At 42.2% G+C, this 245,850-nt stretch overlaps 1 protein-coding gene and 1 pseudogene across 2 annotated transcripts; both read right to left on the reverse strand.

The window, feature by feature from the left end:
* Nucleotides 1-52,057: 52,057 nt before the first annotated feature.
* On the reverse strand, nt 52,058-53,416 carry LOC133772307 (elongation factor 1-alpha 1-like; annotated as a pseudogene).
* Nucleotides 53,417-99,363: 45,947 nt separating this feature from the next.
* Nucleotides 99,364-235,087, reverse strand: MEMO1 (mediator of cell motility 1). Of its 2 annotated transcripts, XM_062209214.1 has the most exons (10): nt 234,994-235,087; nt 234,205-234,282; nt 186,811-186,892; nt 163,084-163,152; nt 147,959-148,071; nt 144,205-144,316; nt 126,868-127,010; nt 116,887-116,963; nt 101,306-101,410; nt 99,364-99,925 (listed from the first exon to the last, which is right to left on the reverse strand). In XM_062209214.1, exons 2-10 carry the CDS (start codon nt 234,263-234,265, stop codon nt 99,794-99,796), a joined length of 894 nt encoding a protein of 297 aa, XP_062065198.1. In that variant the 5' UTR covers nt 234,266-234,282; nt 234,994-235,087; the 3' UTR covers nt 99,364-99,793. The 2 variants fall into 2 exon arrangements, with proteins under 2 accessions (XP_062065198.1, XP_062065197.1); XM_062209213.1 differs by lacking the exon at nt 234,994-235,087 and having other exon boundaries at nt 234,205-234,532.
* Nucleotides 235,088-245,850: the final 10,763 nt, after the last annotated feature.

A 245,850-nucleotide genomic window follows, 5' to 3' on the forward strand; every position in this document is an offset into this window, starting at 1 on the left:
TCTCTTGGTGTGTGTGGTTTTTCTTATAGTTCAATTACCATGTTCTTGGTATAGATCTCCTTAGGTTCAAAGTAGTTAGGTCATTTGGGCTTCATAAAGTTGAATGTCCATTTCCCTCCCCAGATTTTTAAGTTTGCCATCATTATTTCTTTACATAAGGTTTCTTCCCCTTTCTCTTCTGGGAATTCCACCATGTATAATTAATTTATTGTGTCCCAAATGTCCTATCAGTTCTTGCATTGTTTTTTCCTTCTTTTTTCTTTTGCTCTTCTGATTGGATAATTTCAAATGACCTCTCTGAGTTCACTGATCGTTTTTGCTGCTTGACTGAACCTGCTGTTGAAGTTCTCTGTAGAATTTTTTAGTTCAGCCATTGTACTCTTCAGTTCCATAAATTTTTTCATCCTGTTTTAAGGTTTCTATATCTTTGTTGAACTTATAATTTTATTCATGTGCTATTTTCCTGATTTTTAAAAATTGTTTATATGCACTCTTTTGTAGGTCACTGAGATTCTTTAGGATAATTATTTTAAATTCTTTGCCAAATAATTCATAAACCTATACTTCTTTGGGATCAATAACTAGAGCTTTATTTTGGTTCTTTGGTGTTGACATGTTGCCCTGATTCTTTACAATCCTTGTATCAATGTATGAACCTCAGGGTGCACAAAATCCTGGCTTTAGGGGTTAATCAGAAAAGCGGTTCCAGGGACACACAAAGTACCGATTCTGGGGACATATAAGGTAGCTGCTTAGAGGGAACACAGCGCTGGCTATGAGGGCACATGAAGCACCATTTGTGGGAACTGTGAGCATCTACAATTTTCTTTTTCTTAGACACCCCGAGATGATCCAGCCATGCTGATTTTTTCAACATTCTTGATGCAGGGAAACAGAACCAGGCTTCTTCAGTGTCCCTCACTTTCTCTCCTCCCTCTCTGCTCTCTCCCTCTCCCTCTCTCTTCTTCTGAGGGAGAAACCAGGGAGATCTCTCTTGAGTCGTGATAAGCAGGGAGAGCAACAATATGGACAAAGTGAAATTGCCCCCCCTCCCCTTTCAGTGCGGCTGATCTCCAAATTTGTGGACTACTGGAGTTCTGCACCTTTCACTCTGATCTTGGGAGCTCATGCTAAGGTATTTTTACCTGCAAATGTTATCAAATTGGTGACAACTAATTTGGGGGGAGGGAGAGGGAGGTGAGGACTTCCTATTCTACCATTCTGTTGATATCATTCCAACTTCATTTTCTGAAGTTCCTTAAATTGTTGCAGCATAATTAGATTTCTTAACTTGGTTAGCAGCATATCCAAACATTTGACTTTCACTCAACCATATTAGCTGCTAATTTCCAATCCCATTACTAGGCTAGTTTTTTCACTGTTCTCAGTTGACTCATTGCAATCTCAGAAGAAATCCTTTGTGTTCAAAAGCCTCTAATTCTGGTTTTTTCTAAATACCTAGGATTCATCAGTATACAAGCAGAAATTGAAGTGGAGGACAGCAAGGTGTTTGAAGCAGGAAAAGAAGATGCCAGTGGTAGAATACTTTGGAAGTGTGCGGAAAAACCAGACCAGGAAAACTGATTAAAAATCACTTATGAGCTATAACAAAGGCATACACAATACAAAAGAGGAGACTTTTCCAGCTCTTGTCAATTGAAGTATTATACACCATACAGACGCATATGCACCAAGAGAACATGGTTTGGATATTAGTTCAGGTAGCCTCCAAAGGTCCATGTTCTTAAAGGCTTGGTCCCAATAGTTTTATGTTAACAGTTAATGAATTAATAGTCAATGAAGTAAGGGTAACAATTTAACTCAATTATGTTATCAGAAGGTGAGGCCTTTAGGACATGATTAGATTGGATTAGATTACTAGGGTGAAGCCTCCATGATCCAATCCTATCTTTATAAGGAGAGATCAAACAAAGACAATGAGTATGCGCCTTGTCTTTGCTTCCTAGTTTGTCATGTGATATTTCCTCTGCAGGTACTCTGCCACTGCCATCCTGTGGCCTCACCAGAGGGTTGAACCAATGGAGCTCACCTGGATTCCATTTGGACTGTAAACTATCCAAACCACAGGCCACAATAAACCTCTTTCCTCCATAAGTAGCTTTTTGCAGAAAATATTTTAATGACAAAAAGATCACTAACACACACACACACAGAGACCTAAAAAAAGTCACCTTCAAATCTCACCTCCCTCCTATTAGTTCTGGAAGTGTTGGATTCCTGAGAGCCTGGGATTCCTGGAGAAGTTAGGAAGGACAGGAAATTCAGAAATACCTCTGTACTGTTGGAAGAAGGGTTAAGCTAGGAACCTGCACACCCATCTTTCCCAGTTTACAGAAAGCAACAACACTCCATAGAATTCTCTGTAACACGCTTCTCAACCCAAGACAATTCCACTCCCACTCATAGCATCAGAATGGCAACCCCAGGAATGGTGAATAAAACATTAAATAGACAGAGAGTATTATTTATGCTGGATCCTCGCTAAAGAGGGATTTGTTGGATACTGAACACAAAGTAACTTAAAAACAATTTCCCTATTATCTCTCAAATCTTCTGCTTTGTCTTCTTCTCCACTGTCATCAATAACTAAGTATTAATCATTGATGAGGAGACACTTCTATGCTAAAAGAAAATAGCATCCTGGTCCTGCCCTCCTTCTGAACTTCTGTTCTTTTTCCTTTACTTTACCAACAGATAGTAGTAATCATGTCATAGTGCATGAAGCTTAATAAATCCTCTATCATGTTACAAAAATCAAAATGTCTTGGCCGGCGCTGCGGCTCACTAGGCTAATCCTCCGCCTTGCGGCGCCGGCACACCGGGTTCTAGTCCCGGTCGGGGCACCGATCCTGTCCCGGTTGCCCCTCTTCCAGGCCAGCCCTCTGCTGTGGCCAGGGAGTGCAGTGGAGGATGGCCCAAGTACTTGGGTCCTGCACCCCATGGGAGACCAGGAGAAGTACCTGGCTCCTGCCAACGGATCAGCGTGGTGCGCCGGCCGCAGCGCGCTACCGCGGCGGCCATTGGAGGGTGAACCAACGGCAAAAGGAAGACCTTTCTCTCTGTCTCTCTCTCACTGTCCACTCTGCCTGTCAAAAATAAAAAAAAAAAAAATCAAAATGTCTTGGCCTATGATTCAGGGCCTTCAATAACCATGTCTCAGACAAAGGTGCTCTACGTCCCCACATTTGGCACATTTCTGGGACTCTTCCTGTTTTTTCCCATCTCCATACTCATGCCCTTATATTTTTGGTATTCATTTTCCCTCCTCAAAGCTCCATGTCAACTCTAAAGTCTTATTTGTCAGCCAAAGTCTAGCTCCATGACATCTCTCCAGATACTCCCTGTCAAACACCATCTCTCCCTCTCCCTTCTCCCATCAAACTTTGTAACTGCTCAAAAGATTTATCTTAAATGCCCTTATATCATAGTTTCTTGTGAATAGATCTGTCTCTGCTCTGCCTCTTCACCAACCTCTTTTATCCTCACCCTCACACTCATATATGATTATGAGCCTCTGAAGTCCAGGGCAATGTCTTATCCCCCTTTTCATTCCCCAAGGAGCCTAACATAGAATTGGATACATAGCAGAATCACAGTAGATACTGCAATCTTAAACAACAAAAACAAAACCAGAGACATAAAAATACTAGATTCCAAGACACATGGCACTTAGAATCAAAAGAGCCTGTTATTGGAGCAAATATAGACATGCAGACCAATGGAACAGAATAGAAACCCCAGAAATTAATCTACACATCTACAACCAACTAAATTTTGATAAACAAGCTAAAAGTCATTTCTGGGAGAAAGGACAGTCTCTTTAAGAAATGGTGTTGGCTCTGGCCTCAGAATCAGCCCTTAAGGCATTCGGATCTGGCTCAAGAGCCCATGAGAGTATTTTAGGCATGGAAAGCCAAGATACCATGGAAAATAAAAAAAAGAAGAAGACCTAAATGAAAGATCTCTGTGAGTGAGATCCCAGTGGAAAGAACGGGGCCATCAAAGAAGGAGGTACCTTTCTCTGAAGGGAGGAGAGAACTTCCACTTTGACTATGACCCTATCGGAATAAGGTCGAAGTCGGTGAACTCTAAAGGCTTCCATAGCCCTGGCAACTCATGACTAGAGCCTAGGGAGATTACTGACGCCATGAACAGGAGTGTCAAATTGTTAAGTCAGCAACAGGAGTCACTGTGTACTTACATCCCATGTGGGATCTGTCCTTAATGTGTTGTCTAATGTGCAGTGATGCTATAACCAGTACTGAAACAGTATTTTTACACTTTGTGTTTCTGTGTGGGTACAAACTGATGAGATCTTTACTAATTATATACTGAATCGATCTTCTGTATATAAAGATAATTGGAAATGAAAAAAAAAAAAACCTGGTGTTAAATTGGAAATGGCATAGAAAATTAATTAATTTTTTTAAAAAATATTATGTAGGATCTCTGTCTTTAATGTGCTGTACACTCTTATTTAATGCTATAACTAGTACTCCAACAGTATTTTTTTTATTTTGTGTTGCTATATGGGGGCAAACTGTTGAAATCTTTACCTAATATATACTAAACTGATCTTCTGTATATAAAGAGAATTGAAAATGAATCTTGATGTGAATGGAAGGAGAGAGGGAGCGGGAAAGGGGAGGGTTGTGGGTGGGAGGGAAGTTATGGGAGGGGGAAGCCATTGTAACCCATAAGCTGTACTTTGGAAATTTGTATTCATTAAATAAAAGTTTAATAAATGAAAAAAAAAAGAAATGGTGTTGGGAAAATTGAGTCTCCACATGTAGATGTATGAAACAAGACCCTGCCTTACACGTTACACAAAAATCAACTCACAATAGATCAAGGACCTAAATCTACCACCAGATGCCATCAAAGTACTAGAGGGAAACATTGAGGAAACTCTCCAATACATCAACATAGGCCAGGACTTCTTGGAAAAGACCCCAGAAGCACAGGCAATAAAAGCAAATATAGATAAATGGGATTACGTCAAGCTGAGAAGCTTCTGCCCTGCAAAGGAAACACTGAACAAAGTAAAGAGGCAACTGACAGAATGGGAGAAAACATTTGCAAACTACAGATCTGGTAACGGATTAGTATCTAAGACCTATAAAGAGTTCAAGAAATTCAACAACCAAACAAATAATCAAGTTAAGAGATAGGCAAAGGATATGAACTGGCATTTTTCCAAAAAATGAAATACAAATGGCCAATAGACACATTAAAAAAAATGCTCAGTGTCATTAACCATTAAGGAAATGTAAATAAAAACTACAACAAGATTTAGAATGGCTATCATCCAAAAATAAAAAAATAACAAAAGCTGGCAAGGATGTAGAGGAAAAGTTACCCCAATACACTGTTGGTGGGAATGTAAACTAGTACAACCATTATGGAAGACAGTATGGAGATTCCTCAGAAATCTGAAAACAAATCTATCATTGACCCAGCCATGCCACTCCTGGAAATATATCCAAAGGAAATGAAATCAGCATATGAAAGAGCTACCTACACGCCCATGTTTATAGCAGCTCAATTCACAATAGCTAAGATAATCAATCAACCCAGATGTCCATCAACTGATGATTGGATAAAGAAATGTAATATTTATATATTTATATTTATATGTATATGATAGAATGCTACTTAGTCATAAAAAGAATGATATCCTATCGTTTGCAACAAAGCAAATGCAAATGGAGACCATTATTCTTACTGAAATAAGCCAGTCCCAAAAAGACAAATATCTTATGTTGTCTCTGATATGTGGTAACTAATATAGAATACAAAAAAGTATAAGAATGAAACTGACATCTTATGATTTAATTATTGTGTATAGCCCTTGTCTATATTCCTGTGGAACAGTAGTCAACTTTTTACTTGTTGAACATTATGGTTAATGGTGCATTCAGCCTGTAATTATAAAGTAAACCAAAAGTATGTTACTGCAAAAATTAAAGGGGAAAAAAAAGGAAAGAAGGAAGGGAGTTTAAGGGAGGGAGAGAAGGGAGTATGGTTATCTTCTTAGAATTTTATCTGTGAAATACATGAAGTCTGTTCTCTTTATGTTAATAAAAATTTTGTATATTGAAAGGCATTGCAAATAGAGAGGAGGAAAACACATATGCACTAGAAATCAGCAAATTATTGACTATTAAAGTTGAGAAGAAACTTCAAGATTATCTTCTCTACTTGAAGAATAACTTGAAGCCAGCGAAATGTAAATGAAGAAGACAACTTATGTCAAGGCCACATAAGAATTGGAGCCATGTCTGCATGGATGAAGCCATGTGTGATTTGAAAAATAAGACTTTACCAGATCCCTAATGGGAGAGTGTGAATGGGGCTACACAAGGAGGTGGGGGGAATCACCAAAAGTGTAGCAGCCAAAAGGAATGTGATATGCAATAACCATAACACCAAACCAGCAGGGAGGGGGGAGAAGTTTCTTTGCAGAAAGCAGTGGAAGAGTAGGTTGTGGCCAAAATCTTTGGGCCCTTGAAGACCAAGCAGAGTATCGACTCTATTAAGACATTGGTATGCTCTTTTTTTTTTTTTTTTTTTTTTGACAGGCAGAGTGGACAGTGAGAGACAGAGAGAGAGACAGAGAGAAAGGTCTTCCTTTGCCATTGGTTCACCCTCCAATGGCCGCCGCGGCTGGCGTGCTACGGCCAGCACACCGCACTGATCCAAAGGCAGGAGCCAGGTGTTTCTCCTGGTCTCCCATGGGGTGCAGGGCCCAAGCACTTGGGCCATCCTCCACTGCACTCCTGGGCCACAGCAGAGAGCTGGCCTGGAAGAGTGGCAACCGGGACAGAATCCGGTGCCCTGACTGGGACTAGAACCCGGTGTGCCAGCGCCGCAAGGCGGAGGATTAGCCTGTTGAGCCACGGTGCCAGCCATTGGTATGCTCTTAAAGTCTTTTAATACTGAAATGACTTGAACAAGATGTTGATTTTGAAAGATGAACCAGATGCCAAGAAGATGAAGAAACCATACTAGAAAGACCACTTAGAAAGTAGGAAGTTATGCACTGTTAGAGAGTCACCTGGATTTACCTGGCCAGCCCCCCTCCTAGGCCAGCTAGGTAATGGAAGTCAACAGGGTGCCTTCCCAAGGAGGTTCACACCTCCCTTATGATGTACCCCATGTGAAAAGATGGGTATGGGCCTTATAACTGGCAAGGCCTTAAAGTCCACCTAATTATCATCAAGCCCCTTCTGTCAATTTCTATTTGCCACTCAATCAGAAAACCTGTTCATGGTTTAGACAGCACCTTTCTTAGGTCCTCCAATAATGACTCTGTCCTTTGTTCTAGACTTTGTCTAGCCCACTTGGGGCCTCATTCCTTTTTTTAAAAAAAGATTTATTTATTTATTTATTTATTTATTTATTTGAAAGTCAGAGTTACAGAGAGAGAAAAGGAGAGGCAAAGAGAGAGAGAAGTTTTCCATCCACTGGTTCACTCCCCAATTGTCCACAACGGCCAGAGCTGTGCCAATCTGAAACCAGGAGCTTCTTCTGGGTCTCCCACGCAAGTGCAGTGGCCAAGAAACCTCTACTGCTTTCCCAGGTCATAGCAGAAAGCTGGATTGGAAGTGGAGCAGCTGGGACTTGAATTAGCACCCATATGGCATGCCGGCACTTCAGGCAGCGGCTTTACCTGCCACACCATAACATCAGACCCCTCATCCCTTTGTAATCACAGCCTCTACTCCTACATCAATGGCTCTACTCCTGACCTGTGTATATTGATGGTCCTCTCCCCCACTTAACACTGTATGGTTGTTCTACAGACAAACCCTGCAAGAGATGAGTGGTCTTTCTCGAAGTCTTGGTTGGAATCAGCTTCACAGCCTCTCTCTCCTCAGTAGTGATCTCAGGAACAGCTTTGGGCCACAACGTTATCTCGACCAACCAATTCCAACAGTTACGTAAGGAGGTAACTAGGTCCATCAAGCCCTCAGCTGATGTCATCTCAGGTCTCCAAAACCATATCACCTCACTATCAGGCATGGTACTACGGAACAGATGAGACTTAACAGTGTTGTTATTATTATGTTAACCAATCGGGCCATATAAAACCACATCCATCTAACAGTCTTCACTAGGGTCCAAAGATCCACTCATTTCCTCTCCTCTATAAAGTCCTCTCATAACTTGGTTAATGCCACTCCTAAGACCATTGGCTGCTATTCTCGCCCTGGTCTTTATACTATCTTGTCTGTTTAAGTGTTTACAGGAGGTGATAACAGAATGAACCAAAGCCTTCACCAACCAGGCAGTCAGCCAAATGCTGCTACAGGGATATACTCAACTCCCCACCCAGGAGATTGTAGCTTGAGACATCGCCCCCTGTCAGTGGAGAGTAACTCATCGCCCCTCGTCAGCAGGAAGTAGCTCTAAAGACAGATCATTGTCCCTCCACTCCTCCTGGACTTTTGGGGCTGATGTAATCCCATACAATGTCTGCTTTATAAAAAAAAAAAAAAAAAAGGTGGGGGGGAATGTTAGTAAAATGGTGTTGTCTTTTCTGTGGTGCCATTTATGCCCCGGACACCATCCTGGACTCTGGTCCCCATCGCTGTTGCTAGTAGGCAGGTGACCAGATGGCCCAACCACAGGTGCCAGTTCCAGCCCTACCCCAATGGGGTTTGCTGCTCCTGCAAAGGAATAATAGGACCTGCTTCCCACACACGTCTCCTCCTGATCCCTCTCTCTTACTCTCTCGCCCTCTCCCACCAGCCCGTCAGGCTTCCCCCACCCAACAATAATCTTTTCCCTTAAAAAAAGAAAGAAAGAAAGTAGGAGGTTATGAAGTCTAGAGTCAGGAGATAGAAACAGAAATCAAAAAGAGGGAATAGATGGCTCCATCGTTAAATTGTAGGGAGGATGAGGGGAGAGAAGAAAACACCAAAAATGACTCAAAGATTTATATAGTTTACATGTCCTGGATAGTAAAAGTCTCAGAAAAAAACAAAAGCAGAAAGAATAAAATGTTAGATTTGGAAAATTCCTTCATCTTGTCCAAGTGGTGTGTTTTATAAGGGATAACTTCAGGCAAAAACTGTGCTTAAGAAAATAGAAGGGCTTTGCTTCTAGTCAGAGTTCTCAGAGCATGGTTCTAGGACTTTAGAGACTGGAGATGGAAATATCTACTGACAGCAAAGAGCTGTCTGGTCCCCAACTGAGACTCACCCACTTCTCTTGCTCCCTCTGTGCTGTCCAGGATCTGCCCTGGGCATGGGGCCATCTTGTTCTGGTAGATCTCCAAGACTCTCATTCTGGGCTTTTTAACCTGGCCCTAGGCTCATCTCCTCTTCATAGCTGCCTTGGCAGGTGCACCCAAGCTCCATTGCCTCACTTCTTCCATTCTCCTTCATTCACTCCTGCGCATTCATCCATTTAACACTTTGGCAAGAACCAGAAGCACAATACTAAGCAAGACACAGCTACTACTCTCACAAGGCTTACACTATAAAACAGAAGGCAGGTTACAAAATAATTTAAAATCCTAGTGAGTGCTAGCAAGAGCAAAAGGGGCTGAAGCAGCATCATAAGGGCTTGAAATCTAAGTGGGGACACATCGGGTAGTCAAGGAAGGTGCTCTGAGAAAACATCACATATGCTGAGATCTAAAAGGCAGAGAATTGGCCAGTGTGCCAGCTCTGTGGAAAGCCGTGACGCTTCCCACAATCAAGTGATTAAAGGGAGGCCAGAGAGGCAGAGAGAGAAAGGAAAGATCTCATACAACCATGGAACTAAGCAATGAAGGGAACTCTTAAAAAAAAATACAGAATTTCAAATGCAAAACTAAGAGAAATCACATAAGTACAAATTTGCAAGAGCTTTCTGGAACTTCTACTTTAGAATCATTAAATCTTTCTGGTGGGGTAAAAAGCCATTGTAATCCATAAGCTGTACTTTGGAAATTTATATTTATTAAATAAAAGTTAAAAAAAAAGTTAAAAAATTTTTCTGGTGATTTGAACTTTCTATCATTATGAAATGATTGACTTTGTCACTATACCTTCTGTCTTAAAGTCTGCTTATCTGATAAGAATAATAGAACTATATCAGGTTGGTTTTTTTTGTTATGATAAAGTTAACTAAAAGATAATCATGGGGAGCCAGCACTCTGGCATAGCAGGTGAAGCCACCGCCTGCAGTGCCAGCATCCCATATGGGCACCGGTTCAAGACCCTGCTGCTCCACTTCCCATCTAGCTCTCTGCTGTGGCCTGGGAAAGCAGTGGAAGATGGCCCAAGTCCTTGGGCCCCTGCACCCGTGTGGGAGAACTGGAAGAAGCTCCTGGCTCCTGGCTTCAGATCAGTGCAGCTCCAGCCATTGCAGCCATCTGGGAGGGAACCAGCAGATGGAAGACCTCTCTCTCTCTCTCTCTCTCCCTCTCCCTCTTCCTCTCCCTCTCCCTTTCCTTCTACCTCTCCCTCTTTCTCTCTGCCTCTGCCTCTGCCTCTCTGTAACTCTGCCTGTCAAATAAATAAATCTATCTTTTTAAAAAAAGATAATCCTGGCATATATTTTTCAAATTTTTTTTTATTTTTTGACAGGCAGAGTTAGACAGTGAGAGAGAGAGAGACAGAGAGAGATTTATAGACAGTGAGAGAGAGACAGAGAGAAAGGTCTTCCTTCTGTTGGTTCACTCCCCTAATGGCCACTACGGCCGGCGCTGCGCCGATCTGAAGCCAGGAGCCGGGTGCTTCCTCCCAATCTCCCATGCAGGTGCAGGGACCCAAGCACTTGGGCCATCCTCCACTGCCCTCCTGGGCCACAGCAGAGAGCTGGACTGGAAGAGGAGCAACCGGGACAGAATCCGGGGTGCCAGTGCCACAGGCAGAGGATTAGCCAACTGAGCCATGGCGCCAACCCCCAATATTTTATTTTCAACCTTTTTGAAGCTTTTTATTTTTAATCTTTCTCTTATTATCAGTTTACAGTGGGTTTTTCTTACATCTAAAATCTAGGGGCCAGCGTGTGGCACAGCGGATGAGGTTGCAATGCAGGAATCCCAAAGGAATGCTGGTTCTCAGCTGCTGCATATCCCACCCTCCCTGCCATGTGCCTATTGAGGCCGTGGAAGATGGCCCAAGTACTTGGGTCCTGTCACCCCTGTGAGAGCTAGGATGTAGTTCCTAGCTCCTGCTTTGGCCTGGCCCAGATCTGGCTGTTACGGTCATTTAGGGAGTGAACCAGAAGATGGAAAAGATTTTAACCTCCCTCTCTCCCTCCCTTGCTATTTCCCTCTCTTTCTGTCACTCTGTCTTTCGAATAATCAAATCTTTCTTTAAAATCTAAATCTTTGTCTCTTAACCAGAATATTTGGGTCCATTTACATTTTATGAAATTACTGATCAGTCCATTTAGTGAGCATCTTACCTCGTGCTTTGTTTAAGCTACTGTTTTTCCCCTCTTTTCATGCCTTCTTTTACATTGATTACTTTACTATCATGTATGTTTCCCATGTATTAGTTTGGAACTTACACTTTTCCCACTTTCTTAATGATTATCTTAGGCATCCTTGACATATCAAAATCTTACGTTTACCTTTACTTTTACCTTCTCCCTGGAAAACACAGGGACCTTGAAACCCGATACCTATTACCCAAAAATTAATGGTTTTTTTTTATGTACGTTGATTGCATGCAGCTTTAAAGGTCCACAAGACATTATTGTTAACATGGCTTTGTGTAGTTAATGGTCACCTACGTACTTACTACCTTTCCTGCCCTCTTTCCTTGATATGTCACAGTTTCTAACTGGTATCATTTTCCTTCTTCATGAACATCTTCCACATTTTTATTTAGTATGGGTCTGCTGGAGGTAATTTTACATTTCTATTGGCTGGGTTTGAGGATGCCATTTGTTCCACAATCTTAACATTTGCTGTCCATATTTTTCATTATAATGATCCTACTGAGTGTCAAGTGGAATCTCATTTTCCTTTTCATTTGCATCCTCCAAATGACCAATGAGGGTGAGTATCTTTCCATGTATTTATCAGTCTTGTGTATATCTTCTTTGGGTAAATGTCTACTCAAATCCATTTCTCCTTTTAAACAAATGGATCTTTTTAAATTTATTTTATTTGTTTGAAAGGCAGAAAGAGAGGTAAAAGAGACCCTCCATCCACTGGTTAATTCCCCCAAATGCCCACAACAGTTGGGTCTGGACCAGGCCAAACCCAGGAGTTGAGAACTCAGTCCTGGTCTTCCACGTGGGTGGTAGGGACACAGCCACTTAAGCAATCCCCTGATGCCTCCCAGAGTACACAATAGTAAGAAGCTGGGATCAGACATCCACTATGGGATATGGATCTCCCAAGCAGCATCCTAATTGCTATGTAAAATGGTTGTCTCTTTTGCTCCTTTTTTAGACAGGATTATTTGTTCTTTTTATTATTGAATTTTAAGAATTTTTTACTAATTCTGCATGCTAATTACCTATCAAGTATATGATTTGCAAATACTGTCTCCCATTTTGTAGACTTTTAAATTTGGGGGATGAGATTATTTTAAGCACAATTTGTCTTAATTTTTATCAAGTTTAATTCATCTATTTTTTCTTCCACTGCCAGTGATTTTCATGTCAAACTTAAGAAACCATTTCTTTATCCAAAATCATGAAGATTTACTCCTTCTCTTTTTTCAAGTGTTTCGTGGTTTTACCTTTAGTTTGATGACCTATCTTGAGTTAACTTTGTGTATGGTGTGAAGTTGGGTTCAAATTATTTTTTACATAAGGATATCCAATCATCCAAATAATACTTTTTAAAAAAAGATTTATGTATTTATTTGAAAGGCAGAGTTTAAGAGAGAGAAGGGCAGGAGAAACAGATCTTCCATCTACTGGTTCACCCCACAAATAGCCACACAGCCAGGAGCCAGGGCTTCGTCCATGTCTCCCACACTAATGCAGGGCCGCAAATACTTAGGCCATCTTCCATGCTTTCTCAAGCACATTTGCAGGGAGCTGGAACAGAAGTGGAGCAGCTGGGACATAAACCAGCATACACATGGGATGCAACATTACAGGCAGATTAACCCACTGTGCCATAACACCATCCCAAATAATATTTTTAAATTGATTTTTTTTATTTGAAAGAAAGAGCATGAGAAATAGACTTCCTGATCCTCTCCCCTCAAATGCTCACAAGAGCCAGAGATGAGTCAAGCCAAAGCCAGGAGCCAAGAACTGCACCCAGTTCTCCCACATGGGTACAGGGACCTGAGTACCTGAACCATCATCTGCTGTCTCAAATGGTGCACATGACAAGATGCTGGATTGGAAGTGAGGGTGGCACTAGATCCCAGGCACTCCAACACGGGATGTGGGCATCCCATGCAGCAACTTCGCCTGCTGCAGCACAAACTCCTGCCCCTCCAGGAACACTTTCTGAAAGGATTATTCTTCCACCATTGACCTGTCTTGAAATCCTTGTCAGAAATCAGTTTACCACAATGTAAAGTAGTATTTCTGTATTTCCAAGGCAGAATGACAGAACTTGAATATTATTGTTTTAATATTTAATATTAAATATTTAATAATATTATTATATAATAAATATAATTATATTATAATAATATGTAATAAAATAAATATTTAATAATAATACTGCATCTAGACATTGACTAGCTGCTAATATCACAGAAAGGATGACAATTAATTTCACAGGCCTCCTAACCAAAAAATACACAACCACCAATGAGGTAGTCAGACCCCAAAAATCAAATCTGAATCCAGTCAGCCTTCTAAATGCATCAACTAAAGAATAAAAAATAAGAGGGGAAAGAGACATGTTAAAATATACCACAGAGGGGCCGGTGCAGTGGCGCAACAGGTTAACGCCCTGGCCTGAAGCACTGGCATCCCATATGGGCCCTAGTTCTAGTCCCGGCTGCTCCTCTTCCAATCCAGCTCTCTGCTATGGCCTGGAAAAGCAGTGGAAGATGGCCCAAGTGCTTGGGCCCCTGTGCCCACATGGGAGACCCGGAAGAAGCTCCTGGCTCCTTGCTTCAGATGGGTACACTCCAGCCGTTGTGGCCAACTGGGGAGTGAATCAGCGGTTAGAAGACCTCTCTGTCTCTCTGCCTCTCCTCTCTCTGTGTAACTCTGATTTTCAAATAAATAAATAAATCTTATAAAAAAAATATACCACAGAGCTACAATAGGAAGAATCCAGACTACAAGACATTTGTGAGAGACAACTCAATTTAACAAATAAATCTTGAGAGTGAGAAAGAAGGTTGGGAGAGCCTAGAGAATGAAATAGATGTATGAGACATATCAGCCAGTCACAATGTATAGGTCATACTTGGATCTTGATATTTTAAAAACTAATAAAACTATGACGATTACAATATAATTGTAAACTGGAACACTACTCAAAACTATTTGATGATACTTTAAAATATTAAATTTTGGCCAGGGCCACAGCTCACTTGGCTAATCCTCCACCTGCGGTGCTGGCACCCCAGGGTTCTAGTCCCGGTTGGGGCGCCAGATTCTGTCCCGGTTGCTCCTCTTCCAGGCCAGCTCTCTGCTGTGGCCCAGGAAGGCAGTGGAGGATGGCCCAGGCCCTTGGGCCCTGCACCCACATGGGAGACCAGGGGAAGCACCTGGCTCCTGGCTTCGGATCGGCACAGCGCACCAGCCTTAGTGGCCACTTGGAGGATGAACCAATGGAAGGAAGACCTTTCTCTCTGTCTCTCTCTCTCTCACTGTCTAACTCTGCCTGTCAAAAAAATTTTAACATCACCATCCTCACCATACTGGCCAACATCCTACTCCATTGCCTGCCAGGTTTTACTTTTTGCAATGTGGTTGAAATGTACCTGGCTCAGAGCTAGGAAATATCCAACCAGGCTACGGAGCTTGAAGATATTATAAAGGACGTGGATGCCAGGAAGACACCTGCCCCACTTAGGAGGCTGAGACCATCACTGCCTTCTGGGTCTGCTGCTTCCACCGCACTGAGGGCCTCCTTCCCCATCTCATCGCAAAGCATCTGCTTTCCTCCCCGGCTCCGCTGATTTTCCTCCATGCCCCAGAGCAAACGGGGTCCCAACAACTACCCGTGCATTTCCAGCAGCCTGCCCTCTTCTCACAGCCTCCTTCCCGATGTCTGCACGGTTCTAAGGAAACCGTGGAGCTCCATTAGCAAACATGACCTCTCATCAGTAGTGTCTCTCCTACTCCTTGGGATTTCTACGACAGTTTGTCAAAGGAAAATGGAGGAGCCTGTTCTTGTTGGTAAGATATAAATAATACTCATTTCACACTTTAGCCTGTTAAGCATTCTTAACTGTTTTGTTTCAAAATAATTAAAAGTCATATCCAGAAGCAAAAAAGAAATAAATTTTAAATGTGCTAATACTATTGTGGTTACATTGGCCAAAAAGGGGTGCGTATTAGTATGTGAAGAATCTGGGATTTGTCCTCAGTTACTATGAGAATGGAGGAATTGGATGAAAGTGTGAGTGCAGGGGGAACAAAGATGACTGTGTAGGGGAACATTGGGCTGGCGAGTAAGGAGAAGGCAGACAAAGAGGCCACTTGGGAACCAGTGTCCAGGTGGTAGATGACAGTGGCCCAGACTAAGATAAGTGAAGGAAAGTGGAAGAATGTGAAACATATTTGGAGATGGCCTTGGTGGTGAGTTGACTGTTGGGGTCAGGCAAAAGGGAAAACAAAAGGTGACTTCTGAGTTTCCCCTTTAATTAACGGAGTAGAGTGGTGTCCCTGAGTTGGATGGTGGGTGGCAGGAAAGGCAGGTGAGTGAGGACTGGATATCTGTTGATATCTGTGGCATTTTGACTTTGAGATGTCTATGAAAAAAATCCATGAGGCCGGCGCCGTGGCTCAACAGGCTAATCCTCCGCCTTGCGGCGCCGGCACACCGGGTTCTAGTCCCGGTCGGGGCACCGATCCTGTCCCGGTTGCCCCTCTTCCAGGCCAGCTCTCTGCTGTGGCCAGGGAGTGCAGTGGAGGATGGCCCAAGTGTTTGGGCCCTGCACCCCATGGGAGACCAGGATAAGCACCTGGCTCCTGCCATCGGAACAGCGCGGTGCGCCGGCCGCAGCGCGCTACCGCGGCGGCCATTGGAGGGTGAACCAACGGCAAAAGGAAGACCTTTCTCTCTGTCTCTCTCTCTCTCTCACTGTCCACTCTGCCTGTCAAAAATAAATAAAAAAAAAAAAAAAAAAAAAAAAAAATCCATGAATATGTGAAGTAGATACTTGCCAAGGAGAGATTATATAACTTGGGGTGAAATTACATCAACAAAAGGAGGATTTTTAAATCCAGGGGAATTAGTGAGCCTAGTTAGGTAGAACATAAAACACTCATTGAATCCTAATACATCAGGCATTTAGTGCATCTACAGTCTATGTGGGTGAGACAAATCAGAGGGGAATATTAAGCTAACAAGGGGCAAGGCAGTGTTGAGTAGGGGTAGAAGGAGAATCCCTCTCTACCCTGTCACTCCTCCGATCACAGGAAGTGGACTGTGAAAAAGTCAACAAAATTAAACTAAAAGACTTCGGAAAGATTGTCAGAAACTGAACTTTTCAACTTCCTCCCAAGAACATCACCACTTTTACTGATAATACTTTTTCCAGCCTCATCTTCTCAAAGACCGAATTTAAAGGGGCCTCAGGAACGAGGTAAAATGTTATGCCCAGCATGCTGGATGCCAAGACCAGTCACAGATGGAGCCTGAAGTCTCCCAAGCAAACTAGAACTCCATTTGTCCTGGTAGGAGGGCGCTGGAACAGCCAAGCAATCTGAGAGCGGACGCCAGGCCCAGAGGACGTTCTCACTCATTCTCCAGGCCTGTTTATGCAACCCCTTATGCTGTTCAAGTTTTCTCCTTCCCTGAACGCACAGACTGCGAGTGATTGCTAGTTTATAGGCATGGCTGATTCCGATCTCTCACTTGTCATGTCCCAGTGTTTATGATGTGTTGAGGAGACTGCTGGCAAGAAGACACTGCATAAATGCCTTTTATTATTTTCTTGTTTGTGAAGTATCGGGACAGAGGATGTGTGTAACCTGATCAACCTAGTAAAAATTTTAATCGCTTCTATTTTTACGGCCTTCCAGGAAAAGATTCCATTTAGGGGAAAAATAATGACTTTCAGGACTAATTCTCAAATGTCCTACCAATACGTTACCAAAAATGGGGCCCAGCCCCATCAAGGGTCTCAACTCCTAAATGTTTTCCCAAGAGTTGCCATTTGGAGAGTGGTGTGATAGAGCACCTCGGGGCAGAGGTGCGGGCAGTAATGGGAGGTGGGCGGGGGGAATCCCTGCAAGTGGCTACGTCCGTGTAAGAGAGGGGCTGGGGAGAAGACTCGGTAGCTAAGGGCATCAGCTAAGGGCATTAAGGACACCTTTTGCCTACAGGAACTACAAGTCTTGCTTGCTGCCAGGTCTCTCAAAATAGCAATCACAGCTAAACTTCATTTGGTTCTCACAATAAGTCTGTGAGGTAGCGATAGCGCATACTACTACACCCTTTTCTTAGATTGGGGAACTAAGCATACAGCTTAGTGGAGAGCACCTGTGACCCCTGCCTTCTGACCTCGGTATCTACTTTGTTCAAAGATCCTGGGAACCAAAGCAGAGATTCGACGGCAACAGAGGTAAGAGTTGCAGCAGCCTTTGCGGACCACGTCCTCAGTCTGATGATCCTTACCTTGCTTCCCCCTCACTCCCGTACAGCTGATGTGCACCTGGTATCACCTCCCTCTCGCTGAAAGGAACAGAATGCAGGCAAGAGTTACGTTAAATTTGTTTCAATTAATTTTTATGTAATTCAGTTATAAATATTCCATCATCAGTAACAGCAAATTATTAGCAGCACAAATGACTTGCAACAGAGTTCACGCTGCCCCCAGGAGTGATGCCTGTTGCTCCATCCCTGTAACGACCACTTACTTTTTCTCCAACCTATTACTGTTCCCTACCCACAACCACCGCTCTCACCTCCATCCCAGCACTGCATGAAATTTGGAGTTACACACACTGGAATTGCATCGTGGCTCTGACACTCAGCAACTGCATGACCTTGACAAGTTACTAAGCTTCTCTAAGACTCACTTTTTTCTTTTTTTTTTTTTTAATTTATTTATTTACTTGAAAGTCAGTTATACAGAGAGAGAAGGAGAGGCAGAGAGAGGTCTTCCATCTGCTGGTTCCCTCCCCAATTGGCTGCAACAGCTGGAGCTGCACTGATCCAAAACCTGGAGCCAGGAGCTTCTTCTAGGTCTCCCACACAGGTGCAGGGGCCCAAGGATGTGGGTCGTCTTCTACTGCTTTCCCAGGCCACAGCAGACAGCTGGATCGGAAGTGGAGGAGCCGGGACTCGAACTGGCATCCATAAGGGATGCTGGCACTAAAGGCGGCGGCTTTACCCACTATGCCACAGCGCCAGCCCCAAGACTCACTTTATTCATATGGAAAACAGAGAAACTAATAATAGTGTCACCTGCAGGTGCTATTGTGAAAATTAAATGGTGATAGATATAAATTGTAAATGCCAGCTTCCACAATATCTGGCACGCTTTCACTACTTTTTCTCACTTATCACTTCACAGCTTCCACTGCCCTTTTCTTCATGACCCTGCATTTACCATGGAGAATGTTCTGGACTCATTGGTAAAGAAAACAGTAAGGGACTTCATAGAAAGAATTTGGGAGGATTCCCTCTTTTTCGATTGCTCTGAACAGTTTGAGAAGAATTGGAGTTAGTTCTTTAAATGTCTGGTAGAATTCAGCAGTGAATCCATCTGGTTCTGGGCTTTTCTTTGTGGGAGGGCCTTTATTACTGTTTCAATTTCTGTCTCAGTTATGGGTTTGTTTAGGTTTTCTATGTCTTCATGGTTCAATTTAGGTAGTTTGCATGTGTCCAGGAATCTATCCACTTTTTGCTGGCATACAAGTCCTTGTAGTAATTTCTGACGATTCTTTTTATTTCTGTGGTGTCTGTTGTTACGTTTCCCTTTTCATCTCTGATTTTATTGATTTGGGTCTTTTCTTTTTTTAGCTAGTTGGGCCAATGGGGTGTCAATTTTGTTTATTTTTTCTAAAAACCAGCTCTTCATTTGGCTGATTTTTTGTAATTTTTTTTATTCAATCCTGTTGATTTCTTCTCTGATTTTAATTATTTCTCTTCTCCTTCTAGATTTGGGTCTGGTTTGCTGCAGTTTTTCTAGATCCTTGAGATGCATTGAAAGCTCATGTATTTGGTGTCTTTCCAATTTCTTGATGTAGGCACCTATCTCTGTCCTTAATGTGTTGTTCAGTGTGAATTAATGCTATAACTAGTACTCAAACAGTATTTTATACTTTATGTTTCTGTGTGGGTGCAAACTGTTGAAAGCTTTACTTAATATATACTAAATTGATCTTCTGTATATAAAGATAGTTGAAAATGAATCTTGATGCGAATGGAATGGGAGAGGGAGTGGGAGATGGGAGGGTTGCGGGTGGGAGGGAAGTTATGGGGGGAAAAAGCCACTGTAATCCATAAGCTGTACTCTGGAAATTTATATTTATTAAACAAAAGTTTAAAAAAATAAAAATTAAAAAAAAGAAAACAGTAAGGGTATGGGCGCTGTGGTGTTGCAGGAAAAGTCACCGCCTGTGATGCTGGCATCCAGTATGGGCACCAGTTCATGTTCCAGCTGCTCTACTTCTGATCCAGCTCCCTGCTGATGGCCTTGGAAAGCAGCAGAAGATGGCCCAAGTTCTTAGGCCCCTGAACCCACACGGGAGACCCAGAAGAAACGCCAGGTTCCTGGTTTTGGCCATGCCCAGCCCTGTTCATTGTGGCCATCTGGGGAGTAAACCAGGAGATGGAAGATATTCTCTCTCTCTCTCTCTCTCTCTCTCTCTCATTTTTCCCTTGAAATAAATAAGCAAATCTTTAATTAAAAAAAAAAAACTGCTTTAAGGACACTAACTAAGGTCTGACCTCACATCTGTCTTCAGGAGGGAAGAGAAACCTGTTCCCATGGAGGAGGCATGCACAGATGTGTCCACCAGAGGTGCCACAATGGTAAATGGTTCACACATTGTGAATCCCTACACTGCAAAGGCAGGTGTGTTGATAACAGATAAATCACTGATGGACAAGGCAAACAAGAGTCCAGTGAAAAGTCACATAATCTCAGGGTCACTTGTTAGTGAGTCATCAAAGGATTTATGGTATCTTGCCAGGGAAGCTGGCTATGGTGATCCCATTTCTTGTCAGATCCAGTTTTAAAATCTTAACTATGACATGATCTTAACTGCTCATTCATACACCATGTGGTACTATGTTACTTTACAAGAAATTCCATGCCCATTATTTTTTCAACTTGTAATTTCTTATTTGAAAAGCAAAGAGACAAAGAGAGATCCTCCATCCGCTGATTCACTCTCAAAGCTAGCAACAGCCAGGGCTAGGCCACACCAAAGCCAGGAGCTTGGAACTCCCTCTGGGCCTCCAATGTGAGTGACAAGGAAGGATCCCAGTACTTGTGGCATCGTTTGCTGCTTCCTGGGATGTGCATCCACAGGACGATGGATCAGAAGAGGAGTAGTCAAGACTTGATTCAGGCAATCAGGAATGGTTGTTGTTAACTCTGGAGCCAGACATCTCCCTTCCAGTATTCTTCATGTAAGAATGAAGGTATGCCACCCAGCCTCAGCTGGAGCCCAAGATGGCTCTTCTGCCCCTTCCCTCTTTAACACGATTGACTCGTCCAGTTTTGTAATCATCACACCCGACTCTTTCCACTCTTTAAACTCAAACAGAAATAGGCACCCTATTCCCTTGTATCCCCAGCTCAAAATCCACAGATAACCCTGTCTCCCATTTAGAGATTTTGTGCAATGCAATGCTTATACAATATGGGGAGAGAGGTTTTTTTCAGGAAAATAATATAGAATTATCAACACAAAATTTTACATTTGTAAGAAATTTAAAAAGCAAAGAAAAAGAACAAATACCACATCATTGAACAATGTTTTTAGAAATCACCTTCCTGACATACCTCTGTTATTTCTTATGATTTTTCCCTATATACTCTTTAATCATGTATTCATATGACAATGGCCTTGCAATACCATTTTCCGTAGAGAAACAGAAAGATAATTCAGTCTTCTCCTTTATGTGATTTTTAATTATTTTTAAAGATCTATTGTTTTATTTATTTGAAGAACAAAATTACAGGGAGAGGAGTAGAGACAGGGAGAGAAACAGAGAGAGAGAGATCTTCCATCCACTGGTTCATTCCCCAAATGGGCCCAACGGCTGGGGCTGGGCCAAGCCAAAGCTAGGAACCTGGAGATTTTCTGGGTCTCCCACATGGATGAAGGGGCCCAAGCCCTTGGCCCTTGGCCCACCTTTCACTGCTTTCCCAGGCACATTAGCAGGGAGCTGGATTGGAAGTGGAGCAGCCGGGACTTGTACTGGCACCCACGTGGGATGCCAGTGTCGCAAGCAGAGGTCTAATCTGCTGTGCCACAACGCTGGCCCCATGATGTTTAATTTTATGTTTTGGCTTGATTGGGTCCTGGGGTGCCCAAATATTTGACTAAAGTTCCTTTCTGTGTGTGTCCATGGGGTTATTTCTGGGGGAGAGTCTTATGGAAACAATGGACTCAGTAAGCAAATGGTCCTCCCAGAGGGCATGGGCATCATTCTATCTGTTGAGGATGAGGACATGAATGGAACAAAAGGCATAGGAAGTGTGCATTTACTGCTTTGTATCCCTCCCTCCCTTCTTGAGCTGGGACATCTCATCTCCTCTTGTCTGGCGCTCAGACTGGAGTTGTGAACCTTGTTTCTCAGGTCTTCACATTTACACTGCAGACAGCATCTTGTGGGACATCGCAGCCTCCAAAACCATGCAAGCCAAATCTTCTGTATCCATTGGGTCTGGTTCTTCTGAGAACCTTAACACAATGGTTGGCAAAAAAAAAATGTTTAAGATTTATTTTTTTGAAAGGCACAGAGACAAAGAGAGGGAGAAAAGAGAGAGAAAAGGATCTTCCATCTGCTGGTTCACTACCCAAAAGGCCACAGCAGCAAGAGTTGGGCCAGGCAGAAGCCAGGAGCCTGGAACTCCATCCTGGTCTCCCACATGAGTGACAGGAACCCAAGCACTCAGGTCATCATGTGCTATTTTCCCAGGCACATTAGCTGGGACCTGGATCAGCAGCAAAGCAACGGGGATAGGAAACAGCACTCCAAAAATGGGGATGCCAGCATTGCAAGCAGCAAATTAACCAATGCACCATAATACCAGCTAAAAATAAGGCTTTGGGGCTGGTATTGTGGCATAGTGGGTAGGACCACTGCCTGCAGTGCCAGCTTCCCATGTAGGCACTGGTTCAAGTCCCAGCTGCTCCACTTCCGATCCAGCTCTCTGCTATGGCCTGGGAAAGCAGTAGCGCAGCTCCAGCCATTGCAGTCATCTGGAGAGTGAACCAGCAGATGGAAGACCTCTCTCTCTCTCTCTGCCTCTGCCTCTCTGTAACTCTGCCTTCCAAATAAATAAATAAATCTCTTTTTTAAAAAATGAGGCTTTAGGCTCCTTGTGTGTGTGTACATCTATGTGTCGTAAGTCACAATGAGTTGTACTTTGTGAATGGATGTTATTTTTGTATCTCCCAGGGATATCAACAAATTTGATTATGAAGACTCTTAAAGAGGCTCTAAGGGCAGGATTTTAGCCTCATAGTGAAGATGCCAGTTAGGACCCACACGTCCCACACTGGAGTTGAATTCCCAGCTCCAATTCTTGACCCCACATTCCTGCCAAGGCAGACCCTGGGAGGCAGGGTCAATGGCTCAAGCAATTGAGTTTCCATCACCAACATGCAAAAGACCCAGATTACATTCCTGGCTCCTAACTTCAATGCCTTCCCATTCCCAGGCACCGCAAGCATTTGGGGACTAAACCAGCAGATGGGAGCACTCCCTGTAACTGTCTCTGCATCTCTGCCTCTGTCTCTCTCCTTCCCGCCCTATCTCCTTCTGTCTCTCTGCCCCAAAATTAAATAAGTAAAATAAAGGAATTCTGTTCTGATTGATTTAGGAGCTAAGTCAGTGCTAAGAGCCCCAGAAAATGAGGAAACTGAACTTCAAATACCTCCATGTGCCATATTTAAATAAATTATTCTTATAAAATCCAACTCAGAAGTACATTAAGAATTCAAGTCCATATAATTAAGTTAAATCTTTTTGCAAGCAAGACTAGTTTAGTCTGGGTTCAATAAAAACTTGTTTTTTTCTGACTTATCTGTGTTAAATGTAATACAAGCATACTTTTCATTCGATTCGGGTATGTTTTTTCTTATACATGTCTGCTGATGAGTAAGTTAACATTACTTCTATATTATTTAAGAAAATGAAAAATGTAAATCTGTCTTCAGTGAAATTGAAACATTTCTATTTTTATTCTAACACTTAAGTTTTATCGTAAAATGCCTTGCAGTTGATTTCCAAGATCTTTAGTTAAGTTAAAATGTTGGACTGATAGTAACCAGAGGTAATTCATAGATAAGCATTAGATACTTAGCAAGTTTCTGAGTAAGAATAGTAAGATACTAGTAAGCATAATTTTAGCTTTATGAACTTTTACTTATTTTCACATGCTACAAATGGGCATATATCTTGGCCATCTTAAGAACATTCTGGGCTGGTGCTGTAGCATAGTGGTAAAACCACTGCCTGTGAAGCCAGATTCCCATATGGGTGCAGGTTCAAGTCCCTATTACTGCACTTCCCTGCTAATGTGCCTGAAAAAGCTGCAGAGGATGGCCGAAGTGCTTGGGCCCCTGCACCAATGTGAGAGACCGGATGAATCTCCTGGCTCCTGGCTTCAGCCTAACCCAGTGGTGTTCGTTGTAGCCATTTGGGTAGTGAACCAGTGAATAGAAGATTCTGTCTCTCCTTCTCTCTCTTTAACTGACTTTCAAGTAAATAAAATAAACCTAAAAATAATAATAAAATAAGGTTCCCCTAGGACCAGCACTGTGGCATAGCAGGTAGAGCTGCAGCCTACGAGGCTGGCATCCTGTATTGGCACTGATTCAGCTCCCTGCTAATGGCCTGAGAAAAACAGAAGATGGCACAAGTGTTTAGGCCCCTGCCACACACTTGGGAGACAGAGATGAAGCTCCTGGCTTCAGCGTGACCCAGCCCTGGCCATTGCAGCCATCCGGGGAGTGAACCAGTGGATGGAAGACCTCCCTCTCTCTCTGTAACTCTTTCAAATAAAAATAAATAAGTTTTTTAAAAAGACGAAGGAGGAGGAGGTCCATGAGTTTGGCCAGGGAAGGTTGTGTTCTGACTTTCCCAGTCTGCTAAAATGCTGTGTTGTACAAACGGGTCTCCACTGCCTACTCCACATCTCCATTTTCTCTGTGAAATGAAAGTGAGTTGCTTTGGCTAAAAGGTAGGATTCATATGAGTTTTGAAACCACAGCAGGAGAAATCCTGACAGGACAGTTCAGTCGTTCGTGCGCCTTTGCTTCCTCAATGAGGAAAGGAGTCGTTTTGTCCCGGTGCTCAGTCCTTTTGGTCTCACACTTGCAGGACCCCAGACAGCTTTCCTCTGTGTGAGCTCGAGTGACAAACACTTGTAGTATTAGAAATTGAACCTGAGGCCGGCGCCGTGGCTTAACAGGCTAATCCTCCGTCTTGCGGCACTGGCACACCAGGTTCTAGTCCCGGTTGGGGCGCCGGATTCTATCCCGGTTGCCCCTCTTCCAGGCCAGCTCTCTGCTATGACCCGGGAAGGCAGTGGAGGATGGCCCAAGTCCTTGGGCCCTGCACCCGCATGGGAGACCAGGAGAAGCACCTGGCTCCTGGCTTCGGATCAGCGAGATGCGCCGGCCGCAGCGGCCATTGGAGGGTGAACCAATGGCAAAAAAGGAAGACCTTTCTCTCTGTCTCTCTCTCTCACTATCCACTCTGCCTGTCCAAAAAAAAAAAAAAAAAAAAAATTGAACCTGAGAAAATGTAAATACGTATTAACTCACGGGAAGATAAAATGACGCACACGTTCTATATTGACAAAAACAGTGCCCTAATGTTCCTATAGGACGAGGTTTGGCCTCAGAGAGCCGGGAGATCCGCCCTAAAGTGTTGCTTTGTTCCAGAACATAAAGGAATGCCATAAAACACAAACCTTTGTGTGGGATTGTTCCCCCTTGAAACCGAAAAGGAGAAAGGAAATACATTAAAATTTCTGTAAAATTTTAGTGGGTCTGCTTCCATGGTTACAGATTAACACCTTTACCAACAGGTTATTCTTTACCATCTGTGCAACCGGCCTAGAATGCAGAGAGTCTTTGCTTACCAAGACAGTGTTGCGTGCTTTACGTTGACCTTGCGTATCCTTAATAATTTAAGAAATGGGAGAGAAACAAAGGTGTCCAGGCGCCATTGCCCACAGTTTCCTGTATTTCTGTGCACCTCGCCAGCAGAGGCACTAATCGCCCTTTCTTCTTCAGGACGAAGTTTTCAAGGGTATTTGTGCAGCACGCGGCCTTGGGAGATACTCAGTCTTCCTCGGGAGCTTCCTCCAGGCAAAGTCAGGCTGGTGCACTCACAGCTCATTATAAACTACTCGGTTTTCCTGCGCCCAGGGTTCCTTAGCTCTGACACAAACCACCTGTGTGGGCAGCTGTCCCTGGCGCTCTCTGCATCAGTCCCGCGGGCTAGGAAAGGGCAGGAGGAGCCAGTGGGAACCTGCAGCTCGGGCTGTGATCAAGTTTCTGGACCTGAGAGTCTCCTGTCTTCTGCCAGCTTCCAGACACCGCGGCAGGTTAGTGGTCAAGGGGGGTAAAATCGCAGGCTTCTCTGTTTTTGACAGAAGTGTTCTCATTTATGAAACAGAGAGCTAAGGTTCTTTCAAGTCAAATGGTACCTTTCATGCTTATTTTTAAATATCGGGAGGTCACTTAATTAAACAGGTAACCAAGTGTTGTGTCTTGGGCACCCATGAGCCTGTCTCCACCAAATATTCAAATCTCATCTTCCAAATGTTAGCCTTCCCAATCAGATCCTGAATAGAGGAAGAAAGTAAGTGAATACTTTTTTAAAAAATATTATGTTGGGATTTTTTTTTTTTTACCTAACACTTCATTTGATATTTCTTAGAGAGACCTTGGAAAAATCACAAAGATTTGTCTTTTCACCTTAAAAGAAACCAGGAGAAATAATTAAATACGCTATTAGTATAAATATGTCAGAAATCACACTTCGTGGCAATACTCTGGATATTTCTCAGTGCCCTCACTTGCCATCATTTGTTTTAAAAGCTGGGTAAACATTGGCCAAAACATTTGACATGATTCTGTCTTGTTCCCCTACATTTCTCAGCTTTCTGGCACAGCTTTTGCCTCTTATTAGGCTACAACAGTACAGCATCATCAGTGATGACTTCACTATTTAAAATTTGATTGGTGGGGTGGGCGCTGTGGCACAGTGAGTTAACACCCTGGCCTGAAGCGCCGACATCCCATATGGGTACTGGTTCTAGTCCCAGCTGCTCCTCTTCCAATCCAGCTCTCTGCTATGGCCTGGGATAGCAGTGGAAGATGGCCCAAGTCCTTGGGCTCCTGCACCCATGTGGTGAGACCTGGAAGAAGCTCCTGGCTTCGGATCGGCACAGCTCTGGCCGTTGCAGCCATCTGTGGGGGGTGAACCAGTGGATGGAAGACCTCTCTCTCTGTCTCTACCTCTCTCTATAACTGTCTTTCAAATAAATAAAATATCTCTTTTAAAAAATTTTTTGATTGGCCACAGCCTTACTTCTTTAGTTTGTATCTAACATGAGCTAATAGCTCCCAAGCAGGGATACACAGCAGTCTTATCCATAGAATTTTCTAGAAGAAAAATTTAAAAAGATGTCTAAGTCCTATTCCAGACTAATGGAATCTCTTTACATACTGTCTCATGATTATCACATCATATACCAAGACTTCTTCCTCCATAAAAAAAATTATAGCCATCATTTTTATGGGATAAACATAACATTTAGTGAAATATTTGAAGAGAGACTTGTTATAGTTACAGACGTTTTTCTAAAAGTTTTAAAATCCAGTTTGTTTGCTTGCCATTAAAAACCAGAAAGCCTAGTTGTAAGATTCTTATTACAGACTTGAATCAATTCTTTCGTAAATGTGAAAACGGTCAACAATCACTGACTTGTAGTCAGTCTCCAGCATCTACAGGTGGTTTTGTTTGTCTACCTGAGGTCAGTGCTAGAAGCTATGGACAGAAGGTCTTGTGTCTTCAACAAAAAACTGTCGCACGGCACCATGGCAAAGACAGCACCAACTGCCTGAAACCCCTGACGCTGTAGAGTGAGCTGACATCACTTAGACACCTTTCAAACCACACAAAAAGACTGATCCTGATTCCCAAAACACTTTTCTGCCCAGGAACAAATGGCTGCATGATATGCTAATCCAAGATCCAGCAGAAAAAGAAGGAATCCTATACAAACCTATGAATAGACCAGAATTCTACTGTGGCCGTCTGTTTGGAATACCCCTGGTGTTGTGCTTCTGGATATAGAAGGGAGACAATTTCTCCACCTGCAATCCACAACAACTTTCCATCTCTGCTTTTATAAACTGGAATAAGCGTTTGTTTTAGATGACTGAGATCCTGATGCTTTGTTTATTTGAGAAGCAGAGAGCCAGATAAACAGGAAGAGAGCTCTCTCCCCGGTTCACTTCCTAAATGTCTGCAATTGTCAGGGCTGGGCTGGCCCAGGCTGGAGACAGCAGCCAAGAACTCTGTCCAAGTCTCCCATGGGGGCAGCAGGAACCCAGTTACTTGAGTCCTCAGTGTTGCTGCCCAGGGTCTGCATTAGCAGGGAGCTGGAGCAGAGGTGGCTATCAAAGCCAGGGACTCTGATGTGGGACCTCAGTAGGTGTCCTAACCACCAGGACAAGTGCCTCCCCTTGTAACAAATATTCTTGAACAATTCTGTGCAGTGGTAATGGCTCAAGTAGCTGGGTTCCTGCCACCCACGTATGAGACCTAGGCTGAGATCCTGGCTCCAGGCTTTGGCCTTGGCCCAGCCCGGCTGTTATGGACATTTGGGGGAGTGAACAGCCGATGGGAACAGTTTCTAAATATGTCTCTCTCTCTCTCTCTCTCTCTCTCTCTGTCTCTCTCTCTTATATATATATATATATATATATATATATATATATATATAACTTGAAACTGATTCCTCTCTCCCCCGGAATTTATAAACTCTTACTGAATCTCTTTACTTTTTATGGAAATATAGTTATTTGTATAGGTATAATACTTACCAAAGATATAATTGGACAAATCAATTATGTAACCAAGTCCTTACTTGGAGTATCATATTTGAAAATGATGCTTATTTAACCAGGTAATACAAGTCATTTTTAAGTAACTAAGGTTAACTTTATTTACAGAGACTTCTCAGGAAAACTGGTTCCTGGTTTACAGGGTTCTAGCCTCACAGGTGGAAAGAAAATCTCTTCCTAACAGACAAGGAGCTGTAGGCTATTTGGGCGATCTCAAATAAGATGAATCCCAAAAATATATAGATATTGCAGGTGATAGCTAATGTAATTTTATTGGCTTTGGTTTCCTAGCTTCAAAATCGCAACCAAAAGAGGCTTTTATAAGTACAATTTAGGACTCCTTTCAAAAACATCCAAAGAGAAATTAATTTTCTAATTCTTCAGTTTGGCCAAATTTAAGAAGAACTGTATCATACATTAACACTCTTGCTTCACCTATATTAAATAGCCATGCCAAATCTAATGAGTCAGGCCTATTTTGTGATCAAACCAATCTTTTCTCTCTTTTTGAGATAATTATGACTACAAGGGAGGGGTGGAGGGAGACTTCCAGAAAGGACTCTGAAACCTTGGAAATGGATAAAAGAAAGTGGGTCTTTTGCCCAGCTGACCCAGCCACCTTACCTCAGCCTTCCGTGAAGCTGAGATACTTAACTCTGTGAGTTAGAGGTAATGCAGAATGATGCTAACAACGTTTTCCCACGGTCTTGCAGATCCTGTGTTGCAGAGGGACCACTGGTTCCCAGCAGCACCCACTGCCCTCCCGGAGAATAGTCAGTTTTCGGATTTTGGAATTTTCTCTGGCCATTCTTCCATGTCTCCTTTCTGATCTGAATTCCAGAATTAGTTGGTCTGGCTTTAAAAATTTATTTTGCCATCTCCATTACAGTTACATCAGATTGTATAGATTAATGTACAATGTTTATATCTTTGTGGAATTGAATCTTTATGTCCAAGAACAGAGTGTGCTTTTCCATTGTCTCGAGTCTTCTACGTCCCTCAGTAGTGTTTAAAGGTTTTCTTTCTGAGTCTCCTGCATTTCCTCTCTTCCTGAGCACTTTATTGCATTTGCTGCACTGTACATCAGACCTTTTCTTCCAGCCTGAGAGGCATCACTCCTAATTGGTTTAAGCCACACAAGGTGGTCCCCTTTCTCTTCCCAGTCCATACCCTTCTGGCCAACTGAGACATGAAAAGAAGATATAAGGAAAATGAAATGTTTTCCTCATTGATCTAAATAACTCCTGGCAAGAAGTTCTTGGGGTTTTTTGTTTGTTTTGTTTTTAGAGATTTTCCCAAAACTTTCTAAAATATATGTAATTTTATTAATTACATATAATAGGCCTTATCCTTCATCTCTTTATCGAAACTTAACCCTTCTCTCTGTAGACAGAATTGACAAACTTCCCCTAATGAACAATGACATTAATATACTTCCATTGAGGTGTGTCGTTCAGACACATACACACTGCTATGGAAATACACGTGTACATCAACTAAATGAAAACAGGCAAAGCCTATATACCCAGAGCTTGAAACAGCAGCTGAGTCTGTTACCATTGGCACATATCATCAGAGACTCTGCACCTTCCCTAATTAGAGGCCGCTGGCATGAGGAAGCTGAGGGTGGGGGTGGCTGGCTAACAAGAAGCAGGGAATCCCAGGCAGTTGGTGAGGGATACATGTTAGATTTTCTTTCTGGTTGGTCATAAATATTAAGTGAGGATAAAAATAAGGGAAGCTCACAGTAATTAACCAAGTCCTGATCATTTTAGGACTGATGGTTTTGGGGTTATTTCTTGGCTCTTGGGCTCACTGGCATATGCGATGGGTTGGTTTCCTGGGTTGAAGGTTGTAGGTCAGAGTTCTATTTTTTTAATTAATTTATTTATTTGAAAGGCAGTGTTATAGAAAGAGAGAAGGAGAGACAGGGAAAGAGAAAGATCTTCCATCTGCAGGTCCACTCCTAAAATGGGTACAACACTGGTCTGGGCCAGACCAAAGCCAGGAGTCAGAACTTCGTCCAGGTCTTCCACATGAGTACAGGGGTCCAAGGACTTGGGCCATCCTCTGCTGCCTTTCCAGGCACATAGGCAGGGAGCTGGATGGGAAGCAGGGCAGCTGGGACTTGAACTGGCATATGGGATATGGCACTGCAGGACTTGGCTTAACCCACTGCACCACAGCACTGGCCCCCAGAGATCCATTTTTATATATGTTGTGGCCATTTTCCATTTGCATATTAGATCACACTACTACAGCTGTAACCGTGCTCAAATACTGATATTCTTCCATAGGATCAGTAGGTTCCCAAGTGCCCTCCGTATTATGACCATCAGTCCTATTATCCTGACTCCCAGAGCTCATCATACAACAATCAATGTCTGGCACAGCTGATGACCTGCAGGATGCTACTCCAAGCAATGGCCAATCACCGCATTGACTACAGGTGCCCACGCACAACCAGCAGTGTTAGTGTCACTCCTAACTCCACTCATTTTCACTTCCTGTCTCCTTCCTTTTTCCTCCCATCAGATTTCAGCAGATCATATTATTTTCTTAGTTCTGCTAGTGTTCACTTTTTTAAGATCTATTATTTATTTGAAAGGTCATGTTACAGAGAGAGAGAGAGAGAGATCTTCCATCCACTGGTTGACTCCCCAGATGGTCGCAACGGCTGATGCTGGGCCAGGTGGAAGCCAGGATCCAGGAGCATCTTCCTGGTCTCCAAGGTGGGTGCAGGGCCCAGACATTTGAGCCATCTTCCACTGCTTTCCCAGGTGCATTAATACGGAGCTGGGTCGGAAGTGGAGCAGCCAGGACTCAAACCAGTGCCCATATGGGATGCTGGCACCACAGACAGTGGCTCTTACCCACTACACCACAAAGCCAGCCCAGTATTTACTCCTATACTATGGTGGAGTGACAGAATTCACGGCATCAATTCTTCACTTCTCTCGACAGTCATTCTCTTCCCCTTGGGACTCTGCAATTGCTTCTAGGTAACAGATGGACTCTGTTTCTCCTCCCTCTTGAATCTGCACTGGGCAATGCCACTTGCTTTAGCCAACAGAATAGACAGCTTGATGTAAGCAGCAGCCTGAAAAGCCCTTGTGTGTTCTATCCTCTTTTGCTTCTATTTCTTTCCTACAAGAACAAGACCCAGCGAGCTGCTGGAGGAGTGTGTCCGGCCCATGAAGATAAATTAAGTAATCCCAGCCGAGACTATCATAGACCAGCCATCCTCCAGCCAATAAGTTGGCTGACCAGAGAGACAAATGAGAAAGCCCACGCAGTTCAAAAGAACAACTCGTTCAATACATACAAGAGTATTTTCTAAAGGTCATGGAAAATGAAATTTAAAACAGGTTTATTTTGGTGCCCAAAAAGTTTTAAAACTACGCGTGCTCAGGGACCGCCGCTGTGACGCAGCGGGTTAAAGCCCCAGCTTGCGGCACTAGCATCCCAGATGGGTGCTAGTTCAAGTTCTGGCTCCTCCACTTCCAATCCAGCTCCCTGCAAATGTGCCTGGGAAAGCAGCTGAGGATGACCCAAGTACGTGTGCCCCTGCACCCACACGGGAGACCTGGAAGAAGCTCCTGGCTCCTAGCTTCAGAGTGGTTCAACTCCAGCAGCTGCAGCCATTTGGAGAGTGAACCAGAAGATAGAACACCTTTCTCTCTCTCTCTCTCTCTCTCTCTCTCCTCTCTCTCTCTCTCTCTTTCTCTCTCTCTCCCTCCCTGTCTCTACCTTTCTCTGTAACTCTTTCAAATAAATAAAATAAATATTTTTAAGAAAGACATGCATACTTGTAGATTCATGAGAAATAATAAATGGTTGTTTTAAGTTTCTAAGTTGAATAGTGATATGTTACAAAGCAATAGTACCTAATACATATACTTTTTCTTGGATTACTTTCACTAGATGTAAATATATCATTGATCTCTTACATAGCTGTAAGAGATAAAGACATCATTATATTTATAAAACTTCCTACCTCCTCTTCCGTGACTCCTGTTAGCTCTATCTGTTCCATCATTCTACAAGTTCTACATAATCATCCTTAAATTCTTTGAGCACTGTGAGTACTTGAATGTGAGCTCTTTGAAGTCTTGGTGATACATCAGTCATAATTTTTATCTGGTTAACATTTAAATGTCAACATTTTTGGAGGAGGGTTCTTCGTCTTTCATCTGTTTTTTCTTGTTCTTTCTTTATTTTTTCCTTATAGTGAGTCTTGTGTGCTTGGTTCTTTCTTAGCATTACTGCTTTTGAATAGCGTGAGTTCTTCCTGGACCAGCAGGAAGTTTCAGTTAAGGAGGCACCAGCGCAGTTCTGAGTTAACATGTTTTTGCCCTGATCCTGGTATAACTTCTTGTAACCGTGTGTGTGTGTGTGTGTGTGTGGCTTTTATTTCTTCCTAGACAGCAGATCTAAGTTGCTACAGCGCCATTCACATCCCAATCTCACTTCTCCCTCTTGCCCTCCTGACCGGATGTTTCCTCTTCATTGCCATCTTGCCTCACCTTCCTCCCCCTGCCCCAGGGCTTGCACACTCATACTGCGTAACTCAACAGGAACCTGGCAGATACCTTTTCCCAGCTCCCAAACCCCATTTCCAAATCAGTTCCAGTTGGCTTTGCCCCTCCCATATCCCAGCTGCTTGGAAGAAGTGCCTTGGTTGGAGATGGGCTGTCCTTTCTGGGAACCCTTGGGACACCTAGTGATGTTCTAAATGATATCTCTATTTGAAGGTGATGTGAATCCTAATGTTTGAGATGAATTCCACTGTATTGTTTCGTGCACGTGTGTGTTCTTCTTTTTCTGTGCTTTATTTCTTTGAGGGACTATTTTCTGCTCATTTGCTTTTTTCCCTCCACTAGCATTAGCAGTTACACATAAAAATTTTATATGCATACTTGGAAAGTTCTATCCACATCTCTACCTTCTTCCTGAACAATAACAGGATATTAGTCTGCTCCAATTCCAATCACTCCTTCAAGCCCACTTGCTGTTGCAGCCTGCCACTTTCTTTTTGTATTTTCTTAACCAAGTCAACATTTTTATTTTATAGTGTTATATAGTGGCTATCCATTTAGAGCTACATGCTTTTTGTGATTCTTCTTTCTTACAGTTCAGACCTTCTCCTTCAAATTGCTTCTCTTATGCCTGGGTGTATGCTTGGAATTTTCTTTAATGAAAAGCTATTGAGGCATAAGAGGTATTTGGCATAATGGTTAAGAAGTTGCTTGGGGGGGGGGGGGATGTTGTGGGTTAGCATGTAAAGCCACCACCCACAATGCTGAAATTCCATATGGGCACCTATTCCAGTCCCAGCTGCTGCACTTCTGATCCAGCTCCATGCTAGTGGCCTGGGAAAAGCAGCAGCAGATGACCCAAGTGTTCGGGTGCCTGTCACACATGTGGGGGACCCAGATGAAGCTCCTTGCTTCAGCCTAGCCCAGGCCTTGCCAGTGTAGCCATCTGAGGAGTGAACCAGACAACAGAAGATCTCTCCCACTCCCTCTAATTCTGACTTTCAAATAAATAAATCTTAAAAAAAAAAAAATGCTTGGGATGCCTGCATCCCATGTTGGAGGGTATGAGTTAGTTCTGGCTTCGCTCCCAATGCCAGCTTCCTGCTAGTGTACACTTTAGGAGGCAGCAGGTGATGGATCAAGTTCTGGGGTCCCTGCCACCCACAGGGGAGATTCTAGGTTAACGTTCAGGCTCCTAGCTTTGGCCTGGCCCAGCCCCACTGTTGCAGGCATTTGGGAGGGCGAACCAATGGATGAGAGAGTTCTCTTTGTTTCTCTCTATTCCCTACCTCCACTTTGTGTGTGTGTCTCTGTGTGTATGTATGTCTCTCTGACTCTCAAACTAAATAACTTATTTATTATGTTTCAAAAACTAAATGAAAAGCTATTGATACATTTTCAGTTTAGCATGTCTGAAAATTTGTTTAATTTCACCATTAATTTTGAAAGAGTACTTCTGGATATACAATTCAAAGTGAATAGCTATTTTGTTCAATACTTTGAGAGCCATATTCAATCATTTCTGGTTTCCACTACTGCCAGGTTACAAGCTAGCTATCATTCCTTTGTGGATGATTTCTCTTTACTTCTGGCTGTTCTACAGATCTTCACCTGTGCTGGTGTTCGCCATTTTATAGAATGCACTTCTGTTTAGGATCAGTTATAATTCCTGAATCCGGGGGCAGGCATTTGGCCTAAGGGTTAGGGTACTACTTGGGATATTTGCATCTCATATCAGAAGTGCCTGGGTCTGTGTCCTGGGTCTGCTCCCAAGCCCAGCATCCCTCTAATGCACACCCTGAGAGGCAGCGGGTGACAGTTCAGGGGCTGGATCCCTGCAATCACATCAGAGACCTGGGTCACGTTTTTGACTCCCAACTTCAGCTTGGCCGAGCCCGGGCCACTGTGGACATTTGGGGAATCAACCAACACTGACCATCTGTCTGTATGCCTCTCAAAAAAATACATAAATATTTAAAAATAATAATTTCTGAATCTGTGAGTTTATATCTTTAATTAATTTTTCTTTAAAATTTATTTTTTATTGGAAAGGCAGAGTTGCAGAAGAGAGGAAGAGGCTGGTAATCCTTAGACTGTGCACCAGATTGGCTGCCGGGGCACCACAGTGACGTGTTAGACGTGGAGCCAGTGAAAAAGCACTAGTTTGGAAAGGAATGGGTTTCTACCCCCCCCAAAAAAAAAATGCGAAATTAGCTCATACAGATGCTTAGCATACTATGATTTGACAAGTGTTGAAACGGCACAGAGACACAGTCCCGTTATGTATAGCATTACTGTATAATGACACAGATTTCACCACTGGCAGCAGGAGGTTCTGTGACGGCTCCTGAGACAAGCTACCCTGTGCCCCAGCTCCAGCCCACACCACGGATGACTCGTGAAAATGGTAACACACAGAAGTAAAGAGTGATCTGCTGTGCGTGAGTCAGCAAGCGATTGAAAAGTGACAAAATCATGTTACTAAATGACAAAACATATTTCCAGGCTTTATTTAAAAACCTCCCACTGTGCATTATCAAAGTGCAAGATTGGTTGCGTGCCAATAGACAGACTGTAAAAGCAGGAAATTTTCATTAAAGAAAGATGGGTTTACTGTAATTTGTTCTTTTACAAAAAATTACTGCAAGTTATTATAATAGAATTTCTCTTCTGTTTTCTTAAGTCTAATTCTCTTGAAAATTATAGCAGTGTTTCCACTCTCTGGAGCTACAGTTCAACCATGGTCGCCTAAGGAAATACCCCTGCTTGTTTGTTAATCTGAAATACACGTCGAGAGGCACGCATTTCCATTTTCTCATTATGCGTTACAAGAAGACAGACGGCCTGCAGTGGTGCTGTGAAGCTGAGGTTTAACTACGGCAGGGGCGATGCCGAGTCAGGCCGGCCCAATCGGCTTCTCTCTCGGGGAATCTATTTCCTGTTTGGACAGTGTTTCTGGTCATGGCGCCGCTACCAAAGCTGATAGAAGTAGAGGGGTGACATGCTCCGGTCAGCTTGGGCTAACAGCTGACCTTCGATCTGTTCACTGCGGGATGAACCAATGATACCAACATGAAGAAAGTTATCCGGGCGGCTCAGACGCTCACTCAGCCAGTGCAGAGGAGTTTCCATCATTGGCTCAGTTCCAGGAATCGCCACTTTTTCTTTTCCTGCCATCTTCAGGAGCAGTTGCAGAAGGACATACTTCTTTGAGGAGCTCGCCTAGTGTATACAACTGTCCACCTGCAGCCACGGGCAAAACAGCTTCTGGAGGAAGGTCACTTGGTCGTTGGCTGATGTAATCGAAGTGGGATATAATGAGATCCATGTTCTTCTGCAGGACATTCCATGAGTTTGCGACTGATGACCCAAAACTGGTCACCTCTGTACAGTGCGGTTCTGCCCCCCTCTCAGTTATTCCATCCTGACAGAATCCAGCGAGTTGGAATTCATCCCGACCACACGGCTCGAAGAGCATCCTTGTCATCTGTCATTCGCCCAGTGGTTAAAGCAGCACCTGCAGGCTGAATTGTTTTTTCAGCCAGAGCCAGCCAGAAGCACCGGCTCCTCCCCCTGCTTCCCGCAGCTAATGCGGAGGCCCGGGGGGGGGGGGGGGGGGGGGGAGGCAGGGCAGGCTGCCTGGCAGACACTGACACACACGCTTCTGAACAGGCAGGATACAGGGACCACTGCTGTGGCACGGTAGGTTACGCCTCTGCCTACGGCAACAGCATCTATGTGGACACCAGTTCAAGTCCTGGCTGCTCCACTTCGGATCCAGTTCCCTGCTGATGGCCTGGGAAAGCAGTGGAAGATGCCCCCAAGTCCTTGGGCCCCTGCACCTGTGTGGGAGACCCAGAAGAGGCTCCTGGCTCCTGGCACCTGATTTCTGATCACCCAGACTCCAGCCATTGTGGCTATTTGGGGAGTGAACCACAGGATGAAAGACCTCTCTCTGTCTCTCCCTCTCTCTGTAACTCTGCCTCTCAAATAAAGAAGTTGATCTTTAAAAAAAAAAAAATAGACAGGATGTGTCCAACTAGTCAGAAAATCAACAAGAACCTAGAAGACACAAACCAGGCTATAAACCAACTAAATGTAACAGACATTTACAGATGTATGAGGAATACACACTCTCCCAAGTGCACATGAAATGTTTTATGATATAAGCTATAGCATATATATGCTACTTCAAACATATGCTATATTAGCAAGTCAAATTAAATAACACACTCTAGGGGCCAGCATTGGTGTACAATGGGTTAAGTCACCACCTGCAGTGCCGGCAACCCAAACTGGAGCACCAGTTCGAGTCTCAGCTGCTCCACTTCTGATCCAGCTCCCTGCTAATGCACCTGGGAAGGCAGCAAAAAATGGCCCAAGTCCTTGGGCCACTGCACCAGTGTGGGAGATCCAGAGGAAGCTCCTGGCTTCAGATTGGCCCTGCTACAGCCGTTGTGGCCATTTGGGGAGTGAACCAATTGAGAAAGACCTCTCTCTCTATCTCTATCTCTTTCTCTCTCTCTCTGTAACTCTGCCTTTCAAATAAATAAATGAACTTGAAATCTTTAAATTTCAATCTCTAAAAAATAAATACATATTTAAACTAACCAATTATTCAAAGAAGGTGAAATGAAAGAAAATAGTCTTGAAATGAAAGAAAATAAACAAAAAACACACCAAAACTTATAAGATACATCTAAGACAGTGTTTAGAGGAATTCTTTTTAAGTTTTATTTACTTTAAAGAGGAAGAGAGAGAGAGAGAGAGAGAATAACAGAGAGAAAAAGAGATCACCCATCAGCCGGTTCACTTCCCAAATGCCGTAATAGCCAGGACTGGGCCACACCAAAACTAGGAGCCAGGAACTCCATCCGGGTCACCCACATGGGCAGCAGAGACTCAAGGACTCAAGCCATCACCAGCTGCTTGCCAGGATGCACATTAGCAGGGAGCTGAATCAAATGTGGAGCAGGGGCTCAGACCCAGGCACTCTGATATGAGATGTGGGCATCCCAAACAGCATCTCAACCGCTGTCCCACCATGGACACCCCCACACAGAGGCTGCAAATATCTATACGGAAACAGAAGGAAAACCTCAAGTTAATAATAGACGCACTTGGCCTATGGCTTTTGCTTTCTTGGTCTCTGGTCCCACAGCCCTCCATGACCCTACAGGTCTCCAAGTCATTTTTTTTTTCTTTCTGGGCCACATATCTACAGTCAAATAGTTCTGCCAGTCTGTATCTCGCTTCTAGAAACTTGGAAGACTGACAGCCTTCTCTCATTTTATCCTCTGTCCCCTTCCATCCAAGCTTCCGGAGTTGTTCCTGTTGGAGCAACATTCTCAAAAGCTGAGTGGCCTCCTGTGTATGCTATGGGGATGTACGTCACAGGACAGAGGATCTCCACAGATCCTGCTGCAAACCTCACTTCCATTCCTGGATGCCACTGGCATGAATGGCTGGATAAATGCGCCATAAACATTCCTTTAACAAAAGTTGCCAAGCTACCCCCTTGGCCTTCTCTCCAGAGCATGCTTTTTTTTTTTTTTTTTTTTTTTGGACAGGTAGAGTGGACAGTCAGAGAGAGAGAGAGAGAGAAAGGTCTTCCTTTGACATTGGTTCACCCTCCAATGGCCGCTGCGGACAGCACACCGCGCTGATCCGAAGCCAGGAGCCAGGTGCTTCTCCTGGTCTCCCATGGGGTGCAGGGCCCAAACACTTGGGCCCTTCTCCACTGCACTCCCTGGCCACAGCAGAGAGCTGGCCTGGAAGAGGGGCAACCGGGATAGAATCCGGCGCCCCGACCGGGACTAGAACCTGGTGTGCCGGTGCCACTAGGCGGAGGATTAGCCTATTGAGCCGCGGCGCTGGCCCCAGAGCCTACTTTTCTAACAACACAGTTCCCAATCTGAGTATCATTCGAATCTGGGTAGGACAAAAGCATCTCAAATCCTGAAAGCTGCTTCCATTTTGGTCATCACTGCCGTCTTTAGCTCACGTCTTTCCTGCTGTGTTTTATTAAGAGCAGCAGGGAGCACCAAGGAGGCACCGTAAATACTTTGCTAGAAATCTCAAATAAATACCCAGGTTCACCCCTTACAACTTCTGCTTTCCACGCAGTAACAGACTGTCCTTCTGCCACTGTGTAGCAAGGACTGCTTTTCTTAAAGCGCTTCCAGCGACATGCTCCACTTTCCTGCTGAGATCTCTCCAGAAGCACCTGCAATGCTCATATCCCTACGAACACTCTTCTCGCGCTGAGAAGCGTACTCTCGAAGATGAAAGGAATTTTTTCATTTGCTCTTCCCTTCCTTCTGAATCCTCAACAGAACTGCCTTGAATATTCATATTTCTTGGCCAGTGCCGTGCCTTAACAGGCTAATCCTCTGCCTTGTGGCGCAGGCACACCAGGTTCTAGTCCCGGTTGGGGCGCCAGATTCTATCCCGGTTGCCCCTCTTCCAGGCCAGCTCTCTGCTATGGCCTGGGAAGGCAGTGGAGGATGGCCCAAGTCCTTGGGCCCTAAACCCCATGGGAGACTAGGAGAAGCACCTGGCTCCTGGCTTCGGATCAGCAAGTTGCACTGGCCGCAGCGGCCATTGGAGGGTGAACCAACGGCAAAAAGGAAGACCTTTCTCTCTGTCTCTCTCTCTCACTATCCACTCCACCTGTCAAAAAAAAAAAAAAAAAAAGAATATTCAATTTCTATCAAGCATCTTTTCAAGGTAATCTAGTCTTTTTCTGTCATGCACCTCAAAATTCTTCCGTCCTCTATCCCATCACTCAATTCCAAAGCCAAGTCTGAAGTTTGACCTGTTGGGTCCAGGAGCACCCCATTTCCCACCACCAAAATCTGCATTAGTTTCCCAGGGGTGACATACAACCAGTTACCACAAGCTTGGTGACCTAAACCCATAGAAATGCGCCTCGCAGCGTGGAGGCCGCAAGTGTGAAATCAGCACTGGTTCCTTCCGAAGGCTTCCCGGGGAGAATCGTGCCATGTTTTCCTCTGATCCTGGGCGGCTCTGCCTTTAGGATCCTTAGCTTTCACATGCATCGCCAGGACCTCTACCTTTGTCTTCACGTGATTTTCCGCCTGCGTCTCCCTGTGTGTTCCCTTTTTGTCATCATGGGATTGAACTGTTTTCATTTATCTGTGAAGCAGAGATAGAGAAACAGTCCTTATCCACTGGCTTACTCCTCAAATGCCGGCAGTGACCATGGATGGGCTAAGGTCAGAATCAGGAGCCAGGAAATCAATCCAGACCTCCCATGTAGGTAACCGGAACCCAATCGTATGAATCAATACTGCTACTTCCCAGGGTCAGGAATTGGCAGGAAGTTGGAGGTAGGAGCCAGAGCTGCGAATTGAACCCCGGCATTCCAAAATGGGGTGCAGACCAGAGTGTGTGTGTGTTCATCTGCCGGATCAATGCCTCAATAGACTTAGCTAAGCAAGACTGAAGACAGGAGCCTGAAACTCCATCTAAGCCTCTCACGCTGGTGGCGGGGACCTAGGTCCTTGGGCCATTATCCACTGTCTACCCAGGTGAATTTGCAGGAAGCTGGATTGGAAGCAGAGTAGCTGGGACTCAAACCGGCACTCTGATATGGCATGCCGGCTTCCCAGGTGGCAGTATTTAGCCCACTGTGCCACAAAGGCCACTCCGGGATGGAGGCATCTTAACCACGGGAGTAAATGCCCCTTCCTTATGAGGTTTAGAATCTACCCCAGCTCATGACAATTGCCTCTTGAGATCCTCCCCCAAATTACATCTGCTAAGGCCCTTACTTCAGACAAGGTCACATTCCGGCATCCAGGGGGGGCTGCCTTTGGGGGAGCGATATTCAACACATGACAACGTGCAACTCTGAATATTTTAAAGCCATCAAATTGTATCCCTTAGCTGGATGCATTTTATGGTATGTTAATATCTCACTAAATATGTTCTTAAAAAGACATAAAGTAATATTTTAAAATTTGTGTGAAAACTTGATAGAATGATAACCTTATAAAAATATATACAAGTAGTAAAAATAGTTACTAATGAGACAAAAACCATTGATGCCACAAAGACCTACAGAGCACATAAGAGGAGAAAGGGTCTACTGCTTGCTCATAAGGTCAGGTAACCTATATACCAATATTCAGTGAAGAGAACAGAGACACCAAGGAGAAGGCCATGTGACCATTTCAGCTGAGTTTTCAAAAGATAACAAAATTCTGCATTTATAAAAGGTCCTTGCGGCTGGCGCCGTGGCTTAACAGGCTAATCCTCCGCCTTGCGGCGCCAGTACACCGGGTTCTAGTCCCGGTTGGGGCGCCAGATTCTATCCCGGTTGCCCCTCTTCCAGGCCTGCTCTCTGCTATGGCCCAGGAAGGCAGTAGAGGATGGCCCAAGTCCTTGGGCTCTGCACCCGCATGGGAGACCAGGAGAAGCACCTGGCTCCTGGCTTCGGATCAGCAAGATGAGCCGTCTGCAGTGGCCATTGGAGGGTGAACCAACGACAAAAAGGAAGACCTTTCTCTCTGTCTCTCTCTCTCTCACTATCCACTCTGCCTGTCAAAAAATAAATACATACATACATACATACATACATAAAAGGTCCTTGCTTGAGACTAAGTGGTACAGTAAAAACATTCCTTTCAAAGTCAAGATCAAGACAAAGATTATCACTATTACCACCACTTTCCAACTGTACTGGAGATCTTGGTCAAAGACACAAGGCTGGGCGGGGTCCCCAGGCACACCTGCGTTTTCAGGTGATTGTACACCTACAGGAAATGCCCGCTCAGTTGCTTCTAAGTGTCCTCTGAGTCAGGGATCCCAATACCTAGATACATTGTATTCCAGTTACCGAAAGAGAAAATGTTGCCTCATAAAAGGCTGGAGGTTGAATCTTGATCCCATCAGGTGTGATCTTGGGAACAAATCACATGGCCTCACCAGGAACATTATGGTCAGAATTTCAGGAATCCAAGTATGTGGGTCATCTTCCACTGCTTTCCCAGGTGCATTAGCAGGGAGCTGGATTGGAAGTGGAGCAGCTGGGACTTGAACCAGTACTCATATGGGATCCCGGTGCTGCAAATGGCCACAGCACCAGCCTCAGATCTTCCATCCACTGCTTCAACTCCGCAAGTGGCCAGAAAAGCTGGGGCTGGGTTCAGGCCAAAGCCAGGAGCCAGGAACTCCATCCAGGTCTCCCAAGTGGGTTGCAGGGGCCCAAGTAGCTGGGCCCTACTCGGCTGCTTTCCCAGATGCATTATTAGGGAGCTGGATTGGAAGTGAAGCAGCCAGGACTCAAACCAGCGCCCTGATTTGGGATGCCAGGCATTGTAGGCTGCAGCTCAGCTCACTGTGCCAAAACACCTGACACCACAAGACCTTCGTGCAGAATCTAAAAAGTCAAACTCATAGAAGCACAGGGGCTGAGACAACAGAAATTCAGGAGATGTCAATCAAAGAACACAAAATTTTAGTTAGAAAAGAGAAGTTCAAGGGATCCACTGCACAACTTGGTGATTATGGTTAATAACAATTATTACCCTTGAAAATTGCTACAAGTTTTCAATGTCCTTGAACCAGAGAAAATAAGTCTGTGAGGTAGTATATATGTTAATTAGCTTAATTTTTAACACAACCTATATGTATTTTAAAATATGCCATACACCATAAGTATGTAAAATTTTTGCCAATTTTTAAAAAATCCACTTGGGAAAGAAAAGAGAGAAAGACACCACAATCACTAGTTCATGATGGTTCTGGAATCTTCTAAGCAGACACTGAGGAACAACTTCCCTGTGAAGTCCCCTAGGAAGAATTCCTGATTCATCATTGTCTGTGGCCCATGGATCTGCCTTGTGAGAGATTACCCCTTTTCTCTCCTGCTTTTCTTGGGGATGGAACACATCTTACAGCCTGCTTCTGCATGTGGACATTTAGGAGCCAAAATAAGGGCTGTTTTCAATCTCCCAGGTTGCATTCTGTGGCAATATAATTTTCTCAGAAACTGATACCTTTGCAATAAAGCCCTGCCTTGCATCAGTAAGAAGCTAAAGTTGTTTCATGATGGTAATGCTCAAATATGCCTATCTTTTTCCTCTTTAATCTCCATGCCTTTCTCTCTCTTTTAAATAAAAAATTGCTACCTTGAGGCTAGAACCTCGAATGCAATGACCATGTCCTTAACCTAATCTACGTCTGTCTTCCGAGGACTTTCTCGATCTTATTTCCTACTCTTTGGGAGTATGCAAGCAGTCGGATTTTTTTCCAACATTTCAAGGTCTCAAATTGCTAGAATCTCTATGTTCCTTTTATTTGTGTACACCAGCCAATCATCCACCGATCTTATCTCGTTCTTGTAATTCCTTCCCAAATGCGGTAAACATTTTGACTCTTTCTAACCGCTTCCCCTGGAGCCGCTGGCTAAGTAGATCCGGTATGTTGTTACAGGAAGCAGTTTTACCAAGTATTTTACCACTCTCTTACACAGTTCTGCCCTCTTCCCAGACGCTAATAACAGGATCGCTACCGCTCAGAATTCAACAAAACCAACAACACATATTTCAGGGTCCTGTGACAGCAGCACCTCCCCCTTAACTTCTGTATAATAGGTTAGGCTACGCTGTGGTAAGACCTCAGCTTCCCATATCTCAGTGTCTTCATATCATTTTTTCCCGTTTATGTCAAAGTGCAAAGAGGGTCACGTGGCTCCCCACTGATGACTGCAGCTTCTTCCATACTACAGATCTAGCAGTCTCGACGTGTGGAATCCAGTCGCCAACGAGGGGTGAGGGGATGTGTGAGGAGGCACGGATATTCCTGTCTCCGTCTAGAGATGGCGCATCACTTCTGGGCGCGCTCCACTGGCAAGAATGTGTCACATTGCCCTACACTGATTCGAGGGCCTGGAAAAGATGGCTTCTCTGTGGATCTGGGAGGAGGAATTAATTGTGAGTATTCATCCTGTCTCTGCCATACATGAAACACCATGGTTAACACAATAAGTTGGGTACAACATATTCAGCAACATACGTGTTAGGATTGCCTTCCTCTGAGGTTAAGGAAACGAGCAAAGGAAACCTGGGCCCGGGCTGGAGCAACATAACCCAAGCCTTCCCAGGTCCCAGGTGCGGAGGCATCACCAGATGGCTTCTGTCTTCTCCAGTTTAAATATGATGGGGATTTTGCGAACAAGGTGGGCAGAAGCCAGAAGCCAGTGTGTCACATCCAAATTCATGTTGTTACAGAATATACTGTCAAGGGGAGTTTTGCTGTACTTTGGAAATATGATCCAGAATATTCCTTTCCTCGTAGACAGGTGTGACTGAACAGGTTACTTTTTCAAAGGTATGGAGCTACATTGATACATATATCACTGTATAACAAACCACCACAAAGCTCCACGGCTTTAAAAAATTGTAATATTGGGGATGGAATTTGGCCCAGTTGTTAGGAGCACACTTTGGATGCGTGCATCCCATATCAGAGCGCCTGGGTTGGATTCCCAGCTCTGCTTGCAATTTGAGCTTCCTGCTAATGCGCACTCCGGGAGGCAGCAGGCGACATCTCAGATCCTTGCAGGTTCCCTGCCACCCCCATGGGAGACTGGGATTGAGTTCCAGGCTCCTGGTTTCAGCTTGGCCCAGCTTTGGCTATTGCAGAAATCTGGGGAGTTGCACCTGCGGATGGAAGTTCTCTGACTCTTTCTCTCTGCCTTTCAAGTAAATAAACAAACAAATAAATAAATATTTTCCTCATATATCTGAAATTTGGGGAGGGCAATGCCTCATGAGCAAAGCATTCCAGGGGACCCACAATGTGTAAGAGTTCAGGGAGACCCATAAGTTCAAGGTGTGCTAAACCACGACCAAGTAAAGGCAGCACTGACAACCTCAAGGAAACACTTTTCAAATGAAACTTGCTTTAAATGCAGAAAAAACGGCAAGGACCTTGTGAGAAACATGATCAGTGTTTCTCCCCTGTATTAGCATGGAAAGCCAAGATACTGTGGCAAAAAAGGTTCTACCTGAAAATGAATGACACAGAAGGAAAGGACAAGGTGGGACCAGCCATAATTCTTCCTCTTCTGTAACCTTCCTCAGTTATCAATCAGTTCTGGTAGAAAGGACTGGCAGAATATGCCCACGTTAAGAAGTAAACAAAAGACAATGTGGGGACCAGTGCTGTGGCGCAGCGGGTTAAAGCCCTGGCCTAACAATGTTGGCTCCGGTTCCAGTCTCAGCTGCTTCTCTTCCAATCCAACATTCTGCTGGTGGCCTGGGAAAGCAGCAGAGGATGGCCCAAGTGCTTGGGCCCCTGCACCCTTGTGGGAGACCCAGAGGAAGTTCCTGGCTCCTGGCTTCAGATCGGCTCAGCTCCAGCTGTTGCAGCCATTTGGGAAGTGAACCAGCGGACAAAAGATCGACCTCTCTCTGTCTCTACCTCTCTCTGTAACTCTTTTTTTTTTTTTTTTTTTTTTTTAGTGGGAGGTAAAATAGCAAGGTTTATTAGGGTAGGGACGTCCGTAAAAACGGATGGGCACCTCTCCAGACAGGACCTGAGAGAGAGTGCCCAGTCGCTCAGACTGGGGGAGAGCGGGGCTGCATGGGTGAGTGGAGAGTACACCTGGCCAGGCCAGGCCAGGCCAGGCGGGCGGCTCAGCAAAGATGCAGAGAGCTGAGCGCGCAGTCCAGTTGAGGCTGGGGGTTTTTAAGGAGATGGGTCTTGCTTCCCCACCTCTGCTCCTCTTGGAACAAAGAGCTTTTTGGATGTAAATAGAAAAACTTCTCTTGAAGGTCTGAAACAAAGGACTTTATGGATGCAAATGTTATCAGACCTGAGGAAGGGAGCAGGGTGTTTGAGATGCAGATACTGGGCTGCACCTGGGAGATTATGTAACTCTTTCAAATAAATAAATAAAAATTTTAAAAAAGATAATTGTGTTAGCTTTGTGCACCATTTCCAACTAGTAAGAATGAAATGCATGGGGGGTGGACACTATATCCCTAAAATCTGTACGTATGAAATTGGTATTCATTAAATAAAAACCTTCAAAAAAAAAAAGAAATGCATACAGGAACTGTGCAATTTCAGTGATTCTACCCACAAATTAAATACCCTTACATTTGCATTCAAAACAGACATTGTACAATATAAAAAATGATAAAATTTATACTAATAATTTAAATGCTCTGTTTTTCTTTACTCATAAAGACATTAAATAGCAAAATTAAAACACTATGATAGGTCAAGAGAGAAACTGTGGAAGAAAAGGAAAACTAGGGGACTGGCATCATGGTTCACTTGGTTAATCCTCCGCCTACCGCACCGGCATCCCATATGGGCGCCAGGTTCTAGTCCCGGTTGCTCCTCTTCCAGTCCAGCTCTCCGCTGTGGCCCGGGAGTGCAGTGGAGGATGGTCCAAGTGCTTGGGCCCTGTACCCGCATGGGAGACCAGGAGGAAGCACCTGGCTCCTGGCTTCGGGCCGGCGCAGCACTGGCCGTAGCAGCTATTTGGGGAGTGAACCAACAGAAGGAAGACCTTTCTCTCTGTCTCTCTCTCTCTCTCTCTCTCATTGTCTGTAACTCTATCTGTCAAATAAAAAAGAAAAAGAAAAGGAAAACTAGTCTGGGTGTTGTGGTGCAAGGAATTAAACCACTGCTTGGCACGCACGTACACCACACTGGGATGCCTGTGTGTGTCCTGGCTCCTCCTCCACTTCTGACTCTGCTTCCTGCTACTGTGCCTGGAAGACAACAGGTGACAGTCCAAGTGCTTAGGTTCCTGCCACCCATGTGGGGGACCACGACTGAGTTCTTGGCTCCTGTTGTGGACTTGGGCCAACTCCAGCTGTTTTGGGCATTTGAGTTGGAATCAGTGGATGGAAGCGCTCTCTCTCTCTCTCTCACACACACACACAGCCTCTCAAGTATTTTTTAAAAAGGGAAAATCTTTGTGGCTTTGGTGCTACATTCTTGTCCTCCTTTTTGAGCAAGAACTCTGCATTTTCGTGTTACACTGTCACAACTTCCATAGCTCGCTCAGATTAGTAACTGCCTGCCAACAGCTGTTTATCCCATCCTTCGTCCCAACCGGACCTCACTGCTACTCATTGTCTTTTTCCTGTGCTTCAGGGGTGGTGATCTCCAGCTCAATTCCAGCCCCAAAAGCTGGTTCATCTCTGGCCAAAACCAATTACCTGGCCCCTTCCCTCCTGTTCCCTGCCGGGCACAAGGCGTCCCCTCTCTTGTGACACCTCTATGCCAGTAGCACATATCACCATCTAAATGTTTCCCCCATCTGTCTTCTTCCCAACACTTCCCACTGAAACAGAAGCTCCACGACTCTCCTCTGTTTGGCCATCTCAGGTTCTCTAGCCCCAGTAACACATAGTTGACATGCAATATATGTGTGAAGAGTGGACAGATAAATTCATTCCTCTTGCAAAGCTTGGCTTAGGACAAAGAGACATCAGGGGCCGTGTGCTACATGGATTCCAAGAAAGGTTTTATTTGTTGATAAGAGAAATGAAAGAGTAGTGATAGGCACTCCGTGTTCACTGGATGTTGCCATATCTGCAGAGGGTGGACTTGCGCCAGCCCCGGACAACTGCAAAAGGAGACGACAGCACAGAAGAGATTGAGTCAGCGTGCTGGCAACAGCGGAACAGAAGACGGGAGAAAACTGAGTCCTTGACAACACCTCTAAGACCCTGAATTAACTCACCCAGGAAGCACTCAGTTTTAGACTTCCTGTTGGATGAATTTTTTTTTAAATCCCTTCACTGTTTCAGGCTACTTTGACTACTTAATGACTGAAAGCATTGCACCACCCTTCTTCCTGCTGCTCCTGTGTAGTTCTCATGAGAGTTCAAGTGTGGTTAAAAGCACAAATTCTGAAACTCGATCCCGAGTTCAGATTCCGTGTCCATTACTTAGTGGTTTCGAAACCTCAAGCAAATTACTTCCATTGCCATGCCTTGGTTCATTACATAGTAAACCCAATAACTACATCTGCCACATGCTGTTAGAATGAGGTTCAAACAAGGTGAATCATGCAAAGCCATTTAGCACAGTTCCTGGAACAACCATCCAGGCAAGGATTGTACAAACCCTGTAGCTAAGTTATGGAATCAACCCCATCAAGTGATGACTGCATACAGAAACTGCAGCATACATACACTATGGAATACTACTCAGTCATTTTAAAAAATGAAATCCTGTCTTTTGCAACAAAACGGATGCAAGTAGAAACCATTATGCTTAACGAAATAAGCCAGTCCCAAAAAAGACAAATATCATATGCTTTCTCAACATGTGGTAGTTAATATAGACTACAAAAAAAATGTATAGGGATGAAATGGACATCTTGTGATTTGATTGTTGGTCTTAGCTCTTTTTATACTCCTGTGGAACAGTGGTCTTTCTACTTTTTACTGTTGAATATTATGGTTAGTGGTGAATTAAGCCTATGATTATAGAGTGGAATGAATTTTTTTTGCAAAAAGTAAAGAGAAAAGGGAAGAAGAATGAAGAGGGGTTGAGGGAGGGAGAGAGTGAGAGAGGGAGGTATAGTTATCGTCTTAGAATTGTACCTATGAAATACATGAAACCTGTTCTCTTTATATTAGTGAAAAATTTTTAAATCATAAAATAAGAACTTTACAGAATGCATAATCATAAAAAACATAAAATCACAAGTCATACAAATATATCTAAGATCCAAAAGTCATAAAAATTATAAAATGAGTTTATTCTTGTATACCTGGATTCCAGATAGCACAGGTGCAGGACGACCAAGGACTCCATAAGCATAGGCATACCTCCTGCAAACACCTACCCTGAGAGGAGGGGAGAGGGCCTGAAACAGAGGAGGACAGGAAGGGGCAGGAGGGACCCATTAGAAAGCAACAGCATGGCTGCAGAGAAGCCACCCGCCACAGTTCCCTGAAGCCACCCGCCGTATTCTGGAAGACACCTTTCTGGTCAGTTAGAATATTTTTCCTTATGACAGACATGTAACAGAAACCTGAAAGTGCTGCTTGAAGCAAATAAGGATTTGAGGTTTTGGGGTCCCCCACCATATTACAGAAGCCTGTGGTGGACAGACTAGGCTGTTGTCATGGCAGCACCTTTAACCCACCAAGGAGCCAAGCTCCTTCCAGCTCCCCCCCCCCAACAACCCCTGACTTACAGTTTTCTGTTTCTTTCCCACAAAATAACTGCCATATCACCAAATATCACATCCACAGTCCAAACAAGGAGGAGTGGGGAAAGTGAAGAGCAAACATAAGCCAGTTCAGTCCACTTTACTAGGAAAATAGCAGATTTCCTGGATTTTGCACTCTTTAACCTTCTGCATATAGACATATATATATATATTTATATAATATATATAATTATTTATTTTTATTTATTTGAAAGAGACAGAAATCTTCCATCCATCGGTTCACTCCTCGAATGCCTACAACAGCCAGGGCTGGGCCAGACCTCGGCCAGGAGCCTGGGACTCAGTCAGGGTCTCCATGTGGGTGGCAGGGAACCAATGATTTAAACCATCAGGAGCTGCCTTCCAGTGTGCAGTAGCGGGAAGTGACACGGGAAGCAGAGACGGGCCTCGAATCCAGGGGCTCCAATGGAGGATGCAGGTACCCCAAGCAGCGTCCTAACTGCTGATATTTCTCCCTGCCAGGACCGGGGCAGATGGCCACCCCTAGCCACACCGCTCTGTGCAGAGGGGAGCTTTCTCACCCGCTCAGGCTTGTGACGCTTTCTCCCTCAGAGCCTGCAGCCGACCCAACCCTGCTGACACCGCAGAGGGAGGAGACCAGGACCACCAGAGGGGCTCTTCGAGGGAGTGGAAATGCAAAGGCAGCCCCGAGGCACTGCACCCTGACTCAACCTCCATTTGTTCCCAAGTAAGAAAATCCTGGTTTTAAAGTCCAGAAAATTTCAGAGTATGTACAGAGTAGTTTATGGCCCTTTTCTTAAAAAAAAAAATCAGTGTAATTTAAAATATACATTTTGAGGAGGCACAATAAATAAATAAGATTCCCCACCTTCCTCCCATTTCCCATCTGCCCACTTGTACAGTCCAGCGCTCGCCATTGTTGAATCTTTGTGTGTGGAAGAGCAAACGCGAATACACTAGAACCTTCTCCTGTTCATGCAGGCAGACACACACCGCTCGTGCAGTGTCCCTCAGGCCACGGCGTATGGACAGGGTTCTGGCATTCCTTTTGCACCTCCAAAAAGCATTCTACTGGACAACTGTCTTCCAATCCTTTATTCATGTGTGATTTCACCGGAGTCGGAGCAAACCCGAGTGAGTGGGGCTTCCCGGCGTTCTTCCTATCTTGGGGAAACTGGCCCTGTGTGATACGAGCTGCAACACTTTTTCCCAGTTCAGCATCTGTCCCTGGGCCTTACTTTTGGTGGGGTTTGTTTGCATTTTTTTTTTTTTTTTGACAGGCAGAGTTAGACAGAGTTAGACAGAGAGAGAGAGACAGAGAGAAAGGTCTTCCTTTTCCGTTGGTTCACCCCCACCGCCCCAAGTGGCTGCTACGGCCGGCGCGCTGCGGCCGGCACACCACACTGATCCGAAGCCAGCAGCCAGGTGCTTCTCCTGGTCTCCCATGTGGGTGCAGGGCCCAAGGACCTGGGCCATCCTCCACTGCACCCCTGGGCCACAGCAGAGAGCTGGACTGGTAGAGGAGCACCCGGGACAGAATCCGGCACCCTAACCAGGACTAGAACCAGGGGTGCCGGCTCCACAGGAGGATTAGCCTAGTGAGCCACGGTGCCGCCGTTGTTTGCATTTTTTAAGTAATGAAGTTCATCACCATTGTACCACTTCTAGTCACAACGACAAAGGCGCTCTCCACTCCAGAGTTACAAAGGAACTCCTGAAGATCTATTTTACTTTCTTAGCATACTTAACAACAACAACAACAACAAAGGCTTTGTTTCTCACATCTAAATCCTGACCCATTTAGAATTTATCCTGCAGTAGAATGAAGGATGGATCCGACTGGAGCGTTTCCCACATGGCTCTGCGGCTGCCCCAGCTTTGCCCTCAGGGATCTGACACCACCTCATCATCTACTAAACTCCTGTGCGTATTTGGGTTGATTTCAACTGTCTCCTCTGCTCCATTGGACCCATCTACTGCTGTTCCACACCTCGATCCTGCTTGTAAAGTCGTGAATGCGTCATGTGGATGCGTCATGCGTGTGCTTTAATGTCTGGTAGGAGGAGCGCTTCCCCACTGCTCCTCTCTGTCAGGATTTCCTGTTCAGTTTGCCATGGAACAGCCTTTGGAAATCAACTGCAGAATAAGCACTGCCATTAAGGGGTGGGGGTTGGGGTAGGGAGAAGGACGGGGATTTTTACTGGGATTGTGTAAAATGCATAAATTAACCAGGGAAGAAATATCAACTTTATGAGATTTATTTTTTTCTTGTTAAACTTTGTTTTAATGGGTCTCAAAATTCTATGAGAGATTGTTGGTCAAGTTGTTTGCTTTAAAAAGTACTGATTTTTAAAACTAATAACCTGGGGCCAATGCCGCGGCATAGCGGGTAAAGCCACCGCCTGCAGTGCCAGCATCCCATGTGGGCGCCAGTTCAAGACCCGGCTGCTCCACTTCTGATCCAGCTCTCTGCTGTGGCCTGGGAAAGCAGTAGAAGATGGCCCAAGTCCTTGGGCCCCTGCACCCACGTGGGATACCTGGAAGAAGCTCCTGGCTCCTGACTTCAGATCAGCACAGCTCTGGCTGTTGCGGCCATCTGGGGAGTGAACCAGCGGATGGAAGACCTCTCTCTCTCTCTCTTTCTCTCTCTATCTCTCTCTCTCTCTCTCTCTGTAACTCTTTCAAATAAATAAATAATCTTTAAAAACTAATAACCTATAACCTAGTAACTGCCATGCACACACACCAAAAACATTCTCCTCCAAACAACACACACACAGCATTCTCCTCTCCTTCTGGAGGTTTATGACGCATTGTTGTCATTGACGCATTGTTGTCATGGAGCGGTCTTTCACTATTAAGCCTAAATGGCCAACTGAGACAAAGAGTTCTGAGATCGTTCTCCCAGCACTGATTAAGACGGGGAGGGATGCATTAGGGATAACATTCCTTTAGCCTTCTGAGCTTTCTGGGCAGAGTTGGTGACCTTGCCAGCTCCAGCAGCCTTCTTGCTTTGATCACATCCACAGCGACTGTCTGTCTCCTAACACGGACAGCGAAACGACCCAGGAGCAAGTCAGAGAAGCTCTCAACGCATGTGCGCTTGCCAAGAACCAACAATGGCAGCATCACCCGATTTCAAGAATTTAGGGCCATCTTCCAGCTTCTTTCCAGAATGCCAATCAATCCTTTCCTTCAGCTCAGCAAACTTGCAAGCAATGTGAGCTGTGTGACAATCCAGGACAGGGGTGTACCCAGCACTGATTTGGCCTGAGTGGTTCAGGATGATCGCCTGAGTAGTGAAGCCACTGCTTTCGCTGGTGGGTCATTTTTGCAACCTTGCCACGATGAACATGTTTGACAGAAACAATCTTGACATTGAAGCCCGTGTTGTCCCCAGGGAGAGCTTCACTCAAAGCCTTGTGGTGCATTTCAGGGGACTTGACTTCAGCTGTGCCGTTGACAGGCGGAAAGGTTACCACCTTGCCAGGTGTGAGAACACCAGTCTACACTCAGCCCACAGGGACAGTGCCGATGCCACCAGCTTTTAGACATCCTGCAGGCTCAGACGCAAAGGCTTGTCAGTGGCACCCAGGGCTTCCAGCAGTGGGTTCCACGGCACTGCCATCTTTGCGGGGGACTTGCCATCCCTTGCAAGGCACATTAGCACTTGGCTCCAGCATGTTGTCACCGTTCCAACCAGAAATTGGCACAAATGCTACTGTCTCAGGGTTGCAGCCAGATTTCTTAATGTAAGTGCTGACTTCCTTAACGATCTCCTCGTATCTCTCCTGGCTGGAGGGTGGCTCAGTGGAATCTACTTTGTTAACACCACCAGTGAATTGTTTCACACCCAGTGTGTAAGCCAGAAGGGTCTGCCCATTCTTGGAGCTGCCAGCTTCAGCTTCCCCGAGAGCAGCAGCAGCTGCAATCAGCACAGCACGATCAGCCTGGGACGTGCCTGGAATCACATTTCTGATGACGTCTCTGCACCCTGGGGTGTCAGCGCTAGTGACGTAACGGTTGCTGGTCTCAAACTTCCATGGGGAGAGATGGATGGCGATACGACGCTCACACTCGGCTTCCAGTCTATCCAAAACCCAAGCGGCCTCGACAGAGTCCTTCCCTGTCTCACAGACTCCGTCTCAAATTTGTCAGGGGTTCTTTTGTCGATGCCACCACATTTGTAGACCAGATGGCCCATAGTGGTGCACTTGCCCAGATCTACATATCCCATGACGACGATGTTGGTGTGAGACTGTTCCTTTCCCATCTTGGCTCTGAGGTAGCAGTGGTTTTCACAACACCTGTGTTCTGGCAGCAGCCCCATTGCGAAAAAATGAGATTGCTTTCTAAGACCAAGGAAAAGGTTTGCATTTGTTCAAATTCATTCAGAAGAATCGTTAACTTTTTTCCATATTCATCTTGCTGTCTTCTTAGGTATTTTCTCTTTGGACTGTTATTTTATTTTTCAAAATCTATTTTCTTCTATTAACATTTTTACATCATTTTTAAGATAAATTTATTTATTGTCATTTATTTGAAAGGCAAAGAGAAAGACATAGAGATCTTCCATCTACTGATTTGCTCCTCGAATGCCTATACTAGTCAGAGCTGGGCCAGACCAAAGCCAGGAGCCTGGAACTCCAACTGGGTCTCCCACGTGGGTGGCAGGAACTCGGGTACTTATAGCATCACCTGCTGCCTCCCATTGTGTACATTTGCAAAAAGCTGGATTGGAAGCAGAGTGTGGACTTGAACCCAGGCACTCCTATATGGGATATGAGCATGCTAAGCAGCAGATTAACTGCTATACCAAATGCCTGGCCCTCATTGTTTAATCTTTTAATCATTTTATCATGATATAATTACATACTACAATATTCACTTGTTTATAGTTCATTGATTTTTAGCATAATTACAAAACGGTGCAACCATCATTATAATCTATTTTTAAAACATTTTATTCCCCCTACACAAAGCCTTGCACCCACTGATAGCCACACCTCAACCCCTGGCCATTGACCCTACTTCCCCACTGCTCAGCCTTAGGCAATGAATTTTTTTTAACAAAACTTTTTTTTATAATGATGTATTTATTTATTTGGAAGGCAGAGATACAGAGATATGAGAGACAGAAAGAGAGATCTTTCATCCACTGGTTCACTCCCCAAATGGCTGCCATAGCCAGGGCTGGGTGCTTCATCCGGGTCTCCCATGTGGTTGCAGGGGTCCAAGCACTTGGGCCACCCTCTGCTGCTCTTCCCAGGCCATTAGCAGAGAACTGGATCAGAAGAGGAGCAGCCGGGACTCAAGCTGATTCCTATGTGGGATGCCAGTGTCACGGGCAGTGGCTTAACTTGCTATTCCATAATGCCGGCCCAGGCAACTATGAATTCATTAATCTCTGTATAAAATCTCCTATTCTAGACATTTCATATAAGTTTGGTCATGCAGTATGGCTTCTTTGATTCAGCATATGATTTGCAATTTATCCAAATTGTAGTATGTACCAGTTCTTTATTCTTTTTGTTGTTATTAATATTCCATGGTATGGTTATATTTCACTTACTCATTCAGCCAGTGATGAGTATTTGGGTTATTTCAACTTACGCAATATTATTAATTTGTATGGACATAAAGATACTTAAAATGTTCGTGGAAGATACACATTATCTTCTAATTCCACTTTCCATGAACTTTTTGAAGTACCTGGTTTGTTTTTAATTTCTAGGGTTAGATACCTAGAGGAGGAATTGATGGCTGTCTGTTCTATTCCAAAAGCTTTGTAGGTATAGCTCTTATATTTATGGCTATGATGCATTTTGAGTTCATTTTTTTAAAGATTTATTTTTATTTATTTGAAAGACAGAGAGAGAGGTAGAGACAGAGAGAGAGGTAGAGACAGAGAGAGAGATCTTCCATCCACTGGTTCACTCCCCAGATGGCCAGGGATGTGCCGATCCGAAGCCAGGAGCCAGGAGCTTCTTCTGGGTCTCCCAAGTAGGTGTAGGGGCCCAAGAACTTGTGCCATCTTCTACTGCTTTCCAAGGCCACAGCAAAGAGCTGGATAGGAAGAGGAGCAGCCAGGACTAGAACCGGCGCCCATATGGGATGCCAGCACTTCAAGTCAGGGCTTAACCCACTGTGCCACAGTGCTGGCCCCTGAGTTCATTCTTAATTTGCAAGTGGATATTCATTTTCTCCAACTACATTTGTTGAAAGATTGTTAGTTTTCCCATTGAACTGTCTTGACCTCTTTTAAAAAGGTGAATTGACCAAAAACACAAAAGCCAGAGTTTATTAAATCTTATTACCTTGATTTTTAGGTTTATCTTTGTGAAAGAACCCTACTGTCTTAACTATAGCTTTATTCTAAGGTTTCTTGTTTTTGTATTTGGAAAAAAATTTGTTTATTTGAGAGGCAGAGAGTTCATTCATTCATTAACTCATCAACTGGTTCCCTCCCTAAATGCCCACAAAACAGCTAGGACTGGACAGAGCCAAACCCAGTTACTTGATCCATGCCTCCCATGTGGGGGCAGGAACCCAGTTACTGAGCCATCACTTCTGCCTCCCAGGGTCTGCATCACAGGAAGCTGGAGTCAGGAAGGGAGCCAGATACTGAACACAGCTGTCTTGGCTAGTGTCTCCACTGCTAAGCTAAATGCCTAGTCCCCAGAAAGCTTTGAAATTGCGAGCATGAGTATGCCAATCGTGTCATTCTTATCAAGATATTTTTTTGGTTATTCTAGGTTCCCTGCATCTCCAAATGAACTTTAAGATCAGTTTGTCCATTTCAGGCATGGAAAGCCGAGACACTGTGGCAAAAAAGGTTCTACCTGAAGGACCCCAGTAGGTGAGACCTCAGTGGATAGGAGTGGTCATCAAAGAAAGAGGCACTTTTCTCTGAAGGGAGGAGAGAACTTCCACTTTGCTTATGGCCTTGTCCAAATACTGATAGTTTTTGTGGATTCAAAAGGCTTCCATAGCCTAACAGCTCATGACAAGAGCCTCGGGTGATCACTGGCACCATACATGAGAGTGTTAACTGTTAGATTAACAGGGCTGGCGCCATGGATCACTTGGTTAATCCTCCACCTGCGGCGCCGGCACCCCAGGTTCTAGTCCCAGCTGGGGCACCAGATTCTGTCCTGGTTGCTCCTCTTCCAGTCCAGCTCCCTGCTGTGGCCCGGGAGGGCAGTGGAGGATGGCCCAGGTGCTTGGGCCCCTGCACCCGCATGGGAGACCAAGAGGAAGCACCTGGCTCCTGGCTTCAGATCAGTGTAGCTCCAGCCGTGGCGGCCATTTGGGGGGTGAACCAACAGAAGGAAGACCTTTCTCTCTGTTTCTTTCACTGTCTTAACTCTATCTGTCAAAATAAAAATAAAAGATTAACAACAGGAGTTACTGTGCCCTACTTCCCATGCAGGACCTCTGTCCTCAGAGAGTTGTATTATAATTATATCTAAGTACTCGCAAAAGATGTATCATTCTTGAGTATGTCTTTAAAGTTAATTAAGTTTCTTAAAAAAGAAGAAAAAGAAGAAGTGAAATTAACTTCAAGATGCAATGACTTTGAACAGCCCTTGTCTCGATTGTTGAGGAATCGTTTTTTGGGTTTTTTTTTTTTTTTCATACAAATTGTTGAACTCTTTACTTAGTACAGAGTTAGTCCTCTGTGTATAAAGTTAATCAAAAATGGATCTTAGTAGAGAATGGGACTGGGAATGGGAGATGGAGGAGGAGGAGGGATGGAGGGCGACTATGGTGGCAAAAAATCACTATATTTCTAAAGTTGTACTTACGAAATGCATGAAGTTTGTATTCTTTAAATAAAAGGTTTCTTTGGGAAAAAAAAGATCAGTTTGTCAACTTCTGATAGAAATCACTTTGAATCCATAGGCAGTACTGCCATTTTAACATATTATCTTCTTTTTTTTTTTTTCATTTTAAACTTATTTTTTAAGAAAAACAGGAGTTAGGGGAGAAGGAAAACCTTAAGTCAGTTACAAAAATCATCCGCGACTAATCCATGAGTGTGTGCTGTCTTTCCATACAGATTTTTCACTTATTTCAACAATGTTCTGTAGTTTTCGGTATGCAAACCTTACACTTCTTGTTAAAAATCATTCCAAAATATTTTATCCTTTTTGATGCTACTACAAAAGTTGTTTTTGATGTTTATCTTAAGATCATTTATTGCTAACGTAAAATGAAGTCCATCTTTTGCTTTGTTTTGGTCTTTCGACCTAGCTGAAATTATTGTTTGACTTTAATAGGTCTTCCACCGATTCCTTATGACTTTCTACACATAATATAGTGACCTTAGCATACAGAGATGGTTTTACATCCTCCTTTCTGGTCTGTTTTTTATTTCATTTTCTTGCCTAATTGCCCCAGTAGAACATCCAGTACAATATTGAATGGAAGTCTTGAAACTGGACATGTTTGTCTGTTCCTGATCTTACAAGGAAGGCATACACCATTTTACCTTAAGTGTGACATCACCGGTAGATCTTTCATAGATGCCCATAGGTGTTAAAGAATTTCCCTTCTATTTGCAGTTTAAGTATTTTTATCCTGAGAGGAACTTGAATGTTTTTTCTGCACATATTAAAACAGTTACATAACTTTTGCCTTGTTTTCTATTCATGTGATGTCATACATTGATTCTCAAATATTAAGCCAATACTGCATTCTCAGGATAAACTCCACTTGGCCATGATATATAATTTTCTTTTTACATTGATAGATTGGGTTTGACAGTGTTTTCTGAGGATGGTTGTTGCATCTATATTCATGAAGGATATTGACTTATAGTCCGTGCTTCCTGGGCCATCTCTGGTTTTGGTATCAGGGAAATCCTGGCCTGGGAGGACAGACTGCACAGCGTTCCCTCCTGTCCTACTTTCTGAAACAGTTTGTGAATTCCAGCTTCTCTGATACTAAGATTAGGACCCATGTTTTGTTTACATTTGAAATGCCTGGTATACTTCCACCCATTCTTTTATGTCTTGCCATTTTGAAAAGGCTGATTTTAAAAGTGTCTCTTATAAATAAGAATAAAATGAGGCTTTGTTTTGTGACCCCAAGGAATAGTTTTTGGTAATGGTTAAGTAAAGGTTTAAAGCTGTTTTGCACAAGTTGGATGTCAACCCAGTTGTGAGCATTCATGTGTGGTGCAGGTGTCCCCTGTAACACTGGGGTCACATACAGCACTTCTTTGGGGAAGGAGGAGGGAAATGGGTCCTTACACTCCTCTCCCCTATGAACCCAGTTATGCAACACAGATATGGAGGTAACCCCAGTGCAAAGTTGTAACAAGGAAACCTGCAAGAAAACTCGAAGGAGCTGCTGAGCAAGTAAGAACCAAAAAAAAGGGAAAGGCAAGCGGAGGCACAATGATATTTCTGGCAACCCTCTGTGTCCTGGGCTTCACCTCACTGATTCATGCAGTGCAACCAACAATCTTCTCAGGCAGCAATCAGCATCCCCGTCAGACAAGATGATTGGGATTCAGACAGCATCAGCATCCCCTGGGACCTACTGGTTCAGGGTCTGCAAGACCACCACGTGATTTTCACACACATGAAGTTTTAAGAATCACTACTGAGAGGCCGGTGCTATGGCATAGTGAGTAAAGCTGCTGCCTGCAGTGCTGGCATCCCATATGGGTGCCAATTCTAGTCCCGGCTGCTCCACTTCCAATCCATCTCTCTGCTATGGCCTAGGAAAGCAGTAGAAGATGGCCCAAGTCCTTGGGCCCCTGCACCCATGTGGGAGACCCAGAAGAAGCTCCTGGCTCCTGGCTTCAGATCGGCACAGCCATCAGCCATTTGGGCCATCTGGGGAGTGTACCAGCAGATGGAAGACCTCTCTCTCTCTCTCTCTCTCTGCCTCTGCCTCGCTATAACTCTGCATTTCAAATAAATAAATAAATCTTCAAAAAAAATCACTACTGAGTTTCTGCAGGGCACCAACATAAATAACGGAACCCAATGGCAAAGCCTGCCCTCCTGCCTTCCTCATTCTGTCACTGCTACAGTTATGCCGCTTGGGGGCCACGGATTTTTTAAATTAAATTTTTATTTATATAAGATGAAATATATTTCATATATTTATTATATACAAATTCAAGAGCATAGTGATACTTCCCATCCTACCTCCCTCCCACCCACATTCCCATCCTCCTTTCTTCCTTTCCTATTTTTTCTTTGAATTTTTATGACGCACTTTCAGTTTATTTTATAATCTCAAGCTTAACCCTCCACCAAATAAAGACTTCATCAAGTATTATGTAGAAAAACCACAATTCCTCAAGAGTACAGACAAAGGCTGTAAACAATAATAAGCTCTCAAAATGTCAATTTCACTCATATACATTTTTGTGTACTGTATATTAATTACCACAAATCATGGAAAACATATGATATTTGTCCTTTGGGGACTGGGGCCACAGATTAAATCCACAGCTAAGGCTAAGTAAAGGTGCTCGGGTCTCAACACTGGGTCTCAGTTTTATCACCTGTTGAGGACTTGAGCATCATCACCAAAATTGTTTTGGAATAAAAAAGGTGCTTGGAACATCTACAACAACCAATAAATTCTAAGAAAACAAAAGTATGTCATAAAGAATGGATTAAAATGTAAAAGGAAATTTAAGCCCAAAATCTTTTGTTATATAAGGTTGATATTTGTCGCACTGAGAACAAAGCTTTTTTTTTTTTAAAGAATTTATTTATTTATTTATTTATTTGAAAGTCAGAGTCACACAGAGAGAGGAAGAGACAGAGAGATCGATCTTCCATCCACTTATTGACTCTCCAGATGGCCGCAATGGCCAAGGCTGGGTCAGGCCAAAGCAAGGAACCAGGAGTCCATCTGGATCTTCCACGTGGGTAGCAGGGGCCCAAGCACTTGGGCCATCTTCCGTTGCTTTCCCAGGCCATGGGCAGGGAGCTGGATCAGAAGTGGAGCAGCTAGGACTCAAATCATTACCCATATGGGATGCCAGTGTCTCAGGAGGTAGCTTAACCCGCTATGCCCCAGAGGCAGCCCCACAAAGCTTATTTTTTAGCAATGCAAACAGCTCTGTATACACTGCCTCTTCATCCACTCAGACTGGAAAGAGAACCCTATTGCACAGATTGCTCCACTTTTAAATGAAAGGAACAGAGGAAAATCCTTCACAGAATGTTACAGTGACGCCTTGCAATGTGAATGAAAGTGGAAACAGATCCGATGCACATGGACGTCAAATTCTGAGTGGAAGTTCACTTCTTACAAAATTCTGGTGCCCTTCTTGTTCCCCCGTTTCTCAGCCTATTCCCCGCTGGACTTTAATTTTTCAATTTTAGAGGAAATATTGCTTCAGTTTGTTGTTGTTTTGCTGAAAAAAATGAAAAGGTTGATGCATTTTTGATCAAGTCCCAGTGTTCTGAGCTGGACCGGCCTGTTCTGCACGGCCCGCTTAAAAGAGCTTTTGAAAGAGTCAAACCATAAAATAATTCAGTATATCACTGTTCCCTCCGAGACCTAACTTGAGAAACCTGCAGCATCCGGCTCAGGGAACACCACATACCGTACTCTGTTGGCTTCCCTTGGAATTCTAGAACTGGGGACCACTTCAGAGTGCGGTCCATCGGTAATTAATGCAGTTCCATTAGTTTAATGGCAAAAATTAGCCTTGATTTTGCTTATTTAATTCTCTCAGTAAAAATGTCGCTGTTTTAAAGCAGCAGTTTTATGGGGACATGCTGTACTCATTGATTCTAGGGGGTCCTTTCTTTTCCCAGCTGGCAAACTTTCTATAACGCTATCTTAGGGATTTGGGAGAGAGAGAGAGAGAGAGGACTCATGAGAGAGAGCCCATCTCAGGACTAACATGGCAAATGAATCCTTTAAATTCGTACTTGCTCCAGACATTAATGCCCTCCTTGTTGGATGAGTAGAGGGTGAAATATGCATGAGAGACACGTTTAACTGCTCTTAAGTAAAATACCTGGGTGCCAATACTACGGCCACATACATGTTGTTGGCATGAATCCTAATATCTATTGAAGACTCAGTTTCCTCATCTGTGAAATGAGTTCTTGCAGGGCCATTGGGAAAATTCAATGACGAGTTAAGCCACCCTTGTGATGCCATCACACTACCAGTTCAAATCCTGGCTGCTCTGCTTCTGATCCAGCTCCCTGCTAAATGCACCTGGAAAAGCCGTGAAAGATGCCCAGGTTCTACCCATGTGGGAGACCTGGATGGCGTTCCAGGCTCCTGGCTTTGGCTTGGTGCAGCCTTGGCCACTGGAGCCATTTGGGGAGTGAACCAGCTGATGGAAATCTCTCACTCTCTCAGTCTCTCTCACTCTGCTTTTCAAGTAAACAAATAAATTTTTAAAAACACGCAATATGGAGCAACCTTGTAACACATGCTTCTTATTGTAAGTCAATTGAAATCCTCCCCCAAAGAAAGAAAAGCTGACATTTAAAGACAAAATAGAGGGGCCAGTGCTGTAGAAGGCTAAGACTCCACCTGCAGTGCCGGCACCCCGTGTGGGCACCACTTCAAGACCAGCTGCTCCACTTCCCATCCAGGTCCCTGCTAATGTGCCCGGGAAAGCAGCAGAGGATGGCCCAAGTCCTTGGGCCCCTGCACCCAAGTGGGAGACACGGAAGAAGCTCCTGGCTTTGGCCTCAGCCCCGGCCATTGCAGCCATCTGGGGAATGAACCAGCAGATGGAAGATTCTCTCTCTGTCTCTGCCTTTCAAATAAATAAAAATAAAATCTTAAAAAGAAGAAGAAGAAGAAGAAGAAGAAGAAGAAGAAGAAGAAGAAGAAGAAGAAGAAGACAAGATATAAACTGAAAGCCAGTACAGAAGCTCTCCTCCTGGAGCCTGACTTCCCCTCCTGATTGGTACTGAAGGCACAGACCACTGCTCCCCCCTGCAGAGTGGAGGGCCTCAGGCAGGTTCACTGCCATGGGGATGAATTGCACCAGAACCTACGCTGGTGGCCTCCCTGGAATGGTTGGGAAGTCTTAGGAAACATCAACTCCCCTCTTACTGTCTCAGTCATAGAGACAACATCGCTGCCCGACTGGGGCACAGCAGTGAGGCTGCCGCCTTGCAGAAAGATGGCCAAGGACAGAAGGCAGACGGGCCACCTTCCTGGCTCTCTACACCTGTACAGCAGAAGGCTAGAACTTCTCTCTCTCACACTCCACAAGGGGGCATGATGGGCAGAAGGGGCAGAGACCAGAACTGGCTTCCACTCTGCAGCAAACACTCTGCCCACCCCTTAGGCTCTGGTTACTTCTGGAAGAAAAGGGGAAGGAACCAAATGGTCATTTACAGATCACGTGGCCAGGCACTCTCCCCCTGGATCACTCTCTCCTGTGCATGGTCTCTCTCACAGAGCAGCAGAGGCTCCAGGAGACCAGCCATCTGCGAAGTCACACAGCTCATCATAGCCAGAAAAGAGATGGGAACATGGGTCTCCCTGACAGCTCCCAACCTGGACGGCACAGGATGCTGTATTTGCACATGCGGAGTGTTGTTGCTTTGGCAAAGTTGGGGTTTTGTATGTCTAGTGAGGTATGTGAAGTTGATTCTTGCTCTCGCCTGAGCACAGTTAACACAAGTCATGGGTATAAAATCCAACCCACTTCTCTCTGAAGACTTTAGATAAGATACTTTAGTCGATCTAAATGGTAATCTTTCCTGGAGGGTCTCCTGATTGCAATAGCCATTTCTTTATTACTGTAAGAAATTTAAAGAATTAAAGAAAGTAGGACGCTAACTGTTTTGGGTTCTTTTCCAAAAATGCTTGCTGTTGCTCTGAAGTAATTGATGATTTTGTCCTTAATACATGTATATAGTATGAATCCAAGAACGAAGTAGTGCAGAAATCGCCATCAGGCTTTCTCAGGCAGGGCAGCACGAATGGCTGGGGAGCATCTCAAAGGGTCTGCGGCCAAGACGCCCTTTACAGATGACACGCTTCGGTCTACATAATTTGTGTTTTTTTTTTTAAGTTCCCTTTATCCATGAAATTAAAAGATTTTCCACCCATTTGATGTCAAAGAACAGGGGATGAATTGCCACATTTCTTTCAAGGCTTTCAAAATGTGTGGTCAACTTATGGAAACAGGCCACTTCCATGCCCAGAGGCCCTGCTTTGTTGGGCAAACCAAAGGGTTCCATGTGAAACAGCTCCCAGCTGCTAAGTATAGCGGTTTAATTGAGGTTTAGTTTGGGGCATTTTTTTTTTTTAAGCAACCCATTGCCCCACCAGGAACAGTGTGACAATGGCAGAGTCCCTGTGGTTGATTTGTTTGTTCTTGAGCCCTGGAAAGGTGGACCAACATTCACAGAAGAGCCAGTGCCATTCTCATCTTCCATTAATCAACCAGTGCTTCCAAAATACTGAGTTAGATGGATCAATATGTTGATTAAGCTGCTTAGAGTTTGAAATCCATCACTTAGACATTTTTCCTGTTGTTTATTGTATTACTCTTCATGCAGACAAGTAACTTTAATTCATTTCTAATTGCCTGAAGGGGCAGTCACTGCGGGATGGCCGTTTCAGCCACCCCTCGGGACATCCACATGCCATAGCAGAGTGCCAGTTCAAGTCCTGGCTCCTCTACTTCTGTTCCAGCTGCCTGCTAATGCACCTGGGAGGGCAGCAAATGATGGCCCAAATGCTTGGGTCCCTGCCTCCCATGGAGAAGTCCCATGTAGAGGTCTTGGCTCCTGGCTGCAGTCTGGCCCAGCCCAGGCTGTTGCAAGCATTTGGGAAATGAATCAGTGAATGGAAAATCAATCTCTCTCTCTCTCTCTCTACATATATATATATATATAATATAAAAATATTATATCATATAATGTATATATGTGTTACTCTGCCTTTCAAATGAATATATATATATGAGGGGCCAGCGCTGTGGTGCAGTGGGTCAACGCCCTGGCCTGAAGTGCTGGCATCCCATATGGGTGCCAGTTCAAGACCTGACTGCTCCAGGCTGGCACCGTGGCTCAACAGGCTAATCCTCTGCCTTGCGGCGCTGGCACACCGGGTTCTAGTCCCGGTCAGGGCGCCAGATTCTGTCCCCGGTTGCCCCTCTTCCAGGCCAGCTCTCTGCTATAGCCCGGGAAGGCAGTGGAGGATGGCCCAAGTGCTTGGGCCCTGCACCCCATGGGAAACCAGGAGAAGCACCTGGCTCCTGCCATCCGATCAGCGCAGTGCGCTGGCCGAAGTGCGCCGGCCACAGCGGCCATTGGAGGGTGAACCAACGGCAAAAGAAGACCTTTCTCTCTGTCTCTCTCTCATTGTCCACTCTGCCTGTCAAAAAAAAAAAAAAAAAAAAAGACCCGACTGCTCCACTTCCAATCCCACTCTCTGCTATGGCCTAGAAAAGCAGTGGAAGATGGCCCAAGTGCTTGGGCCCCTGCCACCCAGGTGGGAGACCTGGATGAAGCTCCTGGCTCTGCTGAGTCATTTTGGGCAGTGAGCCAGTGGATGGAAGATTCTGTCTTTCTCTCTCTCTCTTGTTCTCATGGTGCCTTTCAAATAAGTGAAATAAATCTTTAGGAAAAAAACAATCTTATGTCAAGATTTCTCATCAAAGACTTTTCCTGATCACTCTATATAAAATAGAATTTATAAACACTACTATATTCCCTGTCCCTTTTATCCTGCTTTTCTGCATAGAATTGACAACTATTTATTTGTTTATTGTCTGAATAGAGTGTTTGGTTGGCTGTATATCCCCAGTACTGCATTAATCTTCATTCTTTCTTCCATGGACATCTGGTTCAAGAGACCTCCCACAGAGTAATTACTGTCACCTATTCTCTCCAGGTATTGTTTATGTTCTCTGGGTGATGCAGGGTTAAGCATTACTATTTGTTGAGTAAACATAATGAATGAATGAATGAATGAATGACAAAACCTTTTCTATCTAGTTCCCTGGATTGCAAAAATCAAATAATTACATGACAGTCCTTATAGCATGCCCACACGTGGGATACTCTTCCTATTTTAAAAGGTATTTATGTAGCTGTTCATCGTTCCTCACAGTGCCAAACAAAGAATGCCAACTCAAAAGATCAAGAAGAAATGAGCCATGTCTTCCGTACTTAAACCCAAACACACAAGCACGGATGAGGCAATGGAGAGCCAGTCACACCGCTCCACACCTGAGCATGCTGAGAACATTTTTAAATTTCTTAAATCAAAACGTAGCTAGTTTTAAGTCTTTAGAAATTTAAATCTTTCAGAATTATCTTTTTCCTTTTCCAGAGAAACTCCAAATAAAAATGTCACCTTAGTTTTAGCTCATAATATTAAGAACAAAAATTGGTAATGATTATCCCTGGATTTGAAGAGCCAAACCTCCTGCCAGCCCAATTTTTATGCTCATATTGGTGTATTTTCTACAACTACTACTCCTTACAGGATTTGTTGAAGCAATGAGAAAGTTCTGGCCAGCATAGTTTTCTATTAGTTTTCATAGTTTTCTATTTCTATTAACAACTGTAAACCTTACCTCTTGATTTATTTCAGCTATTTATTGATTCCGGTCTTGTGTCAAGTAATTAATTGATCTAAGGATCCCTTGCTTTTTTGAAAGTAAGAACTATTTTTTTAAAGATTTATTTTTATTTATTTGAAAGAGTTACAGAGAGAGGTAGAGACAGAGAGTTCTTCCATCCACTGGTTCACTCCCCAGATGGTCGCAATGGCCAGAGTTGTGCCGATCCAAAGCCAGGAGCCTGGAGTTTCTTCCAGGTCTCCCACGTGGGTGCAGGGGCCCAAGGACTTGGGCCATCTTCTACTGCTTTCCCAGGCCACAGCAGAGAGCTGGATCGGAGCAGCCGGGATGAGAACCAGCACCCATATGGGATGCTGACGCTTCACGCCAGGGCGTTAACCCGCAGTGCCACAGAGCTGGCCCCAAAAATAAGAACTATTTTTCGTTTCCTCTGAAGCTTTGAGATCGTTAGCCAGCAGAAGAGACCTGTTAAGGAGTCTGAAGTCTTTGAAGTCCTTCCTGTTTTCTCTTCTGCCAGAACTAGTTATTTCAGCATTAAAGGTCAAGGACAGCTGAATGAAGTATTTCAAGAGGAAAATTCTAAACCAGGAGAGTAGTAGGAGGTGACTTGCCCTAACCCTAACCCTTACTTGCCTATAGAAGTCGGACCTCTTTTCTTTTCTTTTTTTTTTTTAATTTATTTATTTGAAAATCAATTTTACAGAGAGAGGGGAGGCAGAAGAGAGGAGAGAGCTTCCATCCACTGGTTCACTCCCCATATGGTGCAATGGCCAGGGCTGGATCAAACTAGGAGCCTCTTCCAGGTCTCCCACATGGGTGCAGGAAACAGGAAACCAAGTACTTGGGCCATTTTTTGCTGTTCTTCTCCCAGGCCACTAGCAGGGAACTGGATTAAAAGTATAGCAGCCATGACGCAAACAGGCACCCATATGGGATGCCGGTATCACAGAAGGCGTGACTTTATCAGCTATACCACAACCCTGGCCCCTAGAAGTCTGATCTTGCCTGTGCCTAAGAGATTGTCCTAAATGCAACCCAAAAAAAGAGATCATACAAATTGGCAACATCTTCCTAGTACTCTTTGCAGGCATTTATAGAGATACTGTTGTCATTGAACAAAAAATAGTTAAAACTCCCCGCTTAATTTCTTGGGCCAGCCTGCAATTAAATCTTTGTAAATTAACCTTAGAAGAACCTGTTGAAGTTATTCTGGACTAGGTTTTATCTCCCTTCTCCAAAGTCTAGTATGTAATGGATTGTCAGCGAATGAGATAGAGGTATGTCAGCTTCATTCACATGCAAAATAGTGAAACCCATGGAAAAATCTCAAAAGATCTACCCAAAAAGAATGCTCTATTAAATGTGATCACAGGTAGAACAAATATTCAGCTATTAAGTGGTAAAAGAGTTTGGAGGTTTGGTTCTTCATGCCCAACCTAAAAATGATCAGAGTTTACTGTCAAATACAATGGACTAGTGTGTTTACTCCACTATAGATTAATCCCATTTTTGGATACAGTTATTTAAAGTCTATCAGTTCACTCTCAATTTTATTCAAGGGAAAATTCTCTTCTAAAAAGCTGAGGCTTAATAGCAATGCAAGAATTTTGGGTCAAATCTTCTCCCTTCTCTGTTTTTGTTTGCCAAATGTACATAGCAATCTCTCGAATTTCAGAAAGGCTCTTTAAAAATGTTTATTTTTCAAATGTCATGGCGATGACCTTTTGAAGTAGGTAAGGCAGGAATTACCATCTGAATGGATAAGTAGAGAAGATGTGATTCAAGCACAGCTCTTCCTAGAAAGTGACAAAGTGACAAAAGACGGATGGGCTTGTTCCTGATTGCCGATATGCTGAATTCATGGAGATAACACACGCCAAAGCGGGTAGGCAGCGCCCTTGTTTTCAACATCTCCAGCGCACTGTTACATCCTTCTGCTCTTTCAGCATCCTGGCTTCCCCAGCCCTGCGTGAGTGTTATCTCCCTATTGTCGATAGCTTGTCCAGGTCGATCACTAAATAAAACCAGAGCAGGCATTTTGGGCGGTTCATTTGAAGCACAACGCTGACACCTAGTGTACTGACCAATGTTCTTCCGTTCCCGTTCTCCCTCCCTTCCTACCTTCCTTCCTTTTTGTCTTTTCTGATTTAAAGAACGGTTGTTACGGTATAGTTTGTTAAGAGTACACAGAGAACTCACATGTTAAGTATGCTGAGCCCTTTAAATATGTCATCTAATTTACCTTCATCAGCTACAAATCACACTTCATCATCATCTCTATCTTGCAAACACGGGAAAAGGGGCTCAGTCAGGTTGTACTACTGTGAACGCAAGTGTTTGAACCCGGAGGCCACACTCCGGTGCTGGAGCAATCCCTCAGTGTTCCCAAAGGGCTGGGCAGGACCACGTTCGAGATGGCTGCGCGAGCTTACACGGATCCACGTGTAGGGCACATCGCATAACCTTCCTTCCACATGCTTCGTTAGGGTTGGAAACAAGAACAACCTGAGGTCTGCAGCCCTGAGCCGGCCCGCCTCCAGCACTATCCAGCCCTTGGTCCTCTCCTTGTCTTCGAAAGCACTAAAGTGCCCCATTGCGTCTCCGGGTAGTCTCACAACTTCTAAGTATTTTCAAAAGAGCGATATTTATTATACAAGTAGCGTAGTTTTTTGTGGGGTGATCCCATCCGCCCGCAAGTGGTCTTGTTTCCTCCATTAGACTCAATGCTCCACGAAAGCAGAGCTTGTACCTTTTTCATTTGGAAGGCAAAATATTAGCCTGTACTGGGCCCTTTGTAACATGTAGATCTAACAATGGAAGTCTAAGAATCTGTTTCTCTTTTCTGAAGTCATTTTCATTGAAAACAAGCAGCTGTAGTGGCTGAGTGCCTAATGGTAAGACGATCCCAAGTTCACGGTAAGGAAAGAAAAAAAAAAAAAAAATCCAAAGGTTCTTCCAAGAAGGATTTTCCTTCTCCCTTCTGGTCTGCCACAGGACACCCGCCTCACAGTCCCACTCTTTCATAACCTGATGTTAATTACATCAACTGTGTTTAACAGAGTGGGAAAAAAATAGTCTACAAATGATATACAAAAGCAGTAACAAGCTAAGTCATGCTTTTCAGTTCATTTGGCCAAACATGATTCAGCTGCTTTCAGGTTCCCCTTTTAACTTTCTTGGGTCAGCCTATAATTAAACCTTAAAATAAATAACCTGTCAAAAGTCTTCTAAGCTAGTTTTTCTAGTTTCTACTCCCTATTTTAAGCGTGTAATACATAATGGATTCTTTTTTTTTTAAGATTTTTACTTATTTATTTGACAGAGTTACAGACAATGAGAGAGAGAGAGAGAGAAAGAGAGAGAGAGAGAGAGGTGTCTTCCTTCCCTTGGTTCACTCCCCAAATGGCCGCTATGGCCGGCACTGCGCCAACCCGAAGCCAGGAGCCAGGAGTCAGGTGCCTCCTGGTCCCCCATGCGGGTGCAGGCATCCAAGCACTTGGGCCATCTTCCACTGCCTTCCCAAGCCACCACAGAGAGATGGACTGGAAGAGGAGCAACTGGGACTAGAACCCAGCGCCCATATGGGATGCTGGTGCCGCAGGCAGAGGATTAACCAAGTGAGCCACAGCACCGGCCCCTGGATTCTTAATCAATGTGAATATTGGAGAAAATAATAAGCACTAACATTAATTAAATACTTGACTAACAAGTTCCTAGGTTAGCATAGCACACACATTGTCTCAGTTCACATTTAAGAAAATCTGTTCTGGGCTGGTGTTGTGGCATAGCAGGTAAAGCCACCACCTGCAATGCCAGCATCCCAAAGGGTGCTGGTTTGTGTCCCGGATGCTACTCTTCCAGTCCAGCACTCTGCTAATGGCCTGGCAAAGCAGCAGAAAATGGTCCAAGTGCTTGTGTTTCTGCCAGCCACATGGGAGACCCAGAAGAAGCTCCTGGCTCCTGGCTTCAGTCTGGCCCAATACTGATCATGGCAGCCATTTGGGAAGTGAACCAGTGGATGGGTGATCTCTCTCTCTCTGTCCCTCTCTCTGTATCTTTGCCTTTAAAATAAATAAGTAAATATTTTAAAAAGAAAAATAAAACTTACTTATATTATAGGCTATGAAATAGACTCCAACCTGGCTGCTCCACTTCTGATCCAGCTCTCTGCTATGGCCTGGGAAAGCAGTGGAGGATGACCCAAGTGCTTGAGCTCCTGCACCTGTGTGGGAGATCCAGAAGAAGCTCATGGCCTCCTGGCTTCGGATTGGCCAACTCCGTCCATTGCGGCCATTTGGGGAATGAACCAGCGGATGGAAAACCTCTCTCTCTACCTCTCTCTCTCCTCCCCCCCTCCCCCTCACCTCTATGTAACTCTGCCTTTCAAGTAAATAACAAATCTTTACCAAAAAAATACGAGCGAATTTCAGTAACCCACCCAAGATCAGGTTCCACATTAACATCTGACTCTAAAAGCCACACTCTTCACAATTAGGATTCCCAAGTCCAAAGGCAAACTTTCTTTTACCCCTTCTGGTCGAGAGAAGCAGGTCTCTTCTGTGAGCGTTGACCTGGATCGCGTTTTCAAACTGTTCTCCTAGTATCCACTTGTGACCGGAATGGGGTGGTACTGCCTTCTTAGACTCAGCAATCTCTCCCTCTGTTCTGGATGCAGAACATCCTGCAATCCTTATCCCTCTCCTGGGAATCTCTGTAATAACTGAACGAAAATGAAAACGTATGTGATTGTTGCTATGTTCGCTTGAATTATGGACCTTTTATGTGAAGTGGGAAGACATTTAACAATCATCTAATACTATATTATTTTTACAAAAGTTGGGCGTCTGGATTCAGAAATATGTCCTCGTTTCGCACACAAGTGGACTTGATTTGTACCATTGATTTGTAGTCGCTCCAAGGAAAGAAACTCATCTAAGGTTTGAAAACTACTCATACTAAAGATATCTAATATCTGATGAAGGAACATTCATTTCATTACATTACCAACTGTAAACATTTTAAAATCATTTCAGGGGCTGGCACTGTGGTGTAGCGGGTAGGGTCGCTGCCTGCAGTACCAGCATCTTGTATGGGTGCCAGTTCAAGTCCTACTCCACCTCTGATCCAGCTCTCTGCTAATGTACCTGGGGAAAGCAGTAGAAGATGGCCCATGTACCTGGGCCCCTGCACCCACGTGGGAGACCAGGAAGAGGCTCTTGGCTTCTAGCTCTGGGCTTCAGATCGACCCAGGTCTGGCTGTTGCAACTATTTGGGGAGTAAACCAGAAGATAAAAGATCTCTATCTGTGTGTCTCTCTGTAACTCTGCCTTTCAAATAAATCTTTAAAAAAAAAAAAAAAGTAAAATCACTCCAGTAGTTCTCAGACTTCAGCTACGAATTCCCACGGGAGGCTTACTAAGAGCTGGGATTCCCAGGCGTCCTCACTCAGATTCTGGTGGACATGGTGGACCTAGGAACCTGCAATTTAAGCGCCCAATGTAATTCTGATGCAACTAGTGTTTAACCACATCCTTAAAACCTTTAATCAAAATGTTAAAGTGTGTATAAACGTTTGAAAGATACTCCACACTGGTAAGTAAAAGAATATACGTCCCAAAACATAAATATTTAGTCCCTCTAACTTGGAGACTTTTGATCATTTTGTTAAGTCTTTTCAAAGAACTGTTGGTTTTCTTTTTAAAGATTTATGTATTTGAAAGCCAGAGTTATACAGAGAGAGAAGGAGAGGCAGAGAGAGAGAGAGAGAGAGAGAGAGAGAGAGAGAGAGAGAGAGAGGTGTTCCATCCACTGGTTCACTCCCCGATTGGCTATAACGGCCAGAGTTGCGCCAATCTGAAGCCAGGAGCCCGGAGTTTCCTCGGGGCCTTCCACATAAGCACAGGGGCCCAAGGACTTGGGCCATCTTCCACTGCTTTCCCAGGCCACAGTAGAGAGCTGGATCAGAAGTGGAGCAGCCAGGACTCGAACCGGTGCCCATATGGGATGCTGGCACTGCAGGCGGTGGGCGCCTTTACCCGTTACACCACAGCGCTAGCCCCGACCTGTTGGTTTTTATCAAGTGATACAGCCAAGAGTTTGTATGATTCCAAAAGCTTGGCAGAAACACTGGTCTAATTATATGGGTAACAAAAAATTAGAACAAAGATAGTCCATAATGGCTATAAAAGATTAAAATGAAAAAAAGCTATTACCTAAAGATGGACAAGCATCCAAAGGAATTTAAATTTCCGGGACATAGAAAAATCAAACATTGGTTTCATTTTAAGTCATGTCATTTAAGCACTGTGAGCCGGGCAGGGATGTTCTTAGTAACCTTTGCTGGCTCCAACTCTCACGCTGACATTTCTGTGACAAGGCCATCGTTCTCCCATTGTCTGTCAGATGTCTCACAAGGCAGCAGTAAATGTGGAAAACAACAGACAGCCAGACTAGTTTAGGTGGATGTGGGTAATTTAGGTAATGTGGGCAGAATCAATAAACAACCCCTTTGCAGTGGCAGTCACTGGTAGAATAGGACAGAACTGATAGAGCTGGGAGAGGGCCCTGGGCTACACTGCTGCCGAGATTCTACACAAAGCACTGTGACTGCTAAGAGGTGCCGCCCAAGCCTTCCCTTCAGATGAGCATTTTTTAATATAAATTCATTTATTTATAGAAAGGGAACAGATTTTGTGTATTTCATACTTACAGGTTTTTTTTAAGATTTATTTATTTATTTGAAAGAGTCAGAGAGAGAGAGAGACAGAGAGAGAGAGACAAAGACAGAGATCTTCCATCTGCTGGTTCACTCCCCAAATGGCCATAATCCAGAAACCAGGAGCTTCTCTGGGTCTTCCACGTGGGCACTAGGGCCAAGCACCCAGGCCATCCTCTACTGTTCTCTCAGGCCATAGCAGAAAGCGGGGTTGGAAGTAGAGTGATCGGGACTTGAAGGGGCGCCCATATGGGATACCTGCATCATAGGTGGAGGCTTAGTCTGCTACACCACAGAGCTGGCGCCACATACACAGTTTTTGTTTTGTTTTGTTTTGTTTTGTTTTGTTTTTTGGACAGGCAGAGTGGACAGTGAGAGAGAGAGACGGAGAGAAAGGTCTTCCTTTGCCGTTGGTTCACCCTGCAATGGCTGCTGCGGCCAGCGCACTGTGGCCGGCGCACCACGCTGATCTGAAGCCAGGAGCCAGGTGCTTCTCCTGGTCTCCCATGGAGTGCAGGGCCCAAGCACTTGGGACATCCTCCACTGCATTCCCGGACCACAGCAGAGAGCTGGCTTGGAAGAGGGGCAACCGGGACAGAATCCGGCGCCCCGACTGGGACTAGAACCCAGTGTGCTGGCACTGCAGGTGGAGGATTAGCCTATTGGCGCCGGCCATATACACAGTTTTAAGAACATAACAATACTTCCCACCCTCCTTCCGTTCCCCCACAGCCCGTCTTCTCCTTCCTATTTTTCTTTTGAGATAACATGCTTTCAATTTGCTTTATAATCACAAGCTTAATCGCCCACTAAATACAGACAGACCACTGATCCTCGGGAGTATTCAACATTTCTCCAACTTGATCATAACTGGGACCTGATACTGAGTCTTCCAGCCAGAAGAGCACCCACGAGCCAGCACTGTATTTTACCTTGATGAGGGAGAGACTGCAGGAAATGTGGGCTTAACCCACTATATTCTGGACCTAACTGCGGGTGAGTAAGAAACGGAAGAATGACCATGGAGTCTAATCTGACTCTTGAGGGTATAAGAAGCTGAGAGCCAGAGACTCAGACCCACTTAAGTCAAACATATAAACAAACTCCATCAAAGAAAGAAGAGCTATTTCATTCCCACCCTGTAGATTTCCAGTTCCTCCTCTCTGCCCTCATATAACATGATCCTTTACTCAGAAATCCACCAGTTTATAAACAGTTTCTTCGAATGTTCTGTCCAGAAACAAAAGCACAGGTCTTCGAAGGCCAGGCCAGATTTGTATCATCAACAACTACATAGTAACTTTGGAAGTTAGCATTTGATTAAAAAAAAAAAAAAACCCTCATACATGGTTCTTATGAGCTAGCTTCAAACAAAGGAGGACCTATGATATGCTTACACATTTTTTACCCAAAGGCATCTGCACTGATTCTTTCCAAACATGGTAATATCCGTCATCTCCATATGCAAGACCTTCACATCCTTTCCCTCCCTGCTAGAACCGCAAGGAAAACACAGTCTCTTAATCACCTGCCGTCTGTGACTGAGCCTGGGAGAAGTTCCCAGTGGTATTATGACAGCACTGTGATGTGTCGCCATTGCGAGGATGCTGGGATAGGCCACCAGGCGCCCCCGACTGTGGCTCGCTGAGCACCCGCAGGACAGCAGCAGCCAGGCTGCCAGGATGTGGGGTACTCCCACATGGACAGTGGTATAATCAGTGAATGATGGTACTAAATTAAAGTCTGGACTGACTCTGGCACTGACCTGGAAAGTTCCCTGAAAATTAAGTTTAAAAAAATAATTTGTTTAAAAAAAAAAAAACAGCTTTTATTGCAGTCTCGTTCACATAGAATGAAATTCATCACTGTGAAAATACATTAGGAATTTTGACAAAGGTACATCATTGCATAACTATCACAGAAACGATTATATAGGTGATTTCCATCACCCACAAAACTCCCCTGTATCTCTTTTGCAACAATACTTGACCTGCACGCCCAGCACCTAAAATCACTAACCTTTCTATCACTATCATTTTGACTTCTCAAAAGTACAAAAAGAATTATGTTGTAAGTAGCCTTCGGAGGCTGACTTTTTACTTGGCAAAATAGCTTTGATACTTATCCATGTTGTTGTCAGCATAGTTTTAAGTAAATGAAAATGGCGAACAGGACTGAAGAATCCCTGAACAGATAAAACCAGTTAGATCTGTAAGTGACCTCAACTTTGATCTGCAAACCTAAGCAAAACTGGAGCTATGTCTTCTAAATGTCTACAATTAAACAAAAAAGAACTTAAGCTCAACCAATCAGAAATAGGCAACAAACTTACATGATGAGGGACATCCCAACAAGTTAGACCAAAAAAAGGGCAATTTTCTAGCTGCAATAAGATTTATTTTGCTCCTGCATGTATACTTTTTTTTTTTTTTTTGACAGGCAGAGTTAGACAGTGAGAGTGAGAGAGAGAGAGAGAGAGAGAGAAAGGTCTCCCTTCCGTTGGTTCACCCTCCAAATGGCCACTACGGCCGGCGCTGCGCTGATCCAAAGCCAGGAGCCAGATGCTTCCTCCTGGTCTCCCATGCAGGTGCAGGGCCCAAGCACTTGGGCCATCCTCCACTGCCTTCCCAGGCCACAGCAGAGAGCTGGCCTGGAAGAGGAGCAACCAGGACAGAATCCGGCACCCCAATCAGGACTAGAACCCGGAGTGCCAGCGCGCAGGCAGAAGATTAGCCTAGTGAGCTGCAGCGCCAGCCCTCCATGTATACTTCAATACCTGCCCCTGACATTTCGTCATTGAAACAGTTGTTTTCAGTCTGGTGACTCCCAATTTATGAATGGCTTCTTTTATTCAAATAAAATATTTAAAGTGCTATTGTGCCTCAGTTTACTTCCTAACAGTTTTGTTCCTCTATTTTGATCATTCGTATTCCACTGTGTGGAAACGCACACTAACATTTCCCACAGTTGACAGGTGTTTGGCTGTCTTCCAGTTTGTGACTAGCACACATAAAGCTGCTGTGAAGATTTGTACACAGTTGCTATGATCCTAAGTTTTCCTTTCGCTTGATTAATACCTCAAAGTGGGCAGGTCTGATTTCATGCCAGGTTTAAGTGTAAATTTGTAAAACTGTTAAAATGCCAAGCAGCTCTATTTGCCGTTGGCGTCAGCCATCTGAGACTTCTAGTCGGTTCACGTCCTCAGCACCGTGTACCATAACCACTCACATCATCTGTAAAGTGTCCAAACCTTTTACTTTTTTCACAGTTGTTTGCCTTATTGAGCTTCTCACAAGTTCTCTATATATTCCAGATGTGTCCTTTATCAGATACGTCCTTTCTGGATATCTTCTCTCAGTCGTGAATTATTTTTTCATTTTCTTAATAGTCTCTTTCTTTAAGACAATTAGTTTTTAATTTTCACTAAGTCCAATTAGATTTTTATGAGTGATTTTGGATCATATCTTTACCCAATTCAAGGACATAAAGTTTTCTTGCAAGTGTTTGATAGTTTTCACACCAATATTTAGGTTTATGATTAACTTTAGTATAGAATATGAGCTAAGGTTGGCCAGGTTCAAGGTATTTTTACACATGGATGTCCAAGTGATTTAGCAGTTGTTGAAAAAATATTCATTACCCTCACGGAACTATTTTGGCACATCTGTGAGTAGTCAATTAAATATGACAAGTGGAGCTTGCATTGGAGTTTCACGGGTTGAGCTGCTGCCTGTGATGCCAGCATCACATGTGGGTGCTGGTTTGCGTCCTGGCTGCTCCACTTCTGATCCAGCTTCCTGCTAATGCACCTGGGAAAGCAGCAGAGGATGACCCAAGCATTTGTGCTCCTTCCAGCCACGTGGGAGACCCAGATGAAACTCTTGGCTCCTGGCTTTGGCCTGGCCCAGCCTTGGCCATTGCAGCCATTTGAGAAGTGAAACAGCAGATGGAAGCTCTCTTTCCCTCTCTCTAACTCTGGCTTTCAAATAAATAAAAAATAAATCTTTTTTAAAAAGTTTTAAAAAGATATGACAAGCCTAGTTCTGGACTCACCATATTCTGATCTGTTAACTTACATCTACCCTTATGGTAACACCATGCTGTGATGACTAATGTAGTCTTAGAAGCGGGTAGTGTAAGACTTCAATTTCTTTTTATCAAAATGGGGCTAATTCTATCAATTTTCCTATATAAAGTTCAGAATCACCTTATCAAATTATATCTTTAAAAGCTGGATAGACTACTTTGAATCTATACAAGAATTTGCCTATAACTAATATCTTAATAGTATCCTTCCATCCAGTCATTGTATATATTTACATTTATTTTAACTTCTCTCATCAATACTTAAATTTTGAGGTGACAGATAATGAAACTTTGCCCCTAAGTATTATATATATTTTAACTACTTAAAATGGTATTTTCAATTACAACTTCCAATCATTCATTGCAAGTATTCAGAAGTAAAACTGAACATGTATATTGACTTTGTATCCTGAAAATATGCAAATTATTCCTAGTAGCATTTTCCCCTATGATTTCCTAGGACTTTTAGACAGTCATGACATCTTCAGACAAAAGCATAGTCCTTCTTGTGCATCCAAACACCTTATATTTGTTTGCCTTACTGCATTGTTGAAGACCTTTCAGTGCAATGATGAATAGAACTGAGGCAGCACCCGTGCCTTATTTCCAATCTTAATAGCAAAGCATTCAGTCTTTCATCATTATGTATGACATATGCCTTAAAATTACTGTAGTAGTATTTTGTCAAGCTGAGAAAAAAATCAGTGTTGATATGGATGCCGGTTTGAGACCCAGTTGCTCCACTTCCAATCCAGCTCCCTGTTAATGCACCTGGGAAAGCAGTGGAAGATGGCCCTGAACTGATGTGGGAGACCCAGAAGTTCCTGGCTCCTGGCTTCAGGCTGGCCCAGCTCCAGCTGCCACAGTCACTTCGGGAGTTCACCAGCAGATTGGGAGATTCTCTATTTCTGTCTCTCCTTCTCTGTAACTCTGCCTTTCAAATAAATTATATAATCTTTAAAAAATTCTTAAAATGAGCATTCAAATACATTTTCTCTGGGCTGCTTTAGCTAAATAACATATTCTCTATTTTCATTTTTCACTCATCCTGTATTCCCTTCTTGGTACATGGACTATTGAAGAGTATGTTGTTTTATTTCCAAATTTATCAGTTAATCTTACTATTTAACTTTGCTCTTATAAAATACTTTGAAAGATTTCAACCTAATAGAGACTTACTTTACAAGGTCTATGATAGTGAAGGTTCCATGTGAGCTTGAAACAAATGTTTATTCTACTTGCTGAAATGATTTACACATGTCAGGTCAAGTTGTTAAAAGTCTTCAGCTCACCAGCGCCGCAGCTCGCTTAGCTAATCCTCCGCCTGCAGCGCCGGCACACCGGGTTCTAGTCCCAGTTGGGGCACCAGTTCTGTCCTGGTTGCTCCTCTGTGGCCCGAGAAGGCAGTGGAGGATGGCCCAAGTGCTTGGGCCCTGCACCTGCATGGGAGACCAAGAAGAAGCACCTGGCTCCTGGTTTCAGATTGGCTCAGCACGCCAGCCGTAGCGGCCATTTGGGGGCTGAACCAATGGAAGGAAGACCTTTCTGTCTCTCTCTCACACTAACTCTGCCTGTCAAAAAAAAAAAAAAGTCTTCAGCTCTTCTGCACCATGGCCAATTTCCTCTGCACTCATCCCATCAATTCTAAAACAGAACTTCTGAAACTTCCAACTATGATTACGAATGTCTTTTTTTCTATTCTACTACTACTTATTCAAGTATTTTGCAGTTATCATCACATACATCACAGATTTTCTTTCCTCACGATTTATTAAGATGGCAGTAGGATATGTTTCTAAGTGTGAGAGTATCTGCTGATCTTGAAATGCATTTTCTATGACTAGTAACAGTCACGCCAGCTTTCTTTGGATTAGTGTTCTCATCTGAGGGCTTTCCTTCCCCAGTCTACCTTTTAATGCTGGGGTTTAGATACTTAAATATTATCTTCTTCGTAGTTGCTTCTCTGTCTCACCAGCCCTTTGCTTCTTTTCATTTCCCTTGGGTTTGCTTTGTTGTTGTTTTTTAATGACTCCATTCTGTTTCAAGTATTGACTATTTAGCTAGAGTCTCAGTCTTCAGAGCTGCTGGAATTTACAATATAGTCAGCCCCTCATGCCATTAATCTCCTTCACACACACCATAAAAACCTTACATACTTTGCATTCCACATTTCCACACTTTGTGGTATTTTTAGATATTACTTCTATGTATGCTATGAACCCCGAGCATAATGTCAACATTTTGCTATCAACAATGGATTTAAAAGAAAAAAAATCATTCCTGCACCCACATATTTACCACTCCCAGAATTTTCCTTCTTCGTGTGCATTCAAATTTCCATCTGGCATTACTTTTATTTCTGGAGAAAAATCATCCTGTATTTTGGCTATAGAATTGGTCTACTGAAAATGGATTTTGTAAGCCTTTCTTTTCTGAAACACATCTTTTTAAAATTTGAGAGGCAGAGTTATAGAGAGGGGGAGACAGAGAGAAGGTCTTCAATTGACTAGTTCCCTCCCCAAATTGCAAAACAGCAGGAAATGGGCTGATCTGAAGCCAGGAGCCAGGAATTTCTTCTGGATCTCCCATGCTGTTGCAGGGGCCCAAGCACTTGGGCCATCTTCCACTGCTTTCCTAAGCACATTAGCCAGGATCGGTAGTGGAACAACCAAGACTTGAACCGGTGAACATATGGATGCCAGTGCTGCAGGTAGAAGCTTAGCCTACCATGCCACAGTGCCAGCCCTGAAGCACATCTATTTGGAGTCTGTTTTCACGGCTCAAACTTTTGGTTCCTTTTTTCCCTTTGCCTATCAGTATAGACAGTCCCAACTTTCCATGCCCCAATTTACAAGTGATATTTTACCTTTATGATTGAGAAATGATACGTACTCAGCAGAAATCGTACTTCAGATTTTGTTATTTTCCCACGGCTTCTAGTATGTGTGGTACAATGCTCTCTGGCAGTGCCCTACTGTAAACTAATGTAAATATTGTGAGCATGTTTAAGGTAGGCTAAGCTATAATGATATGTAGGTTAGGTGGATTAAATGCATTTTGACTTGTAGAATTTCACCTTGACAAGTTCATCAGGATGTAATGCCATCGTCAAGAAGCATCTCTGCTGTAAAGATATCCTTCCATCATGTTACAACTTCTTGATCGCACTAGTTGTTCATCTTAACTTTGTTTCTCTGCACCCACAGGGTCTTTCCCCTTCTTCTTTGCATTAGTGGTTTTCAGCAATTTGATAATGTGCCTTGCTGTAGCTTGTTTACCCTTTGGGTTCATTATGGATCATGAATTTGTAATATTCATCACATTTGGCAAAATTCTGAAAATTATTACATCATATGCTTTTCCTATTCCTTCCTCTCCACCCATTCTTTCTTCTGGGACACCACACTACACCTACACTATACTGCTTGATCTCATCCCACAGGTCACTGATGCCCTATACTTCATTCTAGATAGTCCTGTCGTACCACTTCAGGTAATCTCTAATCTGCTGTTAATTCCACTCGGTTTTTATTCCAGATACTGTATGTTTTCTATTTCTCCAACTTCCTACTAGTGGTTTTTTTTTTAAGTTTTTTTTTTTTTTTTTTTTTTTTTTTAATCTGAAAGGCAGAGTAGGGGGTTAACGGAGAAAGAGATCTTCCATCTGACAGTTCATTCCCCCAAATGACTGCAACAGCTGGGTCTGCACACAAGTACTTGGCCCATCATCCACTGCCTTCTCAGGCCCATTAGCAGGAGGCTGGATCAAAAGTGGAGCAGTCGGGACTCAAACACTCCAAAGTGAGAAGCCGGCATCACAGATGGCAGCTTAACCCAATGCACTGCAACACCAACTCCCTCCAGTCTCTGTATCTGTTTTTCCAGGCTGTCTTCTTCTACCTTCTTGATCTCGTGCAGCATACTTGTTGACAATTTGAATCTCCTTGTCTGCTATTTTCAGCATCTGTGGAATTTCTGTGTTTTCCCTCTGGTTGTGTAAGTTGTAATTTTCTGCCTCTTTGTAAACTGCTCAGTTTTTAATGGACACTGGATATCTTGAATCTCACATTGTTAAACACTGGATTTTGTCCTGTTCCTTTAAAGTTGGATTTTACTCTTCATGGCTACTTGGAATCTGTGGGATTCTTTGAGTCTTGTTCATACGCTTTTGGAGAACAGGTATAGAGCACAGCCCTAGTCTAGATTCCTTCCATGTAGTTTAACATCTTTGTACTCTGGCTAGTGGGAACAAATTCTCTGCGCTCTGAACATCCTTAGGTCTACTCCTCCGCAGACCGTATCTCCTGGGCTGAAATAATTCCTCCTGGACACACAGACCAGCACTCATCTAGTCTCCACGGAATGGCCATCCAGATGCCTCTCTGGAAAGCAAGCCTCGTCACTGATATGACTCCACAGATTCACGGTATCTCAGGTTCCCCAAACTCTGACCTGCTTCTTGTACTCTACACAACTGTTGTGCTGTTCAGATTCCCTTCAGTGCCATAAGGCCTGGAATTTGCCTCCTAGGGCCAACCAGCTATAATCCTATTGCCATCCTGCTCTGCTTCCCTCCTGTTAAGGATCCCATCCTTGCCCAAGTGGTTGTCCGAAGTCTAAAAGGTACATTTTATACAGCTTTCCAGTTAGATAAACTGGAAGTTTAAATCCAGTGGAAGAGTGAACCCAGTTCCTTCTTGACTAAACGAGGGAATCAAGATGAAAGTTTTGACAGACACCTGTCACAGACAATGAGAACTCTGTACACTATGTTTCAAGATGTGGAGCAAACATATTTCCAGGGATTAAGACTACGAAATAAAATTTCATTTCAAAGAACTTATCCGAAGTAAAAAAAACTAGACATTTAGATGGCTGGAGATAGCATTCAGAAACACCATTTATAATATTTGTGTGGGGGGGGGGGGGGAAACAATCTAAACACCTAGGAACAGAAAAATTAATTTCATACATCCTATGACGATGGTAAAACATTTTCTGGTGTATTTTACTTATTTCTCTGCAAAAGAACTAAAATACATAAATACGAGGATAAATTTCATATATGTTATTCAGAAGTCATAATTCAACTCCAAGAGACACTATCATCAGGGGCCAGGGTTGTGGCACGGTGGATTAGGGCACCACCTGCAACACTGGCACCCCAGATGGGGGCTGCTCCACACCTGATCCAGCTCCCTGCTAACACTCCTGGGAAGGTAGCCCCCCCGCCACCCACATGGGAGACCCGGATGGAGTTCCAGGCTGGTGGTTTCACTGCAGCCATTTGGGGAGATCTCTCCCTCTGTCTCTCTGCCTTTCAAATAAATAAATAAATCTTTTTTAAAAACACAGGGAATATCTGGAAGAATGTCATGAAGGAGAATCTCTGACTAAATAAATCCCTTCAACTTGGTGAGGAGAAGAATGGCAGAGCTCTAAGAAAAGAAAGCAAGCAGGTCAGAGAGAACCCTTAAAATTCAACAATAAACAATTCAATTGTAAATTGTGTAACAGACCTAAACAACAGCTCCCCAAAGAAGTTATTGAACCAGCAGATAGGCATATGAAAAAATGCTCCATAGATTAAGTAACTGAAAAGTAAGGTACAATGAGGTAGTTACCACACATTAGGATGGAGAAAATCCAAAACACTGACATCAACAAATACTGAGGATTATATGGAGCAACATGAGCTTTTGTTCACTCCTCATGGGAAAGCCAAGTGATGTAGCCACGCTAGGAGATGTCTGGGGGCCGGCGCCGCGGCTCACTAAGCTAATCCTCTGCCTGTGGCGTTGGCACCCCGGTTCTAGTCCCGGTTCCTCCTCTTCCACTCCAACTCTCTGCTGTGGCCCAGGAAGGCAGTGGAGGATGGCCCAAGTGCTTGGGCCCTGCACCCGCATGGGAGACCAGGAGGAAGCACCTGGCTCCTGGCTTGGGATCGGCGCAGCGCTGGCAGTGGCAGCCATTTGGGGGATGAACCAACAGAAGGAAGACCTTTCTCTCTCACTAACTCTGCCTATCAAAAAAAAAAAAAAAAAAAAAAAAGGAAGAAGATGATGATGGCTGGGGCGCTGGTGCTGTGGCACAGTGCCAGCCCCTCAACTCAGCATTTTCAAAATGCTGTACCTTTACATCACTTAGCAACTTTCACTGACATGTAGAAGTTTCAAGTATAAAATCTCTAAGTACTTATATGTTAAATGGCCTCAATATCATCTATGAAGTTGATTACCTTGCTTACAGAATTGAACTTAAAGCAGTAATCCTAAAACTTGTTATAAGACATATTCTAGTTTCCCTTTCAATTGCACATCCATGTTGTACGCTTCACAAAAAACTTGTGGCTTATTTTATTTATTTATTTTTTTTTTTTTTTTTGACAGGCAGAGTTAGAAAGTGAGTGAGAGAGAGAGAGAGAAAAGTCTTCCTTCTTTTGGTTCACCCCCACATGGCCGCTACGGCTGGCGCACTGCGCCAATCTGAAACCAGGAGCCAGGCGCTTCCTCCTTGTCTCCCATGCAGGTGCAGGGCCCAAGCACTTGGGCCATCCTCCACTGCCTTCCTGGGCCACAGCAGAGGGCTGGACGGGAAGAGGAGCAACTGGGACTAGAACCCAGAGTGCCGGCACCACAGGCAGAGGATTAGCCAAGTGAGCCACGGCACTGGCCAATGGCATTACTTTTGATAATGAATTCTGTAATCCCACCTTAAGCTGAAAGAAATTTCTAGGGGTCCCAATTTCTGATATGCTTCCTGGGCAGATTATCACCTAAATAATTCCTGATAAATAGTTACCTCCAAACTATTCACCAACAGTTTCCTTGATCCTGTGACCACTATGTTCCGGATGGCATAGGAGACAAGCTTCTCCCAAGGTCCAGCTCCCTTTATGCCTGTTTAAACTAAAACACAGTGTTTTAAAAAACAAAAAACAAAAGTTCCTCACCGTCGTGGAACCTATTTCTTCTCACGCCTAAAGAAATTCAACCCAACCTCTCTGCTTTGATTCCAACATCTTCCTCTTAATCTCGTCTGCAAATCCTATTTCCTCAAACCTTCATTATGTGTGTGACTTATCTCTGAATCTTTTTCTCTTCCCTCAATGTGTGAGCACCCTGCAAAACACAGTGAGGGCAAGGGCAATTTTCTCACCAGTGTATGGATGAGGCAGTATTATTCGCTCAGTGTCGGTGGCAACAGTGGAGTTCCTATTTCCAAGACTATATTTAATTTCTCTGAGAACTGACTTCTTTCCATGAACAATCCATCAGAGGAGACATGACCAACCAGTCATCAGTTTTCCAGTGATTTAGTAAATGCCACCGGTTATTCAATTTCAAGACCTAATCCATCCAAAAATGACATTTTAAAAAACAATGTTTTCTTAAATGACAGTGGACCCAATGGTTGAAAAATAACAAAATGGACAAAAGTTGCATCCCTTCTTACATCATGTGACAGAAGAAACTCAGATTGAAATGTTGCTTTAAACTTAAAAAAATTTGCCCTACTATACACAAAAGAATCCTATTCAAGAAGAAACTAAAAAAAAGTTTTTATTAATAGAGGGGTAAAGAAAATCCATTTACATTTACAAACATTTCTGTAAGTTGGTTTTTCCTCTGTCCTTTTAGAAGATTTTCATTTGGCAGGAGAGTCAACATTTACCATAAACAACGAAACACAGGACACTTTTATCAACAAGTTTTTCTTTCATTTGCCCTTCTTCACAAGTCCAGTCCTCGCCCAGGCTGCTAAATGGGCGCAACTGGAAGGACCTTACAGTACTATGATTAACGGCAGAAGCGTTCTCTTGCGAGGTAATACTAGTTACTAGTGTGAATAAAGGATTCAAAATGCAGCAATTTGCATACTTACAGGACTTTTTTTTCCCTTCAAAGAAAAAGAAAGGAGAAACAGACAAGACCAAGTGAAGGAGGAAGGGAAAAGGCAGCAGCTGGTGTTTGGGGAAGGAGGGAGAGGCAGGGGACAAAGAGTCATTAAATCAACATGACTACAAGGGGCCAGTATGCCCAACAACATCCTTGGGTTCCAACTCCTAAACATCCTGCACACTAAGTAGCAAAGCTCTAGAACTCCAGTCTCGCCTTCTAGAATCCTGGCTAAGGAGATCCGAGGATGAACACATCACCTACCATCAGAGGCTAAAGGCCCAGAGCGGACTTAAAAATGAAAACCCAAGTTCCTTTCAGGTCACAGCGACCCTTCAAGACCCACTCTGCAGCTGGACATTTGGCACATCAGTTAAGACACCACTTGGGATGGCTGCATCCCCTACTGAAATACCTGAGTTCAAGTCCCAAGTGTGATTCCAATTCCAGCTGTCTCCTAACGCACATCCCAGGAAGCAGCAGGTGATGTCCCAGGCAGTTAGGTAAACCTGGATTGAGCACTGGGATCCAGGTTTTGACCTGGCCCCACCTCCGGTGTTGCAAGCTGTCGGGGAAAGAAAAAGGGTATGGATCACCTCTGCCTCCTGCTGACATTTCTGCCTCTCAAGTTTTCTTAAATTAAGAGATTCTATTTGGAAAAGCATGCTGCTATTTATTTATTTATTTATTTGACAGGCAGAGTTAGTGAGAGAGAGAGAGAAAGGTCTTCCTTGGTTCACCCCCCAAATGGTCGCTATGGCCGGCGTGCTGTGCCGATCCAAAGCCAGGAGCCAGGTGCTTCCTCCTGGTCTCCCATGCAAGTGCAGGGCCCAAGCACTTGGGCCATCCTCCACTGCACTCCCGGGCCACAGCAGAGAGCTGGACTGGAAGAGGAGCAACCGGGAAAGAATCCGGCGCCCCGACCAGGACTAGAACCCGGAGTGCCAGCGCCACAGGTAGAGGATTAGCCAAGTGAGTCTCGGCGCCAGCCCTGCTGTTATTTTTAATATGTAAGAAACAGCTACAGCAAAGAAAGGAAAGGAGAATGGAAACAGATCAGTCTTTTATCTCCATATTAGTAAATTTTATGTTAGAATTTCTTTATAAATGCTAGCTTGTTTATATTAATATTATAGAACTTTCACCAGTAACACTACAGTTGTATTTCTTGTGCCAATGAAAATGGGGAGGTATCCATTAAGGTAGAAAGACGGACATTATAGTTCCCAAATATAGGATAACTCCAAAAATTCATGGAAAATGGAATTAAAGGGCAACTTAATTTTGTTACCAAAAAAATGCTTAAGTTCATGTACACAAAGGATCTCCAAGAGCTCAGACAAAATGCATGTTTTTTTTTTTTTAAAGATTTATTTATTTCAAAGGCAAAGCAACAGAGAGAGGGAGAGACAGAGAGGGAGGGACAGAGAGAGAAGAGAGATCTTCAATCTGCTGGTTCACTCCCAAAATAACCACACCAACCAGGGCTGGATCAGGCTGAAGTCTGGAACCAGGAACTCCATCCTGGCCTCATACACGGTGGCAGAGGCCCTACCTGGCACATTAGGAGGACACTGGATCAGAAGCAAAACAGCTGGGACTTGAACCAGCATTCTGATATGGGATGCAGGTACCACCAAGAGCCAGCTGAACCCCAGGCCCTAAAGAGCATATGAGAAAACCTATACATATACTTCCAAAAATTCTGTACCAAGATAAACTTCTCTTAATTTCATTTTTGTACATTTTCAAGTACCCTTGCACCAAGAAAAAAAAAAAAAAACGTAAAATATACAGTACTCTTTCCCTGTAGCAACAATTTTCTTGCAACAGTTTAAATTTTTTTAATTTTTTAAACTGTTTTTAGAGTTCAAATTTTTAAAACACATTTTGGATATTCATGTTAATCTCTAACTCAGATTTTTCTATTCATGAACTTCATTATTTGGCAGATTACTTTTCAATGAATTCGTGACAAAATTCTCGTGTTCAAAAACCTCAATGTTACTATTTTATTACACAATCCATTACTTTCTTGAAGGTGTCCCTAGGATGATCCGCAAATGAACACAAAACTTGGTGAAGGTTCATTTTGTTGTTTAAGAATCTTGAATGCTGCAGGCTCTATGATGACAGAAGCACGGTACATCTCCTTATCATAGTACGGTTTATCTTGGGCAGAAAAACTAAAATTCATTGAAAATGACTCCATGTACAAATGTCTAGTGTCCTAAACTTGTGGAGAAGGTGGCAGCAATACAATCTCTTTAAAAAAAAAAAAAAAAAAAAAAAAGAGGGAAAATGGAGAGTGCAAGGTACAAACTGGCAAGAAATGCTAATGATTCTAATTACAAAGTTTTATTATCCTACAGTATTTAAATTACTTAAAATTTCTACTAAAATTTGTTTCTCTAAGCCATTTTACACCAGGAGTAACTTCTATCATGTGAGACGGGCACAGAAACTTCAAGCTATTATGGAGAGGTGTCTCTTCAGTTAAAAAGGTAAAGCTTCAAGGAAAAACAAACATGTAATTATACACCATACAAAAACTGGCATCACACTGAACCAAAGTGTCTCAAGTAATAAACTAGTAATGACTTAAATACTACATGTTTACCAACATTCTTATTATCCAACAAATATCTATTTCCATTGTGAAAATACCAATGAACTATTAAGATTAAAAAACACTTGTGAACAATGCAAATATTTTTACACTACACACAAAAAATAGATTACAATCCAGCAACTTCAAATCTAACATTAATTTTAAATACCTGAGTGAAAAGTGACATTGAGTCAAAAACTCCATAAAACAGTACATTTTGGTACAAGCAATTGGTTCCCTTTTCCCTATTAAATGATGTAAACATTTAGTCAAAAATTGCTTTGTGCAGGGCCGATGCTGTAGTGCAGCAGGTTAACGCCCTGGCCTGAAGCCCTGGCATCCCATATGGGTGCGGGTTCGAGACCCAGCTGCTCCACTTCCAATCCAGCTCTCTGCTATGGCCTGGGAAAGCAGTAGAAGATGACTCAAGTCCTTGGGCCCCTGGACCCACATGGGAGACCAGGAAGAAGCTCCTGGCTCCTGGCTTTGGAGCTTCGGTTGCGGCCAATTGGGCAGCGAACCAGCAAATGGAAGACCTCTCTCTCTCTCTCTCTCTCTGCCTCTCCTCCTCTCTCTGTGTAACTCTTTCAAATAAATAAATAAATCTTAAAAAAAAAAAAATTGCTTTGTGGGGAGCAGGTGTCTGCCGTGTGGGTTAGGCTGCCCGCGGGGATGCCTGTGTATCACAGGGGAATGCCTGGGTTCAATTCCAGGCTCCAGCTCCAGACTGCAGTTTCCTGATGACGGGACTCTGGGAGGCAGTGGAAACAGCTCAATGAACTGGGTTCCTACTACTCACACGGGACACCTGAATTGAGTTCTGCCAATTCTACCACCCATTTTTGGCCTGCACCCAGTCCCAGCCTTTGAGGGCATTAGGGGTGTCTGTTCACTCATACTCTCTCGCTCTCTCTCAAAGAACAAAACTTGTCCAGTTAAGAGATAATCAATATGAATATTATACAAATGGCAATAAATAGATAACCACCTATATAGACATCAGGGGTTATTTCACCACAAAGGAAATATTTTGCTAACCCAAACCTTCTAGAGTAATTATGGAGATCTGTTATACACATACATTTATAAAATAAAACTTAAAATGTGCATCACTGATTAATCCGTGTTAATTCTCTAATTAAATGAAGTACAACTTTTAGTGATAGACTAACCCTGCAACATTAATCAAAATGACAAATATCCACAGACACAGTATCTTCAGGATAAAATTACATGACAGCATGACAGTAAGCAGATAGGGAATACTTCCTACACCTAAGAAAGACTTCAACGCTCAGTACAGACTCTGCATAAGTGGCCTGTTGGTCAAAGAAATCACAGAAACTTCTCAAGAGAGACAGTTAAGATGAGACTGCTCACGTTTACACACATACTCTTCAGCTTCCAGCTGAGGTTTTAAAAGGACACTCCCCATTTCTTATCATTTTATTAACACTTCTTATATGAAGTATTGCTGGCACAGCAGACACTGTGGAGCTTTGTGGACACATTACAAAACCCATTTCTGGGCTGGCGCTGCGGCTCAATAGGCTAATCCACCGCCTGCGGCACCAGCACCCTGGGTTCTAGTCCCGGTTGCCCCTCTTCCAGGCCAGCCCTTTGCTATGGCCCGGGAGTGCAGTGGAGGATGTCCTTGGGCCCTGCACCCACATGGGAGACCAGGCGAAGCACCTGGCTCCTGGCTTCGGATCAGCACCGATCACAGCACGCCGGCCGCGGCGGCCATTGGAGAGTAAACCAAAGGCAAAGGAAGACCTTTCTCTCGGTTTCTCTCTCTCTCACTGTCCACTCTGCCTGTCAAAAAATAAAAAATAAAATTTTTTTTAAAATCTCTGGTCAGATTTTCAGTTGACCACACTGAAATATCTGTAAAGTCAAAAGCTTTGACTATGGGTTTAGTAATAAAATAGGTAGCTATTTGGATGTCTAAAAAACAAGTTTAACTTTTTAAATAACACAAGTGTCTCTGTTAACAATCACTATGTGGGGCCGGCACTGTGACATAGCAGGTTAGAGCCCTGGCCTGAAGCACCAGCATCCTATATGGGCACTGGTTCGTGTCCCTGCTGCTCCACTTCCGATCTCGCTCTCTACTATGGCCTGGGAAAGCAACAGAAGATGGCCCAAGTCCTTGGGCCCCTGCACCCACGTGGGAGACCCAGAAGAAGCTCCTGGTTCCTGGCTTTGGATTGGCATAGCTCCAGCCATTGCAGCTATCTGGGGAGTGAACCAGTGGATGGAAGACCTCTCCCACCCTCCCTCCTTCCCTCTCTCTGCCTCTCTGTAACTCAGCCTTTTAAATAAATAAATAAATCTTTTTATTATTAAAAAAAAGTCATTGTAACAGGCTGTAGCCTTAATTCTAATGATCCACCATGAAGATCTAGAGCGAGAGGGACTCATTAAAGCAGTTCTCTGTGTCCTAGAAAAAAAGGCAGATTTTTTTTTTCTTTTGCAACATGTTTTTCCCTTACACCACATTTCCAATCTAATCACCCAGATGTTCTCTAGCCATTTCTAACAACTATATACAAACTCGAATGCCAAGAAGTGTCTGCTACATGTTCAAAAGAACATAGGAGGGGGTGGACACTGTGGCACAGCACATTAAGCCACTTGCAATGCCAGCATCCCAAATGAATGCAGGTTCAGGTTCCAGCTGCACCACTTCCTATGCAGCTCCCTGTTGACAGCCTGGGAAAACAGCGGAAGACAGCCCAAGTATGTGGGCCCCTGCCACCCACGTAGGAGACCAGGAAGAAGCTCCTGGCTCCTGGCTTCGGCCTGACACAGCCCTGGCCATTGTGGCCACCTGGAAAGTGAATCAGCGAATGAAAGAAAATCTCTAACTCTGCCTTTCAAAAAAGTAAATTCATCTTTAAAATAACAAACAGTTTTTGAAAAAAGAGGACACAGGAATATTTGAAGGTATCACAACGTTAACCAAATAGACCCTATACTTTCTGGTATTTTTGCTATAGATAGATAAAAGATACTAGATAAGTTATATAGATATTTATAAAGTTGGTACTTTATAACCAGAAAACTACAATATATTTTTTAAATGGTTTGCTGTTTTTATGGGAAAATATTTGTGTATGCCAACCTTAGAATGGCTCTATAAATAGAACTAAAAAGTTAATTAAATTTCATCTATGTACTATTTCACAAAGAAAATCAGTAAGGCACACATTTGAAATGCAGTAACAACTTTTGCATAGAAACAGAAAGAAAACTGGTAACCTGCCAAAAAATGAAGACAAATATCCCACATTTTTAAAAAGCATATAGAACCCATAGCTTCAATTTAAAAAAGAAAATTTTATCAAAAAAATCATAAAAAATTCAAGTCAGAAACAACAAAATATCCAAACAGAATGGTGCATACAAAGAACCCAGCTCAGAAATGACCACACATTCCCATCTCCTTTTTTGATTAACAATGTACTAAATTTTAGAGCATGTTCGATTTATAAGTCTCATATTCCTTAATCCTTCATAAGACCGCAGGATAATTTTAGCGTAAATTATTCAGGAACTAAATTTATCCTTACAGGCAATGCTTGGTAAGGCCATCCTGGTCCCTGATTTTAAGTAAGTCCTTGCAAATTGAGAAAGTTGGGTCCAACAACAAAATAACATATTTTGGCTGAACAAAAGTTCCTCTTTTAATTCAGTTTCTACAAAGACAATTAACTAAACTTGCCCTTAAGTTATTCACAAAACCACTCTACTCATATAACTTTTTAAAAGAAAAGAAAGTATCAGGGCCAGCGCTGTGGCATAGTAGTTTAATCCTCCGCCTGCATACCCTATGGGCACCGGTGCTAGTCCCGGCTGCTCCTCTTCCAATCCAGCTCTCTGCTGTGTCCTGGGAAGTCCTTGGGCCCCTGCACCCATGTGGGGGATCCAGAAGAAGCTCCAGGCTTTGGATTGGCGCAGCTCCGGCTGTGGCAGCCATTTGGGGAAGGAACCAGCAGGTGAAAGACCTCTCTCTGTCTCTTCTCCCTCTCATTGTCTGTAACTCTACATCTCAAATAAATAAAATCTTTAAAAAAAAAAAAAAAGGAAAGAATAAAAAGAAAACTATCCAGTAAGAAGATTTCCATGTAAGCTCTTTTACCTTGAACTTCTACTTAAAGAGTTCTCACTGTGAATATTTCCTTTGTTATAAAATGAAGCTATTGAACATGGATGTGATTATTAGAAACACTAAAAGTCAAAATATTAAAATACTTGTTTCAAATTTAATCCAAGCATCTTTAAAAGAAACGTTCATACATAATACCAACACTGTTAATAAAGGATCTCCCTCATCCAGTGTATCTCGGTTTGTCCCAGAAATAAACTGAGCCGACTCAGACACAAGAGGCTTATTCGAGAGGTAATCCTAGGAAACATCTAAGTGACCCAGGAAAGAGGGGACAAAAGTAGAGAGCACACATTTCACAGTTTCCTGTTGTGAGAAAGGAATGCGGTTCCACCGGAAACTCTAGGAGACACTGTGAAACAGGCCCAAGCAGCACCAGGAGGGTGAGGCAGCTGGGAGAATTAGCTTCTGCCTCCTACCCGTCACTGGTTGAAGGCTGCTCCGAGGGCATTATCTCCCTAACTTCACATCTGCTCTGTATGCAGCGGAAAAAAATTCAAAGCAGAGTCAAAGACGTTTGCAGGACACTCCACACGTGGATTGGAGCGGTGAGAGTTCAGCACCTGCTACAAAGACTCACCACTGGAAAGAATCCAGAATCTAATCAGCTGTATCTCATCTTTGCCACCGTCCCATTACAAAGAAACTGTGCCTTCCAATGATTTAAGCAAGAGTAGAAATTTCAAGGACTTAAAGCAAACCTCCCAAGAGAAAAACAGAAGCTTAGTTTTCAGGAATCTTTGAGCCCATAAAAAGAAATCTGTTTTTACCTGAATTCATCAAAACAGATGTTTACACAAATGACACCCATTTTAACTAAATTCCAAGTCAGTAGGATAGTCAGTAGGATGGCTCAAAGAGCCAGCACCAAAAGCAAAATGTAGGATTATATGTGCAATACTGAAATACTCAAGACTGAAAACCAGAACTGGATTTCTGTTCCAGCTATACAAACTTTTTTTAGGATTTTTATTTATTTATTTATTTTGAAAGGCAGAGTTACAGAGAGGCAGAGGCAGAGGCAGAGAGAGAGAGAGAGAGAGAGAGAGAGAGAGGTCTTCCATCTGCTGGTTTTACTCCCCAGATGGCCGCAATGGCCAGAGCTGCACCAATCCAAAGGCAGGAGCGAGGAGCTTCTTCCAGGTCTCCCAAGTGGGTGCATGGACACAAGGACTTGGGCCATCTTCTACTGCTTTCCCAGGCCATAGCAGAGCTGGATTGGAAGTGGAGCACCCAGGACTCACACACACACCCATACAGGATGCCGGCATTACAGGTGGTGGCTTTACTCACTATGCCACAGCGCTGGCCCCTACAAACTTCTAAGTCACCTATGGGTCTCAGGTACCTGATCACTAAAATTAAGGTACTAACGGCCTACTATTGTTGAAATTACAGAGGAGGAAAAAGTTGTCAAGTAGATTTTAAAACTTCAAAGTACAGTATGAAATAAGGTGTTTTCATTATTGTCAGAAAAAGCCGAAGGTTTAAAGACCCTTATAAGTCACATTACTCAGCTCTAGCTGGTATTAATAAACAAACCCTCCCTAGAAAGGGGCAGTGATCTGATCCACCAAATCAGCAGCAACTCACCAGCAATGGTGAAACTGGACTCCAATGCAAAGCTTCTAGCACTCCACAGTGGCTGAACACATTATTACACATGCAGCTAAAGCACATTTTGCTTTCAAATATTCTCTAACAGTATACCGCTAAACGTGAGCTAAGAACCAAAGGTTTCAAATTCAGGAGTCGGCACTGCGGCACAGCAGGTGAAGCTGCCACTTTGCCACGTCACCATCCCATACTGAAGCCCAGTTCAAGCTCTAGCTCCCTGCTAATGCACCTGGGAAGGCAGCAGAAGCAGCAGCAGACAGCCCAAGAACCTGGGCTTGTGCCACCCATGTGGGGGATCTAGATGAAGCTCCTGGCTTCGGCCTGGAAAAACCTCCCTTTCTTCCTATTTCCCTCTTTCCTTCCTTCCTTCCTTCCTTCCTTCCTTTCTTTCTTTCTCCCCCCCCCCCCCCAAATAAATAAGTCTTTTTTAGGCTGGCGCCATGGCTCAATAGGCTAATCCTCTGCCTTGCGGCACCGGCACACCGGGTTCTAGTCCCGGTCGAGTGCCAGATTCTGTCCCGGTTGCCCCTCTTCCAGGCCAGCTCTCTGCTATGGCCCGGGAAGGCAGTGGAGGATGGCCCAAGTCCTTGGGCCCTGCACCCGCATGGGAGACCAGGAGAAGCACCTGGCTCCTGCCTTCGGATCAGCGCGGTGCGCCGGCCGCAGTGGCCATTGGAAGAGTGAACCAACGGCAAAGGAAGACCTTTCTCTCTCTCTCTCTCTCACTGTCCACTCTGTCAAAAAAAAAAAAAGTTTTCAAATTTAACAGATTATTCACATTACCATTTGTTTCATTTGGCAATACATACAGAGTCTATAAATATTACATTCTATCGTCTTTTAAAATCAGTGAGAAGACCGGTTTCCATAATTGAAAACTAAAAATGGGAAAAGCCCATTTTAAGGTGCTTCCTATTAAAGGGCATATGATTTCCTGACCCTCATGAAAATTGTCTTTTGTTCCCTTTATTTCAAATTTCAGTTCACTAACTGAGTACCACCTTATGTTTATTATGTACTAGAGTCAAAGATAAATTTTAAGTGCAAAAAATATTCTCAGAAAAAAATTTCTTTTATAAATTATACTTTTCCTTAATTCATCAGTTTAAATATTTCATTTTTAGAAACACACAACTCAGTCAATATGAACTAGTGTTTACTTTATGTCTTATTTTAATACTTTTTACCTAAAATGTAAGTAACATCACATTCAGTAATTTCATTGGCATATTTAAAGATCAGAACTTAGATCCTCATAGCTAAATACAACAGGCTTTAATAGCTTCTTAATAATAACATTTATATTCTCTTTTGGTTTCATTATTAGGTTGATATGGGAAAAATGTGAAGCTGTAACACCTCATTTTGCAGTATGAAATGTGCACATGAACATAATAACAAAAAACATACACTATATTATGGCTTTCAAAAACATAAGAAAAACATAGGAACATTTCAAAATGTTTTTCACTAATTTTTACAGAACGATGGCCAAAACACTTTATCAGCTAGACGAAAGTTCTCACACACACACACACACACACACAGAATAAATGTGATACATCCTGGGCACAAACCAATCTAGAATCACTGAAGCAACCTGGAATAAATGATACATCTCAAACTCTAAAGTTCTTCCCATAGTGTTAACTATCTTAAGGCAGGATGAGAAACCAAAATCCATCCCAAAAAGCAACTTTAAGGAAACAGGGGTTCCAGTGACCAACACATTTAAAGAAGCATTTACAAAACACATAGCTGATTTACTGATGATACTATGCTACACCATTCAGCTCTATTTGCACATATATGCTGGGGTTAAGAAAAAGGGGTACAGAAAAAACATCTTATGTGTTAGCTACTCCTAGTTTCCTTCCCAATATTTTGATATTAATAGGTACAAAAAGAGCAAGCTCCCTCAATACCCTCTTTTTGCTACTGATACGGCTCTCTTTTAGGTTGAAAAAACAACTCCTTTTAAGAAAGTCAAAGTCATTTATTTAAAGACCAACTTACATTTATTTTAGGAAATGGTAGAACTTGGCTTTCTATTTAAATATCCTAACTAAAACAAAGTAACTCATTATTCTAATGTTCTACTAGGAACAATTAAGTAACTATCATCAATTTATAATTTGTGTACAAAGTTAGTGTCAATTGGTCAAAATAAATTTTGATTTAAAAATAAGTTAACATTTTATGCAAATTAAATTTAATATTCCCAGATTATATTAACATACAGATAGTCCAGTAACTCTACTTTTAACAATCAGTGATCTAAGTATTGTTTTAATATTTCCAATGATTTTATGAGAACACATTCAATTTTCACTATTAGAAATTCCCACAAAGAAAACTAAATATGGACCCAGAATCTTCCATTTCCTAATTCTATTCTTTCTTACATAGAACAATTTTGTTCCTCCTTAAATATAGCAGAGACTCAAATATTTAAAGAAAATTCCCTCTCCCTAAATTCATCTTTCACCCAAATTTCTTCCCATTAATTTCTTCACCTACATCTCACTCTGCATACTATTCATGTCTTTCATAACTATGCAGCCTCCCTACCAACACTACAGTTCATACTGTTCCTTTTAAACATGGCACAGTTTAACATCAGTCTGAAGAACCGTGTGCATGGGTTCATTCCATTCCCTACTAACAGTTTAGAACTCTGTTAGATTTTTCAACAACTACATAACAAGATTAGCATTGATACACTATTCCATGAGGTTTCCAGTGACCTGAAAAAATAACGTAGTAATGTTTTCATCAATGTAAAGTTATTCAAGCTGCAGTACACTTCTTTATGCTGAATGTATGTCCTTCCTTAATATCAGGGATCATTTTTAAAACAAAATAATGACAGGGGCCAGCGTTATGGCACAGCAGGTTAAGTCACCACCTGCAATGCTGGCATCCCATATCGGAGTGCCAACTTCCAACTGCTGGGCTTCTGATCCAGCTCCCTGCTAATGCAACTGGAAAAGCAGCGGAAGACAGTCCAAGTGCTTGCGCCCCTCCAACTCACTTAGGAGTCACAGATAGAGTTCCTGGTTTCAGCCTGGCCCAGCCACACCCCGGCGATTGCAGTCATTTGAGGAGTGAATCAGTAGGTGCAAGTTCTCATTTCTCTCTATTCCTTACCCACTCTATGTCACTCTGCCTTCTAAATAAATAAATAAATAAATAAATCTTTCTTTAAAATGACTGTTCTTTTTCTATAGGTCTTTACATGGCAAAATAAAGTCTTCACAATCTCTTTAAAAAATATTAGCCTAGTGTCCTAAAAGAGTCAAGTAAAAAGGTTCTTCTCAACAATTATACTGCCAAGAACTTAGAATAAGTGAAGAAATTTGTAAGAATCATTTACAACCTCCACTAATATTTTTGATTAATTTATTGCCACAAAATAAGCCTCCAGGATTTAAAGAGCTTCAAGATACCTTAACACTAATTTCCAAGAGTTCATAGTTGCACTGCCCACTTACCCTTGATATCCTAAATGACACTGAAACTCAGACAGTCAGACTACATCAGGTTGAGAGAGTTGAAATAGATGAAACGCAAAGCACTCACGGAAGGTCAGATTATTAGTGCACTTTGAACTATAAATGAACTACACCATCTAGGAGAGGAGACAGCAAATTACAGTCTACAGGCTAACTCCAGCTCGTCATGTTTTTGTAAATAAAAACCTTACTAGGACATACTCACATTTACTTGATTACATATTGTGTATGGCTGCTTTTGTGCCACAATGGCAAAGGAGAAAAGTTGGAACAGAAACCATATGGCCTGCAAAGCTCAAAATACTATTGGGTCATTCATAGAGAACATCTGTGAACCTCTAACTTAGGACAAATAATAGTTTGCTGCCACAGCAAAATCTGAGCTCCACAGCCATAGCCATTAACTAGCTCAGGACAGCAGCCATCTACAACAGAACATCTCCATATAAACCCAACACAGACTCTCTTACTTACCTGCTCAAGGATCTAATCTGTAACATAAAGTTCTCAAGGACTCAGTACTGGAATAGTGAAGAGGTCATGGATACGCTGCTTTGTGCACTCCAAGGTTAAAAAAAGCTGCGGCAAATCACTCTGAAGTACGTAATAAAGAAACAACTGTATAGAACTACAAAATAATTTCCTTTACATTTTAGATTCCAAATACAAAACATTTTTAAAGGCACTTAAAGTAGGAAAGCTTAAGTATAACAATTTACATAATATTAAATGCACTAAGTGATACAAATTAACTTCTGTGTTAAATAACAAGATTTTCATTTTCATGTATGTAAACTGAAATCAAAATACCTCTAACAGAAATCAAACATGTAGGTATTTAATACAAGTGACATCAGAATCTCTTTAAAAATAGTCACAACATCAAAGTGTTTTAAACTAGAAAATACTTAACATTTTACAGATGCAAAAGCTTCAATAGGACATGAAGTGCTTAAGTACATTGAACTAATTAGTGGCAGGAAAAGAACTAGAACCTAACACTCAACTACCAGCTTGGAGTTCTTTCTACTTCATAACCACAAAAGATTCTAGGTTCATATTCTAGGGAGAGCAGAGAAATTTGTTCAACTATTGTAGTTTTAAAAGAGGTGTGAAGATACTCCTAGGAACACAGCTCACCTAACCTAGGCAACCCTCTTGTATTTTTAATCAATCAACTATAACATTACAGGAGGACAAAAAAAGGATTAATTGTAAAGCAACTCTTATCAGACATACCAAAGAAACAATCAATTATTTGTTTAGCAAACTGTCAAAGATTAGAAAAAAATAATGATATTGGTGAAGGGACAATATGATAGGTATTCATACATAACTAATTTGGTAGAATCTTTCTGAATGGTAATTTGGCAATATTTTAAAGAGCCTAAAAAGTTCTCTCCATTTAAACTGCTTATTATTATTTCCACAAAAAAGCCTAAATAACAAATCTAATGCAGAGTTCACATTTTACATACAAGGATTAAGATCCCGCTATTATTTGTAATTGTGAAAGATTAGAAACAACCTAACATCCAAAGAGATAACTGGTTAAATTACTGTATTTTTATACAACAAAATATTAGGCAGCCATTTTTAAAATCATATTTTCAAAGACATGTATAAATAAGTATTTATGCTATTATACTAGGTTGTATTAAAAAAAAGAAGATACACAACTATATGGTCTGCATAAGGTAAATTCTGTTATTATACACACACACAAACACATATACACACACTCATACATACAATAGCATAGACAAAGACTGAAAGGAAATACAGAATCATTAACAATGTTATCGCTGGGTTGTGAGAGTGCAGACATTTTTTTTCACTATACTTCTCAGCATTTTCCAAATTTCCTATAGTAATCAAGTATTGGTTTTATACTCAGAAAACATTATTTTAAAAATTCACTCTGTAGTCAATTTGGAATTTTGTAGTCTCTATTAAATAAGGAATAAATATTTATAGTACTCAAAAGTATAAATAATGGGAAATAAATCACTGATTTATTATTCCCAAAATAATTTTTATTCCCTAAATAATGGGAAATAAATCACTAATATATAAAAGTACAGTTTCCACCTATAGATAGGTGGATGATTTCAAAAAGGAATATCACTGTATCCCATTCTTGAGTATAGAAAGTTGTTAATAAATAAGAAATGAAAACTTTTAAATAAAATTGGTGCAAGGCATCTAAAAATTATGCCACTGTGGCATATCACTGAAGATATAAATGCTCTCCAATACAATGTAGACACCCAGTGTTATATTAAAACAGGTATAATGTAGTACACACATGCTGGCCACATAATTAAGTGATTAAGTTACTTTTATTTTTTTTTAAAAAGCCAAAGTGACTAGAATTGATCTACACTAAAGAAAGTATACAACACCATACCATTATTTTAGTTGGAAGAGCCGCACCAAAATTCATGACAAAAAAAATAAAAATATAGACCTATAAGAAAATCCAGTGTTTTTTTTTTCTTGTTACTAGAAATTCAAGTAAATGAGTCAAATTGCATAAAGCACTGAAAAAGCACAGCAGTGTATGGTCTGCAATGATCTGAAAAGCACTAAGAACACTCCAACGTCTCCTCATTTGCAGACTATCAAACACGGTCTTTGAAGGACAATATCTGTTCTTTCACAGTCTTGAATTTATATTCTATTACAATATGGTAATGACACGAAGGGATGTCTCACACAAAAAGGCAAACTGAAAGTAATTTTAAAGTTAACTATAAAATTAAACAATTCTAATTTCTGTGATTTAAAAAATCACATAAATATGTCAAATATAAAGTACATCCAAATATATTTTTACATAAGAGCTGAGATTTACCATTTTTAACAAAAATTCTGAGATGGAATTACTAAAAACAGTATTTCATGTATACCACAGAGCAATAAGTTTAAATCAGACTATTTTGAGTTGTGTAGCCCTTTATTAGCAACTAAAATAGAAGGTATCTGTTGTACAACACGGGTAGTAATTGACTATAATTGGAGATTTATTATATTCTAATACAGATCATTTATAAATGCAATTTCTTTATTAAAAAGCTTCCACCCTTTTTTTTTTGTTTGTGTACAATTTGCAAAACTATTCTGAAAGCGGAATATATGTGCACAAGTCTGCAAAGAGTGCAAATTTAGGATATGGTAAATGCTTCACAAGTTACTTTCAAAAACTCTGCCACAACTGGGCCTTTCCATTCTCATCTTTTTTCATCAAAATATTTTGATGCCAGCCTTCCTTCAACCACCCTAAACTATAAAGCATTTTTTTTTAATGAGTTGAAATTAATAAGGACTACACCTACTAGAAAAGAAGAGAAGAAAGTTCTATTAGTCTGAGGTTTCAGAATCCCCCCAAACCAGGACCAGTATCTTGGTAAAGGCTAGGCTGGGACCGCGGACAGATTATGAGTGTGTGCAGGTAGCATCCCTGAGGGTTCAGAGCGTCAGTGGACCGTGAGGGCTCCAGCTGCATAACTCACTGAACTGTCTTGCCAGTTTCTGCACTGGCTTGACTGGGCATAATTCAAAAAGGAAAAGCTCATATTCATTCCATTCTTCTGGAGCTCTGTGATAGCCTAGAAAAAGAAAAACTGGGTTATGGCAGACATATTAAAAAGTGAACACTCTCAATACATTGGCTGCTTGACTGTGTCCACTTCCCTGTTGAAGCCTAGATCTCTGACTCTTCTTCAATTTTCTCTTGTTGTCTCATATTAAATAGCAAAAAAGATAAAAATCCTTATACCATCCTCTCAAGAAACGTCTCCAGACATAGCTTCTTGAGAATTAAGTATCAACTCATGCATATGAGAGGTCTTCAAAAAGTTCATGAAAAATGCTTATTATGAAAACACTATGCCTGGCTTTCAAAAGCTTTTTTGGCACTGAAATACATTTACCTTTTACTCCCATTTTTCCATAAGCTTTATGAAGTACCCTTACAAATATATTTTTCTCTGTTCTCTAAATGAAATCTTGGTCAACTTCTGTCTTAATATGTTGGAATCTTTCTTGGTCTAGCTTGGACTAAATGTGTTAAGAATTATGTTCTAGGTATGCTATGATTTCTACTGTAATTGTAGATTGATTCTTCATTTATTTTATAAAAAATTTATTTGATTCAATGCAGCTCATTTTATTTAAATTTGAGAAATCAGTTTAAGCATTTGAAAGGCTTTTCTTTCAGTCAAATACTGGTGAAGAGAAAAACCCCTCCTAAAAAATCACAACATATGAGCTTTCAAATCACATTAAAATAGCACTGAACATCAAGATTACTAAAGACTATTCTGAATTACTACATTACTCCCTCCATTATTTCTCTGCTTTTCCAAACAAATGAACTCACTGTTACTTCGTCCTCCCACTCATGAGTACATACACTTTTTGTTCTTCTTCAGTTACATATATCCTTTCAAAAAATGTATAGTGTATTTTATCAGAAAAATTTGATGTATATTTTTCTAAAATCAGCATAACTAAAGCTTCTGTCTCATAATTCCTTAAATAACATAAGGATTATATTTGTTTTAAAGAGAGAAACATACATGTCATCTGTCTTGCTGTATTAAATTATGAATATCCAAAGTACAAGATATTCCATTTTTAAGAGCCTAGAACATTAGTAAAATAAAAATATTAATAAAGAACTTATCACTTGAAAAGTCACTTTGGATTATATTTGTAAAAAGCATGTAGAAATTGACTATGAGTCCAGAAAAATATGGGTATCTATTCTACATAACTTTCTGTATGAAATAGAAATTACTGACCTGTAATCCAGTGATAACTTTATTCTAGTAAAATAATGAAAACACCAAATTGTGTTAAAGATACTAGAAAAAAATTTGGCCAATGTAATAAAGCCAATGATGATGACGATTATCACACTAGTAATATTTTTAAGCATCACAGGATCAAATGGACAAAAGGCAAGACTTCTTAAGGATACTCACATTTAGTAACACCCCTATAGGATGTCTTCCACATATAGTATTATGGTACTTCTTCAAGTAATTGCTAAAAGATACAGGGTCTAATTGCTCTATAATACTCATACCCTAAAAAAAGAAAAGAAAGAAACAAAGAATAAAAAGGACAAAATTTATTAACTAATTAAATCTTAAAATTGTTAATGAGAGCTAAACTAATGTTTCAATTAAAGAGACAAAAAGAAAATATATTAAATAATCCTTGTGAAACATCAAACTCATTCATCAAAGATAATCTGATTATAGCTAACTCTACTGGCAGAAACCTTTTAAACCCCGTGTATTTCCCTATTCTTATATTTCCACATCACCTTCACCAGCTATCATTTATCTCACAAACTTCAAACATTTCAGTTTTCTATTTGCTTTAAAAATTATTCAGAAAAGTAAATCTGTGAAAATTTTCACATGAAACCCAAAATTAAATCTGATTTATGGCTCTATTACCCTATATCCATATGTTCTTCCTGCCATCGGCATAAAAAAAATCAAAAGTTAATTGTAATTTAATTATTTCTACAACATAAATATAAATATCAAGAGTGCCTAAGTTATCAGCAATTATCTAGCTAAATGATAAAAAAAAGAAAACACCAGAAACTAACAGCTAATATATTTTAATAATTTAAAGCTCCTCAAAGACTGATAAAGGTTTACACAACACAGGTCTCATGAATAAATTTTTAAAAGGAAAACTGTTCATCTCTTTATAACAGAACACCTTATGTCAAATTAATTTTTTTTTTTAATTTGACAGGTAGAGTTATAGACAGTGAGAAAGAGAGAGAAAGAGAAAGGTCTTCCTTCCATTGGTTCACTCCCCAAATGGCCGCCACGGCCGATGCTGTGTCAATCCGAAGCCAGGAGCCAGGTGCTTCCTTCTGGTCTCCCATGTGGGTGCAGGGGCCCAAGTACTTGGGCCATCCTCCACTGTCCTCCCAGGCCACAGCAGAGAGCTGGACTGGAAGAGGAGCAACCAGGACTAGAACCCAGCGCCCATATGGGATGCCAGCACAGCAGGCGAGGATTAACCTAGTGCACCATGGCATCGGCCCCTCCCAATTACTTTTAAAACAATCATTACAACTTGAGCACTTGTTTCCACTAAATTTTTCACTCTCCAAAAATATTCAAATAGTTCATTAAAGTACAGTAACTTTAACTTACTGAGTCACACAAATAAATTACTACCTCATTTGTTCACCAACTTTATATTTTCCTATTCAAGTAAAACAATTTACAATTCAATAAATAAAGTAATATCCTCTGGGAGAAATGCAAATGGTGGTTAAACCATGAACTTAACTGGTATAGTCTTTGTGATTTTAAAATTTTATTTCACATGTTTTAACAAAACAGGCACAATGCAAAAGTGCCAAGAGTGATCAGATAAAAGTTATCTTGGGCCCACACTGAGGTACAGCAGGTAAAGCCGTGGCCCGTGACGCCAGCCCTTAAGGGGCAATGATTCATGTCCAAGCTGCTCCACTTCTTATCCAGCTCCCCGCTAATGCACCTGAGAGAGCAGCAGAGGAGGGTCCACGTGCCAGGGCCCATACAGTCATGGGGGAGACCCAGAAGAAGCTCCTGGCTCCTGGCTCCTGGCTTCAGCCTGGCCCAGCACTGACTGTTGTGGCTCTCTGGGGAGTGACCCAGAGGATAGGAGATCTCTCTTTCCCTCTCTGTTAACTCTTTCAAAAATAAATAAATCTTTAAAAAAAAAAAAAAGTCATCTGAAAAGTGGTAGCATGCAAATTTTTCAGTGGCAACATCAAAACATCAAAACAAATTTGTAAATATTTTTTGATTATTCAAGGTCTTCATAAACATTATCAATTTACTTATATATCTGAAACACAGACAATGCATGTATTATCAACTCTAAATTGTATACACTTAGCCACTTGGATTTATCCACTACCAGTTTTTACTGCTAAGTTGGTTTCCCCGACAACCAAGGGGTATCCAAAGCAAACACTGTAAGCTGACCCAAACTCAAGAAACAAAAATTAACTTAAAAGTTAAACCTCAGGAACAACTCATATCATAATTCCAGTACAAAGAAAATCACTCAGTTTATCTTCTAGTACAGAAATGGAATCAGCAATCTCTTCAATAAACATGGGCATTCAAGCTTAACTGCCCTAGAGATGAAGAAACTAAGACATAAAAAAGGTAAATTTCTTGGCTCTAAATTTCCAATTTTAGGCTCTCACTGCATATTCTGATTCATTACAGTACAGCAAAAATCACATTAGCAGCTCTTTCAATACACTCATGTAGCTACAATTGGCATATATATATTGCAAGAGAATCTTTAGTGCTCCTGAATTAGGTCTAGGGCAGCTTACTTTATGCAGAATTCCAACCATTAATAAACTAGATCACTTTGAGGTTCTGATGTACAATTTATTACTAAGATCCCAAAACACATTCAGAAAAAACGTATCATGTATATATACTAGTAGAAATTCAAAGAGAAGAAAACTATCACATTTAAAAAAGACAAAAATTTCTAAGTAACTGGCCAAGACACCCTTCTATAGAAAAATATAAATTTATAAATGCAGAACACGTAACAAAGAGTTCAAAATGAAGATATGCTGGTTAAATCATATTAGGGAAAATGAGAAACTGAGATGATGAAAAATAATGGGTTATATGGGTTAAAAATTTTAATTCTTTGAAGTGTATCATATAGTTACTAAGCAGGAATCAATTCCATTACACTCAAGTCTCTTACAAATATGATAGTGTAAGAGGTATGGTGGATGGGAGGGGAAATTAAGGCTTTGCTCATGGATAAGTCTCTCCCATAAAATGGAAAATTCATGAAGTCTGCAAATAAACAATGACGACAAAATTGCAAAATGGGACATTCATTAGCTAACACAGAATAACCACCAGCAAATAGACTTTATATATTTGTGTGTGTGTATTTATGTGCTGGTGCTAATAACCCTGAAATTACCATTACCAACATTCCAAGAAGATAGAAATGCTAGTTCAATTCTTTCACCAAAATCCCAGGAAGATGAAAAAGAAAGCACCTCTCAAAACTAACTTTTCTATTACTTAAAACACTGGAAAATAAGATCAGTGAGTCTAACATCCTAGCATAGCAAAATTACTAAGGCATACTACAGTGACAATTCAATCTGTTCAGATAAACATAACCTAACATGGAGCAGTGAAATGGGTCAATCTTCTTACACTCTGAGATACAAAGCAGACATAAACATCAACAACTTCTAATTTCTAACAAGAGTGTGGGTTTCTGAGGAATTCAGCAAGAAATTCACAGAATGAAGGTTAACACGCACTGTGGGAACAGGGAGGTGGAATCATCACGGCACTGACACTCCCTGGAATGGATGAGAGAGTGACACCAAATCCCAAATGGTAAGCTGGAACAGGCGGTGCTAACTGATGCAGGTGCAAATTTAGGATTCTGATAAGGAAACAAATATATTCCCTTTAAAAAAAAAAAAAATAGTTTATCTGGGGCCGGCACTGTGGCATAATGGGTGAAGTCACTGCCTGCAGTGGGACATCCCATATGGGTGCCGGTTCGAGTCCCAGCTGCTCCTCTTCTGATCTAGCTCTCTGCTATGGCCTGGGAAAGCAGTAGAAGATGGCCCAAGTCCTTGGGCCCCTGCACCCACGTGGGAGACCTGGAAGAAGCTCCTGGCTCCTGGCTTTGGATTGGCACACCTCTGGCCGTTGCGGCCAATTGGGGAATGAACCAGCAGATGGAGGACCTCCCTCTCCCTCTCCTTTTCCCTCTCTCTCTCTCTCTCTTTCTGCCTCTCTGCCTCTCCTTCTCTCTCTGTGTAACTCTTTCAAATACATAAATAAATCTTTTTAAAAAAATCTACATGTAGTAAAAGTTATTTTAAAATTATCAACCAGAAGTAACTCTTCCTAAAGTAACAAAGTAGTGGCAAAACATTCTAGAAGCATTTAAGAAATAGCTATGATTTTAATTATGAGTACATAACTAATCACCATATTATGAAATCATTAGAACGGTAGTTTCATATTATAAAGTAAAAGCATACATTTGTACTTGAGGATGGGCACATATTTTAGGGAGGATAGGTGGAAAGAGGAATGTTCTTGTTTCTTTAGGAGGCATAAATAAAAAATCTTAACAGTGCAAGAAATTTAATGAGAAAAAATTCAGGTTAAAGACAGACGTGCTAAGAAGCAATGTTTTAATAAATGGCTGGAGCTGTGGCACAGTGGGTTAACGCCCTGGCTTGAAGCGCCGGCATTCCATATGGGCGCCAGTTCAAGTCCCGACTACTCCTTTTCCAATCCAGCTCTCTGCTATGGCCTTGCAGCAGAATATGACCCAAGTCCTTGGGCCCCTGCACCCACGTGGGAGACCCGGAAGAAGCTCCTGGCTTTGGACTGGCGCAGTTCCGGCTGTTGCCGCCAATTAGGAAGTGAACCAGCCCTCCCTCCCTCTCTCTCTCTCTCTCTTTGCCTCTCCTCTCTCTGTGTAACTCTGACTTTCAAATAAATAAATAAATCTTAAAAAAAAAATTAAAATAAAATAAATGGCTATCTTACAGATAACATTATAAAACTGTTAAGAAGTTATTGACCTAAATTGAAGAGAAAGATATATAAGTTGACAAATGAGAAAAATTTTCATTCAAAACAATAGTAAAAAAAAATAGTTGATATTCAAATTATATGAAATGACTAATAAGTGGGGAAGCAAAAGGAGTTATAATGAATGGATGACTACATTAACATTTCCAGATATCCCCAGCAAAATTATAAATAATTTGCCAATGTTCACAATGAAAATGGTCAATGCTAAATAACAAAGTATAATAAAAATGACAGTAGATGATCATTGTGTATGTGTAAGTGTGGCTAATTATTTCAAGTAAGTAATCCAGAGTTCACAAAGTATATTTTGCTTTAGTCATTGCAACTACTGAAACTGCAAAGTGCTAATTACCAAAAACAAAAGGTCAATAGCCAATAGAACTACAAGACAACTTTCAAAATCCACGTTTTCTACATTATAGGTACTTACTTACTTATTCCCAATTCCAACATCTTGAAACTACAGAGTTTGTGTTCCTATATATTCTTCTTTATTTATGTGTTTTCTCACATAAACCACATTTCAAGATATTAATCTATTAGGCATTTTGCAATAACAAAAACAGCTATTTTACTTTTGGAATGCAGAAATGGTTTTATTTATTTTCTAGCATTTTAAAAACTGTATTAGTAATACTTTACAGATTTAAAAGAACTGAAATTAATTTACATTAATTTTGAATGATACAAACTAAAATTTTAACATAAAAATAATTTTTACTCTATCAAACTTTTAAAATGTATACTTACTACTGAAATTCAAAATAGCTACCATTTTGTTAACCTATATACAAAGAACCATCCAATTATATTTTCTCTGACAAGATTGCATAGCATCTAAGATATTGGTTCTCAAATGAACTAAAAGTTTTGTAACATAAAATGACTTTTTAGAAAAGAAATGAGGAAAGGTCTCCTCACCATCTGATTATATAAATCACTTTAGACAATACACTGTATAAGAATCTGCCTAACAATATACAGCCACACCTAAGTGTACATCCACAGCTAACCACTGTTATTACTTTGACTCACATATTCCAACTCCCAGAACTGACTTATAAGCTGAGCAGTATACTAACAAAAAAAAAAAAAATTATGAGTCATTTAAAAATTCTACACGGGGGCTGGTGTAGCACAGCAGGTTAAGCTGCTGCCTGCCACACAAGCATCCTACACAGGGTGCTGGTTCAAGTCCTGGCTGCTCTGCTGCCAATCCAGCTCCCTGGTAACAAATCTGGGAAAACAGTGGAAGATGGCCCGAGTGCCTGGGCCCCTGAAACCCATGTGGGAGATCAGATGGAATGTGGGCAACCCAAAAGGAGTTCCAGGCTCTTGGCTTCAGCCTGGCTCAACCCCAGCAGCTGTAGCCACTTGGGGAGTAAACCAGCACATGGAAGATTTCTTTCAAATAAATAAAACATTTTTTAAAAACCTGTTTAAAACTATTTCAATAAATGGACAAAAAAAAATTCCAAATCAAATATGTTAAACCAAATATCAAATGCAAGAACATTAATATGAAGAAAATACTAGTATTTATTTAGCAATTGTATTCCAGAATATTTAAATAAAATTTTAAAAATTAAGTTCTAATAATTTTGGACATCTAAAGGAAAGAAAACCAGATGCAGAATTAGAGGGCACTGGTAATGCTAATCCTCCGCCTTGCTCAATATGCTAATCCTCCGCCTTGCTGCGCCGGCACACCGGGTTCTAGTCCTGGTCGGGGCACCGGATTCTGTCCCGGTTGCCCCTCTTCCAGGCCAGCTCTCTGCTGTGGCCCGGGAAGGCAGTGGAGGATGGTCCAAGTGCTTGGGCCCTGCACCCCATGGGAGACCAGGAGAAGCACCTGGCTCCTGGCTTCAGATCAGCGCGGCACAGGCTGCGGTGGCCATTGGAGGGTGAACCAACGGCAAAAGGAAGACCTTTCTCTCTGTCTCTCTCTCTCTCTCTCTCTTTCTCTCTCTCACTGTCCACTCTGTCAAAAAAAAAAAAAAAAAAAAGAATTAGAGGACAACCTGGGTGTTACAGCGTAGCTGTTTAAGCATCCAGTTTGGATGCCAATATCCTATACCAGAGTGTCCACACTACTGTCCCAACTTTCTCATGCTCTTGGGAGATAGCAGATAATGGCTCAAGTACCTGGGTTTCTGCTACCCTCATGAGAAGCTTGAATGGAGTTTCAAGCTCCTGGCTTTGGCCTGATCCAGCCCTGGCTGTTGCAGGCATCTGGAAAGTAAACCAGTGTATGAAAGACACTAAACTGACCTCTTTCTCTCTCTCTGCCCTCCACCCCCAACCCTTTTCTTGCTGTCTGCCTTTTCAAATAAACACATCTTTCTAAGACTATATTTAAGATTACTTGTTATAATATATACAACTTAGTTTTCTAATTAATAAAGATTTCTAACTAAGTCAGCAGAAAAGGCACCTGTTTCAGAAGTTGAAAGAATCATGACAATGATACATGTTACTCCTTCTGCTCTGTCACAAGGAACCAAACCAAGGTCCATCCATCTTGCTGATCAAAAACCTCCAAAAAGTTTATGGAGGAGCAGGATTTAGTGTAGCACTCCCACACTGGAGTGGCTTCACAGTTTCCAAGTCTAGCCCCTGCATCCAGCTTCCCAACAATACAGGCCCCAAGAGAAAGCAGTTACTAGATGAATCAAGTAAATGCGTCCCTGCCACACAAATGGAAGACCTGAATTACATTCTTGGCTCCAGGCCCCGCCACAGCCCAGCACAGTGCAACATGAGAGCATATGGGGAGTAAACTGGCAGATAGGGGCTTTCTCTGTCCTTCTCTCAAATAAGTAAGTTCATGGAAAATACCTATTAGGAAAAATCTATGCACAGATTTCAGATGTTTTTAGATCAAAATAAACCTTTAATTCCAGTTTTCCATGAACATTTGGAGTATCTTTGCATACCTGAAGACAGACAGTTCTCCTAATGTCAACAACCAACAGAGATAAAAGAACAGCCAAAAGAACTGTTAAATATGAACGCTCATTCAACAGACTGACAAGACTAAAATAATTAAATGTGACTACAATTTCAAAAGGTGACATATTCAGCAACTTCAGAACACCAGGCAAAATTGGAGGAAAGTACCTTCTTTGGGCTAAAAGCATCCATTTTTCTAATGTACACAATTCACACATTTGCAAAAGTTAATGTTGTCTGGCTTACTTGATGAAAGTACATAAATGATTTAAATTAAAGGGCTGGATGAAAAACAAAGGGAAAGATGGCAAATAGGAAATTGTGTTCTACTTCAACATATCCAGGGCCATAGTAGGGCAGCTCAAATTCCCCTACAAAGCTGAAGTAAGAATACACTGGGACTCTTTCCACACATTGCTGAAAGAGGATTTCCAGAGATACATAAGGACAGCTCTATTTCAAAAAGGTAATTCCAGTTTAATGACAGGGTTGAAGATTACTACAGCACACAATCTCATTTCTACTTTGATTTTAATTACAATCAACATGGCCAATGAAAATTTCCAAACTTCCACCTATAATCCTAACCTTTTCTCTGAGCTCCAGACTAATGCAATCAACCACTGGCAAGACATTGATGGATTCTCAAAAGATCTCAACACCAGCTTCTTCTATTTCCATCAACACTATCCTAGCTCAAATTATTATCATCCCCTACCTATGGCAATGGCCCATTTTGCCTTCTCCTGAACCTTCTGAAGAGTCAATTCTCCACACAACCACCAGTCACCTTTAAAATACTGTGACATCATTTCACTTCCAGCTGTATTGACATACATTACAAAGCCCTATGTTACCTGATCTCTGCCTATTTACCACAATCTGCAATGCTCTTATACTTACCCACTGTACTCCTGCAACACCAGCCATTTTTCCTTCCTTCTAACACACCAGTCTCTTCCCCATCTTAAGATCTTTACCCTTGGGGCCAGTGCTGTGGCACAGTGGATTAAAGCCCTGACCTGAAGTGCCAGTTCTGGTTCCGCCTGCTCCTCTTCCGATCCAGCTCTCTGCTATGGCCTGGGAAAGCAGTGGAAGATGGCCCAAGTCCTTGGGCCCCTGCACACCCACGTGGGAGACCCAGGGGAGGCTCCTGGCTCCTGACTTCCGATTGGCTCAGTTCCAGCCGTTGCGGCCATCTGGGAAGTGAACCAGTGGATGGAAGACCTCTCTGTCTCTACCTCTCTCTGTGACTCTTTCAAATAAATAAAATAAAAACTTTAAAAAAAAAAAAAAAAAAGATCTTCACCCTGGCAGTTTCTTCTATCTAGAATGTTCTTTCCTCTTCATCTGGTTTGCTTCTTATCACTCAAATCTCACTATAATGCTCCTTCTACACAATCTGAAACAGCTCTGAATCATTTACTATCTCAAAATCATTTAATTATTTTCTGTATAGCACATATGACTACTAGAAACTAATTTACAATAGTCTCTCTTATGTAGTTTCATTTTCCATGACTTTAGACACTCATAGTCAACCAAGTCTGAAACTATTACATGAAAATTTCCAGAAATAAACATAAGTTTTCAAAAGTTTTGTTTTAAAGATTTATTTATTTGAAAGTCAAAGTTACACAGTGGAGAGAAAAAGGTCTTCCATCCACTGGTTTACTCCCTAATTGGCCGCAATGGCAGGAACTGTGCCAATCCAAAGCCAGGAGCCAGGAGCTTCTTCCAGGTCTCCCACGTGGGTGCAGGGGCCCAAGGACTTGGGCCATCTTCTACTGCTTTCCCAGGCCATAGCAGAGAGCTGGATCGAAAGTGGAGCAGCCGGGTCTCGAACTGGCACCAATATGGGATGCCAGGGCTTTGGGTCAGGGCGTTAACCCACTGTGCCACAGTGCCAGCCCCTCAAAAGTTTTTAAAAACTTTTGTTGCAGTATATTGCTGTCATTGTTCTACTTATTATTTTAGTTATTATTGCTACTCTCTTATTCGTCCTAGTTTATAAATTAAACTTTATTACAGATGGATATGCATAGAAAAAGACATGTACCTATAGTTCAGTACTATCCATGGTTTTAGGCATCTGGGGATGTTGGAATGTGAGCTGCGTGGCTAAGAGGGGCTACAGAATGTATTTCCATGCCTCTGAAAAAAATTATGTATCGTCCTCCCACTAAAATGAAAGTTCTGTGACAACACAGACCAAGCTTGTTTATTTACTCCCATATTTGCACCAGTCCTCTCAGACTGTAAATGTAATGAATACTCAGGGGGGAAAAAAGCAAGCAGCATAAGGTCACAGAACACCTGCTTGTCTGAGAAGTGTAACAGAATCATGCACATTTTGTGGTTGTCCAACAATTAGGAGACACTACTAAGATTCCAAGGAGGATTCCAAGGAGGCTGATATGGGGTAGTTCTACACACAAAGAACTGCTTTCCATGCACAGAATTTTCACATACCCATTTAAGGGGGGAAAACACACACATACACACATACACACATACACACACACACACACACCGAGTCGGCACTATGGTGCAGTGGGTAAAGCTGCCGCCTGAAGCACTGGCATCCCACATGGGCGCAGGTTCAAGTCCCGGCTGCTCCACTTCCGATCCAGCTCTCTGCTATGGCCTAGGAAAGCAGTAGAAGATGGTCCCAGTCCTTGGGCCCTTGCACCCACATGGGAAGACCTAGAGGAAGCTCCTGGCTCCTGGCTTCTAATTGACACAGCTCCGGTCGTTACGGCCAATTGGGGAGTGAACCATCAGATGAAGACCTCACTCTCTCTGCCTCTCCTTCTCTCTCTGTGTAACTCTGACTAAAAGATCTACAAAATCACTACTTCTAATAACTTCCATCTTAATTCTGCTCATATACACAACAAATAATCTTTGTATGATTTTAATATATAGTGGGTTTCTCAGAAATGGAACTATTATCATGTAAAATGAGGGGAAACAGTACATGATTTATAACTTTAAAAAGAAAGGTTATCATTTAGAAAAATCAAGTCAAGTCACTCAGCAATGTCACTTAGTAAGTTGAGTAAAAATTAACAGAAGTTTGTATTTATAGCTGTTACATTAACGATACGATGCATAATCATCTAACTACTTCATTGTGTCTTCTAATACAGTTGTGCTCGGGCATTTACATTATTGTACTGGTTTATTATAAATTACTTTTATTTCCCTTTTATATTACAGTTGGGTATTCATGTCTCTAAATTGTATGCATGAATATAGAAAGATTATATTCATGAATTCACTCACTTGAAAAATATTTATAGAGTACTACTTATGTTCTAATCACTGTTCTAGGAATTTTAAATACATGACTGAACAAAACAGATATCCGGACTGGCAAAAATGTACTAAGGACATAAGCTATTGAACTCTTCAGAAGAACAAGCAGAGCAGGATATGGTGGACTGAGAACGCTGGAAAGACAGGGTATATCACACAAAATACACAGAGCGGTCAGAAGATCCTACTGGGAAGGGGGAAGCTGAGCAAAGGCTCAAGATGAGTGAGACAGTCAAGTGCAAAAAAGGCAACAGTCAAGCTGGGTTTACACACGGCAGACCTAAGGTGAGAGAGAAAGTAATACTACTCAGATACCAGTCAGTGTAGCTCATCCTCTCTAAACACACCAGCTTTCACTGACTGAAATGGCATAATATTATAGGAGGTTTGGAGCAATAAAGTGACATGATCTGAATTAGATTTTAAAAGGACCGCAGTGTAGCAGGTGAAGACAGTGCCTGCAATGCTGTCATCCCACATAGGCACAGTTTTAAGTCCTGGCTGCTCCACTTCCAATCCAGCTCCCTGCTAATGCACCTGGAAAAGCAGGAGAAGACAGCCCAAGTACTTGGATCTCTACCAACCACGTAGGAGACTTGAATAAAGCTTCTGGTTCCTGGATTCAGCCTGGCCCATTGCTGGCTGTTACAGCCATCTGGGGAGTGAACTCTGCCTTTCAAATAAATAAAACATTAATTTAAAAAAAAAAAAGTGGTCCTGACACTGGCAGGAGTTCTTCCACTGCTTTTGGTGCAAATGACATTTTTTTTCCCTTAAATTAAGTGGAAACTTACTAAATCCACTTCCAAGAAGACTTTGGAAAACTTTATTAATGAGATGATTTTTTAAATTATTTTTTGGAGGCTGGGATTGTGACACACGGGTTAAGCCATAGCCTGTGATGCCAGCATCCCATATGGGCTTCACTTGCTGTTCCACTCTCGATCAAGCTACCTGATAATGGGCCTAGGAAAGCAGCAGAAGATGGCCTAAGTATGTGGGGCCCTGCCACTTAAGTGGGAGACCTGGATGGAGTACCAGGCTCTGGGCTTCAGCCTGGCCCAGCCCTGACCACACCTAAGTCATTGGAGAGTGAACCAGCAAATGGAAAATCTCTGTCTCTCCCTCCCTCTCTGTAACTCTGCCTTTCAAATTAATAAATAAATCTTTTTAATCTATTTTTTATATGGTTAACTAATGAAAGTAAAGATAGTTCTAATGAGAGGAGAGGGGCTGGCACTATGGTGTAGTGAGTAAAGCTACCTCCTGTGGTGCCAGCTTCCTATATGGACACCAGTTCAAGATCTGGCTGCTGCACTTTCAATCTATCTCCCTGCTAATGTGCTTGGGAAAGCAGCAGAAGATGGCTCAAGTGCTTGCGCCCCAGCACCCATGTGGGAGACCCAGAGGAGGCTCCTGATTCCTGACTCGTGGCTTTGGCCTGGCACAGCCCTGGCCGTTGCAGCCATTTGGGGAGCGAACCAGCAGATGGAAGACTTATCTGTCTCTTCCTCTCTCTGTTTAACTCTGACTTTCAAATAAATAAATAAGTCTTAAAAAAAATTCCTTTAACATTCCCTATATTAGTGAATAATAGCATCTATGTAACCATGGAACCTAGATTATCTCTCTATACTGTAATGGCTTCATTACAAATTTATTAGACCACAGGACTGTAAATTCCATTTAGTCAGGGACCATGCTTTCTCTTAACAGCAATTTCAATACTTTAGTTACCACCAGTACATTGTAGATAGCCATTAACCAATTGCTATGACAACCATTAACCACTTACTGTATCAAGAAAATAAATGATGACCAAGTAAACTGAGGCAACAAGGAAGGAAACCTCAGAATAACAAGACTAGACCTTTGGGGCTGCTACTTGTGATGTCGGCATTCTATATGAAAGTGCTAATTTGAGTCCCAGTACTCCACTTCTGACCCAGCTTCCTGCTACTGCACCTGGAAGAACAATGGAGGATAGTCCAGGTACTTGAGTCCCTACCACCCATGAGGGAGACCAGGATGGAGTTCCTGGCAGGAACAGACCTGGCTGTTGTGGGCATTTGCGGAGTAAATCAGCGGATGGAAGATTCCTTCATTAGCTCACTCACTTGTACTTGTTCTCATGCTCTCTCTCACTCTCCCTCCCCGCATCTCTCTCTCTCTGTTGCTCTGCTTATCAAATAATTAAAAAAAAAAAAAAAAGACTAGATGATAGGGCTAGTGCAGTGGCACAGCAGGTAAAATTGCCGCCTGCAGTGCCAGCATCCCATACGGATGCCAGTTCGAGTTCCAGCTGCTCTTCTTCCAATCCAACTCTCTGCTATGGCCTGAGAAGCAGCAGAAGATGGCCCAAGTTTTTGGGCCCCAGCACCTGTGTGGGAAACTCAGCAGAAGCTCCAGGCCCCTGGCTTCAGACCCGCCCAGCTCTGGCCACTGCAGCCATCTGGAGAGTGAATCAGCAAACCTCTACCTCTGTAACTCCGCTTTTCAAACAAACAAACGAATCTTTAGAAAAAAAAAAAAGAAAAAAAAAAAAAAAAACTAGATGATAGCCAAAAAAGGAGTTAATCAAATGAAATGAAAACATCAAAGCCAAGACAATAAATAAAATTAAAAAAAAAAAAACAACTGGACTTGAAGTAACAATATATAATTTAAATTTGACAAAATATTCTACAAAAATCTATATTCCTTATATTTAGCTTTAATAAAATTCTAAGAGGTTCAGATCCAAATTCCTTATTAAAATATTTGGGGGGGGGGGGCCCGCAAATGTTGTGGTGCAACAAGTCACTACTTGGGACATGTGCATCCCATATCAGAGTGCTGGTTCAAGTCCTGGCTATTCCACTTCTGATCCAGCTTCCTGCTGATATGCCTGGGAAGGCAGTGGAAAATTGCCCAAGTACTTGGGTCCCTGAAACCCAAGTGGGAGAACCAGATGGAGTTCTAGATTCCTGGATTTGGCCTGGTCCAGTGATAACTACTGCAAACATCTGAGGAGTGAACCATATGAAAAATATACTTTTATATACCTTTGTCTACATAATCGTGTACTAACTATATGCATAAGGATTCACATACTGGTAAAGTTGAATGAAAAGCTAATAAATTTAAACACAATTTAGAAAACATCTAGCCCAAGTCTCCTTCCTTACAGATGCAGAAATGAAGATTATAAAATTGAAACCATCTGTCCAAAGTCAGAGTAAATTAGTGAGAGTTCTACTATATTTAATATTCTATTTATGAGCATATATCAAAATTACCTGTGCAATTGTTTAAAAAAATTAAAGAAGTACTATGACTATCACACTACTTCAAGAGATAAGATTACAATTATCTAAAATACTGTATTTAGAGCAAATTGATTTTAAGAAAAACCCAAACAATAAAACAAACAAAAGATATTGTAGGAAGAGCAAAGGACAAGAGGAGAAACAAACTTTATATTTATAAAAATAATGTTTTTAAAGTTTTTAATAGATCTTTTTAATATAAAATACTTAAAGCCTACACACAAGCCATAGAAAATTAAAGTTCAAGTCTTAATATGCTTAAGAACAATAATAAATGAAAATCAAAACAAAAACATAATTAGATATATAGGGGCATCTTCAAAAAAACTCACTGAAAACATATCATTATGAAAAACTGCATTGATTTCACCAAGACAAACTTATCTTCTAATTCCATTTTTCCATGAACTTTTTAAAATACTCTTTCGTAACAATCATACTAAAGAGATTTTTAAAGAAAAAAAGTTCAAATTCTGTTCAAAAGTATTAATCTCATTAAATTTAAGTTCATTTTAAAAGGTTCCAGCAAATGTGAAGTTAAAAGTCAACACAATCCAACAATAAACATGCCTGCTATTTACTTATATAAATCCCTTATGGTAGCAGAAACACTTAAGTTAGCTACATCTTATGGTATATCCTGGAATCTTAGATTCTGTCATCATAAGGCTATGGTATCATTATTTCCACAAGGAAAAAGGTGATAATTTTAAAAAGTAAAGACTTTTCAACCATATATTTTAAAATTTTAGGTTATTTAACACTTTAAGTCTACCTATATTTTCTCCCATAGAATACAGCTTTTTATTAGCTAACTGGTAAAACCTTCAGCATCAATCAAGAACAATAGTATGGCCTGTTACCAAACCTAAACATATACTGTTACTTACTAAGTTGTAAGAAGCAATTCAATTCAGATAGGGTCAAAACAAATATTTTAGATAGCTATCAAACAGGATTAGAGACAAAGTATTCCAGCACTACCGTGCTTACTACTGCTTACCAATAAGTAACAGCATTGGGATCTACTTGCCCCTAGAGCTAACAGACTTCTCTAAAAAGTAGCTTAAGACCATTTCTGGTTATTCTGAAATATTCTTATTCATCAAATAAAATTATGGAAGTAAATTTCTGTTAGTAAAACAGGGGTTATTCTTATAGTCAGTATAGTCAGTATGCAAATGACAAACTGCATATTGTAACATTTAATTAAGGGTAGGGAAGGAATTATTAGTCTATTGTATATTTTAACATCTTACGTCTTGAATCACTAATCTGAAATTTAAAAAAAAAAAAAAAAGCCTCAGAGCATTAAAACCCCACACCTGAAAGACTTACCATTTTATCTAGATGTTCAATGGATCTATAAATCTCCCCCTGGGATTCATCATAGTAACTGTAACGGAACCTCTGACCTTGAAACAAATATCATGTACAAAATAAAATAGGGAAAAATTAGAAGCTAAAAAGAAAGCAAGCGCTTACCAAATCATTTCAGTTCTCATGAAAGGCAAAGCACAGCTTAAGCCTCTGAGAGAGTCATTCCCAAGAGCCCTCAGACATAAAAATCAAAGGCATATTTGGGAAGGTAATAAGGAAATGATATATCACCAAGTTTAATGATATTAAAAACTATTTCAAAATGAAGGAACCTTAAAGTAATCAGCAATACAAGATTAAGGAAACAAAACAGCTTAAAAGTTAGAAGCACTATAAAACATTTTATCAGTCTACAATGTAAAGTAAACCCAAAGAATGATTCAAGAAAACTTGGTATGAGAAAACTACTTCAGTGTAACAAATCAACAAAAGCCTAGCTTTAGCTCTACAAATGCAAAGATCTGATCTTTATTACAGAAAAAAAACATGTGTAGGTCAGACATACTTGTGGCTTGTGTGACTTTTATGACCTTAGGAAGAAAAAAAAACCTCACTTGGAGAAAGATCAATACAAGTGCCTTATGCAATGTGAATACAATAAACAAAAGAATAAATGTGATAGTCCTATCCTGTCATAAAATCTCAGTAAAAGGACAGGCACAGAACTTTCAATGTTTAGCTGTTCTCCAAAGAACAGATTATATAAAATGGGAAAAGCTTAAAAAGACAGAAAACAAAAGGTTCAGAAAATAAATTTCCTACTATAGTCATAGGAAAATAAAAAGTTAAATATATCTATAACTAATTATGAATTATTTAACTATGATATATTTCAGATACACCTAGATCTATCTTTAAGTAATGCTGCTTTTCACCAATAACTCATTACTTCCATATATACTTCTTTTGAAGACTCATCAAAATGCATTTCTACAGTATTAGAGTATTTCAGTCACGAACACATACTACATGTCTTGTGCTTCATGTTTACAGCAAAATTAACACATCTACTTTTTATCCTTTCCCATCTGGGAAGATAGGTTTCTTCTGGCTTGATAATCATGACTTCTAAGTTTTGTTAGTTTTATTAAAAAACTATCCTATAAATAATATACAGTGTAAAACTTTATAACCCTCTTTGAAAAGTCCCTGTCTCAGAATTTAACATTTCATTCATCTGTTGATATGGCCATCTTTGATGGTCATCTTTCTAAAATATATCATACTTTCTTAACTTTCTTATTTTAATTTTCATGCACATTAACTTATACAATTACTGGGTACAGGAATTATTTTTCTCAAAGAGCCATTATTAAACCAACATTATTTCACATAACTCATGATATCTTGAAACAGAATAGGGCCTGAAATAATATCTGCTTCCTGAATAAAACAAAACTACTGCATGTTGTCATAGCTAGGAGCTCAACAGCTGTTGAACTAAAAGAAAACCCTTAAAGGTAACAGTGATAATTTATCAATTAATGTTTGTATATTAAATAATCTATGGAATATCTTTCAACATGTAGCATAAATAACAGCTTTTTCTTTAATGAATGTATGCATTTCACATACAGCTAATAATGAGAATAACCTACCAATGAGAACTATACAATTGACCCTATCGTTGTCATTGCCCAGAAGGCTGTAAGAGGGCTGCTCAAAGCCAAATCTCAAGTTCAATCACTTCCAATAACTTCCTGATCCAATCACTGGGACTACATTTTTACTTCTGTTTAAAATTTTGTCCCAAATCTATTGTGAAACAAAGAAGAATTAAATGAATATCCTAGACAAGAAAATTTTGAAACACTGTCACCATAATGAGATTTCCTAAGAAGAAAGCAAGGTTAACATAAACCTTGATTTTTTGAAAGTGAATTGCTTCAGGTCTGTAGTAATATGAGAGTACTTCAAAAAGTTCACAGAAAATACATTATTATGAGAAAACTGCAAGGATTTCAAAGAAAACTTCTGCACTAAAATAAACTTACATTTTAATTCCACAAACTTTTTGAAGTACCTCACACAATCTCTTCCTTTCTTCTAGAAATAGCTGTCAGTTTTAGCTACTGTCAATAAGCCTTGTGACTGGGGCATGCCATCTTATCAGAAGACTGCTACTTCCAAGTGTACAGAAAAATGTGGGGACTTTGGGACAGCCATTTGGTCTTCAAAAAATCTTTTCTGCTTTCTTACGATTTCAGAGCTGCAGTTTCAAATGGCTGAAGTTGGTCAATCTTACCTTAATAATAAGTGAAAAGTGTAACTATATTTCAAGTGCTATCTTGCTCATATAAACTAATTTACACATAATTTTCACTTAAAAGCTACTTCTGAAAGGAGATAAAAATACATGGAATGTTTGAAATATTTCCAAATGCTAAATCAACATGTGATTTAATGAGAATGACAAAATATATAGAAAACTGATTTAATATTTTGCTATGTACTTGTCTGACCTTCAGTAACCACCTCACATTTAGATACTGAAAAACTGAGTATAAATATTTGAAGTAATTGAATATTCTAACAAATCTATCAATTCAGAAAGCTAAATCCATATATCTAACTACTATACCGAATACATATTTTACTTTTAACAGCCTAAACTGCCTCATAATTGTTGCTTAACAAAATGCACAAATATTTTAAAACTTCTTGAGCAATGCATTCCAGTCAGTATGCATATAGAAAGCAAGTAATTTGAAGTACACAGATGTCATAATCTTAGATTATATGTATAAATGTATTTATCTGTGTGTGCACATGGGCACACGCATATACGCACACATACACACACAAACACTTTTGTCAATCACCACACGAAAACTGAGTTCAAAGGCCTTTTTTCCTTACTATTAAAAATAAGTTTCTCAAGATTTATTTAATAGCTCAAAGGATATTTAATAGATCAAAGGAAATGCTTGATTTAAAAGTACTTCATTCACCTCATAAGCGTATATATGTCATTTTACAAGTTTTTATATTTCTGACATTCAATAAAAGTTATGAATGTGAACTGTGAACAAGTACACTTCTATACCTGGAGAACTGGACTTGTGGACTTCTATACGTATGAATAAAGTATATCACATAGTAAGAGAAAATTACTTACCTGAAACTTATCCTTTCAGAAGGTACACTGGGAAAATGGATTCTCTGAGCCCCTGTTTCAACTCCAAGTATGAACTTTCTGGCTTTAAGAGCCACTGACACTGCCCCTAGGGGCAGCACAAGCTTTGGAGCTCCCCTAGTGAGTGTGTCAGTAGTTTCTTCAGGTGCCTTCCCTCAGTTCTTTTCAAATTCAAAAGAGGAGAGGAAAAATAACCCAAGAAAAAAAATCCTGTAAAGCAGAAACCTTACTCTTTGAGGGAAGGAGGGTAGCTCATTTGTGAATCCATTCCAGAGCACGCTTTCTGAGAAAAAGAAATACAGGTAAGTAATTTTCCCATCTCCAAAGGTGACTGGTGATTAATGAGTGGATTCACAGAGTGTGGAGAGTAAGCTCCAGGGATGTCTGTATAACACACAACAATCAACTAATGAGGACAAACATAACAATGAATGGTACAAGAACCAACACTACTTTTTAAATACCTCAAAAAGCAAAAAATATTAAATACCTCAACATTAAGCTATGCTCTGGACTACAAGAATAAACAATGAATTTGGAAAGTTGACCTATAAAGCTTTCAAAAGAACAGTCAATAAGACAGACTTTCAGACATATGTCCCATTAAAATGTGCTATTATATATTTACTTATTTTATTTATATGTTAAAACCATTTTCAAATAATTGAGTTAAATCTCACAACTGGTGAGAGATTATCAGGCCATTCTACACCAATGACTTGAACTTGGGGCATTCATAACTAGAACCATTATCAAGGTAATCATTTTTAAAAGCTAAATATTACCATCTTTTCATTCATGTAAAGGTAATAACCTTACATCAAACCTACACAAGATCAAAAGTCTACACATGTGAATCAATTTGAGAAGTCAAACATGAAGACTTGGGTAAGATACATTTGGGGAGTTAGCTAACTTATACTCAACTCAATTTAAATACTTAGAAAATGGTTAACAGCCTAGCACTAAAGAAACTAACAATGAGAAGAATATAAATGAATAATAATTTACTTATATATATTAAAGAAGAAAGTTAAAGATATAAATTTCATAAATATTTAGGAAAAAGCTTTTATTAGTGGCATAATTTATTAAATTATTATGCAAAACTAGATGAATGCGAAGTTTATGGAGAAAAATTCAAAATTACAAAGACTATTAGAAAACTTCACTCCTATTTTAATAAAATAAAATGTCATAAACATTTACCCAATACACTCACTGATATTAATTTGTCAAGCCATAAGAGGCAAAGTAAATAGAAGCATGATTCCACTTTAAAACAATCAATTTCTGGGGGCCAGCATTGGAGCACAACAGGTAAAACCACAACCTGCAATACTGGCATCCCACATAGGCATCAGTTCAGGTCTCAGTTGCTCCACTTCCAATCCAGCTTCCTGTTAGTACACTTGGAAAAGCAGTGGAGAAAGGCCCAAGTCCTTGGGCCCCTGCACCCACATGGGAGACCCAGAAGAAGCTCCTGGCTCCTGACTTCAGCCTGGCCCAGTTCTAACCATTGCAGCCATTTGGGGAATGAACAAGCAAACAGAAGATTTCTCTTTCTGTGTCTCTCACTCTCTCTATAACTCTCTTCCAAATAAATCCTTTAAAAAAAATAGAATTTCTATTAGGTCCAGTTGCATTTAGAAATGCCTGAGAAGTTAATGAAAAAGTATGCAAATGAAAGCTATCAATAAACTAAACTTGAAATCATAATCTTCAAGGAGATCAGGAAAATACAAATATTAACAGTATATATGGAGATCAAAACCAAAACTTAAAGGTTCAGTAGCAATGTGTTTGGCCAAGCACAAGCAGTTGCGGACACCAGTTAAGAGGCCAGTTTGCATATCAGAGTACCTGGGTTCAGAGCCCAGCTCCAGCACATGACTCCAGCTTCCTGTCAATAGAGATCCTGGAGGTAGAGGTGCTGGTTCAAATCATTTTGTTCCTGTCCCCCATGCCATTCGGGGAGTGAACCAGAGAATGGGAATATGTGCATGTGTGTGCCCACATTCACTCACTTGGCGTTCTTCCCCTGACTCCCATCCTGCTTCTGTTTGACTCTCAAATAAATAAAAATTTAGGGGCGAGTGCCGTGGCATAGCTGGTAAAGCCGCCGCCTACAGTGTTGGCATATCATATGGGCGCCCGTTCAAGCCTCGCAGCTCCTCTTCTGATCCAGCTCTCTGCTGTGGCCTGGGACAGCAGTAGAAGATGGCCCAAGTCCTTGGGGCCCTGCCCCACGTGGGAGACCCGGAGGAAGCTCCTGGCTTCAGATTGGTGCAGCTCCAGCCATTGCAGCCGATTGGGGAATGAACCAATGGATGGAAGACCTCTCTCTCTCTCTCTCTCTCTCTCTCTCTGCCTCTCCTTTTCTCTCTGTGTAACTCTTCCAAATAAATAAATGTTTTAAAAAATTAAATTAAAAAAATAAACTAGAACAGAATTCTACTAATTAGACATATTAAAATAGGTCTAGACAAAATTCTATGCAGAAACATCCCACAGGATGTAAAATCTGTAAGTATAGAAAGTATGGAGACAAGATATTTAACCATGGCAAAAATCAAACACTAGCAACAAAGGTCTTCATTTATTCCATTTCCTGTTGATAGCAGGAAGCATAAAAAACAAAGCGGGTTCATTCTAAATGTCAACTGAGAAACATCATTCTATGATGATGACTAATGCATTTCCATATGTATAAGACTAATGATAAGGTAAAAGGCAGAAACTGCAATCCAGAGTTTCCTTTTGAGGAGCTCAAATTCTAGAAGATAATAGAATCTAGGTTCCTGTCTCTCCCTTAGCTTGTCTCACACTTACCCCCACCCTCTCCTTAACCCCCCAAAAAATCTGGAGAGTATTATAATCCTCCTAGTTTTATCTCTCAATTGTTCCTTCACCAGTCTAAATAAAAGCTACATACGATCTGAAAGAAAAACATCTTTAAAGTAAAATACACTTTAAAATATCATTTTTACAATGGACACTAATAAATAAGATCAAGGGAAAATATGTCCGATTGTCATAAAGAACTCCCTATTTTTTATAGTTTTATACTTTTTTTTATAGTTTTATACTTTATTTTTAAGAACCAATAACTAGAAATGAAAACTATAATCAATGCCAGTATTCTAATTTTATGGAATAAAAACAAGGAAACTTTCATTGTGTATATCTGTGTAATCTGTCAAATGCAACGTCATCAATTTAGTGATTTCTTTTTTAAATCAGATATTTAGAAATGTGGCATGTGTTAAGAGTCAAACTCAATGAATTTTTTAGTCTTTTTATTCTTAAGGAAGTCTATCCTTCCTGTGAAATTACTTGGAATTCAACCATTCTAATTGGTTTTATATACTAAAAATCAATACATACTGTCTTTTTTAAAGGAAAGAAGGAGGGGACCGGCACTGTGGCGTAGTGGGTAAAGCAACCACCTGCAGTGCCAGCATCCCATATGGGTGCCATTGCAAGACGGGGCTGCTCCACTTCCAATCCAGCTCTCTGCTATGACCTGGGAAAGCAGTAGAAGATGGCCCAAGTCCTTGGGCCTCTGAACCCGCATAGGAGACCTTGGCTCCTGGTTTCAGATCAGTGCAGTTCTGGCCATTGCAGCCATTTGGGGAGTGAACCAGTGGATAGAAGCCTCTGCCTCTGCCTCTCTGTAACTCTGCCTTTCAAATAAATAAATAAATCTTAAAAAAAAAAAAAAAGAAGAAGAAGAAGAAGAAGAAAAAAGGAAAAAGTCACTGATCTTCAAAAGAAAACACCAAATTTTTGAGATGGTAATATAGCACTCTTTAAAATTCATTCAAAAAGGACATCCAATGACACAACAACACAAATTTGAGAAACATGAGACCTAGGTAAAAAAAAAAAAAAAAGAGCTTCACCTGTAACTAGCCAATGATTCATTATTACTTCAACACATATACAAAAGAGGAAATAAACCTGAATTTACAAAAATGATAATTTCTAGGATTGTAAGGAGACTATCAATTTAATCAATCCAAGTTATTCGTACTTTTCACCTACTCCCATATCTCCATCAAATTTGTCAGTGAGAAGTAGCACAGTGCTTTCCATAACTGTTGAGTATTGTTAATGATGGCGATACCAAAAAGTGAACACTTGGAAATGTTCTATAAGTAACAGGCCATTAAGTAACACTAAGTAACCACCAGGTTGTGGAAAAATTGAACTGAAACACAAATTTATTTTGGAGCAAAATAAATTTAAAACCCATGTACTGAAGCCGGCATTGTGGCACACCAGGTTAAGCAGTTGCCTCTAACGCTTAACAGGCAACCTTACAGGGTGCCATTTTAAGTCCTGGCTGCTCTACTTCTGATCCAGCTGTCTGCTGATGCTCCAGGGAAAGCAGCAGGATGGCCCAAGAGCCTGGGCCCTCCACCCAGGAGGAGACCTGGAAGAGGCTCCGGGTTTCAGCCTGGCCTAGCCTCAGACACTGTGGCCATTTGGTGAGTAAACCAGCAGATGGAATATCAATCTCTCTCTCTCTCTCTCTGTAACCTTGCCCTTCAAATAAATAAATTTTTTAAAAATGCAGTTTTTGTTCAAAATGAACTTTTTAATGATCCTGCATAAATATGTATTTCAAAATTTTCTACTCCAAAGAAGTAAACTTAACTTAATTACAGTTTTCTACAAACTTTTTGAAGTGCCCTTATATAAACAGATTTTAGTCTATGGGTAATTCTATCATGTATCAACATTTGGAAATTTTGAGCTCTTTTCCTTAATTATCAAGTGGAAATCCTATCTTACAATTTAAATACTAAAATTTTCAAGAAATCTGAAGACAAAACAGCCTAAATAATTTTTCTGAGACCTTAGGTAGAATATAAAACAAAATCTTCATCTCTCAACCACTGTAATTATACACAGTAGGTACTAGGGAACCGTTTGCTTTAGATTTTTTAATCAAGTAAAAAGGACGATTCCACAGAAAACAACAATATTAAGGCACCTACAGTTGTTTTATGTGAATTTATGTTACAGTCCAAACATGTTGCCAACCTAGAGAAAGCACTCAGATTCTGAAGAACAATTATCAGAGGAAACAAATTACTTAAATCAAATGATTCACAAGAGCCTTAAAAACTGAGGATGGGGCACTTGCATTAAGAATTTTAATCTCCAAAACACATGAACATGCTTTTTTGCCAACACAAATTCACAACACTAAGAAAACCAGCCCTTTTTTTCAGCAATGATATTCCTCAACTTTTAAAAACAACTACTATTAAATTTTAAAATTCTCCTGAATTCTCCAGAATCCAGAAAGTCTTAGGAATCTCCCCAGCCTTCATATTTAAGTAATAGACTTATATCTATAAAAATAATTTCTGCCAAAGGCAGCACATCAACTAACCAACAGAATTTGTTCTTAAGAAACCCGAGAGCTCCTCTGGAGTTGAGGAAGGGAAAATAGCCACCTGCATATCCTACATCTAGGTTTCCTGTCCTCAGCACTAATGACGTTTTGGGCCAAGTCAGTCTTTGACGTTGAGGGTAGTCCTGTGCATTGCAGGATGTATAGTTAGCAGTTTCCCTAGACTCTAGTCATTAGACATCAGTAGCATTGCCACTTTCCAAATCCCATCCCTGCTGTGAAAATCAAAAGTGTCTTCGAAGAAACTGCCCCAGAGGTGAATTAATCCTTTTTGAAGATCAGTACCTTACAAAAAAAGCTTTACCTATATCATTATGGACTAAAGTTCTCTTGAACTGATATCTCAACACTAAGAAGCATTCAAAGGGAGAAGAAGGAAGAAGCTACCATAAAGAAGCCAGACAAATGTTGAAATCAATTCAGGCAATCAATGGGTAAAATACATTAAAAAGGCAAGGCTCCCAATATTGAGGATATTATTCTGGCCATCCTAGCATTCTATCTTCAAATTGATGTTCTTACGTCCTATGTTTCCTATAATAATCAAAGAAATAGGTGATGAATAAACAGATGTTGGCATCCTTAAATCAATGAACCAATGAATAAATAGATCAAGGAGATGTCCTAAGAGGAACAGAACTCAGAAATATTCTAGGACATTAATAGATAAATGAGAGCAAAATTTATCCAAAGAATGCTAAAACAAAATCTACTGACAAAGTCATCCAAAAATTTCTCACTTCCTTCTTGATTTATTCACTGTGAAGCGTCCTTACTCTTTCAATTCACAATAATCACAAAAATCACTTAAGAGTCCTTACCCTTATAAAGCATTACCAATGAAGACCACAGTGCTAATAGCCAACGTGTTACAATCTTTGGAGGGTAGCTCTAAACTGATGGCAATTGTGAGCAAAAAATAAGCACCGAAGGAAAAAAAGAAAGAAAGAAAGACTAATTACAAAAAAGGAAAAGTAGAAAAGGACTGGCATAGCACACAGTGCTCTTCTGCATTCTAAAGAAGAGCATTTGTTTCATCCACCAAAACTACCTTCAGAGGACCTACCACACATACCTACCTGAAAATAGGGTTAAAAGGTCTTCACTCCCACTAAGAATAGTGTCTAAGCAAGGATACCCTCACAGTGTGAATCCAATTATACCAGTCGCCTTTGGAAATGTATCCATAATCCACTATTATAATCTGATCCTTTTTAATGATCAAAAGACTTTTTCATTCACTTCTAAACACTGCTGCTAAAAGTAAAACTTTCCAAGGAAAGTGATAAAGACTGACAATCAGCGTTTAGAATGAAAAGATACCTTAAACCACAAGTATATAATCTACCATGATACATTAAAGTCTAGAACTTACCCCAATGGCAGAAATCAGAAGAAACCACAAAGAGATTACTAGGATCCGCTAGATATTTACTGAAGAGTTTTCCGAATTCCTGTTCTTTTGACTCACTCAGAGCTCCAACCAGTACAGGAATAATGGTAAACTCATCCTTATGGCTTAAAGAAAACAGGAAAAAAAAAAAAAAAAAAAAAGGCAAAACAGTCATTCTGGATGTTTAAGAATAGAAACAGCTTTGCAAAAATCTTAGCACTAGAAAGTGGAATATTTATTAATAGTGGTAAGGATAGTATATACTACTGTTGAATTCTTAAAAAAATCTATAAATTAAATATTTAAAGAACACAACTTTAAAATATGAGATGTACAGAATACTAAAAATACTGAAGAAAATTACAGAAATGTACACTATTTCTTTAGATTAAAAAAAAGTTATTTGACTATCAAGTATAATAGTACCTTCAAAAATAAAAAGTCCATCAGACCATCACCAATTCAAGTCTCATCAAATATGCACCAAACGCTACCATCATCTGCCCAATCCTTCCAGGATCTTAAGAGCATTAAAGTCTTCCTCATCTATTTTAATCCTTTCATCATAAATGCCACCATTTCTGGCATTTGTTCTGTAAGCCTGCCAAATGAAACCCACAAAACTTTATCTTTGCTTCAATAAGACTGACCAACTACACTTGTACACTTAGCCTAAGGATCAAGATATAACACAGACTGAAGATATAACTCAAATGTCATTGACATCTAGGGTAGACAAAGAATTCAGGAAGTATTAATTTCTAGCAGCAAGGAAAAGACACCCTGCCCACCCATAATGTTTATAGCATAACCACAAGTCCTTTTTCACTCTAAATTGATAGATTTATGGAACAGGAACAAAGTGATTTAATAAAGAATAACTATGACATGTTACAGATATAGCTGTATATCCAAAATCTTTTTCTTTAATTTTTATTTATGTGAAATTAAACTTACATACCAAGGTACTTCAAAAGCTTCGTGGAAATGGAAGTAAAAGACAAGTTTATTTTGGTACAAAAAATTTTGAAATCTGTGCAATATATAGGGTCTTCAAAATGTTCAGGGAAAATGTGTAAGATAAAAAAAATTACTCATAGATTTCAATTCCTTGGCACCAACATAAACTTATCTTTTAATACTATTTTTGCACAAACTTTTTTAGTACCCTCATATATTCAATATTATTAATAATCTAAATGTTCCCAGATTTGCAATTTTAGAACATAATCATCTTTATCTTTTTCTGAACAGGACTTTAAAAACAACAACAAAAAAAAAACCCACCATTATAATAAATGCTTTTTAACATTATAATCTGGCACTTAACTGATGTAGGACAAAGAGAATTCATAAAAGGGTTTTTTAAAATACTAAGTTTAAGTAATCCCAAAATAAATGTTAGCCCAGCTGCATAAAGCTAAAGTCAGGGCACCCAAGCGCCGCCCCCAAAAAAACCCCCTTACCCTTGTCAATTGCGAAATAAACAGATCATACAGATCTCCAGTCCCTCTGCAATGCAGGGGCTTCTTGGGCAGAATCTGCATCTATGGAGTAAGAAAAAAAAAGGAAGCTGGCAGAGGAAGCTGCCATGGGGATATCTTTTCTTCTGACTCTTACCAGTTTGCTAAATAACTACCTGAATAAACAGGGGCTCCCGATTAACTGTGATTATCAATGGAAAGAAAAGAATTTCAGCCCTTAGTAAAAATGTAGGAAGATTGTGTTGAATTAGTCTAACCTCAAGTACTACTATAAAAATAAACATTTATATTGTCAAGAGTCTACAAGTAATTATGATATGGTAGAGAAACAATTATATGGAGTACAAAGAACAAAGAGAAGCCAGAAGAAACAGGTTAGAATATCATCCTCATACTAATGCTAAGAGATGGTTAAGATCCTAACCCAAGAACTGATTTATCTGTAAAATGATCCTTATTACAGTATTTATGAAGGGGACCTTCAAAAAGTTCACCAAAAATATTTATCATGAAACGATTATGGATGGATGGATTTCAAAAATTTTTGGAACAAAATAAATTTATCTTTTAATTCCATTTTTCCATGAATCTGGTACCTGCACATTTCATACAGTATGAAACAAGGAAAATTATAGGAAAAGTACACTCAAAAACAGTTGGCTTATTCTGAAGAAACAACACATCTACTCTCCAAAGAGCCACCAAACCTTTCAAATCACCTCAATTTGAGTTTGCAAATATACCTATTCAGAATTAGAAGTCTTATCCTTTGTGGGAACCTAACACTTGAACCAAGACTCATCCATCTAGCCCTCTGTCATCCCTCTATCCCTTTGTCATCTCTTCAAGAAACAACAACAATAACAACAAAAATGAGAGGCCGACACTGTGGCATGGTAGACTAAGCCTCCACTTGCAGTGCCAGCATCCCATTTGGGCTGGGGTTCATGTCCCAGCTCTTGCTCTTCCAATCCAGCTCTCTGCTTATGGCCTGGGAAACAGTGGAAGACGGCCCAAGTCCTTGGGCCCCTGCACCCACATGGGAGATCAGGAAGAAACTCCTGGCTCCTGGCTTCAGATTAGCCTAGCTCCAGGCACTGTGGCCTTTTAAGGGGTGAACCAGAGGATGGAAGGCCTCTCTCTCTGTCTCTTCCTCTTTGTCTCTAACTCTACCTCTCAAAAAAAAAAAAAAAAAGCTGACAATATTTAAAACAAACAAACAAGAAAATCAGATCAGTTAACTATTTCTACAAGGAATATGAATTAGAGAAAAAAGCACTGGACTGTGAAAAATACTAATCCTAGGTTTTAAAATCCAAGTTCTCTATTTGGACTTCCCAGTGAGGGAGTACAAAATCTCAACCCCAGGGCAAGTGCTATGGCTCAACAGTTAAGTGGCTGCCTGGGGCACCTACATCCCGTATCAGAATGCCTCCACTCTGATCCAGCTTCCTGGAGCCGGGAGACAGCAGGCAATGGCTCAAGTACTTGAGTTCCTGTCACCCATGCAGTAAACCCAGATAGAGTTCCCAGCTCCTAACTTCAGCCTGGCCCAGCCCTGTCTATTACAGTATTCAGGGAGTAAACCAACAGTTGGAAGCTATCTCTCCCTTTTTCCACTCCACCTTCGTCTTTCAAAGAGAAAAAATAAGACTTTAAAAAGAAATAAATAAAAGCCAAAGCCACGGTATTTGTTAGCGCTGCACGAATGACACGTCATTTCAAAAAAAAAAAAATCTTATCCTCAAAAAACATTTGCAAAACAGGATAAAACCATCCAAAACAACCATTTCTATAGTCTGGAAACCAACAAAAGGGAAAAAAAAAAACACTTTTAAGATGAGATTTTTAATGAAAAATAGCAAAGCTTCTTTTATTTATTTATTTATTTGACAGGCAGAGTTAGACAGTGATAAAGAGAGACAGAGAGAAAGGTCTTCCTTCTCCATTGGTTCACCCCAAAGCCAGGAGCCAGGTCTCCCATGCGGGTGCAGGGCCCAAGCATTTGGGCCATCCTCCACTGCCTTCCCGGGCCACAGCAGAGAGCTGGACTGGAATAGGGGCAACAGGGACAGAATCTGGTGCCCCAACCGGGACTAGAACCCGGGGTGATGGCGCCGCAGGCAGAGGATTAGCCAAGTGAGCCACAGCGCCGGCCAGCAAAACTTCTTGATAAGAGCCATAGAAATCTCATATCCTGCCAGGAACTGCACCCATCTCCCACAACCCCAATTCCACTGACAAGGAAGTTCCATCACTGTGAGGTTGGCTGTGAAAACCAGCAGTTTCAAGGTCAAAGGGGATTACTCTGATGCCAAGCAGAGAAAAAGGTTCACACTCAATGGGAAACAAAAAAGCCTGCAGCCCTCTTAGCCTGTGATTGCTGTGCCAGCTGAGGAGGCAAATCTGAGGACTAGACAGAAATTTAACAGTCAGATTCTGCAAACAGGAGAGCCACACAGGGCCTTGATAATTCCGACAGATACTGAGGCAAGGTCCTACGCCTTCCACACAACTCTGGCTGAATACAAAGCCACACACATCTGCAAGAGAGACCTAAACTCGGCAAAATGCCAGCTAATTGGGGGGCTGAGAGTAGACACTGGAAACCCGATAGAGAGCAAGCTCTCCACATAAGCTTGGCTGAGAAAACCCATGTGCAAACACAGGGGCACCTAAAACAATCCAAAGGAAAGTAAAAGAGGTGAACATGAAAATGGACTGAATTTTGAATGTGCTCCCGAAGCATACAGAACCCCCAAGAGAGGGTGAAAGCCTTACTGGCTCAAAGTGTTGAGGTATAACCTTCAAGAAGTCATTAGCTTGGGCCGGCGCTGTGGCGCAGTGGGTTAACACCCTGGCATGATGCGCCAGCATCCCTTATGGACACCGGTTCAAGACCCAGCTGCTCCACTTCTGATCTAGCTCTCTGCTATGGCCTGGGAAAGCAGCGGAAGATGGTCCAAGTCCCTGGACCCTGCACCCATGTGGGAGACCCGGAGGAAGCTCCCTGCTCCTCGTTTCGGATCAGCGCAGCTCTGGCTATTGCGTCCAATTGGGGAGTGAACCATCGGATGGAAGACCCCTCTCTCTCTGCCTCTCCTCTCTCTGTGTAACTCTGACTTTCAAATAAAAAAAAAAAAATTTAAAAAGAAGTCATTAGCTAAGCACTAACCTATGTAACACTAGTGTGAACCCTTGAAAGCTGAGTTCAAAACATAAAAATAAGAGGGGCAGATGTAGAAGCACAGTTGTAAAGCTACCACTTGGGAAACCCAAATCTCAATCAGGGTGCCTGGGTATGAGTCCTGGCTCCAACTTTCTGCTAATGTGTACCCTGGGAGGCAGCAGGTGATGGCCATTAAAAATAATCAAGTGATTAATTTTAGAGTTTAAAAGTGCTATAACTAAAATAAAAAACACTTGATGGCCTAAAGCACAAATCTGATAAAAATCTGCAAAATTACATTATCCAGTCAGAAGAACAGAAAAATATTGAAAAACAGAGAATCAGAGAATTGTAGCCACACTAAGCTGCAATAGAAGTCTCAGAAAGGGGACAGTAAAAATAGAAGAAACAGGACCCCCAGCTGTTGTGTAACAGGATAAGCTACTGCCTGAAACACTGGCTTCAATTCTACGATGCTTCACTTCCAATCCAGCTCCCTGATAATGTGCCTGGGAAAATAGCAGAACACAGTCCAAGTGCTTGGGTCCCTGCACCCACGTGGGAGACCCAGAAGAAGCTTCTGGCTCTGGTTTGGTCTAGCCCAGCCCTGGCTGTTGCAGCCATTTGGGGAGTAAAGCAGCATATGGAAGATCAGTCTCTCCCTCTCTGGATAGAACTCTGCCTTTCAAATAAAATAAATCTTTTAAAAACAAAAAGAATTAGAAATAATTGCTCAAATATTTCATGAAAAACAATCTACAGTTCCAAGAAATTCAACAAAGCCAAAGCAGTAAAATCACAAAGAGAACCACACCTAGATAAACTAATAAAACAGCTGATGATCGCAAACGAGAAGAAAAACATGGAAGGCAATAAGAAGAAAATGACTCATTACATACAGGACAGTCTTTTCAGTAAATGATACTGGGACAACTGAAACCCCATATGTAAACACACATACAAAAAAAAAGATGATGAAGAAGAAGAATGGGAACCTTTGCCTCATATCACAAGCAAAAGTTAACTCAAACTGGATCCTAGAACTGTAGGATCTAAAACTGTTAACACTTCAAGAAAGGAGATCAGCAAACACCATTTGAAAGGGTCTTTTTAAAAGTAAGCATTTCAGGTTCTCCATTCAATACAGTCTCTGCAAACAACCATTCAAAACTGACTGGAGAGAGAGAGCAAGCACAGACAACATGCAAGTATGAGTATGGCTACCAAGTTGCCCCAGATGAGGCCCACAAGCTATCATTTGCTGATTTGTGTTCCAGAAGAATACAGTGGAGAAAATCTTTGTGATGCTGCATTAGGCAAGATTTCTCAAATATTATATCAAAAGCAGAATCCATGAGTGAAAAGAAATGACAAATAAATTTATGAAAATTAAAAACCTTTTCTCTTCATTAAGAAAATGAGAAGACATACAAAACACATAGATCTTTGCAAATAGATCATCTGCCTAAATAATGAACCTACATACAAAATATATATTTTCTTACAAATCAATATGACAAGTTATTAAAATAAAAATAGGGTAAAACATATGACTAGATGTTTCACAAAAGAAGATACACAAAAAAACTAAAATACATGAAATTTTGCTCACAATCAGTCATTGAGAAATGCAAATTAACAGTACAATGAGATTACAGTATACAATTATTGGAATGGTTATAATCAAGAACATTGACAAGAACAGGTAATGGCCAGGATACAGAGAAACTGGAACCATCATGCACTGTTCTTGGAATATAAAATGATGTAGACACACTGGAAAACAGTTTGCTAGTTTCTGAAAGAGCTGAAGTATAAAACTTATCATATGATCTAGCAATTCCACTCCTAAGTACCCATTCAAGAGAAGTGAAAACACGTCAACAAAAACATTAACAGAAGAATGTCTGTGAAATTATCCATAAGTCACAGACTTAAAATGATTCAATTATACACTGTATGATACAATGAATTTTTTGTTAGAAAAAAGAAATAAACTACTGATACATGCCACAACATGGACAAACATCAGTAAATATATACTAACTGAAAAAGGATACATGCAAAAGACAATTTGTATGATTCCATTTACAGAACATTTCTAGAAAATGCACATCTAGGAACAAAAAGCAAATCAGTGGTTGCCTGAGATAAAGGCTGATTGAGGGCTGACCTCAAACGGATATCAGGTTCTTTCTGGGGTAATGAAAATGTTCTAAAACTAAACTGTGACTTCACAAATATACTAGAAACTTCGCAAATATACTAGAAAATCATTTAGCTGAACTCTTAACAGGAGTCAATGTTGTAGTGTGTAAGTCATGCCTCAATAAAGCCACTTAAAAAGGGGGACACCATCTTCACCACTTACAAGCTATGCTACTTGTAGCAGATTACTCTCTCAGTCCTCAATCTCTATAAAAATAGAATTAGTAAGACTGATCTCACAAGGCCCTTGTAAGCCATTTAGTAATGTACAAGAACATTCTACCTCTTCTTTTTCTGTCCAATAGTGTAAATTGTAGAAATTTTATGTATCCTAGATGTGTGATAGACTACAAAGAGCTGAAATCCCAGACAGTGGAACATTCTCATAAAACAAACAAACCTACTGCATTACCAACTACTGGCAGAGTATGAAAATTCTAAATTCAAACTTAAAAATTTAAATTATACTATACAAATGTGAATTTTAACACAAGAATAATATTCCAGAAGCGATAAGATAACATTAATTTAACTGGAAGTAGTGTTTTGCTTTAAAGATTTATTTTTTATTTATTTGAAAGGCTGAGTTAGAGAGAGAGGGAGAGACAGAAAGAAATCTTACATCTGCTTGTACACTCCCAAATAGCTGGGGCTAGACCACACTGAAGCCAGGAGACCGGAGCTTCTTCCAAGTCTCCCACATGGGTAGCAGGGACCTAAACATTTGGGCTGTCCTCCACTGCTTCCTCAGGCACATTAGCAGGGAGCTGGGTCAGAGGTGGAGCAGCTGGGACTGAAATCACTGCCCACTGCAGGTGGTGGCTTAACCCACTACAGTACAACGGAGTAGTTCTTAAATTAACTAATGGTATACAAATAACTTTAAAATTGATGACATTTTAAATCAGATGAAATACTCTATAGAAATAATTGTTTGCTTATTTTCCCCTGAACATTAACGAATATGAAAATTTTCATTCCTATACAGATTCTTGCAGTTTCCCAAAGATTCTTTTCTAGAAGCAAAACTGAGCTTCTCAAGATCTGAGGAGAATTAAACAAATCGTAAGACAGATCTACAGCAAGACAGTTGAGAGGGAAATTATCCTTAAGATACCAAGGTTGCTAGACAAGCAGCACTACTGTGATTTATTTTCCCTCTCCCACTTAATTCAAAAACAACCACAAGGAAAAAAAGGTGGGGGGAGGGGAGGCTGGGAGGTTGATGGGAGTGGGGAATTTACAAAGCATAAGAACCAAAAAAGTCTAAACTCTGACAAAAATAAAATGTATTTTAATCTTTTCAAATGTGTTTTGCTACTTCTTATTTGTCTTTTTCATGGTCATTGAAACTAATATTGTTCTATTACCATGAACAAAGAATTCTTGCTCATTTTTCCTGTGCTCCCATGCCCCCTACAGTGTTCTATAATTATGAAAATTCCCTCTTGCTGGTGTCTAACAAGAAAAGGGAATCAACATATAGAAAAAAAGAGAAAAAAACATGTTTGCTCTAAAACCTCAAATGACAAAAAAAAAAAATTGTGTTTTAAATGAGTATAAAAGTTGACAATAAAAACATAGCACTTGAACATAGCACTGCTGTTTTAACTATCATTAAACCATAAACAACTAGAGACGCTGAGGCCTGTTTTTACATCCAGAGCCCGGTCACTACATTTTCTTAATGACTATACAGGAGCAGATCCTACTTTTCTCTGACCATTTCTAATATTTAAAGGTCTTCAGCAGCACGGTGGTGCTGGCATCCCACATCAGAGTGCCCATTCAAGTCCCAGGTGCTCTGCTTCAAATCCTACTTCCTGCTAACGCACCTAGGAAGGCAGCAGACGGCTCAAGCGCTGGAGTCCCTGCCACCCCAGTGGGAAACCCAGAACGAGTTCTTGGCCCCTGACTTTGGTCTGGCCCAGTCCTAGCTGTGGTGGCCATATAGGGAGTGAATCACTGGACAGAAAATATCTGTCTCTTGCTCTGCCTTTGAAATAAAGAAATATTTAAAAACAAAACAAAACAAAACAAAACAAAAAAAACCCTACATTGAGGCCACCATCGGAAAGGAAAGAAATCTTAAAATACAGTAAAATATCAGCTATAATAAGGGTTAGGAAGGCATTTAAAAGAGTCAAAAAAACAAACAGTTGGAATGGCAATATGGAAAGTGGGGTTTCATAGGAAAGTTAACATAGTAGGCCCAATGGTGCAATCTTCAGAAGAGTTGTTTGCAATTGGAACTTGGCTTTTAGAACACTGTCTATTTTGATAAGGCTATTTAACCCACATGGAACACTGAATCCTGCTCTATCAGCTGGCTAAGACTTTATAAACAATGTGGTTGTTTTTGGGCAAACACTTTCCTTCTGACAATCTGGAATTTTGGTAGCTGTGGCTGGCTACATAGGCGGAATACCTTCACAGCCAGCCACCAGTTTAAAAAAAAAAAAAAAAAAAGACACCTGAATTTTTACTCTTAAAACAGGTCTCCCTGGACAGAGACACTGTGTACTTTCCATGTAGCCCACCCTTACAACAGCTGCAATCCTTCAGACTAGGGGTAGGGGTCATTTATTTTGGTCGGGCCCTACCATTGCAAATGCAGGCAAGACTCAAAATTCAGTAAGTCCGTAACAGGTTATTTCTTGAGTTGATAACTTTGTATGGCCCATGAATTATGTTATAAATATCCAAATGGCCCTTGGCAGAAAAAAAGGTTTCCCAATTCTATTCTAGAAAGTCAACAAATGTGAGGGTGGTCCACAAGGCTCTTGACGCAAGACTAAAAGGTAAAGCGATATAGAAGAAACAACTGCAGAGTTTTGGGAAGACTTATAAGTAAGCATTTCGCTTATCTTTTTTTTAAAGGATTTATTTTACTTATTTGAAAGAGTTACAGAGAGGGTTAGACAGAGAGATCTTCCATCCGCTGGTTCACTCCCCAAATGGCCACAACGGCTGGAGCTGAGCTGATCCTAGGCCAGGAGCCAGAAGCTTCCTCCAGGATCTCCCACATGGGTACATGGGCCCAAGTACTTGAGCCATCCTCTGATGCTTCCCCAGGCCATTAGCAGACAGCTGGATCAGGAGTGGAGCAGACAGGACAAGCAGCAGTGCCCATACGGGATGCCAGTACTGCAGGCAGGGTTTTAACCTGCTTTAAGACAGCAATGGCCCCTCTCTTACTTTTGCTCTTGATTAAATTCACCTTCAGATAAAAAAGCATGCATATAGAGAGGATACAGAATATTGATTCACTGTAAAAAGAAAAAAAAAAAAAAACTAAAAAGATCCAGAATATGATACAGAACCAAAGAACTGGGGAGGGAACTAGCTAGCTGTTAATGACTTAATCAAACTTAACATTTAAGTCTTCATAAATCCTCAGTTTGATCAATTACATGAATCTAATGAGATTCTCAAAAGTAATCTCAAATTATATCTTCCTGGGGATGGCATTTTAGCACAGCAGGTTAAGGCATCCCATTTGGGCACTGGTCGAGTCCCAGCTGCTCCACTGCCAAAGCAGCTCTCTGCTAATCAATCAGGGAAAGCAGCAGAAGATGACCCAAGTTCCCGGGCCCTCATATCCACGTAGGAGACCTGAAATAAGATCCTGGCTCCTGGCTTTGGTCTGGCCCAGCCCCAGTTTTTGCAGCCATTTGGGGAGCAAACCAGCAGATGGAAAATTCTCTCTCTCTCTCCTTCTCTAACTCTGCCTTTCAAAAATAAATAAGTAAATCTCTTCTAAAATCTACAACTTTCTGACTTTCCATCCAAGCAGAAATATTAGTAAGGAAGGTTTGCTAAAGAAAACATACTTCAGGTACTAGAACACCACAGTAAAATTTACCTTGCAAACACAATCATTTAAAGCTATCATAAAGCAAAACAATGCTATAAATTACCCAAGTTTGCTGTAAGAACTACAGAACAATTCCAATATTTGTTAAAGACAAGTTACCATTTCCATAGCCAAATTCTCTCTTAACCTTATACCCATTTCTGGCTTTACCATCTCTGATAATGCTAATACTAAGAGGTCTCAAAGATTGCATTTTCTTTAATTCATCTTACTTCCCCACACGTTCTATGTGTACAGGAACCTATACAGAATCCTACTGATGCTAACTTTTAACTAACTCCTGTATCTAATTCAGTCAGCTTACCTCACCTGCAACTACCTTCATCTAAAGTCACTATAACTTCTTTAATCCCATCAGAAGCAGAATATTTTCCTTGCTCCTTGAAATTAGCCTTGGGACTTGCTTTGACCAGAAAAATGCAGCCTAAGTGATGCTAGGCCACTTGTGGATTTAAATATCAAAAGGCCTACAAGTTTCTATTTTTGTTCATTTGTACTCTCAATTGCCACATACAGTAGTCCACTCTATTTCTTGGTGAGAGAACACCACGTGAAGACAGGTCTTGAAGGATGAGTGACAAGTAGAGATAGATGAGAAGCAAATTCAGAACTGAGGTGCCACAGCAGACTACCAGTACCACAGTTCCAGAAAGAAAGGGTATCGGCTATCTTGGAACCTTGAGACTAAGACTACCTACAGACAAGCTGCTTCCACTGACCCTTCATCCAATTTCCAACCCACAAAATCATAAGCAAAAAATTAGGCATATGAAGGTAATTTGTCATGCTGCACTAGAGGACTGAGAACAAGAGCACTGGAATGGGATGCTGCTATAACAGAAACCCAGACCTGTTAAACTGGCTTTCAGGACAGAGGCTGGCAGAACTTGAAAGGGGAAGAATGAAACTGGAAAATACGGGAAGAGCAGTACGGAAATTGCTAAAGAAGGAGGGAAGAAAAGGTAATTCAAACTCTACAGTGGCAGAACAACTAGCAAAACTGTCCATGAAGCTCTGAGATTAAAGATGCAGCTAATAAGCCTGTGAATGAGCCCAAGCAGAGACAGAGGCAGAATTCCCACAGTGTTAATGGCTTCTTTATAGCTAAGTATGAGAAGATACAAGAAAAACAGTAGCTAAAGAAGGAACTTGCAAGCAAGTTTTTTTTTATTCTTAACTGACAGATATTTACAAGCAAAATTTTAAAAAAATATTTCTAACCAGGAATTACTTAGTTGGAAAGTAACTATTTCTCCTAACTAACCTCTTCAAACAACAATACAAAAACTAAATCAAAGAAAATAGCAAGAGGGTCAAATCTAGAGCACTGCCCGTGAAAAAGTGGCCACACAATCAACAAATAAAGAACATATCTCTAAGATCCTTTGTTAAGACTTCAGAAACACTCAGAGCAGTGTTTGCATACCTTGTCAGGTTGGCAAAAGGATTTCCAAGAAACTCACAGGGCACTAACTTGTAACCAGATACAAGATAGAAGTTCAGATATTCTAAAGCATATAGCTATACCACACTGGGTGACTACAATGATATTGCCATATATATATATGGCATACATATACATTACATACATGCACACACATACATACATATATATATAAAATATGACAGGATGTTGAATATTTTCTCTCTAACGAAATTATAAATGTTTGGAGAAATAAGTATGTTTACCTTGATGTAAGCATCACACAATGTATATATATATATCAAAACAGGGCATGGTACTCCACAAATGAGTTTAATTTTTATCAGTTAAGAATAAAAATTAAAAATAAAAGAAACTTTTACAGGACCTTACATAGTGTCTAAAGTAGACAGAGACTTGTCTCAGAAACAAGTGTAGATGTGACTGGTCTAAGGGAATATACTTAGAAACTTACAAACGGAAAATGTACAAAGTATTTAAAGGAGTTAACTACTATGAAGCAAAAGAAACATTTTCAAATCAGAGGCTTCTAAGCTTCGAAATTGGCAAAATATGAAGCAGACTGTGACCCCTATTCAAGAGCTAACAAAGCCATTCTTCTTATTATTATTTTAGTTTTAGTTTTATTTGAAAGGCAGAATCATAGTGAGAGAGAGAGAGAATCTTCCATCTACTGACTGATTCCCCACATGGCCGCAACAGCAAGGCTGGGTCAGGCCGAAGCCAAGAGCTTCATCCGGTCTCCCACATAGGTGGCAGGGGCCCAAACACTTGAGTCTTCTTCCAATGCTTTTCCAGACACATTAGCAGGGAACTGGATGGGAAGTGAAGCAGCTGGGAATCAAACCTGCGCCCTATGGGCAGTGGCTCAACCCGCTATGCCACAACAGCCCTAAGGTCCATTTCTTAGGGAAAAGTCAAACTGACTCAAAGAGTGGAGTCAACAGTTCAAAGGATCTAGTTAAATACAGGAAAAACAACAAATTACAAAACAAGTACCAGAAGACAGAAGAAACCCATAATCAAGGAACACTCTCTGGTCCTTGGTTAGAGCACAGAATTGCTTTAGATCAGAATTGCCATGCTTCCAATTCTTTCCCTCTCCAATGGGAGTATTACTGTGATTAACTATCCCTGTCTCAAAATCGCACACCCAAGGAGCCTCATTCAGACACTAACTTGATGCAGATCATATGATAATGGACTCAGTTGGGGTCATAACCGGATGAGATTTTGGGGCAGCTGGAAGAGATGGATATATATTACACAGATGGTGTCAACAAGTTCTCTTATTCCTGTAAATTTATGCTACTCCTCCCAGAAAAAGGGGTAATCTATTTCTCCTTTCCTAAGTCTTGGCTGACATGATGATATTAAGAACTATGAAAAAGAGAATTCAGTGGAGGCCGGGGCGGTGGCTCAATAGGCTAATCCTCCACCTCGCGCCGCCGGCACACCGGCTTATAGTCCCGATCGGGGCACCGGATTCTGTCCCGGTTGCCCCTCTTCCAGGCCAGCTCTCTGCAGTGGCCCAGGAGTGCAGTGGAGGATGGCCCAAGTGCTTGGGCCCTGCACCCCATGGGAGACCAGGAGAAGCACCTGGCTCCTGGCTTCAGATCAGCGCGGTGCGCCGGCCACGCCGGCCATTGGAGGGTGAACCAACGGCAAAGGAAAACCTTTCTCTCTGTCTCTCTCTCTCTCACTGTCCACTCTGCCTGTCAAAAAAAAAAAAGAATTCAGTGGAAATAGTGCTGTGTGGTTTTAGGATTAGAAACTATTTCTCACTCTCTTAGTACCCTGTGTGCCTATGTGAAGAAGTCTAAGCATGCCAGGTTAAGACACACATGGCCCATTTCACAGTACCTTGGTACAACACCCTGCTCCAACTCCTAACTCCAGCTTTCTGTTAATGCAGACCCTGGGAGACAGAGGGACAGTTCAAGGTACAGGCTTCCTCCCACCCAGGTGGGAGACCTGGGTTTGAGTTCCCACTCCTGTTGGCCCAGCCCCGCTTCAGCTGTTGGAAGCATTTGGGGAGCAAACCAGTAGATGGGAGATTTCTGTCTGCCTCTCAGATAAATTAATTAAATTTTTTAAAAGAATAAGAAGTAGGAACCCAGGTTATTCACTGCAAGGGAGGACAAGAAGATAAAAAGCAATAGCTGATAAACAAAAGTCTACCTAGAGAAAAAATGAGGTATCTCAAATGAAAGCAATAAGACCCAAGACATACAAATAAGGCCATCCTGAAATCTGAGCCACCTTAGTCAACATCTTGTGGGCCAGAGCAAAATGCTCCCCTTGTCCGCTAATTCCTGACTACAAAATTGTAAGCAATAAAACAGTTAAAGTTTTAAACTACTAAATTCTGAAATAATTTGTTAAACAATAATAGAACTCATACAATAATAAATAATAAATAACAAATGCTACAAAGAAAAAGTACTAGGTACTACTTAAGAGTCAGTATTAGGGATTCCAATGTAACATGACAATAGCTTACTTAACACATTTAAGAAGGAGAGCTGCTGGTGCAGCGCTGGTATCCCATATGGGCGCCAGTTGGAGTCCCAGCTGCTCCATTTCCTATCCAGCTCTCTGCTATGGCCTGGGAAAGCAGTGGAGGATGGCCCAAATCCTTGGGCCTCTGCACCTGCATGGAAGACCCTGAAGAAGTTCCTGGCTCCTGGCTTCAGATTGACACAGCTCTGGCCATTGCAGCCAATTAGGGAGTGAACAAGTGGATAGAATACCTCTCTCGGGGCTGGTGTTGTGGCTCACTTGGTTAATCCTCTGCCTGCAGCGCCAGCATCCCACATGGGTGCCAGGTTCCAGTCCTGGCTGCTCCTCTTCCAGTCCAGCTCTCTGCTGTGGCCTGGGAGGGCAGTGGAGGATAGCCCAAGTGCTTGGGACCCTGCACCCACATGGGAGACCAGGAAGAAGTAAGTACCTGGCTCCTGGCTTTGGATCGGCGCAGCGCCAGACGTGGCGGCCATTTGGGGAATGAACCAACGAAAGGAAGACCTTTCTCTCTGTCTCTCTCTCTCTCACTGTCTAACTCTGTCAAAAAAAAAAAAATCAGAATACCTCTCTCTCTCTCTCTCTCCTTCTCTCTCTGTGTTAACTCTGACTTTAAAATAAATAAATCTTTAAAAAAAAAAAAAAGAGGGAGAACTATGAAAAGTATTTTTGTTTGCTAAAGTTTCTACTTTCTTAAGGTTTCTACAGCGTATATGTTATGCTTTTAAAATAACCAAAAGAATGTTATTTTGCTAAAATCTTTAAGGATATTGTTGTCAGCTTACTGGTTTTATTCTATTGAGGTCTATTAAGTCTAAATTATATTTTTTCCTGATAAAATATGCAAATATTTCAGCAAACAAAAATTCTCTATGATCTTTTGAGGTTTAAGAATGTAATTATGATAACATCAATCCAAGAAATAAACAATATATATGTTTTCACAATTTATGAAGACCTAGGATGTGTTAAAAGAAATTTAATTAAAATAATTGGCTTATAATTTAATATTACATGGATTTTTAAAAAACCCTTCAGGAGCCAGGCTGTGACATGGCAGGTACAGCGGCGCCTACAGTGCTGGCATCCCATATGGATGCCAGTTCCAGTCCCCGCTGCTCCACTTCCAATCCAGCTCTTTGCTATGGCCCAAGTCCTTGGGCCACTACACCGGCATAGGGGACCCCGAGGAAGCTCCTGACTTCTGGCTTCAGATCAGCCCAGCTCCAGCTGTTGAGGCCATTTGAGGAATAAACCAGAGGATGGAAGACATACCTGTCTGTCTGTCTGTCTGTCTCTCTCTCTCTCTCTCTGCCTCTGCCTCTCCGTAACTCTGCCTTTCAAATAAATTAATAAATCTTAAAAAAAAAAAAATAGCAGTGGGTTTTAGTAGGTCACAAGTGTATCAGCTGATATAACATAAGCCATAGCATTAAAAATTCCATGATAATCTTTGACTTCATTAACGTATACGACAGAGAACCTACAATGCTCCAAGTACTTTACTAAGGGAATATGGTGGGGGCCACTGTTGTGGTCTAGTGGGTTAAGCTACCACCTGCAATGTCAGAATCCCACATGGGCACTGATTTGTGTCCCAGCTGCTCCACTTCTGATCCACCTCCCTGCTAATGCACCTGGGTAAAGCAACTATTTAGCCCCCTGCCACTCATGTGAGAGACAAGGAAGAAGCTCCTGGGTTCTAGCTTTAGCATGGCCAAGCCTTTGCCATTGAAGCAATTTAGGGAGTAAATCAGCAAATGGGAGTTCTCTCTCTGTCTCCCACTCTTCCTCCCTTCCTCCATCTCTCCCTCTGTCTCTGTTACTCTGACTTCCAAATAAATAAATCTTAAAAGAAACAGAGACAGAATACAGTAAACAAATTAAAAGAAATAATAATATCGTACTTCAAATTAATCAAACTGTAAGTGGAATATCAAATCCATATGAAGGAAATGGTTGAAAAAAATCAGGAAATGTGACTGACAAAGAAGAATCTCTAATTCAAATGCTGCACTAAAAGAAGAAAACTCCAGAAAATTTTTTATTTTACCAAAGTAAATTAATGAGTACCACTTGTTGGGCCTGGGGTTACACACTGAAATAGACAGTGGAGAGCAAAACAGATACTGTGTCGCTATCTTCACTTGCTTACAGTCCAGTGAGCATCCCCACTGGAAGACCTTTAGCAGGCACCAAATAACAATCAGTCATGAGAGAAATCCGTGTGCTTCATATAAGGCTGAAATAAATGGTCTCTAAAGTTACTTCCAAATCTAAAACTTTATGATTAAACATAACACTGTACCGTAAAAGAATGTAGTCATTACTCTGAGAAAAGCAATGAATGAATGATCAAGAAAGCCAAGATACACACACTTTGTTTATATATACATTTCCATGTAACAAAATAACTCTGTCAATTTGCCTTCAGAGGCAAACTATTCAAAATCAATTTTAATCCACATTAAGACGTTCTAATCTCGAATTTTTATTCACTTCAGATAACAAAATGTATTTTACCTCCTTACTCTTATAATTATCTTACCCTAGTCAAAATAATTTCAAAAAAATAATTGCCTGGTTTCTCTAAGATTTATTACATCAATCAATATACCTTTCCATGGCTTTAGCTGTATAAGGCAAGTGCATTTCAATACTGTGTTCATCTTCATCTGTTTGCAGAGACATGCGTTCAAACATTCCTGTCTTCCACAGTTCTCCGTAAACTAAAGAGATTTCAGAATACATGAAAACAATGACATTAACATAGATCCTTATTCTATCAGATTCTACCCTGTTAACACAAAATAGTATGCATTAGCAAGAGAAAGAAGCAGCAGAGTCTTGTCTTTCATTTTCATTAACAAAAAAATCCTCATTTTATAATTTACCAGGCAAAAATAATACTTACTCATCATTCTATACCTAAGTTATATAAAGAAATAATAAATTTCTCATCAGTACTTTCTTTCATTATTTCTAAAATCACCCCTGGGTCTTAGGCTCTTCCTTGACCTTAATCAGGCCCCATCAGCAAGAACACAGTTAATGAGAATTCCTAGTGAAATATGGAAAAGCCACTGGCCACTCATGAAATTGAATAAGGTAGCTTTGAAGTTTCATTCTTTAATAAATTGTGTGCCATTACTACTTCACATCTCAAGTTTCTGCCATACCAAGAACAGAAAATTCCTGCTAAGAATGCTATTTTCCTCAAAACTCTAAATCAAGTTCATGTGACAGATCACATCATAAATTGTACCATGCCAACTTAAAATACTTAGTAATTCAGACGCTTCTGACGAACACGTAAAACTGGATACTACAGGGCAAAGAAAAGCTGAGGTTCACCATTTGGGGGAGAGGGGTAGGAGACTATGACGAGAATATTTTATCACAGAAAATTTCATATCTAAATCTTTAAGTAGATTTTACCATACCAAAGAAAGAAAAAAAAGAGAAGAATGATTTCTTTTACATAAAATTACACCTGGTTTAAAATTCTCCATTTCTTCATTAGCAAGCTATCCAAAATCTAAAATTTTCTGAATGCTTCAATAGGTTTTGAAAGTGAAGTATGGGCGCAGCCGTAGCTCAATAGGCTAATCCTCTGCATGCGGCACCAGCACACTGGGTTCTAGTCCCGGTCGGGGCGCCAGATTCTGTCCCAGTCATTCCTCTTCCAGGCCAGCTCTCTGCTGTGGCCCAGGAGTGCAGTGGAGGATGGCCCAAGTGCTTGGGCCCTGCACCCCATGGGAGACCAGGAGAGGCTCCTGGCTTCGGATCAGCGCAGTGTGCCGGCTGCAGCGCGCCAGCCGCAGCAGCCATTGGGGGTGAACCAACGGAAAAGGAAGACCTTTCTCTCTCTCTCTCTCACTGTCCACTCTGCCTGTCAAAAAAAAAAAAAAAAAAAAAAAAAAAGAAGAAGAAGAAAAGAAAAAAGAAAAAAAAAAAAAAAAGAAAGTGAAGTATGAGGGGCCAGCACTGTGGGTTAAGCTGCTCTCAGCAGTGTGGGCATCCCATATCAGCACCGGTTCAAGTCCTGGCTGTTCCACTTCCAATACAGCTCCCTACTAATACACCTGGGAAAGCAGTAAAGGATCGCCCAAGTTCTTGGGCCCCTGCACAAACATGGGAGACCCAGAAAGAAGCTCCTGGCTCCTGGCTTCAGCCTGGCCCAGCTCTAGCCACTGTAGCCATTTGGGGAGTGAACCAGTAGATGAAAGATCAATCAATCAGTGTGATCTGTGTGTGTGTGTGTGTGTCTTCTCTAATTCTGATTTCCAAATACATAAATAAATCTTTAAAAAAAAAAAGTGAAGTGTGTCCCCTAAAACCATCTAAGGGCCTAAGCTTCATTAATAAGATATATTCCAGGGGCCGACCTTGTGGCATAGTGGGTAAAGCCACTGCCTGTACTGCCGGCATCCCATATGGGAACCGGTTCGAGACCAGGCTGCTCCACTTCCGATTTAGCTCTCTGCCATGGTTTGGGAAAGCAGCAGAAAATGGCCTAAGTGCTTGGGCCCCTGCACGTGTGTGGGAGACCTGGAAGAAGCTCCTAGCTCCCGGCTTCGGATTGGCCCAGTTCCCGCTGTTGCGGCAATTGAAGAGAGAACCAGAGGATGGAAGATCTCTCTCTCTCTATCTCTCTCTCTCTCTCTCTTGCTCTCTGCCTCTCCTTCTCTCTGTGTAACTCTGAATTTCAAATAAATAAATAAATCTTTAAAAAAAGATACATTCCAATAACAAATTCCTGCTACTCTGTGATACTTAAAACCTCAAATTATGAAAATTTAAGTCTAAAACAAAAGAGCTAATCATTTCTTTTACAAATCAATTATTTTCATTTAACAGAAGAAAGTGCTGCAAAATTTCCTGAAACAAAAGCACCCCAAATGTAATAATCTGATGAGAGGGAAAGATAAAGCCAAGTTTATGAAGGTAATTATTTTGAGGAAGGAAATCTTTGTTCAGGATGAGGAGATAAATTTTCAGTAAACTGTGAATGATGAGTACATCAGTATTTGTTCTATTACTCTCTATATTGTTTCATATTTTTCTCTTACTTCTCCAAAAATATTGGTATAAACTTGAAGGGTTTTAATGTATACATGTATTATGTAGAAACTATGACTTCTAGAACACTCAGGAAAAAATGTTAAACAAATTAACATAGTTAAAAATAACAGAAGATTCATGTAGGGGCCAGCACTGTGGCACAGCAGGTTAACGCCCTGGCCTGAAGCACCAGCATCCAATATGGGCGCAGGTTTGAGATGCAGCCACTCCACTTCCAATCCAGCTCTCTGCTATGGCCTGGGAAAGCAATATAAAATGGCCCAAGTCTTTGGGCCCCTGCACCCGTGTGGGAGACCCAGAAGAGGCTCCTGGCTCCTCGCTTTGGATCGGCGCAGCTCCGGCTGTTGTAGCCAGCTGGGGAGTGAACCAGTGGATGGAAGATCTCTCTCTCTCTCTTTCTTTCTCTGCCTCTCTTCTCTCTGTGTAACTCTGACTTTCAAATAAATAAATATTTTTTAAAAAGATTCATGTAGAAGTTAATCTTTTATAAATTATAAAACGATAGTCCCATTTTTTCACCACAAAATCACTTGAGAGGAAATACAGATCTTATCACCACTATTAAAGTGGGAAAAGTGATTCACATAGGAGACATTATAATATGCCCATATTTTTCATCAAGTTGGTATGGGTATCTAATTTCTTGACTCATGGTACAATGACTACATGACACGTCCCTGAATACAATAGCCACTATAGTCTGGACACGTAGAACCTCACAAAGTTCTGCAGCTAGTCTTTTAGGAATATGGAAGATTGACTATCTTTCTTTTGATTTTATACAGATTAGTTGTAACAAACTCTTTTTTAAAAATTGATATATTGGCCGGTGCCGCAGCTTACTAGGCTAACCCTCCACCTTGCGGCGCCGGCACACCAGGTTCTAGCCCTGGTCGGGGTGCTGGATTCTGTCCCGGTTGCCCCTCTTCCAGGCCAGCTCTCTGCTGTGGCCAGGGAGTGCACTGGAGGATAGCCCAAGTGCTTGGGCCCTGCACCCCATGGGAGACCAGGATAAGCACCTGGCTCCTGCCATCAGAGCAGCGCGGTGCGCTGGCCGCAGTGCACCAGCCGCGGCAGCCATTGGAGGGTGAACCAACGGCAAAGGAAAACCTTTCTCTCTGTCTCTCTCTCTCTGTCCACTCTGCCTGTCAAAAAAATAAATTAAAAAATTTAAAAAATTTTAAAAAATTGATATATTAAGTCTATCACTTATATTTCTAAGTTTTTAAAATTCCTGTTAGAAGCACTTTAGCTATTTAAAACCCATAAGATTTCTATATACTTACTCTTTTGGTCAATACGAAGGTCATACAGAGGTGTCCTATATATATCCACACTGGAAAGTGCACATCGAGAGAGGGGCACGTGATGAGAAGGTCCAAGGATGAAAATTCTCCGGCTGGGAGAGATACACAGCAAAAATAGAACAAATGCACTTCTATACAAACACTGTTAAATAATTACTTCTTCTTCTTAATTGATTTGATTACCTAATATTTCAATTGTGTTCCCCTAAAATTTATATGTTGAGTCCCAATCCAAGAACCTCAGATTGAAACCAGATGTGGAGATAGTCTTTAAGGAAGGGATTAAGTTAAAATGAGGTCATCAGGGTAGGACCCTAATCCGATTTGACAGGCGTCCTTGTAAGAAGAGACACTAGGGAGAGGCCTGCCTGCACAGAGGGATGATTATGTCTGATGAGACAGCAAGAGGGTAGTCATCCACAAGCCAAGGAAAGAGGCCTCAGGAAAAGCCAACTCTGCCAGCACCTTGATCCTGGACCTCTTCCTCCCAGAGCTCTGGAAAAAAGCTCTGTTGTTTAGGCCACTCAGTCCATGATATTTACTCATGTCAGTCACAGAAAACTAACACACCTAACTAATGATTTGCTCTTCCATAAATTAGATTCAATTCCTTACTCTTTTCTTTATGTAGAAGGCTTTTAAAAGAATTATATTCAATAATAAGGAATACCAGCTAACAATATTTACAGTACACCAACCTGCTATGCCTAAAATCATCTCTGAATTTACAAATTCCAGGATACAAGTTTTCAAAAACTGCATTTTATTAATTGAATTTTAAATATTTCAGCTGCTAAAATCTCAAAATGCTAAACTTCTAGAATCACCTTCTAGGATATACCATAACTTTAACAAAATGTGTAACATCGTAAAATTCTAAAAATCCATATAAAATATCATTACAAAGACACACTTTGAAAAAGCTGTTTTCACTTTTTTGTGTGTGGAAGAGAGAGAACCGCATCTTACAGGAGAAGAAATCTATATAATAAGCTTCCTCTACTTCCTTTCAAGTAGAAGTCAGTCCCAAAAACAAAGAAATCTGATTACATGTTACTTGTACTACAGTCTAAAGAGAAGAACTGGGCTGTACTGTAGCTTAAATCTTTATCTTGACATCAACTTCCTCTCACTGTATTTCCAACATCCAAACCAGGCCCACAACCTAAATTCCAACTACCCACTTTCTCTCTTCACTAAGATTTATATGAACCAAGATTTCCATACCATACACAAACAAAACAGCTTACAGCATACAAAAAATTTGCAGGGAATGGAATACGAACTTTAGCAATATACTTATTTTTACCACAGCTAAGAAAATTAATGAATCTTTTACCATACGTTACTTTGTATCTTGGGAAAGAAAAGAGGGGAAATAAAGTTGCAGCTGATGCTCCACTTAGTCTCCAAACTCCCTCAAGAAGTCACACACAGCAAACATTTAAGACTTCACCTGGAGCCGGCACTGTGCTTCACTTGGTTAATCATCCGCCTGTGGCGCCGGCATCCCATAGGGGCACCGGTTCTAGTCTCGGTTGCTCCTCTTCCAGTCCAGCTCTCTGCTGTGGCCCAGAAAGGCAGTGGAGGATGGCCCAAGTGCTTGGGCCCTGCACCACATGGGAGACCAGGAGAAGCACCTGGCTCCTGGCTTCGGGCCGGTGCAGCACCGGCTGTAGCAGCCACTTGAGGAGTGAACCAACGGAAGGAAGACCTATCTCACTGTCTGTCTCTCTCTCTCACTAACTCTGTCAAATAAATTAAAAAAAAAAAAAAAAAAAAAAAAAAGACTTCACTCACCCACAGGCCACTTCTAGTCAGAAACATACTCTCTTTCTCCACACTTTTCTACCAACACGCTATTAGCACTGCAAATCCTCAATTCTTGTCGTCAACTCAACAATCATGTCCAAAACAAAAACAGTCCAACCTATGGATTCCTAAATGAACAAAACAAAAAAATTCCTATCTGTTCTCCTATCTTAACAGCACTTAAATATACTAACAACTTTTTAAACTGAAGTCTAATATGGGACATATATAATGCTAACTCAGGAATGTGTGGGTGACTTGCTTAAACTCAGGTATAATATGAACGAAGAATCAACCATAAAAAGTGTTTTTATTGAGAAATGTATTTTTCCTATTTGTATGTGTATTTTTAATTAATAAAAAGAACATATTTCATGCAGTTCATATTTTAATTAACAAAATGAATTAATAATTACAAAAAAGAGGGAGAAATGGAGAGACAGGCCTTCTATCTGCTGGTTCACTCCCCAAGTGGCCTAAACGGCCAGTGCTGGGTTAGGTCGAAGCCAGGAACAAGGAGTTCCATTCCAGGTCTCCCACATGGGTGCAGGGACCCAAGTCATCTTCCAGTGCTTTTCTCAGCCCATTGGCAGGGAACTGCACTGCAAGTCGAGCAGCCAAGACACAAATCGGAACCCATGTTGGATGCTGGCATTGAAAGTGGAAGCTTTACCTGTTGCACTACAAGGCCAGCCAGAGATATGATTCTGAGAATATCATGATACTACCCTCCCTCCCTCCTTGAGGAAGATATTTCCATAAGACAGACAAAGGGATACTAAAATTAGAACAAGAGCGGGCTCCATGTTGCAGAGGGATGAGCCACCATTTGAGATACCCGCACACCATATTACAATGCCTAGTTCAAGTCCTTAGCTACTCTAGGCTCCCAATCCAGCTGTCTGCTCATAAATCTGCGAGGTAGCTGATGACGGCCCAACTACTTGGGTTCTTGCCACTTGTGTGGGTGACTTGGAGAAAGTTCCTGGCTCCTAGCTTCACTCTGGCCTAGTCCAGGCTATTGTAGCCATTTGGGAAGTGAACTACCAAATGGAAGATATCTTCTCCAACCCACCCCCCAATCCCCACCACTCTGCCTTTCAAATAAATAAATATTTTAAAAATTAGTTAAAATAAGAAATGATTTTTAAGATATCAATCTAGAATCAATGCACAGACAGAATCCAAAAGCTTAACATGATTTTCTAACAGAAGCCAAAAATAGCCAGCACTGCTCCCGAAATAAACCCCAAAGGTCTGCTGCAAGTCCAGCTGCCTCCTCTGGTATCTGACCACTTTCCTGGCTTGCCTTGTGGGAGACCAAACCAAGACGTAAGAGGAAAGGCCCTCCATCAACCCTGAAGTATTTAACTGTATACCCAACAGATTCTTTCCAGTTCAGTAAAAATTCATTCATACTCAGTATAGTAAAGTTGTACATTTGACTGAAAAGATGAGGAAAAAAAGAGCTTTAGGTCCAATCAGTATAAAAATCCTTAAAAATAGGCCGGCTCTGTGGCTTAACAGGCTAATCTTCCACCTTGCGGCGCCGGCACACCAGGTTCTAGTCCCGGTTGGGGCGCCGGATTCTATCCAGGTTGCCCCTGTTCCAGGCCAGCTCTCTGCTATGGAAACCGGGAAGGCAGAGGAGGATGGCCCAAGTGCTTGGGCCTTGCACCCAAATGGGAGACCAGGAGAAGCACCTGGCTCCTGGCTTCGGATCAGCACGATGCGCCGGCCGCAGCGGCCATTGGAGGGTGAACCAATGGCAAAAAGGAAGACCTTTCTCTCTGTCTCTCTCACTATCCATTCTGCCTGTCAAAAAAAAAAAAAAAAAATCCTTAATAATGTACTTGAAAACAAAACAAAAACTGCTAGTTATCACTAAAGAGAAAGAAACAGAATGAATATGAACCCAACTGTAATCTCTATATCAGACTCTTTATTAGCTAAGTGCTAACAAAAGAAAATTAACAGGGGCCAGCATTGTGGTGTAGCGGGTAATGCAGCTGCCTGCAATGCAAGCAACCTATGTGGGCACTGTTCAGGTCCTGGCTGCTCCATTTCCAATCCAGCTCCCTGCTAAAGGCCTGGGAAAAGCCGCAGAATATGGTCCAAGCATTCAGGTACCTGCCACCCATGTGGGAGACTGGGATGAAGCTCCTAGATTTTTGGCCTTGCCCAGCACTGGCCATTGAAGCCACATAGAGAGTGAACTAGTATATGGAAGACCTCTCTGTCTCTCCCTCTCTCTGTAACTCTGCATTTCAAATAAATAAATAAATGTTTAAAAAAGAAAGAAAATTGCTTCTTTTGACAGACTGCTGTATCTGTAAATATCAAGGTCATGGGAATATTTTGGAAAGAAATGAGTAACAGGAATAAGGGACCAAGTAATGTTCCCTCCCTTCAGTTGCAAAATATTGTGTCTTTAGGCCGGCGCTGCAGCTCAATAGGCTAATCCTCCGCCTGCGGCACCAGCACACCAGTGCCGGTTGGGGCGCCGGATTCTGTCCCGGTTGCCCCTCTTCCAGTCCAGTTCTCTGCTGTGGCCCGGGAGTGCAGTGGAGGATGGCCCAAGTCCTTGGGTCCTGCACCTGCATGGGAGAACAGGAGAAAGCACCTGGCTCCTGGCTTCGGATCAGTATGGTGCGACAGCTGCAGCGCACCGGCCGCAGCGGCCATTGCGGGGTGAACCAACGGAAGAAAGGAAGACCTTTCTCTTTCTCTCTCTCTCTCACTTAACACTCTGTTAAAAAAAAAAAAAAAAAAAAAGATAAGATAAGATATTGTGTCTTTAAAGAAATGGGGGTCGGCACTGCAGGTAAAGCTGCTGCCTTCAGTGGCAGCATCCATATGGGCGCAAGTTCAAGTCCCAGCTGCCCCACTTCCGATCCAGCTCTATTCTATGGCCTGGGAAAACAGGAAAAGACAACCCAATTCCTTGGGCACCTGCACCCACATGAGAGACCTAGAAGAAGCTCCTGGCTCCTGGCTTTGGCCTGGCCAAGGCCTGGCCTTGCGGCCATTTAGGGGAGTGAACCAGCAGATCAAAGACCTCTCTCCCTCTGCCTCTCTCTCTCTCTGTAACTCTGACTTTCAAATAAATAAATAAAGCTTTAAAAATATATATATACGGCCAGCGCCATGGCTCAATAGGCTAATCCTCCACTTTCTGGCACCAGCACACAGGGTTCTAGTTTCAGTCAGGTCACCGGATTCTGTCCCGGTTGCCCCTCTTCCAGGCCAGTTCTCTGCTGTGGCCCGGGAGAACAGTGGAGAATGGCCCAAGTCCTTGGGCCCTGCACCCGCAAGGGAGACCAGGAGAAGTACCTGGCTCCTGACATCGGATCAGTACAATGTGCTGGCCGCAGCGCGCCGGCCACGGCAGCCATTGGAGGATGAACCAACGGCAAAGAAGACCTTTCTCTCTGTCTCTCTCTCACTGTCCACTCTGCCTGTCAAAAAAAATTTAAAAAAAAAAACTATATATATATATATATATATACTTTTTATAAGCCAAATCTACTTTTTTTTTATTTATGAGGTTTTTTCCTTTTTTTTTTTTAACTATTATTTAGTAAATATAATTTTCCAAAGTACAGTTTATGGATTACAATGGCTTTCCCCCGCCCCATAACTTCCCTCCCATATCTGCACTATCACTACAAATGTAAAAGAATTTTTTTTTTTTTTTACAGGCAGAGTGGACAGTGAGAGAGAGAGAGACAGAGAGAAAGGTTTTCCTTTACCATTGGTTCACCCTCCAATGGCCACCGCGGCCAGCGCGCTGCGGCCGGCGCACTGTGCTGATCCGATGGCAGGAGCCAGGTGCTTCTCCTGGTCGCCCATGGGGTGCAGGGCCGAAGCACTTGGGCCATCCTCCACTGCACTCCCTGGCCATAGCAGAGAGCTGGCCTGGAAGAGGGGCAACCGGGACAGAATCCGGCACCCCGACCGGGACTAGAACCCAGTGTGCCGGCGCCGCAAGGTGGAGGAGTAGCCTGTTGAGCCACTGCGCCGGCCCTAAGAAATTTTTTTTTTTTTTTTTTTTTTTGACAGGCAGAGTGGACAGTGAGAGAGAGAGAGAGACAGAGAGAAAGGTCTTCCTTTTGCCGTTGATTCACCCTCCAATGGCCGCCGCGGTAGCGCGCTGCGGCCGGCGCACCGCGCTGTTCCGATGGCAGGAGCCAGGTGCTTCTCCTGGTCTCCCATGGGGTGCAGAGCCCAAACACTTGGGCCATCCTCCACTGCACTCCCTGGCCACAGCAGAGAGCTGGCCTGGAAGAGGGGCAACCGGGACAGGATCGGTGCCCCGACCGGGACTAGAACCCGGTGTGCCGGCGCCGCAAGGCGGAGGTTTAGCCTGTTGAGCCACGGCGCCGGCCAGAAATTTTTAATATGGGAAAAATAGGGAGGGAGGAATCATTAGGCATACTCTTAGTAAGAAATGTACTTACCATGTAACAACTCCAGAGAACTCACATTTCTGGAGTTACCATGGTGATTATAGTCTATGTACCCAAAATGTAAACTGCCTTTCTATCTACAATTTCATAAACATTTTTTCAACTACTTACTCCAGATAATGAAAAGTAACTCAATTTTTTAAGGAAGTAGAGATTTTAACTAAAGAATAAAATGTCATGTGATCCCAAGAAAGATTACTTTTAGTTCTGTTTTTCTGTCCTTTGTTGAAATATATGAATCAAATCAAGTAATAACTTATACAAAAGTACACTGTGAGTTTTAAATCGGTGCGTGTATGTGTGTGTGTCTCTAATTAATTTGGAGAAAAAATATCCACAACCCGTAAGATGGCTTCTAAAGTCTGAAATAAACTGGTCCCTTCTTTGTTACTCTGTCCCCTGGTTTTTTTTTTTTTTTTAAATATTTATTTCTTTATTTGAAAGTCAGAGTTACAACGAGAGAGAAGGAAAGGCAGAAAGAGAGAGAGGTCTTCCATCTGCTTGTTCACTCCCCAACTGGCCACAACATCCGGAGCCTGGCCAATCCAAAGCCAAGAGCCAGGAGCTTCTTCAGGGTCTCCCACGTGGGTGCAGGGGCCCAAGGACTTTGGTCATCTTCCACTGTTTTCCTGAGCCATAGCAGAGAGATGGATTGAAAGTTGAGCAACCAGTGCCCATGGGATGTAACCGATACACCACAGCACTAGTCCCTGACCCCTCTTGATCATTAACATTTTTTATGTATATATCTTCCCTAAGAATGCCAAATGTCTCTGCCTACATCCAAGTTTTCACACATGCCTTACAAAGCAGGTCTTCGGGCACTAGTGCTGTAGCATAGCAGGTAAAGCCACAGCCTGCAGCACTGGCATCCCATATTGTGGGCTGATTCAAGACCTAGCTGCTCCACTTCTGATCCAATGCTCTGCTATGAGTAGCAGATGGCCCAAGTGCTTGGGTATTAAGTATTAAGTAGAACAAAAAAATACTAAAAAGAATAAAATAGTAAGCTGTTCCTTGACAGTCAGGACAAGAGCTGATCAAGTCACTTTTTCTCATGGTGTCCATTTCACTTCTACAGGTTTCCTTTTAGGTGCTCAGTTATTTGTAACAGATCAGAGAGTACATATGATATTTGTCCCTTTGGGAGTGGCTTATTTCATTCAGCATGTTTTCCAGATTCCTCCATTTTGTTACAAATGACTGGATTTCATTGTTTTTTACTGCTGTATAGTATTCTATAGAGCACATATCCCATAATTTCTTTATCTAGTCTTCTGTTGATGGCCATTTAGGTTGATTCCATGTCTTAGCTATACTGAATTGAGCTGCAATAAACAATAAGATGCAGACAGCTCTTTTATTTGCCAATTTAATTTCCTTTGGGTAAATTCCAAGGAGTGGGATGGCTGGGTCATATGGTAGGGTTACATTCAGGTTTCTGAGGAATCTCCAAACTGTCTTCCATAGTGGCTTTACCAGTTTGCATTCCCACCAACAGTGGATTAGTGTGCCTTTTTCCCCCACATCCTCACCAGCATTTGTTGTTAGCTGATTTCTGTATGTAAGCCATTCTAACCGGATTTAGGTGAAACCTCCTTGTGGTTTCAACTGGCATTTCCCTGATGGCTAGTGATCCTGAACATTTTTTCATGTGTCTGCTGGCCGACTGGATTTCCTCTTTTGAAAAATGTCTATTTAGATCCTTGGCCCATCTCTTAAGGGGGTTGTTTGTTTTGTTGTTGTGGCGTTTTTGATCTCTTTGTAGATTCTGGTTAGTAATCCTTTGGCAGTTGCATAATTTGCAAACATTTTTTCCCAATTTGTTGGTTGCCTCTTCACTTTCCTGTCTGTTTCTTTTGCAGTACAGAAACTTCTCAATTTGATGCAATCCCAATTGTTAATTTTGGCTTTGACTGCCTGTGCCTCTGGGGTCTCTTCCAAGAAATCTTTGCCTATGCCTATTTCTTGCAGGTTTTCTCCGATGTTCTCTAATAACTTGAGGGTGTCAGGTCATACATTTAGATCTTTAATCCCTGTTGAGTGGATTTTTGTGTAAGGTCTAAGGAAGGGGTCTTGCTTCATGCTTCTGCATGTGGAAAGCCAGTTTTCCCAGCACCATTTGTTGAATAGACTGTCCTTGCTCCAGGAATTAGTTTTAGATACTTGATCAAATATAAGTTGGCTGTAGAGGTTTGGATTGACTTCTGGTGTTTCTATTCTGTCCCACTGGTCTATCCATCTGTTTCTGTACCACTACCATGTTCTTTTGATTACAACTGCCCTGTAGTATGTCTTGAAATCTGGTATTGTGATGCCTCCAGCTTTGTTTTTGTTGTACAAGATTGTTTTAGCTATCTGAGGTCTCCTGTGCCTCCATAAGTATTTCAGCATCATTTTTTCCAGATCTGATAAGAATATCTTTGGTATTTTGATAGGTATCACGTTGAATCTATAAATTGCTTTTGGGAGAATGGATATTTTGATGATATTGAATCTTCCAATCCATGAGCATGGAAGAGTTTTCCATTTGTTGGTATCCTCTTCTATTTCTTTCTTTAAGGTTTTATACTTTTCATCATAGAGATCTTTAACGTCCTTGGTTAAGCTTATTCCAAGGTATTTGATTGTTTTTGTAGCTATTGTGAATGGGATTGATCTTAGAAGTTCTTTCTCAGCCATGGCATTGCCTGTGTATACAAAGGCTGTTGATTTTTGTGCATTGATTTTATATCCTGCTACTTTGCCAAACTCTTCTGAGTTCCAATAGTCTCTGAGTAGAGTTCTTTGGGTCCCCTAAATAAAGAATCACATCATCTGCAAAGAGGGATAGTTTGACTTCTTCCTTCCCAATTTGTATCCCTTTAATTTCTTTTTCTTGCCTAATGGCTCTGGCTAAAACTTCCAGGAATATATTGAATAACAATGGTGAGAGTGGGCATCCCTGTCTGGTACCAGATCTCAGTGGAAAAGCTTCCAACTTTTTCCCACTCAACAGGATGCTGGCCATGCATTTTTCATGAATTGCTTTGATTGTATTGAGGAATGTTCTTTTTATACCCAATTTGCTTAGAGTTTTCATCATGAAAGGGTGCTGTATTTTATCGAATGCTTTCTCTCCATCTATTGAGATAACCATATGGTTTTTCTTCTGGAGTTTGTTAATGTGGTGTATCACATTGATTGATTTGTGAACAGTGAACCACCCCTGCATACCAGGGATAAATCCCACTTGGTCAGGGTGGATGATCTTTCTGATGTGTTGTTGCATTCTATTGGCCAGAATTTTATTGAGTATTTTTGTGTCTATGTTCATCAGGGAAACTGGTCTGTAGTTCTCTTTCTCTGCTGCATCTTTCAGGTTTAGGAATTAAGGTGATGTTGGCTTCATAGAATCCATCCGGTCCTGGGCTTTTCTTTGTTGGGAAGGCCTTTACTACTGATTCAATTTCTGTTTCAGTTATGGGTCTGTTTAGGTTTTCTATGTCTTCATGGTTCAATGTAGGTAGGTTGTATGTGTCCAGGAATCTATCCATTTCTGATAGATTTCCCTGTTTGCTGGCATACAGCTCTTTGTAGTAATTTCTGGTGACTCTGTATTTCTGTGGTGTCTGTTGTTACATTCCCTTTTTCATCTCTGATTTTATTGATTTGGGTCTTTTCTCTCATTTTTTTAGTTAGTTGGGCCAATGATGTGTCAATTTTGTTTATTTTTTCAAAAAACCAGCTCTTCGTTTTGCTGATCTTTTGTTTTTTTTTTTTTTTTTCATTCAATCCTGTTGATTTCTTCTCTAACTTTAACTATTTCTCTTCTCCTACTAGTTTTGGGTTTGGTTTGCTGTATTTTTTCTAGATCTTTCAGATGCATTGAAAGCTCATCCACTTGGTGCCTTTCCAGTTTCTTGATGTAGGCACCTATTGCTATAAACTTTCCTCTTAACATTGTTTTTCCTGTATCCCATAAGTTTTGATATGTTGTGTTGTTATCTTTATTTGCTATGAAAGGTCTTTATTTCACTTTCATTCACAAATGAGAGCTTTGCAGGATGTAATATTCTGGGGTGGCAGTTTTTTTCTCTTAGGACTTGGGCTATATCTTGCCATTCCCTCCTAGCCTGTAGGGTTTCTGATGAGAAGTCTGCTGTGAGTCTAATTGGAGATCCTCTGAGAGTAATCTGACGTTTCTCTCTTGTACACTTTAGAATCTTTCCTTTTTTGTTTCACTGTAGTGAGTTTGATTACAATGTGTTGTGGCAAGGATCTTTTCTGGTCATGTCTTGGGAGTCCAGTGTGCTTCCTGTACTTGAAGGTCTGTCTCTTTCTCCAAACCCAGTAAGTTTTCTGGTAGAATCTCACTAAAAAAGCATTCTGATACATTCTCTCTCTCCATGCCTTCATGAACTCTTAGTACCTGAATGTTGGGTTTTTTAATAGTATCCTATAGATTCCCAACAATATTTTTCAGATTTCTAATTTCCTCTTCTTGTCTTTGGTTTGGTATACTTTCTTATGCTCTGTCTTCTTTCTAAGTCTGATATTCTCTCTTCTGCCTCACTAATACTGTTTTTAGGCTCTCAACTGCATTTTTATTTGTTCTACTGAATTCTTCATATCATTTTAATTTCTCTTCAATATCTCAATTTCATGCTCTATTGAATTCTTTATTTCATTTTGATTCCTCCTTAAGATTTCATTTGCACGAGAGAGATTTTCTTTCATGTCCTGCATGGATTTCAGCAGTACGTGCATTTGTTTTTGATTACTTCTAAGTATTCTTATCATCAATTTTTTGAGTTCCCTTTCTTGCATTTCTTCTATCTCATCTTCATAATCTTCTGTTGAATGCCAAGTTCTTCTTGTTTTAATTTTTATATTTTTGACAGGTAGAGTTATAGACAGTGAGAGAGACAGAAAGAAAGGTCTTCCTTCCATTGGTTCACCCCCTAAATGGCCACTATGGCCGGCACTGCACCAGCCCAAAGCCAGGAGCCAGATGCTTCTTCCTGGTCTCCCATGCAGGTGCAGGGGCCCAAGCACTTGGGCCATCCTCCACTGCCTTCCCAGGCCACAGCAGAGAGCGGGACTGGAAGAGGAGCAACCGGGACTAGAACCCGGCACCAATATGGGATGTTGGCGCTGCAGGCGAAGGATTAGCCAAGTGAGCCATGGTGCCAGCTCCAAGTGCCATGTTCTTTTGGGAACTTCATGTTGTCTTCCATATTCTTCTTTCTTGGGTTGTTGCATTTGTTGTTCGGCACTTGTGGAGATACTCATCATCTACACCCACCCCCCCACCCACTCCCCCGTAGATAAGTGGACTGCTTTCAGTGAATCTCTAAAGGCTTGTGGTGGGTGTGGCCAGAGAACTCTGTTCAGTTCTTCAGGGTTAAGGACACGCCTAAGGTGACACACCCAGGTTTGGGGACATATATCTTCTCTCTCCTTTTTTTTTTTTTTTAAATCAGAAGGGAAGTAAATCCACTCAGCAGAGCTCTTCTCCTGGATGTCTATCAGTGCCTGAGCTCTAGCCCCAGTGGGTATAATATTCGTCTGCTCCGTCTCAAAGACCGCACAAAGGATCTGTGCAGTCCTCAGTGTAAGCTCAGATTCCCCTGCAATGTCTCTCACCAGGTAGCCAGGGTCGCCTGAGCCAGATTCCCCTGCAGTGTCTCACTGGGTAGCCAGGGCCGCCCGAGCTTGTGAGTCTCCCACCGAGACTACTAAAAGTCTCGGCCACACCATGAGTTCTCACACCCTCAGTGTTTTGTTTTTTCCCCCAGTCTGGATTCAGAAGCTCCACACAGTTACTAGGTGTTAGTACTCTGCTATTACCAGAGTCAGGTTTCTCCGCTCAGCTGATTGCTCAGCTGATTGCCGGGCGCAGCCCGAGCTGGCACAGCTGTTACGTATGTCCAAAATGGCGCCTGCTCTATTGGCTCGCACGCCTTTGTAAAGTGAGTGGATAGAATCGTGTCCATATGGTCCCTTTCTTCTCTCCTCTAGTTAGGCTGGTGTACTTTCCTCCACGGGGCGCCAAGCCTCGTTCCCTCTAGGCTCTTCCTGCCGCTTTTCCGCCAGTATCTTGGGCTACTGTGGTCTCGTCTCACCTCACTTTCCAGCGCTGGTGCAGAGGCTCTCGGCTGCTGGGGTCTCGAGCCATGGGCACCCAGGCCCTCCACGTAGGTCCACCGTGTTCCTCTAATTACAGAAGAGTTTCCTCTACCGTTTCTTCCCTAACTCTTCGCTGAGACAACACTATCTCCACTTTTATTAAACTATCTTCTCCTGGACTAGATCAGTAAGTGCCCTCCCTATTCCACCATCTTGGAACCAGCCCTCTACCTGCTATATTATAAATATTTTCCAAATTACTACAAAGCCTTCATAACCATTATGTTAAATGATAATTCCACTGAATAAACTGTTATATTTATGTAATGAACTCACTACTCACAATTTGAACTAACTAAACAATAATGCTGCACATTTTACTTTTTACATACTTGGACTTACAGAATTGAAACTCAAACTGAATTTATAAGCCAATAAACACATACATTTCTTGTAAGTCTTAATATGTATTAACAAATTTCATTCCTAAAGTACTAATCTGAAATATACCGTCAATTGACATTTTTTCTTAAACAAAAACTAACTGCACCATACCTAGTTCTATATAAAATAATTACATTATTATTCTTGGATTAATCATTTAAGCTGGTTCTTCACTGCTGTTTTTCTTTACATTTATTCATTAGAACAGTAAAGCATTATTCCTATTCTTTTATTAATCATACTTACTTTTTATTTAATTTTAAATAGCATTGTTATTAGATTTTTGGTTTTGTAATATTATTTGTCATTTTCCTACAAATATTCTTCCTGTTCTTTTCCTTGATTTGTTTGGATACATTATGACATACAAGTTATTTTAAATGTAATTTAATCTTTCTAATTATAATTTGCCACTTTATAATCTCTCTAACAATGTCTCCTAAGCATCTAGATAAATTACGTTCTAAATTAGCTTTCACTTGAAATTTTTCTCCAGTTAATTTGGTATCTTTATCTGTTATTTACTTTGACGTATGGTATTAATAGTGACTCTAAAACAATTTCTTTTTCCAAATTGGCAGCCTTCCAACATCAATTGTGACGTACTTTTTTACCTGTTATTTGTAAAGCCTTTTTAAAATTATATTCATTCCTATCACTTTGAAGATCTGAGAAGTGACATGACATTATTTACATTTTACAAGATAACCCTGTTTGACATGTAGAAAATAGATTATGTGGCAGGTAAGAAAAGAAAGTGATGGTATAGAATTTAACCTCTGCTAGGCTCTCATTTGCTCTCTCTGCTTCACATAGTTCACAAAAAGATGTCCTTTCCATATTCTCAAAGGTTTCTAAAGGGGGCTGGCACTGTGACATAGCAGGTAGGGTACATGTTCGAGTCCTGGCTACTCCACTTCCAGTCAAGCTCCCTGCTAATGTCCCTGGGAAGGCCTCAGAGGATAGCCCAAATACTCGAGCCCCTGAACCCACGTGCGAGACCCAGAAGAGGTTCCTGGCTCTTCGTTTTCTGATTGGCCCAGCTCTGGATGTTGTGGCCATTAGGGACTAACCAGCAGATGGAAGATGTCTCTCTCTGTCTCTCCTTCTCTCTTTGTCTGTAACGCTGGCTTTCACACAAACAAATACATCTTTAAAAAACAAAAGTCTCTAAAACACTGCAACCCTCAGAGTGTGCCACCTTCAAAAGAATTTAACTACAACTGTCACTTAAACTCTTAAATTTATTCAGAATTCAGCTTTTATTTGACTCTACTTAACAATCCTATCACATCATTTACCTCTCTTTGGTCTTCTCTTTTTCTTCCTTTTCCTTCCAGTCTCATTTTCCATCTACCAATTTAACACCTGCTTTCCACTCCTACCAACATGGATTCTCTACTCCTCTGTATATCCCTAAACAAAATTTACTTCTGGGGAATCCCATTACCACAAATCATCATTAATTGAAATTCCATCAAATGGAAAAAGGTTTGAAAATGCTATAGCAGGCTTATAAACCCAGATAAAATGAAAGAAGCCTTCAAAAATCTTTTCAATTGTCTATTTGTTCTTATTTCTGAAGTTAGTTAAGATTGTATGTTAAATATGCATTAAAAGTATTTGTTAAAGATATTCCTCAAATCAGCATAAAAGAGGCAAGGTTAACCAAAACTTCATCTATTATTCATTACTAAAAACTTGCTAAAATTTTTTTCAACAAAACTATGATACAATATGCAGAGAACACCACCTAAAAATAAAAGAGGGTTACTTTAAGTCCATGGCAGCTGTGAGTTACTTCTGGTGAATGACTTCATTACAGCTCTACTAGAACAGGTTTACTTAATAATCAACACTTGACAGAATTAACATGATCAATCATTTAACTTATTCAGCTCCTACATCTGGAACTAGACTGCAACATGGTATTGACTAATACGCAGTAAATTAACAACTAATGGTCAGCAAACTAGTTTTAGTGGCTATTTCCAGCAGAAGCTTTTTGAAAGTTGACAAATTTTCTATTTCAGAGAGTAGTACACTACTTAACCCAGTTTCAACTTCTCAGAACATTTTTCTTAAAATTTCACAACTGTCATTGAATGAAAGTTAACAAACTTCAAACATGGTATTAAATTCAGCCAGATTTTAAAATATTTCAAGTATCTCATTCCGTCATTGAAAATTACTTTCTTTTAGTGATCACAATTTAACAAGTATCAAAGATTTTAAATTATACACTTTATCTAACTATTTCCTACTTACGTTATAGATGGATCCACTTGTTTGTAAGCATGGGCAGCACAAGACCCACAGTACGTATATCCTGCATGGCTACAAAACAAAACATTTTCACTTCATCATAACCAAAATCAAGATATTCTGAAAAAACAAACTTTGAAAGAAATAAAACTATAGCAAACATAAAAGAACTAAATGCATAGATTAAAATGTAATGCAGCTAATGATGCAACCTCTTGTACACAAAAGGGAACATAAAATTGTTCTATAGTGTGTTCCAACTCCAAATTTTAAAAATATTTTGTAACATTTTTTGGTCTGGAGAACAACTAAGTTTTGCTTACTTACAGTTATTAACATAACACATAAAGGTATGTGTCATGTATTTTAAGTTACCTTATAAAGTTTTTCATACTTTTCCTCATTAGCATTAGTAGACTACAGTAGAACAACATCAAGACCAAGAGGAAGTCAAAGGAAACCAAAACAAATACCATTCGACCAACAATACATTTCCCTCTGTGCGCCTGGTAGTACAGGGACTGACCTGGCCTCCAGGCCCAGTGTTACTCTCATTTCCTCACCATACCACTAGTCCTTTCCATTGTCTGGGCTCAGCATGCAGTTAGTTTTAACACTGATGCAATGACTTTGCTTCCTGAACTCATTTTTTTTTTCTTGGCTCATTCTAGCTACATGAATCTAGTGTTGTTTTCCACAGTGCTTGCTTAATTACTTAATAATATGTGGCCAGTGGTACACCGGTTAATGTTTCAACAACTGCTCTGCAGGTAAAACGAATATGAGGGGGTGTGTGTATGTGTATGTGTACACATAAGCTCATAATAAAATTTTACTGATATAGAAAGATGTATGCTGATTTATAAAAAATGGTAAAATATTCAGTATTCATCATTGCAAATTCCATATAACCAACTGTCACTTCTGAGAGAATCTATTTTTGCTCTACATATATAGCCAAATATGATGGTTACAGCAACAACAGAAAAAGATCAGCCAATCCCACTCTTAATTATTTACTTGAAATTCTGAAATCAGTATGTTACAGATGTAAATACCCTTGTGTTCACTGAATGACTATTCACAATAGCCAAGTTATGACCTCGAGCTAAGTGTCCATGAACAGATATATATATATATATGTGTTCATACACACAATGGAATAGTATCCCTTAAAAAAAGGAAGACATTCTGTCTTTTCCAGCAACAGAGATGGAATTAGAGAACATTATACTGAGTGAAAGAGGCCAAACACAGAAAGAAAAATATTGCATGTTCTCACTTATATGTAGAATCCCAAACACTGAAGTCACGGAAGTAGAAAGTAGAAGCATGGTTAAGAGGCCAGGGGATGGGAGGAATAGAGAGGTGATAATCAAAGGGTGTAAGCCCCAGTTAGCGCCAAGAAGTAAGTCTGACAGGATTTTCAGTCTGGGTGACTGTGTATGTGTGTGCAGATCTGCTGCACAGCATGGGAACTAGAGCTAATACTTGAACAGCATACATTTCAATCTCACTAGAAAGGTGGATTCTGAATAGTCTCGCAATGGAAGATGTAGAATGTCTGCAGACACAGGTGGACTAACTGGCCTAATTTCACACTACACCCCAAAATACTAACCTCACCTCCTACTCTCCTAAATACAAGTAGGTACAACTATATTTTGTCAATATATAACAAAAAATAATTTTTAAAAGTGACACAATCAAGACATATGCCTGAACTTCACCCCTTCATCAATGAATGTAACGGCTGTTCTTTGCTGATTAGATAAGATTTTACACATTTTACAGAGTATTTTCTCACCTTCTTGTGTGATTGACAATGTAAAGACTACAAAAATACTCAGTTCAATTTGTATTATTAATGTTTTCTCATTACCTTCTTAAGACAAAGAACAGGAAAGGAAACAGGCAAACCAAAGAAAAGAAGAGGAAATTAGAAATCTAAAAAATATTGTTGGGAATCTACAGGATACTATTAAAAAAAACCAACATTCGGGTTCTAGGAGTTCCTGAAGGCATGGAGAGAGAGAAAGGATTAGAAGGCCTTTTTAGTGAGACACTTGCAGAGAACTTTCCTGGTCTGGAGAAGGACAGAGACATCCTAGAACAGGAAGCTCATAGAACCCCTAATAAACATGACCAAAAGAGATCCTCACCACGACATGTTGTAATCAAACTCACTACAGTGAAACATAAAGATTCTAAAATGTGCAAGAGAGAAACGTCAGATTACTCTCAGAGGATCTCCAATTAGACTCACAGCTGACTTCTCATCAGAAACCCTACAAGCTAGGAAGGAATGGCGAGACATAGCCCAGGTACTAAGAAAAACTGCCAGCCCAGAATATTACATCCTGCAAAGCTCTCATTTGTGAATGAAGGTGAAACAAAGACTTTTCATAGCAAACAGAAATTGAGAGAATTTGTTGCCACTCGTCCAGCCCTGCAAAAGATGCTTAAAGATGTGTTACACATAGAAACACAGAAACATGGTCATCAATGTGAAAGGTAAAGGAAGGAAACCTCACAGTAAAAGATCACAGGAAGCTCAATTTCTCTTTGACGTAGAATTAAACTCTGATTCTCTGTTAAAGCAATGTGTTACAATAATCTATTATGTTCTCTTGATGTCTGTTAAATTCTCTAGTTGTTCAAAACAGCTGAATTTTTATTAAGAGCTATGGGTTATTTAAATATGTGCTTATTTTCAAAGATTTGAATAATCACCTTGTAACAATGATCAAATTTGGTCTATATTATGTCATGATTTTAAGAAATATTTCAACCAGATATTTTGGATTTTGAGCCTTCTTGGCATTCTTGACAGGCATTCAAAAAGTCAAAGTTTCAAACAATCTGGACTCTAAAATTTCCAGTAAATCCTGAACTTTGGTTTTTCCAGTTTGGGCCCAACTGAAAAAATTGAAGGACCTATGTCTCTCATCTTACAGAGATACCAACTAATCAGGCTATTTGGATTATATTAGAAGTACTGTCAAGATGTGACGTGGTACTAAATTTTAAGTTTCTATAATGGAAAATGCTATTAATACAAATGTTTGAGAATTAAAAAGTCTAATGATCTTGTGTTACTAGACATGATAGTTATCTTAATGAGAAAGCCCCAGAGGCCTAAAGGGTTAAATACTTGTAAAATCCTACAGGTGCTTTCAAAAATACTGTGAAGTAAGCAAGTACCTCTTGTGGGCTGATGAGTTTATAATTTTAAACCTGGCAACTTAAAGTCTTTTGTCATCCACAGTTATATATGATGTGCTGCTCATAAAACTAAAGCGTTGTTGGTTCTGTGTTTAGCTGTCCTCCTATAGGTTCCTATGGACTTTTTCCAGCCACTTCTATTGTATTCAGTACTTTGGGATGGATCTGTAAACAGATGAAGCCAATAATGTATTAACAGTGCCAACTGAGAGAAAGTATGGTTAACTGAGGTTACTAAAAACAAAAAGCAATTCGAATCAATTGGCAATTTACAAAAAGAGTTAAAGATTTTAAAAGCTATTATTAAAATTGCTATATTGGTCTATTATGTTATATGTGTGTACATATTGTATGTCCACATGGGAAAATTTTATTAGGAATTTTATTTTAATTGGCTTACAGATAAGATTGTCCATAAATTTAAGCTGCTAAAATTAATCAAAGATACATTTTAATTCGAGTGACCTGAATCTCTGTATCATATGTTTTATACTTGTTGGTAGAAAGAAACTAAAAACATTTTATATGTTTGTGCTTAAGTTTACTGGTTAAACAAACTACACCATGTTAGATATTTAAGAGGTGTTTCCAAATACATGATTCTTAAAATTTATAGAAGGCATTGGACCTTCTGATAAATGTTTTCTTAAGTTGTTAACTAATGGTTGAAACTGTTTGCTAAGTATTCATGTGATACTGCTACTGTCAGCAAGCGATCTAGGACTTGCTCCCTCATTTCTCTATTCTAAGCCCAATTTGTTCTTTCATTTCTCTATTCTCTTCAAGGTAGGAAACCAATTCTATTATGAAGGAATCTGTAGGACGCACAATTTAATCTTTAGACCTTATAAAAGAGATGGCTAACATTTTTCTGTAATAGCATAGCCAAAATAATAGCTTAAATTATAATCTCATAGCTAGATTTACTTCGCCATCAGCGAAGTAAACAGTAAATAGAAAAAACCTCCCTTTCAGACCAAAGGGAAACAAAATTTTTAAGTGAGAATATAATTTTCCTCATGGGCATTGTCTACCTTAGAAAAACTACTACAGAACATGCCTGTGACTATAGACTTGTAGTTCAGGCCACCGAAGATTAGAGATGGGACTTGGGCATTCCCTTGACTTGCATCCTCTGGTCTGCTTTAACACAAACCAGGAGGAAAAGAAAGCTAGGCATCAGAAGCAATGGGTGGCAGGCCTATTAATGGCTGATCTGGACAGTGATCTGCCCTCAAGGAGACCCAACAGGCCAGTCCACTGCAGTGGCTTTCAATGTGGTAAGCCTGGGCTTCAGCAGAAGTCAACTTGTGAAGAGCCCTGGCAGCTCTGCCAAGAGTTGGATCACTGGAAATGGACCTGCCCTGGAGTCGAAGGATGTCCAGGTCAGAGCCACAGATCTTACTGGCTCTAAGCTGAAAAGCCCTTCACTCAGCCCAACTTCCAAAATGACCACTGCAGCTGAGGGGACGGCCAAGTAGGGTCAGCAACATTGCAGGCAGAACTGTAAATTTCTTGTTAGAGATGCCACCTGCCTTTACCTGGCCAGCTCTCCTCCCAGGCCAGCTAAGTAATGAAAGTCAACAGAGTGCCTTCCCCTAGGAGGTTCACACCTCCCTTAGGATGTACCCCATGCGAAGAGATAGATAGGTCTGGGCCTCTTAACTTACAAGGCCTAAACCCCAACAGATTATTATCAAGCCCCTTCTGTCAGGTTCTATTTGCCTCTCAATCAGAAAACTTAATTGTAGCTTAGACAGCACCTTTCTTAGCTCCTCTAATAATGACTCTGTCCGTTGTTCTAGACCCTGTCTAGCGCACTTGGGCCTCATTCCTTTGTAATCATAACCTCTGCTCTACCTCCAATGGCTTTATTCCCAACCTGTGTGTACTGATGGTCCTCTTCCCCACTTAGGATCATTGGTTACTATCCTCACCCTGTCTTTTATGACCTTGTCTAAATATGATCAGAGTCGGCGAACTTGGAAGGCTTCCATAGCCTTGGCAACTCATGACAAGAGCCTAGGGTGGTTACTGGCGCCATAAACTAGAGTGTCAATTTGTTGGGTCAATAGCAGGAGTCACTGTGCACTTGCTCCTCATGTGGGATCTCTGTTCTTAATGTGCTGTACATTGTGATTTAATGCTATAACTAGTACTCAAACAGTATGTTTCACTTTGTGTTTCTATGTGGGTACAAACTGTTGAAATCTTTACTTAATATATACTAAATTGATCTTCTGTATCTAAAGAGAATTGAAAATGAATCTTGATGTGAATGGAAGGGGTGAAGGAGCGGGAGAGGGGAGGGTTGCGGGTGGGAGGGAAGTTATGGGAGGGGGAAGCCATTGTAATCCATAAGCTGTACATTGGAAATTTATATTCATTAAATAAAAGTTTTAAAAAAAAATAAGTCCATTTAAACTAAGACAAAACAGTTATAAGGACAGAAGGAGAATCTTAACTTGCAAAGATGTTAACTTGGATAGAAAATACACTACAGAGTAATTCCAAAATATCGCTGGGGCTGGCATTGTGGTATAGCAGGTAAAGCTATGCCTACAATGCCAGCATCCCATATGAGTACTTGTTCAACTCCCTGCTGCTCTATTTCTGATCTGATGGATCATAATGTGCCTAGAAAGCAGTAGAAGATGGCCCAAGTGCTTGGGATCCGGAACCCATGTGGGAGGCCCCGAAGAAGCTTCTGGCTCCTAGACTTCCATCTAGAAGAGCGCGGGACACTGCAGCCCTTCAGGGAGTGAACCAACAGATGGACAATTTCTCTCTGTGTGCCTCTCCCTCTCTCTCCATAACTCTGCCTTTCAAATAAATCAATCTTAAAAAAAAAATCACTGGGGTCAGCATTGTGGCGTAGCTGGTGAAGCCACCCCCTAAGATGCCAGCATCCCATACAGGCAGTGATTCATGTTCCAACGGCTTCAATTCTGATCCAGCTCCCTGCTAATAGCCTGAGAAAAGCAGGAGAGGATGGTCTAAGTGCTTGGGACACTGCCACCTACGTGGGAGATCTGGATGAAGTTCCTGGCTCTTGGCTTCAGCCTGGCCCAGCCCCAGCCATTGCAGGCAGGTGAACCAGCAGATGAAAGATCTACTTATCTATCTCTCTGTGTCTCTTTCTCCCTTCTTACCCAGAAGTTTCTGTACTACAAAAGAAACATTCAGGAAAGTGAAGAGGCAATTGACAGAATGGGATAAATTATTTGCAAACCATGCAACTGATAAAAGATTAATAACCAGAATATATAAGGAGATCAAGAAATTCCACAACAAAAAAACAAATAAGAATGAAGAAATAAATAGGCAAGAGCCCGACACTGTGATGTAGTAGGTAAAGCTGCCGCCAGCAGTGCTAGCATCCCATATGGGTGCCAGTTCCAGTCCCTGCTGCTCCACTTCTGATCCAGCTCTCTGCTATGGCCTGGGAAAGCAGTAGAGGATGGCCCAAGCCCTTAGGCCCCTGCTCCCACATGGGAGACCCAGAGGATGCTCCTGGCTCCTGCCTTTGGATCAGCACACCACTGGCCACTGTGGCCATCTGGGGAGTGAATCAGCAGACGGAAGACCTCTCTCTCTATCTCTCTCTCTGCCTCTGCCTCTGCCTCTCAAATAAATAAATCTTTAAGAAAAAAAAAAAAAGAAATGAAATCCTGTCATTTGCAACAAAATGGATAAAACTTAAAAACATCATATTTAGTTAAATAAGCCAGTCCCAAAAGGACAAATACCATATGTTCTAACTGACTTGTGATAACTAATAGAGCACCTAAAAGGTAATCTATAGAAATGACATTAACACCTCTAGATGCAATGACTTGGGACAGCCCTTGTTTCGACTGTTGAGGAGCAGTTTTTTGGGTTTTTTTTTTTTGTTTTTTTTTTTGCATACTATTTGTTGAACTCTTAGTGTAGAGTTAACTGTCTATGTATAAAGTTAATTGAAAATAGATCTAAGTAAAAAGTAATAATGGAAATAGGAGAGGGAGGAGGAAGAGGGTTGGGAATGTGAGTGGGAGGGCAGGTACAGGGGAAAGAATCACTATGTTCCTAAAATTGTATTTATGAAATGCATGAAATTTGTATTCCTTAAGTAAAAGGTTTCGGGGCGGTGGGTGGGTTGGGGTAGGGGGAGAAGTGTTCTTGCTGGCGCCATAGCACAGTAGGCTAAACCTCCATCTGAGGAACCAGCATCCCATATGGATGACAGTTTGTGTCCCGGCTGCTCCTCTTCAGATCCAGCTCTCTTCTAATGGCCTGAGAAAGCAGTGGAAGATGTCCCAAGTGCTTGGGCTCCTGCACCCACCTGGGAGATCCAGAAGAAGCTCCTGGCTTGCAGACATCTGGAGAGTAAACCAGCAGATGGAAAACTTCTGGCTCTCCCTCTCACTGTAACTCTACCTCTCAGCTTTTCCATATCACTCTGGTTCCAAACAGGTTTTCACAAAGTCAAATACAAAATTATACTTAAAACCTGTAGTTTTTCATTAGGCTTAAAACCATGCTTTTAAAAACTGATCTTTCTTTTTAACAGGGAGTGCTTTTGCTTCTCCTTTTGCTCCTCCCCAGCAGATGTGTTAACATCAGCAAGTCCAGCTCTTGACTTGCCAAAATCTCTTAGGAAGCAAAGGACTTACAACCAAATGAGGACACAAGGCCACTGTCCATTACTGTTCACTGTTAAATGATGGGCTGGGTCTCAAGAGAAATAGCACAGTGTGAGTATCATTTAAATTCCCATCCCAGGAAACCAATTACTATGTGATACGGACTGGTACTTGTTAATTCTGAGAACTTCAAGGTCATAGGAGAATAAACTCTCAATGCCCAAAATCTACCACATATTCTATGTGAGGCTTTTCCACAAGGACACAGAGAATGATAAAAGAACACTCATCTAGGATTCAACAATGTCAAGTGCTAGTAGTCCTAATTTTACTTAACAGAAGTGAAAATACAAAAAAAGATTGGACCAGATGAAATGAGATCTCCTACAACGAAAAGAAAAGTCTGCTAAGAAATACTGAAGCTTTCTAAAAGGTAAAAACTAAATTACAGAATTCCTCTGAACACATGGAATCAACTTGACTGACAACTGTCCCTCAAGAGTTTGCAGAAGCACCAGCTTCTTCATGGCCTCTCTTTATTTTGCTGTACCTAGCCTTTCATTAACTTCACAGTTAAATGCTCAGTGGCCCTCAGGATTCCTGTTATGATAAAAAAAATAATGATGACACCAAAAATGTCCAACTTAAGACATGTTATTATGCAGAATGTTTTATTTTTATAAGATCTCACAGATATTAATACTATGAGTTAATGAAAGGTGCTAGTTATCAAAGTCAAATAAAACTGTAACCACAATACTGCAATATCTAGATCTTTTTCACTTTCAGAATATATAGATTTTTTAAAAAATTTTTTAAAGATTTATTTTATTTATTTGAAAGACAGTTTACAGAGAAAGGTAGAGACAGAGAGAGAGGTCTTCCATCCACTGGTTCACTCCCCAGATGGCTGCAACGGCCGGAGCTGTGCTGATCTGAAGCCAGGAGCCCCACATGGGTACAGGGGTCCAAGGACTTGGGCCATCTTCTACTACTTTCCCAGGCCATAGCAGAGAGCTGGATCAGAAGAGGAGCAACAGGGACTAGAACTGGCGCCCATATGGGATGCCAGCACTTCAGGTCAGGGCTTTAACCCACTGTGCCACAGTGCTGGCCCCCAGAATATATAGAATTTGAAATGTCACTTACTACTTCAGTATAAGCAAGGATGACAAATTAACTGGGCATTCCCAGTAAGTAACTTCACTACGTAAGTTATGAAGATTGTTGTCTCATGATATTAGTGGTAAAGCACTACAAGTACTACAAGTATGCTTTACTATATACAAACTGAGAGAGACAGACAGACAGGTCTTCCATCCACTGGTACACTCCCCAGGTGGCAGGCGGCAGCTTAACCCACTAAGCTACAGTACTGGCCCCAAAAGTAGAAACTTTAAGCTTTTTAAATGTATGGGATTGCTTGGAGGGTTTCAGTGTTCCATCTATTCAGCCATATTATCATCTAATAACTAAAAATATGATTCTTCTTCCTTCTTCACAGATAAAAATTTGGAATAAAATACTGGCAGTGACTAAACTATATGGATCAAATATAAACTATAATGGATCATATAATAAAGGCTACTGATATGACCATTACTGAAATAGTCTAAGCATTAATTTAAACATTTGAATAGTTATTCAATGTGAGTTGGAAATAATTATTTCTTGGTATGAGTGGATAAATATTAGAGTTAAACTAGTAGCAAAGGCATATGATGTAAAGGTTTTATTGGTGGGCAAATGGGGCCTCTTTACAAACATCTGTAGTGGCTAGGATATAATAAAGGATAACAACAATGAGTGAAATTACAATAGAACAAGTTACTTTTATTTGCAGTTTTAATTTTTTGTTTCCTAAAACCAACATATTACTTATCAACTTTAAAGGTTAAAAAAGCCATATTGTTACACAGAGGCATGAGTTAGCAGTTCCTGAATATTTTTCCTCAGTAAATAAGGAGTTTCAAGCTTCTATGTTTCATTTATCTTATAAATACATAAATAATAAAATAATTTTAGGTTGAATGATAAGAATAGGAGGTACAAAAGTGTTTTCTCATGTAAATATTGAGTTTGTATTATTGATATGTAGACGTCCCTATTATGTTGTGATTATTATGTGAAGGAAATACAAGGCTGAAATTAACATGCTGACTCCTAACATGATAGCAGTGAAGTTAATCATGAAACTGATGATACAACAAGGAGTAACTCCTAATTAGACTGACACTTATAGTATGACTGTTAATCAAACTTAGCTGTATTCATTTTGTTATTAGAGGGAGTACTGTCTGTAGCAGTGGGCTAATAAAATGGTTCAGCTGTGAATTTATTCATACTTTGAGTTTGTGAGATAAAATGATATTGATAATGTGAGGCCATGGGTAATTATTAGGGATGTGGCTCCTTTGAAACTTCATGGTGTTTGAATAAGAATAGCCAAAATTACTAATCCCATATGGCTTACACATGAGTAAGCACTGACTGCTATTAGGTCTGTCTGGCAAAGCAGACAGAGCTTGTTATGCTCTTTCCTCATAGGAACAACTTGAGGAATGGATTCACTATATAGTCTGTTAAGAGGCTGATTCTATAATCTCCCAGTATGGCTCCAAGGACTATGGATCCAACAATGGGAGCTTCGATGTGTACTTCTGACAATCACAGAAAGGGGTATTGTTATTATAAATTATATTCTGCATGCGAACCATAAGAGGCTACTGAATCATTAATTTGCCAGTATCTGCATTTAGTAGGTTATTAAAAATTTTAATGATCCTGTTGAACTTGAGATATAAAGTAATGCTACAAGTAAGAATAATAAAGCAATTAATATGTAAAGAGTGCTGCATTTCTACCTGTTTTCCTCATCAGTTAATAATAACCAGAGATGAGGTCGGTGCTGTGGGACAGTGCGTAAAGCTGCCACCTACAGTGCCAGAATCCCATATGGGCGCTGGTTCAAGACCTAGCTGCTCTGCTTCTGATCAACCTCTCTGGTAATGCACCTGCGGAAGCAGCAGAGGATGGCCCAAGTCCTTGGGCCCCTGTACCTTCACAGGAAACCCTAAGAAGCTCCTGGCTCCTGGCTTCAGATCGGCTCAGCTCTGGCTGTTACAGCCATTTGGGGAGTGAACCAGCAGATGGAAGATCACTCTCTCTGTGACTCTGCCTCTCTGTAACTCTGCCTTTCAAATAAATAAATCTTTAAATAGTAATAATAACCAGAGATGACATTAACATAAAGTACAGAATATAATTACTTCTGATGCTGTGACTGTTATAAATAAAAATATTCATGAAAAATTCAAAGTATTGAAATGGAGATTTTTTTTCAGGTACTTGATTATTTTAAGAGGTGTTGTTAGCTTGCTGTAATTATTTTTTAATTAAATAATTAATTAATTATTTGAATGGCAGAGTTACAGAGAGACACACATAGACAGCGAGCTCTTCCATCCACTGGTTCACTCCCCAAATGGCCACAATGGCCAGAACTGGGCCAATCTGAAGCCAGGAGCCAGAAGCTTCTTTTGGGTCTCCTATGCAGGTGCAGAAGCCTAAGCACTTGGGCCATCCTCTGCTGTTTTCCCAGGCCATTAGCAGGGAGCTGGATCAGAAAGAGTAGCCAGGACTCAAACCAGCACCTATATGGGATGCCAACACTGCAGGTGGTGGCTTTTCTTGCTACTACACCATGGGGCCAGCCCCTGCTGTAATTATTAAAGGGAATAATGAGATTGTTAATATTAGGCCAGAGTTTGACAGTGGATCAGACAAGTTCAAGTTGTTTTCATTAAACTGATTTAAAGACTGGGGCACATGTGCAGTGGGTAAAACTGCACATGGGATGCTCACGTCCAGATCAGACTGCTGGTCTGAGTCTCAGCTTCTTTGCTTCCAATCCATCTTTCTGCTAATACGTCCTGGGAGGCATCAGGTAACGGCTGGGTGCTTGGGCCCCTGCCATGCACATGGGAGACCGAGGTGAAGTACCCAGATCCTTGCTTCTGCCTGGCCCAGCCAGGGTGTTGGAGGCATTTCGGGAGTAAAGCAGCTCATATGCATGATGACATGAATATTGCTAAGTTTACTGACAGTTAAGAAGTTGGTGTGAATGAATGAGTAAATTCATTGAACCAATTAATAATAAGTGAAATTATTATTAAATAGCAAGTTCATACCTTAATATAATACATTATTACTATCTGTTTAAATACAAATTATACTTCTGATCAGAGGCTAATGGTTATTAATTAGGTTACTGGGGATATGAAATACATTATTAGAGAATGAGATAATAAAAACAGGGAGAAATGGGGCCAGCGCTGTGGCACAGTGGGTTAACGCCCTGACCTGAAGCACCGGCATCCCATATGGGTACCGGTTCTAGTCCCAGCTGCTCCACTTCCGATCCAGCTCTCTGCTATGGTCTGGGAAAGCAGAAGAGGATGGCCCAAGTCCTTGGGCCCATGCACCCACATGGGAGACCCAGAAGAAGCTCCTGGCTCCTGGCTTTGGAACGGCGCAGCTCCAGCCATCACGGCCAATTGGAGAGTGAACCACTGGATGGAAGACCTCTCCCTCTCTCTCACTCTCCCTCTGCTACTCCTCTCTCTGTGTAACTCTTTCAAATAAATAAAAATAATTTTTTTTTTTTGACAGGCAGAGTGGACAGTGAGAGAGAGACAGAGAGAAAGGTCTTCCTTTTGCCCTTGGTTCACCCTCCAATGGCCGCCGCGGTAGCGTGCTGCGGCCGGCGCACCACGCTGATCCGATGGCAGGAACCAGGTGCTTCTCCTGGTCTCCCATGGGGTGCAGGGCCCAAGGACTTGGGCCATCCTCCACTGCACTCCCTGGCCACAGCAGAGAGCTGGCCTGGAAGAGGGGCAACCGGGACAGAATCCGGTGCCCCGACCGGGACTAGAACCCGGTGTGCCGGCGCCGCAAGGCGGAGGATTAGCCTAGTGAGCCGCGGCGCCGGCCGAAATAAAAATAAATCTTTTAAAACAATTTTTAAAAAGGGAAAAGGGGATCTGGCAAAGAGGTTAAGTTGCCACCTGGAATGCCCACATCCTATATCAGAGACCTCATATAGGTTTGCTTTCCCATCCAATTCAATCCAGCTTCCATCTAATGTACATCCTGGAAGGCAGCAGACGATGGCTCAAGTAGCTTGGTCCTTGCCACCCATGGGGGAGACCCAGAGTTTCAAGTTCCTACCTTCAGCCTGGCCCAGCACTGGCTGTTCTGAGCATTTGAGAAGTGAACTAGTGGATGGAAAATGCTTCCAGTCTGTCTTTCTCCCTTTCTTTCTTTCTCTGTCTCTCTTTTTCTACCTCTCTCTCTCTCTCTCTCTTTCTCTCTCAAATCAAAAACAAAACAAGCAAAAAAAAAAAAAAAATAGGCAATTCTATTATTGTAGGGGTAATAAAAAATGAATACACTTTCGTTTTTTTTTCCCCTCAAGAGATCTAATGCTTATATGTTTCAATAACCTTTGGTATAGGGTTTAAGGAATGGATATATTTTGACGTTTATAGTCAAAATAAGACAAATCGTTTTACAATTATTAAGACAAGAGAAATAAATCAAGTTGGGGGCCGGCACCCTGGCGCACTAGGTTAATCCTCCGCCTGCGGCGCTGGCATCCCATATGGGCACCAGGGTCTAGTCCTGATTGTTTCTCTTCCAGTCCAGCTCTCTGCTGTGGCCTGGGAGGACAGTGGACAATGGCCCAGGTGCTTGGGCCCCTGTACTGGAATGGGAGACAAGGAGGAAGCACCTGGCTCCTGGCTTCAGATCGGCATAGCTCCAGCCATCGCGACCATTTTGGGGGTAAACCAACAGAAGGAAGACCTTTCTCTCTGTCTCTCTCACTGTCTAACTCTGCCTGTCAAAAAAATAAAAATAAATCAAGTTAATAGATCTAATTGTGACATTTCATTGTGCAGAGGTACTTAAGTACTTGAGCCATAACCATGCAGATTGAGTTCTGGGCTCCTGGCTTTGGTCTGACCCAGTCCCACTTATTATAGACATTTAAAGAGTAAAGTAGCAGATGGTAGATATCAATCAATCTCTCTCTCTCACTTCTCCATTTCTAATTTCAATAAAAACAATAGGCAATTTTTTAAAATACCATCTGTTGGGGCCAGCACTGTGGCGTAGCAGGTAAACCCACCAGCTGTAGTGCCAGCATCCCATATGGGCACTGGTTCGAGTCCCAGCTGCTCTACTTCCGATCCAGCTATCTGCTATGGCCTGCGAAAGCAGAAGAAGATGGCCCAAGTCTTTGACCCCTGCACCCACGTGGGAGACCCGGAAGAAGCTCCTGGCTCCTAGCTTTGGATTAGTGCAGCTCCAGTTGTTGTGGCCAGTCAGGGAGTGAACCATCACATCGAAGACTTCTCTCTCTCTCTGCCTCTCTTCTGTGTAACTTTGACTTTCAAATAAATAAATAAATCTTTAAAAAAAAAAAAAAACAATCGTTACTACTAAATATCTGACATAGGCTATTTATGAAGGGAGGAAGTTCATTCTGCCTCATGGTTTTGGAAGCTCATAGTCCAAGACTGGGGAGCCCTACTGACTAAGGTAGTTTAAGGTTAGAACATTTGTAGAGGAAGGACTACATGGCAAGCCAGGAAGCAGACAGAGAAGCTAGGCTGAACTTGGCATTCGTAACTAACCCTCTCAGAACTATCTTCCAAGTGCACACCCTCAATGACACAATAACCTTCTACTAAGACTTCCTCACAGACCCAGTAAATGGATCAAGTTTTCCCCCAGTACCATGACCTTATGACTTTGGTGATTAAATATCAGCATGAGTTGAGAAATCAAACCATGTTCAAACTATAGCAAGAGGCCGGCGCCGCGGCTCACTTGGCTAATCCTCCACCTGCGGCGTCAGCACCCCAAGTTCTAGTCCCAGTTGCAGTGCCGGATTCTGTCCCAGTTGCTCCTCTTCCAGGCCAGCTCTCTGCTGTGGCCCGGGAAGGCAGTGGAGGATGGCCCAAGTCCTTGGGCGCTGCACCCCATGGGAGACCAGGAGGAAGTACCTGGCTCCTAACTTCAGATCTGCACAGCGCGCCAGCCGTAGCGACCATTTGGGGCCAACGGAAAAGGAAGACCTTTCTCTCTCTCTCTGTCTCTCTCTCTCACTGTCTAACTCTGCCTGTCAAAAAAAAAAAAAAAAAAAAAAAAAAACACTATAGCAAGAAACAAACAACTATGCGGGGCTGGCGCTGTGACCTAGTGGGCTCAGCCTCTGACTGCAGTGCTGGCATCCCATATGGGTGCCGGTTTGTTTACCGGCTGCTCCTCCTCTGATCCCACTCTCTGCTTATGGCTTGGGAAAGCAGAAAATGTCTGAAGCACCTGAGCCCCTGCACCCATGTGGGAGACCCAGAAGAAGCTACGGGCTCCTGGCTTCAGATTGGCTCAGCTTCAGCTGTTGTGGCCATTCGGAGAGTGAACCAGCAGATGGACGACCTTTCTCTCTGTCTCTCCCTGTCATAACTCTATATCTCAAATAAATAAACAAATAAAATCTTTAGAACAATAATTATGCTATCCTTCCATGGTCAAGACACTGTAGTCATTAAACATATGTCACTGAGCAGGCAATGCCTCTAATACTGGACATACCACAAGTACGTTCTTTGGGGAGAAAAAAGGTGAAGAATATGCTTGTGGAGTTCCTTTTACTATTTCTAATCTTTTTATTTTAAAGATTTTTATTTATTTATTTGAAAGTCAGAGTTACACAAAGAGAGAAGGAGGGAGGGGGGGCTTCCACCTGCTGGTTCACTCCCCAATTGGCCGCAACGGCCGGAGCTGTGCTGATCTGAAGCCAGGAGCTTCTTCCGGTTCTCCCATGTTGGTGCAGGGGCCCAAGGACTTGGGCCATCCTCTACTGCTTTCCAGGCCACAGCAGAGAACTGGATCAGAAGTGGAGCAGCTGGTACTAGAACTGGGGCCCATATGGAATGCCGTCACTGCAGGTGGAGACTTTACCAGCTATGCCACAGCGACAGCCCCTCTAATCTTTTCTTAAATGAATGCCAACACTGGGATAACAATCAATTTTATATCTATTTAACTTGTTGCTTGTTTTCATTTGGTTGTTAATTATAAGCGGATATCTGGTCTGATATGAGTTTATGAGAGGAAAACGTGCTTTTCATTTCTTATCATTATTTCTTGCTGCTCATTCTCGTTTCTTTTTTTTTTTTTTTTTTTTTTTGACAGGCAGAGTGGACAGTGAGAGAGACAGAGAGAAAGGTCTTCCTTTGCCATTGGTTCACCCTCCAATGGCCGCCGCAGCCGGCACACCGCACTGATCCGATGGCAGGAGCCAGGTACTTATCCTGGTCTCCCATGGGGTGCAGGGCCCAAGCACTTGGGCCATCCTCCTTTGCACTCCCAGGCCACAGCAGAGAGCTGGCCTGGAAGAGGGGCTACCAGGTCAGAATCCGGCGCCCTGACTGGGACTAGAACCTGGTGTGCCGGCGCCACAAGGCGGAGGATTAGCCTATTGAGCCGCAGTGCCGGCTCATTCTCGTTTCTTAACATACTTTCTCCTATTGTAAATAGACTGACTCAGTAAAACATATCTACTTTTATTGGTGGCTGCCTTTAAGCTACAAAATCTTAGTAGTTTACTTTCTACAAACTTTCCTACTTTAAAGAACTGTCCAGGAAGAACCTGGCTTCTGGCTTTGGATTGGAGCAGTGCGCCGGCCGTAGCAGCCATTTGGGTGGTGAACCAATGGAAAAGGAAGACCTTTTTCTCTGTCTCTCTCTCACTGTCTAACTCTGCCTGTCAAAAAAAAAAAAAAAAAAAAAAAAAGCCTCTCCCCTTTATATTAACATTTAAATTTACATGGAGATTATTTCTTTGGGTAGATTTAAAGTTGCACTGAGATTCTAATCTGGATAACCAGCCCTCACCAGGCTTAGGTGGTTTCACACTTCTACTCAAGTATTTTCTTTTGTACGTAAAGACAAAACGAGTAGCTATTCTCATTTCAAAAATTTTGGCTGATTTTTCTTTTTTTTTTTTTTTTGGACAGGCAGAGTTAGAGAAAGAGAGACAGAGACAGAGACAGAGAGAAAGGTCTTCCTTTTCCATTGGTTCACCCCCCCAAATGGCTGCTACAGCCGGCGTGCTGGGCCGATCCAAAAGCCAGGAGCCAGGTACTTCTTCCTGGTCTTCCATGTGGGTGCAGGGTCTAAGCACTTGGGCCATCCTCCGCTATCTTCCCAGGCCACAGCAGAGAGCTGGACTGGAAGAGGAGCAACCGGGACAGAACCGGCGCCCCAACCAGGACTAGAACCCGGGGTGCCCACACCGCAGGTTAGCCAAGTGAGCCGCGGCACCAGCATGGCTAAAGTTTTATTTGTGAAATCATTCTAGTTAACTCATTATCCAAAAGCTACATGTGACTAACTTTGTTTTGTACTTACATAATTCTTTCATATTTCTTTTATGGTACTGTCTGTATCACCCCAAAAAATTTATTTCTTTCTCCTATATTTTATTTTTAAGTAAATGTCTTAGTTAAAATGAGTGCTATTCCTAAGTTTTAGTAAGTTTTGAGCTACAATTAGTTCAAAGTGGTCAAATCGTATGAAATCTGAATGTAGGTCAGGGAATTTAAAATTAAGCTACACTTTGGTTTACCCAAGCACATATTCCAATATGCTTACCTTGTTATATCTACTTTGATATATTTAAGTTTGAGTACACTATAGATTCAGATTTTGTAAAATATTTAAGGAGAGTGATAGGTGGTGGTATGTGCATACTTTTATGACCCTTTAATATTATGTTCTCAAGGCTGGAGCTGTGGCATAACAAGTTAATCCTCTGCCTGTGATGCCCACATCCCACATGGGCATTGGTAAGAGTACCGGCTACTATGCGTCCAATCCAGCTCCCTGCTAATGCACCTAGAAGAGCAGCAGCAGACGGCCGAGTTGCCTGGCCTCTGCACCCACATGGAACACCTAGAAGTTCCTGGCTCCTGGCTTCAGATCAGCCCAGCTCTAGCCTTTGCAGCCATCTGGGGAATGAATGAGTAGATGGAAGATCCCTCTCTCTATGACTCTTTCAAATAAATAAAAAAATAAGAAAAAATAGCGGCCAGCACTGTGGCATAGCAAGTAAAGCCACTGCCTGTAGTGCCAGCATCCCATGTGAGTGCCAATTCGAGACCCAGCTGTTCTACTTCCATACACCTGTGTGGGAGACCCAGAAGAAGCTCCTGGCTCCTGGCTGTGGATCGGCTCAACCCCAGCTGTTGTGGCCATTTGGGAAGTGAACCCATGGATGGAAGACTTCTCTCTCTGCCTCTGCCTCTCTGTAACTCTGCCTTTCAAATAAATAAATCTTAAAAAAAAAAGAAGAAAGTGAAATGTAGCCCATTTTGTTTCCTCTCATAGACTATATATTGATCTTATGTTTCTATGTAAATACTTGTGCTCACTTTACTGCTTCATTAGGGTCTGTGTTTGGGCTGAATTCAAGTGATGGTAAGGTTTATCAGTTTATCCATCATAGAAGTTACCAAGTCTCTTGACTTTTAAGCTAAGTTTATGGCCAAGCATAGTGGGGTATCTAATCTCAGTTTGGATATCAACTGTTGTGTGCTCAGATTACATTAAAGTCACTTTCAACATTTATTTTTATTTTAGCTGAAGCTTTTTAGAGCTCAAAGTTTATATCATTTTAAACACATTTTACACTAGCTTTCATTAATGTGAATTATTTGTATGACAGCACTTGCTGTCAACAAACTTCAAACCTAGTGAATTAGTATAACTTAGGCAAACTTTCAGCTATTGCTTAATTTTTACCACTGCTGTTTCCTGTGAGGGTGTGGCTAACTAAGCAAGGCATGAAGACCTATTCAACAATGAGTGTAAAGCTTGCTTCTTTCGATTTTTTATTGATCTAAACAGCATTCTCACTGAAGTGAAGATATTTGCATGTATAATTCCTCTAAAAATAAAAAAGCTAGAACCAAATCTATGTGTTTATGGAGTTCTAAGGACTCATCTAGGCATTTTTATTACTTTGCTTTTATGTTATAAATGCTTACATTTAATTATATGTACTTACATTTTGAGGATTCACTGTTGGAAAAACTGCTAAGTTTACATGCAATGCTAGTTTTAGAAGTGGAGGTCTTGGCCAGCACCACGGCTCACTTGGCTAATCCTCCACCTGCGGAGCCGGCACACCGGGTTCTAGTCCCCGGTTGGAGCGCCGGATTCTGTCCTGGTTGCTCCTCTTGCAGTCCAGCTCTCTGCTGTGGCCCAGGAAGGCAGTGGAGGATGGCCCAAGTGCTTGGACCCTGCACCCGCATGGGAGACCAGGAGGAAGCACCCATGTAGGATAATTTTATGTAATACTTTTAGCGTGCTGCATTTCTGTGGGCATGTTTTGGGTATTTAAATGGCTTCGGATCAGCGCAACACGCCAGCCATTGCGAACATTTGGGGGGTGAACCAACGGAAAGGAAGACCTTTCTCTCTCTCTCTCTCTCACTGTCTAACTCTGCCTGTCAAAAAAAAAAAAGAAGTAGTAGAGGTCTTTTGAGTAGCCTTAGTACAAAAAAAGTAAAAGTAAAAAGTTCCAAAAAAAAATTAAAAAGTTCCACCTTTTCCAGCCAAAAATCTTATGAATTAAATGTTGAGAATTCCTTTAATTGGCAGTTAGGTTAAAACTTGTTTTTAATTTAAGTCTTATGTTGTTAGTGAATTATGTAAGACTTTCTTGTTTTAGGGAGTTGGCAAGAATAAAAGACTTACATAGGTGTATGACTTCAATTTACAACCAATTATAAGATGGAAACAAGTTTGGCCACTTATCTATGTATACTAACTTGGAAGTTAATTATACGTTGATTCAACACAGCACTTACACGAAGAACGAGTTTTAATCAGGAAGGTAGCACACCACAACAGTCAAATATCAGCAACACCACGCAAGGAGAACAGAATCTGTTTTATGGATTACTGTAAAGAGATGACTATTATGAATTTAATCAAGAACCTCACTTATGCCTACTTTCTCTCCGCATCAATTTTTTTCTTTTTCTATTGAAATACTTCCTCGAGCCAGCGCCGTGGCTCAATAGGCTAATCCTCCGCCTGCGGCCCCGGCACACCAGGTTCTAGTCCCGGTCGGGGCGCCGGATTCTGTCCCGGTTGCTCCCCTTCCTGTCCAGCTCTCTGCTGTGGCCTGCGAGTGCAGTGGAGGATGGCCCAAGTCCTTGGGCCCTGCACCTGCATGGGAGACCGGGAGGAAGCACCTGGCTCCTGGCTTCAGATCAGCATGGTGCGCTGGTCGCAGTGCACTGGCCGCAGCGGCCACTGGGGGTTGAACCAACGGAAAAAGAAAGACCTTTCTCTCTGTCTCTCTCTCACTGTCCACTCTGCCTGTCAAAAAAAAAAAAAGTATATATATAAAGAAATATTTCCTCGAAGCTACAAATACTTTAAAATATCCCAAATACTAAACTGATTTTCTATATATAAAGAGAATTGAAAATGAATCTTGATGGGAATGGGAGGGGAGAGCGAGTGGGAAAGGGGAGGGTTGCGGGGGGGGGGGGGTTGTGGGGGGGGAGCCTTTGTAATCCATAAGCTGTACTTTGGAAATTTATATTCACTAAATTAAAAAAAAAAATTATCCCAAATGAATCAAAAGTCTTCCCCAATACATTCTCATGTATTACTTATTTCTGTTTTACAGCAAAATTTATCAAAAAAGGAAGAAAAACCTATACTCACTGTCTTCACTTCCCTTACTGCTCATTCTTTCCTAAACTCACTCCAAGAATATTTTCATTCCCAACACTTCACAGAAAATGTTCTTCTCAAGTTCACTAGTGATCTTCACATTGCAAAGTCCACTATCAATTCTCAGACCTTACTGCATTTGACCTACTAGAAGCATCTGACAGCTGATCTCCTTCTCCTCCATGACACAATGTTCATGCTATGGTCTCCCAGACATACCACTCAGCCTGGGCTTCCTCCTTCTGCATTAGCCCTCTTCCTTCTTTCCTTTGCAAATACTCATCTTCACCCTGATCTCTAAAAAGATGGCTTGCAGTCCCAAAAAGATACATACCGTATGTTCTCCTTGATCTGCGGTAACTAACAGGGTACTTCAAAGGAAATCCGAGGTAATCTACAGAAGCAGAACTGACACTTTGAGATGCAATGACTCTGAACAGCCCTTGTCTATTGAGCAAGTTTTTTTTTTCCCATACTAGTTGTTGAACTCTGTACTTCATGTAGAGTTAATCTTATGTGTATAAAGTTAATTGAGAATTGATCATCATAAAAAGTAAGAATGGGAATAGGAGGAGGAAAGCGGTTGGGAGGGAGGGTAGGGTGGGAAGAATCACTATGTTCCTAAAGTTGTATTTATGAAATGCATGAAGTTTGTACACCTTAAGTAAAAGGTTCCGGGGGGGGGGGGGGGGGGGTGGCCTTGAACTCTTAGTCCACCTTGTTGATTTGAAATATATTCAGAATACATCATTTCTTATCAACTCCACCTCTGGCCTCCAGTCCAAACCACTAAGACATCTCTTTTCTGTATTATTATAAATAAGTTTATTATACAATATAATGTCCATACTAAGAGTAATCTTTTTTAAACTTAAGTCATATCATGTGTCACTCTACTGCTGAAAACTTGTGATGACTTACCATATCACTCAGAATAAAACTAAAACCCCAAGTCCTGTACCAGCCTACAAAGCCTCTTTATGATCTAGCCCTCTGCAATCTATGCCATCTACTCTTCTGCCCTGTGTATAGATTAAATATCCTTTATCTAAAATGCTTGGGAACAGGAGTTGATCTGATTTTGAAGTTTTCCAGATTATGGAATATTTGCATAGGCTTACAATCTTAAAAGATAAGGCCCAAGTCTAAATACAAAATTCATATACACCTTACACACACAGGCTGAAGATAATTTTATGCAATACTTTTAGCGTGCTGCATTTCTGTGGGCATGTTTTGGGTATTTAAAATGTCTTTTAATCCTATTTCTCCAATTTTTTGTTTTTGTTGTTGGTTTGTTTACTTGAGAGAGAAAGAAATCTCTCACCTACTCGTTTACTTTCCAAATGTCAACAGCTGGGGCTGGGCCAGGCCAAAGCCCTGAGTCAGGAACTCAGCCTAAGTCTCCTACATGGGTGTCAAGGACCCAACCACTGGCCCATCACTGGCTGATCTTATGCCTACCTTGTAACTGGTATCACAAGAAATTAGGTGTAGAATTTTCTAGTTTTGACACCACAGTGTTTCCGACTATAGCATTCATACTTCAGATTTCTGGATTAGGGACACTCTAGCTGCACGTGCCACTCCAGCAGCAATGGCCACCCTGCTTTTCCTCACCCCTGAGACTCATCTCTGCCCCAGAGACTGTGCCCTTGCCATTCCTCAATCTGAAAGCCTCCCACATATCTGTATAACTTTCTCCCTCACAACATTCACGTTCAAGCGTTACCTTATCCAAGAGACCTTTTCTCCCCATCCTATGTAAAATAGCAACTCCTGACCCATACTGACACTCTCAATCTTTCTAATCTGCTCTATTTTTCTTCTTAGCATAATCAACACCTGACAGAAAACAATTATTTAACTATTTACTACCTGTCCCCCTCACATATCAAAATGCAAATATCATCAACAGAAATCATGATTTATTAAAAACACAGCACCAAGACAAGCACCTGGCAGCCTGGTACGTATTTGTTGAATGATTAAATAACAGCAAAGTCATTTTGGTAAAACTTTTATAAAGATTATTGTATTTGGGCTGGCATTGTTACACAGCAGGTTAAGGTGCAACCTGCAATGCCAGCATTCCATATGGGTTCAGGTTCAAATCCTGGCTGTTCCACTTCTGATCCAGGCCCCTGCTGATGTGTCTGGGAAAGCAGTGGAGGATGGTCCAAGTCCTTGGGTCCCAGCCCCCACGTGGGACAACTGGAAGAAGCTCCGGGCTCCTGGCTATGGGATGACCCAGCCCCATCCATTGCGGTCATTTGGGAAGTGAACCAGCAATGGAAGATTCATTCTATACCACCCCCCCCAACCCTGCCCCTCAGCTCTGCCTTTCAAATAAATAAAAAATAAAAATCTTTTTTAAAAAAACTAGTACATTTAATCTTCTTTTTAACATCTGTAAGGAGGTATAACTCTACTTTTCAAAAAAATAAATAAATCTTTAAAAAAAAGGGGGGGGGGGTGCCGGCGGCATGGCGCAGTAGTTTAATCCTCTGCCTGCAGTGCTGGCATCCCATATGGGCGCCAGTTCTAGTCCCAGCTGCTCCTCTTCCAATCTAGCTCTCTGCTGTGGCCTGGAAAGCAGTAGAAGATGGCCCAAGCACTTGGGCCACTGCACCTACATGGGAGACCAGGAAAAAACTCCTGGTTCCTGGCTTCAGATTGGCACAGTTCCAGCCATTGCAGCCATTTGGGGAGCGAAGCAACAGAAGGAAGACCTTCCTCTCTGTCTCTCCCTCTCACTATTTGTACCTCTACCTCTCAAATAAATAAATAAAATATTTATTTAAAAAATCTGCCTTTGAAGTCAGTCTTACCACCAAAAATAAATTTTCAAAACGGCTATATATGGGAAAATAAAGCAGCCAATTCCTTCATTTTTGAGTACAAATGGAAACCATAGGGAACTGAGAAAATTATTTAATGTGATTTCTTCAGCTCAATATAGCATTTTGTTTTCTGTTTTTTTTGTTGCATATAAAGGTACTCAATCTTTATTAACCATCAACATATGAAAGATTTAGGATAAAGACTTAACACTTACGGTGCAATAATGGCTCTAGCAGGTCTTTTTGTAGACTGTACTTGTGAAAGCCAACCTTCTAGCTGGGCATTCAGCTGCGGTCCTATAAAAAGACAAGCAGTGAAATTACTGTCAACAAAGAGGTGTCCTACAAATAACCACACATGGGACAAAGCCCTCAGTGAACCTATGTGGGACTAAAACAGCCTAATGGACAGTGGGATTATCAGGTTGCACAATGATTTTAAACTCATCAACTACAATGGCTCTACCAAACTATAACTTGTATAACAAGGCTGAGTATCAATCAAACAAAATGTGCTTTTATCTACTTACTCATTTCAACTGTTCTCATATCAGAGCAAAGAGATTTACAACTTGAGGCAATATTCAAACAAAAAATACAGGATACGGAAGCCTCTAAAATGTGTGAAAACAACTGAATTGAGTATATTTCAGAGCACTGTCTGCATTACTTAATCACTGAAATGACATCCAGAGAAGTAATCATCACTCCCACTCTGACAAATCTCTTCTTCCATCACACTCCACTCACCTACTCACATGATCACAGTATCAATAACTACACCACCTCAAAAATCTCAATTTCAAGTATATCACTCTCTTCAGTTCTTATCTGAACTGATCACTCCCAGTAACACGCAGACAGCAATAAGCTCTACAATTTTTCCCCTCTCCTTCCTCTTCTTTTGCCTCTTATCCAGCTGGAGACTCAACAATCCATCCCCATAATCATTCCCTTCCCTATGGCTTGACTTCCCTATTCTCTCCCCCTCAATCACAGTCAAAACATACTTTAAAACCAGCTTCTCACTTAGCACAGTACCTCCTCAAATGCTGAATAAAACCAAACTTTTATTCAACCGTAAAACTTTAAAATTATAACCATAAAATTCAACTTACCCCTAGGAATGCTCATAAATCATACCACATTAACAAAGTAAATTTCCTCCCCTAATTTAAAGACAAGGAATTATCTCATAGCTTCTCTTTTCAAAATAAGCCTCAGATACCTTCCTCAATCCCAGGAGATAATAATCATGAGAAATGGTCAGATGCTAAACATCCTTGTTCCCCCTGGACTTGTTTTGCTTTAGCACTGAAAGTTCTCCATCTTGGGACATCTCCCGACCCCAAGCAAACCTGAATACTATTCAGACTAAATTCACAAAAGAATCTGTGGTACAGGGAGTTAAGTCTCCACTTGCCTCCATCCCATTTTGGACTGCCGAGGTCCAAGTCACACCACAGCTTCCAATTCTAGCTAATGCACATCTCTTGGAGCAGCAGTTGATGGTTCAAGTACTCGGGTCCCTGTCACCACATGGGGACCCTGATGGAGTTCCCGGCCCCTGCCTTTGGACTAACCCAACTCAGGCTGTGGTGGGCATCTGGCTAGTAAACTAGTCGACAGATGATCAGTACCTGTCCCAGGAGCTCTCTCAAATAAATAAAAACCTTTCTTCTTAAAAAAAATGAGAACTTCATCTTCCTATCACTTATTCTGCTTTCCCTCCTGTGTCAACAAGTTACCCTTGTTCCTATCAAAAGTCATACACACTACTTCTGCACTTACTCAAAGATTTTGTTCCCACAACTGTTACTAGTCTCCTGCAACAACTTGACCATAACTGTCAGCGTGCAAATGTGCTATACTAGCCCTGAAGAATTTCCCCTCAACCACCACTCCACTCCTCTAGCTCCCTTCACAGCAATTTATTTTGAAGAAATGTCCGTATCTTCCTCATCCCTCTCCCCCCATAATCCATTCTCTTTTTAAACTTTTATTAACTATTTAAATATTACAAAAGAATCTAGATAATAATTTAACAAATGTACCCACACCTCACAAAATAAAAACTTCACATTCTACCTTATTTATTTAAGAAGATTTTCTCTTAATAAAAAATAAAACAATCCCTTGCTGACTCCATTATACACCTCCTTCCTTAGAGGTAGCAACCACTTTCTGATTTTTGTCAAGTATCATTCTATTTTCTTTCTATTCTATTCTATTCTAGATAGATAGATAGATAGATAGATATAAATAAATAAACACATAAAATATTTATGTGGTATTATTCTGCATGTTCATAAACATCATACATACATATTATACATTTCCTCCTGCAACTTGCTATAGTAATTCAACATTGTTTTGAAAAATTATTCAAGTTGGAGCCGGCGCTGTATTGAAACGGGTTAAAGCCCTGGCCTGAAGCGCCGGCATCCCATATGGGCACCGGTTCTAGTCCCAGCTGCTCCACTTCCGATCCAGCTCTCTGCTATGGCCTGGGAAAGCAGAAGAAGGCCCAAGTGCTTGGGCCCCTGCACCTATGTGGGAGACCCAGAAGAAGCTCCTGGCTCCTGACTTCAGGTCAGTTCAGCTCCATCCACTGCGGTCATCTGGAGAGTGAACCAGTGGATGTAAGACTTCTCTCTTTGTCTCTACTTTTCTCTGTAACTCTTTCAATAAATAAAATAAACCTTTAAAAAAATATTCAAGTTGAGATATCTAGTTCTTTTTTTTTTTAAGATTTTTTTTTTTTTTTTTTTTTTTTGAGAGGCAGAGTGGATAGTGAGAGAGAGACACAGAGAGAAAGGTCTTCCTTTTTGCCGTTGGTTCACCCTCCAATGGCCGCTGCGGCCAGCGCATCTCGCTGAAGATACCTAGTTCTAAGTCATCTGTTTTCAACGTACTACAGTGTATAAATATACCAGATTTCTACCCTCCTGTTCAGAGATATTTTAAGTTTCACTGTTAATAAGCAACATCACATGTATCTTATCAGCATGTATTAAATGGCATTTCATCTAAAAGTACTGAATTATAGAGTGTGCACACCTTCAACTCTACTAGAACACTGAAAAACTGTCCACTAAAGTACCTGAATTAACTTATCCATCAGTGCACAAGCAAATAAAAATTAAGAGACTTAATTCTACACATACTCTCTCATCCCTTTTTCTTATTTTCTTTAGAAAACTTGTAAATACTTTATCTGCCCTTTTGAAATGTAGTTAAATCATTTTAAAAGCAAAAATAAGAGATGAGTATTGTGGCACAGTGGGTTAACCCCTGAATTTGGGATGCCTGCATTCCATAGTTGATCCAGCTTCCTGCTAATGATTTTGGAATAGCAGCAGATAATGGTTCAAGTACCTGGGTCCCTGCCAAACACATGGGAGACCCAGATGTTCTTCCTGGCTCCTAGCTTTGGCCTGGCCTAGCCCCAGTTGCTGCGGGAAGCATCTGGAGAGAGAGACAGCACATGGAAGATCTCACTCTCTCCCTGTCAGTCTGCCTTTCAAATAAAGAAAAAAATCTTAAAAAAAAAAAACATTAATTTTAAAGCTAAATAAATCTTTAGCCAGCAAATTAGTATTCTTTGTCAGAGACCTAGGAGCCATCTCTTTGAAACAGAATAATCAAAGCAGATAGTACTTCTGTCTCCTAGTTTCAGTAGGAGATCAGAAGCAAGTTCAGTAGTCCACTCTGTTCCAAATTGCAAAATTACTACCTGAAATAAAAATATTAGTTTATTTTCCTTTGGATAAAGCCAATTAACTAACACAAAAGCGCAACCTAACTACTAAGAGAATCTGGGATGAACTATGTGTGACAAAAGGTGCTATCACATCCCCTTACTTGAGCACTACTGATTATTTGAGAACATGAATGTAAAGGGTTGCATCTGCTTGGTTTTGTCTAAGAGTGAACTTCCATTTGGTGCTCAGAATCTTTTAGTACACCTGTGATGCACTCACATCCTGGCTCAATATTTAATAAAATTGTTTTCTTTCTCTTCTACATTTGAAGAGATATTTCCTGAGGGAAACAGAAGATTTTGGTTTAATTAGATTACTCAAACATCAATAACACTTCCAAATTCTCATTCCCTTACCTCCTTACCAACATCTAATATTGTTGGTTTTAATTTTTCCAATGTGATATAAAATGGTATTTCTTTTATAAATTTGTATTTTACTTATATTTATTTAGATTAAACATTTACTGACCTGGAACACTTTCCATATATATTTAGGGCTACACATATAAACAAGTTTAAAATGGAGAGCCCACCTATAAACTGCCAAAGAACAAAGAAGTCTGACTCAGTGATTAAGCAATAGCATTATCTTTTTTTTAATAAATTCTTTTTAAAAAAAGATTTATTTATTTATTTATTTATTTGAAGGCAGAGTTGCAGAGAGAGAGAAAGAGAGAAAGAGGTCCTCCATCTGCTGGTTCACTCCCCAGATGGCCGCAATGGCTGGAGCTCAGCTGATCCAAAACCAGGAGCCAGGAGCTTCTTCCAGGTCTCCCACGCTGGTGCAGGGGCTCAAGGACTTGAGCCATCTGCTACTGCTTTCCCAGACAATAGCAGAGAACTGGATCAGAAGTAAAGCAACTGGGACTTGAACCAGTGCCCATATGGGATGCTGGCACTGCGGGTCACAGCTTTACTTGCTATGCCGCAGCACCTGGCCCCAGCTTTATCTTAAAAATTAAAGAACAGTTACTAAAAAACATGTTTTAAATAATCTAACAATTAAAGGAAAACTAGTTTCTATTCTCAAAGTAAAACTTTAGCCACTTAATAAATTTCATATTAAATAAGTATTACTTTGGGTTGGCAGGGTGGCACAGCAGGTAAAGCTGCCGCCTTCGGAAGCCAGCATCTTTTGTGGGCACCAGTTCAAGTTCCAGCCGCTCCACTTCAAACTCAGCTCCTTGCTAATGTGTCTGGGATAGCAGAGGAAGACAGCCCAAATGCTTGGGCCCCTGCACCCATGAGGGAAACACAGAAGAAGCTCCTGGCTTCCGATCAAACCAGCTCCGCCCATTGCGGCCATTTGGGGAATGAACCAGCAGAGAGATTGTCTCACTAAGCCATGAAGCCAGGCACCCCCAATAATGTTTTAAAGGTCACAAATAGCATTTGCTTTCATTTGTTAATTAAATGAACATTTATTGGAGAGCTATTTGTGTGGCAGGAAGTGGAATGGATGATGAAATTAAAGCAATAAAAAAGATACATGTGATATTGCTTCCATGGAATTTATAACCAATGTCTTAAATCCAAAGAATAGTCTACAGATGAAAAATCCAGAAACCAGGACAAGCTAGTAGGAGAAACATGGTTCTATACAGGAGTCTTCCAATATTGCTTAAACTACTCCACGTGTACAAGTTAAAGAATGACCAACTGCTGAAATTTTTGTTCCATTCTTTCATAGGTGATACCTGCCTTTTAGTGCAGTAAGCTCAATGCCACAGGACTGGTTAAAGAAAAGTAGTAAGAGTAAAGTGGAAGTTAAATACAAGCCATACAAAAGAAGGCTGCAAACACCAAATATATTAGTTATTAAGCATTCTGTAAAATATGTCCAAATCAAACTAAACTCTGACCTGTCGTGCAAAATCTACAAACAGTAAAATAAGTAAGCAGAACTTTTTAACACCAGCTCCTGGAAATCTGATTCTCACAAATCAATACAATTTCAAATGAAATCTGAGAAATCAACATAGGGTTACCAATTGATTTTTATCAAGAAAAGACTTTTTTTTTCTTTTTTTAAGATTTATTCATTTGAAAGAGTTACACAGAGAGAGAAGGAGAGGCAGAGAGAGAGGTCTTCCAACCACATGTTCACTCTCCAGTTGGCCCCAACAGCCAGAGCTGTACCAATCCAAAGCCAGGAGCCAGGAGCTTCTTCTGGGTCTCCCACGTGGGTGCAGGGGCCCAAGGATTGGGCCATCTTCCACTGCTTTCCCAGGCCATAGCAGAGAGCTGAATTAGAAGTGGAGCAGCCAGGACTCAAACCGGCACCCATATGGGATGCCAGGCGGTGGCTTTACTCACTATGCCACAGTACCAGCCCCAAGAAAAGATATTTAAAACACATAACTGGTACAGACTTGGCCTAGTGGTTACACCATATCCTATATTGGAGTGCCTTGTTTAGGTCCCAACTCCATACTAATGCACACCCTGGAAGGCAGGTGATAGCTCAAGTAGTTGGATTCCACCACCCAGGCTCCTGACTTCGGCCTGGCCAAGTCCTAACTTTTGCAGGCATTTGAGAAGTGAGCCAGTAGATGATGAGGAAGCACTCGATCTCTCTCTAGCTCCCACTCTCACTCTCCCTCCTTCCCTCTCTACTTCCATCCCTTCCAAATAATGGTTTTTAAAATTTAAGGACAGACCTTGTGGCAGAACATTTTCAGCAGTCACTTGGGATACCCACATCTTGGATCAGAGGTTCTATTTTGAGTCCCAGCTCCTCGGCTTCCAAATAAGCTTCCTGCTAATGTGCTGGGAAGGCAAAAGATGATGACCAAGTGCTTGGTTTCCTGCCATCCTGTGGGAGACCAAGATGGAGTTCCTGGCTCCTGGTTTCAACTCAGTCCAGTCCCAGCTGCTGTGGCCATTTAGGGAGTGAACCAGCAGACAAAAAAATATCTCTCTTGGTATCTCTCTCTGTCATTCTGCCTTTCAAATAAATGAATCTTTTTAAAAAACTGGTTAATAGGGCCAGTATTTCATACAACAGGTTAAGCTACCACAAGACACCAACATCCTATATTGTAGTGCAAATTCTAATCCCAGCTATGCCACTTCCAATCCAGTTCCCTGCTAACATGCCTGGGAAAGCAGTAGAAGATGGTCTTGTCATCCATGTGGGAGACCTGGATGGTGTTCCAGGATCCTGGCTTTGTTATCACCCAGCCTTGGCTGCTATGGCCATTTAGGGAGTAAACTAGCAGATGGAAGATTCCTTTCTCTCTCTCTCTCTCTCTCTCTCTTTCTCTTTCACTCTGCCTTTCAAATAAATAAATAATAAACTTTTTAAAAAATAGTTAAATAAAGTATGACAGCTCCAAAAAGCATTATATTAAGCAACTGTAAAATAATTCATTGGCTTTAAAAAAAAAAAAAAAGTATGCTACAGACCAGAAGGTACATACAATATATTGCCATTTTTAAAAAATATTTATTTATTAGGGCCAGCTCGGTAGCATATTGGGTGAAGTTGCCGCTTGCAGTGCTGGCATCCCGTATGGGTGCTGGTTCAAATATCCAGGCTTCAGATTTGCCCAGCTCCGGCCATAAGATGTATTTATTTGAAAGGCAGAGTGACAGAGAGGCAGAGGCAGAGAGAGAGAGAGAAAGGTCTTCCATCCACTGGTCACTCCCCAGATGGCCGCAACGGCCAGAGCTGGGTTGATGCAAAGCCAGGAGCCAGGAGCTTCTTCCAGGTCTCCTACATGGGTGCAGAGGCCCAAGGGCTTGGGTCATCTTCCAGTGCTTTCCCAGGCCACAGCAGAGAGCTGGATGGGGAGCCACAGTACCAGCCCCTGCTGCCATTTTTGAGAGTGCACATATGTCAAACACAATGATGTATTGGTTTGTATTTATATTGAATATCTCTGAACAAACACACAAAAATATATGTAACAGGAACTATACCCTACAAATGAAACTAAGAGGGAAGCCTTACTTCTCACTGTATACCCTTTTATATCTTGTATTATGTATTAGGTACATGTATTACCTTTCCAAAAAGTAATAAAAAAGATAGTGCAGACATATAAACAGAACACTATGAAGTCAAACAATGCTATAGGGGCCGGCGCTGTGGTGTAGCGGGTAAAGCTGCCACCTGCAGTGTCAGCAACCCATATGGGTGCCAGTTCAAGTCCTAGCTGCTCCATTTCCAATCCAGCTCGCTGCTATAGCCTGGGAAAGTAGCAGAAGATGGTCCAGGGGCTTGGGCCCCTGTACCAGCGTGGGAGACCTGGAAGAAGCTCCTGGCTCCTGGCTTCAGACCAGCTCAGCTCTGGCTGTTGTGGCCACTGGGGAGTGAACCACCGGATGGAAGACATGTCTGTCTCTGCCTGTGCCTTTCTGTAATTCTGCCTTTCAAATAAATAAACAAAAAGAAATTGCCATAAGACAAGCCAAATACACATTACATTTTACAGGATACACTCGTGTAAGGAACAATTTGACAATGTTTCCCTACTAGCAAAAAGAGAGTTCTTCTTTTACTTATCTTGTCTATGGGTGATCTCTATCATGAAATTTCTGGTAGACACAACCAGAGAACAAAGAAATTATCTAGACAAAAGCCAAAATATTAAATAATTTATTAATATCTATCTTGACAGTTCTCCTGTGAATAAAATGTCAACACTTCAACAGTTTTTTTATTTCTCTAGCAAGGACTTAAGTTATTCTCCATTCTGATTTCTTTAGTATTTATCAAATAATCTAGAGAAATCACATTGCCTTTTGAAGTAACTTACTGTAATGCAATTTTTGTTTTTGTAAATTTACTGTAGTAGGTTTGAGGCTGTTTCCTTGTTTCACTAGCACTGGTACTGCATGTGCCAGCTCATCCATCTAAAGAATTGCTTCTGATTCAGCAATGATAAGATGCAGACAAAAAGAATCTCAGCAAGCTCTTCCTTTCTGAGTGGTCAAGAAACATGCCCAACGTGGACTCAGATGGGAAATGGGCATACGAGGTAACTGACATGCAGAAAGGAAAAACACAGTTACAAGCCATTACAATTTAGGAGGAAAACTAAGTTCAGAAACTAAGGGACAGCACCGGAGCTGCGGCACAGCAGGTTAATCCACTGTCTGCGTTGCCAGTGTCCCTATCCAGCTCCCTCCTAATGTGCCTGGGAAAGCAGCCAAAGATAGCCCAGGAGCTTGGGTCCCTGCACCTACATGGGAAGACTTGGAGGAAACTCCTGGCTCCTGGCTTTGGCCTGGCCCAGTCCTGCCCATTGCGGACATTTGGGGAGTGAAACAGCAGATGGAAGACCACTCTCAGTCTCTTCTTTCTCTGTAATTCTGACATTCAAATAAGTAAGTAAACAAATCTAGGGAGGAAGCAAGGAAGAAAGGAGGGAAGTGGGGGGAGGAAGGGAGCGAAGGAAGGAAAGGAAGGAAGGGGAGGGGAGTGGAGGGGAGGGTAGGGGAAGGGAGGTGAGGGGAGATGGGAAGGGGGAAGGGAGAAAGAGAAAGAAACTAAGGGAGGGGCCAGCGCTGTGGTGTAGTGCCGGCATCCCATATGGGCACCATTGAAGCCCTGGCTGCTCCACTTGCCATCCAGTTATCTGCTATGGCCTGGGAAAGCAATGGAAAATGGCCCAAGTGCTTGGGCCCCTGCACCCACATGGGAGACCCAAAAGAAATCTGGTTCCTGGCTTCAGATCAGCCCGGCTCTGGTGGTTGGGGTCACCTGGGGAGCGAACCAGGCAATGAAAGACCTCTCTCTATCTCTCCCTGTCTATAAATCTGTTTCTCAAACAAGCAAATAAAATTTAAAAAAAAAAAAAAAAGAGTTGTGTGTATTCACCCTGAAAAATCCTTTCTCTTTGGCTTGTCTGCACTGAACTGCCTGACACTGAAGCAAACATGCTAATGTAATGCTACCCATACTGAAGCAGAACCACTCCAATTTCTAGGATATAGTAACAGTAAAGTTTTGAGGGTCTCAGTCACACATCAAGTCTTGGCTCTACTTCCAATCCAGCTTCCTACTAATAGCACCCTAGGACGAAGCAGATAATGGTTTAAGTATTTCAGTCCCTACCATCAACATGGAGACCTGGATTTTGTTTAAAGATCTATTTATTTGAAAGGAAGAGTTACACAGAGAGAGGGATCGAGAGAGACAGACCTTCCATCTGCTAGTTCACTCCCCAGATGACCCCAAGGGCCAAGGCTGGGCCAGGCCAAAGCCAGCAGTCAGGGGCTTCTTCTATGTCTCCCGCATGGGTGGCAGGGGCCCAAAACTTGAGCCATCTTCTGCTGTTTTTCCCAGGTGATTAGCAGGGAGCTAGAATGAAAGTGGAACATCCTGGACATAACTGGCACCCATATGGAATGCAAATGTCACAGGTGGTGACTTTAACTACTATGCCATAATGCCAACCCCAGGCCTGGATTTAAAAAGAAAAAAGAAAAAAAAAAAAAAAAAGACTTATTACTCTGAAATGCAGAGTGACATAGCAAGCAGGAGACAGACCAGAAAGAGATCGCCCACCCACAGGTTCATCCTTCAAATGGCTTCAATAGCCAGGGCTGAGCTAGGCAAAAGCCAGAAGCCAAGAGCTCCACTTGGGCTTCCCATGTGGATGGGAGGAGCACAAGTACTTAAGCCATCATCAGCTTCTTTTCCCAGGCACATTAGTAGGACGGCTGGATCAGCACTCCAATACGGAATGCCATAGCACTAAGAGCAGTGGCTTAACTTGCTGTGCCACAATGCAACCCACTGTGATCTGGATTGAATTCTGAGCTCCTGGCTTCAGCCTGGCTCAGCCCTGGCTGTTTGGGCATTCGGACAATGAACCAGCAGATGGAAAAATCTCAATATCTCAATCTCTTTGACTCTCTCTGTTTTTCAAATAATAAAAATCAATACACTTTTAAAAATTAAGTGGTAAAGACAAGAAAATGTTAAAAGCCATCAGAACATGGACTGCTAATGACAGCAAAAATGTTATAAGTGAGTCTTGGGACAAGCCTCTGGGATAGAGGACACTGAGCCACTGAGCAAGAGTAAAGAGCTGCAGCTCAGGAGGTAAAGGGACTATATAGCACAAGGAGGGCAGAGAGGAGATCTTCAAGTGAGTAACACAATCTGATACTCCGTAATGAATGAGCACAAGAACAGAGAAAATGCAGATCAATGGATTTGGTGATTACATGAAGTCAGTAACCTGGAGTGATTAATTTTCACTGGCTGGGCATAAATATGGAGTTTACAAGTAGTTACAGATGAGAAGAGTTATAAGGTAATGGAAACAGCAAATGAGAAACTACTTCAAGAAACTTAAGGCAATTAAAACTATCACCTTTCTTATCATCTCTACATTTCCCATTTAAAATCTTTAACACTTCAAATACAATTCACCAACCCCATCAAATGTAACCTTAGGCATGAGCCATCATTTTTTTTTTAATTGTTTGAAAGACAGACTTAAAGAGAGAGGAGGAGAGACAGAGAGAGAGAGAAGAGAGAGAGAATCTTCCACTGGTTCACTCCCCAAATGGCCCCAATGGCTGGGGCTGGGCCAGGCCAAAGCCAGGAGCCTGAAGATTCCTGTGTCTGCCATGTGGGTACAGGGGCCCAAGCACTTCGGCCATCTTCCACTGCTTTCCCAGATGCATCAGCAAGGAGCTGGAATGGAAGCAGAGCAGCCAGATCTTGAACAGAGCCCATATAGGATGCCAGCATGGTCACTTTAACCTTCTATGCCACAACACTGTCCTCAGCCATCACATCAGTATACCTCAAAAGAAAGTTATCTAAGTCAACATGCAAGTGTTTGATAACATGCTGCTGAAACTGCATCTCAACAGACAGCAAAGAACCTGAGTCTGAAAGTACATTTTTTAAAAGATAAACATTTTTAAGATTTGCTCTATGCACATTCATATTATTACAGGAAAACAATCCTATAGCTTACCTCTACAGAACACAAGACAGTATTTAATGTTAAAAAGGAAAATATGATTAAAAACCCTAGCATTTGGTGTTAATAGCACAGCTTTAATCTAAGGCATAAAAGCAGCTTTCAAACATATATTAATTATGGCCTTTCTTAACTATCTTGCATACTGCAGAATACAAGCATGAACATGATGACACTGCACTGTACTATGATGACACAGAGTACCATTTAAAACTTTTGTGAATAATACACAATAATTACAATAAATTGGAATATAACAGCAAGTTATTTTAGATAAAATACTTCAGAATGAAAAGTAAAATCTCAATACAAGCTTCCGTAACTGTCACCCAGAAAAACTCAGAACGCACTGAACTATTTTATTCTATTAAGAAAATACTTTGCTAAGCAAATTCTAAGAATTAACAAATATTAACAAAAGCACACTGTTTTCAGCTGACTTAAATATAGCGGATGCTCAATTCAAAAAGGACAGACAATGTCGCAAAAAAAAAAAAAAAAAAAACTGGGAGGACAGGGAAAAAGTAAAAAAAGTAAATTAATACTGTAACTACAATGTCCCTGGCACACTTCTGGCTGCTTTAAAATATGTCAACTTGGTTAACTGTCATAGTAATCCAACAGCAGTGGCATTATTACATCTCACCTCAAATAAATACATGAAGGCTCCTCAAGGTCACACAGTGTCTGTATTTGAGTCACTCTGGTCTGACTCCTGAACTGGGAGGTTCTTCATCTGCATCACACTGACCACTCTGTGACCCAAGTTCTGGTTCTGGCTTTCCCACTGATCAGATCAGGGCCTCTTTTGGCCCAAAATGGTTAAACTCATTAATGTGTTTAACTCCAGGTTAGTGTAATAACATGCTAAGAGTTACAACTGTTGAGGATGATACTTAAGAAGATAACTACAGGGCCGGGGGCGCGGCTCACTAGGCTAATCCTCCGCCTGCAGCGCCGGCACCCTGGGTTCTGTCCCGGTTGCTCCTCTTCCAGTCCAGGAGGGCAGTGGAGGTTGCTCCTTTTCCAGTGGCCCAGGAGGGCAGTGGAGGATGGCCCAAGTGCTTGGGCCCTGCACCCACATGGGAGACCAGGAGAAGCACCTGGCTCCTGGCTTCGGATCAGCACAGTGCGCTAGCCACAGCGCGCCGGCCGCAGCGGCCATTGGGGGGTGAACCAACGGAAAAGGAAGACCTTTCTCTCCCTGTCTGTCTCTCTCACAGTCAAAAAAAAAAGATAACTACAAGCATATTTATGCATTTTACTATGTTATCAATCTTTTTTTTTAAGAGAATTATTTCATTTCTTTGAAAGACAGAGTTACAGAGAGGTAGAGCCAGAGAGAGAGATTTCCATTCCTATGGTTCACTCCCCAAATGACTGCAACAATCAGAGCTGAGCTGATCTGAAACCAGGAGCCAGGAGCTTCTTCCAGGTCTCCCATGTGGGAGCAGGGACCCAAGGACTTGTGCCATCTTCTACTGCTTTCCCAGGCCATAGCAGAAAGCTGGATCGCAAGAGGAGCAGCCAAGACTTGAACTGGCACCCATATGGTATGCCGGCGCTGCAGGCTGGGACTTTAACCCACTGCGCCACAGTGTAGGCCCCTATGCCATCAGTCTTCATTCCATGTTTCCCTCAGTGTTAAATCAAGAACTAAGAAATAAGAAACATCAATATGGCAGTGACAAAGCAGAAACTAAGAAGCCCTTTTCCAAAGGTGACAAAAGATGTAAGAAAGGTATTATAAAAGATGATGTAAAGGGAGCCAGTGCAGTGGCATAGCAGGCAAAGCTGCTGCCTGCAGTGATGCATCCCATAAGGGTGCTGGTTCGTGTCCTGGCTGCTCCACCTCTGATCTAGCTCTCTGCTAAGGCCTGGGAAAGCAGTAGAAGATGGCCCAAGTCCTTAAGTCCCTGCACTCATGTGGGAGACCAGGAAGAAGCTCCTGGCTCCTAATTTTTAATCGGCTCAGCTCCGGCCATTGCAGCCATTTGGGAAGCAAACCAGCAGATGGAAGACCTCTCTTTCTTTCTCTCTCTCTGCCTCTTGGTAACTCTGCCTTTCAAACAATAAATCAATCTTTAAAAAAAGACAACGTAAACACTCTGAAGAAATTATACCTTTCCTAATGAAAGCAATCCTGAAACAAACACAACAAAGTTCTGAAGATTATGACTCTCCAAGGTTTCATCATCAAAAGAATCACCAGAGGGCATTATTAATTGTTGTCATGATTATTTAGAAGACTTTGATTTTATCTTTAAGAGTAAAGTTCAAGCTCCCTTAGAAAACTGGTGGGAGCAGAAAATGTACAAAATGAACCTTATACCAGCTATGTTATAAATCTGACTGAACCACAGGGTGCCCAGCATTATTGGTCAAGAATTATTTGGGTGAGGGAAGTAGGAGGGAAAGAAGCACCATGCTCCCAAATTTGTATATATTAAATGCATGAGGTTTATATTCCTTAAATAAAATAAAATAAAAAAACTTTTAAAAGACAGAGAAAAAGAAAAGAATTATTTGTGGGGTCAGTGCTGTGACTCAGTGGGTTAGAGCCATGGTCTGCAGTGCTGGTATCCCATATTAGCCCCAGTTAGAGTCCCGGCTCCCTGCTATTATGCCTGGGAAAGCAGTGGAAGATGGCCCAAGTCCGTAGGCCCCTGCACCCACATGGGAGGTCCAGAAGAAGCTCCTGGCTCCTGGCCTCAGCCTGGCCTAACCCTGGAGGTTGTAGCCATTTGAGGAGTGAATCAGCAGATGAAAGATTCTCTCTCTCTCTCCCCTTCTCTTTCAAATAAATAAATAATAAAAAATAAAAGAGAATTATTTGGAATGTATCTGTAAAGGTATTTGTAGATAAGGTTAACATTTGAGAAGAGGAATGGTAAGTAGACAGATACAGGTGCCCAACACTAGCCACCTCCCCTCCTCCACAAAGAACCAGAAAAACAAGGCTGCATTTTGAGGTGAGTGGCACTGGACCTCAACAAGAGGCAGACAGAAACCTTGTGAGACGTGGAGAGCTGAGCTAGCAGCATAGAATGGGCCACGAAGACTTCCCACTGAGGGCACAGGGTGAACAGCTGAGTCCCAGGAGAACTCATCACCAAGGAGGCAAGCAACCTAGTAACAGACAAGTTTCATAGACATCACAGGCTTAGAGCCCAGTTAGGGAACCACCTAGAGTCTGCACCACAGCCTTGCTTCAGTAAAGATTCTTAAATTATCTTCCCCCAAACTACTGAGCCAACGCTATCACAGCACAGCAGCAACATATCATAAGGCACAGCCAGGCTGCCAGCCTGCCATCAGCTTAGGACATTTGTTCTATGCTAAACACTCCCACAGCCTCAGCCAGCCCATAATCAAATACTCTAAACACTCGTCCTACTACTTCTCCCATAGCCACCAGTCCCTCAGGGCTTCTGTTCCATGCTGCACACTCCCCAAAGCAGCAGCTATGGCCAGCCTGCAGCCACAGCGACAGCCAGCACAGAAGCAGCTCAGCTGCCACTGGGACAGAGGGAATACGTTCAGAATGGTAGGTTCCCTCTCCACTGTCACCAGCCCACTCACTGCCTACGCCAGCACTGGCTTGAGCACACACACAGCATACCCATGCACCACGACCGCTAAGGAAAAATCCACCACATGTTTCCAGCACTATCACTGCAATTGCCAGAGAGCTACATAGTGGATTGTGTATACCACACTCACCTGGGCTTCTCAGTACACCCTCCCCTATGTGTCCCAGAGTCAGAAGAACTCTCCAATCATGCCACCACACACACTGCACCTACAGTCATCAATTACAGCCAAACAGCTACAAGGAGACTACATAAAGGCACCCGACTTGAACCAAAGCCAATGTGGCCTATCAAACTGCAATCTTAAAACACAAATTCAGGGGTCCACATTATGGTGTAGCAGGTAAAGATACTTCCCACAATACTGGTATCCCAAATGGGAACCCATTTGTGAGCCAGCTGCTCTATTTAAGATCTAGCTCCCTGACAGTGGCCTGGGAAAAGCAGCAGAAGATGGCCCAAGTGCTTGGGCCCCTATTACCCTCGTGGGAGACCTGGAAAAGGCTCTTGGCTTATGACTTCAGCCTGACCCCAACACTGGGCACTGCAGTCATCTGAGGAGTAAACCAGCAGATGGAAGATTCCTCTGCTCTCCCTCTCTAACTTTTTCAAATAAATAAATAAATCTTAAAACATACCAATTCAGCCCAAAGCCATTTACTGAGAAAAGCTACTTTGTGAAGATGGGAGAAACTACTCATCACCTGACACACACATCTCAATGCAGGGAGAAAGAAGGTACAAAAGGAGGTAGCCAGGGCCAGCATGGTGGCACAGCAGGTTGAGTCACTGCCTGAGAAGCTGGCATCACATATGAGCAGTGCTTCCAGTCCTGGCTGTCCCACCACTTCTAATCCAGCTCCCTGCTAGCGTACTTGGGAAAGCAGCAGAAAATGGGCCAAGTACTTTGGCCCCAGCCACTGCTATGGGAGACTGGGAATGGAGTTCTAGGCTCCTGGCTGGGGTCTGGCCCAGCCGTGGTCATTATAGTAATGTGGGGAATGAACCAAAAGATGAAAGACATCTCTCTCGGGGCCGGCGCTGTGGCGCAGCAGGTTAACACCCTGGCCTGAAGCGCCAGCATCCCATATGGGCACTAGTTCAAGACCCGGCTGCTCCACTTCCGATCCAGCTCTCTGCTGTAGCCTGGGGAAGCAGTAGAAGATGGCCCAAGTCCTTGGGCCCTTGCACCCACGTGGGAGATCTGGAAGAAGCTCCTGGCTCCTGGCTTCGGATTGGTGCAGCTCTGGCCGTTGCGGCCAACTGGGGAGTGAACCAGCAGATGGAGGACCTCTCTGTTTGTAACTCTGACTTTTAAATAAACAAATAAATCTTAAAAAAAAAAAAAAAAAGACATCTCTCTCAAACATGCTCTCATTCTCCAGCTCTCTCTTCCAAATAAATGAAATAAATCTTTAAAAAAGGGGTAACATGTCTCCAAAGGAATTCAGTTATTCTCTAGCAAAAGGACACAAAATAAAGGGGACTAATGAAATGTCTAATAAAGAAGTCAAAGAATGATTACAAAGAAACTAAATGAAATACGAGAATAAAACAGTTTAATGAAACCAGGAAAATATTGCAAGGCATAAATGAGAAATTCAGCAAAGAGCTAGAGATCTTGAGAAGCAAAGACAAATCATAGAAATGCTGAACTGAGTAAGTCAAAAACCACTTGAAAATGTAAAGCAGAAGGAAGAATGTTTACAGTTAAAGACAGGTCTTATGAAATGTACCTATCAGACCAAAAAAAAATTGAAAAAGAAACAAAACAAACAAAAAAAAAAGAACGAAGATAGCCTCGGAGATCTTTTTAACACCAATAAATGAACTAATATTTAAATTTTGGAAGTTTCCAAAGGTAAAGAAAAGGGTGGCCGGCGCCGCGGCTCAAAAGTTTAATCCTCCGCCTTGCGGCGCCGGCACACCGGGTTCTAGTCCCGGTTGCCCCTCTTCCAGGCCAGCTCTCTGCTGTGGCCTGGGAAGGCAGTGGAGGATGGCCCAAGTACTTGGGCCCTGCACCCCATGGGAGACCAGGATAAGTACCTGGCTCCTGCCTTCGGATCAGTGCGGCACGCCGGCTGCGGCAGCCATTGTAGGGTGAACCAACGGCAAAAAGGAAGACCTTTTTCTCTCTCTCTCTCTGTCCACTCTGCCTGTCGAAAGAAAGAAAGAAAGAAAGAAAGAAAGAAAGAAAGAAAGAAAGAAAGAAAGAAAGAAAGAAAGAAAGAAAGAAAGAAAGAAAGAAGGAAGGAAGGAAGGAAGGAAGGAAGGAAGGAAGGAAGGAAGGAAGGAAGGAAGGAAGGAAGGAAGGAAGGAAGGAAAGAAAGAAAGAAAGAAAGAAAGAAAGAAAAGGGGGAAGTCACAAAAAACCAATTCAAAGGAAGAACAGCTGAAAACTTCCTCAATCTTAGGAAAACTATGAACACCAAAGTATAGGAGGCCCACAAGAACCCAGGTAGACATAACCAGAAAAGATTCTGAACATGGCGTTACAGTCCAATTGTCAAAAGCATAACAGAGGCCAGCGCTGTGGCTCAGTGGATTAATCAGTTGGCTACAACTTCGGCACCCTGTACGGACACCAGCTCAAGTTCAAGTTGCTCGACTTCCAATCCAGCTCCCTGCTAACGTGCTTGGAAAAGCAGCAAAGATGGCCTAAGTGTTGAGATCCAGAAGAAGCTCCTGATTCCTGGCTTCAGCCCCGGATGCTAAAGTCATCTGGGGAGTGAACCAGTGGATAGAAGACCTCTCTCTGCCTCTCTCTCTGTTAACTCTGCCTTACAAATAAATAAATGAAAGGCAGAGTTACAGAGAGGCAGAGGCAGAGAGAGATTGATCTTCTATCCGCTGGTTGACTCCCAAATGACCACAATGGCCAGAGCTGGGCCGATCCCAAAGCCAGGAGCCAGAAGCATCTTCTGGGTCTCCCATGCAGGTGCAGAGGCCCAAGAACTTAGGCCATCTTCTGCTTTCCCAAGCCATAGCAGAGAGCTGGGTCAGAAGTGGAGCAGGAGCCAGAACAGTGGCATAGCGGGTAAAGCTGCCGCCTACATGCCAGCATCCCACATGGGCATCAGCTCTGCTATGGCCTGGGAAAGCAGCAGAGATGGCCCAAGTCCTTGGGTCTCTGAACGCACTACCCACTTGGGAGACCCAGAAGAAGCTCCTGGCTCCTGGCTTCAGATCAGCGCAGCACCAGCTGTTGCAGCCAACTGGGGAGTGAACCAGCAGATGGAAGACCTCTCGCTCGCTCTATTTGCTTCTCCTCTCTGTGTAACTTTGACTTCCAAATAAGTAAATAAATCATTATTTAAAAAAAAAAAAAAAAAAAGGAAGAGCAGCCGGGACTTGAACCAGCACCCATATGGGATACCAGCACTGCAGGTGGCAGCTTTATCCACTACACCACAGCACTGGCCCCAATAAATCTTAAAAAAAAATTTTTTTTAATTCCATTCATGATACAATTGAACAAAACACCTAGCTATAAATACCTAGCTATAAATTTAACCTAGGAAGTATAAGACTTGTACACTAAAAACCACAAAACACTGCTAAAATAAAAACCTACATAAATAAATAGACAATTATAAATATGGATTAAAAAGCTTAATGTTGGGGCCAGCACTGTGGCCCAGTGGGTTAACGTCCTGACCTGAAGCACCGGCATCCCATATGGGCGCCAGTTCGAGACCCGGCTGCTCCACTTCCTGTCCAGCTCTCTGCTGTGGCCTGGGAGAGCAGAGGAGGATGGTCCGGGTCCTTGGGCCACTGCACCCATGTGGGAGACCGGGAGGGGGCTCCTGGCTCCTGGCTTTGGATCGGCACAGTTCCAGCCATTGCGGCCATCTGGGGAGTGAACCAATGGATGGAAGACCTCCCTCTTTCTCCTCTGCCTCTCCTCTCTCTGTGTAATTCTTTCAATAAATAAATAAATCTTAAAAAAAAAAAAGAAAAAGAAAAGAAAAGCTTAATGTTGCCAAGATGGCAATAGTCAGGGCCAGCGCTGTGGCGTAGTGGGTAAAGCCGCCACCTGTATCCCATGTGGGCACCAGATAGGGTCCCAACTGCTCCACTTCTGATCCTGCTCTCTGCTATGGCCTGGGAGAGCAGTAGAAGATGGCCCAAGTCCTTGGGCTCCTGCATCCGCAAGGGAGACCTAGAAGAAGCTCCTGGCTCCTGGCTTCAGATCAGCGCAGCTCCAGCCATTGTGGTCAACTGGGGAGTGAAACAATGGATGGAAGACCCCTCTCACTCTCTCTCCCTGCCTCTGTGTGTGACTTTCAAATAAATAAATCTTAAAAAAAAAAAAAAAAGATTCATTTAATGGGCCAGCACTGTGGATTAAAAGGCTAAGCTTCTGCCTGCAGCACCAGCATCCCATATGGGCATCAATTTCATGTCCAAATAGAGAGAGAAGAGGAGAGACAAAGGTCTTCCATCCACTGATTCATTCCCCAAATGGCTGCAACAGCTGGATCCATGCCCAGCTGAAGCCAGAAGCCAGGAGCTTTTTCCAGGTCTCCCATGTGGATGCAGGGGCCCAAGCACGTGGGCCATCTTCCACTGCTTTCCCAGTCCATAAGCAGAGAGCTGATTTGGAAAAGGAACAGCAGAAAGCAGTAGAAGATAGCCCACGTCCTTGGGCACCTGCACCCTCATGGGAAAACCGGAGAAAGCTCCTGGCTTCCGACTAGCGCAGCTCCATCTGTTGCAGCCATCTGGGGAGTGAACCAGCGAATGGAAGACCTCTCTCTCTCTCTCTGCCTCTCCTTTTCTCTCTGTGTAACTCTGACTTTCAAGTAAATAAATAAATCTAAAAAAAAAAGAAAAAGAAAAAATGAACACTGAGCATGTATTGGACACCTAGGAAAACAACAAAAATTTATTTATTGCTGACTATAAAATTGAAGGTTCAAAAAAATTAGAATTTCACAAAACTTGTTTCTACCACTATGGACTTCATAGCTTCCCAAAAGACTTTTCTGGGGGACTGGGTTCTAGTCCCAGTTGCTCCTCTTCCAGTCCAGCTCTCTGCTATGGCCCCGGAGGGCAGTGGAGGATGGCCCAGGTGCTTGGGCTCCTGCGCCCTCGTGGGAGAACATGAGGAAGCACCTGGCTCCTGGCTTCAGATCGGCGCAGTGCTGGCCGTTGTGGCTGTTTGGGGAGTGAGCCAACGGAGGGAAGACCTTTCTCTCTGTCTCTCTCTCTCTCTCTCACTGTCTGTAACTCTGCCTGTCAAATAAATTAAAAAAAAAAAAACTTTTCTGATAAGAATGGAGATGATATTAACAAGTATGGTCCTTTGACAATGAATAAAGAAATATGTAAACATTTGAAAGCTCTGCAAACTCAAGGAACAAATATTTCCCAAACGACTAAGGCATGGTGTTTAAAAAAACAATCCTACATGGAAGAATGATCCATTACAAGGGGAGGACAGACCAACCAATCTTACTGAAAAAAAAAAAAAAATTGCTATGGTTTCAAATTCTACATTGCAATTAATCTTAAACTACACTATAGTTAGGCACTGACAGTTTCATAGTTGTGTTAAGTAAGTGTAACTTATTATATGTCAACCATATCTTAATAAAATTATTTGAGACAGAAAATACCATTTGTTGAGTTTTAGTGCATCATCAAAAGATATTCATTATTATCTGAAAAGTCTATTAAAATACTTTGCCCTTTCCCGAATACATAAGGTCAGATTTCATTCATATGCTTCAGGCAAAACATTGTAACAGAAAGAACCTGTTAGTATATATGCAAATCCAATTGCTTTCTATTAAGCTATACATTAAAGGTATCTGTAAGAGTGGCATATAATAAATGCCACTCTTTTATAATTTCCTTGTTCTGTAAGATACTTATTTTTATGAAATATGTCACTTATTTATTTATTATTTTTTTTTTTTTTTTTTTTTGACAGGCAGAGTGGACAGTGAGAGAGAGAGACAGAGAGAAAGGTCTTCCTTTTGCCGTTGGTTCACCCTCCAATGGCCGCCGCGGTAGCGCGCTGCGGCCGGCGCACCGCGCTGTTCCGGTGGCAGGAGCCAGGTGCTTCTCCTGGTCTCCCATGGGGTGCAGGGCCCATGCACTTGGGCCATCCTCCACTGCACTCCCTGGCCACAGCAGAGAGCTGGCCTGGAAGAGGGGCAACCGGGACAGGATCGGTGCCCCAACCGGGACTAGAACCCGGTGTGCCGGCGCCGCAAGGCGGAGGATTAGCCTGTTGAGCCACGGCGCCGGCCGAAATATGTCACTTATTTTAACAGGTAATGGATGCATAGTTACTGTTTCTGAATAAGTCAGAATTAAGTATCATTTTAAGTTTCTCAGTTTTAGTTTCTACTCTGATAACCATCAACAGACATAACACACATAAACAAAAGGTTTTAGGGGTGGTTGGGATTGTGGTACAGTGAGTTGAACCACCATCTGCAACGCTGGCATCCCACACTGCAGCACTAGTTCAAATCCTAGTTGCTCTGCTTCCAATCAAGATTCCTGCTAATCTTCCTGGGAAGGCAGAAGAAGTTGGCCCAAGTGTTTGGGTCCCTGCCACCCACATGGGAGACTAGGAGGAGTTTCAGGCACCTGGCTCCAACCTGGCCAAGTCCTGGCTATTGCAGTCATTTGGGGGGCAAATAAGCAGATGGAAAATTTTCCTCTCTGATATTGTGCATTTCAAATAAATAAATAAAATTTTTTTAAAGATTTATTTATTTGAAAGAGTTACACAGAGAGAGGAGGAGAGGGAGAGAGGAAGAGAGGGGGAGAGAGGGAGAGAGAGGGATGGGGGGAGGGGAGAGAGAGGGAGAGTCTTCGATCCACTAGTTCACTCCCCAATTGGCCGCCAAAAGCTAGAGCTCCGCCGATCCAAAGCCAGGAGCCAAGAGTTTCTTCTGGATCTCCCAAGCAGGTGCAGGGGCCCACGGACTTAGGCCATCTTCTACTGCTTTCCCAGGCCATAGCAGAGAGCTGGATTGGAGTACAGCAGCCAAGACTCGAACCAGCGCCCATATGGGATGCTGGCACTGCAGGCAGCAGCTTTACTCATTATGTCACATCATTGGCCCCAATAAATTTTTTTTTAAGATTTACTTATTTGAAAGTCAGAGTCACACAGAGAGGAAAGGCAGAGAGAGAGAGGTCCTCCATCCACTGGTTCACTTCCCAGCTGGCCACCAACAGCCGGAGCTGCGTCGATCCAAAGCCAGGAGCCAGGAGCTTCCTCCAGGTCTCTCATATGGGTGCAGGGGCCCAATGACCCAGGCCATCCTCTACTGCCTTCCCAGGCCATAGCAGAAAGCTGGATCAGAAGAAAAGCAGCGGGACCCAAACCAGCACCCATATGGGACGTCAGCACTGCAGGCAGTAGCCCTGCTATGCCACAAGCTCCTTAGGTTCTAGGGGTTGGCGTTGTGGCACAGTGAGTTAAGCTACTGCCTGAGTTGCTGGCATGCCAAGTGGGCACCAGTTCAAATCCCAGCTGTTCCTCTTCCGGTTCGGCTCCCCGTTAATGGTGTAGGAAAGCAGAAGATTGCCCAAGTCTTTGGGCCTCTCTGTACCCACGTGGGAGACCCAGATGAAGCTCCTGGCTCCGCCTTCAGCCTGGCCCAGCCCAGGCTGTTGCAGCCATTTGAGGAGTGAACCAGCAGATGGAAGAGATCTCTCTCTCTCTCTCTCTCTCTAACTCTACCTTTCAAATAAAGTAAATCTTAAAAACATAAATAAATAAAAGAACATAGTCCTCAGAGACCAAACCAGTGGGGACTGCTCCATCTGGAACTGTGATTCTCTTTAAAAAAAAAAAAAAAGGGGGGGGGGGGGACAGTACTGTGGTGTAGCAGCACAGTACTGTGGTGTAGCAGGTAGAAACCACCACCTGCAGTGCCGGCATCCCATATGGGCGCCAGTTCTAGTCCCGGCTGCTCCACTTCCAATCCCGGCTGCTCCACTTCCAATCCAGCTCTCTGCTGTGGCCTGGGAAAGCAGCAGAAGATGGCCCAGGCTTGGGCCCCTGCCCCTATGTAGGAGACCCAGAGGAAGCTCCTGGCTCCTGGCTTCAGATTGGCACAGCTCCGGCTGTTGCAGCCAATTGGGGAGTGAACCAGTGGATGGAAGACACCTCTCTCTCTCTATCTCTGCCTCTCCTTCTCTCTCTGTGTAACTCTTTCAAATAAATAAATAAATAAAGGCCTATGCAAGGCAGCAGAAGATGGCCCAAGTGTTTGGGTGCCTGTTACCCATGTGGGAGACATCAAAGAAGCTTCTGGCTCCTGGCTTCAGCCTGATCCAGCCCTGGACATTGTAGCCCTCTGGGGAGTAAACAAGCTAATGGAACACGGATCAACACTATCTCCCTTTCCCACCCCAAGCCCCACTTTGTAACTCCTTCAAAACATATTTATATATTTATTAATTTGAAAGCCAGAGTTACAGAAAGACAGACAGAGAGACAGAGAGGTCTTCCATCTGCTGGCTCAATCCCCAACAGCCGGAGCTGGGCTGATCTAAAGCCAGAATCCTGGAGCTTCTTCCAGGTCTCCCATGCAGGTGCAGAGGCCCAAGGACTTGGGCCAACTTCCACTGTTTTCCCAGGCCACAGCAGAGAGCTGGACAGGAAGTGGAGCAGCCAGGTCTGGAACCAGTGCTTCAGGTCAGGGAGTTAACCTGCTGAGCCACAGCACCTGCCTCTAAATTTGAATTCTAAGACACAGGAGAGAAATGTTTTTCAAACCCATAAATATATCCATCATTGAAGAAAAACAGTAAGTAATTAGGAAGATAAGAAAATAGCCAGGTAAGCCCAGCAATTATTTTATTAACTTTACTAAAACTAGAAGTTGTCCTTTGCTTTGAGCATTCAGTCACAAATAGCTTAACCTTTGACTGCTTGTCAAATCAGAGTTTTCAAATTTGTCTAAGTCGATGGAGGCGGCAAGATGGCGGAATAGGCAGGAAGCACACTTAGTCCGGGGGGAGAGAAAGTTTAATATAAGTGGAGATACTGTAGAGTCAAGGAAGAGTAGGGGATAAAACAGCAGAGGAAACTCTTCTGGAACTAGTGATTCACAGTGGACCTGCGTGGAGAGCGTGGGAGCCCAAGTTCGGGACACCAGCGGCAGACTCAATGCACCAGCGCTGGAACGCGAGGTGAGCCGAATCTCCATAGCCCGAGATACCAGCAGGCAAGCGGAAAGAGGAGGCTAGAGGGAACGAGGCTTGAAACTCCGTGGGGAAAAGTTCACCAGGCTAACTAGAAGAGAGAGAAAAAAAATTTAAAAAGTGACTGATACGGACACAAGTTTCTCTCTCTCCGCTCACCTCTCAAAGGCGAGCAAGACAGAGCAGGCGCCATTTTGGACATACGTCATAAGCAGGGCGACCTCAGGTCTGCACCAGCCCTGAGCCTAGCAGAAAAACCTGACTCTGTGGGGAGGGGTGAAATAACAGGAGATTAGCATCTAACTTGGCAACCCAGTGGGAGACTGCAGGAGAATTGGAGCCCACACTGAGGGCAGCACAGATTCCCTGTGTGGTCCTTGGGAAAGAGCTTCCGATCTCTGGCTCCTGTGGGTATATCATTTGCCTGCTAACTACCGCCAATTACGTTCAGCTGTGCGGAATTACTTCCCTTTTAAATCAAAAAAAAGAAAGAGAGATTTACCACACCTAACCTGGGAGTGTCATCCTTGACACACCCTCAACCCTGAGGAACCAAACACAGCTCTCAGTCCACACTCATCTCAAGCCTCTAAGGCTCCACTGAAAGCAGACAGTCCACTTAATATAGAGCCATAGTGTAACAAGAAAAAACACCACAGTGAAGAAACCAAATATCTCCAACATGCCAAACAACAAACGCAAAAACCAAGCTAACAAGAACAAGGAAGAAACTATGACGCCCCCAAATGAAAAAGACACCCCAATTCAAGATTATGAAGATGATGAGATCGAAGAAATGCAAGAAGCGGATCTCAAAAAATTGATAAGAACATTAAGAAGTTCTCAAAAACAAATTCTTGAACTACAGAAATCCTTCATGGACAAGATAGAAAATCTCTCTCGTGAAAGTGAAATATTAAGGAGGAATCAAAATGAAATGAAACAACTGCTGCAACAAGAAACTCTGATAGTGACTAGAAATCATAATGAAATGAAGAGTTCAATAGATCAAATGACAAACACATTAGAGAGCCTTAAAAACAGAATGGGCGAAGCAGAAGAGAGAATATCAGACTTAGAAGACAGAGAACAGGAAAGGAAACAGGCAAACCAAAGAAAAGAAGAAGAAATTAGAAATCTAAAAAATATTGTCGGGAATCTACAGGATGCTATTAAAAAACCCAACATTCGGGTTCTAGGAGTTCCTGAAGGCATGGAGAAGGAGAAAGGATTAGAAGGCATTTTCAGTGAGATACTAGCAGAAAATTTCCCAGCTTTGGAGAAGGACAGAGGCATCTTAGTACAGGAAGCTTATAGAACCCCTAATAAACATGACCAAAAGAGATCCTCACCACGACATGTTGTAATCAAACTCACCACAGTGAAACATAAAGAAAAGATCCTAAAAGGTGCAAGAGAGAAACGTCAGATCACTCTTAGAGGATCTCCAATTAGACTCACAGCAGACTTCTCATCAGAAACCCTACAAGCTAGAAGGGAATGGCGAGACATAGCCCAGGTACTAAGAGAGAAAAACTGCCAGCCCAGAATATTATATCCGGCAAAGCTCTCATTTGTGAATGAAGGTGAAATTAAGACTTTTCATAGCAAACAGAAACTGAAAGAATTTGTTGCCACTCATCCTGCCCTGCAAAAGATGCTTAAAGATGTGTTACACACAGAAACACAGAAACATGGTCACCAATATGAAAGAAGGTAAAGGAAGGAAACCTCACAGCAAAAGATCACAGGAAGCTCAACTTCTCTTTGACATAGAATTAAACTCTGATGCTCTGTTAAAGCAATGTGTTAAAGTAATCTATTATGTTCTCTTGATGTCTGTTACCAGACTTTAAGTTTCTATAATGGAAAATGCTATTAATACAAATGTTTGAGAATTAAAAAGTCTAATGATCTTGTGTTACTAGACATGATAGTTATCTTAATGAGAAAGCCCCAGAGGCCTAAAGGGTTAAATACCTGTAAAATCCTACAGGTGCTTTCAAAAATACTGTGAAGTAAGCAAGTGCCTCTTGTTGGTTGATGAGTTTATAATTTTAAACATGGCGACTTAAAGTCTTCTGTCATCCACAGTTATATATGATTTGCTGCTGATAAAACTAAAGCGTTGTTGGTTCTGTGTTTAGCTGTCCTCCTATAGGTTCCTATGGACTTTTTCCAGCCACTTTTATTGTATTCAGTACTTTGGGATGGCTCTGTAAACAGATGAAGCCAATAATGTATTAACACTACCAACTGAGAGAAAGTATGGTTAACTGAGGTTTCTAAAAAGAAAAAGCAATTCAAATCAATTGGCAATCTACAAAAAGAGTTAAAGATTTTAAAAGCTATTATTAAAATTGCTATATTGGTCTATTATGCTATATTATATGTGTGTACATATTGTATGTCCACATGGGGAAATTTTATTAAGAGTTTTATTTTAATTGGCTTATAGATAAGATTGTCCATAAATTTAAGCTGCTAAAATCAATCAAAGATACATTTTAATTTGTGTGACCTGAATCTGTGTATCATATGTTTTAGACTTGTTGGTAGAAAGAAACTAAAAACATTTTAGATGGTTGTGCTTAAGTTTACTGGCTAAACAAACTACACCTTGTTAGATTATTTAAGAGGTGTTTTCAAATACATGATTCTTAAAATTTATAGAAGGCATTGGACCTTCTGGTAAATGTTTTCTTAAGTTGTTATCTAATGGTTGAAACAGTTTGCTAAGTATTCATGTGATATTGCTATTGTCAGCAAGCGATCTAGGACTTGCTCCCTCACTTCTCTATTCTAAGCCCAACTTGTTCTTTCATTTCTCTATTCTCTTCAAGGTAGGAAACTAATTCTATTATGAAGGAATCTGTAGGATGCACAATTTAATCTTTAGACCTTATAAAAGAGATGGCTAACATTTTTCTGCAATAGCATAGCCAAAATAAGAACTTAAATAATAATCTCATAGCTAGATTCACTTCGCCATCAGCGAAGTATACAGTAAGTAGAAAAAACCTCCCTTTCAGACCAAAGGGAAAGAAAGTTTTAAAGTGAGAATATAATTTTCCTCATGGGCATTGTCTACCTTAGAAAAACTACTACAGAACATGCCTGTGACTATAGACTTGTAGTTCAGGCCACTGAAGATTAGAGATGGGGCACGGGCACTCCCTTGACTTGCATCCTCTGGTCTGCTTTAACACAAGCCAGGAGGAAAAGAAAGCTCGGCATCAGAAGCAATGGGTGGCAGGCCTATTAATGGCTGATCTGTACAGTGATCTGCCCTCAAGGAGACCCAACAGGCCAGTCCACTGCAGTGGCTTTCAATGTGGTAAGCCTGGGCTTCAGCAGAAGTCAGCTTGTGAAGAGCCCTGGCAGCTCTGCCAAGAGTTGGATCACTGGAAATGGACCTGCCCTGGAGTCGAAGGATGCCCAGGTCAGAGCCACAGATCTTATTGGCTCTAAGCTGAAAAGCCCTTCACTCAGCCCAACTTCCAAAGTGACCACTGCAGCTGAGGGGATGGTCAAGTAGGGTCAGCAACATTGCAGGCAGAACTGTAAATTTCTTGTTAGAGATGCCACCTGCCTTTACCTGGCCAGCTCTCCTCCCAGGCCAGCCAAGTAATGAAAGTCAACAGAGTGCCTTCCCCTAGGAGGTTCACACCTCCCTTAGGATATACCCCATGTGAAGAGATAGATAGGTCTGGGCCTCTGAATTTACAAGGCCTAAAGCCCATCAGATTATTATCAAGTCCCTTCTATCAGGTTCTATTTGCCTCTCAATCAGAAAACTTAATTGTAGCTTAGACAGCACCTTTCTTAGCTCCTCTAATAATGACTCTGTCCTTTGTTCTAGGCCCTGTCTAGTGCACTTGGGCCTCATTCCTTTGTAATCATAACCTCTACTCTACCACCAATGGCTCTACTCCCAACCTGTGTGTACTGATGGTCCTCTTCCCCACTTAATGCTGTATAATTGTTCAAACCTGGTAAATGCCACTCTTAGGATCATTGGTTACTATCCTCACTCTGTCTTTTATGCCCTTGTCTAAATATGATCAGAGTCGGCAAACTTGGAAGGCTTCCATAGCCTTGGCAACTCATGACGACAGCCTAGGGTGGTTACTGGCACCATAAACTAGAGTGTCAATTTGTTGGGTCAACAACAGGAGCCACTGTGCACTTGCTCCTCATGTGGGATCTCTGTCCTTAATGTGCTGTACATTGTGATTTGATGCTATAACTAGTACTCAAACAGTATGTTTCACTTTGTTTCTATGTGGGTGCAAACTGTTGAAATCTTTATACTAAATTGATCTTCTGTATATAAAGAGAATTGAAAATGAATCTTGATGCAAATGGAAGGGGAGAGGGAGCGGGAGAGGGGAGGGTTGCGGGTGGGAGGGAAGTTATGGGGGGGGGGAAGCCATTGTAATCCATAAGCTGTACACTGGAAATTTATATTCATTAAATAAAAGTTAAAAAAAAAAAAAAAAAAAACAAATTTGTCTAAGTCTAGTAGCTTAATAAAATTTCTAAAAATTCAGTCACCTTTCCAAAGAATCCAACCCAGTGAGGTGTATTATTTTCCTTACAAATCAGCAGCTCTCCCTGATTTTTTTTTAAGACATTTATTTATTTGAAAGGCAGATTTACAGAGAGGCAGAAGCAGAAAGAGTCTTCCATCCAATGGTTCACTCCCCACATAGCCGCAACGGCTGGGGCCGCGCTGATCCACAGGCCAGGAGCCAGAATCTTCCTCCAGGCCTCCCAGTGGAGGCGGCAGCTTTACCCACTATGCCACAGCACCGGCTCAGCTCTTCCTGACTTCTAACCGAGTTCTCAAGTGAATCTGCTAGGGTAGGGTTCAGAAAACTGCCCATGGGCCAAATCTGGTTCACCAGCTTTTTTGATAAATCAAATTTTACTGAATGATTTACATAGTAACTATAGCTATTTTTACAATACAAGGGCAGAATTTAGCTGCAATGGCACAGATCGTACAGCATGTAAAGCCTAAGATATTCACTATCTCTTCCTTCACAGAAAAAGCTCATGACTTCTACCCTAGGTTATTAATTCTAACAAAAGAGTAATACACAAGCCCCACTCTGAGGGGATCTTGTCACTGCCTATTACATCTTATCCAGAGATTCACACTGGGCTATCCCTCTCACTGATCACTCCAGGATCCAGATTGATTACTTGATTTTTTAATTTAATTTTTATTTGAAAGGCAAAGTTACACAGAGAGGAAGAGACAGAAAGAGATCTTCCATCCGTTGGTTCACTCCCCAAATGTCCACAACGGCCGGAGATGGACCAGGCGGAAGCCAGGAGCCCAGAGCTTCTTCTGGGTCTCCCCCATGACTGCAGAGGCCCAAGCACTTCATCCACCTAATGCTGCTTTCCCAGACACATTAGCAGGGAACTGAATCAGACATGGAGCAACCAGGTCTGGAACCAGTGTCCATAAGGGATGCCAGTGTTACAGGTGGCAGCTCAAACTACTATGCCACACCAGCCCCGATTTTATTTTATCAGTTATTTTATTTATTTAAAAGGTAGAGTGACAGAGAGGAAATGACAGAGAAAGAGATCTTTCATCTGCTGGTCCATTCCCCAAATGAAGAGCCACAAGAGCCAGGGCAGGGCCTATCTGAAATAAGGAGACTGGAATTCCATCCAAGTCTTCCATTTGAGTGGCAGAGTCCCAACTACTTTGGCTATCTTATGCTGCTTTTTCAGGTACATCAGCAGGGAGTTGGATCAGAAGTGGAGCTGCTGGGATTTGAGCCAGTACTCCGATTCGGGATGCCAGCATCACATGTGGTGGCTTAACCAACCAGGGCTCAACACTGGCCTCAATTAATTGATTTTTTTTTTAAGATTTATTTATTTATTTAAGAGGCAGAGTTACAGAGAGAGGAAGAGACAGAGAGAACGGTCTTCTATCTGCTGGCTCACTTCCCAAATGGCCGCAACACCCAGAGCTAGGCTGATCCAAAGCCAAGAGCCAAGAGCATCTTTCAGGCCTCCTACAAGGTTGCAAGGGCCCAAACACTTGGGCCATCTTCTACTGCTTTCCCAGGCCATAAACATAGAGCTGGATCAGAAAAGGAGCAGCCGGGACATGAACTGGTGCCCATATGGGATGCCAGCATCAAAGGCAGAGGCTTAGCCTACAATACCACAGTGACAGCCCCTAATTGATGGCTCAACAAGGGAAGGACAGCATGAACTAACAGGCAGAGAAAAGATAAATTATGTATCCTAGGAAAATTTCAGGTTTATAATACTAACTCATTCCCTAGAAGATAAACAATTCATCAAAAAAATTGTCTATCTCCAAAAATCTAAAAGGTACAAAATCAACAAAGGTTATATGAGTCACCAAACTTGAAAACATGCATTACACATGATGGGCAAACAGAAGTGTCCTATAACCATTTCTCTGTAGACTGGTACTAACCAACACAATTAGATAAGAAAAAAAAAAGAGATATAAAATTTGGAAAGCAGGTAAAATCATCACTGCATGCAAATGCTGTGACGATATTCCTGAAAAACTTTAAGAAAATATTATTTTAAAAATAAAAATTAGAGGCAGGTGTTTGGTGTAGCAGTTAAGTTACTACTCGGGACATCTGCATCCCTTATTGGAACAGTTGGTTAAACTCCCACCTCTGCTACTTCCAATCCAGCTTCCAGCTAACGTGCACATCTGAGAGGCAGCCGATAATGGCTCAAGTATTTGGGTTCCTGCCATCTACAGGGGAGACCTCGATGGAGTTCCCGGCTCCTGGCTTCTGCCTGGCCAAGCCCTAGTTATTGCACACATTTGGATGGTAAATAAGTGGATGAAAATATCTCTCTCATCTTTCTATCTCTCTGCCTCCCCAATAAAATGCAAATAAAAAAAAAAAAAACAGGAAAGAAAAAATACCACTTGGATGCCTGGATACCATCCCCAGCTCCCCTCCAGATTTCTGTTTCCCTCTACTGTGTACCCTGGAAGGCAGCACAGGACCACTCAAGTGGGTAAGTGTCTGCTACCCACATGGCAGACCAGGGCTGAGTTCCCAGCTACAGCATGGCCCAGCCCCAATAGCTGTGGGCATTTGGAGAGTGTCTGTCTGTCTCTCTCTCACTTCATCTTTCTGCCTTTCATTTTTTTTTTCTTTTCGACAGGCAGAATGGATAGTGAGAGAGAGAGACAGAGAGAAAGGTCTTTCTTTTCCATTGGTTCACCCCCCAATGGCTGCTGCAGCTGGCGCACCGTGCTGGTCCGAAGCCAGGAGCCAGGTGCTTCTCCTGGTCTCCCATGCGGATGCGGGGCCCAAGCACTTGTGGCACTCCCGGGCCACAGCAGAGAGCTGGACTGGAAGAGAAGCGACCGGGACAGAATCCGGTGCCCCAACCAGGACTAGAACCTGGTGTACCGGTGTCACAGGCGAAGTATTAGCCTATTGAGCCGCGGTGCCGGCCTCTCTGCCTTTCAAATAAACACAAATTTTTTAAGTAAAAAATAAGATGAAAATATGTTCACATATGAAAATATGTTCACCCACAGTAACTATGCTGACATAAATTCTATTTTTACTCATGAGGAAGTAACAATTGCTATAAGCAACTGCAAAGCCAGATGAAACATTCACATACATATGGCTTGTTAGCAGACACTGTAGTACATGGACAAGAGGAGTATGGAAAAGGAAATAAAGTGAGACCTACAGTTACCCAGAATTCTGCTGAAAGGCAACTTATAAACCACCCCAAGGAGAAAGAAAACAAGACATGCACAGAATCACTAAGATTCCTCTCACTGACATCTAGGAAGGGTCGATGGCTAGAACCTTCAGGTCAGAGTTCTGGAAAAGTCAAGCAAGAAAGAACTCTAAAATTCTGCAATAGGGCCCACTTAAGCTGATGGCTTAATACCAACCTGTACATACACAGGGTAAAAAATCTTCTGATGGAAGGACCATTTCAAGAACTCAGGGCCATAAATCATTGGAGTCCCTACCAGCTTGAGTGGAGACACCTCAATGACTACATGGGGCATTCAGAATAGACCCCAAAAGAGCAATGTTTTAATAACAGAAGTACATTAGTCCTAAAGGCAAAAAAAAATCCTATAAAATGGAAACAAGTCAAAATGATCCATAAATAACGCTGTCTTCTGAAAATAAACTCAAAGCAGGAGAGAGGGAGATCTTCATCCACTGATTCACTTCCCGAATGGCCATGATAGCAGGGGCTGGGCCAAGCCAAAGCCAGGAGCCAGGAGCTTCTTCCTACTCTCCCACATGGGTGATCTTCCACTGCTTCCCCAGGCGCATTCAGCAGGGAGCCTGGTGGGAAGTGGAGCAGCTAGTCTCACAGCGCCCATATTTGATGCTAGCGACCTAAACAGAGGCTTCACCAACTACGCCACAATGCTGGTCCCATCAAAGCTCTTTAAACTAATACCACAAATACCAGTTTTTAAGGAGGTAAAATTCACACTGTCTGGTATCCACTAAAAAGTTTATAGACATGACAAAATGTGATCTATAAACAGAAAACAAATAGTTCATCATATCCAGACCCAGAAAGGTTGAAGACAACAGAATTACCAGAAAAGGACATTCAGACAGCTATTATAAAAATTCTTGGTGTGCCCATAAATTTAGACAACATGAATGTAACATGAAAACACATAAAAGAGACTCAAATGGAATACGTAAAGGAAAAAATTACAATATCTGGCTACTTTTCTCCACCATCATGGTGAGTGTACCTGACTCCCTCCTCATGTCTTCTCACAGGACCTTCAGTATCAAGACATTCCTGTCCAAATCACAAAAAACAAAATCACCTCATGCCCCTATTGGATTCGGAAGAAATCTGGTAATAAAATCAGGTGTAACATCAAGAGGAGACAATGCGGAAGAACCAAGCTGGCTCCATAAGGAACTGCACAGGAAACGGATGGCACATATATTTACGGTGTTCAAGGTCACTGCCTTCTTAACCATATCAAGCTGAAGATAGCATCACTGTCTGGACAGCTGGACATGTTTGAGGCTTAACTAGCAGGTCGGTTCAGTAATAATTATGTGACATCTTTCGAAAAATATTATAAAATCTGAAATGAAAATGTCATTGGTAGGATTAAAAGCAAAGCTAGATACTGCAGAAGAAAAAAGTCAGTGAACATAAAGACATAGCAAAAAGTTATGGAGAAAAAGCAACGCAAACTTCTCTGTTACAAAATTAAGCTACTAAGACACTACTGTAAGAGGAGTCTCAGGAAACAAAGGAGGTGAAAAGAAAAAATATTTGAGGTAAAAATGATGATGGGGCCAGCGCTGACGTAGTGGGCTAAGCCTCCACCTGCAGCATCCCATATGGTACAAGTTCAAGTCCCAGCTGCTCCTCTTCCAAGCCAGCTCCCTGCTAATGTGCCTGGGAAAGCAGTAAAAGCTGATCCAAGTAACTGGGTCCCTGAACCCATGTGGGAGACCTGGAAGAAGCTCCAGGCTCCTGGCTTCAGCCTGGCAGAGCCCTGGCCATTGCAGCCATTTGAAAAGTGAACCAGAGGATGGAGGATGTTTCTCTCTTTCTGTCTTTCCCCCTCTCTCTGTTAACTCTGCGCCTTTCAAATAAATTAAAAAAAAAAAAAAAATCTTTCAGAAAAAATGAGCGTAGGACTTGAACAGACATTTCTCCAATGATATACAAATGAACAAGAAGCACCTGAAAAGATGGTCAACATCATGAGTCATTAAAAAAATTACAAATCAAAACCACAAAGATAGACTTCAGGACCACGACAGCAATTGTCAAACAAAAAGGGAAGGGAGGGGTAGGAACAGGTGTTGTCCAAGAGGTAGAAAAACAGGAATCCTTATGCATTGTTAGGAGAATCAGTTAGGTGGTCCTTAAAAAGTTAAATATAAAATTACCATGACCCAGCAATTCAAATCTTGGGCATATATGCAAAAGAACAGCAGATAGAGACTAAAATAAATAAGTGCATACCCATGTTCACAGACACATTACTCACAACAGCCAAAAGATGGAAACAATCCAAGCTTTCCTCAATATAGAAACGAATATACAAAATGTGATAGATACACATGCAATGGGGTATTATCTATTCTTAAAAAGGAATGAAATTCTGATGTACCCCACAGTATGGATGAACTTTAAAAACAGTAACACTAAGTGAGATAAGCCAGACAGAAAAGGATAGACAGTAAAGTGGCAGTTGCCAGGAGCTGGGGAGAGAGGAACAGGAATTCATGTTTAAGGTACAGAATTTTACAGCTGAAGAAGATAAAGTTCTGGAGGTGAATTATGATAATGGTTGCAAACAATGTGACTGTACTTAATGTCACAGAACTGTACACATAAAAACTGTTAAAATGGAAGGCTTGGAGGCCGGCGCCGCGGCTCACTTGGTTAATCCTCCACCTGCGGTGCTGGCATCCCATATGGGAGCCGGGTTCTAGTCCCAGTTGCTCCTCTTCCAGTCCAGCTCTCTGCTGTGGCCCAGGAGGGCAGTGGAAGATGGCCCAAGTGCTTGGGTCCTGCACCCGCGGGAGACCAGGAGAAGCACCTGGCTCCTGGCTTCGGATCAGCGCGGTGCGCCAGCTGCAGTGCACCGGCCGCAGCGGCCATTGGAGGGTGAACCAACGGAAGGAAGACCTTTCTCTCTGTCTCTCTCTCTATCTGTCAAATAAAAAAAAAAAAAAAAAAAAATGGAAGCCTTGGAGAGGGCAGGACTGGTGGCAGAACAGGTTAAGCCACCACTTGGGACACCAGCAACCCCTAGCAGAGTGCCTGGTATCAAGTCCCACCTCTGCTTCCTATCCAACTTCCTGCTAACACACACCCTGGGAGGTGGCAGCTGGCTCAAGTACCTGGGTCCCAGCCTCCAGCGTGGGAGACCCAGTTCAAGTTTCAGCCTTCAGGCTTGGGCCTGCCAAGGCCTGGCTATGGGTATTCGGGAGGTAAACCAGCAGTGGAAGGTATCTCTCTCGCTCTCTCCCTCTCTCGCTCTCTTTCAAATAAACAAAAGCAAACATATTTTATTTTGTGATAAAACAGTAAATTTGGGGGATGTTTTGTTCAGCAATTATGTTGCCACTTGGGACACCTGCAGCCTGCCATCAGAGTGTCTGGTTTCATGTCCTGGCTCCACTCGTGATTCCAGCTTCCTGTTCATGTGCACCCAGGAAGGTAGCAGGTGAGGCTCAAATACTTGGGTCCTTGCCACCCACATGGGAGACAGATGACCCAAACTGACCCTTGCCTGCACTCTAGCTCACCCTTGGCTACTGAGGGCATTTGGGAAATGAAACAGCAGATGGAAGCTCTCTGTCTCCCGGTCAAAAAAATTTTTTTGGCCGGCGCCGTGGCTTAACAGGCTAATCCTCCGCCTTGCGGTGCCGGCACACCGGGTTCTAGTCCTGGTTGGGGCGCCGGATTCTATCCCGGTTGCCCCTCTTCCAGGCCAGCTCTCTGCTATGGCCTGGGAAGGCAGTAGAGGATGGCCCAAGTGCTTGGGCCCTGCACCCGCATGGGAGACCAGGAGAAGCACCTGGCTCCTGGCTTCGGATCAGCGCGATGCGCCAGCTGCGGCGTCCATTGGAGGGTGAACCAACGGCAAAGAGGAAGACCTTTCTCTCTGTCTCTCTCTCACTATCCACTCTGCCTGTCAAAAAAAAAAAAATCATTAAAAAATTTTTAAAAAATTTTTTTAAGGTAGATTTTATGTCATATATATTTCACCACAATTTGTTTAAGGTGTTTGTGTGCCTAGGGCCTTGCCAACAGTTTATGCTAACAATGTGATTTAAGGTGAACTGCTTTGGTTCTCTTTATACCTTGGAGGCCACACTTCATACCCTGGAGGCAGGGCAGGAGGTGCTACAGACTGAGTAGCTAAAGTTATGGGATCAACCAGGCCTATATGACTAAACCTCAACAAAATTTTGCATACCATCACCTAGTTGTGCTTCTCTGGTTTGCAATACCTTGTATTGGCCATCACCTAGTACCAACAGAAAAAGTATGAACTGTTGGTTCAACTCCACTAAAACTAAACCTGCCTCCTCCTGGATATCATCATAGGAGCCTTTTCCTTTTTCCAATGTTACTTTGTATCCTTTCTCTGTAATAAACCATACCCTTAAGCATTAGCAGCCTTTCTGAGTTCCCTGAATTTTCCTAATGAATGGTGAAACCTGAAGGTGATCTTTGTGCCCCCTCCAACACAAATAGAAAAACATACACCAGGTAAATATTAACCAAAAGAAAACTGCATTGGTCTTAATACAAAATAAAGAACACCCATAACAAGATATACCACCAGATACTTTGGGCCAGCTTTGTGGCATAGCAGGTTAAGCTGCCACCTGCAACACCAGCATCCCAAATGGGCACCAGTTCAAGTCCCAACTGATCCACTTCCAATCCAGCTCCCTGCTAATGCACTTGGGAAAGCAGGAGAAGATGGCCCTTGGCCCCTGCTACCTTCATGGGAGACACAGATGAAGCTCCTGGCTTTGACTTGGACCAGCCCTGGCTATTGTGGTCATTTGGGGAGTGAACCAGCAGATGAAAGATCTCTGCCTCCCTCTCTCTCTGTAACTCTTTCAAAATAAATAAATAAATCCTTAAAAAAAAAAAAAAAAAAAAAAAGGCCAAGCTGTGGCATAGGAGAGTAAACCTCTACCTATAGCACCATCATCCCAGATGGGCACTGGTTCAAGCCCCCAGCTGATCCAGCTCCCTGCTAAGGCACCTAGGAAAGCAACAGAAGATGGCCCAAGTGGTTGGGCAACTACACCGACATGGGAGACCCGGAAAAAGCTCTTTGCTCCTGGCTTCAGATCAGCGGAGCTCCGGCCATCACGGCCATTTGGGGAGTGAACCAGCAGATGAAAGACCATTCGCTCCGTCTCTCCTTTTCTAACTCTGCCTCTCAAATAAATAAATCTTAAAACCTTGAAATAAATAAATCTTTAAAACACACAATTCCAAACATGTATACTAAATAATAAAGATTCAAGGCCGGCGCCGCGGCTCACTAGGCTAATCCTCCACCTTGCGGCGCCGGCACACCGGGTTCTAGTCCCGGTCGGGGCACCGGATTCTGTCCCGGTTGCCCCTCTTCCAGGCCAGCTCTCTGCTGTGGCCAGGGAGAGCAGTGGAGGATGGCCCAAGTCCTTGGGCCCTGCACCCCATGGGAGACCAGTATAATCACCTGGCTCCTGCCATCGGATCAGCGCAGTGCACTGGCCGCAGCGCGCCTACCGTGGCGGCCATTGGAGGGTGAACCAACGGCAAAAGGAAGACCTTTCTCTCTGTCTCTCTCTCACTGTCCACTCTGCCTGTCAAAAATTAAAAAAAAAAAAAAAAGATTCAAAAGACACGAAAGAATAAACCAACAAAACTAAAATATATACATATATATATTTTTTTTTTTAAATTTTTGACAGGCAAAGTTAGACAGTAGAGAGAGACAGAGAGAAAGGTCTTCCTTCCGTTGGTTCACTCCCCTAATGGCCGCTACAGCCAGTGCACCACGCCAATCCAAAGCCAGGAACCAGGTGCTTCCTCCTGGTCTCCCATGCGGGTACAGGGCCCAAGCACTTGGGCCATCCTCCACTTCCTTCCCGGGCCACAGCAGAGAGCTGGCCTGGAAGAGGAGCAACCAGGACAGAATCTGGCGCCCCAACCAGGACTAGAACCCGGGGTGCCAGTGCCACAGGTGGAGGATTAGCCAAGTGAGCAGCGGCGCCAGCAGAAAAAAATATTAACTCTTCAATGACAGTTAGAAATTTTAATACTTATCTTAGGAATTGATAAATAAAATCAATAGGGATGCCAAAGATTTAAATATAACAATATAACTTAACCAAATAACTTTTTTTAAAATTTATTTGAAAGGTAGAGTTACAGAGCGAGAAGGAGAAAAACAGAGAAATCTTCTATCCGCTACTTTACTCCCAAATGGCCACAAGCCCTGGCTGAAGCCAGGAGCTTGTTCTGGGTCTCCTATGTGGGTGCAGAGGCCCAAGGACTTGGGTCATCTTCTGCTACTTTCACAGGCACATTAGCAGGGAGCTGGATCATTAGGGGAGCAGTCAGGATTGGAACTGGCACCCATATGGAATGCCAGTATCACAGGGGGCAACTTAACCCATTATGCACAACACTAGCCCCCCCAATTAACATTTATATAGCATTTCACCCTACAACTATAAAAAACATACAGTATTTTCAGATGAACATGGAACACCAAGACAGAACATGTAAAAAGTGACAAAACAAGTCTACTTGGAGTTATCAGGGCCCAATGGAGAAAAACAGATGCAACATTTCCTAAACTTATATGACCATAAACTCTTTATGCAAAAGGCATCTCCAGGGACTACTGTTGCTAACAACATTATGGGAAAAGTTACCCCACCCATTTCTTTAATGTTTGTTTTATTTATTTGAAAGGCAGAGTTAAAAGAGAGAGAGAGAGAGAGAGAGAGAATCTTCAATCCACTGGTTTATTCTCCGAGGGGCTCCAATGGACAGAGCTGGGCCAGACCGAAGCCAAGAGCCAGGAGCGTCTTCCGGGTCTCCCATGTGGTAGATCTCTCTCTTAAACTCCAGACTCATATATCCATTTGACTGTGTAGTAGACAGCTCAAACTTAAATCAAAATTTCTAAAAAGTTATTCCCAGCCTTCCCAATCCAAATCTGGTTTTTTGTTTTTTTTTTTAAGATTTTCTATTTATTCATTTGAGAGGTAGAGTTACAGACAGACAGGTAGAGACAGAGAGAAAGGTCTTCTATCTGCTGGTTCATTCCCCAAATGGCCATAATGGCTGGAGTTGGGCTGATCTGAAGCCAGGAGCCAGGAGCTTCTTCCGGGTTTCCCACACCAAGTGCAGGAGCCCAGACACTAAGATCATCTACTGCTTTCCCAGGCCACAAGCACAGCAGTGGATTGGAAGTGGAGCAGTCAGGACTTGAACCCGCATCCACATGGGATGCCAGCAATGCAAACCGTACGCCACAGAGCCAGCCCCCACACCTGTCCTTCTTAAAACCTTGATGCCCCAAGCCAGTACTGTGGTACAGTAGGTTAATCCTCCACCTGCAGTGCTGCATCCCATATGGGTGCTGGTTTGAGTCCCGGCTGCTCCTCTTCCAATCCAGCTCTCTGCTATGGCCTAGGAAAACAGCAGAAGATGGTCCAATGGTTTGGGCCCTGCACCTGCATAGGGGACCTGAAAGAAGCTCTTGGCTCCTGGCTTCAGGTCAGCGCAGCTCCAGCTGGCCATTGAGGCCAATTAGGGACTGAACCAGTGGATGGAAGACCTTTGTCTCTGTGACTCCCTCTCACCGTTTGTAATTTTTTTTTTTTTTTTTTTTTTTTTTGGACAGGCAGAGTGGATAGTGAGAGAGAGAAAGACAGAGAGGAAGGTCTTCCTTTTTGCCGTTGGTTCACCCTCCAATGGCTGCCGCGGCCGGCGCATCGCACTGATCTGAAGCCAGGAGCCAGGTGCTTCTCCTGGTCTCCCATGCGGGTGCAGGGCCCAAGCACTTGGGCCATCCTCCACTGCCTTCCCAGGCCATAGCAGAGAGCTGGCCTGGAAGAGGGGCAACCAGGACAGAATCCGACGCCCTGACCGGGACTAGAACCCAGTGTGCCGGCGCCACAAGGCAGAAGATTAGCCTATTGAGCCACGGTGCCGGCCTACTGTTTGTAATTTTGCCTCTCATATAAATAAAATCTTAAAAAACAAAAGACACCTCGATGCCTTATCTCAAGTAACAGCAACTCATCACTGCCACTGTTTAGGAATAAACAATAATAAGATATCTGGGGCCAGGGCTGGGGTGCAGCAGGTTAAGCTGCCACCTTTGATGCACCCCATATAGGCACTGGTTTGAGTCAGGGCTGCTCCATTTCCAAACCAGACCCCTGCTATTGTGCCTAGAAAGGCAGCAGAGGATGGTCCAAGTACTTGGGACCCTGCCACCCACGTGAGAACCCAGATGGAGTTCTACCCTCCTGGCTTCAGCCTGGCCCACCCTCAGCCATTGCAGCCAACTGGGAAGTGAACCAGCAGATGGAAGAAGTCACTTTTTCTCTCCCTCTCTCTCTATAACTCTGCCTTTCAGATTAAATAAATCTTAAAAAAAAAAAAATCCATGTCTCCTCTCTCATAGTCACTTCAAGCTTCAAGTACGTCAGCAAATCCCCTTCAGCTCTACCTTCAACATATATTCAGAAACCAACCCATGCTCACTATCTCCACTGCTATTACTCAGCCCGAACCACTATCATCGCTCACTTGCAATACTACTTTCTTGCTTAACTGGTGTTCCTGGTTCTGTCCTTGCCACTGTCTTCATCACTCTCTGACCTTAAGTCTGTCAAGTCTCAACATAGTGGTCAAGTGATTCTATAAATTCTAAATTAGATCAGGTCATCAACAGCTCAAAACCTTCTAGTGGCTACTCACTCAAGTAAAGGTCATTTCAGTGGCCTTCAAGACTGACCACAAGCCTGCTGTGCGCACACTCCAGTCACTCGCCTCTTAGATAACACTACTCTGGCCAGATTGACTGCAAGCTGCAATGGCCTGGGTTCTTCACTGCTCCTCAAATAGTGCAGCCCTGGTCTAACCTCAGAACCTTTGAATTTTCTATACTCTCAGCCTAGAATCATCTATCCCCACCAATACACAAAGCGTATTTTATCACCTCCTTCAGGTCTTGACTCAAGTAGTTTCCCTTTCCATGTTATTTAATATTGCAGTCTCCGCCACCTAGCCTTTAACATGCCCTGTGCACCAACTCTGCCACTCTCCAGAACACTTTCCTCCACCTAATAGTCAAGTACTATGTATTGTCTTTGTTTGTTGTCAGTCTCTCTCATTTACAATGTAAACTCCAGAAATTTTTGTTTCATCCCCTGATAATAAACACCTAGTCCCTAGAGCAATTCCTTTCACACAGAACTCAATTCGCCCAATACTGAAACACTGAACATTAAATAAAGCCTCTTCAGACATGCCAGATTTTGTTAGACCCAATTCAAATTCTAGAACCAGCCTAATTAACATATGTCAATTCCTTTGTCAGTATTTATATTATACAAATCATATTCAACATCTGTAAGCTTCAGTTGCATTTTTATTATTTTATAGTCTATGTACTGGACAACTATAAAGATGCTCACTGACTTCTAGAGCTCAATTTCTTACTTACCCTGGCATTACTGTAAATAGAAAGAACAGTAGGCTTTGGCCAGAAATTCTAGATTGGAAATCCTAGCTCTATCACTCCCTAGTAGTATGACTCAGGCAAAGAAGCCTCCTCCAGCGTTTAGCTTCTCACCCTGAAAATGGCAGATGCAGACAAATCAATGACCTGCCTGCCTTACCTATCCTACAATGAATCACAGGATTATTGTGAAAAATCAAAAATGTCTAAGAAAATGGTTTTAAGCCATAAATGATAGACAAGTGTGAGTTAAACATGCCTTCTGAAGTTTGGGAAAAACTTGAAACGGGGCAGAAAAAGCTCAGAGTCTGGGGTAGCACACATCCTTACACTTCCCTGCCCCTAACACTAAACTAGTTCTAGAGCCAGACTGGCTCTTCCACTCACTTGTTACACCTTAAATAAGTGACTCAACCTCTCTGAGTCATTGTTTCCTCATCCATAAATAGAGATAATACCAACCTTGTAGCGTCCTTTTTGAAGATTACAGATTACATACATCTATGTAATCTACCAATGGAATATACTTAATGAAAGACATTTTTATTTTTAGTCACTTTCATCTTCTTCGAAATGGACAAAAATGCAACAGCAGCTAATATAAACTATACCATGGAGGTCAGAAAGATAATTTTGACTTGGCAATTACATGTGAAAGGACAAGAAGTGACAAAGAACCAGAAGTAGTCAAGCAGTAAAATTAAGTTTGCCTTTAATTTTTTTTTCCTTGCCTTTCTCCAAGTAAAATAATAGAATGAGCAACACAGAAAATAAATCAGCATAACCATAGTTAATAATCTAAAAGAACCTACTTTATTTTCTTTTAATTTTTATTTATTTATTTTTCATGTTATTTGAAATGCCAAGAGAAAGATATGTTCCATCTGCTAGTTCACTCCCCAGATGCCTACAACAATAAGGGTTAGGCCAAGTCAAAGACCTGGAACTAATTAGGTCTGGAACTCAACTGGGGTCTCCTATGTAAGTGGCAGGAATCCCACTATCTGAGCCATCACCTGGGCCCACTAGGGCCCAGTAAAAGGTAGTAAGAAGCTGGATCGGAAATGGGGGATCCCGGATTTCCAAACAGCACTTCGATAGAGAATACAGGCAACCCAAGCTGCATCTAAAGTACTGCATCAAATTCCGGCCCCGGGATTCACTTTAAAACTAAACATCATTATATACTCTGTTAATCTGTAGTAGTCAGTTTTTCAAGTTCTCACACACCAAGACATTTTATTTTGACACTCCAGAACTCAAGGTACATGGCCCCCCAATAAAGGTAACAGTTTTCCAGCTACAAAATCCTGATATAATTTCATTAAATATGTTTAGAAACTTAGAATGGCTGAAAACAACTTTAAAAGTAAAACTGCTTCTAAGTTACACAACATACAAACACTTGCAGAATGCTCTCTAAAAATCATTAGACTTTGATACTATTTCCTCAGTTCCCTGACACCAGTGATTGCCAGAGGTCTTAAGCTAAAAGTGGTAACATTAAGAAGTGGAATGGGGTGGGGGAAACAGTCAGAGACAGGTAGATAAAGGAAGAAAGGGTCAAAGAAATGATGTGCTCAACAGCGGACAAAAGGGAATAAGGCTAGCAAAAGGAAATCTGGCTAGAAGACAGTTCTAACTATCCCGACAGCAGATTCTGGTTTAGAGGCTAAACCACCATTTGTAGCACTGGCATCATATCCCTCTGCATCCTGTATCCCAGCTACTCTGCCTCTGATCCAGCTCCCTGCTGGTGTCCCCAGGAAAGCTGAAGAAGATGGCCCAAGGACTTAGGACCTTGCTACCTATATGGGAGACCTGAATGGAGTTCCTGGCTCCTGGCTTTTTCGTTGCAGCCATTTGGAGAATGAACTACTGGATGAAATAAATATCTCTCTCTCTCTCTCTCTCTCTCTCTCTCTCTCTCTGTATATATATATATATATACACACACACACACACGCGTGTGTGTGTGTTACTCTGCCTTTCAATAAATAAATGTTTAAAGAATGTTAAAAGCCTAAAATAATAAAAGCTGTAACAAATCTAGAGAAAAGAGAGACTACAGACACATCATGCTACTGGTCTAGAAATCCCACTTTGAGAACCACTAACCCACATGAAGCATTGGCAGTTCTTGTTTTTTAAACAACTTTTAAAAACTAAAAATCCTACTTAGCTGGTGAACTATTAAAGAAAAAATTAAAGACGAAAAGGCTGGATATGGGCTGTGGGCCAACCTTGCTGCATACCAGTAAAGAAGTGAGGACTAACCTTTCCATGAGACTAATGCCCCTAAAATGCTACTGGCATCATACTAGTCCCCTGCTCCGAACTCACCCTGGTCCTCACTGCATACTGGGTAAGTCTGACCCACATGATGCCCATCTATACTCCAGGTCCCACACACTAGTCCAGGCTCATGAATTCCATCCACATGACCTTTCAATTCTTATCCAATTGAACCACTTATAGTCACCTGCCTTTGCAACTCTGTGGCGTTTCCCAATCCAATGTTGCTTCTTCCTGCTCCAAATACCCTTCTTTCAAAGCAAAATTCCAATCTTACATCAAAGTGATTCTATGTTCCTTAGAACTAGTAAAAGCACTACCTTAAGTTATCTGACGTTTACTTGCTGCCTTGAGTTCCTACTTACTTCAAATAAACTGTGAATTCCTTGACGGCAGGGAATGATTTACACCACTTTATCCACAAATCTAGCAAATAACAAAGGGTAAAAAAAGATGTACATATGTATGTATGGGCACACTTGTTCTCTGAAATTGATAAATGAACCAAATGTGATTTCACCCTTATTTATATCAATCACTGAACACCAATTCTATGGACACAAGCTGAATGCTGCATGAATCACAATGGCAATCTGCAAACACATCACTCCTAATATTCATACACTTTTAGGATCAGTTCATTAGAGAAATAATGACAGAACACAAGTTACATTTTTCCAACGGTCAATGTTATCAGCATAGGTACACTAGCATAATATTAAAGATAGCAGTTACAAGGTCAACTCAAAGTTTATTTTAGTTTTATTTCACTTATTTTTAAAATAAAAGCGAGCTTTTACAACTAAATTACTTTAAATTCACCATCAATTATTACTCAAGTTCAAAAAAGTCTCTCTCAGGGGCCAGCACTGTGGCACAGGTTAAGCTGACTGACGCCTGCAATACTGGAATCCCATATCCAGGCCAGTTCCAGTCCAGGCTCCTGCACCTCCAATCCAGCTCCCTGCTAATGCACCTGGGCGAGCAGCAGACTTGTCAGAGTGCTTGGGCCCATGCTACCCAGGTGGGAGACTGGATGGAGTTTCAGGCTCCTGGTTTTGGACTGGCCCAGCCCTAGCTATTAAGGCCATTTGGGGAGTGAACCAATGGTTTTAAGATTTCTCCCTCTGTCTCTCTCTGTCTGTCTCTCTGTCTCTCTCTCTCTCTCTCTCTCTAATTCTTTCAGATACATAAATAAATCTTGTAAAAGTCTGCCTCACACAAAATCCCAAAAAGAGTCATAGCCTGCACTTTAATAATAAGACTATCTATGACAATTCACATTACTGAATAGCATTACTGATTTCCCTCAGCATTTAGGGAAATAAGAATATATTTTAGGGGACAGCACTGCGGCATAGCAGGTTAAGCCACCACCTGAGACACGAGCATCCCAGTTGGGCTCCAGTTGAGTACAGGCTGCTCCACTTCAAATCCAGCTCCCAGCTAATGCACCTGGGAAAGCAGCAAGCAGATGGCCCAAGTGCTTGGGCCCCTGCACCCACCTGGGAGAACTACAAGCAGCTCCGGGCTCCTGACTTCAGCCTGATAGAGTCCCAACCATCCCATCCATTTGGGGAGTGAACCAGCAGATGGAAGATCGATCTCTCTCTCTCTCTCTCTCTCCCTCCTTCTCTCCCTCTCTCCCTCTCTCTTCTCTGACTCTGCATTTCAAATAAATTAAAAAAAAAAAAACTTTTAAAAAATCCTTTTAAATTTTCAACAGCTCATTTTTGTTCACTGCTGATAAGCAACTATAAGCAGAATTTTTTGAGCTAGACCAAAGGATTTCTCGTACTAGAGAAGATACACTGAAGAAGTCTTTAGCGGAAAGTGTGAGCTCTGCCCGGCTTAACTACCCAAAAGCCTTTCAAAAACTCTGAACATTCCTACAGAATCATTTATCCACATTCCAATGTAAACTAGAGCAAAAGTTCAAAATGCATTAAAGTATAGGAAAACCACAACAAATAAAGCAAAGACGGCCAATAAATTGACAATGGGGACTTTTTCCCTTTTCAGAGCACATGACAGCCCTGAGGAGGCTACTAGTCACTAGTAAGTGTTAGGACATCCGCCCAGGAGCCAGAGGACCCTGTTTCTCAATTCCTGTTCCACACTGTGTTAAGAGTATCGGGCACATCACTGAACTTCTCAAGGTATCTCCCCACATGGCGAACAAGAACAGCTTCATGGGCATTCTCAGGTTGTGAGAATTATTTAGGAAGTACTTTAGGCTCAAGAAGGGAAACCACTTAATTGCAGAATGTCCCATCTGCTTAAGCAAAACTTACCTATACTGTTACCAACAGTTGCAAATCCCAATTCCTTTGTGTCTTCTCAACACAGTGTCAGTGAGTCAGTCAACAGCCTGCCCTTAACGAGCTAGTTTAGCAACCTCAGAGAAAGGAGCTTTCCCCCCGAATCTTTGTGTTCTCACAATCCCATTCCACCACCACCATCCACCCCCATTACTGTCAAGGGGAAACATGACCCGACTTATATTAAGAAGCTAAGTCTAGTCATTGGATAAGCCAATACCAAATGACCGAAGACTTCGGAATCACAGTGAAACTTTCTTCCTTAGCATACCAGAAATGTGACTCCTGAAAACAGCCCCAGAAAACCGTCGTTTTTAACCAGAGCTTTATTAAAGGGGAAGTTCCCACCTTCGCTTTCTTACCCAACAACTCTTGAAATGTGGGTAGACCGAGCAGGCTCAGGAGACTGAACTCGCTCAAAACCTAAAACTAATTGGCTAGGTAGTCCCAGCACCTGCTTGGTGCTGAGCGACTAAGACCCGGGAGCCTGCTCGGGAAAAGTGCTGATGCCATCCCCAGCTGCCCCTCTCCTGCATGACAGTAACAATGCACACGCTGACAAAAGAGCGGGGCGGCCACCCAAAGCCCCTGCCTCCTACTCCCTACCCTCGGCCCCACACACACAAAGCCCCAGCTCCCCCGCCCCCCCGGGCCCTCCCCGGACAACCCTCCCGGGCGGGGAGCCCGGCTCGAGTTCGCTAAGGAGGAAAAGTACCACCCCTCGCTCCTTCCACCAGCGCCGGGCACCTGAAAGGTGAGGGGAAGGCTGCCGGGCCCCCGCCAGCGCCGCAGCGAAGACGGCGAGACCCGCTCCGGGGACGCGCCCCTCGGACCGCCGGCGGCCAGGCCAGGGCAGGGCAGGGCGGCCAGTGACCCGACGCGGGTCGCCGCCACGCCGAGTGGGCCAGCGGGTCCCGGGGCACAGGGAGCACCTCGTTCCCCCCAGCCCGGTCCCGAGGCGGCGGCAACTCCTCTCGCCCAACTCCGGGCGAGCCTGAGGCTGGAGCGGGATGCCTGCCCCCGGGTGGGGGAGGCGGCGAAGCCGGCCGCGGCCCGCTCCCTCCCCACGCGGTCGGCGCCCGCGGCCCGTCCGCGCCCTCGTCCCCGCCCGCCGCCGCCGCCGCGCGGGGCCGGGCTGCCGACCTCGGCCGGCCGGGCGCGGGGCCAGGCGGCGGCGGCGGCGGGCGGGCCGGCGGCCTGGGGCCCTACCTGAGGCTGTGTACCAGCTCCCGGCGTGACTGGCTTCCCGGCAGACCACTCGGTTGGACATCTTGGTGCCTGTGCCGCCTATGGTGCACGAGGATGAATGAGGAGGCGGCGGCGGCAGCGGCGGCAGGAGCGGCTCCGCGAGGGGACGAGACACCGCGGGCCCAGCCCAGGAGGAGGCGGCAGCGGGGAGGGGATCAGCCCGGCCCAGGAGGAGGAGGAAGAGGAGGAGGAGGCGGCGGCGGCGGCAGCGGCCCAGGAGGAGGAGATGGCAGCCGGGGCGGTGGCAGCAACAATCACCACAAACTCCGGCGGCCGCCGGAAGATGGGGCCCACGGCGGCCTCACCGAAGCCCGGAAAGCCCTGGCCCCGGACCCCGGACCCGCCGCCGCTCCCAGCCGGGGCTGGTTCCGCCGAGCCGCCCCCACGGCCCCCTCCCCTCCCCGTTGGCCTCCCGAGCCACCGCCGCTGACCCCACCCCCGTGACTCCGCGCCCGCCCCCCTCCCCCCACCCCCCGCGGGGCTCCCCGCACCCACCCCGCCCCCAGCGCCGGCAGGGCCCTCCTGCCTGCCGGCCGGCCGGCCCCGCCCCGCTCCTCCTCCTCCTCCTCCTCCTCCTCCTCCTCCCGGCCGCGCCGCGAGGTTAACGGCGGAAACCGGACAGGCCAGGCGGCATCTGGGGTCGGGCGGCCCCGCGAGGAGGCAGCGGCGCTGCAGCTCGGCGCGCACAAAAGCCCAGGGCCGGGGCCTGAACCGGGGAAGGCAGACCCGGAGGAGCCAACGCTTCCTTACTCGCCACTCTAACGGGTCCTGCCCACTGAGCATGCCCAGCACCGCCGCCAGGCCCGCCGAGGAGACTCAACGTGCGCGCTCCGCTCTCCGGGGTTTAGCGGCAGCAGAGGCGGGGGGAGGGCGCGGCGAGCAGGACGCAGCCGCAAGGCAGCCCCCTCCCCCCCGCCAACTTCCTTAAACGGAGTGCACCCCGGGCACGCACGCGGGGCTTTCCGCGGGGGAGGAGCGGCCGGGATCCCCTCAAAGGCGGAGTCCTGAGTGGATTTGCACCCTCGAGGTGTCACTCTCAGGGGTGCAAGGCTGTGCCCGCGCCGGGAAGTTTATTTGTAGAAGCAGGCACCTGTGGTCCTGCAAATGCTACTTTTTGCCTCGCCGCAGGATGACCTTTAACACGTAATCGTGGCTCTTGATACTGTAAACGTTTAACTTGACGCCTGGTGGAAGTGTGCTACAGTTGGCCTCAGTTATTCCCAACTGTGAAATGGGGAGAACAGCACTCCAGGGGTGTAGCTAGGATCCTAAGAGTGACCAGTGTAAAAGGGCCTGCCCACAGCGGGCACACAACAAATACTGTTTCTCCCTAGCGTTATTTCATCCTCGCTTTATCTTAGAAATCCCAATACTCCACATAAACATCAGGAACAAAGAATTCCTTTGCAGTTGTAGAATCCCGGATCTTGAACCTGCTCTGCTGTTACTACCAGGTGTAACACCCCAAAACTGGGAAGAGAGGAAGAGCTGTCTGCCTTCCATCAAAGATTCGGGTCTAGAAACATAAAACCGCTATATTTGAGTTTCACACTGAACAGGCACCTGGAAGAATCCACAGTGAAAACCGCCTGACCTTGAGGGTTAGCTTTCCCCAGAGCCACATACACGCTTTTTTTTTTTTTTTTTAAGATTTATTTATTTATTTGAAAGGCAGAGAGAGGTCTTCCATCCACTGGTTTGCCCCCCAGATGGCCACAACAGCCAGAGCTGTGTGGATCTGAAGCCAGGAGTCAGGAGCTTCTTCCTGGTCTCCCACGCGAGTGCAGGGGCCCAAGCACTTGGGTGCTTTCCCAAGCCATAGCAGAGAGCTGGATCAGAAGTGGAGCAGCCGGGACTGGAACCAGCACCCATATGGGTTGCCAGCACTGCAGGTACCACCTTTACCTGTCGCCCAATGCATATTGTTTTAAAGGCATGTTCCTTTCCCTTCCTCCCTTCCTTTCCAACTTTAGGGCCAAAAAACTGTGTGAAATCCCTGTCCCAAGGCCTGGTCAATGACTGGACCGCTACTGACTCACTCATTTTCCTATGGAGTTGTTACACTACCTCTGGAGTCTGTGCTCCTTGACTCCAACTAACCTGCCCAAATATTAAGATTATATACAGCAAAAGGTAAAAACGGACAAACCAAAAAGCCAAACCTACAGTAACAGAAAAGGAAGACTAGAGCTCGGAGTCCATGGTACTCTCTAGACAACCAAACTCAGAGACAGCTGATGAAATGGTAAACCCTTCATTGTAAATTTCAAGGAAAGGAAAATTGAGGGGCCGAAACCCACTACCTGTGACCCCGGAATCCCATATGGGCGCCGGTTCCTGTGTGGGCTGCTCCGCTTCTCACCCAGCTCCCTGTTAACGGCCTGGGAAAAGCAGTAGAGAATGGCCCAAGTGTTTGGGCCCCTGCCACCCAAGTGGGAGATCCGGATTTCCAGGCTTCTGTCTTGGGCCTGGCCCAGCCCTGGCCATTGCAGCCAGCTGGAGAGTGAACCATCAGATGAAAGATATCCCTCTCCCTACCCTCCCCTTTCTGTAACTCTGACTTTCCAAAATAAATAAACCTTTAAGATAAAAAAGGGAAAGGAAAATTTTAAGTGCTGGTTGGGTGATTCCTCTTGTGGTTAATTATTGCAGATTTTGTTTACCACCAAAAAAGTAGGGAGGAGATGAAATTGGATACAGTGAGCAAAGAAAACATATTTCAGGCCCTTCCAACTAGAAAATTAAATCTGAGTCCTGGCTCTGCCACTCATTAGCTATGGCATTAGATACCATAGGCATCTAATACTTTCATGTTTTCAAGCTCAGTTTTCTCATCTGTCAAATGCAAATAGCAGTCATGGCTAACTCTCAGGCTTACAATGAGATTCATTAAGGTACATGAAAACACTTGATCAGCTATTCTGTATCGTTGTTCTATCATTATCCTCTGCTCCTAGCAACAATCCTAGGTCTTATTCCAAACTAGAAATCTAATTTAAAATTAAGCTTCCTCCCTTTAAAATGCTCATTTGGACATTGCTTCTTTCCCCAAAGGGTTTTTCTTACTGATCAAATTCAACATAGACCACAATGCCAATAAAAGTGAAAGGTTAGAGGATCTTCTATTATATCTAGAACATTCTCAGTATAATCTACCATATTCTTCCTGCCTACCACATTCTGGCTACCATACTCAACTGTACACTCTAGAACAAAATAAGAAACTATTCCCTTACTCATTTCCCCTAAATTACAGAACATTTGTATAATGCAAAATGTTTACTTTGTATTCCTGGAGCTTATTTGGCATAAGTGTAGTTTCATATTATTACCAAATTCCATTATATCCACCAGTGATTTGGGTATCACACTCCATAAACTTCACTCATAGTACAGGGCAAGGAAAAAATCTTCACTAATACACAGATCTTAGGAAGCACAGACTTTAAGAAATAAGAGGTGCCACTGGTCCCAGAACTCAAACGCCAGCATGTATAAGAACAGCATATCCATAGTCACTGTAGCAGACTATACTAGCAAACTACAACCAACCCCACACTCCATCAGTATGAGACTTGTTAAATTAGGACATACAAATACACCCACTAAAAAAAGAAACTGGGTGGTGTGCTCATTTGGTGCAGTGCTTAAGTTCATACTAGGGAGGACCACATTCCATCCTGCAATGCCTAGGTTTGAGTCCTGGCTCTATTGTCCATCCCAGCTTCTCAATAGTGCATACCATGGAAGCCAGGAGGTGATAGCTCAACTAAACTCAGGTCCTTGCCAACCATTTTGGAGGACAGACTAAGTTCATGGCTCCTGGCTTCAACCTGCTCCAGCCCCGACTTTTGTGGGCACTTGGGGAATGAACCAGTGAAAGGTGTCTGTCTTTCTGTCTCTCTCTACCTTTCTAATAAACAAAGAAGAATGAGGTGGCAATATATTATTGGTATAGAAAGAGCTTTAGCCGGCACCACAGCTCAACAGGCTAATCCTCTGCCTTGCGGCACCGGCACACCGGGTTCTAGTCCCGGTCGGGGCACCGGATTCTGTCCTGGTTGCCCCTCTTCCAGGCCAGCTCTCTGCTATGGCCCGGGAGTGCAGTGGAGGATGGCCCAAGTCCTTGGGCCCTGCACCCCATAAAAAAAATTTTAAAAATTTTTAAAAATTTAAAAAAAGAGCTTTAAAAACTGGGAAAAAGCAAATTGCAGAATAACGTGAACTGTGTACTTGCCATCTGTGTAAGTGAATACGTGTATTCTCAAGCATTTGCACTTATGTGGAATGCGTGTAGAAGGAAACAACAAACTGAAAGCTGGGTAGCTAAGGTGCAAGGATATACCAAAGATGTCACCTTTTCAATATGTAGTTTTTGAATTTTTGTGTCAAATACATACAACTACATTTAAAAAACACCTGTTTGTATCCTGAGATTTAATTTTTGAATCTATAGGACAGTACCAAGTTGACTTTTTAGATTTTCCTTACCCACAGCTAATAGCCAGCTTAAGGAGCCCCCTAACACTGGAAGTCCCATATTAGAAAAGTATTCCAGGCCCAACAGTGGCAACACCAGGACACCATCCTGGGATAAGGTCTCCTTTTGAGCCTGCTCCATGCTAATGTGCCTGGAAAGCAGAAGATAGCACAAGTACTTGGGCCCTTGCCACTGACATGGGAGACCCGGATGGAGTTCCTGGCCTCGCCCTAGCCATTTGGGGAGCAAACCAGCAAAGATCTCTCTCTCTGTCTCTCTATTACCTTTCAAAACACAAACTAGAATGACACAATAGTGTTTAGAAGAGAGCTCAGCACACGAGCTCTTTTAACTTCAATCAAAATTGGTGCTCTCACCTAGCATCAGTCACCTTTGCCTCGTTCTACTTTAGAAACCAAACTTAAGTAACATTTATTAAACACAATGTATCTCACACTGGGCTAAGTACTTTACATATTGAATAATTCCAATAACATGAAAATCTGCTCATTTCCAAAAATTTAGAATGATTTTTATAAAAGCTTTTTTTTTATTAAATATTTAGGATTCCCAGAAATGAAATGGTTGAGTCAAAAGATATACATCTTTTTTTAAAGGCTGAAAAAAAATTTTTTTAAGATTTATTTATTTATTTGAAAGAGTTACACTGAGAGAGAATGAGAGGCAGAGAGAGAGTGAGGTCTTCCATCCACTGGTTCACCCCTCAGATGGCTGCAGCACCTGGGCCTGGGCTGATCCCAAGCCAGGAACCCGGAGCTTCTTCCGAGTCTCCCACGTGGGTGCAGGAGCCCAAGGACTTGGGCCATCATGCACTGCTTTCCTAGGCCACAACAGAGAGCTGGATCGGAAGTGAAGCAGGCGGGACTAGAACTGGCACCCATGTGGGATGCCGGCACTGCAGGCAGCGGCTTTACCTGCTAGGCCACAGCGCCAGCCCCTGACAAATTTTTTAAAAGACAATTTTTCCTGACCATTTGCTCTTTTTCTCTCTGGTGACCTATTTTATACTATTATACTACTTTTGTCTTTTGTTATTTACACTGAGAGATTTTTTAAACAAGTGGATTCTCATATTTGCTTATAGGTTTGATCTTTTGTCCTTTATTTCTACAGTTTGATAGTATGTGTCAGGTCTCCAACTTTGTTATGTCTTTTTGGAGTCCAGTCCAGGAAAAGAACTGGCTACAATATTTCACATAATTACTACAACTATTCGGTCACATTTCTAACATGAAGTTATCCATCTTAAAATCCTGCTATACTGGGGCCAGCAGCTGCAGGCAGCACCTTTACCTGCTAGGCCATAGCGCTGTCCCTCTTTTCATTTTCAATTCAAGGTGTCTATACCCTGTCTGACCCTATTTCAGTTCTTTTTTTTTTTTTAAGATTGATTTATTTATTTGAAAGGCAGCGTTATATATAGAGAGGAAATGTACACATGAGATACCAGCATTGCAGGAAGTGGCTTAACCTGCTGTGCCACACTGATCCTTTGCGTGCTGTATTTTATGTAGCCAATAAATATATATATATATATATATATATATAAAACTACTACTGTTTGACCACTTAAAGGGGAAGATATTGTTTAGTAAATATATATATATATATATATAAACTTAAAAACAACAATATTCTGAAAGTGTAAATTCTTAAACTGTGGTGGTGCTGGATCAGTGCAAAGACATTAATTCAGAATAGGTTCTGGTGACCCAGGATGCTCCACTTCCCATCCAGCCCCCTCCTAATGTGCCTGGAAAGGCAGTGGAAGATGGCCCAAGCCTCCAAGTCCCTGTACCCACATGGGAGACCCGACTGAGGCTCCAGGCTCCTGGCTTCAGCCTGGCCCAGCCCTGGCCACTGTAGCCATTTGAAGAGTAAAACAGTGGATGAAAGATCTCTATCTCTCCCTCTCTCTGTCAATCTGTCTTTCAAAAAATAAAATAAATCTTAAAAAAAAAAAAATACATCACCCAAGCATAGAATCTTCCAAACTGATTTCCATTAACCAACTTACTGGAGTAAACGATGCCCTGCAATCCCTCAGAATAATACCCACCATAAACTGAACTCTTAGAGCTAGGAGACGATACTCTTGTAAGATGACTCTCAACAGTACCGCACCCCTTCCTCAGTTTTGTGTGCACTTAAAATTTTTTTTTATGATTTATTTATTTGAAAGCCAGAGTTACAGAGTGAGAGAGGGAGAGACAGAGAGAGGTCTTCCATCTGCTGGTTCACTCCCCACATGGCAGCAATGGCCATGTCAAAGCCAGGAGACAAGAGCCAGGCATTCTGGGTCTTCCTCATGGGTGCAGGTGCCCAAGCACTTGAGCCATCTTCCACTGCTTTCCTAAGTACATTAGCAAAGAACTGGATTGGAAAGGGGGCAGCCAGGTCTCAAACCCATATAGGATGCCAGCTTCACGGGTGGTGGCTTTACCAACTATGCTACACCACCAGCCCCTTGTGTGCATTCTTACCAAGGACAAATCACATTCTCCAACTTATTTATACCAGTTGTCCTAGGCATGCTATTATATAATTCATTACATAAGCCCAAAAATACAAACACACAGGGGCCGGCGCTGTGGCATGGTGGGTAAAGCCGCTGCCTGCAGTGCTGGCATCCCATATGGCCGTAGGTTCAAGTCCCAGCTGCTCCACTTCCAATCCAGCTCTCTGCTATGGCCTGGGAAAGCAGTAGAAGATGGCCCAAGTCCTTGGGCCCCTGCACCTGTGAGGGAGACCCAGAAGAAGCTCCTGGCTCTTGGCTTAAGATTGGCACAGTTCCAGCTGTTGCAGCCATTTTGGGGTGTGAAGCAGCAAACAGAAGACCTTTCTCTGTCTCTCCCTCTCACTGTCTATAACTCTACCTCTTTTTTTTTTTTTTCTTTTTTTATTTTTGACAGGCAGAGTGGACAGTGAGAGAGAGACAGAGAGAAAGGTCTTCCTTTTGCCGTTGGTTCACCCTCCAATGGCCGCCGCAGTAGGCGCGCTGCGGCCGGCGCACTGCGCTGTTCCGATGGCAGGAGCCAGGTGCTTCTCCTGGTCTCCCATGGGGTGCAGAGCCCAAGCACTTGGGCCATCCTCCACTGCACTCCCTGGCCACAGCAGAGAGCTGGCCTGGAAGAGGGGCAACCGGGACAGGATCGGTGCCCCGACCGGGACTAGAACCCGGTGTGCTGGCGCCGCAAGGCGGAGGATTAGCCTGTTGAGCCATGGCGCCGGCTTCTACCTCTTAAATAAATAAAATCGTTTAAAAAAAATTAGAGGCAAACTAGTTAACTTAAGACTGGGAGGAAAAAAAATCTAGCATTGTACAAATTACTTCCTAAAATGTGTAAAATGTCCTTCTAAAAACTGAAACAAACTTGTAGACCATGCATTATTTGGTTTGTAGAAGAAAGATAATAAAGAACACCAATCATAGATGCCTTACGCAGGCTGAAATCAAAATATTACCAAGTTAATACAGATGAATATTTTTGTTTTAGAAAAAGTGTTGGTAGTGTGTCTTTTGTGGATCCCTACTGTAATTCCTTTTCATATACCAGCGAGACAACAGGATTTCTATTGTACACACATAGAACAGCTTGGTTTTTTTCCTTTGCACCAAAAAACACTTCTCTTTTAATTGCATTTTTCCATTAACTTTTTGAAACAACTTCAAAGGCATCAAATCTGTATAGCTTTTTATCATATTCAAAGAAAGTGATTTTTAAAATAAACGCAATTGGATAGCTTGTTTTTAATTAAATCTACCGCTCAGGGTTGAGGATTAAACCATAATTCATGTGAAGCATTATCAGCATGTCGCCAGGTATAAAGTAAGTACTAACTAGTGCATGGACTGCCAGCAAAAGACAGTCCTAGTCTCAGTATCAAATTCAAGATTGAGTAATTTAAGCTGTTTCTTGAAAATAATTCAATAGAACACTGGCAGTAAGACCGCACTACCTTCCCGAAGCAAACACCAAACACCTCTTAGGTAGTCATTAGCTAAAGGTATGCACCACACGGCCTGAGCTTCTGTCAAATTCACACATTCATAAACTCTGGTACTATCCCAATTGAATCATACTCTCCAGGTATGTACATACATATATTAGTATATAATATACAAAGCACATAATTACATGATTTATAATTTTGAAAATCAGAGTAGCTCTGATGTGAACTGCTATAAAGAAGCAATGCTGCCGGCGCCGTGGCTTAACAGGCTAATCCTTCACCTTGCGGCGAAGGCACACCGGGTTCTAGTCGCAGTTGGGGCGCCGGATTCTATCCTGGTTGCCCCTCTTCCAGGCCAGCCCTCTGCTATGGCCCGGGAAGGCAGTGGAGGATGGCCCAAGTCCTTGGGCCCTGCACCCGCATGGGAGACCAGGAGAAGCACCTGGCTCCTGGCTACGGATCAGCGAGATGCGCCGGCCGCAATGGCCATTGGAGGGTGAACCAATGGCAAAAAGGAAGACCTTTCTCTCTGTCTCTCTCACTATCCACTCTGCCTGTCAAAAAAAAAAAAAAAAAAGAAGAAGAAGCAATGCTAAAAAGAGAGTTTTATTTTTAAAAAAGATAGCATTTACAATGCTTTCATAAATATTGCCTAATTACAGCTGACTCAAATGTTAAATTATGACTAAGGGAACCAGCAGTTATTCTAAAATTAAGAGGGGCCAGCATTGTGGTGAAGTGGATAAAGCCACCATCAGTTTGTGTCCTGGCTGCTTCACTTCCCATCCAGCTCCCTACTAATGTTCTGGGAAAGCAGTGTAGGATGGCCCAATTGCTTGGGCCCCTACACTCGTGAGAGGCCCAGATGAAGCTCTTGGCTTTGGCCTGGCCCAGCCCAGGGTGATAGGCTAAGTGATTGGGCTCCTGCCACCCATGTGGAACACCTGGATTGTTTCCAGCTCCTAGCTTGTCAGCCCCACTCCCAGCAGATGCAGGCAACTGGAGAATGAACCTGCCAATGGGAGCTCACTCAAATAATTCTTTCTTAAATAAAATAAAGTATTACTAGAAACACCTGAGTGGATTAATGTACAGATTAGCCAGGCAACTAAAATTTGTTTCTTTTAGCATTTATTTTTATTATAGAAAACTTTTATTTAATAAATTTCAAAAATACAACTTTTGGATTATAGCGGTTCTTCTCCCTATAACCACCCTCCCACCTGCAAACCATCCCATCTCCTTCCTCTCCCATCCCATTCTTCATTAAGATTCATTTTCAATTATCTTTATATACAGTAGATCAATTCTAACTAAGTAAAGATTTCTTGGGTAATCCTCCGCCTGCGGCGCCGGCACTCCAGATTCTGTCCCGGTTGCCCCTCTTCCAGTCCAGCTCTCTGCTGTGGCCCGAGAAGGCAGTGGAGGATGGCCCAAGTCCTTGGGCCCTGCACCCACATGGGAGACCAGGAGGAAGCACCTGGCTCCTGGCTTCGGATGGAAGCAGCGGATGGGAGCAGTGTGCCAGCCATGGCAGCCATTTGAGGGGTGAACCAATGGAAAGGAAGACCTTTCTCTCTCTCTCTAAATCTGCCTGTCAAAAAACAAACAAACAAAGATTTCAACAGTTTGCACCAACACAGATACACAAAGTATAAAGTACTGTTTGAATACCAAGTTTTACTGTTAATTCGCATAGTACAACACATTAAGGACAGAAGTCCTAGATGAGGAGCAAGTGCACAGTGATTTCTGTTGTTGATTTAACAACTGACACTCTTATTTATGACGTCAGTAATCATGAGCTGCCAAGGCTATGGAAGCCTCTAGAGTTCAAACTCCGACCTTATTTAGACAGGGCCAAAATTAAAGTGGAATTTCTCTCCTCTCTTCAGAGAAAGGTACCTCCTCCTTTGATAGCCCCTTCTTCCCACCGGGATCTCACTCACAGAGATCTTTCATTTAGATCATTTTGGGCAACTAAAATTAATTTGATGTGATTAACATGTGTGAAAACTACTATATAAAGACAAATATTTCCAGATTTCTCCCATATAAATATGCAGACCTGCAGATGGCAATCAAACCCCTAATACCACCTCCCCACAAATGTCAGGCTTACTGAAATAATTATTTCCTGTATTAAAGAGAACTATCGGACCTCATCAGCATTACATTTTTTTTTTTTTTTTTTTTGACAGGCAGAATGGATAGTGAGAGAGACAGAGAGAAAGGTCTTCCTTTTTGCCATTGGTTCACCCTCCAATGGCCATTGCGGCCGGCGCATCTCGCTGATCCGAAGCCAGGAGCCAGGTGCTTCTCCTGGTCTCCCATGCGGGTGCAGGGCCCAAGGACTTGGGCCATCCTCCACTGCCTTCCCAGGCCATAGCAGAGAGCTGGCCTGGAAGAGGGGCAACCGGGATAGAATCCGGCGCCCCAACCGGGACTAGAACCCGGTGTGCCAGCGCCGCAAGACAGAGGATTAGCCTGTTGAGCCATGGCGCCGGCCTCAGCATTACATTTCTAACTTTGGCAAAATTTTAACATTTTTAGCCTTCAGACACAAGTATTTTTTTTTTTTCTTTTATGATTTATTTGAAAGGCAGAATTAGAGAGAGATGGAGAAACAGAGATCTTCAATCTGCTGGTTCGCTTCCCAAATGGCCACGGCTGGGCCAGACCAAAGCCAGGAGCTTCTACTGGGTCTCCCACATGGATGCAGGCACCCAAGCACTTGGGCCATCTTCCTCTGCTTTTCTCAGGCCATTAGCAGGGAACTAGTCAGCAGGAAAACAGCCTGGACTCAAACTGGTGCCCACGAAGGATGCAGGCATCACAGGCAGATTAACCTGGTAAACCACAATGCTGGCACCCAGCTGCTTATTTTTATGGAAAGGGAGGTGATGGCACTTAATGTTAGTGTATCTCAGCGACACATGGTAGAACTGGGTTTGAATTTTCATGCAAGCACTTACCAGCAGTGTTGTCTTGCGTAACTCACCTAACCTCTCCCAAGTCTGTTATCTCATATGCAAAATGGGAATTATAGTATCTACTTTGCAGTTGCTGACTAGAGATAATTGAAGTAAAACAGTACTACGCCTGACACATAGTAGGACTATAAATGATAGCTATTATCACTATAAAGGCCG

Source organism: Lepus europaeus, chromosome 13 (assembly GCF_033115175.1).
Source record: "Lepus europaeus isolate LE1 chromosome 13, mLepTim1.pri, whole genome shotgun sequence".
Lineage (NCBI taxonomy): Eukaryota > Metazoa > Chordata > Mammalia > Lagomorpha > Leporidae > Lepus > Lepus europaeus.

Bases quoted from the DNA above. Each gene is read 5' to 3' on its own strand.
- MEMO1 (XM_062209214.1), bottom strand. From the start codon at position 234,265: ATGTCCAACCGAGTGGTCTGCCGGGAAGCCAGTCACGCCGGGAGCTGG. The intron at 186,893-234,204 runs GTAGGGCCCCAG...GTCTTTTTATAG, and splicing joins GAGCTGGTACACAGCCTCAG to GACCGCAGCTGAATGCCCAG. The intron at 99,926-101,305 runs GTGAGTATCCTT...TTCTTTTTCTAG, and splicing joins CTATAGGGGTGTTACTAAAT to GCTATCACAGAGCTCCAGAA.